The 288,358-nt window shown below is 37.6% G+C and overlaps 1 protein-coding gene across 6 annotated transcripts; it reads left to right on the plus strand.

Moving 5' to 3' along the window:
• Nucleotides 1–25,061: 25,061 nt before the first annotated feature.
• Nucleotides 25,062–203,583, plus strand: NXPH1 (neurexophilin 1). 6 transcript variants are annotated; one of them, XM_040549103.1, is made up of 5 exons: nt 25,062–25,262; nt 47,125–47,281; nt 47,965–48,047; nt 58,729–59,368; nt 201,616–203,583. In XM_040549103.1, the coding sequence occupies exons 4-5, from the start codon at nt 59,090–59,092 to the stop codon at nt 202,375–202,377; spliced, it is 1,041 nt and encodes a 346-aa protein (XP_040405037.1). In that variant the 5' UTR covers nt 25,062–25,262; nt 47,125–47,281; nt 47,965–48,047; nt 58,729–59,089; the 3' UTR covers nt 202,378–203,583. The 6 variants fall into 6 exon arrangements, with proteins under 6 accessions (XP_040405037.1, XP_040405042.1, XP_040405039.1 ...); XM_040549108.1 differs by lacking the exons at nt 25,062–25,262; nt 47,125–47,281; nt 47,965–48,047 and adding an exon at nt 61,916–62,077 and having other exon boundaries at nt 59,282–59,368; XM_040549105.1 differs by lacking the exons at nt 25,062–25,262; nt 47,125–47,281; nt 47,965–48,047; nt 58,729–59,368 and adding exons at nt 60,050–60,288; nt 61,916–62,077.
• The last annotated feature ends 84,775 nt before the right edge of the window (nt 203,584–288,358 follow it).

Consider the following 288,358-nt stretch of genomic DNA (forward strand, 5'->3'; position numbering starts at 1 on the left):
CTCAAGTGTTTTGGAAGCCCAGTGATAGTGAGCTGTTTGCCAATTAAAACAGTGAGAGTGAACATTTTCCCTTCTATATATTTTCTTAAGGTTTCTGTATGTTTTAATTCTCTCTGTTTAGTTGCATTTGTGAATTAGTTAGTTAGGAAATTGTATAGTATTGTACAGTATCCAAGAAATGACACTGAAGATTTCTCATCCACCCTGGACTTTAACGTTATATTAGTTGATGGTTGAACTTTCAGACATCGGTATTTTGTAATCTTCCTGTAACTCTATGCTTGCCTTCTCTTTTTCTCATCCACATAAGGAAGTACAAACATTTCATGGTGTGTTCTGCAGAATGACACTTCCCTTCAAGTCCCTTCAGTCCTATATAAATGTTTTTACTCTTTTCTGTCGTCTCTGATCTGTTTGATGGTCTTTTGTCTTGCCACAGTGCTTACAATGTCTGGAACATCATTGCTGTTTACAAACGGCTTTTCAATCTTTAATTTGTTTTCAAACTTCTTAGTAAAATGTATCTATCCAGTTTAATCATGTTTAATTCTTCATTTTGCCTTCTGCTGTTCTGTATTAATTTCTATATTTAGATAATTTAGCTCTGTAAGGCATTTAACGTGTATCGTTTGTGTGACAGCCCTGCAGATGAAAAGTCAGCAAAAAGTAGAGCGTATTCATTTGGGCAGTAGCATTAGGAACTGTAGGAGCCAACACACAGAATGGAGGAGGCTCTGGAGAGTGTTAAATTCCTACTAACAAACAGTCGTGAGAGGCTAATGTAGATGAATTCTAGTTGTCAGCTGAGGAAATTACGTTAATGTAAGGACTGTTTGGCCACTTCTGTCTGTGGCAAATGCAATTACAGCTTAGTTATCTGCTGAAAACCTTCAGCCTATTGGCAGCTTCAGAGATTGAAAATGGAAACAAATAATTAATTAATTTTCATAGATTGGAAAATACATACTAGGGTACTGAAACCTCAGGAATAGAAAGCCAGGTTTGGAACATGAGGGCTCTGGTTGGAGCGATGCCGGTATCTCTGAAATTCAGGGTTGGACCGAAACTCTGCCAAATAGCAGAGGATCAGTCCAAATTAGTAGCTTTCATGAGTTTACTCAGCATTACTTTCCTATACTTCTGTGGACTGAAAATGAAACAGGTGTGAGCATAGGTGTGACGGGATCTTTCTGCATGCAGGATTGGTTTCATACTAGATACTGTCTACAATCCTAACTTTTAATGTTGCTGTCCAAATGGAGATTAATGTGGATACTCTTTTGTGTAATTCAAGATCAATGAAGTGTGCAGTACCTCTGTTTCCTTGTCTGGCTGACACTGAACATTGCTGTTATTGTGCTTTCTTCTACTATCCTACACTGATTCTCTCCGTAATTGTCATTATCAAACTCCTTGGATACTCTTGCAAACAGCATATGATTATTTTCTGTCACATATTTTGCATCGGAATAGCAGGAATGGAGCACATGGAGTGACCATCTATTTTTCATACATGACATTTTGAATCAAAGAGCTGTGTTAATTAATCCATTGTTTAGATGGAGTTGGTATTTGTGGAAATCCTCTAGAGAATTAGTGAAGCATTCAAGAGCCAGGTTTATCCTTAATAAAGGCAAGTACACAGCAGGAAGATGAGAACTGGCATGGTGGTGATTTGCACTGATTTCCATCTGAGAAAAAGAAAAAAATCTTTCTAAGCATCTGCTTGAAAATGTTAATTTAAACACAAATGCAACCCATAGTCATCAGTTGTATTCTGAATTGGAGATTTTAGGCTCTGTACATACATGTTGCAAATAGTAGCTTCTTACCCGAAGCGGATTACAGTCTGAAAGAAAATGAAAAAATAGGAAAGAGACAACAAGGATCATTGTTTCCACTTGGTAGATGAGAAATTGAGACACAAATGAATAGAGTGATTTGTCAAAAAAGTAAATGGCAGAGCTAGCCAAGCGTTCTTACAGTCATTCACCACTGCTTTTAACCATCCCATCTTCCTTCCAATATTTTCAGAGGCTAGAAATGCACTTGCTTTTTCCACAAGGTCAAGGATGAGAAAGGAGTGGGATACTTAAATACAAACAAACAAACAAAAACTTCTTGGGCGGAGGTTGTATCAACAAAATAGTTGTTCATTGAATAGATTTACATGGTGGTAATATGAACGACATGACATTTTCTGGAAAATACAATTCTTGAGAAGGCAAAATACATAGTAAAGAACTGAAATATGGGCTGAAGCTCCTGATTGTTACCGTGTTCTCCTTGATGTGTCCATGAGAGTTTTTCCATTTAAAATAAAACTTTGAAACAATTACATTATTGAAATATTTTTGCCCATTAAGAGTATGAGTCACACCAGTTTTAAAGATCTCCCGGAGACGATTCATATGTTAGGAGGATGAAAGTCTATTAAAAAAAATGTAACAGCTGTTATGCTGTGAATTGTAGACCCTGCATACTCTCAGAAATGTGAGAATAATTCTACTTTGTCAAAAAATAAATCTTGTAGCACATTAACTATTGCATGCTGCTAAAGAGATTGATTTACTTTCAACTGCTCCTCTATTGCTTCTATAATAAAATGTATACCTACGGAATTTTCTGAAGGTATTATCTTTAATAGGTATTTGATATCAAGCCATGTAATACTATGGCTTGGTATCTCAGGTTCCTCCTGAGAGCACCCTCAACAATCCAAACTGCAGTTCATTTAAATATTTGATTCTTCCCAAAACATGTTAATGTTCACTTTTGTCATGTATTCTGATACCTGCCTGAAAATAAATTAAAAAGAAGTCAATTTGCTTGATAAAACTTTGTCATGTGTGACAAGCAATTCTTGGTGATAAAACGGAAGTAAAACCAAACATCATGTTTTAAGTAATCTCTGAGATTTCAACAAGTTGAGTGAGATTTTCACATGCTGTATAATCCCTTTGGCCTCCCAGGCAATCTGATCTGGCTGTCCAAAGATAACCACATTGAGATAGAAGTTATTTTTCAGTTCCTTAAGGATAGATAACATAAGAAATTTATGTTATTTTTACACTCTAATAGAAAAAGAAAATCTGTCACTGCTCGAAATTGAGGAACAGAACATTGGTGAAGTTTCGTGTCCTATTATCCCGAGATTTCCTATCTCTGGAAATATCTTTACCAATCTATTTCTTTTTTAATTTTATTTCCTTACCTGAACAAGAGCCCTGGAGGCTGCTATTCTGAAAATACTGCTTAGTGCAACTCCAGTACATCTTTGCATTTGAAAAACAAACCTCTTAATTTTCTACAGTGTGAGGCAGATTTTTTTTTTGTAAAGTGATGAGAAATATCAATTATTATTGAAAATTCTATTTTCCAACCCTTTTCATACTATGCTTTTGAAAAGCACTTCAGCTCACCATAGGAGTATTATTGAGTTGGACCAAGGAAAAAAGGTTGAACTGTGCTTTTAAATAGAGAAAGTGTTCTTCAGAATACTGCAGCCTCTCTTATTCAGCAATGAAATGATTTTTATTTCTTTTTTCCTCCTCTTTTGGGAACAACATGGATCATTTGTCCCAGGAGACAAACTGTACTCTCACAGAGATTCAATATTTGCTGTTTGTGCTGTTCCTTTTTTTCTATTGCATACATGTATATTCCCCATAACTAAACCTGAGTAGATTTCTTGCATGTTGTTCATGACATTATCTTCAGTTTGATTCTGTGAGAAGTGTTTCAGCACCTTCAGAACATTTAACAAAGCTGAAAATGTCATAGGCAATTAAACCATTTTGCTCACTAGGTTGATGTATTGTAGATTCGCTCATTACTGCAGAAGAAAAATCAACATTAATTTGGAACATACGTTAAAAATTTTTTTGAGATTCAGCTTTTATCTCAGTGAAGGGCCTGTAAAAGGTTCTTAAACTTCACAGATGTTGTTAGTAAGAAGATTTAAAATGTCCGTGTAATTTTAGAGAAATCACATTATCGAGTTTATTGTGAAAGCACACTAGATTGATTATTTGTCATTTTGAGTTACCAATCATGTGGATCATCTTATGCTTTAGAGATAAAGCCTGCTAAAATTTGCCGTTTTCTCAGCTCAGTGGTATGTACCACAATAGTTTACTGTGCTGAGCTGCTGCAGTGAAAAATGTCACCTTTTGCATTATCACATCCCTTTTGGAGAGGATCCTCAGTCATTCCTTTCAATTCCCATCAGGATAAAATTTGGCTTGCAATATATATTTTTGGTAGTTTAAAATTCCTTTGCATGTGAAAATGCAGAACATTTATTCTCACATGTATATTATTGATCTGTTGCCCCTATAGCGAAAGAATTCATTAGACTGAATTCTGAAAAATGAAATATTCAGGGCTAGACTGTTTGTTTCAGCACAGCCCTGATCCGTGAATGGTGTGTAATCTGCTCAGCTCAAAATTAGGTCAAAGACTTGAGACACTCTTCTCTGGTATATTACGTTTTTGTTTCCCACTGGCTTACACCAACAGCTCGTTTTAGTTTGTCCTCTAGAGGTGGTTCCTTCACAATTGTGTCAAGAAAAGAGAGCTCTATCCTCCATCCTAATGAATCTAAGCAGTGAAAAATATAACTGGGATTTAATATTTCTGCGTAGTAGGGTACCAGATCTAAGTAGCTTGCTCATTGGTACAAAGGCAAATCATTTACACACCCAGGTGTTCTGATAGAGCAACACAACCCCAGTATCACCTTTCCTTCTTGAAAATGCAGTTAACAGTTTTTCAGCTAGAAATATGTTGTTTGTTTATTTTTATTTATTTATTTTATTTGACAGTATTTATAGTAAGGATGTGCAGGTGGTGTTCTTTACAGTGCAACATTTTACTGAATGGATTCCCTGTGACTAAGTAAAAAATGAGAATTTGAGCCACTTAAACATTGCTTTCAGGAACTACAGGTCTAATTCAAAGTCTCTGTGACTTCAGTGGCTGCTGGTAAAAGTTCATGTAAGCCCTGTGTTTATGTAATGTTAGAATCTCAGTCCCAGTGAGCCTGGTTCAGTCCCTTAGTAATGTGCCTTTTTCTTTTTCTTTTTTTTTTTTTTTCCCCCAAGAGTTCCTTAAAACCAAAATGAATGAATCTAAATGGTCTAAAATAAACATTAGTACTTTAACCCAGACTAAACCAAGATACATTTATCATGCCTATAACTTCATCGCTCATGTTAACAATTCTCTTTTGAACCAGGAACAACAATGCAGTGCTAAGTGTTTACGCTAAGTAATGTTGAAGACATTGAGCTATTTAGCCATGCCAAACATGAACTATGAATTATGAACAATAACATTAAAAAAAGCAATTAAAGCCTCCTCCCTTCCTATTGTTTTTATATTGCCCTTTATGAAGCCATTCTGAGAGCTACAGAAGAATGTGTACGATCATGAATATCTTTATTGGTCTTTGTTGGCAAGATCTGCTTGCAGGTCTCCCAATGTCCTGAGTCTTGTAGCAAAAATGCAGGGAGGGAAGTATGACCCATGATAGAGAAAGGCTGAGTGAACATCCTTAGAGAAATGCACGCTGAACATACACAAGTTCGTTGCACTGGAACAGGTCCCTGGAGAAACTCTGAAATCTCCATCCCTGGAGATACTCAAGACTTGGCTGGACAAAATATGTAAACATATAATAAAACATATAATTTATTATTTGAGTTTAAAATTGTTTCTGACTTTGAATTAGGCCATACTTTGTGCTGGTGGGTTGGGCTAGAAGGCCTCCCTGGATGCCTTTCAACCTATATTTTTCTGTGATTTCGTGAAGGTCATTTTCCAAAAATACTTACTGCCAGCAATCAAAGATAGTTTGGTTAGGGGCAGTAACCCACTTAACTATAAATTCTGACAATATTGTGTAAATGTCAGAAGGCACATTCGCTTAGTCTCAATAGAATCCCTCCAAGACTTCAGTCTACACGAGCAAGACAGCCAGTTGTATTTTCACACTCTGAAGCACTTTTGAAATGATTCTAACAAAATCGAATATATATATATATTTTTTTTTCTATTGTTTTAAGGAGATGGGAAATGGCAAATTTTCTTCCCTCAGTAAGAAAATAGATTGAAATAAATCTCTTGCACTCACTGTGAAACCTGGCCATGGAATTTAGGGCTGATTTGCTGCTTAACATGCATGTGTCTTAACGAGTAGATGCATATACATAGACAGCTCAGGGCAGATATAATGTCTATTATCTATTCTGCAATATGATTTAATTATGATAAATTGCTTTAAGTGTAGGGACATTACTTGTGTTTAATAGAGCTATTAATCAGTGACATGGTTCAAATCTGAACAATGCTATGCCCTGCCTGGCACTCAAGATGTGGAGCAGAACACCTACCACATATTGCATCCTCAAATGGGTGTGCTGCACCCAGGTATAAGTCCAACTTGATGGACAGGCTTCCAAAGAGCAGTAATGTAAATATCTTTGTGCCAACTTCAGTCATGCCAGGATCTTACTTCTAATGGTACATCATGTCAGCTGGGCACAGCCTTTAGAGAAAATAGCACAAATTAACCTTATATGTTGCTCTAAAGCACAGAATAAAAACAAGCTTTGTCATAAAAATACATATATTTCAGTGTTGTAGATACATGTAAGCACTGCTACTTGCTCCTCTTTCACCATATCAAAGCCAAATTCCGTTACATTGCTGTCAATGTGAAATGAATGGAATTTAGGGTTTTGGGTATGCCTCTAACTGAAGCTGGAATATCACCCATGAAGCTACAGTAATCAAGTGACAGAACAGTCAACAAGTCCTTAATGTATCAAGCAAATCTGTCTGCCATGGTGAATCCCAAAGAGATCGGTAGGTCTTGCTTTTGTAAAATTTATACTAATTTTCACTGACAATTCAATGAGAGTCCTTATATTTGGCATGGATAAGAGGCAGATTAGGTGCATTGCAGCCAACATCTGTGGCTAAGGAAGGAGAGTCCATGAGGCCCTTGTTGCCAAGAAGAAATACCGCTGTTGTGTGGCAAGGAAATATTTGCTTTGTATGGCTAGTTCTCTCCACCTGTTCTGAAGAAATGGCTTAGTTAATGACAACATTAAAAAGTCCTCTTTTCTATTTCAACAAACAAATGCAGACATACTATTCTGTTAAACTTATCGTCCTTTATATGTTTCCAGGAAGATAGAATTTTCTAACCCTATCACTAGAAAGCAATAGGGTATTAGCATGAAGTAATTAATCAATTTTCTTCATAATGGCTCTTTGAAAAAAATATAGGCTATGAGTATTTTGCAGTAACATAGACTTACATTACAGTAAACCCTTATCCATAATGACAAACATCTCATTTTAGGCATTTTCAAGTAAGTTATAATAAATTAAAGCCTTTTTTTTCCCGTGGTTGGTATTCATTAGGGGAGCTCATGATTTCTAAACTCCAGTCCGCTGAAAATAATGAAATTAGATCAATAGAGTTATGTTTAATGGCTTGTGTTATGCAGCTCATCTGAAAGAGCTCTAAATGTACAGTTTCATAAGGTCCGCATTACTCAACTCATTGACCAGAATGTGGTGATGAGCTAATGCTGTTATTTTTAGTTCCTGCAGGTTTTATCCAAGGCAACTTGGAGATAAAGAGCTAGAAGGAATGACTGTGCTGAACATGGAAGCAGAATGCATTATGAATGACTTTCACATTCCGGTTTTCAGGAATGAAAGTCAGACTTGAGTAGTGTTGTAATTGCAATTTCCTCCTTTTAAGGACTCTAGTTAATAGGTTTGGGAATCCTGACCATTTTCACATTTGCATAGAATGTGTCCAGTGTCCATTGGCTAAAGGAACAGAGAAACTGCCCTACTAGACCAGGCTTGTATGCTGTTCTCTATCTAACCGTGGCCAGCACTAGGGGAAGGCGCAAAACAATATATAGGAGCTAGTTGGAGGTCATGTGTAGACCTCTACATAATCCCTGATCCCTCAGTTTAAGACCATAACCATGAAGTTTTCTTCTCTCTACTTATCTGTTACTCTCATTGACCATTATAACCCTGATGCCACTAGTGTGTAGACATGGGTAAGATTACAAGGAGGTAGAATGGATGCTCCTTTTATTGTCACTCTTCTGCTTGTTTCCTTTTGAAGAAAACCAATATTAGTATTTTCAGTCTCTCTCTGTAAAACTACTTTTCTCTCTCTCTCTTTTTTTTTTTTTTTTTTTTTTTTTCCTTTCGCTCTCCCCCAATCCCCCTGTAAATCTGCAGCAGTCTTCTTGAGATAGTGTGGGTGATTGGTCACACATCTAGTGCAGGGAGAGGGCCATTTCTTTGGCTTATCCATCAGTCTTCTAATTTGTCTGGTGATTTTGTCTAGCCCTTTCCTCATGCCACTTGCCAGTTTGTCTGGTTTTGTGAGAAGAGATGTACATTAAACAGAAATTAAACTTTTTTCCACCTTACCAAGAAACTTGCTTTTGCTCTTACTGACTTTATTAATATTGTACTGTGAGAGCACCCATTCATCCACTTTGGTCAGTATTCTGTACGCTTCCCCTTCCCCTTCTCTGATCTTCATTAATTGTAACTGTGTTTCCAAAATATAAAACCCATATAATTTTTATTGATCACAGAGTCATGGAGGAATCACGAGTTCAGTACAGTGCTTTGGGTTTTCACATGCAAGGTACTGCACAGAGAAAATTGAAAATTATAGCTTTATAAAAATAATTACCTGTCTTCTATTTCTGGTTGGATTTTTTTTTTTTTTTAAATTCAGAGGGGATTGTGGCTGGTCCAGAGGAAACCATTTTCTTTACTTTCACTATCTTTGTGTATATAAAGACGTTTGCAATTTACATGAAGAAAGTGGTTGAGTGCCTCTTAAAGAACCATGCTGGCTCAGGTCCAAAGTGTTCTAAATAATTAGAAAAATAAATATGGGGCCCCACGGGATATTTTCTAAGGCACAAAGGACAGTTAGCTAATCAACTCCCAGGACGAATCTAAGGCTCCCTGCAATTTGTGCCACAGAAAACATCCCGTACCTACATAACTTTACGCAAGGTGAAGAATCTGGTTCACAGATACTGACGTATTCCTGAAAACTAAATTCTGTAAAACATCTAGTTAAAAAAAAAGAGAGAGCGAGCTGGAGCAGTAGGTTGTGTTTAGTAGGTTGTGTTAAGATGTAAGATTCATAATTGCAGCACAGGAAATGGCAGTAGATTATGAAAGATCTTTGGCCTGAAATGATGTAGCAAAAATCTCCAAGCAGCTGGTTAACGGGACCTATTAACCAGTGCCCAAATTTCTACAGACACTTTGTGTTATCTTCTGTGGAGCATTCTCAGCAGACAAGAACAAGACAATAGTTTTGATTTTTCTTTTGATAAATATTGGGAAGTGTTAGTAAATGTCAGTCTGTGTTATTAAGCCAGTACTCCATAGCAACAGCTCAGTAAAACCATTTCTTTGGCTATGTCTAGAAAGCACAGTGGATCTTACTAGAAATGCTCAGTCTTATGCTGGCCTGCACTTATGCAACCTCTGTAGTGCACCACAGTGAGGGCTATTTGTTGATGTCTGACTGTGCTATAATCCTGTAGGCATGGCCTTGCTTCCAAGTTCGTAAAAGAAGACCAGTTAAAGCAGAGGCAATGTCCTGATAGCATCCTGATACTGTTCTGGTTCCTCTGTTACTTAGCCATGTTGCCTCCATGTTCTCAGCCTCTCAGCTGCGTGGTGTAAATATGTACAAGGAGTAGTTAGGATTTATACATTTATCCTATAATTCAATAGCATGATTGCCAACATGGCAGAAAAAATATTTTATCTTCGCCAGAATCGCCTATTTGATTTGATTCATCTTTGGTTCTGGACTTACGTCGTGTACAATTCCATATCAAATTACATACGTTCATAATAACCTGACTAATGAGAAACCCATGTATATTTTAGTGTCATTGAAATCAACTTCTTTCACTTCTAAGGTCCATAAATTTAGATATAATGAAACTGCATTGACATTAAAATATGACAATTAACTTGTTTATTGCATTTTAACATAGTAACAGCAATTCCCTGTATGGAATCTCAGTATGACTATATTTTGAAATGATTTCTTTAATAATAAAAGATATTTCTGCCTGGTTCTTTCATTAGGTAAATGGAACAGATAAAGGAACTTGGCCAAAAATTTTCTGATTTCAGGAAATGTTTAATGCAATATTATATATAAAAAAAAAATCAATAAAACCTGAGATGGATGGCCTTGCTTATATGACAAATATTGAAAACCTATTTTCAGTGAGTTGACATTTGCCATGGTATCTATGATTTATTAATAATGTTGTTGTAATTGTTAGCAGCACAACTGTAGTGCTTGAGTACTCAGACATCCAGACAATATACACTCCCTTCTGTATAAACATGATATAAATAAAATGAAAGACAGTCTCTGTCTCTACATAATCTTAGCAGGCAAGACAGAAAAAGGATAGCAGAATACAAACAATTATAGGGAAAGGAAGTGATTTTTCTGTGGTCCCATCAGATATGTGAGAAAGCTGAAAATAGGAGACAAGTCTCCCGAGTCTCATCCATCTGAGTCTCAGTCCAGTGGCTTATTTGTTAGTATAATCTGCCACTCACATGCTCCTTGAGCCCACCTAACTGCAATCTGCACCAACCACAATTTAACAGATAATCTTAAAGGCTATTTTTACTCCTTCTGATTGCACAGAAAACCTTCCAAATTCACAGAGTTGCACTGATAAGGAAACACTAACACAATCTGAAAGGAAAAACAAATATTTTCAGAGGTCGCGTAGGTATCTGCTGACACTGATTTACTCGTGACAGTAGCAAGCTTCATGTTAGGTGTGTGCTTACTATGAACAAGTTTGACCATATCCTGTGTGAAAGGGTATTGCTCTTTGTTGTGGTGCTTGTTGGCTGACCTCAAAGATGCTTTTGGGTGTGCATTACTACAGTTATTTCTGCCTTATTCTAAGTGAGGAAGTCCCCGATTTTCACTCTCTTTAATAGCAGATAAAGCAGTAGAAACTGGAGTTAGACTGGACGAGGCCCAACTAGAATAAGAAGGGCAGCCAAAGGGATTTGCCTCAAAACTGACCACAACTTCAGGGACCGATGCATCAGTTTGGTGCAGATGTCTGCCTGAAGATAAATAGCAGAGACCTAGGGAATCTGTGAATGTAGTGCTGGGTGGAAGTACTATGAGAGAGGGGAAAGCTTATTTTAAGCAGACGATTAGCTGGAATGACAGATTGGGAAATTTGTAAGGGGGAAACCTTTCCAATATATTTTCCTACTGATGTTCTTTGTATTCATTTGTTATGAAAGGGATGAGTCAGGTACTGCATTTCTTTTTCAAATGGAAACAAGATAGCTTGGATGTTAGCTCGCATTTGAAGGTTTCTGTGGTTGAAGTAGATCAAAGGATTTTAAAGTACAGGACCAAAAGGACATTTTCATATGAGCGTAGGCCAAAAATGATTTGAGGATCCCAAAAGAAATGACTACAAATCCCTACATCAAATTATGGTGTGATTTAATGCAGATAAGAAAATGATGAGTTAGGAGTATTCCACAGACACAATTTTTGCTTCTCTGGACTGTTCCCCACAGGTGCTTCCTGTGGGCGGGACTGTAAAGGTGGGGTTTAAAAGATCATGAGGGAAGAAATAAGATTAGAAATGAACAGGGTTGGGTGCTGCACCCATCAGAGTGACTGACAGCATCCCTGTGAATTCAGAGTGCTGTGAAAATTACAGCACAGCAGGAGATAAGGAGCCTTTCAGAAACTAAATTGCACAAGGACTGGGCTCTTCCCCCCCCCCCCCCCCCCCCCCCCCCCCTTAGCATACTGAGTGAGTAACAGCATTTTTATTTATTTATTGATTGATTGATTGAGAAGCTGTGTCTTAAAAGATATATTCAATGCATTTTTAATAAAGGAAACACTGTCATAAAAATATTTTGTTTGCATGTTGCGACATGGCAGAAGGACACCTGGCATTACAAAATGCTGTCTGCGTGGTGTGGATATGCTGAATGGAAACCTGCACAGAATTTGGTGGGAGGAAAATAAATGTCATTCGCAAGTGAATGCCTTGAGAATGTGCATAGGGGTAAGCGTGAAGAAGGCATAAAGTGGACAGCCTTTCCCCTTTGGGGAAAAACATGGCATGTAAGACGTGACTGCCCACTCAGAGGAATTGCTGTTTAGCTTCTGCCTGCGAACAGCGGCACATTAATTGAATTTCTCATCAGGACGCTGTTCCCGTCCCCTCCTTCGCCCAGTTATAATCCAGTCGATGGAGCAGTTGCTACGGTAACAGCTCGTTCAACACTGGACCCTATATAAATATCGCTGCCTATAGGCTTCTGCGATAACACGGTTAGCTTGTGCGACTGTTGCTCCTCACGAGAAAATTACTGTCAATATTAATAATCAGATCAAACCAATTTGCCAGCGTTGGCTTGCGAGCCAGGGATGCGCGGGTTGTGCAAAACAAGGCTGACACCTGCCGGCCGTGCTGCCCCGCCGCCCAGCTTCTGCAGGCAGGGCACGTCCTCCTCCATTTCAGCCAGCCCTCGGCATTCTACCTTCGTCAGGGGACCTCTGGTGTTCCAGCATCGTCCCCTTTCTCGATTTGTCCTTTTTGGTTTTCTATAGGCTGTGAGCAATTATTCTGTAGGGCTTATAGATGATACTGCGTAATATAAGCACACCCCTACGGAAAAAAAAAGAGAAAAAGAAAAGGAAAGAAAAAAAGAAAAAAGAAAAAAGAAAAAAAGAAAAAGAAAACAAAAGAAAAAAGAAAAAAAGAAAAAAAGAGAAAAGATAAAAAAGAAAAAAGAAACAAGAGAAAAGAAAAAGAAAAAGGAAAAAGAAGACATGCTCAGAATTTGGGCTTTCAGTTCTAACTTCCCAGATTGCTCATTCATAAAGTTTGATATTTAGGAAAAATTCAGCGGTGAAAATCTGGCTAGTTAGGCGTGCTGATGGACAGTCTGATTTAAGGTTGAATAAGGCTTCTTGCATTCCTTTAAAAATATACTTTGCAATCTTTTTGAATCAGAGAATGAATATGTAACAAATAATCTCCTCCAGGCAGAGGCTGTCTGAAGCTTATGTCTTATTAAGCGTCATGCATATGCCCGGTGCTTAAAAACACCATAAATAAATCCAGCAACAGAACATGCGTAAATCCTGTATGATACCTTTTCTCCAGGCACTAGCAAGGGCACAGCAAAAGCATGGGCGAGCTTCAGGTGCACTGCAGCACGGGTAATGCCTGAAAGCATCGTGCCTGTCAGCTCTCAAGGGCAGATGGAAAGCCTCGGTGCTGTGGAAAGGCTTTCTCCAATGACAAGTAGTTTGTACGTCTCCTTTGTGGGGACACAGCATAAACGCCCTCTGTTTAGTTTGGTAGCCGATGTGAGAGAAAGAGAGCAGATCTTTAGCTGCCCTCCCTTCTGCTCCACTTTCCTTTGAAAAGTGCTCTGCTGCTGGCATTAACAACTCTGAACCTCCCCATACAGCTGTGGACTGCGAGGACTGGAGCTCCTATGCAACCGTGGAAGAGGCACAAAGGTTTCCTTGTGACCACTCGTTCTTTTTGTGCCCCCACAAAAGCCTGCTCACAATGTAGTATGCTGTTAATAGCTGAAGCGCAAGATGTGGTAATGTAAATGAAGCCTGAGCAGCTGAAGCTAAGGTTTTGGGGGAGCTGGGGTCTAAATGATTGCACTTTATCTTTCTTATTGAGTCACTGCCACATGACTCTCTTGGCTTAATCCCTTCATAGCATTTTATGCAGAGGCACTCTGTTCAGATGCTTAAACACATATTCATTATGTGCCATGTATGCTCAGATGTCCTCACATGTGAATATGGCTGTGTTATTACTCTGTTCTCAAGTATTTCACCTGCCCATGGGAATACCGAGGTATTTTGGCAAAGTTTTGGCTTCGTTGCAGGAGCGTGCCTCCTGCTCTCTGAACTAACATTATGTTCTTATTAACATGTATGAAACGGCACTCCTTTGTTTACTAAGGGGTTATCAAAAATCTGCAAAATATCAGTGTGGAAGCAAAGAAACTGAGCATCACTGAGGCTATGTGTGCAGTAGAGATCCAAAGAGCTTTGGGTTTTTCAAAGAAACGAGAGTCGGGGGCCCCTGAGAAGTGCACACAAGCCATGAATGTCCCTTCTGTTTGTTAGCTCTGCAGCAGTGTCAAAGAAGCTCCTATCTGTGGCAGGCAGACCTGACAGACTGCATTGTTTGTTCAGTTTTTATTTAATATGGGGACACAGATTCCAGTGTCAGGCAAAAGTAAGGCTACGTAAGTGTTCTTATGGATCCTGCTTTTCTAGGACATGGAGATCCAAGATGTGAGTACTAGATGTAATTCAAATTTTGCTAGCATGAAATAACCGGTTTGAGATGAAAGTGAAAGGCAGGAATTCTTTGTTAGGATGGAGGCAAGCTATAGTGAAGATTTGAACCTTTGAACCTTTTTCTACATGTAAAATACATATAGTGGCCTGCATATAGTTCCTATATATATATATGTATATATATTATATATATTTTTTCTGTGACAGCTTGCCAAGGTGAGGGAACAGTAGTGGTACAAGCTGATGCCACAGAATCTGTGGAAAAAAAAAAAAAGATAAGAAGGAAGCTGATGCTCCTGGTGCTGTGCAAAAAATCCTGATAAGTTCATCATCTGCCACTGCAGAACTGTGCCATTTTAGGACAACCAACAACATCACCATGTTGGTTATTTTTTTTTTTTCTGGGAAAGAATTTCTGTTCTTTACCTGATGCATTCTGCTAACTTGGGGGTTTTGGCTCCCAAAGTCGTGAGCTACTGGACAGAAGCATATGGGATGAAGTGGCCCACAGTGAATTATTATTGTTACAGGGGTGTGAGCCTTTCATGGCCTGGCACCACTGAAATTGTAGTTCACATTGCAAGGAGCCATACAGGAAGGGAAAAATATAGCGGGCTGCATTTTCCTCACCAGCCAAAGAAAAGGATGTCCAAATTGCCATTAATTTATAGTGGAAATTAGTCCTAAGAAAGCCTGTGTATAACTAAGCATTAAAGCTGGAGAATTGCTAAAGACACACAGAAGCGTATGGGAGTCCTCTAGTTCCAAGTTTCTGCTGCTCATTTTTCATTCAGAGACCCTTGGGAATCGGGCTAGAGCAGTTAGAAATAAAACCTTGAAGAAATTGATCCAGCACCGTGTTCTTCATTAGCAGTTCTTAATTAACAGTTTTGAATTACTTTGGTATCCCAGAGCAGCTCCTAGTTGCATTTTTCAGCTTGCATCTCAATGTCAGCACATCTTGTGTTCCCTTAGAGAAGCATATATTTTGAAGCAAACATTGCAGATGCTCATACCTTTCAGTTCCTGACGATAAAGTCACCGTAAAGTTATTGCCTGGACAGAGTGGCTGAAGTTGGAATTTCTGGAAACTGTCTTGTTCAAGCCCTTCCTCAAAGCAGGGTCTGGTAGAGCAGGTTGCTCAGGTCATAGCCAGCTGGGTGTTGAGTATCTCCCAGAATGGAGGCTCCATGACATCTCTGGGAAACATGTTCCAGTGTTTGATGACTCTCACCATAAAGGAGGTTTTCCTTGCATTTGGATGGAATTTCTTGTATTTCAGCTTGTCCCAATCGCCTCTTGTCCTGTCACTGGGATCACTGAGAAGATTCTGGCTCTGACTTCTTTACTCACACTCATCAAGGCCTTTATACACACTGATAAGACGCCCCTGAGACTTCTCTTCTCTGGTCTGAGCAGCCCCAGCTCTTGCAGAGTAAAGCAGGCGGAGTGGCAACTCAGGACACCTGAATTCAGTTCTGGAACTGAAACCTTTGAGCAAATCAGAGTGAAATTCTGTGCTGTGTCTCTAGAGTAGGAGCGCAGAAGTCATGACCCAGTAGGAAGATAGACCAAAGTAACTTCAAGATACTTTCGTGCTCCTTTCACCTTGGATTGCCCTGGGGTCTGTTGAGAGCTCTGGTGTAATCTATTCAGCTCAAATTGTGGTTCCTCTGCAGTGTCCTAAGGGGACGTGAAATAGGATTGCGTGAAATAGAAATGTCATGTCTGAAATAGCCATAATGCTGTTCCTCTTGTCCTCACTCCAAAATGTAGCATGCTTCTTACGCTAGACCTTGAGAAAGGATGTTAGGAACAAGGCTTATTGCTTTTTTTGTAGTGCTTCTGCTGAGGAAAACTGACTTGTTGTAAGGGATTTTTAGGGCCCCTTTAGGATGGATAAGAGTAAAGAAGAGGCTTTTCTGTTTAATCTCTCTAAATCTCAGGTATAAGATGCTTTTCTTTTTATGTGTCCCTAAATTGTAAGCTTTTCAGGTTGTGTTTGGATTTTATTCCATGTGTTGGCCCTAGCGGAGATGAGTCTAGAGGTCTCTGGGGATGTCTAACCATGCCGGAAAGTAAATAATTAGGAGAAAGAATTCAAAACCAGAATACCTGACTTTTTATTAGATCATTTTAGTTTTTAAGAGTGAGAATGGTGTGTGTGTGTGTGTGTGCGCGCACATGTGCAGAAAATGACTCATTTTAACTACAGTGTCTTCTGTACATCATCCAGAAACATCACTACAATGGCAATGTAAGTCCAGACTTCCGAAAACTTTCTCTTCAGAGCTGTCTGCTCAGAGGCTGCTGTGTCAGAGTGACAGTGCTTTCCTCCCCACACTTGTCATGCCAGGTTGGAATTGCATCTCACTGTCCTGGTGATTTTGATGCAGATTGTCTTGGCAGCTGCTAAGTTAAAGCCATGTTAAGAGAGTGACATAGTCTTCGAGATTTTTTGGTTGGAATACTTTTTGGTCTTTTTGCTAAATGAGTATTCCTTAAGTTGTTTTACTTTAAAAAGAACAACACAATAACAAAGGCCTTCAAAACATTGTTAAGGTAGTATACTTCAGCACCTGGAGTCTGGTTGTGTGAGAACCAACTAAAGATCAGTATAGAAGTGGTGAGAAAATCAGGACTTGTTCTTGGTCATGTGATGTATCTGTTTTCCTACACTTTTTAAGAATAATACAGCTGCCATATTAAATGTTATACTTTCACACTTATTCAATATTTGTCAATATTTCCATTGTTATTCAAATCGTATGTCCTACTCTTGTATTCATGCAGCAGTTAAAATTGTGATTGCTAGATTATAGCAGTCTTTATCATCATAACTGATTTTTTTACCTTGATTTAACTCAAAAAAATTAATGCTCCATTAATGTACGGTACATTGGATATAAGACAGATGATGAGATTTGAATGAGCTCATATCTCTTGATCTTTTCATCTCCATGCATATGCATGGGATAGAAATATGGTCTTGAGGGCAACAAAAGTTGGAAGGATAATGGAGAGTAAAAGAGTATTTGAAACTATCGATTTAAATATTGGGGAAAGAAAATATCTATAAATGATGATATCCTTGAAATCCAGTGATATTGAAAAGACCATAAGCACTGACAGCAAAAGAGAAATAATAGGTAATACAACAATTTTGGAGTCAAGAGTGTGTTCTCAAAATAAATAATTTATTTTATTTCCAGTTTAATCAGAAGAAATCACTTCTTCAAGTGACACTCCAACTAGGTCTTTGTTCTCCATTTGTGAAGGAATTCTCTCTCTTCCCTGAAGATGGAGGCAGAATTCAAGAGGTAAGTTAGTATCTGTGTGAGCTAAGATCACTTTGAATTTTTATTTATTTATTTATTTTAAAGCTAACAAATCCTGGACAGAATGAACAAATCTTTTAAATACTGGTAAAAATACTTTAGCTCTGCAAATCAGAGATGACAAGTGCTATCTCATCTTTCCATGATGATTATGAGCTACATCAAAAATGGTCAAGCTATAATTATATTACCTGTCTGAAAAATTGTCAGAATTAGTAAGCAGGAAAATAAGATTCTCTTACATCTTTCCTTGCTTCCTTCACTAATCTGTAACAATTTGGAAGGCCAAATTGTGTTTTTTTTCTCTTTTCTCAGATTTCATATTTTAGCTTTTGCATCTTTAACTTTTCTTGGGATAAAATCAAGCGATTTTCCCTCACTTTGACCAAGTCCTCATCTCCTGTGAACAGTGGCTAGACTGAATTTAGTGACTAGATTGATTCTTTTCCAAGGTAGCAGTAATAATACAGCAGTTAGAGAAAAAGGTTTTAAAACAAATCTCTTTGTCCCCGTGAATTTCTGTTTCCTTTTCTGAAAGGCAGACTGACCTGCCGCCTTCAACACCCCTCCAGACAATGTCTGCTTAAACATACCCCTGTATTCCTAGGTGCCTTTTCCTGGTATAGAGATAGTAACTTTTTATGCATTCAGAATTGCTTTATCTTCTCAGTACAGGGAGGACAATTTGTGTGATCACTGGCAGGCTGAGACTGTCCTGAGGATAAGGAACCTCACATCACCCAAGTGTTTTCCAAGCAGTGTCTTAAATTCTTATTGATTCTCCACCATACTGTCTAACAAAAATTATGAGGGAGGTATATAACATTTAATGCCTGTATTAAATGTGCATGTCACTGTGCAGGTCACTATTAACAATTTATTGCAGTGCCTTGGTCAATACAAGTCATTTGGGTAAACCAGATTTTTCTGAAAGATCCGGCTTATCCATCCTTGAAGTCTACTGATTTTTTACAAGACATTCCCTAAGAGTCTATTTTAAAATTTGAGGAGTAAAGATGACTCCTTCTCATTTAATTTGTCCTCTCCTGGTGAGCCGATGTGTAGTACACAGCTGACAGACCTCTGAGCAATTGCTTCAGTGTTCTCGCTATGATTTTTTTCAGGCTCTGCTCAGTGATATTAGGACAGTCTTGATTTCCAGTTTATTCTTTTGGGGTTTTATATTGAGCTCATGACCAAAGAAACAGAGTGACATGCAGTAGAGCACAGAGCAGCACAACGAACAGCTGGTGTGTGTTTGTTCTCTCATCCTCTCCTCAGGGGGACGAGTGTGCACAGCAGAATGTTTTCCTTTGGAATTATTTTTAATACTGTGCTAATAAGAGAGAAGTGAGGGTAAAAGCAATGTGCTTGGTGTTCAGAGTGTGAGCAATGAGGCTGGTTATGTCCTTATTTTCTTGGTTACCTCAAGCATTGAATAAACCTCCAGGAAATATCTGTCTGCTTCACAGACAGGCTTTCCTCTTTGTAGAGAATATGTTATGGATATTGTCTCTTGGTGCTGTAGGGAGAAAAGGCTGATCACTTATTTATTTATTTGTTTAGTAGAGCAATCTGAAGAAAAGCTCCAACAAATTGATTTTCTCTGTCTCCAGATCCATAGATGGCTATTTTTCCAAGGAAAGGGTATGTTCCTAAGTACAGAGAAATAACATTGCTATTTCAGTGAAGCCAATGACAATTATGCTTATCTATAGTACAATCTTTGCTTCTGGAACAAGATGAAAATTGGACAGGAAGCAGCAGTGAGAATTGTACTTTTGGAAATGAACTTTGGAGCCGTTACATATTGTCCATGGCATCCTGTTTGGAGCAGTAGAAATGGACCAGAATGAGATTACTGTCATTTTATTCTCAGATACTTCTCTCCATCAAATGATATTTTTCTAAACTAAACCTTGTGGTCTTTAATCAGGCAAAATTTGATTCCATTGTCCTTATATCATATTGCTATAGCAGCACAACATGAAATGGCATTTTGGGCTGGCTGTCCCCAACTACTTCCACCTGCACCCAGGTGGTCAGTCTGTGCTACAGACCCTGCGTCCCCCTGAGTGCAGGGTCCGGTGCCTGCTGTTGCCTCTAGCAATGCTAGTTGAGCTCTGTGAAGGGGCCTGTGATGAATCAGAATAACACCATGGACATTTTCACTTGTTTATACCTGCACAGGTAGTGGAGCACACCAAAGGATCTCCTAGTCTACGGTGACATCACGCAACACGGATAAAATGATCTCTGGGAGCTGTGTCCCTCTTTCTACCACCAGGACTCCCGGGACATGGGGGCCTGGGCTTTGCACTACCTGTGTTGGGTGTAAGGAGCAGACCCTCGGCTGCAGCTGAGGCTTCACAGCCCAGCACCTACCTACAGCTGTGGGCAAGGCGGTACAGTCTGAGCGAAGCTGTGCAGCTGCAGGGATGCTGCTGTCACTGTCAGTGATGGGTTGCTTATGCCTGCATGTGCTGCAGTCGTGCCTCTCTGTTGACGTACCCCTCAAGAATTCAGTTTTCCCAATGTTCCCATCTCAACAGAGGACATGGGTTTCCACTTGGTATGCAGCTTTGGATTGGCACAGCCTGGCCTATTTTTTTTTTTTCTTCATTCATTCATTCTGTAATGAATATGCTTGTAAACCGACGTTTCTATTCTAGAAAATAATAGTGATGCTTTCTGGAGTGAAATTTTATCTGTGGCAGAATAATTACAGTGAAATACCTGGGGGTACCTTTCCAAGGCAGTAGTTCCCAGGCACTGGCTTTGAAGAATGTACCTCTGCAAATGTGAGAAGGACGATTTCTGACAATCTGCTATTGATTGCAGAAAATTGTTGAGTTCTAGTTTCAACCTCAAACATTTGTCTCTCTGCTGCCTTGTTTTGGAAGATGAAGCTTCACAGGAACAGTGGGTCTTATTGATATCAACTCTATTTTACCTAACAGCTCATTTACCCCCTTCCTCTATCTGCCTCCCTCCCTTTCCCTTCCTTGCTGCTGCTGGCAAGCTAATTAGGCTGCTCCCACAAGAAAAATTCATCCAAGGCCATAATAGCCATATCAGATGGAAGCTAGGATAAAACTCCACAGTATAGCCTTATAAGTGCCTCTCAGCTTGTCATAATGTTTCCCTGCCCGCTTTCTTTTTATTCCACACTTTGTAGGGAGAATTCTCTCATCCTGTGTTCTATGCAAGTGTTAAGTAAATTAATTAAAATAAATTATGATATGTGTTTCCTGAAATATGCACCTTTATTTCCTTCTATCCTTCTTTCATTTATCCATTTTAGGTGCTGAATCTCAAGCTTTGTCCAACAAAAACACATTGTATATTTCTATATCTTTCCTTTTGTAAATCCTTAACCTTCTGTTAGACTAATATATTAAAATTCTTCAGACACAGAGTAGCAGTGTTCATAATCTCCAGTTCATTATCTTAATTAGATCTGTCTTACATTATCCCACAGTTTATTCTCATTACTTTAAAGGTGATCAGCCTTAGAAGGGAATGTGAGCAGAATTTAGTGAATTCTGTTGTGGCAACATTTCTCTGATCTGGCTTTGGATCTTTCAGGTGCAATAATGATAATGCTGCTGGTGCAGTTAATTAAAAAATGCATTTGAATGGTATGAATATTCATTTTGGGGAATGAACACAGGATTAACTCAGGGGGCTAAAATGTCTGCAATGGCCCAAGGATGTGAAGTGAACCTGGATCCGCATTAAAACACAAATGAATCATTTAAAATGATTGAAATTCAAAGTCCTCCCACCCTGCAAACTATTAGTAAAGTATTGCCCAGGTTGAGCCTGTCTCCTAATGTGACAACAGACAGTAATGTTCATCCTTCAGTAACAAATCGTATGACATACTTGACATACTGCTCTGCCCAGGAGCTAATACCCGGTGCTAAACCTTCATTAAACAATTAAGAAAGGCTACCAGCTTTCTAAAATTCTTAGGTTACAGTGTTATATCTGTAAGATCTAGGTTGCTTTTAATAGCTCTCTGTGAAAGATCAAAATTGGTTTTCCAGAAAGTGATTGTGACATCCTGGGTGCTGCTGGGGAGGGTACAGACAAGAAGAACTGCTGAGACCTTTGATAATGAAGCTCTCTATACCCAAATCATCTCCCTGGCAAAACCCAGGGCTTTAATATTCTGGGGAAGGATGTTAAAAATGTATCTTTTCTTTGTCTTCTGAATAGCACCACTGAAAATATCAAAGTGGTGCCTATTTTTTCCCCAAATTTATTTGTTGTCATTTTTTCTGAACAAAAGAAACATCAAATAATGAACAGCTTTTATAAAGCTTATCTGGTACTGCAGGATGCTTAAAAAAATGAGACTACAAACTAGAGATAAAGCCTCTTTGGTGTAGGAACGTTGTGTGAAGTTTAATGGGCATTTGCCAGAGAATATTTTGCTGGCTGTTAGCTAGTTGCCAAGGGGATTCACAGGATGTATGTTCTAGAATAAAATGCTCTGTGAATAAAATGGGGTCAGTTAAGGTAATTTGCATGGTGCTTTTGACTGGAGCATCGGGGAGGTCCAGCCTTGCTGTGCAGTCAGAGATAGTGCAGTGATGTGTGTCCTCTCCTCCCTCACCCCGCGTGTAAGTCCTTATCTGAGGCACTTCTAGTCTGAGGTCTGCACTAGATGTCTGCCTGGGAAAGCCCAAATCCACTCATCACTTATCCCATGCAACACAGAATCTGGCCTTTTCTGTGCAAGAGAGAAAGGGTAACATTGCGTCTTAGCAGCCCAAGCTGTATCACTGAATAAAGGAAATGGGGGCTTTTTGCAGGGATGACCCCTTACTCCTCAACAGTGAGGACAGATAAGAACAGAGGGATTCTGTTGACTCCCACGTTTTCTTGCTTACGCTGAAGGGGAGATATGGTCAGCCTTACTGCAGGGAGGGTGTAGCAGGGACATGGATAGTCTCTTGGGGCAGGTTGTTTTTATAGTGAGGTTCTCCCAATGAAGCAGCTTCTCTTTGACCAAATGGGGTAGGAGACAGGAGTACTGACCTTGGTATTGCAGTTGTTTGTGTTCAATAGGGAATCTTTTTGTTAGCCCCCCTGGGGATCCTTTGGAATTGATCTGTAATTTAAAAATAGCATCATAAGTGTAAATAAAGGAGAAATTAAAAGGTAACAAAAAGCTCTTATTATTTAATTTGATTTTTGTTAGCACTATTTTTGTTGTTGTTTTGTTTTTTAGGCTGAAAAAATGTGATAACTCAGGGTCATTGTGTCTTCATACAGCATGCATAAGAGTCAGAAACCTCTTGATTTGACTTATGAGGAACTTTTAAGGTTCCTAACCACACGTGTCATTGAAGATGCTGTAGCGTATATGTGCCTGGTAGGTCTTACATGGGGACCACAGCCCCTGTAGAGCTGCAACTAGTTGGTTCACTCTGGATTGCCTTTGACATCTCAGCCCTTATACAGAGAGAATATCTGAGTGTAGGGGCACTCAAGCCCTTTCTGAAATCAGATTTCTTTAACATCTGCATACTAACAGAAAGTCACTTAAGAAAATCTCTAGCATAGCACATTAGTGCAAATGTATGCCACATGCAAACTCCACTGAACAGAGTAACATGAGGGCTTAATTTGGCCTGCTAATTAGACTTGAGAAGGAGATTGTGGTCAGACAGCAGCTGTGGGAGGAAAGAATGAACAAGCTCAAACTTTTTGTTCGTCTGGTCATGCTTTTCATCCCTGTTTAACTATCTGGCAATTACTGTGTATATGTTTTTGTTGTTCTTTAAAATGTAGCCTTCAAGTGAATCTGGTTAGTGAGGAACTGCTGTTCCTTTCCTCCCCTGTGGCTTCACCCCACTGTGAAGGCCAGGCTTAAGGTGATAGGGTACCTGGCCTTGTGTTAGTGCTGACTGTTTTCCTTAAGCTTTATTTGGAGGACTAATCACATTAATTTATTTATGGCATGTCATGGTGCTTGGTTCTGAGGAGGGGCATGCGCTGGTCTTTTGTACCCTGCTTCTGTTTTGTATATTCTCGTGGAGCCCTTGTGTCTACTGCCTGATAGTTAATCCCACTGATAGTGTGATTTAATAAGAGGAAAGAACGATATGGCTGCATCCTGCCCATTATGCCCTTAGGAAGGAGATTTTTATTTGCTGTCAGATGTCACTGATGGAGCATTTGGCTTCCTTTCATCAAGTGACAATTGCAGTTTTAAGAGTACAGTATAGAGTGCCACTTTAAAGCAAAATGTCTCAATTCACAAGTGAGGGAAGGATAAAGTTGTGCAGCTGGAGGATGTTATTTCTTCTCAGCAGCTGTCATTGAAAAGGCATGGAAAGGCTCTAGATGTCAGGTGTCATAAATGCTCCATCCAGGGTTTGTCACATGTCTGGTAATATCATGTGAAGTGTTGGAAAGAAGTTTCTGTATACATTGAAATTCTTCTGTAGACAAGTTTGCCCTGGAATTCGCTACACTGAAGTTTTAGGAAGTCAGAAGTTAGTATAAGTGAGGTCAGCAGCAAACTCTGTGCGTTTTATCAGAGTTACAGAGGATTTTTATGTCACTCAAATCAAAACGTGACTTTTTCACACATCAGATCTGTCCATGACAACTCCTACACCCTTGCTCCCAACTCCGCAAGTCTGTAGGTGTACCTACACATTATCACCTGCACCTTCTAAGGACAGACGCATGTATGCAGCAGGGGCCATGAATTCAAACGGGGAAAAAACAGTATTCCAGTACAAGACATGACTTTACACAAGGAAAATGTTATACTGCATGCCCTCTGTATACTCTACTAGCAGTTCTCAAAATTTCTCTTGTATGCCTCTATCTCCTTATTTCATAATCCTCATCTCTGGGATAGGAGAAGAGGCGAACAGCTGAAGCCATGAAGAATATCCAGGTCTTTTCACTTGGTTTTCATTTCTCCATTTTTTCTCCTCTTTCTAGAATGCATTCAAGGTCTGTGCTTGACAACTACCGCACTATCCACGTGCAGAAGCACTGACTATGAGACAGTGAGGAAAAACATGAATTTAGCAATTGTTTAGGTCCAATGCCTGGTGACAGCTGGGGCTGGAAAGGGCAAGATTTGAATCTTATTTAGTGGTTTGCTTGGCCTTGGACTCTGGTGTTAACATACAGGTTTTCTGTAATGTCCTGCTCCTTTTCTGTTGGCACTGGTTGGCTTTCTCTACATATCAGTTGTCAGCTATTGAAATCAGAACATCTTTTCCTATTCCAGCTGGCGGTTGCCAAAGCTATGTGAAAAGAAATGGATATACAGAAGAACACTTTCATTTGTTGTTATGTCAAGTGAAGATGTAACATGAGCAACATAAGGATGTTTACTGATGCGGGGGCCACCAGGCACAGAGTGCTGGAATTTTGCTTAAAGGAAGCAAGCCAGATGGGAAGAGAAAAGAAATCCCAACCTGTCAAGTGTCACATCGCTACAGGTGAGTCTAAAGAATAAGCGGCATCTTCTTGTCTGTTAGTGCCTCCGCACAAAGAATCATTTGATGACATGCCTGTTCATTTAATCAATTTTTAGATGAAATTATGAAAAAGTTGCATACAGTATTCCACCCTGCGCTGAGTTCATATTGTTCATATACAATTCTATGAAGTAAGGATTACTGTGCCCCACTACACTGTCTTCTTTCTGTGATTTAAAGAGTGTAGATCAAGGCCAACAAGGAGGGTGAGCTATGGAAGTATCAGTGACATTTTACTTGTTTTGCATTGTGGATGATAAGTCCGTGAGTATTGTGGGTAACTGGAGTAATCATCTTTATGGAAGTCTCCTAAGGAAAAATGATTTAATTTGGTGCAGTTATAGCTGCCTTGGTTTAGATCAGAAAGGAGTTCAGGGCTGTAGATTTTATGATAATGATCTTTGTACTCTAGTCAGTACAGAAGGAACAGTTTGGATTATCATCAGAAAGGCTCAAGTGGTTCAATTTACCTGAAGTGATACTCATTGTTGGATCAGAATTAGACTGATGATAAAGAAGGTTGACTGGACAAAACCCCTTTTGAATTGATGGCTTCAAAATCCAGTTTAACTGAATTTTACAGAAAATTGTCAAAATAAATCAGAAAAAAATACTTGTAACTGCTAAAGATCTTTGGTATTTCCTGTAGTTATGAAGCAAGCACAATTATATGCTTTTTATTTATTTCTTTATTTATTTTCTTAATGCTTTGGTCTTCTATCTAGCTGTTGTGACATATTTGTTTATGTAACATTAAAACACTTTTTAAATTTTCTACCCTTCCTCGTGTTGACTGCATTTCATTACTTAGAGAAACAGTACATATAGTATTTATAGTGTTTTGGAACCATACAGTATGAAATGAATTAACATGATTTCTAGTGACTGCTGCCTTTAATCTTATTCATGTGTTCCTGTTTGTAGTAGTTGGGATTTTTTTGAAATTACTAGTTATTTTTCAAGATGTTCACCTTTGGAGGTACAGTTTTCAGAACTAGGCTTTGGCTGACATTTGGGCATGAGTTATCTTTGGAATATCTGAGGAGAAAAATGGCTTCTTCATTTTTAAGTTAAGTTAGAGTGGAATAACTTAGAACAATTCATTCATTGTAAAAAGAAAATCTTAATGTCAGGAACAGTATTTTTTCAGTGATAGCCAATGAAACAGGCAGATTGGTGATAGCTGTAGCCTTATTACCTGGACAGACAGTTATAAGTTTCTTTTTCAGTTCTTCTATACTAAATCATAAATTAAGCTGTAAGGTATTTTTCTTACAGAATTCATTGGGTTTTGTAGATCTTCAGAGTCAGTATCCATTCTCAGTGATCCATAAAAAGGTTGCGCATAGAAACTTGGGATATTTCCAAAAGCTGTTCTATACTTAATACAACTTAATGAATGCAGTCATAACAAATGATAAATACTGCATTTAGATTTGAGCATAAGGTTTGTTTCCTGTTTTGCATGAACTGTAAATAAATACTCTGACCACTTGACTGTCTATCTGTTCTTACAATTTTCTGTGATACATTTGTATTGCATGTTGAGTAAAATGTGTCTTTTAAGATGAAAGCATGGTTTGATTTTCATACAACAGTAACAATGACAGGAAGAAAGGGGTACAAAAATGTCAATCTTTCACATATAATGAGAACTGGCTACATTTGCATTATTTCCTGTGCTTAAGTTTCATTACAGTAATTCTCCCAATGAATACATTGGGAATGCTATTTCCTTTTCTCATTACCATCTTTGTCATGGACAGGAGGCTATAGAATCTTAATGATTCAGTTATTTAAACCTTTTCTGATAGTCTCTGTATTTTGAATGACCTTTCTGTTTCACCTTTTCCCTAAGGTTACTGAGCTTGAGGATAGGAATTACTTTCTAATCAAATTACTCAACAATGAAAAGGGCAAAGTAGTTTAGACTGTTATCATCACAATTACAGAGATTATAGCAAGGATGAGAAGAAAAAAAAATAAAAAGAAAGCATAGTCTGAATCTTTCACTAGCTCTTCACTACAGTGCAAACTGTAGTAATTATTGCATGCAAGTCTGATACAAACCTAACTGGAAATTATAGATCCCCACGTAGAAGCGCTGAGATCTCTCGGGCTTTGGATAATATAGTATCAGGGGTAGTGTTGGCTTTGATGTCAAAAATCTAAACACCCACAATCCAAAATACTGGTGGTCACTGACACTGTGACGTCTAAAACTTCTGCTGTCTTGAAAAATGTATAAATGTACTTGGTCATGTGCTTTTGAAATATTTCAGTAATGTTAGTTTATGTATTCAAATGGGAGGAGAATATCCTTTTACATTAGGATCCAAGATGCTGGCCAGTGACATGGATTGAAATGGGCTGCAAACTGCTTGGGATCCATGGGTTCTGGGGGAAAATTGGTATGTGAGAAGTACTTGGTAAAAAGCAAACATTTGTGTCAAGATGTGAAGTTGCCATACAGTGTGACCGGGTGGACTCTGCTAGCCAAATAACTCATCATTTAAGAGCATGACTGAGTAGTCTGTGATGCTTCACAGACATCTGAGATACTCAACTGAGAATATTAAATGATAAAAGCCAAGATTAAGGATTCAGTCCTTTCCACTATCATTCAGCTCCTGAATGTGTTCACCGACCATTCTAAATGGTAAATACACTTCACAGGCGTATGCTCTGTACTTCTATAAAGCATGTTTTCCTACACTGGGCAGGAACATTGCATAAGAGACTCATGGAAAGTGTGCAAAGAACAAATATAAGCAAAGGATTTATCTGCAAAGAATTTTTAGAGTTCAGGGATGCTGTATTTACTCACTTTCTCCAATCTTAATTTGAATAAATAAAGTGGTGCCATGGGACATGCTGCAATACTGATAATGAGTTTTATACTCATTCACCCTGAGAAATTTCAACAGATATAGTTTGCCTATCAAATGGATTTAAAATTGTATTGTCACTGCCTTGCTTTCTGCACTGATTGCTTTTGTATTGCAGCTCCATGCCTCAATAGACACTTTGATTGTCTATATCTGCCACATTGTTCACATAAGTCTCCCTATAATCTGTAATATGAAACCCTTTGTTTTAATACTAAAACTCAACATGTGCTCCTACAATGATTATTAACTTAGAGAAATGGCAGCCGAAATGATATTTTGCTTTCTACTCCCTGTTCTTTCTGTGTATGTTGCATGGTAGGCAACAATCTACTTAGTTCAACAGCTTCCTTAGTGAAGGGAGCATTGCAGAAGGGATGTTGTGGGTACAGCTGCAGACATTTCCACAGTTTTGATTACCATGTTGCTCACAGCTATAATAATAAACATTGACTACACTTGGCTTAGCTATTATTTGAAATTCATAAGATCTGAATCCGAACTTTCAGGACAAAGTATGACTGCAACTTAATAAATCTTCTAGGCATGAAGTCCATTTAAACACATTACCTTAAGAATGAGTGTTACATGTTTTACCGGACTGATGCTTTAAGACTTGGTCTAATACACTGTAGTCCGAATTGTATCAGAAGTGAATCAGCTTTCCTGCAATTCTGGATGTTTATTCATCTTTTTTCTTATTCTACTATTTGAAGTTATTTAAAACATTTTCGGCTCAGTTTCCCAAAGAAAGGAGTCTACTGCAATCATTGCTGGATTAATGTGTGTGTGGATACATGTGTGTTCTACTGTCCACTTATCTTCTTATAACCGCTTAATTTCTTGGTCTATTCCAACTAGTCTGAGAGAAAAACAGTAATCTCAAAGATAAATTTCCACTCACTTTATAAAATATGTAGCTGGTTGGAGACAGAAAGAACTGTCTTCCTCTTTCTCCAAGAAAAGGCTGCAGTTTGAGCATGGTCCCAATAGCAAATGAGACACCAGAGAACCCAGTTGTAGGACATAAATCCATAGGAAGTTATTTCTGGAAATAACTTGCTAGAGATGAGAAGTGATAGGTACAAGGAATGGAAAGAAGAAAAGTTAATACTGAACTAGGAGATTGAATTCACAGAATAAATTTTGAATTTTGTTTCTATTTGTGTTGTTTTTTTTTTTTTTAACTTAATTCTTCTCATTTAAGAATTTCATAATACTTAATAAAGGTTACCTCATATTTTTTACCTCATATTTTTTGCCTAAATTCTCAGTTCCATGCTTGCTTCTGCTCTGTCACCACCTAAACTAAGGTAGAGGGATTAAGTAGATGACTGAAGGCTCCGCCATAGTTCTCTGGTTATATCTCCAGAGCACAGTGCTCTGAGCAAGGTACTTGGGTACCAGAAGCATCACAGTCATTCTAATTAAATGGTCTCTTAAAGAGTTAATTGCGCTTGGCAAGTAACTTCAAACTGTGGTATATATTATAGATATACCCTCCATCAGAATGATAAAAATCTCAGATTCCAGTATTTACACTTTAGGTGACACCCTGGAATTTGCTTTAATCCATGAGAATATACTGGTTTATTGTGCTTTCCCTTAGACATGGGCTTTTAAATACTTACAGTGTTAGGTAACCCAACCCAACCTTAACTCTTTAAGAAACATGAAATCTGAAGAAAGAATCTCATAGACTGAAATGGAAATATGGAAAACCCACTATTTATTTCAAATTTTAATACTTTTGAGGCTATGCTAGCTTCACAATACCCTAGTACACTTTTAAAATGAATTAGAGCATATTATTTATTTGTTGTTAGCAGAAGAACTGTTCACCTTTCTCTTTGAGGTTACTATGTCTTCTGATTTCAATATGTTTCTAAGCATCTACTGAAACACCCAAGATTTAAGTTTTAATGTCAGGCGAGTATGTTCATGTCCAGTAAAGCAAAATTGTACACCCTAGTCCTCTTTAGGGGTCTCTCTAAAGTGTCATCTTTAACAATTCCTGGCAAGACTAGAAAACAAAAAGGATATCAAAGGATCACTTAGGGGAAAGATTTGTTTTTTGAAATTAATGTAATGAAACAGCATTTATCATTTCTCAGCCTTTATTTTCCACCCAAACTAAATTCAATCATCTATTTAACTCACACTTTAGGATTTGCATTTGAGTTTGATGGCAATAATAAAGTGAAATAAATTAAATTAATACTCTTGCTGATACAATTAGTTTAATAACTTTTCCATTTCCATTCCCTTTTTATCTGCTTTATCGCAATTCGATAACATACTACAGTAAACCAGTGCTTCAATAAACTTCTCTCTGTGCCCAGCATGAAGAGATTAGGATTTCTTGTTTTATTGCTCAGATTGTCATATCTCGCCTTATATAGCACCTTTTATTGCAAAAGGAAGCCAGGCGTTTTGATATAAAGAAGAATGACATTTCTCAGAGTTGATACGCGTGTACTTCTGCAGTGAAACAGAGACCTTTTCCACAGCCACCAGCAATGTCATACAACCATTAAGACAGAATACTGAGAGAAACTGGAGAGGGATGTGATAGTTTTGCTGGGACCTTGGGTCTTCCAGGACACAGAGGACAAGTACACAGATGCAGCCACATGCATACTCATTTGTGCATGGGTTTTTTGATATTTGATACTTTTACACCCATGCTAAGAGGTGCTCTGCTTTTATATTTTTGGGGCTTTAGCTGGATGGAGTACGGATGGTTTGCAGAGGTGAAATTTTCTCTTTAACCTGGGGCCATTGAACAGGACTGTGAAGCTGCTGTTGCAACCGTTGCCAACAAATGGCAGCCTCCATGCATTCTGCATGCTGGAGTTGCCGTGTTCAAGTAAGGGCAAGTCCCACACTCCCCAAGATGATCTTCCATATTAGGTGTCACGAAGAACTTTTCTGTGATATTGCTAGTATTTATCAGTGCAAACCAAATACCAAATATATACACATGTATATACACAGACACTCTCCATCAACTAAGATGTCCTTCTGACCAGAAAGGACAGATTTCTGTGGGAGTAGTGCAGTAGTAATTGTGTTGGGTTAGCAATTTATTAACACTGGCAGTTTAGCCACTGTGTCCATAATTGTCCTCTGTGTTTACAGGAAAGATTAATATATACACATACAAACCTTTCAAGCCCATGTGTGGGCTGGTTAATAGTTTACCAAGTGTTATCAGCTAGCTTAGTCCTCCCACTTATCCATGCTACTGCTGCCAAGCGTGCCTGGAGCAATTTTTAGTAGAAGGGTTATTCATTATACGAATAGGTAGTGCTTTGGTCCTCAGGGCTGTTCCAGGTGCACTAGAAGGGGAGAAACCTTTTCAGGGAAAGAATTTCAGTCCACTGCTCCATCCCAGACTTCTACATGACCTTGGTCAAATCTTTTATACTGAGATTTCGCGTATGCTCAGGCTTGTAGGCCCAGGTCTGTAACAGCACTGACTCTGGGAGTGGATTTGGGTGCTTAGCGTATGCAGAAAGGTGAGCCCCTCGGATAGGGATCACTTTTGTTTATGCCAGCTAATTAGAAAAAATAATTAAATCCATTTCTTCTCTGAAGGTACAGAGAAAGAATAGGGAGAACAACAGTGACCAACTTTAAATGGTGATTTAGAGGTAAAAACTTTCCATTGGGCAGTAGAAGACCTAGGTAAATAGATTTTACATGTTGTAACTTTTTATCCTGATAATATTCAGCTGAAACTGTTTTGGTTTCATGAAGGTCTAGAAGAAGAGCCCTCCTGAGGTAGCCCTGACAGGCTATTTAACTCTGCAGAGCTCTGTAACTGCTGAAGCAAAACACGCTCAGCCATCACAAAAGAACTTAAGCATACAAATAGTGAAAGAAATGGAAAATAAAGATTTGTAGATCTAAAAAAAAAAATAAAAAAAAAATAATATGAACAATTTAAACAAATTCCACTGTTTAAAATATTTTAAAAAAATATTTTTAAAAGGGTCATTGATACTGTGGTTAAGGTTCTCAGGACTTCTGGGCTCTTTGTCAGACCCTCTTTCCTGAACTATTTACTTTTGTTTGGGGGTTGCCTATAAAATCTAGTTTTGAATACCTTCTTCTATCCTTCCTCTGTGTTGTTTCCATTCTCCATCCAGTTTTTAACTTGCTGCTTGAAGTTATTAGGAGTTAATAGCTAACGCAGTGAGTTCTATTATTTTTCTGGGGAGAAGCAATACAAGGACCTCAGGAATTATTTCTGACTGTCAGACATGGTCTGTTTTTTGCATAATTTATTCCATGTTGAAAACTGCAGTCATAAACACAGTTTATAAAATAATGGGAATTTGAAAGTCTACTGAAAAATATTCTCCAGGCCATCACACAAAACTAAAAATTCAAATATAAAGAGTTTTCAAAACTCTCCATAAATTGATGATTGATCCTAGAATAAATCCTAGGAATTTCTATTACCAGGCTCCCTTCAAGATCAGATACCACACCTGTTTACTAAAATATGTTCTAAGAATACATCATGACTTTGCATGTATTTCAAAACTTTAAGAAATAAAAATGCTTGAGCTGGAGAACTATTTTATATAATATATAAAATATTATATAATAGGATTACATCGGACACTGAGTTTCTCTCAGTCCTAACAATGTGTGACTTAGCAAAGTTACACTGTTCACAAAAGGTAATAATTTAATATATATCATCTACTTCACAATTTTTGGTCATTCAAGGTAAAACAAGTTCACAAAATGAGGAATGGCTTGGTTGGTTACTCAGATATTTCCTGAAGAGATTTCAAACCATATTCTGCTCTCATGTGACCCCTTGTGAACCTATTGATCTACATATAGCCTTCAGTGAGTCTCTGTGGACTGAGAACAAGTGGATCAACATGCAATTTATTTTGATTTGGATGACACTCTTTGCAGACTTAGCAAAATGAATTTCCTATGTATTTGACTTCGCCTAAGAACATGGAGATTTGGACACATAATGTGGATCAGCTAGTGCAAGGTAACAACATATATGTTGTAATGTAGTCATAGACCAGAGTTTTTTAATTTGGATACAATCACAGCTCTCATTGACATTACTAGGCATGACTATCACCGTTTCTTAAGGTAAATTAGTGATAGTTAAGTGATAGTAGGTATGAAGTAGGGGACACAATGGGTTTGCTACTATGGACAGTGACAGCAAATCCCAGCAGCCTCAAATTTCTGGAAAGCAGACTCAGAGCCTGAGGATCAAATGAATAGAACAGAGAATCAATGGCAGTGAGAAAAACAAGCAGAAAGGACCAGAAAAGCAGGAGACAGAGAAATAACTGTGGCATGACTGAAGGAAAGTCAAAGCAAAAAGCAGCAGCTTTTGGGACAGACTGATTGTTAAAAAGACAGATTTAGGATGCTGAAAGAAAAAAAATAACATTCTATTGCTTGTTCCTGCTGCATCAGGGATTTATGCTTGTTCCTGGTAAAGAAAATGGGTTGTACCAGAGCAATCACAGACTCTGTCATCAATTTATCCCCCTAACGAAACAATTGAGAAAACCCCAGATATCTGGTTAACTATTTGGATAAAAAGAATAAGGATATAAAAGAGAGAACAATATTTCCAGCTGTGGAATTTGCTAGATAGGCAGTGAAGTGTACTGTTCAGCTGAGTTTTGCATAAGAAATACATTTATGTTGCATTTCTAATGCAAATTGCCTGTATTTTACATGGACAGAATGAGTCCTTGCTGACTTGATCTTCAGCTTTTCAAATCAATAGAAAGACTCTAATATATTTTCAATAGACTTTGGAGCAGGCCCTTCCTCCCATGCTCTCAAAGCGACTTACAATCAATTTATGGCAAAAATCCACTTCAGAAAGCCTGAAAACTACAAATATGCAGTTTCATGGGGAAGCTAGCATCAGCTGTCTAAAAATAGACTCAATTTCAATATACTGATCCAGATGCCTGCCTGTGAAGAATTTACTCCCTATGCATATGCTATCTCGCTTACAGTGGCTTGAACAAAAGAGGCAGAAGACTATGTTTAAGGAAGAGATGACAAGTGCCTCTTTTTATCGAATGTTCTCTACACCAAAATGGAAATACTCAAGGAGTTCATTTTGATGACAAGTTATTTCTTCCCCCCTCCCCACAAGTAACTTGTCAGGCTACTGATATCAGAAGTGTTATAGGGAAATGGATCAGCCACTTACTTTTGTACAGATGGGTCTGTAAAGAACCTTTTTATGTAGCCTATATAGCATGTTATAATGCAGTGGCTTTTTTGTTTTTTCTTTTCTTTCTTTTTATTTTTTTTATTTTTATTTTTTATTTTTTCTCTGTTTTTCACCCCTCTGGCTATAGCCATACCTTGGCTTTTGGGAGTATTTTTCAGCTCCTGGCTGTGGAGGCACATGCCAGCAGTGTTCCAGCTACTCGTTGAGCTAAAACTTGGGGGAAATACCTCTCTCTCTTTGTGCTTCAATGTCCAAACAAAAAATGCACACATACACTAGCTGGAATGTGGAGCAGAATGTGCACCAACAGGTCTGACAATCTGAACCATCAGGGGATGAAGAGAGTGGATGTTTTACAGAGTTCACATTCCCAGTAATAAAGATATAGACTCAGAACACTAAACTGAGAAACGGAGCATATATGTTAAGCCCCCAGCAATCATGCGGGGGTGTATGAAGAGGGGAGGGCCTGAAAGACTCGGTGAGCAGAGTGGGCTGACAGAAAAATATGGACTTGCAAATCCAAAAGGGCACAGAACATTTTGCAGTTCAAAAGTATGATAGAAAAAGACGATTAGGAAAGGAGATGATGTATTGCTCTGAGGGGCAGATGGGGGAGTAGAGGAAGAGCAATGGGCCATTCATAGTAGAAAAATACCTGGAGCAGGTTGTGAATAGAAGACGAGAAAATGGGTGAAGGTGAAGGATTGGTGTTCTGATTTAGGAGCTAATTACTTCCTGATGTGCATTTGACTCCTTGCAATGTGAAATAAGGGAGTTTGGGGAGTCCTGATTGAGGTTGGAAGGGGTCACAGAAGTCTTATGTTCTAACAGTACTTTTCTTTGCTATGTCATTTAAAGTCCGTCATATTGAATCCATACTACGAACAGTCTGGTGGGACAGCCGGAAAATTGGTAGAGATATTGATTACAGAGTGCCTGGTAGATTTAACTATTCTATATTTAACATTGTAATAACATTGCAATCAAGCGCATAATGCTTTGCTAAGTTCCCAAGGATGAACAAGCAAAAGGACAAAAGTCTTGGTGCACAAGTAACAAGCCGTGTTGCTGGTCATGAGACAGAGCAATGCCAGGAATCCTAACATCCCCCAGAGTGAACAGAAAACCTCTGGGCAGAGACACCCCCCTCCATGAATGTGAGAGGGGATGATGAATTTCATTATGAAATACCTGCCACAAGGACTTGGCACCAAGGAGACTTGGCCAGATCCTCTACTATCAGTCCCCTAGGAGGCAACTCAGGCCAGTAAGGAAGATGTCCAGAATGATGATGAGGGAGCTGTGAAGGTACCATATGCTCACTAGGGTACCCAACAGTGCAGCCAGTGAGAGAGATGTACACTGGAAGCTGATGGAGAGATCATTTTATTTCTTATGACAGGAAAACACTTCTTCTGCCCCCCCGCCCTTTCTCTCATATAAACCCCAGATTTCTTAAAAGTCTCCCCCCTCTCACTGCCCCCTAAAAAAGCACATACATACCCAGGCATTTGTATACCCCTGACAAAGCTGCCAGCGTCCTGCTGCTATAGACAGAGATTTCATTGAATCAGTGGAGAACAGAGCCAGCTCCTGGTGTGAATGCACCTGCTAGCAAGGGCTGCCTATGATGACATCCTTCCTTTTCTCTCCCTCTGACTCTGTTTTTAAAACACTCCCCACCATCTCCACCAACTGTTGATGAAGAATTTTCACTGTTTACATCCTCAGCCCTCCAGACTGTGGGAGAAGTGCATGGGGAGATTGCTCCCAGCTGACAGACTGGGGGCTCCCTAGCATTTCCAGACTTCCTGCTGTACAACTGGAACCTGCAAAGGGTAGAAAATGTTGCACTGAGCTGGGGTTTTAGTGGGATTACATCAAAGTGGCAGCTCAGTCTGTGAAAGGAGTAAAGACAGCTAGATTTAAAAAAAAAAAAAGTATAGGAAATACCTATGCATTTGTACAAAGTGAAGCTTATTCTGAATATCCCTTCTTTTGTCAGCGTACAAGAATTGTGACAGTACTTTTTAAGTCAGCAAGAACATAAATCCTAGAAAAGAAATACATGAGAATTTTTTTTTTCTCCTTATTATTTTTACTCTTATTTTCACATCCCATTTCATCCATAAATCTGTTGCTTCTAGGCAGTGAATCCTGGCATATGCTACCCCACAAGTGCATGCTTTGATGCTGATAGTTCAGGTCTGGACTTCTCTTTTGTTCCAGACCAGATGTTCTACTTCTCCCTGGTAATGGTTAACATGGCGCTACCTCATTATACACCTCTCTCTGGAAATTATGCCAGTGCTACTTCAGAATCATCCAAAAGCCATGCTGAATCAATGAGACAGCTGGCACCCTCCCTGGGGATGGAGTGCTTTACCTTTTGGATTCAGGCGGACACTGTGAACCGAGATCCAGGATGCTGTGAATGATTTTTTATAGACAGGTGAGAACAAAAGAGCTTTGAAAACCTAATTCAATAGAATCTGGGAACACGGGGGTCTATTGATTAAAAAAAAAAAAAAATATACACAGTCCAGTTGCATTTTCATCTTAATTGATTTTTGTAAGAGATGGAAGAGTGAATTCTGTCAAACAAAAGACTCCACAGAAATCTTTTCTTTACTTACCATTAAGTAAGTACATTTTTGCATACACAACAGCTGTGTTGTGTTTGCAAAAATCAAATAATTCCCGAATAAAGCTCACAAACAGTAAATTGATCTCTTTGATCTTGTCCATAACATATGCTAATCCTCAAATATCCAGGGAAGAAGGGGATGAGATAATGCGAACAAAATAAACACCTGGTTAATATAAAACATTTGTAGATTGATGTTTGAGGCCAGGCCATAGTTAGTATATTTACTTTTGGAAAGAAAAAAAAAGAAGTTAAGACTTTACATGGAGAGTTTAAAAAGGAAGAATTTGGTTTTGTTCAGTGAAGTCTCATTAAGCTGCAAGTTGGGAAATTCTCCTGAAAATAAATGAGAATAGGCTGCACTTAATTTTCTCTCTACAGTGTGTATACCTACTTTCACAGGAGGTACTTGACAAAATCCATCATGAGTAAAGCATTCAGTTTCTGCAAACACTATGACTAAAATAGACTGGAGGATTCTCAAGATAATCCCCAGTGCTACTTATGAGACTTCCTGGCTGATTCACATTAACAAGTTCAAACTGTCCTAAGGAGCACTCACTCTTCTGTACGTTGTACTACTTCCCTTACCTCCCACTCGGTATTTAATTTAGGATTGTAAGGTTAGGGACTGGTCTCTATTGCTTGAAAAGTCTTTCAATCATGTTGCATGCTGCCAGAAACAGTGACTAATAATAGCCATTATCCTTCCAAGACAGAAGATCCTCTAATATAACTAGATATGTTTCTGATGTCTCCCTCTGCCAGGGCTTCATGGAATAACATGTCCTCTCTTTACTAAGTCTGTTGAAATCAATGTTAACACCTGATTTTAAGCACACTCCCTTGTTTCACCTCAAGGGGTTAATGTTTCTTGGATGGCAAGTCTCCAGATCTACAAAACTCAATGAAGTAGGAATGGAAGTGTGAGGTACCAATGAAATCTGGGCTTCTGCCGTCGTTTTCATCAGGAAATGCACTGCCTGTGTGATTGCTGACAGAGATCTCTCTGTGTTTCCTTCTTTTCTGACTTTGGTATTCAAAGCAAGCACCGGTTTTGCTGAATAGAAAGAAATACAGCTGAGTCACGTGTCTTGAAAGTGGCTGTAGGAAAAGACCTGAAAATGCATTAATATGACAGCCTTCCTTCACAATAGTTTTTCTGCATCCTGTAGAGATCCTGCCTGGCAGAGAGAGCTATTTCCTTTAAAGAAAAGCACTGTAGTTGTTTTTTCTTCCCTGTCTGGATCATCTTTCAGCTGCTTTTATTTTGCTTAATCAAAACCGACTCCTTCCGCTCAAAAATGATGAAGGAAATTTAAATCTCAAAAAATATGGTATTTGTTAATTGCATAAAAAATTTATCAATTCCTTGCAAATATGCAGGTCATCTGTATCCCCATGGTGCTTTTTATCTCAATCCTCTTAAAAAAAAAAAAAAAAAAAAAAGGCTTAAACTTCACAACATTCCTATGAGGCAGGTAAATCTTTTCATAAAAGGATTATTTCACCCGTTACTGACATACAGGCACCTCCAGGGTGAAACACTGTGGTTGTTTAACTGCCTGTAGCCAAACAACAGAAGAAGTGAGGGGACAGGAAATGAAAACCATCCTATCCAATTTATTTTTAAGGAGCAAATAGATAGGCAGGATGTAAGGTTCACAGCTGGGATTTCACCCAGAGTAGAAGGAAATAATACACCTTACAGGAAAGTGGCATAGTATCGTCAGTGACTGCAAGTAGCAGATTCTTGGATTTACATGTTATCTGGAAGGCAGAATCCTCTGCAGCTCACTGCTCCTCACATCGTCCTGAGATATCAGCCTGAGAATTAGCGTTGGAGGGGAAGATGCAAGCTACCAAAACACCATTTTTCCTCTCGGAGGAATCAAGATATTCCTTAGGGGTTCACTATGCAAATACTGCCCAGGCACTGCTGATGAGTTATGACAGTATCACAATGCAAGGTAGGAGGATGCAGCAGATGTTTAAAAGTGCCGTCGCAGAAATATGCCAGAGGAAAGGTTATCTTCCAAAAATGTTTATTCCTTTTCCCTAGAGTCTCACAACCCATATCTGCCTGTTTATCCATGGTTCTGTAGTGATTAGGAATGTTTAGGTGTCCTGGGATTATTTGGACAACTCTCCCCATCTGGGAATGGGCTTTTGCACTCAAGGTACAAGCTGAAGATGGAGGAATGAGAAATAGCACGTTACAGCCCTGATGAGTCCCAAAGGTGTTAAGCAAAAAGTAAACTAGTGACAGTGGGGACAATAATGTATGGTTTGGTCACATTTGATTGAAAAGGAAGAAATTGGAAGGAAGGAAGATGAGGACAAAGATTAAGCACTTGCTGCATTCATGCTGCACTTGTCTTTTTTGAGAGCTGTCCTGGAGGTGCGGCTGCAGAGCAATTACTCAGTGCTGCTACAGAGAGAAGCAGCTGTGCAAACAGCTGCCTGTGAGCAAAGCCTCGCAGACCAAGAGGTGGCATTGGGTGGGACACGGCAGGGGAGCAGAAACAAGGGATATTCTGCCCCAATTACAGCCAGAGGTGTTTGGTTTCAAGAAATCACGATTTCAGTCAAGATGCAATTTTGTGGGGGAGAAATGAGGAGGCAGGATATTTTATTCTTATTTGCATGCTTGTATACTTCTGCTGGAAGTGTCTGTGGCTTCTTTAGCTTTGAACAACATAATTTGTTAATAAGCAGTTAAAGCAGTGCTTTGGACACATGAAAAGGATGAAATGCCTTTATGGAAGCTCTGCTTTGTATATTTTCTTTGTGGATAAGTTTGAAAGGAAACCAAGTGTCTTTTTCTGTAAATGATTCCTCAGGTGCCATGACAGCTATGTTCCGAGCTTGAACTACCTCTTTTTCTGCAGACCTCTTCCATAAATCATGCATTTATTTCTGACTTCCCTGAATAAACCCAGGCAATCTGCGTGGCTGTTTATGGGTGGCCCTCGAGCCTCCCACACCAGGTTACAACTATTTGCAAGCCTCCCCAGGATGTGAGTTTCTTAGGTCAGGAAATCTGCTGGGCTGTGGGGGGCTGTGATGAGAATGTGTATGTTGTATCACACATAACGCTTCTGTGCATCCCCAGCAGGAAGAAATGTTTTTTAAACAGAATATTCTGCCTTGCTTTGTATGGCTAGGGTACAAAGCTGTGAAATGTTTTGCACTTTAAAGAGAACAACAGCACTGATAACTGCGGAAATTTCAAATAGGTATTGATTTCTGAGTTGCATAGAGAAGAACCAGTGTTATTTATTTCCTGAACAAAAGAAGTGGAAACTGAAATACCCATTGGGCAATAAAAATAAAGATCCCTGAGATCCTAGGCACAAAAACATTGACTGAGGTGATCTCTATGCTGAGGAGGAACATTTAGCTTGAAGCCTTCAGCTTACCTACAAAGTGAGATACAGAAGGAGATGTGCCAGGAGAAGGGGAAGAAAATGAACGGTCCTGATAATCTCCACATGGTAAGGAACAGAGATGTAGCCTTGAAGCAGAGAGCAGGATGCCATGTTTAAGACGGTGGAGAGTCCAAGATGTATGGTTTTCACAGAACTGCCTCAAGGTGAAAGCTAAAGGTGTTGAAAATGATGTGTGCTATCCATAATTCAGTTTCAATATTATATACTGGAACTTGCTGAGGATGTAATAACCATGGAAATGTCTCCAGCAACTGTCAGTGTAAAATAAAATAACTTAGCCATCTTTCTTTCTATCTCATAAATGCCAAGGTCTATTACAGCATTCTCTAATTGATAGAATTCTTGTTTTGAGCCGATGATCTGGTGCTCAGAGGGGATACTTGAAATCCAGCAGCTGAGGTGGTGAGAAAAAGAGCCAGTTTGCATGAGAAACCTAAAATGATTTTGATGGAGTTTTGCAGAATATACCAAGCTGGTATCTATTACAGATGCATCAAGTGGTGCCCGAACCCAGTGTGAATCAAATCATCAGTTTCTTTGACGTATAGTCCCATCTCTTTCTCTTCTTCCCTACTACGTGAGCTACTTTATCTTCTTCTGTGTCTGGTACTTTGTTTGCCTTCTCTTTAGAGAGAAAAAGAGAAGAAAATGGTCTGAGGACTCATTAATTTATCCCCAAGGCAACATTGGAATGAAGACAAGGGACATCATTGTTGAAAGACAGTAAAATGATGGGATGTAATGAGAAATACACTTAGGGAATGCCAGCTAATGCTTATAGCCCTCTCAAGATAGCTGTAGCACAGAGCATCTTGCATTTGTCACAACCAATCATCCTGAAATCATTATGATACTTAACAAACCAAGAGTTTACAGTAATGCATATTTTGTTATATGTTCTATGAAGAATACGGAAAGAAGAACTGCAAAGGCAAAAGAAATTTCTAATTAAGATCAATAAAAAAATCAGAAAGTTAAAATAGGATTGAGGATAATCTGAAATTTCACTTTATACAGGTGTCACTTGCAATAAATAGAACTAAACAGGTCTTTTAAAGCATATTGACCAAACACTAACTTCTTTAAGAATTTTATAGGTCACTTGTTGACACTTGGTTGTTCCCAGGTAATCACACACATACTCAGGGAACCCAAACAGGTGCTGTCGTCAGCAGGTATAACGTGGAAGGATGTTGTTATGTGGTAGCTTGGGCCTGAAGGGAAAAGGTTCAGCAGAGGTACCCCCAGAGTCAGGCAAGAGGCTGTGGTCAGGTTTGCTGCCCTCCACCCACATCACAGCTGGAGTAGCTCTGGGGCTGTATGCCTCCGGGGAGAACTCGGGATGCGTGCTACACCACACGGTCCAGTGGTTGACTTCCCTGGCATGCCAACAGGATCTGGCACTGTGGGTTGGAGGGACAGCCCTATGGCATCCCTAGGAAAACCCTGATGCTGTCTGCCATGAGGATGCAGAGGCCAGGGAGGCAGAATGCTTTCACTTGTGGTTCTGGTAGCCTGTAGAAGAAATATGGATTGACCAGCTCGACTTGTCCCATCTGTGGCCAGTGATCCAGGAAGTTCCTTTCAGTACTTTCTACATAACTTCCGAACACTGAGAGACTGCTAAAGGTGTTAGATTGTATGTGGTCAGGACAGAACACCCTAGAGCCATGCAAAGATATACAAGGAGTATTTCAGATCATTTCTGAGTTGGAAAGACCATGGGAAGCTAAGTCAGAGGTGAAAAGAAAAGCACGCAGGTTTCAGTCCTAGAGGACTGAGAGGGTCTCAGGATGTCACCACCCTTTTAGTACAGCACAGAAATAACTAGCTGACACTAGCAATACATTTTATATAAGGCACGAATACTAGTGACATTTCTGTGTTTTTTTCCTATTAATATTCAGAGCCACACTACCCAGCAGCTGCAGCTTCCAGAGAGTCCAGCTGAGGCTCAGCACTGTGAACTAATCTCACTGTACCTTCAGGCATCGTTTGAGCTAGCATCTCTCACTCTTTTAGCTTTGCTGAGACGAAAATCTGTCTTCGAAGTCTGGCTCCTCTGTTTTATGTGGGCAGAAACATGCAGGCAAACTTAGACTCATGAAGAGCTACATGAGTAAGTGACAGGATCTGCACACATGGAAGCACCTGCTGTTCTGGCAGCCCCTCCTGCGGGATGAAAAAGGAGAGGAGGTGGTTTCAGTCCGCCTTTGAGGCTCTGTGGTAGGGCCAGGGGGAGGCAAGAGAAGAGGGCAATCTGCAGGCTGCCCTGGGTGGTCTGTGTATCCTCTCCTGCAGTCAACATTTTGCCTGCTGACACTTCCTCTCTCTTGCCACTTCCCCACTCATCTGCTCAGACAGTTATTTGATTGATCTCACCTACCAGTGCCTCACATTTTTACCAGCAAGCTTTCTAAGAGGCAAGACTGCCATTTGCACAACTCTCCAAAGACATTTACAATTTTTTTTTCTCTTACTATTTACTATTCCTTTTTGCTGTCTTACTTTCTTACACTTACTGCTTGCTACTCTTGCTCTTCTCTTTGACTACGACTGAATTCTATTTAGGGACATCATTTATTCTATTTAGGGACATGGTTTAGTGGGTGATATTGGCGGTGGGGGTACAGTTGGACCAGATGATCTTTGAGGTCTTTTCCAGCCTTAATGATTCTATGATTCTTCTATGATTCTACAAAGCAGACACCTCAGTAGCAGCCCCTGTGACAAGATATTGCACTACATCTGAACCCATGCAGACACTTGCACCTCCCTGAGATTTTCTTCAGCAGTTTGGCACTTTCCATGGTTTTGCATAATGACCGGCTCCAAGCCAACATCTCTCTTCACCACCAGCATCATCGGAGACATACTGCACACCCACCCACACCTTTGCCAAGCTTCTCACAGGTTGCCCTACCAGTAACGGTGGATCGAATAACTTGTTTTCTTGGGAACAGTGAACACAGTCTTGCTCTGTGATTTCTTGCAGCTCTTTCTTCGTGGCTGCCTTTGCAGTGTGCTCTGATGAACAGATAACTTTTTATAAGGGCATACAGTAGCAGACACTTTCCTATCACTCACTAGTTCTTTAAACAGTTTGGCAGCAATTCCGTACCTGCTCTCGTCTTTTCATTCACTTTTAAAAACCTGTTTCTCCTTGAGTAATGTCACTTTCATACAGTTTTTTGCTAACAGCTTGACTAGCATCATCTGATACACAGGAGTACAGTATTTCCATTTTCAGGAACCCGCTGCTGTACATAATAGGAATCCTTTCATCACACAGTATTCTTTTTCATCTCTGTCAGTCACTGATTCCAGTCCAACGACCTTTTCACTTCCCTTTACAATGAGCCTGTTTACAATTATAAACCATTTTTTGCTTTCATCTCACTTGTTTCTTCCATTTCCAGTCTCTTCCTTTGCAAGGGCTGTGTCCCGTCACATCTCATTGCTGTTACTCTTCATTTGGAAATGGTCTCGTATCTCATTTTTCTTTTTCTTTCACCCCTAGGCAGCAGTATGGCAGCAGGATCACTGGGAAATTCAGAATGTTGGATCTCCTCCTCCCAGTAGAAGAAAACACAAAGTTAGGGCAAGAGAAGCTCAAAGTTATGCTACTGCTGCAGATTATTGTTACAGTATTTGATCCAGTGAGAATCTTTCAAATTCTTTTGCAATGCCCTCTCAAAAATGCAAGTTCAATTTTATGTGAGTGCTAAATGCAGCTGTGACTTCTCACTTCTTTCAGTCATAAGCTGTACGTGACACATTCTTGGGTGGCAAAAAGGAGATTTCTGACTGAAGATCAGCTCAGCATGTTGTTCCTGTAATTAACACAGAGGAAAACTCAAATCTTGGTTCAGAAATGCTTGGATGCCTTGAAACATAGGGATGTTCTGACAGCTGGGTATCCAGTGGGAATTTTGCTTAAGAAATTAATACAAATGGAGTCATTTTTCTTCAGGCCTTTTGCTAATGAGGACAATGGATGAGTGAAGTGGGCATAACTCCACCAAATGGTATACTGGTCTTTTATTTCTGGGTTTGCTCATAGGCAGCAGTTAAAACTGGAGGGAACGTTGCCAGCAGAGCTACACAGTGAGTATTAATCTATTAATCTATTATTCCTCTGCTGAAAGAGGCCAAATGCTACAAAAATTTGAATGAGTGCTCCACTGCTCTGCTCTTTACCATATTCAGACTGTTTTTCATGTCATCCATTCATTTTGGTGCCTACCAGGGCAGCTCAGTTTAAGCAAGTAATGAATGGCCAAAGACAGAAATCCAGAAATCAGGGACGTCTAGGGCATGGTGTGCTGTGCAGCCAAAAGAAGCATCTAGAGTAGGTGTATGGCCACAGTCCTCAGCCATGAAATCTTTATGCTAAACAGTGAAAGAAAAATTGTTTTGCCTGGAATTAAAATGGCAAAGGTATCCCCGATGTCTTTGTGCATTGTATTATTCGTTTATTTTTAACCAGGTGGCTGAGGTGAGCCTCTCGGAGGAATAGATCCCTGCCCCAGGGAGCTTGTAAAAAGGGCTTATTTACATCAAGCAGCAGGTGAACAATTCACTGCTGGAAGCACCTCAGCTGTGTTTGGAAATAACTGCTGCTCTCTGACAGTAAATGCTCCTGGTTCATTCCCTATATACATACAATGGTATTATGTAGATGGCTGTATCTGAGCAACATCTTTACATTATCCCTTAGCTAGCGACTGCTTAATATTCATACTGGAGAAAAAGCAAAAGACTTTGACGTTTGACCTTCAAGGGCGATTTCAGTCTTGCATCCCAGGACATTTTTTTTTTTTTTTAGAAAATATCCTCTGATTTTGAACATTAAGAAATTTGAACTTTAAGGTTAACATTTTAGTGAGTGTATAATGCATCTGAAAGCAACATCAGGCAAAGGGCTGCCTCGATACCATCATTTAAAATCCACAATTAATGATTCCAGCAGGTTAGAGGACACAAGAAACGGGTTTCGTTCTCTCTAACTTTGGTTGCCTGAAATATAGAATTTAGTCTATGTTAGCCCCCCTTCTGCAGCCAGTGGAGAGAGATGGCATCTTCAAAGCGCAATATGGTCTCACTAAAGCAGGTGCCTAATTGGTGCCAGGAATCTAAATCAAATGTCAAAATGCTCTAAAGCTTCATGTCTGAGTTAGGCAAGGCGAATTGCCCTATGGAGTTTCCTGCCCTAGCCCTCTGTGAAAACTAGACAGCTAGCTAAGTCTACAGGCCAAATTTTTTGATGGTTACACGTAGATGTGATGAATCCCACATCAGAAATGATAGCTATGGAAACTGCCCAAATTAGATCCCTTTTGCATATTTGGCTCTCCATACAGTTAGCAATATTTAAGAAAGAGGGATCATCTGAACAGTCCCTCAGAGAGTAAAGGCTCCTGGTTCATGCCCAAAGAGCACAAGGGGATGTGAAGGATATGAAGCATTTTGCTTTGCATCACAAACCCAGCAAAACCTTTGGAAATCAGATCCATAGCAGCATCTATTGACAGAATAATGTACCAGGTTAGTTGCTTTCAACGAGTACAGTGCACAACCTAACCTTGAGGCTGGAGCTCATCATAGCTTTATGTGGAATAACTAGAGATTTTTTTTTTTTCCCCTAAGGTTAGAATATGTTCAATCCCTTACATTCTCCAATTTACTGTTCCCTTGTATAACCAAACTCTGCTTCAGCTATTACTGTGAGAATGAATTGTTTAATAGTTGTGAATCTCTGAACATGCTGAATATTAAGATGCATTAACACCTCACACAGCTGACAGTGAAGTACTGTGCACTATATAACTGTGTACTTAAGGCCTGTTAAAATATTGCCATATAGGTATCACACACATAAATATGCTTACAGCTCTGTCAATTACGGCTGCAGCTACATCCTGAAGGCTACATTTTCAGCAAATTACTTTTGCAAATGATTCCATGTTTTCCATAAATAAGTAAATACATAAAACCCAGATGATATTATAGTTTATCTAAAATGTAGGTACAATTTTGTTCATAGCACATTTGCCAAGTCAGTAGGTTTGTAGAAGGATTCCTAGCCTTTCTTTTGTAAGAAGACACCAGAGACAATGTGGGATATGGAAGATTCCCTTTTGGGTTTAGAGATGCCTTTGCAGTGTCATGAAGAGATGAAAGTATTCACTGCAGAAATTACAACAGCTGGATCGAGTAAATAGTGTGAAATCAATTTTGGTTGGGAATATTATGTTTTACAGCACCTCAGGAAAACATGATGTCATTTGTCCACATGTGAACTGTTTCATAGTCTTAAACTGGGAAGACTTATGCAGCCACATGGTTTCAGTTATCAATCATATAACATAGCTCTACATGCCTATACCTGCCAGATACAGCTGGGTGCATGCCTGGAGGAATACAAACTGTGACCCTGAAAACATTTTAAATGTGTGCATAATTTAAAGAGTACTAACAGCACCATTGATACATGGTAGTGCTGAAGTTAGCAGAGTTAAAACAGATGCTTAAAAGCTCTAGATTAAACAGAGATCTAAAAGCTTTTTCTCTTCATTCATAGAAGAATGACATGTTTTGAGTGAATCTGCAGAAACATCCCACTAGTGACTGTCCACCAGCATTGCCTGCAGGGTCCCAAGGAACCCCATAGGGACAGCAAGCAACTTTCAGCTACAAATCTTCAAATCTGAAGTGCTACTACCAACCTGTCTTCTCAGGTAGATAATCACCAATTTTAAAACAAATTATATTATTCTCCCACTCCTAAATCAATGTACTGATGTGGTTTAGATTCTAGGGAGCTGTGCTGTCTGTCATCTGTGTGCATTACTGAAATCTAAACACTGCATTCAAAATTATAACACGATTAAACTTTGAATACAGTACTAAAATGGCTAGTAGGTGTTTTTTTGTTTGTTTGTTTTTTAAAAAAAGCTGTTGTATTTTCATAGCGCTCACCATTGCCCACATATTTCTTCTTTTTTTCCTTTGTAACAGTGGCTTTTGGAATGAGGCCTGAAACCTGCTCTAGTGGATCTTCTCTTATACACTTTGCATTAGCAATTTCTTGCTTCACTGCTCCTCCACTATGAGACAAGCTTTAAGATTTAGTGATCATATAGCAGAGTTGAATAACAGCACTTCCATTTCCTTTTACAAAAATTGGCACCTCTTTTGCCTTCTGAGAGTCCTACTCACTCAGATGCACCTAAACATATATTGCAATACAGAAAGGAAAAAGTAACATCAGACTTTTCAAAAACAGCATGTAGGCATCTAGGCATCTGTATTTTTAGGAACAGAAGAATTAAAAAAATGATGCATTTTCATTCAAAAGAGATTATTTTTTCACCCACAGTAGTTCAGCAAAAATTAATTATTATTTTTTTTTTTTGGGTAGGCATCTGCTTTTTGCAGTTCTGTTTTACTTTGGGAGGGATGGAGGAGAAGATGGAACCCTTCAATCTCCCGTGTTCTCTTCTGGTAAGTCACTGCAGTTTTATCTTTTCTCCTTTTACTTTAGTTTTTAAGTGTTACTTTTTATGGCCCTTGGAGACTGCTTGTTCAGCAGATCCTTTCTGAGCCAGGTAGCTGCTGTTGGAGGCTTGTCCTGCCAAGGACCGGACCCTGTGATTCAAATGGTTTCTTCTAGTCATATTTTGTGCATCTGTGTTCCCGTGGTTTAAAGGTGGCTACATAGATAAAAACTCTGTTTAGACCAAAAGTCTGCCTCTGACAGGTAATATGGAAGTGTATAAGAACAAAAATTCCCAGCTTCAGGTAACCAGCAATTTAAACATTGACAGACCTAGAGAGAGCAACTGGACTATTGTCACCCTTTAATAGCATCTACTGGCTCTATCTTCCATGAAGTTGTCTTTTTCCATCCTTTCAGATGTACAACCTGAACGTCCTTCAGTCACAAGCTCCAGAATTCACTTACATCTTGACCTTCACTTTCCTTTAAAAGTACTACTTTCTCAGTTCACTGGGTAGGCATTCTTGTATTGAGAGAAATAGTGAAAAATCATTGCCTGCTTACCTTCTCCAGATTGTTTTCTTTCTTTGCCATTGGTTTTGCTAGCAGAGGGGCCTGGTTTGTAGAGGCTCTCCTTATGTGGGAACTGCAGCACAGTGGTGATTGCTGTTATCTTTCTCTGCAGCCTTCCTACTTCTGTTAAAGTCATTTGCAGATACAGTGATCAGACCTGCGCACAGTTAACAATGGGGACATAGTAACCATTTGTGAGTGGTGTACTCATGTTTTCTGACTTGTTTAGCCTTTATCTTCAAAAAATGTTAAAGATCAATTTGTCTGTACAATTTCCACTGACTGTCAAGCTGATAGTTTCAGAGAATTTCCACATACCTCTTTCCTGAGTGCAAATAGCTAGTTTAGAGTACATGTTTAAATAAGTTTCTACCTTTCTGACCTTGAATTTCACATTAAATTTATTATCATTTTGCATGCCAGCCACTTTGTAAATGAAATATTTCTTCACTGCTGTCTTCACTTTTTTTCCTATCCTGAGTAGTTCTGTACAATCAGTAAATTTTGGAACATCGCTATCATGATCCTTTGAGATCATTGCAAATCCAATGAACACCAAAAATGCCCGCAGAGGTCCCTATGAGACCCATGGCTAAATTCCCCCATTCAAAAAAAAATGAATTTGTTACAGGAATTTCAAGCTTGCTCAAAGAAAGCTTACTGCTTTTAAAGACCTAACTGAGAGAGTTTGGCAAAAATTTTTAAGAAATCCACTTACTCCTCATGATCTGCAGTATCCTCGTTTACATGTTAATCAACTCTTCAAAGAAAGGTAATAGATATATGAAGCATGACGTCCCTCCACAGAAATCATATTGGCCCAACTCCAACATAATGTATTTATTCTTGGGTCTGTTAATTCTGTTCTTCAATATAATTTCCACCAATTTCCCCAAGATGGAATTCAGATTTCCTAGTTTCAGGTCAACAACTCTGTAAAAAACTGGCATCACCTTTAACATCTCCAGCAGTGAGGCTGGTATATGTAAGTTACAAAACGGAGTTGGTTGCTCAGCAGTTTCATACATGAATTCCTTTAGGACTCTTGAGTGAACATTATTTAGTCCTGGAACCTGATTTGTTGCAACTTATTATATCATTTGTTCTGAAGTCTTTTCCTCTAACATTTCAGTCTGGGACAGATTATCACATTCTTCTCCCATATAAAATACTGTGCTTCCTGAGCCTCCCTCAGATCCTCCACCATGAACACTAGTGGAAAAATTCATTAAACATTTTCAGCCCTATCTTCCATAAGCACTCCTTTTACATCTTGATCATGTATCTGCCTGACTAACTAGCTGGCAAGCTTCCTACCTCTGAGGTGTTTAAAAAGATTTTTCTATGAAACATTTTTACGCCTTCAGCAAATTGCTTCTAAAAATATTTTGGGCTTCCTTGTAGTTTCTTTTTTTTTTTTTTTCGTTTAACTTCCCAGGTTTACGATTTTTTTTTTTCTCACTTGGATTAAACTTCTTGTTTGTTTCTTTTACTTTCATAAGCTTTCTTCACCCTGTTGTTTACTATAACTAATGTGTTATTTTTTTTCCTTTAAAAGTGTTTTTTTTTTTTTGATAGTTATTACTGGCTTAGTAAGAGCCTCTAATATGACATTTTAAAACAATTTCCACACCATACAAAAATGTTTACCCTTTTGCCTGTCACATTTATTTTCCTCTTCCCCAACTTTCTCTGTTTTAAGTTGTTCACTTTCTTGAAGTCAAATACAATTCATGTTAATTCTTTGAACTCTTTTGCTCCTATGGGCATAGTCGCTGTGCATGTAATATAAGAATATATTACAGCCTTTTCGCAGGTCTCTTTGAAGCAGGACACTTCTTAGACCTGCTGAGTCAATACTGTCTTTTTTTCTTGTGGGCTCTTTGAGCTGTTATGGTATGTAATCAAAAGTGGGCCATGTCTACATTTTTTTCTAAAGCAGTCCTGAGGATAGGACAGAGCAGGCACCTCTGACACTGTTCTTTACAACAGCTGTCCCCTGGGACCTTTGAGTACCTCTAGCAAAGTCCTAATAATGCTTATCAACTATCTGGCCATTCTTTATCACACGCATATGATCCCATCCTTCCACTCTACTGAAAGAGTCTGCTTGATTTAAACACCAGTATCTTGGAGCAGAAGGAGGGAATGTCAAATGAATGGAAATTTAGGAGCTGAAGTCCTTCCCCAGTGTATTCAGATCAATGAGGAGAGAGAAGTCATTCATTCCTTACAAATCCTTACAAATAAGGAATCCTTGTATGTTATTTCCTTAACTCCCTAACTGTGGGCTCTGGGCAAAGAATAGACCTTCCCAGTTAGTTCCCGAGAGCACTGTACTTTCACGTGTTTTGTTTATCAAGACCGTCCCAAAGCTTCAGGTGCTCCAGCTCCCACCCTATCTAAGAGTACTTTGAAAGTGGGCACTGAGCTGACAGTTCTGAGCTGTGCCTCAAGTCAAGAACGGGGTACTTGCTGTCTGTGAATGGACTGGGAAATACAGCTACTCTGGATGTTCGATTAATCTTGGCATGTCATCATGGAGATGAGGCAATGCTGCCTCTAGGGGTTGTCACTCATAAAATCCTTTCTTAATGAGAATTTATGAGTCCTCTGAGGGACAGAGGGAAGAGAGCTTCCCTTCAGATATCATGGCAGTAGACGCCCCATGAAGGTGTCTTGACAGAGCTGTGGATTCTGTGAAGAGGAATGCCATTTGGCTTGCTTAAAAAGAAAGAGAGCTATAACATTACAGAGGATTGGAAAGAGCAGGTGCTTTTTCACAAGTGTTGCTTTTCCTTGAGTTTTATTCAAAAAGTTCTGCATAATTTTCTGAATGAACCAATGACGTGGTTCTCATTTGGCTTTGCTTTCCTTCTGATGTAGATCTTGTCTGTTCCAGAGAGTTTCAGAAATTTACCCTTTTGTCTTTCCTCAACCATTCTTTCAGGTGTATCTTTTCTCTGGTTATGAGCATGGTTCTGGGGGTATTTCAGACTACAATTTAGCCCCCTGCCTAAAAGATCATGTTTTGTCTTTTCTGCTTCTCCCCTTCATATTGATATTATCATGGTCCACAGCTACCAGATCCTTTTTGGTATTGTGTAAGAAACTGACTAGATGCCTTCAGAGGTCCATCCCTGTTACATATGGCAGGCAAATCATTGGACTGTTTCCTGTGGCATCAGAAACTGGATTATCTGTGTGCCTTAAAATTGAATCTCTGTAGGGTATCTTCTTAACAATGTAAGCTAGATTTCTTGTCCTCAGACTGATATCTTTAGTTCAAGAGAATATATAGATATTATATGGTTCAGGGAACACATTTGCTGGAGATGTTCAGTCCTCTTCAGATGGATGCTGCCCTTACACAAAACTTGCTTTGTCTTTAGTAGCACAGGTGCTGTTTTCCCCCAGCTAACACTGAGCTATGATGTCTCTGTGAGCACTCGGAGTTTTCTGTCTCCCCAAGTTCCTTCTATTTGTCACATTTACCAGGGCCAGGAGCTGGGTTGCTATGAGTGCACCCCATTTTCTTAGAGGGGAGATAATTGTGCAGACGATACCTGCACATTAAGTGAATCAAGTAGCTTCCACTCTTTTTGGCCTCATTAGACAGTTTGCTTCAAGCTTCTACAAAGGAGATAGTTAATTAAGGGTAATTAATCTATCTTTGCAGTGCCCAGCACTCAAATGGGAAACAAACAGGTACCTATTTATCATTTTCTCTGACCAGCTTTATACTTGATCCAGTTAAAGATTGTTCATTAAATCTGTGGATGTAATTCAAAGTCAGAGTTTAAACTACCAAGCTCCAGGATTTACTAAATTTTAGTCAACAAGGGCTTATACTGAACAAGTTCTAAAACTGAGTGCCTTACATCTGTTTTATCTCAGTGCACTCTGCCATGCTGTCAATGTTTCAAAATTTCATTGAGCTTAAAACATAATTAACTATATAATTTCCTCCTCCACACACACACACTTAACTTGAAATGTAATTCCCCTTAAGACTAGGGACATATAAATTCTAGAATTCTGATCTCTAGAACCCAAATTTACTCTTTCTGTGTTTGAACTAATCAGCTTGGAAATGCAGATTTTATTCTAAACAGTCTGTTGTTATTGCAGAGTAATTTCAGACTGTATATCTGAATCTGGAGATATCCAAACTCGGTAAAATACTGCATCCAAGTTCTGATGTGCACATAGATGCCTACTTAGTTAGCATGCGTTTGGCTAGAAAGAGTCTAGTCATTCATACTGAGACTGTCCTCCACATCTGTGAGACAAAATGAGATCTACGAGGCTGGATTTACCTGGGGAGCTGGAGTGATCATGGCCACCTTGCTCTAACATTGCTGTTTAAATCAGGCCTCTGTCAGCATCTGATAGTCTCCTTAAATCTATGTGTGGATATAAAACCATGGACACATCTTATATCCTCAAGAGGAAGATGAATCTTCCTGAAATGTGCTTCTTACAATTATGTTTTATGATCCTATTATCTTATGAGTGGTACAGTACATAAGCTCAGCACCTTTGAAAATGGCATAATATATACTATCGACAGATGACACGAAACAACAGATTTGTCAGCACAGATTTCTAAGGAGTGTGGGCTGAAACGTAAAAGATGGCTCTGTCAGTAGGCTAAATGGTTCATTCTCCAAAACAGGAATGCCAATTTAAGAGCTGTTATATAATGGTTGACTGGCACTGGAAGATCATTTGAGACATAATTATCCAGGAATGATTTTGATCTTAGTAGTCAATTCAGCTTTAGCAACCTAGAGATTATTTTCATACAATTGCCTTCTGTGAGTTGTATGGATTTTTTGAAAACAAGCAACTGGATTCCCCTTGGTTTAATTTTTGATGTCCTCTAAATGTCTCTGCCAGGTCTCCAAGTCTTGTACAGCTGAAAATGGCAGTTTCTCTAGGATGTGGGGTGAGGTAGCATGGGAACTGTACTGTCCTACCCGTGAAACACAGTTCACAGCTGAGCATGAGCCAGCTGGCAGCTAAGGCTGGTGTCACTGCTGTTGCTGCTGTCTTGTACGCCTTTCCTTCTCGAAGGTGTTCGTTTCCTGTTCAGAGAGGTTACGTCCACCTGAAATGGGCCAATTTTATTTCTGGATGATGTGTATTTCTTCACTTCCAGCTTTAAGAAGTCCACTTACCTGTTGGTGCAAATCCCTTCTCACCAAGGTACTTTGTATACTTATGCAAGGTGTTGCTCTTGTAGCAATGTCTAAGGTCTCTGCTCAGGAACAGTGATCCCATTTCTGTAAGTGTGATTCAATAATGAAGCCTCAGACTGCAGCAAGGGAAGTCCTAGTAGGTTTAGGAAGTGGGAGTGGTGTAGCACTGGAATAGTGGCCCACATGTGGTAAGGCCGTGTATGGTGATACACTCATGGTAAAGTAAGAACAGCAGTTTTAAACCAAAAAGCACATACTTGGTACTAAAGTACATGGCATAGACATGGAGCAATGCTAAAGCAGTTCTGACATAGCCTGTCAGAAAGCCTTCCTCAGAGTCTGTCTGCAATATGCTTTGGAGCATGTCCTTTGAGAAACACCCAAATGTCAGCATCACGCTTGATGGGTGCAACTCTGTACCAGCAAAAGCTGGTACGTTGTTTGTAACCAGAGAAAAATGCTGTTCAACACACAGGATGAAAAACTCTCTTCCCACTCGCAGTTTGTTATCTTAACTTATGGACTGCTACATGCGCAATTGGGTGTTTATGCTTGGGAAATGTGAAGTTTAATGTTGGATGCATTTTGCAGTCTTATGCTAAGCCACAAGGTGGCACTGGAAGATTGTAATAATCCAGCGTAATTAACACGCCCCCCGCACCCCCCCCCCGCCATCCCTTATAAATCTTTGACAGAAAGAGTATGATTTTTTACATTAAATGATGTAAACCAAAGGAATTGGTTACTTCTCTTTCATCTGATTTTTGGCTTTACTTTCCAATAATTTTTAATAAAGTTTTCTCAAGAGTAAAATGGAAATGCATCTGTGTGCAGTACAGCTATTGCATCAGCACAACAAAGTAACTCGACAAATCAACATTCCTTTGTTTTAAAATATATATTCATTAATACCGGTGGTCCTGACAGCTGTCTTTTTGCAGCCAAGTATTCATACCTCAGCAACAGCTGCATGCAAAAGTAGGAATTTCATTTCTTTTGCAATTTCTTTAATAAGTTGCCTGAAGCTTTCTCTCCCCTTGTAAAGCAAAGACAAAAGTCTATTTCAGGCTTTCATCAAAGATGAAAGTTCTTCCAAGATTTGTCCATTTCTAATAAAGATTTCAGAATATTCTGGTCTAAAATATCTCATTTTGTTTTCATAGCAGACGTAGGCTTGGCTAGGCAAAAGCACTTAATTATTGTCTTGTTATTACAAGGTGAGATTTGACACATTTTCCTGCAAGAGGTATCCAAACATGAACTTTCACAAAGGCTCAACTCTACCTCACTTTCAGGAAGTCTCAAAACTTTCATTTGTCTGAAGAAGAATAGACTGCTAGATCAAGTTTAAGGGTCTAAAACATGAAAGGCAGAATTTCTGAGTTGTTCCCCAATATCTCATCTTGCCTTACAAAACCAACTATACTAAGCTATGTCATTTTGAAAGGTAAACTGTCACCCTCACTCATGTTCTGCCACCGATGAGTTGCCAGCCAAATCAGCGTGGTAGGTAGATTACAAGCCATCCACAAAGAAAAAACAGTCGGAAAGGGTTTAGAGCTGCACATATCTTATTGAAAACTCACCCAGGAGCCCACTTCATCTTAGCTACAGCCAGTGGCAACAGCATTTGGCATGAAGAGTCCTGGGTCTGAGCTCAGCTCTCGGGCTGTTCCAAGTGAGATAATTTGCCCCTTTATCAGCTGCCTCCATAAAAAAAAGAATAAGGTTTCTTTTTGACATCAGCAGTTCCAGTCATTCACCACCTTTACTTCCCTTGATGTCAACAGAGCTGTGAGGTTGTTTATTGCAGTGCATAGAAGCTGTAGCTCCAGTCCAGGTTCCCATGAAAAAGTGAGCCTGGAGCAGAAGACCCAGCACCACTCTGGGCTCTGCCTGTTGGCCATGCCGTAATGTTCTTGGCACAAAACTCAAGGGAGGGAATGGTGTGAGGAAAGAGCTGCCCTCAGAGCCTTTGGAGATGTTGACAGCCTGACATCCTGCCCTCATGCAGCAACTGCTCCGTAAAGTAACAGGTAAATTCTGTCTTCAGGACAGTCAACCTGGCACTGCTTGAGCATACGCAACTGCTGCAGTGTGACTGAGAAAAAATGAGCAAGAGAAAGACAGTAGGAGATCTCCCTTCAGTGTCCGTAATGCTGTGTCAGGGAGTTGACTCCTGCTTAAGGCACATGTGATATAGAGCCAGGATATCCTACCCTGCCAGGCTCTCCGGGAGAAGTTTTGCCTTTTCCTCTTTTTCTCTGTGGAGCTGACTTCTGCGCTGGATGCTCAGAGTTTGTACAAAGCACTTTTTGGCCAAGCCTTGAAGAGCGATGTGCTCCCAGGAGCCCAAGAGCCGTTGCTTTGATGGTGCCTTCAGCTGTGACTGTCTGTCCTTCCTCCGGCCCTGCAGGAAATCCAAGAAGCCTTCAGGTTCTTCCCCACATTATTCCTCTCAGAAAGTGAAGACAATCGGCCTCAAAAACTGTCTCTCAGATCAATTTCTACCTTAAGACAATTTAACTCTCTCATATTTTAGCTCTTTTGCATAAAGCCTTTCCAGCTGATATTATATACATTGGGTTACTGTGCAATTAAAAAACACACAGAGGAGATTTTAATAAAACTTTTGTTATCAAGTTTTATGATTTCAACAAGTGTTGCTGTCAGCTAATAATCCCTAGAGTGGCCATCATGAAGTATTCCAATAATTGGATTTTAATTTAAAAAATCACTTAGTCCTACAGTATTTCTGAAATCTAATTATGTCTTTAGGAAAATCACCCAAGTTGTGGTATTTTCTGGACAACATTACTCTTTGTTCAGTACAGACACCTTCCATTACTTTAATTTTTTTTCTTCTTTTTTTCTTTTCTTTTCTTGTGGGTATTATTAAAACTCTTCTATTTCCTGTGTTGTCAAGATCTAATGGATGAAATAAATGTGAATGCAAATACAAATCTCTATTATACACATTATGTTAGAAAAGAAGCTCCCTATGCAAAGAAGATTAGAAAGCTTTTTTACTTATTGCATTCATGATTCATGAGATTTTTTTTCCCTTGGATTTAAAGGCATTATTAATGAGCCAGTCCTGTAGATAAACTTGGCTGTAAATTTTATTCATATAGGCAATAATTTATGTCTCACCTTATCTCAAGTATTTTGGGAAAAATCCTGAGTATGTGTGCGCACACAGGGTGTCACCTGGAATAAGTCCAGTGAAGCCTGTAGGCTTGCTCACATTTATATCACAGAAGCACTGAGTGATCCAGGCATTACTGTTAGTACATTACCTTTTAGTCATCTTTGATGCTGAATGCCACAGCTCACTCCACCGTTGTATGATTCCTCATGATATAATGACAGGAGAAATAATTAAAAACATCATGAATTCAAGACACTTCCCTTGTAGTGGTTGGAGTATTCCTGTATTTTTCCATATGGAATACAGAGTAACACCACTTCACAGTATGTCTTTGACTGTAAGTAGGCAGAAATCAATGCAATAAAAATAAAAGTCTCACAGAGATATTTTTATATTTAGATATATGAATAGTACATACAGTCATATTCTGACCTTGAAATGGAAATAAGATGTGACAAGGGACTCTGTTTGTAGTATTTATACTAATAGTAAAAATACTGTGTTTGTACATGAAGATTTCCTTGAAACCAAACTAAATCTATTTAATATATGAAAAAGGGGAAGGAATAAAAAGAGAAGGTCTGATGAATTAATGGTTGGCAATATGAAGAACATTTCAATAAGATTATTTACATGAGTGATATGAGGCATCTGGCCTATACTGTATAGTACAAATAGAGAAAAGCTGTGGAGGCCATAATCTGTCATTGTAGTGCATATGCAACTCCACTTGAATTCAATAGTACTTCAACATGCATATAGATGAGATGATATTTGCTCATAGCACAGGCCGATTTTTTTGTTTGAAGACAGCCATTGTTAACAATTTAATATATCCTTTAAAGAGATGGGACAAAACTTCCATTGACTTCACCAAAATTCCTGACCCAGGCATTGATTGTAACAATGAAACACAGAGAAAAAAAGTCTGGTTCAGAGCAGACTGAAAAATGGTGGTTAAGCTGTGTCATTTTTTTCACCTCCTAAGGCTTGCTTCAGCCCTTAGTACTTTGGCCCACTTTTGGTTTCTCTTTACTTTTTTTTTTTTTTTTCCCCCAAGCAGTATTTCCAGAATAAACACTTATGCTCTATGAATTGTATTGCATAGGATTCAGATCTATTTACCAGTTTTACTTCATACATAACTGCCCATGTGCAGGGAGGTTAGCTACACTGCACAGTAAATTTAGTCCACTTACTTGATATTTATCATTAGAACACTGTATCTTCTTCTAGTGCCTCAAGCAATTAAACCATGTGCCCATCTTCTGTTGGAACCTCTAGCAATTATTAATCACTTGCCATTGTCTTTGGATTTTCTGCCTGTGACCCTTTTAGTTCTGCAAGCCAGGAAGCTTTCTTCGCAATAACAGGGAAGCTACCTAAAGGTCAGAATATATTTCAAAGCTTTAAAAATAGCCCAATTGCATTTTAAAGTCTAATTGGACTTTTTAAAGGTCCATTAGTAAACCCAGAATTTGTGATTCTTTAAAGCCCCACCAGCGCACACTACCTTGCTGAGGACCTTGTTGCTAAGATTACATAGAGTATCCAAATGGTTGAAATTAAAATTAACTTAAAAAAATCTAATATTTCACTTAAGCTGCTCTGCCAATATTACAGAATCAGATAAAAGTCAAATGACTGTGTCGAAAAATCCTAAATGTCAGATAAGCAGTGCATTCCCTTTGAAAATGTTCACAGCTGGAATACATTGTAGCCTGCTTTTTATATTTTATTTTATATTTTTTTCTTTAGCAAAAAAGGTCAATCCAGGCTTCCATATGATCCTTGCTCCTGTCTTCTGGAGAGACAATGGAGAGAAGCAGTCCAAATGGAGCTTCAGTTTTCTCGGTGCCTTTGGCTGAGGAGGTCAGCCGAAGTGTGAAGTCCTCCCTGAAGCCTTGGATCAGCCCCCACACGATAGAAAACAGGTTCCTCCCCCTTAAGACCTTTACCTCAAGAGCCTTCTGATGCCTCAGGTAGGTAGCATGCAGACCAGACTGTTTGTAGATCTCACTGAATTCACAGGAGGAGGAGATTTCAGTGGGCTGAAGTCAAGAGGAGCCATTCTTGTGATGCCAATGGAGCCCAAAGTTCCTCTGCAGGGCTCCCCTAAATGAGACACAAGGATCTGGGTGAGAAAGACTGGGGAAGACATTTGTTTTGCCCAGCTGGAGGAAGAATTATTCTCCAAGGACTACTTTCTTGTCACCTCCCATATGAAGACATTAATGATCAAACCTTGCAGAGGCCGAATCAAATTAAACAGGCCCTAGAGTGGATTGTTCTTTCTCGAACAAGCATCGGCCTCCTCAGGAATGTGACCTGTGGAAATCGGTCAGACTTTTCATTTGCTATTCCTGCTCCATATCAACCTTGCAATCTCCTATCTAAGGTAAGAGCAACCATGCTGGCTCTAAATATATATCGGCGGCTTCTTGCAAAGATCCATAGCCTAGGTCATCAGTAGGCTCCACTCAGCTTGTGGCAAGTTTGTTCCGTGCTAAGAGAGTAACGTTTATCTTTCTATCTACAGATTGATTAATAAATGCAGACAAAGCTCCTCACTTATGGGGAAATAAGAGTGGAATAGATAAGAAGGAGGCAGCTGGCAGGAGGGATAAGTCAGCTGTGATTTTTGATTTGTTACCCATTGGAAACAAGAAGTCCCTAGGCAGCTTCAGGCTGCATGGTATTGCAGAGGCTGTCTGGAGGGGCAGGATGACAGTATGATTCCTCGCAGGCTGCATGCTTCTGTTCAAAGCCGTGACGTGAGCGTCCCACATGTCTAACAGAGGGATGGTGCTGGGGACATATGGAGGTGTCCATCTTCCAGGTGTTTGGAGCAGCGATGGCCATGGGGGAAGCTGTGGTGCTGCTCTTCCAAGGAGTATTCATTACCTTCCTCCTCCCTTTCCTGCTCCCCTCTTATTACAGCATCCCAGACTCAGACCCCCGACTTAATACAGTATTTTACAGATTGGTATTGAAGCCTCAGATTGCAAATGTTAATTACAAGGACATGCTCTGAGAACAGCAAGGATTTGGCAGGACAAGTGAAGTCCTCCCTCTCTCTCTCTCTCTCTCTCTTTTCCTGCTCTGTACAGCACTCTGGCTTGCTTCTTGGCTCCCCTTTGGGAGGTGATAAATCTGAGCTTTGCTGTCGAGGCCGGGGATCTGGTAAGGCAACCCTGTGCTGTTGGTATCCTCCCCTTCACCCTGTCCCAATGTCACAGTGGTAACGATACGGTTTGGGGCGGATGGAAGAGGGCAGGAGAAGAACCCCCAGGACTTGTAAAGAAGAAGGCAAACAAGGTCGATGAGACCTTTCTCTTTGCATGACAGCTGGCGGGATTAGGCACGGCACGGGGCAGGGCCGAGCTTCCCCAGCCTCCCTCCGCGGGGCTGTCCAGCTACAGGTTCCTGCCGGCGGGGAGAAGCATCCCTCCATCCCTCCTTCCCTCCCTGCCATCCCGCAGCTCGGCTCCGCAGCCCCGGCCGGCTCTGCTCCGGGCTGAGCAGCCCCGGCGGTGCACGGGACGCCTTCCCGGGGGAGGCGGAAAAACTGAAATGAAAAAAGCGAGGCTCTGGCCGGCTCCTTCCCGGCGCTGGGCAGGGCGAGCAGCCCGGCGGGGCAGGCAGGGCGGGCGGCGCGGGGCGGCTCTCGCCGCTCGGGGAGGGCTCTGATTCATCACCCCGCTCGGAGGAGAGGATGGGACGCCGCTGAAGTCCCCTTTCTCCCTCCTCCCTTCCCCTCTCCGCCAGGCAAGCCCCCCCTTCTCCTCCCCCCTCCGCCGCTCTTTCTCTCTCCCCAAGCAGTGAGGCTCGGACGGCTCTCGGCTCCGGCGCTTTATTCCGAGATGCTCGGCCAAGGTCTTTGCAGATAGATTTTATCTGAAGTTAAAGAGCAGGCGCTCGCCGCTCCCTCGCCGATGAGGCATTTTTAATAGAGACAAATCGCCCTGGACGCCCCGGAGCGCCGCTGCCGCCGCTCCTGCCCGCGCCCCCCGCCGAAGGCGAGCGGGCAGCCCGGGCAGCTCCCTCCTCCCGTAAGTGTCCTGCTCGGCTGTGTGCGGAGAAGGGGAGGCGAGGGGGGGACGGACAGCCTGCCAGCCGCCCCGCCACCGCCGGATGCCCAGCGGCCGCGGGACGGCCCGGCGCGGAGCGCGGCCAGGAGATGCGCAGGGGCGGCGGGCTGCGCCGCGCCGCTCGGCCCCTCTAGGCTCGCCCATGGAGCGCCCCGCGGAGCCCCGGCCGCCGTCGGACCCCCCACGCCGTACGTATCCCCGCCGCGGCCCCCCCGCGGCGCCGGGGCTGTCCGCGGGGCGCGGGGGCGGAGAGGGCCGGGGCCGGGGGTCGGGGGTCGGAGCCCGTCGGGGCGCCCCGCGGCGCGGCCCCGGCCCGGGGCGAGCATTTTGGGCGCTTTAGGAGCGGCGGAGGGGCGGGAGGTGGGCGTGCGGGGGGCGACGGGGGGGCGAGGAGCCTGCCCGGGGGTCCCGGCTTGGAGCCGCCGGAGCCCCGGCGCCGCGCCCCCGGCCCCTCTCCTCCGCGCTCCGGCGCTGCGGGGCTCCGCGGCGGGCGGCTGCCGCCCGGTGCCCGGCGGGGGCGCGCAGGGAGGCGGGCGGGAGGGCGGCGGGGCTGGCGGTGGCACCCCCGGGCCGTCCAAGCCCACCCCCGGGGCTCCCCAGCCCGGCAAAAGGAGCGAGCGCCGGGCAGCGCTGCCCACAGGGCGCTCCGCAGCCTGCCCGGACCGCGCGACCACTTTGCTCTGCCGCCGGATTAACTCGATTTTAATCGTTTTTTGTTCCCCCCCACCCCCATCCACACACCCCATCTCCTCCTTCTCTCCCGCCCCCCCTTCCCTACGCACCTCTCTTCCCCCCTTGTCTCAAGCCTAACCTTGTCTTGTGGTCATGGGGTCTATAATTTCATTTTTGTCTAGGCTGGTGAGAGCTCCGCTCGTTCTGTAAAGTGGATGTCAGGTGGATCTATGTTCTGGAAGGAACAAAGAGGCAGAGAAGGCAGCGCGGGGGAAGTTTGAGCGGCGAGGATGCAGGCTGTGTACTGGTACGCGGTCCTTCTGCTGCAGCCCACCCTCTACTTGGTGAGTGCCCCCCGGTGCCGGGGGGGAGCGCGGCGGGGAAGGGGGCAGCAGCCCGGCGGAGAACGAGCAAACTCACGGCAACTGCCGCCGCCCGGGCAGCCCGGGGCCGGTAGGGGGGCACAGGGGGGGCAGCCCCGCAACTTCTGCTGCCCGCGGGGACAGCGGGCTCGGGGGGCTCCCCGGTGCCACCTCCTGGACCGGGCCCCCCGGTGCCAGCGCGGGCACGGCAGCGCCGCTGGGGGGGCTCCCTGGCTGGCTCCGGAGAGAAGGCAACTTCTTGCCCCTGCCCGCGGCCGGGGGTGGCAGCCCCCAGGGAGCCCCCCAGCAGCCCCCCAGCACCGTGCCCATCCGCGATGCGCAGCCCGGGAGCGCAGCGCGCAGCGACGAGAGCAGCTGCGTGGGTTTTCCGCGTGCGGTCCCGTTGGTTCCGTGGCGAATCTCCCCTGAGATTAGCCGGGGGAACGCGAGCAAACAGCGGCGCTATCTCTCCTTTCGCTCCCACTTTCTCCCCCCTTAAAAACCCCCAGGAGCGACCCCCGGCGGGCTGCCACTTCGCAGCCCTGCCTGCTGCGCCTTCACCAGCCGAGCGCTCTGCGGAGCATCCTCCCCGCGGCGGAGGGCAAGGAAGGAGCCCCTTTTCCAGGAGCCACAAACACCCCGACACCCGCTCCGGGGATGCTCCGGCTGCGGCTGCGGGGCCGGCGGGGGCGGGGGGCGGCGCTGCCCGCTCCGCTCCTCTCCGCGACCCACTGCGCTGCCGCGGCCGGGCCGCCTGGGGGCGCTGCGGGCCGCCGATCCCGGCCGGGGGGGGGACGGGGTGGGGGGACCGGGGTGGGGGGCAGACCCGGCTGCCTGCGCGCTCCTCCCGCGGCCGCGCAGAGCCCAGTGCAGGGGGTCGCGGCCGGCCCGAGCCCTCCCTCGGTATCGTCCCCCCCCCCCCCCCCCAAATTCCCTTCCCTTCCCTCCCAGCCCCGGCGGTTTTACAGGCGGGGGTGGGGGTGTGGGGGGAGAAAAGTGCGCGGCGAATAATCTATCAAAAAGCCGGAGCGAGATCGATACGTCGTGTTAAATTTTAAATGTGTTTGCTGGCAGTTAAACTGCTCCCGACTCATTACAACAACAGTGCTGGATTTATTCTAATGCGCCGCAGTCTGAACAACAAGCGCATTAATTCTCCTTTAATTGTAAACTGGGAGCATTTGAAAACCATTCAGTGTGCAAATTATGCTGATTCAATTACCGTTTAGTTACAGACTTCATTACCTGAATGCTTTTTTTTGTGTGTGTGTGTGTGTGTGTGTGTGTGTTCCGAGTGCTTGGCGTTACAGAGAGAAGGAGACGATTTTTCTTTTTTTCAGTTTCCCTCGAAACAATGCGAATATGGTAAAAAAATCAAAAAATCGGGAATAAAAGGCAGGCTAGGGGGAGGGGATGCGCTCTTCGGCTGGGCTGCGTCTTCTGCCAAAACGCTCGAGGGGGATCCAAAGGATTTCCCTGCCCAGCCCGAGTCTTCCTAAGTCGCTACTCGCACGTTTACGCCAGCCTCCCTCTCCCCATACTCTGCATTTAGGGAGTGAATCCGAAAGTTTGCGCGGCGATGAACTGCTTATCAGCTGGGGAGCACGAAGTTTTGGCTAGGCTTCGGGCAGCGGAGTTGCAGCCCCCGGTGCCGCTCCGCCTGAGCGTCGCTCGGGCAGCGCCAAGCAGGAGTCGGATTTTCGGTACCCAGCCTGTTAGGAAGGGGAAATGAAATGACAACACCAACAGCTTCCCACTGAGTTTGTTAAAGGATCCTCCTTGAGGGAGGTTGATAACACAGAGGGAAAACATGTTTCCCCTCCGCCCTAGCCAGGCGCTGTGCAGAGAAAGTGAACAGGCTGGGCTGCCTTCAAGTTCCCCATTCGCCGGCTTGCGATTCCTCTCCACCCAGCAAACCACTGCTCCTTTTTTTTTTTTTTTTTTTTCTTCCACCATTAAACCTTTTCCTAATGAAATCTTGGAGGAAAAAAAAAAGTGCTTCTGCTTTTCTCTCCCCTTTTAATAGAGCCATATGCCACTCAGCCTTATTGCCTGAAATTTATAGAGGTCACGGCCGATTCAAACGAGTGAGAATTTTGCTGGGGTAGAGCTGGCTCGCCCTATTATGTTTATTGATAAGAACATTAGCTAGACATGCGAGACATGCGTGTTCTCCTTGTTTCGAGCTGTGCAGCATATCGCAAATGCTGCACTTGACTTACACTGGAAGTGCGTTTCCTTTGGCCTAAACGAATAACTTTGTATTTATTTGGTAGAATTAGGAGCCAGCCTTTACAGGCTTGCAGGTATTTTGTTTCTTCAGATTTAGGGAGCAGCAGAAAGTGTTCAAAATGCCATGCTCGGTCGTATTTACCCCGAATCTCCTCTGCTTTTCTTTCAGGAGCATCTTAGTCCTGTTCTAACGAATAATGTTTTCTTAACTAACAGCGCTGTGTCGAGCTCAAAATTGTCATTAGGAAAGCACGTAGATATTAAGAAAGAAAAAGCTACCCGGAGATTGTAGACTTTTTATTTTATTTTTAAGGTTTCAGCTCTGTCTGTTTATAAGGACACCGGGGTTTTACACCATTCCCTTAATTGAAACCTTCCCGTTTAATTCCTGCCTAGTTGCCGGTGAATTTCCAGCCCGACACCACAGGACAATAAAACGCCAGGCACTTTCTTTTCATTTCTTTCTTCATTATTACTATTATTATTTTTTTTTCCTGGGTAGAAGCAACATGCTGCAGAAGCGCCTGCGAATCCTGCGACAAAGCTGCTGGCGAAGGCGGCACGGACCCTGACCACTTATATCTCGGGGGGCCAGCTCAAGAACGGGCAAAAGGCCGGGGCAGATAAGCTAAGGGCAGGCAGACAAGGGGACCCGCTGGGCGGGCGGGGACCGGCGGGCTGGTGGCCGCAGCCCTGGCCCCGTCCTGCCCCCGGCAAGCCCCCGCCGGGCGGCAGCAGGATTTGTCCCCGGCGTGCCCGCGGGCTCTGCCCCCTCCTGCTCCGGGGGGAGCTTCCCGCACGGTGCAAGCACGGAGTAACTTGTTTTGCGGGTTTCACCCTGCTTTAATTGGGCTAGAGCTCACCGCCTGGGTGAACCTAAAACCAACCCGAGTTTTGCGCTGCGTGCTGCGAGGGCAAGCATCCCCCTCCTCGGCTTGCCGTGCTCTCCCAGCACAGAGTTTCTCCACCGGCGGGTTTGGAAATTAGGCTGTACACCAGCGTTGACTGGCAGGGATTTTTTCCTCCGTGCAGCGTTTAAGCGGAGCAGGAGCAAATCGCGGGGGGATTTCTCCCCCCCCCCCCCCCCCCCCCCCCCCGACAAGGGCTGCGAGGTAGTTCCGCGGGGGCGCAGCTCCTCGCGGCGCTTTGTCAGCCAACTGCGGCGCTCCCCGGCACGTTGGCTTACAGGGCGATGGCAAAGGGGCTTGGAAACAGTCTGCTGACCTCCTCCCCGAGCCGGACTGGGGTTTTAAGGTCTGCTCCTCGCCGTTTGGAGGCCTCCTGACAGCCGAGAGGAGCGCTCCGGCAGAAATGTCCTGAATGACAGCGGCTTAAAATCGCGTGCATCAGAGGTGGCACACCTGATGCGGTGTTTGCTGAGGGGGTAAACAGGGGGTTAGTGGCTCCAGAGTTTGTGTACATTTAATTTCGCTCCGTGTCGCACTGTTTGCGGTCATTTCACCCCTGTTAATGAAAGCTATGGAGAACGTGAAGAGTTATCACGTGCCGGCGAAGACAAGTTGATTCTTTTTTTTCATTTTTAAAGGTAGTTGCTGATTGTGTCCTACTTTGATGTGGGAGGAAAGAAACCTCTATAGGCAGCGAAGATAAAAGAAAACAAAAAACAAAAGAGAGGGAAGGCATTGTCCTGTCATAATCACCACCCACAGTATTTTCTCGGAGGTATTTGGTGCTGAAAGCATTCGGTTGTTGTTTTTTGTTTTAAAAAAATTTCCAGATAAGCGATTTCTTGCATTTTTTTCATTTTCACGTCCAAGGCGGGGAGGGGGGGAGAGCGCTTGGTGGAGAGGGAGGGAAGTGGCAGGGCTTTTTCTGCTAGAGACTTTACGCAGTCTTGAGACGATCTGCTCCCCCTCTCTAAAGGAGTTTGAGACCCTTTCGCGGTGGCGTAGGGGAAATTGTTACCCTTTCGGAAGGTGAAGCACAGGAATAATAAAGGGACTCGAATCACTTGCAACTGGTGAAAAAACTTATCTGTGCTTGTTTTTCTGTTAAGCGGAAGATAGCTCATTCTTTTGCGGGCTTTCTTCCTTCCTAACCATCAAGGACCGTGGTAGGAGTTTCTGAAGGGGGTTTCCCGCACTGATACATATATATATTTTCTGGTGCTTAGTACATACTATTTACACTTCTTAAATCTCTGAAGAAAGCCGCTTGGAATAGATTTCACTTTTTAGGGAGGCACCTGAGCACAGTCCAATATCCCTTTCCCTTTGAATAGCTACAACTTCCATGTCGGTACCTAGAGGTATCCATTTTAAGCTCTTTAATATTTCCCTGCATCCGTAAACCGCCATTTTAATTAACAAAAAGCCAATTTCCCAGTCGTCTTGGAAAGTGCGGTGAAGCAGGTTAAGAAACCAATTGCTCGGAATAGCCAGCACTTGGAGAAAATGAATGTGTGAGCCATCCTTCCCTCCCTAGGATTGGCTTCTGTTCTCCCGATTGGGCTTGGTGAAGTTATGCTGTGATTTATCAGATAGTTTAACTCCCAACTCGCTCTTCTTGTAAGTCAGCATTAAACCACCTCCTGGGTGCTTTGTAAATACAGCTTTAGCATTTTTTCATGCAGCAGATTGACATGTTGACGATTCTGCTTTAAGGAATGTGACAATAAAGTGGAAAACCAAAGGCTGGCAAGCACTTCATCAAGGATAAAAAGGTTCTGCTGTAAGGATGTCACTCAATTTATTGTGAAAGTCGAATGAATTACGTTTAATGAAAGTGCTCCCCAGATGAATATTACCAGCAATTTCCTGAGTTGGCTCTGTCAGATTGATATGAGGAAATGCCAACCCATATCAAAAAAGATCTCCAATCTCAATTACTATGCAAGCTTTCGAAGAGCTCCTTTTTATTGATATGATATATATTGGCGGGTTCTCAATGCAGTGGAAACTGCTCTCTGTTCAACAGGACAGCACTTTAACTAGTTTATTGTTTAACCCCACGGTTTTCTGGCTGTTGTTTAAACCTCCGAGAGTGCCCTTCCTTTGGAGGGGAAACGGCCTCTCATCCTCTCTGCCTTTCTGTGACCTAGAGAGGCCGGAGTTGTGTGTCTGGCAGAGAGCAGGAGCAATGCTCATTTCAGGAAGTTTGTTCAGCCTGGATGGACAAAGCCGAAGGTCAAGAGAAATAACTCGACTGAGACAATGGCGTTGGGTCCCCTCATTTTCAGTGTATTTCCAGGCGACAATCCACAGCACGGCAATATTTGTTACGACTAGATATCCCAATATTCCCGCCCTTTCGTCCTCATTCCTCTAGGGCTTCTTTGGGCTAATTAGAAATTCACTAAGCCCGGAAAGAGAGAGAGAGAGGCGCTTATGTCGCCTCATCTACATAAGAATTGATTTTTGTGAGAGGCTTTTCTCTTCTATTTTAACTACTATGACACCGGTCGCTGCTTTGTAATACATTTTCTTTTCCCAGAATCCGTCTTGCTGGGCTTGCTTGTGATTAAAGGAGGAATTCAGTCCGCTTTCTGCTACCACTTCCCACCTCTCTTTCGATTTTTAAATTGAAGTGGAGATAGAAAGGGGCGGTTTTGAAGGACGATCGGGAGGTGCTCGGTACTCTGCAGGAGGCTGAGGACAAGAGCACTTTCGCACGTGGAGCTGCGCTGCCTGCACGGAACATGAAAGAGGAAGCAGAAAGAGCTTGTCCTCATCCCGTTCGCGTTAGTGCGTGTTCCCATTTCTCTGTTCGTTCCTGGATCCGCGTCCAAAACTTTCTTCAGAGCACGAGTAGCCCGCGTGGTTGTTAGTATTTCTTTTTCTTCCCCCTTCTGTCGGAGTATTTGGAGCCGGGGAAATCTAGCGCAAGACCCGCGAGGAGAGCAGACCTGTGCTTGCAGACGGACTGGGGCAAGGCTGACATTGCGGAGCCCCGCTCCGCGGCTGCCTCGCCTCTCCCAGCCGACCCCCGGCCCCGATTCCCGGCCCGGCCCGGCCGTGCAGCCCCTCGGAGAGCTCCGGGGCGGCGGCGCCAGCACCACGGACAGCGCCCGGAGCCGCCCCTCCGCCTGCGGGCCCTCGGTGACTGCTCTACACGCACCAAACTCCTCTTCCACCGATCAAACTCTTTCACCGACCAAACTCCTCTTTCACGGACCAAACTTCTCTTTTTCACCGACACCTTGTCCCGGACTAGCCAATATTTCGGGCCAGTACCATGCAGACCTTACCCAAAACTTGCACCGGACTTGGGGTTTTGCTGCCTGCATCGGCGTTCCTGGGGGCAGAAGTAGATGGGCTGCCAAGCAGATTGATATATTAGCTGTTGCTGTGGTCTGGCTTTCTTTTAGTGGTGAAGTAGCCTCTTAGCTTTCTGTGGATAAACTGGCTAGAGGGACAATACGTGAGTGGGGAGGGAAGCAGGCATGGGATCTTGGATTTAATTGTCTAAGGTTCCCAGCAGGATGCCTCTGGGGATCAGGAAGGTTGCTCTGGCATGCTTGGGTTTGTCTTGTACCATCCCAGGGCCACTGCATCCTCTCCTTCTTGGGAGAGATCAGGGACATCTGAGAGCATCAGAATCAAAATGGACAGTGGGACGCAACTAACACTGAGGCATGAGGGCAAAGAATGATTAATTAATAAATTAATAGTGACGGTTCCCATCTCCTGTGTTATAGTGGGAGAGAGTCATACGTAGTCAAGTGTTGATGTCATTTTGAGGGTGGTGGTGCTCTGGGACACCTGTGAGGGCAGACGGATCTGGCTCACCCCACTTGCTTGTGGCCTGGCAGCCAGAGCTTAGGGTATCTCCCAGCTCCCTCCTTGCTTTCAAGAGGAGATAATCCTCAAGTAAGATCCTCCACCCCTGTAAATCCCCACTTGCTGTTGACAGAGCTGTCCTCTAGAGGTCTGCTGCCTGAAAAGCACTTGTCAGTTAAACACCAGCCATTGACAAGGAAGGTATAAGTGGATGACTGATGGAGAGCCCTTCAATAATGGAATGGGATGGGAATTGACTGGGCTGAGAGGAAAAACAACCTACAATCCCCACCAACCTTGCAGACAAAACCATAGGCCATTTATTCCTGATCCATATTTTCTCATGAATATCAGTAGTGATTGTGGTGCTTTTGCTTGATGTGAACATTTTCCAGTCCCTTTTGATTACACCATGTCCCCATGCATGGTGCCTGGAAACTGTATTGTCTGCTTCAGAGATATTGCTTTTATCTTCCAAATGCCACCCTCATTAATGTCAGCGTCTCGCAGTCCAGCTAGTGACAAATGTCTCAGCAACGTTCATCTGCTTTTCACACTGCATTCATCTCTCTAGGTGCCCTGTCTCTTTCTCTCCAAGGGGTAGTTTAGTAGTATTTTCTTTCTTGCCCCTTTGTCTGCTGTAAAATGATTTGTCTGCTGGTTGGTCTCTGTCCTGTCCGTTCACGTGTTGGTTTTGCCAGTGTCCTCTGGGGTATCACTTCTTCTGTTAGCTGTTTTGTCACTTAGATGACAGGTTGACCAGTGTATGGGAAGATTACCTGCTCTTTCCACATCTGCAGATGGCTTAAACGGGAGAAATATAAGGCTTTTTTGCTTTCTGGGTGACTACCAAATGATAACAATACTAGTGCCCTATTTTCCTTAAATCTCACAGACTCATTTATTGCAAACGTATCTAAGGAATGAAGAGCCTGGCTGTTTCTTTTTACATGCATCCCAGTTGTTTCTCTTTGTGTGCTTATTTGATCACTCTGCTTTTTGCTGTACTTTTGAGAAACTTATAAGTAAATTATACTATGCTTTTTCTTTGTATATTTCCTTAAATTTTCATTGCTGGGACAAGATCTGTAGGATCGTCAGACTTATTTAACAGCAGAGCTGACAGCCAAAATAATATTAGCAAAGAAGTGATCTAGTAGCCTCCATTCTTGGAACCACCTGTAATTTAAATCTGACATTCATATGTATATATAATTTATGTAATTTATTTAGGAAGAGAAGTAAACAGATACTTAAAATCTAAGCAATGCAGCTTCTTTGGTTGAAAACCAGAAGATGTTACTGGCCTTCCTAGTTAAAACATCTGATGCTTTGATCCAGAAATCACTGAACACAGTAGTGATTTCAGACAATTCCAGTAGTTTTAGATCTGGCCCCATGAGTATAGGGATTCTCCCTCACGCTGCATGCCTATGTCAGAAATAACATAAGTAACATTACAAATATTTAGTGACTGTCATGTCTTATGGGAACTAACCTCCCCACAACATGAGCCCTGTATTACGTGGGAAAAAATTTTCTGTTGGAACAGTGTTTTCTGTATTTATCTTAGAGACGCATGAGCCACAGGATAAAAAGAAAGGGGGGGGGGGGGGGGGGGGGAACAAAAAAACCAAAGCAACACACTAGCAACATGATGAGAACACTTGAGAAACAAAGGCTACTATAGAGCTGATTGTATGGCTTTATCCTTCAGTATTATGCAGGATAACATTCCTATGTAAATCAACGTTTTACTAGTATGAGGACTACGGATTCTGTACTGTAATTTCTATGACTGAGGATTGCTTGTCATTATTCAGATGTCCCTTCAAATTTAAAGTGTCATTGGCAGCTCTTCAAAAATTTTAACTAATGGAATTTCTGTTATGGATAGTTCAGACCACCTGTACCAGAGTATTTATCAGAACACTCATTTTTATAAGCCATTGTTGATTGAACTTTAGAAAAATAATTCTTCTTGCTAAGCTATTTTGTCAAGAAATGTTATTGTAGGCCTTCAGGTATATAAAACTACTTATGAAAAAGCAGTCCATTAATTTTATATATTTACAATCTCATCCATAGCATTTGAGACCTTTCAAAAGAAGGCATGGACTTAAAATAAGGATAATATTAAAGCCATGCCCTCACAGTTGTTGCACAGTCAATTGCAATATTGTAAAATATTGGTCTGTATAAAATCAAAATGTTACTCTGCAGTTCAACTCTAATTTAGAGTAACTTCTGTTGTCACTTACTGCAGCTACTCTGTATCCCATACAGAGTGTTTTCTTAATATTTGCATTGGGAATGCTTTTGCACATTGAGAAGATTATTATTTTTTTTTAAAGTAATACTGCTAGGTAAAACATAGCAATAATATTGTAGCTTTATGGATGACAATTGCTCAGTGCACAGATCTTTAAAGAGCAGGGAAATAAGCAGGAATACAAATACAGAAATGTGACATAAAAGATGTGCATAATAAATAGCGCATCAAAACCTTGAGCATTAAAAAAGATAAGTTCCATTCTGCTGCCTTAATTTGTGATATATATTACCTTTACAAGATCCACAATTTTATTTTCCTACTTATTTCTTCTCTCTGCTGCCACAAACAATCCCATTTTCTTCATTGGCCTGCTTGTAGTAGATGGTAGAGTGGTACATACTGCAAACAGAAGTGCAAGAGTACGACCCTTTAGTAACACTACCTACAAATATAAAAAATTTATAAAGATTTATAAAAATCTGGGATTTTGAGTACAAAGCATATCTTTAACTTTATGAGGCCACTTCGCTGTGTGATTATTTGGAGTGAGTAAGGAACAAGATTATCTAGCCTTTGATAAAAAAGTGCTGTGTATGAATTACCTGCTGTATTTTCAGCTTCTTTATAGTGAATCAAATGGTGGTACTCTTCTCTTGCTGTGTACCTGGTTCCTCTGTGAGCAGCTCTGCTGCCTCAACTAGCACTAGTCACTAGAATAACATGCTGTTCCACAGAATTGTAAAGGTATCAGAATGTAGCTTGTGCTTGCATCTTTAATGCACATATTTGGTAGCTAGGAGCAGTGTGCGAGTCTTGGAAAAGTTATTGGGTGGGTTAACAGATTGTAATGATATGGTTCAGTCTTTCTGTGTAATGCAGTCCAAATGAATATGGAAATGTGTGACTAAGTAGATTAGAGGAGGTACAACTGCTTCTGCATAATTTATGGAATGTTCTGAGATTGTGGGGTCACACCAGACACTTTAAGGTAGATGCCAGTGGTTTGTGACTACGTTTTAGAAGCAAAACACAAGCTTAACTGAAAACAGGAGAATCGCTCATGTGTTTCAGTGTTTTAATGAATGGGGATCATAAGAAAGTGAACGCAGTATGGATTTTGCATTTCTGCTTTTAGGTTACAAAATTTTCTTTTGCCATGCCAGAAAAGATCATGCAGCAATGTCTTTGTGAATCTCACAGAGTAATAATTTTGCTGAGAACTTGCTGAATTAATGTCTAGGCTACTTAGGATCTATAAAAGAATTGTGCTTACAAACAAGCATTATACTACCTATCATCCCTTATCCTAAACATATCTCCTTTATTATTTTTTTCACAACAATTATTGGATAATAAGTAATTTGATAATAACGATTATCCAATTGTTATTGAACAATATACTGTTTCTGCTTAATTCTGAATTTTTGAAACCATGAGCTGTGACTGATTCTGACTGTTAATTCAACTTATGTATAATATATATATATATATAATATATATATATATAATATATATATATATATAGTCTGCAAAACGTCTTTATCTTTGAAATGAAACCCAAAGTAGGCTTTTTGAATACACTATTTGTATTTCTTTCGTGAATGTATTTTTGGAGTGTTCAAACACCAACACTTACTGTTTTCTAAAATTACAAAGGTATGCAAATGGTGACTATCTGAGGAAGCCATGTGTGGCCTGTATGGAGTATTCTATCTGTGACCTAGATTTGAAGTCTAACTGCTATCGATGTATGCTTTTTTTTGCAGACCACTGCAGATTTTTATTTCCTTTCAGAAAAATATATACTTTAATGATGACCATGTAAGGCATATATATATATGTGTGTGTGTATATATATATATATAATATAAAATTACTCTTATTTATTTTTCCACAAAAATATTGCATGTTGATTGCTCACACCATTCAGACTCGTGAGAACTTTGCCATTGACTTCTCTGGTCAAAAAATGATGTTCTTAGCTTGATTTCCATTTTTATAAGGTGCTTGGTAACAATATTTCATTACATTTTAGCTTGTGTTGTTTTATGTGCAGTGGCTTTTCATAGCTAGCACAGAAGAAAGAAATGAACATTTTTAATAAATGTAGAAGAGCACGTATGTAGAGCTAACTATATAAGTATTTCAGATGTGAGATGTAAGTATTTCAGTAGTGGTATTCATTGTCTTTGGTCTGAGCAAATTTCCTGTGAAGTCAAAAAGAGCTGAGTGGGTTCTATATTCTTTCATTTCTAACATTGTTTCTGTCATTGTGGTGTGCTTTAGTAAATTTACCAAGAAAAATGAGGTCCTGTCTTTGGCCTGCCACGAGACCCCTCCTTTAAATCCAGGTCCTTTTGCTCTCTGTCAGAATGGCTCAATAGCTACAGTACTCCTTCACCTAGAGTAATGACTATGTGATTTGTACGTAAACCTTTATGTTTTGTTTTAGCCAAGTGGCACAGTATTAGTGATCTATGTCTGGCAAAAAAAAAAAAAGGGGAAAAAAATAAAAATCTGTGCTGCCAGCTGTTATGGGTGGATGATTTGCTTTAGCTCAACAGGTGGAGCTCTGACTTCGCTAGCCTGTTGATTCAGGCTAAAATTCATCTAGCTGGACATGTCCCTGACTCAATTTTGCTCATATATTTTTATGTGCCCTAAAGTAGCACCTACATTTCAATTGTTCATGAAAAGTTTTAAACTTCCTGGGCTTTAAAACACTTCAGATAATATCAAGCAAATACTCATGTATTTGTCAGGAAAAGTTGTTTGTTGGTGGGAATGTGATGGCTCTAAGGGGCCACTATGAAAGTTTAGCTTTTACTCCAACTCTGTACACTACTGGGGATGTTAGACTAAGACAGCCACTTAGAGCTCTTTGAGTATTGCATGATTGATTTAAGATTAATCCATGAATTTTTAGGAATTTCAGTAAATACAGCTATGCTCTGCCTTTTTGTTTTCATCTCAAAAGACTTTAGAAATATTTTAAATATTCCTCTCTTCTGCCTATTTAGAAAAGTCTAGTTACTGTGGATTTATGCTAATAAATTATTAAGTAAAAAACCTCATTGCTTGTACATCTCATAATTCTGGTTTCCTAGAGATCTGCTTGCATAACCTATGGGCTATGGTCCATGCTGTCCTTTTTTTTAATGTTTTAACTTCAGCTAACCATGTGGTGGTTGAAGTAATGCATGAAGGATCCTTCTGTGTTGGAAAACAGAGAAAAACAGGAATATAGCTTGGCATTTGGAGGGATAATAGCATGAGTATTCAGCTATAGAAGTTTTTGATCTTCAGAACCTTTTAATTCTCCTATATTTTCATTCTCTACATTTTTTCAATGTATATCTGTGTAAATATATATATATTTTTTTCTGATGAATGCTTATGTGAGGATTGCTTCTGTATGGATTCATGCATCTCTTGGTAGGTCAGAGTTTCAAACATAATTCTAGATGTTCAGCAGTTGTATCAGAATTGTTCCTGATATTGCACTTAGAGTGGCAAAGTCAAGTAGGGAACAAAGGCAATGCTATCTGAAGACTTCAAGTCATGCCATATTCTGTTTAAAATAATAAGAAAAAAATCATTGTGATTAGATGAAACAAACAGCTCCCAAACAAACTCCTGCATAAAATATGCTGAAAACATTCACTGAATACTCATGAATAAAAAAAGCAGAAATCAAAATGGGAGAGGTTATTTCATGAACAGAAATGTAGGGTCAATTAATCAAATAAATTGTTTGCTATTAATGTGGCCAGCTACAGTCAGATTCCAATAAATATGTCCAGTGGGAATGGAAAATTTTCCCACGTGAAATTACATTGATAAATTTATTCTAACTTCCAATGTCTTCTGAGTCTATATTTAGGAAACAAAAGCTGTCACAAAGACAACCTAACAGAAAACAACCTCAACTATCTTTTTAATTGAGATCTCTCTCTTTGACAACAGAAGAAATTTGGGGGTTATTTAAGGATGTTAAATGTATCACTACTTAAAAGTCCTAGTAGGAATGCCAACACAAAAGTGACTTCTAGCAGTTAAACTCGAGGTTATGCTTTTTTTCCCCCTGTTTTCATGTAGAAACAAGTAAACGTATCAAGTAAACATGATATGGGAACTACTATTTTTGAAAAAAATCGCATGGTTCGACCTCTTTAATACTTAAGGAAAGTTTACTATGGCAACCTCTATTTTTATATATATATATATATATATATATATATGTATATTTTTTTTTGCTAGAGGGTTTGTTTGGAACTGTAGGGAATGTATGTTATTAGCTCTCATAAAGATGAACAGGGGGTTCATCTTCAATGAAAGCCTGTTGGTTCTAAAATATGAATCAGCCACTGAAGTTGCATAGAAATGAGTACAGTAATCAAATGGCAATCCTAGCTCAAATTCTTGCTGAGAATTCAAAATAAAATCTCAGAGAAATCAACAGAAACTAAATAAAGACTCATTTTGTCCCAATTGTTGATCTTTTACAGGTTCGGCTCCTTCCATGCCTATTTCTGTCTGTCAGTTTCCTATAAACCTTGGTCTCTGTTGTATTCTTGGCTATTTAAGAATTGTTTACACAACTTCGAGAATCAATAGTGACCGAGTCAGTGTTACACACAAACCTAAGACAGACTTCAGTCACAGGCTTTGGTCAAAGCTGAATTCTTCATCTAGTTTTTGTTTTTGCTCATGCAGTATTACTGCCATTGAGTAGAGTAATGAAACAATGTAAATGTTTGATGAAAGAAGTTTGTGAAAGAAGTGGTTGAACCAGAAAGTTGAGATTACATTTTCTTGTCTACTCTATCCATGGGCATATTAGTAAAATAAGGTGGCTAACTCTAGGAGCAGTGCATGCCTAGGAAATATCAGAAAGTGTTGAAGTTAATTCCTCACCTTCCTCTGGTGGCTTAGCTTGGCCTGCATTGTGGCTTCTGTAAATCACACTTTCAGAAAACATCCATCAGTGTTATGTGGGTACCTAATTCCAGGTTAGGGACATGTTATTTCCTGAGACAGAGAAGTGTGAGCACTTAATTGTGGTGATTATAGGCACCTTCTGGATCTAACTTGAAGAATCTGTGAAAACTGCTAATACTAAACTTAAGCAGTCATGTACTTTCCTGTTTTTTATCTGACTTCTTTTATCTTCATAACTACATCTAAGTCCAATTTTTGTTCTTAAACTTTAATAAACCTCTGTAAGTCTGTCATGGCACAGCTAATGACTTACTTCCAGAAAGCTGTTAAATGCCTTCAGGATCTCAGGCACATGATATTTTCCCTAAAAGCAATACTCAAGGTCAGTTGTGGGTGTATATTGTTACCTTGAAACAAGCTAACAATTTGTCAGGTACTTCCATCCCTCTCTCCCTGTCCTTTTAAAACAAACAAACAAACAAAAAACAACTTATAATTGGCTTTGTTTAATGATTTGTAGCAGAACTATGTCTATTACTTCCCATAAAAATCTATCTTCTAAATACTACATGCTCTTTCTGTCTAGCCTCCTCCTCAGTGCCTCACTGGCAGGAACCCTCAGTAAGAGGACTTGAGAACAAGGCTCCAGCATCTCATTTCATTGGCACAGGACACCAGGAATGAAGATTGCAGGGATGTTGTTGCTCTGTGTATCTAATTCTGTGGGCTTGAGAAAACACACTGTTTTGTGGAGCTGGAACATGTATAGGCTATCCCACACAAATAGCTCTGAGGGTGGAAGCATGTAAAGAATACTAGTGATTTTAGCTCTAAAATCTGGGAAGGCTCTGAAAAATAATAGTTTGGACTTGAGATTTAAAAAAACAAAACAAAACAAAACCACCACCAACAAGCTAGACTGACTTTGAATGGGCATTTCAGGAACTGTAAAAATTATATACCTGACAAAAAGGCCATGCACTACCACACGTCAAAAATTTTCCATTCTTTACAAAGGCATCATTAGGACTTCTAAAAGAAGAACTGTTTTGTCAAAGCAAGGTATATTTTTCCTGTAATCTTGTTCTCTAAACCATTTTTGTAAAACTTTCCACAAAGACTTAACAAATATTGAGGCAGATACCTTGCAGTGAAAATTTTACTTCAAATGGTTAAAGTTCAGCAAACTTATAAGCGATTGAAAAAAAGGTTTTATTATGGGAAGTTTCAGGTAAACTTAATCATAACCATTGCCACCAGAAACACCTATAATTTATAGACGCATGTACCCTCCTAGACACTGTGTGACAGTATTCTCTAAAATGGTGTTATCCTATAAATACCTTTTGCTTTAAAAAAAAACAGCAAAAAACCACACACAATATTTTACTTTGGAGAAACTTGAAGTGTTAAATAGAATGGTTGGAAGAATCCAGTTATTATTTATGATTTTTTTATAACAGTGCTGACTGTATAGTGGTTACAGACCAGACTTTTAGTAATATCTTTTTGTCATGAATTGCTTAGAAAGAGCAAAGGTAATGCGGGGTATGGAATGGAATGAATTTTTTTTTTTTTTTAAATTAAAAGTGGTGGCTAGACACATTTGGTAAACACAGAATGAAAAAAGCTGTTCTTTAAATACTTAAATATGCAGATTGTATCAAATTATATATAGCTTTCATTATTTTCTAAATGTACTGTTCTAGAGGTACAGACATCATAGTGCTGTTGGTCCAGAAGACTAATTTCTTTTAGAATAAGGTGTTTTCACCCTGTCACCAATGGGTAGACCTTTTTAACCTGTACAACTGAAACATATAGCTTGTTATAGCAGCTCCAAACATAATTAGTGATCAGTCTGCAGAAGCAGTTAAAGGACAAAAGAAGCAGTCTCTTATTTCTTATTTCTCTATTTTAAAATACAGAGTTAACACAGAGGTGTTTTTTTTTTTTTTTTTTTTTTCCAACTGATAAATGAAAATAGATCATCAGTGCTACCAGTTCTGAGTGAAATATACTGGTAGCACAACTGAGAAAGTCTTGCTTCATTTTAGGCTGTTTGTGACCTTGGGAGAGTTTAGTTATGCCTTGGGACAAAAAAATTTAATGTTTCATTTTGTAACAGTACCATCTTTCACCTTTATGTGGATTTAAAAATGTAAATAAAATTGCTTTCTGTCAATGGCATATGTGAAGGTCACAGTCATATTCACCACAAGAATTCAAACTGCCATTTGACCCATCATTGGTTCAGTAGATAACAATGTGTTCTATTCACTTCCAGTAATCTAATTTTGTAAGCATTTTATAGCCCAATATTTTATACCTAGTTGCTAAAAAATAAGAAGTAAACCTTTAAGCACTTTGTGGGAGATTTATTTACAGAATAACTGTGTATCAAACACAGAAGTTTTTTAAAATGCCAGAACATCTTGTATTACAGTCTTAGTTGCGAAGTGGAGAGACTGAATACTAGAAAACAGGAGTAATGACTAGCAAAAGAGTTCAAGGGTTCTCTCTTGGCTTTAATTTTAACTTTTATGTGCTTATCTCACACAATTCTTTCACAGATCGTCCTTGTAACAGATCTGGCATAAGTAAGAAAACAAGCAAGAGCCACTGTGCCTGCTGCTGGTGTAGGAAATGGATAAAAACAGTTTGAATTTAAATGATAAAGCTTTTTTTTTATTATTTTTTATTTTTTTATCATAAAACCTGGAAATATGTGTGAGGTTTGTTTACCATAAATCAGACTACCCAGGTGCCTGCAGATTTCTCTCTTTATATTATATTTGGAATTATATTTTTGGAATTATATTTTGGAATTATATTTTTGGAATATTTGTTGGCCAGAGCGTCAGCAGGTATTAAGTCCGTATGTTTCCCTTGATCTGGCCATATGTGACTGTCCATACCTTCTGCTGTTGTTTCCTCTATTGGCTAGCAGATCTGTTGTTCTGAAAGCGAAGTTGTCATGCTTTAAGATGGAAACAAACTATTAAATGTGAAATGCTAATATGAACTTTCCTACACACAACTGATTCTACACTTGCTCAATATAGAGATTAGTTGTTCCTTCCATTGGAGTATGAACAATATTCTTATACTTTTTGCTACTGCATTATTTACATCTTCATTAGACACATTTGATATTGGCCATAGGTAGAATCAAGACACTAGATTATACGAACTGTTTTGGCTTTTTTTTTTTTTTTTTCTGTAAAAAACGGAATGCATTGAATACATATTACCATGAGATTACTTCCACCTAGTTGAAAGCTGGTGATGTCTAACCACTATTAGATACAAGGATGTTTTACTATGATGGAATTATGATCAAAACCACTTCCAACACTCATGCGTGGATACGTATGGGTCTATAACAAGATCTGACTTCTAGTATTAAGTGAAGACATTAAGAAGTAAATGAAAATATTTTTGTAAAAACAAAAATATTCTTAAGTTTTCTGTGGCAGCATTTAATATAATTTCTAATATTACAAACAGGAAGAGTTGTGACTATGCGTGGTAGTGGGGAACTCAGCATCTCATAAACTAGAAATTTCTGTAAAGGGTTACTGTAGAGAACAAGGTTATTGCTCTTGCTTAGAGCACAACTGCATAGCCATATGTAGACAACTATATGCTTGGTTAGTGTATCTTTTGAGGTGGTGGGACATGAAGCATCCCTAATTCTGAGCATATGTAGTTGAATTTGGAATGTCAGTATTTGAGCTAAGAAGTCTTGTCTCTTAAATGGACGGTTAGTATGATTGAAGCTGTGCACAAATGTAAATGGTTCTAGCTTGGAATGTGCTTTTTTTTTTTTTTTTAACCACTTTTGCTGATCCTTGCTTACAGAAATATTTCTAGGTACAATAAGAGATACGAGGTCAACATTTATTTGTAGATTTCACAGTAAGTCTCAGCTTGAAGGAAAATATGAAGCAAGCCTGTGAGTCTAAAAGAAACAGTTCATGTGTTTATTAACCAAGAGGAAATATTTTTTTCAGAATGGATACATTTAAAATGAGTCTTCTGTTAAGGTCAATGAAATCTAAGAATATGTGCTGACTATAACCAAGATTACTACATGGTTAGGAGAAGTAAAGCTTGTTTTTATTTATTTATATTTTTGTCTCTTTGTCAGCCCTTCCGAAAAAAGTACAAGAAGAGCCTCAAGGGTTTTAGACTGTATTCCCAATATATTATAAAATGCAAAAAAATGTGAAAAGAATAGTAGTTGTCTATGCTATACATAGTCTGATCTAAACCTCATCACTTGAAATATCCGGGCATTTTCCCTGTTGCCATCAGACAAGTTTAGGAAAGTCTTTCATTCAAAGATTTCGGAGCTTTTTAAAAAATAAAAACAAAATGACCAGCAGCACCAAAACAAGCAAGCAAACCCCCCCACTAAAACCCATAAATCCAGATATTATGTAGTAAAAGGTGCTACCTGTTTTGGGCACCTCTGATTTTAGATTTAACTCCAAACACTTGCATTCCTTGTCTGACTTACTACAAGAGAATCGGTGGCAAAATTGGAGATAGAAGTTCTCTGCAAATCAGACTTTAACCACAGGCACTCAACATAAGCAGTAATGTTGGATGCTGAGTGGGACTTCACACTATAGCAACAATGTCTCTGTGTGAGGCAGTTGTCCTGTCTGTAACAGAACAAGGACATTGGTATGTAAGTAGGAATATTCCACCTATTGAGAACAATTAATGGTATGATAGCTCAACACATTTAGTCTTTAATTGAAGTTGTAGACCTCATGAAAGAATAAAACAGTGAGACAGAAATAGCAGAAAGATATATTGATTTGTCAGTAACTGATTTTTTTTTTTTTTTTAACATGAATCCTGCTCTCATTATGCCATTTCAGATTGATGTTTTGGGATATTACGTGTTTTTGCAACTAACTGATCTGTAATAAAAGCCCCAGAGCACAGAAATATGACTCAAAAGGATTTAAAAGCACCAGAGCTGAATTCCTCATGATGCCTTAGAAAGCTATTCATAGATCATCATTGTTGATAGAGACCTAGCCAAAGAATGGTGAACAGTTCACTTTCTTAGTATCGGCAGAGCTGTGCAGTGGGCCTTTAGATGTCAAAAAATGTAGCAACCCAGTCTAGTGGGAGGTGTCCCTGCCCATGGCAGGGGGGTTGGAATTTCCAACCCAAGCCATTCTATGATCCTTTGATTTTGCTGTGTCTGACCTCGCCTGAATAGCTGAGCTCTCTGCAAGTCTTTACATATTACTTATATATTTGATCCATAGTTTTGAAGGTAATAGTAGAAAAACAAAAGGCAATTTACATGTGTCAGTTGTATCACTGCAAATAAATCCAGGCTGAGGTTTTGTGTTAAATTGTTTACTACAGTGATGAAGAGGGATTACTTGATACCATTTTTTTCCTGAAATGGAAACCTTGTTAGTGCCAGCCCAGCGAAATGCCAAAGCATATGCTTAATTTTAAATATGCAACACAGATTGCAGTCACTCTTAACATGTTTAATTATTTGTTTCCATTCTCTTCTGGGTTGAGACCCATGTCTTACAGGAGCATCACTGAGTAGAATAGAATCATAAAATCTATTGGAAAATCATTGGAAAAGACCTCCAAGATCATCAAGTCCAGCCGTTAACCTAGCACTGCCAAGTTTACCATTAAACCATGTCCCTAAGCACCACATCTACATGTCTTTTGAATACTTCCAGTGACAGTGACACAACCACTTCCCTGGGCAGCCTGTTCCAATGCTTCCCAACCCTTTCAGTGAAGAATTTTTTCCTAATATTCAGCCTACGCTTTCACTGGCACAACTTGATACCATTTCCTCTTGTCCTATCACTTCTTGCTTGGGAGAAGAGATTGACTCCCATCCTCCTACAACCACCCTTGAGGTAGTTGTAGAGAGTGATAAGGTCTCCCTCGAGCCTCCTTTTCTCTAGGCAAAACCTTATTTCCTTCTACTCTAAACACAAACTTAAGGAAAATTCTTGTATATTGGTCTTAAACCAAATTTAAAATTTATATCTGAAACATTTGGTAATACACTTATTAATACAATACTGTCTCATTTTTCTCTTCTGTAACTTGAAATATAAACACCTGAACAGTACCAAAAGTCACATGACAAGCTAGTGCCCGAACTGTGTACGGCTGGAGGCAGTAGCCTGAGGATTTGAACTAGAAAATAGAACTAACAAAGATAATTGTTTATTATTTTATATCACTTTACGTCTTTGTTACCTAGCTTACTGATGTGAATTTGATTGAGGGATAATGATGATTTTGTATGGTTCAAAAGATGAGGGTCTTTGCTCTCCAGCAAGACACACAGAGGATTTAGATGCTATCCAAAGCAAGGCTTATATAGGATAAGAGAATGGTTAGGGGTTGGTTTTTTAACTGTTTTTAACTTGCAGTGGTTACTGAGAAATAATTCAGCCCTTAGGCACTTAGGAGTAAATACTTTTCTGGTATCGGTAAAACCAACTGTAATATAGTTTTAATGCTAAGACTATGATAAATTTTAAGCTACTGAAATAGCAGTGAAAATTGTGGAATGACCTTGTCCTATTTTAGTGAAGGTAATAGGTCAATTTCACTTGCTGTTTGGTCACAGTTCTGTTTGGCTATTTGTTTTTCAGTGCAAACTCTGGTGCGTTTTACAAAATAACTCTGCTCAGTGCTGGGGAGCACTGATTGTCCACTGCTTGTTACAAGATTATGAGGACAGACCTTGGTTACATCTCACTGAGTCCCATCTATCTGAGAGACTCTATCTGCTGCAGCTAGAGCATATCTCATCCCCACAGTTGCACAAGATGTGTCTGGGGTTCTCAGATGAGAAAGAAAACATATTTCTGCCTTGCATGGGTTTGTGTACGATGCTGGCTAAGTATTGAGGAAGATACAGTCTGTGTTTCTCTACTTTTTCATGCCCTTGGAGGACATCAGACAATTACAGTGGTTCTTGGTGGTCAGCATGAAACATGTGAGTATGTTTGCCATTGCTCTGTCTTTCCACGGTTACCATATGGGTCTGTGGCTGCTTCTGCTTGGTCTTGCCTTTGCTTACCTCTCACGTCAACCACTAGGAACAGTCCTAGCTTTAGTTATGCACGTACTGGTGTTGTCCATTGCCAGTCTGCACCCATGCTTGGGTAAAGCAAAATCAGTCACTAGCTTGGTTGCCTGTTCCTACTGTGAAGACCACCCAGCTCTCTCCACATGGCTTCTCTCCTTCCTTCCCAGGGCTTTGAGGACTTCATTTGCTAAAAGGAGAGAGATTTGATGCAGCTCTGTGTGACCTGAAAGGAATTGTCTCCTTCCCGGCCTAGCTGTTGGTTAGCTGTTAACCCTAGCTAACTTGGGTTATAAGCACTCATCAGTTATATAGAGTGTTTTGGCTTGGTACAATAAAGAACACTTTTGTAGGGAGTGAATACGTTCCATGTGCATGTATTTGAAAAAAATCCCTTATTAGTTTATCCACTTTGGCATAAAGTCATTCAGGGGACAAAATGTGAATGGCACACCTGAAAAGACACATCTCCTACTTGATCAAGTAGCAATGTTTTCCCTTGCTATACAGAAAGCTCACTGACAGGTTGGCTGCCACATCACTGCTTCAGTCATTACTCTGGTCTGTTACTCTTGAACATTTTCTGAATTAGCATCCTGGGCTATGCATCCAGCAATTAAAAATCCTAAAATATCAAAAAGGTGTAATTTGTGAAAGGCTATCTTGTTGGTGATTTTTTGGTTTGGCCTCATCACTTCCTTGTCCCAGGTTCTGCTCTATCACAGTCTCCCCTGCTTGGTCTTTTTGGAAACCCATCTATTGCTACTCTATGTGGCAATCTACTTTGCTTTGGGATACATTAGATTAATCATCTCTCTCATTGATGGGTGGAGGAAGAACCCTGCCCACAAATTAAGCCATACAAATGAATCCTGTCAAGCCAGATGATTGTCCCAGGAACAGAGGTGAGAAAAGGACCGCCTGTGAAGATGGCTCAAGTACAGGGCTAGTCTTGAAATGGCTTTGGTGTTGAGTGTTGGAAGGAAATGCTGGTCAAATGCAGAGGCCAGGAACAAAGATGGTATATCTTAACATGTTTTCATATGCTTTATTTATCTATTTATTTATTTAAAATCCAGATTACTGGGTAAGATTGCTTGGTCAGATGATAACCGTTTTTAATTTAGACACCTGCCTGGAAGGACAGACTAGCCATCTGTGAGTAGAGCTCTATGTCTTTTAGGATGAAAATTAAGCATAAAGAACATATATATACATGAATATGGATATGTATAAATATATGTATATATATGTATAAATGACAACTAATTTTGCCTGGTTTTGTGAAAGTCCAGGCCAGGAGAGGAATTTCTTAACATTGCCAGCCTTTGACAGAGCTTTCAGGTTAGGACTCTTACAGCTGAGGTGTATACCCATGAAATTCCATGTTTCAAAATATTACAGGGTGGGCTAAGGACAAAATCCTTTGCAGTAAATGCCATCTTTGCCTTCCAAATGAGCCAAGAACACAGAAAAGCACTCAGGGTGCTCAGTCCTTGCAGCAGGGTTGTCAGAATACATTCTTTGTGAAGGGAATAAAGTGTGGAGTGAGGTGAAAAAAAGTCTTGTCTTGAAAAACAATAAAGCTTTTTAGAGGAGTAAAAATGGTGAGATGTTGACACGTGATTCATCTCCTCTCTATCTGACTTGGGAAAGGACCTCGGCCTTGCTAGCGTCTGTTCTCCTACTCCCTCCCATCTTCAAGGGTACCCAAGAAAGTTGTGTCCAATCTTTTCTTGTGTGCTCTATCCTTGGTGGCCTCTGACTCAGGATCTTATTAGTAGGAAAAAGGTGCATCTCAATACATCCCAGCATGAATTGAAAAATGATGTAAATAGATAATAATGTCTGCTGAAGTGCTCTGCCCTGGGTCCCTGGAAAGGTAGGTGCCTGTTTGCTACTCTGCTCTCTTGGGCTACAAGCTACAAATGCTTGATGGAAATCTGATAGCCACCTCCACTGGCTGGTCTCCTTTTCTTCGGGCTCTGAGTACTAAGTTAACAAGTGGTGAGATTCAGGCAGGGCCTATTAAGTTGTGTGGTTGGTCCCACAATGAAGTTATCAAACGCATGGCAAGCTGTAGGCAGAGGCTTGTAGGAGGAAAGATGAGGGGTTGGCACCCATCAGGATATATGTAGTGTGAGCTCATACAAGGTTGACAGCAATGTGAATAGATGCTTACAGGGCTGTAGTATGTGTTGCCCTCAGTAAGAGAAACCTAAAGGATTTATGCAGGCACATCTGAATTTAAAACAAAACGAACAAACAAACAAAAAACACAGAAAACAGGCACCATGATGTTCAGTTGCAAGGCCATGGGCTACTGATTTTAATGGATCTTGCACTGTACCACATCTGGGGTGTAACTACTGAATTTGGTGGCAGTTACATAAAGATAATGCATTTGTATGTGATCCCATTGGCTGTAAGACCTTAAAGCTCACTTAAAGCTCATCTCTTTATATTTCTTTTAACAGGACTTACATCAGTGTTCCAACTTTTGTCTGTGATTTCTTTTCCTTTCTTTTTTTTTTTTTTTTTTTTTCTCCCCACAGGATTTGGCCTTTATTTTATGGGAAGTCCTATTCTTTTAGACAACAAATGACAATTCTGTTTTTAAAATAATCATCACTGCACAATAACCACAGTTTAAAGCATAACTTGTTTCAAAATTCTACATTTTGAAAGGCTGAAAGACTCCATCTTACTCTTTTGAAAGTCAAAGAGAGATTGCCACTAGGCAATAAGCATGACAGAAAATGGGTGTAACTGTAAATTATGCATCTATCTGATCTATTTTTTCTCTGTTATTTAAAAAGTAAATGAATGGGGAGATCAGAAGTACAAAGAAGTTAACACAACAGTCTAGGGTGAAGCTTTATTGGCCTACCAGGCTGCCATGGCTCACAATAAAGTGAAGCTTCCTTTCTTATGGAAACAACTCTAACAATCTGAAAGCCTTTGTAGGCCAAGCTTGTACAAGGAAGCAAGTATTGCCATGCAAAAATCTTAATTTCAATCATACACAAGACTTACAGTGTTAACATTCATGAGGAGTTTATGAATAGGAATCAAGTGGAAATTACGTACTTCTTGTCAATAGTTGCAATTTCCTCCTTCTGCTAAGAGGTCGGGGGGAGAAGACTTGGTAACTTTATTATCAAAATGGCATTTTTTTTTCTTTTGGAGGGGCTAATGAAGTGCATATGTTGTACTCTGAGTGCATGTCCTTTGTGAACATGGAACATAAAGTCTATTATACCTTTTAATACTACAGCATGTGCTGTATGCAACAGAAATAACCTGCATCCTTGGCTTACTGCATACAGAAGGACTGCTCAGCTGTTCCTGGTCCTGTGTGGGAGAATCAGGGACTGAAGTACAAGGTTTGTGAGGGAAACATTTGAAGGAAACCTATAACTATTCTTTATCGTTATTCTACTGATAAATACTGGCTATGTCTACTGTACAGTATAAAACGGAGAAGATCGCCCACGATTCTCCCTACCCTCTGCATTGATCACTGAGACAGGTCAGTTGCTAGGCTGGATTTGTCTATAGTTGTCATTTCAGAAGTGTGCAACATACACAGAGTAACTTATGATTTACAACAGCGTAAAGCAAAGGAGGTTTTGGACCTTTATGCTTGTTTGGGATCCTATATTTTCAGGATTTTAGCACTGCTTCTTGCCAAAGCTGGTGAGTTTAGGGCACAAATGAGCCCATTCCTGATTCTGAGGTAGATGTAGCTGTTGGGTTTCTGTTCCTTGAGTCACCTGAGGTGAGACAATGGGTGTTGTTTTCCAGAAAGTGTATGTTCTGTCTTGAGGAGATGCCTGAGACACAAGTGGTTAGAAGCTAGAAGGGTATTCTTGGGAAATGTCACTACAGACTTGTCTTGTTCTTATACTCTTCCCTAGGTACCTTTTGTCAGCTGGTATTGAAATTAGACCTTTGGTCTCACCTATCTGCCTGTTCTTTTGTGCTTATGTATGTGGTGGTGGTGAATTTGCTTCATGTGATGTTAGTCTCCTTTGGTCAAGCAAGGAAAACTGTTTTCTGCACCGCATTCTGAGACAGGGTACGGTCATTGAATCTGATTCTTCTGATCTCTGCAACCATCCCTTGAAGCAGTAACAACTATCTGAGTTGCTGCAAGTTAAGTATAATCAATGCTTTGCAAACAACTCCCCTTTGTGCAGCTAGAATATGTTCATGCAGGTGGATAATTTAATGCAATTTGACTATATTTTCTAACTTAAAGGAAGCAGGTGTCTTATCTAAGAGACATCTGCCTCTACTCCTGAGATTAAATATTCTGGTTCAGTTGATTGAAAATAAAATTGGCAAGCTCTAAAAAAAAAAAAAACCCAAAGCATTTTTCTGTGACAAACTTAAGCTTGAGATTGGCCACCTGAAAAATGGGAAGCTCATTGGGACTTAATTTTCATTTACCTTTTTCTTTGGCTGTTCAGTCAGTTTATTTTCCTTAAAAATGTACATTACTCTTTATTCAGTGGCTCGCAAATTAAAGTTAGGTACTCTATTTTTATGCTGCTTCTACTTCTGATCTGATTTGTTGTTCACCTAGAAGATCTGCATGGTATTTACTACCTCTGTGGGTTTCTAAAATCACTGTGGGAATTCTGAAATACACAAAGTTTCATAAAAAATTCATAGGACAGTAACTGTATTTCAAAGCTTGAATGGAAGCTTCAGCTGGCTTTTTCTATAAAGAAGTTCCAGTCTATAACCATACTCATTGCTCTTTCCCTGTTTTCATGTTCTAAGAGTGGCATATCATAGGGGAAATTCAATGGAATAGGAAAATATGCTGTTTCAAAAAATAATTCAAATGCGTTTTACATTAAGTACATTATAGATTTATTTGAAATGTATCTTTAACTACATTTAAATAGGTGCATCTGATTTTCTACTGTTTAACACTAATTTTGACTTATCCCTTTGGCCAGAACAATGATTAGAAAAACAGCAGTGTGTTACACTTTGCGTGAGCATAAATGACTATCTGAAGTAAAAAATGGTAAATGAAGGTCAGTGCTTCTCTAGCAAATAAAAGACTAAGGAACAGCTGCTCACCATGATTGAGCCTAAAATGAGATTCCTCAGTCTGTTTAAACAACTCAAGTTTTCAAAGGTGGGAATATGGTGTCTCCCATTTTCTACAATAGATACTCATGGGTGTTTGGTGCTTTCGGAATGAATAAATATCATTTACCTAAGTACCTTTTCAAATCTAGGACAATCTAGGAAAGTCTATACTCTATTTTGGTACTTTAGTAGTCCTTGCAGATAAAAGATAGCCCTAGAGTCTTTTTATTTATTTTTATTTTTTTTTAATTAAAAAAAAAAAGCTTGCTTTTTCATAGTATGGAATTCAAGCTGCTTCTGTATATTGTCATTTCTGAACACAAGAAGAACAGATGAAAAATAACCAGTTTTCAGGACCAATCTTGTCATGTGGACATGGCACACCTACATGGAATATCTATTTGTATTTCTATGCGTTTAAAGATCTGTACTGGGAAAGATGTTGAAAATAAAGACAAGGAACATGTCCACTGTAAAAACTAAGATAATAAAATCTTTGGAGACTGTTTCTGCAGTATTCACAGTTTATGAATATAAATATCATTTGCAGCTAATTGATCCACTTTTGTCTCCTTCACTTCAGCTTATTAAAGGGAACTTTTTAAAAGCACAAACAGTATAGCTGTAAAGTACTTAGGACTCAATCTCAGGACATGCTAGATGCTCTCAGTATTCATAAGAGCAAGAGTATAGAGGTTAAAACAGAACTGCATTTAGAAGTGTGGGAAATTAATGCAGTAAACTTGCTGTAGGCTGAAGAATTTCTGCATTTAAAATGTTGCTTCTCAATAAATGTTGCTCCCTTTCCCTTGTCCCAGGTGAAGTAACTGAAGTGGAAAAGATCTTCCCTCCCCATACTGTATATCTGCATGTAAACTAAATGGTATGAGAAAAAAAATTATTGATTTTGATCATGTGTACAAATTCTATTTTCACAAATTAAAGTAAAAACACTTCATGAAAATTATTGAAGATGTGACAAACCTATTTATACACCATTAATTTAACTCTCTTGGAGTGAATCACAGTTCTTAAGTAATAAAACACAGAATTAACTAAACTGTTCAATAGTGTAAGTATGTCTTTATCACCAGTGACAATAAATCACAATCCTGATATTTTCATAGGGTTTTGGAAACATAGCTGTGAACTTTGGGAACAAATCGAAACATTTCTTTTTTGCTTATGTTGAGAGGGAGACTGATGCTGTTTGCAGCAGTGGGAAGGTACAAAGAGAAAGAAGGTAATTTGGGGTGATCAGTGGGATTGTTAATTGTAAGGAAGAGCTCTGAGAGGGAAGAGCAAATGATTTTTACTTTAAGGTGTGGCACACAATGGTACATGATAGTCACCTACAGTGAATTTAGCAGACTGTGTTGAAAAGTGTATTATGTTGAGCATTGCATCATGGACCTTCCTCTTGTATATCTTTGTGCTGACTTGATTGCTGAGTGAATTGATACAAGGATGTGTCAAGGAGGATTAGAAGGCATATGCAGCTAAGGACAACATTATTCGCTGATCAAGGGCAAATAGTCGGAAACTTCTGAGGTGTGTATGTCCCAATTTCCTACTCATCTAGGCTTTATCACATCTGTGGAACTTGAGTAACTCCCTAGCTTCTGGATTAGTGTGAGTGACCTGGCCTTTTCCTGATTTGTCTTGCACCAGTTTTACTCTTCCTCCCTGTTCCAATGCCTTAATATACTGAAGGGAATGCTCTTAGAGGTTGCATGCTGCCTTGACTTCTTTGTCCATCTCCCAAGGTCCCCCCCATAAGGTATTGTTTACTTAAAGGCCAGGATAAAAGATCATCTTTAATCCCATTCATTTCCTTCACTCAGGCTATAAGGATGGACTTGATGTTTTCCACCTTCATGTCTAGAAAAAGGGGAACCCCTTTTTCAGTAGCTGCTGCAGGAGAAGACTGCTGTCTTTAGGCATGCTTTGCACTGTTGGTGGGGCAAATGCCGTTCAAGTACAACTAAGGATCAGGGCCATATGCTAACTGTCAGACACAATTATTTTTCAGAACTGTACCCGCAGAAGTGAGCCCTTTGATCATATCCCAAAGGCAAGAGCAAGAGGTTCTCTCTGGTCATATTAATGTCATGCTGGTTTTCATTTATTTTTCAACCAAGATTTTTTCTTGCTGTGGTGAAAATCCTCATAAATAAATCATGACACATTAAATGACTCAGTATGCACTTGTTATAGGAAGTATTTGTCTCTGTTTTAGAATGTTTTTAAACCTATTTTAGATGATTCTATCCTGGTATTAGATTAAGCGTTCAGTGTTCAACAGCTGTGGCATTTCTACTGGTTGCTAGTATCTGCTGAGGAGATGCCTGAAACAACACTTTCCTGGAAAATTAATTTCAGTAAAGAAGGCTGCTTACTCGTGAATAGTTTATTCACGAGTACTTCATGGTGCAACTCCTCAGTAGATCAAAAAGAGGAGAAATTGTACTTTAGTTACCTGCTGTGCCGTTGACACAAAGATGAATGGCATCTAATTTGGGGTATTGCACTGAGCACCCCCATGCTTGATAAGTTTCCACTTCAGAAACTTCTCTTATGATAGATACAGAAGGAAAATACTCTTACTAGGGAAAATACAGATCAGTATTTAACGTGTTTTGTGATTGTCCCAAAGGCAGTGTCACTAGCAATTTTGGATTCAAATTTGCTTGAAGTAACACTTCAAGCACACCGGTCAGTGTGCTTTCTTCATGTCAAATTTGGAAATATGGGAGAACTCTCCTTGCAAGAGAAAAAAGATTTGTAGCCTGAGGGTAGTCATGAGTAAATAACATGCCTGCACAGCTGCTGAGCAGAATCAACTTCTTGTATCTGCATTGTGAAATGGCTGCCAACAGACTGGAGCAAGTTCAAAATCTATGTGCAGATGGAGTAGTGTATTATGGTCATCTACCCAGCTTTGTTGGAGAGAGGAACTTTGTTGGAAAACACACTGGATGAAATATTTTTCATGTAATTCAGGTGGGTGTATCACCAAGAAGGCTGCCAGAAGATGACAAGATTCCATGGTGGAGTGCTGGGTGCCACAGCAATGTAGGCTGGATCCAGAGATGTTTTTTTGTTGTTGTGCTGCACAAGAAAGGAGTGGAACACTGTCACCAGAAATGGTGCTTCCAGATGAATATGGCCCCTTCATTATAGAGGGAAACTAAAACTTTAATCTTGGAAATATTTGTATGTACCCGCACATGCAGAAGTGTTACCAAACTCAGGAGCATAGCGTGTAGAAGGTGTATGCTCATGATTATTTATTTATTTCTTTTTGGTGAAATAAACCAAGTATGAAGCTCTGATGAATTAGAAATCAGTAAAACAAGCGTGTCATTAATATAGTTCTGTATTTTTCTCCTCTTTATCTTTACCCATTTTCCTTTAGATTTTTGATTTTTTTTTCCAGTCTTTTACTGGAGTTTTCTGTTGTTGCACTAATTTCTCATTTCTTTCTTCTTCAATGTCATTTTCTTCCTCTTAAAATTTCCCAAGACTTTCTCCTTACTTTTTTTATTTATTTTTATATATATTTTTTATTTTTATTTTGGCTACTATTTCTCTCTTCAAGGCTTTTTTTTTTTTTTTTTTTCCTCCTAGTGTTTCTGTTTCACATCCATGCATTTGTCTTGGTTTTCCACTACAGTTTAACCCTTTCCAGTCTATTTCTTTTGCTTACTTTCTAAGTCTAATGTCATTTTATTGTCTGTGGCTGGTGTCCAAGGCTTCATTACAGGTGTATAGGAAATTTGAAAGTCCTTGGAATATTATATACATAGAAATATGCTTTGACTAAGCTTTGACTTATGTGTGAAAATAATTAATAAAGCAATTGATATTGTATGGCAGAAATTAAATACATTATGTTGGTAATTGGGAGTTGTTACTGAGTCACGCAATCTTAGCAACAGAAGTTTTTTTGGTACATCATAAAATTAATGTTGTTTATTTAACTTTCTGTAAATGCCTATAGCTTGTGTAAAATGTAGAACCAATTTACAGCAAATCTCTGCAGCATCCACAAAAATATCTTGAAATTGAAACTAAAAGCAGAAAAAGAATGACTATTTTTTTCCAGCAGGGGGAAAAAAAGCATATTAACCCTCACAAAAAGAAAAAAAAATGTTTCAGTGTTCAGGAAGTTGAGTATGCTCCCTCTAAATTTCTATATTAGTCTTGAACAATCTTTAAAAATGTATAATTTGTTTATACAATGTATAATTTTGCTTCACTTTCAAGTGTTTCCAAGTCAATTAGGTTTAGATCCAAAAAAGTATTTACATTTCTAACTCTTGTGTACTCACTCTTGAAATCTGTAATAATAATCCTCAAAAATCTACTGTGACTCTCTTATTTCAAGGATTTTCTCATTAATTAGCATGCACTTAATTTTCTTTGAGCTGCAGTTTATTTAACAGTGACCACTTCTTATAATTTTCCTTCTTCCTTTTGTAAGTTGAGATTATTTTTTATTCAGTTGCATGGTAACATGAGATACCAATGTAAATTAGACCTTCCAAAATTTCAAATTGAATAATAGTAATAAATTGGCTAAATAAAAAAAGAGAAAGAAAGACATTGAGCAGTCATCTGTCTTCCAGTGCAGGACAATCAGAAGTGATGAGACCACAGCTGAATGTATTCTTTTATTTCATTTTATCCAGGAATTCAACATATGTCAACCACTGAACACAGTAAACAAATTGTTAATGAGAATCCATACATTATAAAGATACTGGCAACAGATTTCTTATATTCCAGTGAAGAGAAATAAAAATAAGCATGGTTTGGAATTTTTATTCTGGTTAACAAAATAACTCTTATATATCTTATAGCTGTTAGTCCATAGAAAGTGTAGTAATTGTGTACTAAAGCATCTAATACATATGATTAATTGACCCAACTGTTTAGATTTATGAATTGCGTCAACAAAGAAGAGAGTGAGACATTTCAAAGCCTAAGAAAGAATTGCTGATGAAAGCCCTTTAATAAGGTTTGAAATGTACATTCTTCTGATTTGCTTTACTCTTGTGCATTTTTTCAAGGCTGGTTAGGTGTGAACTACATCATTAGTCTTTAAGAGATGGTCAATTACTGGGAATTGCAAATTAGCTCTACCTGTCAGTGTCTCCAAAGGGAAAACTTTGCTCATCTGCAATATGGGAACAAAAGGAAAACCAAATGTCATGGAAATCTCTAAATCAGCTGTGACAACAAGCAAATCTGTCTTCAAAGAAGATCAAGCCAGTAGCCCTTCCTGCCAGAATGAGAAGCTTAAAAGAAAAATGGATGAATTCAGAATCAGCACTGCAGGATGAAACTTTAATATTACTAACATGTCAAAGAAAAGGAATTGGCAAGAAACAGAGGAACTAGATAAGCTAGGAAACCAACCTATTTCATAAATGTGAGTTGAATCACAGATTTGATTTCTAAACTTGTTTTGTCTGCTCTTTCATTGGCCACTCTCCCAAACCCCCTTCAAGGGTCCATTACCCTTGTTTTCCCAAATGGTAGCAGAGCGACTCATGTAGTACAGTGGCTCTGCTTCATGTTTGGTATCATCAGGACTCAGAGACAGAAGGCACCACGAAAAGCCTAGTGTCTTTTTGTCATTCTGGCAACCTAAAATATTCTAACAGAGTTAAAATGCATGGGAAATGCAGGTTTTTGTCATCTAGAGTTTTGGCTAAAGCAACTAGACTAACACAAATAATTATTGGTGTTTGCTTCAGTTTGGAAAGAATTTCTTGAAGTTCCACTGATCCTGCAGGCTAAACCTATTAGCTGCAATGAAAACTTAAACACTTGGCTCAGATGTACAGACTTACACGTAGCTACCTAAATCAATATCATCCTCATTCATGTGAACATTTCTTATGTCACTTAATTCGTCTGTTGCTGGTATAGGAGGAATTCTTCTCCTGTTTGTTACTTGTTGGTGACTTGCTCTAGGCTTTAAGTCAAGGTGAACAGTTGGGGAGATTTTTCCTGGGTGTGAAGTTATACCAGTAGAACAGGTGACACAATATTTCATGTTCACCTTGCTATTATGTCAGACAAAATCAGATAAAGCCAGCTCTTTAGCTGAAGTGTACTGACCTACTGAGGTCAACTGAGCAACTTCACACTTACTATTCTCCTGTGTCAGTTCGTCAGTAAGATTTTTTTTAGCAAGTCTCATCATTATTGTAGTTCTGAGATTTTTAAGAATTGGGACCTGGAGGAGGATGTTCAGTCCTTAGTCTGGAATAAATTTGGTTTAGGAATACTGAAATTTCCTGCTGGAAGGGTGCTGGGTTAATAGAAGTTTTTTTGTTCTTCCACTGAAACAAAGGCACTTTATCATGATTGTGTCTAAGGAGATCCCATTACTTAATCTTATATTATGCAAATATTCAGGGAATATTTGTGTTACATACGTGGAAATTGTATTAAGGAGTAAAACAGAGAGTTTATGTGATTGAAAATAGGGTGAAGCTTTTGTAGGGAGAGCTGGGGAGAATGTCATTGAAGAGTCTAAAAAATAATAAAATTCTGTTATTTGACATGATGTAGTATGCATCTATGGTTCTGCCTTTTAAATCTCTGACCAAACAAGTGCTGCTAACACACCAATGTTTTATCTGTTGCTGCACAGGGCTTACACAGAGTCAAGGCTTTCTCTCTTTCCCACTTTACCCCCTGCCCCTTGTGAGAACGCTAAGGGGGTGAAGAGGTTGGAGGGGGACTCAGCTAGGACAGTGGACCTAAACTAGTCAAAAGGATATTCTGTACTACATAAGGGAAATGTTCCATATCATATGATGCCATGCTTAGCAATAAAACATTAGGGGAACTTTTCCAAAATATCTGAATCTCAGAGATTGGATGGGCCATCTGATGGTGGGAAGTGGTGAGAGATTGCCTTTGCATCACTTGCTTTTTTTTCCTCTCCTCTCGTTCACTTATTAAACTGTCCTTAGTGTGACCCATGAGATTATCTTGCTTTTGCTTTTCTGATTCTCTTCCCTGTCCCATGGGAGAGAGTGAGTTAGAACTGGTTGGGACCTTAGGTGCCAGTTGGGGTCAACTGACCACAATTTCTCATCAGGTCATTACTGATCAATATTGAGTTTAGTGTGAGCAATATTATGTTTTTATTTAGGTACTGTTTTTGGGTTGGGTATGCTGCAGCAGATCACTTCTTCAACAACAAGTAATGCCAAAGAGAGGCACAAGGAACCTCATATGCTGGAAAAACAAGATCCATTGGTTTTAATATATTCTCATTTGCCTGGGAGGTGTCCAGCAGAGCACAATTGTAGAATTGTCCAGGAAATGAACCACAACACAAGCCCAGCAGCATGCTGGAGAAAGGCTGAAGCTGTATGCAATTGTATGTGGTGAATATAATGTGTAGCTAATGATATCTTTAATGAAAACATTAATTCCCGCCTTTCCCTTCACAATTTTGATCACCAGAATTTGCAGAAATCATTGTTATTATCGTAATGTTAGTAGCCACTAATTTGTAGTTGTTTCTAGAGACTTTAGTTTGGCATCTCAACATGATTCAAAAGAGAAGATATGAAAAGATGGTCTTTTTGCTAATAGCTTACAGGCTGTGGCTAGGTTTGGATGCAACAAGCAAACATAAATAACGGGAATGTGGGGGAAAACCACAAGATGAGACAAAAAGTTGTATATACTAGTAGTAGTCTGTTCCCTTAGGACAGGGAGGCTGGAAAGCTTCCTGAACAGTTCCTCCATATGTGAAAGAATGTTTTTATATAGAAACATTGTGAAACTGTTTCTTTATAGTAGCTTGTCATATATGCCTTTGAGATGCGTTGGTCATCTTTTAGCTCATTTTATAACACTATCCTTACAGGGATCCCATGGCTGCTAACTTGTTAAAGTGGAGGGTCTAGAGGAATCCTCTTAGGAACTTTAAATTTCTGAAAAGAGAAATATGCACTTCTTTCTCTCTCTCTCTCTCTCTCTCCTTTTTTTTTTTTTTTTTTTTTTTTTTTTTTTTTTGTCCTTTGACACCAGTAATTATTGAGTGGATTTGGAAAATAAGGATAGACAGCTAAATGTCATGGTCAAGGTCAAACATAAAAGTATGGCAGAACTGGGATTTAAACCTACTTCTCTCCCAGGTGTCTTAACCACAGTTCTAGTCTGCCGTTCTTTGTCTTAAAGATAATTTATTTTGTAAGTCAAACTCTCAGTATATTACTCCTAAGATATAGGAGGGTAATAAAAATAATTAAGCAGATGTTCGAATTGCTAAATGAGTGTCATTTTTTTTTGAAGGCTATCCCAACATGAACTCAGATTTTAATCTCCAGTGAAAACGTCTGATACAATGCTGGGTTTTTAACATATTACCAGAGAGAAGAATATTTAGCTACCTTCAATGTATTCAGCTATTTGATTAATTGAAAGGCTCAGCAGTCAGTGGACATCTCATTAGCCAATTCACGTAGGCATGCTGTGACTATTTTGGATCACATATCCACAATTCAAATTGACAGTAAAAGGCCAATTAAAAAGTAAATGTATTTTCATACATTGTAGCAGTGCTGTTGTCATGTGGCTTGGGTTTTTCCTTTTATTTCATTCCCAATTACTCATTTTAATGATGTGCTCCTGAATGTGAGAAACAAATGTTCTTATTTTGAGCTCTACTTAGAGAAATTGTCAAGCAACCTTTCCCATACTCTTCTGTTCAGCTGTTGCAAAGTTGTGTACTTTGACTACATGTACAGAGGTTATTGTGCCAGATGGTCCGTTTGTTTCTGGGATGTTAAGAACCACAGAGAGACTCCTGAAATACATCCCTTATGTCATAAAACATCACTTTAACTGGCTTTTCAGAGATGAGATGTAGGTATATTAAGAGATCCAAATTGTATCTAACATAGAATATCAAAAGGTCAACTGATACATTTCCAAAGGCATTCAATGTATATCCAGTATTATGCTACTTTTTAGTAATGTTTCTTCACTAACGTCACGCTATTGCTTTAGTCAGTTTAAAAGATAGAATGTTAATTTAGGTATCAAATAATATTTTGTCCCTAAGTGATATATTTTGTTGTACATTAAAGCAGAGATTACAAAATGTTTTTGTTAGTACTTCAAACTACATATAGTTTGAAATAAACATTTCTAATGAAGTGGTGAAAAACTACCACAAATGATTATTTTGGTCTAAATTAGGGCAGGGTCAAAGCAAAGAGTTAGGGAGCTGTGACTGCTTTCCTACCTATTTCTCCCAGCCTCCCCCCACAAAGAAAACAAATCAAGCAAGTAGGTGGTTTTCTATTGGTTTGAAACAATCATGTTATATGAAGCAAATGTCAGTGCTAGAACAAAGCAGTCGTCGGGAGGAAGAACTGTCTTTTGAATGAATCATCAGTTATGTTAAATGAACTTTTATGAACCTGAATCCACCCCCAAGTAAGAACATGTAAAAGAGGGTGCAACATACAACCATGGTCAGTGAACTCTGTTAGCTGGTGTAGGCTGGGCAAAGTTCAGATTCTGCAAGTCCCTTTCTGCTTACCCCAAAGGTTGCATCTGAGCTCACTCTAGCACCTGCAGGTGAGTTCTGGGTCATAGGAGGACCATATGAGTCATATGTGAGATGTTGCTTCTCCATAGATACCTGCATTCCACCTTGTAGTAGTCTGAAGAACTCCAAGGTAGCCATGAAAACACAGTTTTGTATAGAAACCCTTCTTAACCTAACAGACCAAGAACATTGACTGTCAATATGTATTTTCTACATTTTTTTCCCCCACATATATTGTTCCCTTTTCCCAAAGGCACCTAGAACAGTACTTAACCATGTCTGTTTATTGGGCTCTGAGAATATCCATAGCACTTGAATGCCAGGGAGGTGGGCAATGAATCTCAGTGGGCTAAATCACAGCCATTAGTGGCATACACATACTTTAGATTTCAGTGAATAGCAGATAACACCTGATGTAAACTGCATTTCCCAGAAGCTATTGTAGATCTTTATTTAATCTACCAGTTCAGTGTGAGAACTCTCAGCCTGTGTGTTATACTAGGAAAAAAGAAACAGAAAAGATTTGCTGGTGACTATAGACATATGAGTGCAAGCTTTTTCCAATCTGTTCTGGAAATTAAAGTTTTCTTCTTGCAGCAATTTGTAAGTGTGTGTAATTCAAGATCCTCACATTTAGATGTTGGCAACATGGTTTCCACTTCAATATTTTTGATGTTTCATGGTCAGCTTCTTTCATCTTCAGCACTTTTCAATTACTGACAAAAACTGCATGTAAGTGCTTTCAGTAGTAAGGTTCCATTTGTGAATCCCCACACAATGAGATGAATGTGGGTGCTGTGACCAAAGCTTAATGAGAAGCAGCAGACTGATACATTCATGTTGATGGAGACTTTTGAAGTTCATCATTCAATGTCTAAAACAAGCATTTTACTATACAATATATATATTATACTATATAAATTAAACTAAATGGTTATATCAATTAACTTTTTTTATTTATTTGTCATTTCATTAGGTGAATTAAGAAAATATAATTTAAAACGCTATAGAGGCTTATCTTTATTAACATCTCAAAACTACCTGAGAGTTATTTTATTTATTCTGTGCAGCATAGTAACACCTTGTTTCTTTGAGCTGTATTGACTAGCCAGTCCTTTGTGTCTACCCTGTACTTATTTAAATGTCATTTATTCATTGTGATTAGTAATCAGATCTGTGTAAGAGAAATAAAACAAATGTAAAAATATTCCTCTGTCTCTGAATTATGTCTTGCTTTTAAGGCAAAAGAAAAATAAAACAGGTCATCAAGAAATTAAATACATAAAGATCAGAGGTGAGATAATGAGCTCATTTGCATTGCATTCAGGATTTGTTTTGAACTTCAAAAACATGAGATCATAAAACAGTCAACATTTAAATACTGCTATCTATATGAAAGACTACATCAAAATGGGTTTGTTTTTCATCCTTTAACAATTATTCCCTGACTGGATGTTTTCAGTCTTTCATTTGGTGGTCTCTGAAAGTGATTTCTTTTTTCTTAAAAAAAAAAAAAGAAAAGTAGAAGTAACACCAAAACTCTATTGTGTATAGCAGGTAAGTAGAAGAATAGAAGTGAGGCTGTTCAGGAAACAGAATTGCAGGTATTGGGCTGTTCAAGAAGCTGCTTTATAAATGTTTTTTCACTGGTGTAGTTCAAGGCTTGACTTAGGGCAAATGAGACTTGTACTACATCACAGAAAAACAGATTTGAGGTAAATGACTCCAAATACAATTTTCCTATCCCTTAGAAGATATTTTATAGGTCTTTCATGCTACTGTTGATATCTAGTCATTTTACAGGCAATGTACTATTGAGACTTCTGAGAGGGCTTAGGAAAAAAGCTTTAGTTTTTTCTAGAATCTGCCATAGAATGGTGGAAAATACACAGGACAGTTGTATTTGCCCTACTCCAAGAACAGACCAAAGGACTATCTAAGCCTGGGTTTAAGATGGGGGAGTGTATGTTGACAAGTTATGATGCTGCCCATTTTTTCCATCTTTGCCCTTCTATTCCTTCCTCTTTTAATCTGTGCACAGAAGATGAGATGCTTCACAATTTATTACTGACCAGTTTATTCCTCTTATATTTCTGGCAAGAGGTAAGGGTGGAGGTGGCTCATACATCCCTTAAATCCCTTTTTCCATTACTTGGAAGGAGCCTGTTAGCTCTTCTCACAACAGAAAAATTCATATACTGAGTAGGTCTGAGTAGGATTTCATATTCAAATTCATATACTGAGTAGGACAAGAACCTATGGCTGTGTCAGGACTTTTATTTTCTGTTTCACTGAACAGCAAACCAAGGCTGTGACAATTTTAGCCCACTGTGATAAATGATAACTCAGCCACTTCATGACTGTAGTGAAGGAGAGAGCTTAAGATATAACAAGACAACCTTTCAAGGATGCACAGATTTGCTCAAATAAAATCAGGGAAAGGAACCATATATATTTTTTTTCTTTCTTTCATTCTTTTTTTTTTTTTGTTTTCTTCCCAGTGTCTTGAGCTAACCCATTATCTAGGTCACCAGTTCAAATTCAGTCCAAGATGTCACTTGGCCCATTCTTTTGTGAATTAGACACACTTAACCGGGGGACTGTCAGATACTCAGCAACCATAACTGGACATGCAAAATTATCTGTTTGCTTTGCCAGTATTAAAAAAATAATAATTAAAAAAATAGTACGAGTAAAAATCAGCTCAGGCGACTTTCTGCAGGAAGCCTAAAGGAGTTTATAGTCAGCCTCACTGATAAAGCTGCTATTCTTGTTTGCAATCTATTTTCCACTGAATATAATCAGCCAAACACAAAATAATCTTGTTTGGTGCAGACTGCTGTGTTGGCACCTTAACAGCACCTAAAGTGCCAGCTGCTGCTTTGTTTTGTTTGTTTGTTTGTTTCTTGCTGTATTAATGGATTTTACATTGCTTTCATTATCCAGTAAAAATATAATAAAGACCATTCAGGATATGTGGATGCCAAGGTGGTTTTGTTGAGAAATTTGGATGCATAGGATCTATTTTTGGAATAGGCGATCTTTGTATGTTTTCAGTTGATTACACTTGTACAAAATGTGTGGCCTTTTCATTGCTTTAAGTGGACAGTAACGACCCACTGGGGGTTTTGTAAGGGTGCCTGTACACTGTACACCACGTTGTTTTACAGCAGGCACTTTCCTGAATCGCTTCTGGAAGGATGATAAGGAATCATTCTGTGCCCCTTCATTATCCTCTGTTCCTTTTCCTAAAAAAGCCTGATCTCAGCCATGAGAAAATTTTTACCAAGAAGGTGAAAGAATAGAAGTTTGAGTTATTTTAATTGCATCAGTATTTCAGATAATTTCTTTTTTATTTGCTTTCACCTTCTAAATGGTATGCTTCAGGTGCATCATTGCCTTCCATTCCTGGATAGTAAAAATAGTGCGAGAAAATAAGATATTACATTATTTTGACCCATAAGAGCCTAATTGGAAAAAAAATACTTGTGATTGTGAAAGCCAAGATGTTTAGGGTCATATTAAATTTAGTTGGACAGGTTTGGTCAAGAGATCCTTTGCTTTCCCAGGTGAAATTAGTGCTAATTTGCTATTTCTGAAGCATGTGAGGGGTGAATTTTAGGATTTGTAAAAAATTTTGGATAGCTGTGGAGGGAAATACCAGACAAAATCTCATATGGTTAAATACTACTTATGGCCTTTTGTGCACAAAATGACTATTAATTATCAAATATATCTCATAAGTTTCACATATATGATAAGCATAGATCTTCACATACCTTTTTACATTTACAATGTCTGTGGAAGTTTTGAAAATCATACCATAGTCATTTAGATGAAAAAATTTGATTTAACTTGATTTTGTTTAATACCCAGAGACTTCTCCTCAGCTAATAATCAATTCTGTATTTGTGATAAAAGCTTCATGAAACATTTATGTTCTTTAAAGGGTTTTAGACTAGAAGTGTTTATAAAAAACCTCGGAAAAATCCTTGTTTAAAAGTGTTGAGATTACAACTGTCCATAAAAACAATGATAGCGTTAAAATAACAATATAACATTCAGTCTATTTTTATGTCTGGTAGCATAAGCCATATAACTTAATCACAGCTACCTCAACCTTTTGATCTTTAACATTTTTAGTAAAATACATCTTGGAAATAAAATGTTAAACAAGTAGTTTATGGCAGGTGATTAAACAAGAGCAGTAATATAAAGTGCATAAAATTTATAAAGCAAAAAAAAAAAGATAATAGTGTGTTAACATAGGCAAACAGGCATTTGAGTGCATATATTTACATGTTTTTTTGATATATCAGGATATGACACTCTAAAAATCATTATCACCAGTGTTTACCACTGGCTTGCTTTCCAGCCTGCATGGCTTATTGCATATTATAATTTGAAAAGATTATCTTACTAGGGTAATGAACAATAAAAAAATTGTAATTCATCCTAATAAGCTTGAATGGTAACCCACATGCTTTGGACATTTCTAGCCAGGCATAATTTATCCACATCTTTGGCTGTGAAACAGCGTGGATCTTCTTAACTGAGTCCCTGGCAGATGGTTTAAGCTTTTTCAGGACTACATTTCCAATCATTTTGCCCATATTGCAAAATCGGCCTTGAAAAAGGGTAAAGAGTTGTTAAGCTGCATTAACATCTCTTCTGAATTGCTTGCTGTGAAGGACATGAAAAAAGAAAGAAATTAGAAAAGGAATATTCTAAAAAAAAACATTTTGAAAGTTACAATTGTTAGACATAAAGATGATCTTAAATTATATCCTCACCTCAATTGAATGCAGATGTGGTCATATTATGTGTGAGAAATGAAACACAACTTTCAGTTACCTTTTTTCATAAATGATTCAGACAGCATTCATGGTATAAGAAGAGTTAAAAGTGCCTGTAATTAGAAAGACTTCCTATAGTCTTAAACCCTGCTGATGGATAGCACAACTGACTACAATTAGATGAACAGGGATTTCTGTGGTACATTTCAAGATTTTTGCTGCTCTGAATCAAATATCTGCCTTCAATTCTGCATGAAACATGAATTGATCACACGTACTATGCTAAATTTTCATTTTCTTTTGCAGCTTCAGCTGACTGGCTTCTTCATATAAAGTGCTGTTCTTTTCTTCTTTCCACCTTTTAGTTTATGATAAAAATCAATGGAAGCTGAAGCCTTCCACAGTCATCTATAAAATGCAATTACTGTATACAACACACAGTAAAACTCCTGTGGTGTATATGTTGAGACATAATTTATGCCACTTACCTCCAGAGAGGTATTGATCCTACTCTGTGAATATCTTACAAAAGGATTGTTGAGTGCAAGCTCAAGGAAATATGTGGTTATTGGGCCTGATCTATAATTTGATTAATAATGACCTATTTCTTGAACTCTACTCCTTACTGCACTGTTTTATGTGACGGAGCCTTTTATCTTTGCGTATTGCCCCTGCTGATTTTCAGAGGCCCAGTCCCATCTTGCTGTCCCTCAGGCTCAGTGGTCTCTTTGATCCACACAAATGGAGCTGTAGGAGAAGGCTGAAATGACTTGGCAGAATTGGTTATTATTTTTTAAAATGTCTGACAGTCTTTGCTAATCCTGAAAGTGGTGGTTGCCCAGCACAGCCTGCGTCCATTCTGTGACTGGATCTAGTTCTTAAAATATTTTCCCACTGCATATAGGAAGGAAAACCAATTCTGAATAAACAGTCCACCAAGGATTCTCTGAGATATACAGTAAAAACTACTTCACTTGGCTTAGTTTGTGGTTTTGAGAGCTGCAGGTTAGTATATAAAACACCACTAAAATACCCTCAAGAATGATATAAAATAAAGTGAGTGGATTTTATGTAAACCTTTCAATGTTCAGGTGGTGGGGGAATACCTGTATAGCAAAAGCACCAGAATAACCCTCTCTGCAAGAATAATCTCTGTTACTCAATATCTCAGCACCTTTTCTCAGGGAAAGTCCTCAGAATAAAGAATAGTTGAATGGTGTCTCTGACCTGACAGTTTCCATTTCAAAGTTCACATTTCTTGAACTGCAGCAAGTATTTTAGCAATTTGCTGTACTATGTGAAAAAAACAGACCAAAACAAAACATTGTGTATTCATAGAATGAGAGTTCAGGAGAGTTTAATTTGCTTTGGGCAGAGACCTGAGTAGCAGGGTAAGCTTCTCTATTATATGATTACAGTAAATAGTTCAACCTTGTTCTGACATAAATGCCCTGTTTTGGGATTTGACAGAAGTTAATTGCCTATTGTGCTTTCACTGTAGTTGATGAATGCCATAGTGGGGCATGACAAAATAATATTTATTCAAAATGAGAAAAATAGCCTGTTAAAGGAGTAGTAGCAATATAATTCAGGCCCAAATTGGCCTAAACTAATTCAAAGTAGAGATATGCATAATTTCGGAGACTTCTAGGGATACTTTCTTCTCTTTCTATTTATTGGTGAGTTTTGAACCAGGCATAAACCTAAACCATCAGTTCTGGAAATCCAAAACTGATACTAAATAAAAGCGAAATGAAACACAATAATGTCATTGCACATACAGGAAAAAAAACAACAACAACAAGCAAACAAACAAACAAAAAAACAACAACAACCCCACAACCAAACAACAACAACCAAAAAAAAAAAGATTAAGAAAACAAAACCAGAATCTGAATTTAATTTTAAAATGCCTTTTGTTATACTAATCATATGATTAGGAAAACCTAGTCTTAGAGAAGTCAACGATGTTCTATTATTGTGTTCCTCAGGGCAAGGATTAAAGCTGTAATTTCTGCAGCCACCATTGTTACCTGTTTAGATAAAGTCTTGTCATGGCTTCCACTTTGTTTCCCCGTCTATATGATCATTTATCGCTTTACAAAATTGTTTTAAAAAAGACTGTTCAGATGATGAAGCTTGAATGTGTATTAAATAAGAGATGAAATCACTGCAGTAGGGCAGCAAATCACTAGTCTAATTTCCTTGCTGATGTAAGATTTTTTCTTGTAGTGTGTACTATAAAGTTTTGTTCCACTGTTGTAAGAAAGATGGCTTTATAATATTGAGATTATGTGAATAAAAGAAAGAGAAGTAGTCCAGTCCAACTATGGAGTGGAAGCTGAATCCATGCACTGCTTTCTGAAAAGCTGTTACAGTGTGAGTGAGCTTGATTCTTCATATGAAAAAGAGAGGAAGGATAGTGAAGTGAATGTTTTTAGGAGCAGCCACTGCATTTGGGGACTAATAACAAGAATTTATTTTATAAGCTGGAGAAATCATATTCGGGAAATTGCTGAGTGAAAGGAAGCTTGGTTGAATCAAATGACCATAGATTAACCAACATCTGCCAACAGCATTTAGCCATGAAAAAGGTCAAATGTTCCTGAGGCAGGTCAGTAGAGGTACTTCTATTGATATGTGAAATGATATTACTGGCACTTTATCTGGAAAATTATGTGCAATTCTGGTCATTCATATTCAGGAAAGAAAGGAAATACTGGTGTACAGAATAAAGGCTACTAAAATGGCTCTGGGAAGGGACAGGTAGTTTTTGGAGAGGAGAATAAAAGATGGCTCGTTAAGCCTGGCAGCAAGGGGTATTTCTGCTCTGTGTATACCTGGGGTGAACACAAAGGGCAGTTTCTTCATCTAGAGAACAATGTTTTAAGAATGAATGGCTAGCAATGGTTCGTGAGCCAATTCATACTGTAAATCATCTAGCCGTTAGAAAAGTGAACTCTGTAGCTTCTGGTCAGTTAGAAGATCTGAAATAAGTCCTTAATTAGTATTAATGTAGGTTTGGATAAGTTTCTAAAAGACAAGATAAGATGTGATGTCTGTATTAGTTCATCAGAGTCTTTACTGCTCTTCTTATTATCTATGCATTTAACTCATATGAGCTAAATATATCTGTTTTAAATTGATGAAATGCTGCCAAATTCAGTTTGACTGTATAGCCACATAAGTTTAAAAGTATTTTATCTAATATGTAAATGATTCTTTGCAGAGAGAATAAAAGATATAAAAAGTCTCAAAATTATAAGCAGGACTAGTGGATTCATCTGAAATTGCTCTGCTCAGTGAAGGCCTAAAAGGGCTATTTGTGATCTTTCAGAGGCCAGAAATTCAGCTAGAGTAGCCTGAAGCAAAAAGCACCCAAAGAGAAATTAGACGAACCAGAGCCTGACACAATCCAGTCATGTTTCTTCCACAATCTTTTGACTTACTATGCACACTACCCTGGGAACGCTGGAGAGGGCATTGTGGAGAATATGCAACACTATTCTGTTTGAGGATTTACTATTAATGAAAGAATTGTCAGACAGCTGAGTACCTTTGCCACCTTTTGAGCTTCTGGAATTGAGACCAAAATAATTGCATTTGCTCAAGTATTTTTTAGTTATGTAAGTTAAAAAATAATGCTATATACATGATGCTGTACAGCAAATACCCTTTATTCGCTTAATTATTGGCTCTCTACATTTTCATTCATTTGTATCTCAAAGTGATGGGTTCTGTGGTTATCAGCTGAGGCCCACGTTGTCATTACACCAAGCACAGTTTGGTCTACCTTGAGAGTCACAGAAGGGATCAGACCACTCAGATGGTGTTCCTCAATTTGACAAACAGTTTAATCAGAACTGCGCTTGGGTCATTGGCACATTGTCCTGTCTGTCACTGATGATTTGATGCGTTTGATCTATGAGATTATGACACTGCAGGAATGAACCTTCACTGTAACCAACCAGTGTGTGGCCAGCAAGGGCTCTTGGACAGATAATTACAGTTCCTGTCTGGGAAATCAAACGTGGTAGGAAGTAATGCTTTAGTTACAGTATATTAAGATTTCACAGAGACAGGGGTCAGAAAAGTGGTTTGCTTTGGTCTGTCATTGTCCCTCTATTTTCCCATTCCTTGTTTCTTGACTATTATATTGCAATTCTGGCAATGGATTTGGATGGTGGACCTGGGAAACTGCCACAGAGACAGGGGTTGCAGCTTTCTGCCAGCTTCATATCTGTCGTGATTCCCCTTGTACAGAGCAGATCTGTTGGCAAGGGAGCATTCTTAGGGTGCTTTGCATGCACTTTGCAGCTTGAATGTACCTCAAAGCAGACAAACCATATATTTACATGCTAAACATCACATCTAGATGAAAAACACAAAGTCCATACTGCCTATTTCAATGATTGAAAGTTCTACCATATTTCCCTAAGTATGTTTTGGGAGCTAGGACTTTGCCTATAAGAACACGTTAAGGCTAAATCATTTGAAGTCTTTGTCTCAGACAGGGCTTGTCTTTGTGACCTAGAAAGCACCTGACACCTGAGTTACCAGACAAGATTTGAACACTTTATTTTTTTAAATTCCACTAGCTGCATATAAGATATAGAATTTATCCTTTACAAGATTTCTTGTTCTTTCATGGTCTTCACCTACCAAGTCCTTATTCATATTAATTTATGTCCTGTCAGTTATGAGATATATATGAGAATATATATATATATATATGTATATATATATACCATATATACCATATATATATATATGAGAAGTTGTGATTTTGGGCTGCATTCATGCAATGGTTGTTTAGGTGCTAGTATTACTTTGTGATTCATCCAGGCTCAGGGTACTCTCACAGTCTGTTACTTACTATGCATCTGTTGGTAACTTGCCAGAATCTTAATTGTACTACTTTCAGTTGTATGACTGTACACCAGAAATCTGTGGAAAATGGATCAGAAAACAAGGCAAAAACATTGTTTTTGATGTAAACACTCAATGGCACAAATACAAATCCTTTGTACATCTCTCAGCCAAGTTGTGGCAGACGACAATTCCCAGGTGTGTTTAGAAGAGTGTTAGCTCTGTGCTTCTGTTGAGTACAAGATGCAGCCCATTGGGTTTGTTTGCAAATGTAGCGACTACTATGAAACATATTTTCTCTTATCAAGGTTGACTCAAAGGAAAGCAGCCACCAGGATGCTAAAGGAGTCCAGAAGCAGATTGGCCCTGCACCAACCTGAGGGCTGTTGCGCAGCTGGGAACAAAGCCAGGGCAGAGGCTAGAGAAAGGGCTGGTCACAGATGCAGATGCCAGTGCTCAAGAAGTATAATCTGGAACTTGACAGCTGCCAAACTAGTCCTCAGAGTGACCAAACTGGTTGGCTTTTTTGAAGGAGATGACAGAAAGTGGCCAAAGGGACCAGTAATGGCAATTCTCCAACTACAGGACTAAAACAAAGCCAAGAAAGAATTGTGATTGTGCTGGTGTGTTTGGAAGAGAAGGCACTGTCAGCAGAATCCTAATTCAGACATTGCCTCTTGTTGAATGCAGACACCTTGGAGGGCCTGAGGCTTCATGTAAGAACTGAATGAAAGCTTCCCCCTACTCTTCCTAAGTCCATCCCAGTCCAGGGCGACAGCATAATAAATAAATTGACACCCAACCCAGCCTCCTTCTCCCGCACCCCCCACCCTCCCCTCCCCGAAATAGAAAAAAATCATAATCTCTGAAGAAACACGGTCTTCAAATTAACAACTCTCTGACTCACTGATATCCTTGACTGTTAAGCAGCTGGGCACTAGATAGATGGGTCACCTCCTTTAATGGAGTGCACTTACAATTATATAACATAAGGTAGGAGATATTTAGAAGCAAACTGTGACAGCTCAGCACCTCCCTGAAGTTCATATTAAACACTACTAATCCTTGCTAACCTCTCTTTGGCCTGCTGCTGTGCCTGGTGCCCATGGCTGACCTGGAAGCCTTTCACCCTGTAGCTGTAGACCAAGTCCTCTTGCCTGCACCATGGGCAGTCAGGGGCAGAGCCCTCTGTCTTCAGCCTGAACACCCCTAGCAGCATGCTCAGCTAATATAGCCCCTGAATTGCTTCTTTGCTGTCCCAAGAGGAGGATGTCACCAAAACAAGCCAACCTGTCTCAGGTTTAGTTAGAGCTCTCTAAAACCCTTTGACACAGTTAAGTGAAAGACATCTCGCTAGGAGTGATGGCAGAAATAGAAAGAGACGCAGAAAGAGTGAGAGACAGTTTGAAGTTAAAGATCTGATGCTTCTGAAGTAAGAAAAAAGTCTGGGGAGCAGACCAGGAGGGAGATTTCATCTTTGAGAAACAAATCTAGTGTGAAAAGAGATTGATTTCTGGGGGAAAGGCAATATGAAAGCTATTACTAGAATTGACTTTTATACAATATTCATCTAGTACATCTGAAGAGATCCTTTCCACTTTATACACTGCAGGATCATGTTGTAAATTATGGAATCACAAGAGAACTGAGTAGATCATATTCCCATGACCAACATCATCTATCATGTGTTCTTAGTTAGGCAGTTCATCTTCTTATGACTGAGCCATCATCTTAACGTGTTAAAATTAGTGCAGAAGGGAAATGTTTCCTGCTTCTTCTCCTAAATGTAGAATACACTCCATAATAACCATGTGCTCGGGATGGGCAAAATACAACCATACTTTTCTATATGCAGAAATATCACATCAGATAACTTTATTTCAAATTGTGGGGTACAAAGTGAGACTACAGAAAGCTGGGATTCCTAATTGGTTAATCATCCACTTGCATCCACTTGCAGTCCAGGACAATGAAATAGAGTAGAGCTCTTTTTTTTATTATTATTATTATTATTATTATTATTATTATTTTTCATTTTTTTAAATTTTATTTTATTTTAACCTTATCAGGCTAGGTGATTCACTGGTTAAACATATCTGCTTCTCTTTATTGATTACAAAGGGAGTCTGCTATGTCAATTTCGGTTATAGATATTTACTTTGTACTACATCTGAAGGTAGATAAGTTGAGTTGTACTCAGTGGAGTCTTCATGGTTTGATGACTGCCTGCAGATGAGACCACAAATTACTAGCACAATCCTCTTCTGAGGGCTTGCCTATGGCTCAGTATGTGGGAGACTCATCTCAGGCTCAGCTACTTAGAGACATTGTTTTCATTGCTTGCAAAAGTGGAACGTAAATTTTCCGTCTGCATGTTTACTTAGAAGATAGCTACACCCTGGGGTTCTTTGTTATAAAACACAAGAGAGAAGCATAAGGTGTTATTATTACTACTGTTATCACAGAATCCAATAAAACATGTCTGGAACCTATTCTTAAAAAATCCAATGATATGGATTTTACAGTCTTTCCAGGCAATCTGTTCCAATGCTTTGCTCTACTCATGTTAGAAAGTTTTTCTAATGCCTAATCTAAAGTTTCCACATTCCATTATTTCTTGCTGTAATCCCCATGGACATGGAGAACAATTGATTCCAATTCCTCAGCAGGATGCTATTGAAGTCTGTTATGACATTTCCTCTAAGTGTTACATTCTCCAGACTGAACAGCCTTTTTTTTTTTTTTTTTTTTTTTTTTTTTTTTTTTTTTTTTTTTTTTTTTTTTTTTTTCTTTTTTTTTTTTTTTTTTTTTTTCTTTTTTTTTTTTTCCTCCAGTCTTTTCCTTGCAGATACGCGTTTCTCAGCGCTCTTATCCACCTTGTTGTCTCCCTTAGCTACTGCAGTAGTTTCACATCTTTCTTAAAACACTGCCTGTAAGTGCAGATGTTACATTGTTTAGCTGTTTGATAATTCTGAAATATCTACAGACAATGATACTACCTATACAACCTGGGCAATAGTTTTATTTTTTCAGAGGGAGGTGAAATTGTTGATTTCTGTTCAGCTTGTGATCCCCTATAGACCACAAACTGTTCCTTACTGACTCATTTTCTATCTTCTATTTGTACAGTTGATTACTTCTACATAAATGTAGCACTTTCACTTGTCCTTACTGAATTGCATCCTATTGATTTCAGACCATGTCTTCAAACTGTCAGCTTCATTTTAATAGAGAAAAATGTGATCTCCTACCTCAGAGCTTCAGTGTGGTATAGTTCAGTATGGTTACAGAAGAGGCAGGAAAGAATCACAGACTTTCCTCCACTTGTATTCCTATGAGGTGGCAAGGCACAATTATAACATCTCTACTGGCATAACTGCATGCTTTGGGATAGGAAAAAGTAATCATCTTATGCTACAATGGAGCCTGAAGACAAGACTAGTTTATTGTACTGTTAGAAAGTATTTCTAATGGTTCACATAAAGCTCCTGTATTCCTTTCCTTTTTGTCTTGGAGAGGGAGAGGGTGAAAAATTTACTGTCGTTCCACAGCAGAAGGATTCTTGTTTTAGGTACTGCATTCATATGAATCATATATGAACCCTGCCCTGTGAAGTTTACAACCTAAAGAGAAGAAAATAGGAATAGATGCAAGGGTCTTAACAGGTAATGGGAAGGTGGCAACATATATGTTCTTTTTCTTTTTTTTCTTTTCACTTTCTAGAGCAGAGTTATAAGGGGTTGACAAGAAAAATAGAAGGCAAAAATGTAGGGAAATGGTACACTGAAGTGAAACACAATGAAGGGGATTGAGCACGCTAAGAGGGACAGAGAAGGAATGAAGCTAAGGGGAGGAGACTGTCAGAGAAAGGCAAACCAAGAAAGTCCAATCTAATCTGTAGAATGCTGCCTGTCTGTCAAGAAGTCCCCATTTTGTCTCTGTCAAGCAACACGTCTCTAACTCTGTTCACTCTAGAGCTTGTCTTTATGGTCATAAATCAGGAGAGTAGGATGCAGAGAAATGGAAAGGAGAGATACTAGTTAAATGCATTTGGTCAAGAGTCTCAGTGTGGAAATGGGTTTTTGTGTCTCATTAGCACAGTTAGGGGAAGTGCTAAGCAGGGATGGTACCATCAAAGCTGCATTCCACGCTGACTGACGTCTCACATTGTACAGCAGGCTCCTCACAAAATAAATACATCCTGTATATTGGAAGAGGATGATGACACAACCATATTTTTCTCCTGCTCCAGAGGCACTGTCTTTGGAAATACTTGCTGTGGTGGTGTTCTTCCTTTTCGCCTTTAAGGCATGCTTCCATCCATGCATCTTTAAAAACATCTAGCTCAATGGATAGAAAATTGCAGTCTATTTTCAGTTGCCGACTAGTATACTGAGTATTAAAATGGGGTGTTCAGAAGGGTTAAATCATAACCTTTTATTATAATCAAGTTCTATCTGTTTTCCACCCCTCTCCCCCTTTTCTCCCCCTCCATAACTGGGGCACATTAGCTTCACAGCCTCAGTTCATTAGGTCATTTCTGAAAATTGAAAAATCACAGTTTTGTGTTTATTGATGTCTTTTTACTTGTAGGAAATCATTTGAAATGAAACTACTTCTAAATTTCCCACTGTGTAGAAGACTCCAGAGCTGCTTGCTTATAGTTCATCAGAAGAACCGCTGGATATAATAGCTCTGAGTTAGGGAATGATGTTGCCTGAGGACTATAGCTTTGATAATTGAAAATGCGAGTCTCTTACGGTGTTGAAAACCCTGGGCTGCAGAGGGCCCTTGGTTCTTTGCAACATCAGGACTTAATTGTGAAGTGATGGAGTTAGATTTCAGAACATGCATGAGGGCAAATTTGTTTCTGATGCAGTATCAAAAACCAGTGTAACAACAGATGAACAAAATCTATGGGATATTCATGGGTAGTTCCATTTAACTGGGCTGTACCGATGACGCTCTCTACAGCCTATGATGTTTATAACAGCTCAGATCTGGTTCATTTCTGTTTATATCTGACAGAAAATAAAAAGGATCAGAAATTGAAAATTTAAAAAATGACCTGTGAAGAAAAGCACTTACAGTTTGTCTGAGAGTTACTTTTATTGAATCTTTATATAGCCTTTACAGAGGAAGAAAAAAATCAGGATTATCTCTACAGGAGAAACAATCCAGTGATTTATATATTATAAGATTACTGCTATAGGGGAAATCTGGTAATGTTGTCTTTTACAGACTCTTTACCCCAGCTTCAATTCACACTTTTCTTTCTCCTTCAGTACCCCTCATCCCTTTTCCTGTCAATGATACCTCTTCTCTCATTTTTCCAAATTACAGCATCAAATGTCAGCCTAACTTGGAATAGTAAACCAATTTAGTCTAATTTTAATGGTGTCTTTGAGTCCAGAGCAACTTTGTTATTTTTTATTTTTATTTATTTTTTTTCCCATTTCACTGTCTGTTCAAAGGTAGTCCCTAAGAAAACACTTGAGAGGCTGAGAGATGCAATTTTGAGTAGTAAGCATTAAGCTTGGTCTTGTAATGGTAGGACCTGAAGAGCACTCATTGAGAGCAGCCCTACAGAGAAGAACTTGGGGGTTCTGGTGGACAAAAAGCTCAACATGAGCCAGCAGTACCTGCTTGCAGCCCAGAAGGCCAACTGCATCCTGGGCTGGATCAACAGATGAGTAGTCAGCAGGTTGAGGGAGGTGACTGTCCCCCTTCTACTCTGCTCTTGTGAGGACCCAATTGGAGTGCTGCGTCCAGGTCTGGGGCCCCCAGCACAAGAAGGATGTTGATCTGTTAGAGAAGGTACAGAGGAGGACTATGAAGTTGATCAGAGGACTGGAGAACCTCTCCTATGAAGACAGGCTGAGAGAGCTGGGGTTGTTCATCATGGAGAATAGAAGGCTCCGAGGTGACCTTATTACAGCTTTTCAATACTTGAAGGAGGCTTATAAAAAAGACAGAGAGCAACATTTTTTTTTTTCCACTCAAGCATACAATGACAGGACAAGGGGGTATGGTTTTAAGCTAAAAGAAGGGAGATTTAGATTAGATATTAGGAAGAAATTCTTCACTCAGAGGGTAGTGAAACACTGGAATGGGTTGCCCAGAGAAGTTGTGGATGTCCCATCCCTGGAGGTGTTCAAGGCCAGGTTGGATGAGGCCCTGGGCAACCTGATCTAGTGGGCGGCATCCTTGCCCATAGCAGGGGAGTTGGAACCAGGTGGTCTTTAAGGTCCCTTCCAGCCCAAGCCTTTCTATGATTCTATGGTCTGACTTTGAATGTAAACACTTTCATTATGACTTCTTTAATGGACTTGAACATCTTTTAATTTAGAGTTTTCCTACTGGGATGATTAGCTGCCTGTGCTCTAGCCTGAGGGAAACTACCACACAGGAAAATTGTACAAAAACAAAAGGATGTAAATGGACAATTATGGCACAATCGGTAAAAAATCAGTTCCTTACGTATGATGGTTTCAAAACATTTTAATGATGCCAAATATTAAAAAAAAAAAAAAACAAAAAACATTCCATATCAGTCATAATACATTGGGACTTCCTAAAAAAAGATTTTTGAAGGAAAATTTTCACATTTCATTTGTTTATTGTAATTTGTTTTCTGTGGAAGATTTCAATGGTCATAACAGTTTTCAGACTGGACTCTCAAAAAGTGGTGAAATTGTCACTCATGCAATTACTAGGAGATGTGTTAGGCAGTGGAAAAATCAGTTATTTGTTTGAATCATTCACTTACTGATTAGGTGATGAATAGGGAAGTTTTGTGTGACAGGTATCAAGAGGGATGATTTTCCAATATGTCAATAAATTTATTGCAAGACCTAGGAAGTTATTCTGACCAGAGACAGAACTTGTACCTATGTCAGGATTGGGAAGGGACATATGTTTTTCAGAAATTAAAATTAAATTAACAAGAAAAAAAGTATGCCAGTAAGCTACTCTTTCATGAAATATATTTAAGTTTAGCAACACATGCAGGGTAGAGGAAGTATTCAAAATCTCAGATCTGTGGTGGGAGAACTGATGTAATAACGAGGGACTTAAATCAACATAGAACCACAGAAGGTTTTGAAGAACAAAAAGTATCTGCAGAAAGTGTTGCTTCATCTTTGCCACAACAGAGATAAAGTGCTACCACAGAAACTGGCAGTGTTTAGGGAGATTATATAAAGCGGGAGCGGGAGAAGCCTGACAAGTGCTAAAGAGTATTCAGGTCAGACAAAGACATCTGCCAAAGACATCAGTCATATGAGATAAGGAAAATTACAATTGAACTGGAGGAGGAACAGGTGCTGCTCACAAAGGAATATCCTGGAAAGTTAATGGCATGTCAAAACACAAAGTTAAATAAAAAAGAGCCAAAAAATTAAATAAAGCATATACATCTTTGTGCATAGCTGAGACGTATAAATAGGTGGACTTGATTGCTTGGGTATTTTGGTAATGAGACTCCTGAAACATAGAGGAATGACATGTACCAATACGATGTTAAAAAAAAGTTCAAAATTAATAGATTAAGACATCAAATCATTGAGTAGTGCTACACCGGAATTATTCTTTAATCTTTGGGGACATATAATTTCTTAATACATAGACATGCCCACAGAAATACTAGCTTTAGATCACAGATTATTACATTTATTGCATTACCAGCACCTTGACCAAGGTATTTCATATGAGAAAACAAAAGAGATCAATAATGTATTACTTGCCTTAAGACCAAAAAAAAGGGTAATTTGGGGTATGTCTCTAAACTCCAAAGAATAAAGCATACTCCTTTTCTTGCAGGTGAGACTTAGTCCAATTGGAAAGAACAGCTGAGATGCCAGATGTGACATTGATACAATTAGGCCCGATTTATTAAGGACCATGGAGTTGGAAGCAAAGTATTGGAAACTACTTTGGACAGCTCCCTATAAATCTTCGCAATAATCAGCAGAAGAGAAATAATAGAGCATGGAAGAAATAGAAAGATATAATGTCATCACTTTATTAACTCTATGCTCCTGCTGAAGCCATATAAATATAAACTAGAATAGGCCCATAAGTACACTGTGAAAATGGTTAGAAACATAAAACAATTTTAATCTGAGAAAAGAGACAAAGTACTGAACATTAGAAAAGAAAAAGGACACAATGATACAAGATAGCAGATATTAATAAGAATTCTAATTTAGCTTCTTAATAAGAAGCTAAATCTGAGGCTTCTATTTACTTTCTAAAGATTTCATCAGAAAAGGACTTTGGTTTGAAATTGAAAGCCAACAATTAAAACCAATACAAGGAAAAACATTTAAACATAATACTTAATTAACTTGTGGCATTTGTGTAGACAATGCTAACATACATAGTACATTAAATAGGGAACAACAAACACAAAAATAATCAGAGATTTAAGCCCTCAGATGCCAGCATGTTTGCCAACCTGGGAAAACATCACCTCTGTGGGCAGGTTATTTTAAAAATTGCCACTTACGATTTTTTTTTCTCACTTTCTCACCTGTACTGGATGCTGTATACTGCTGAAGCCAGCTTAATGGTGTATCTGTAGATCATCGGTTTTAGAGACGAGGTGAAAAAATTAGATGCTCTTACACCCCTGCAAATGTTGCAGTAAATACTTTGACTTGCCAGACGTGCTCTGAAATTTCAGATTCCAAATGTTATAGGTAGAATATTTTAAAAGCTCTTGTAAATTCATATTTGGGGAGAGATATCAGAGATATTAAAATCAGAAAATTATTTACCGTCCTAAAGTAAGGGACAGTAAAAATAGGCACTTGTTGGTTCATATCTGTATACATCATTTGTGTATGTGAGTGAGGCATGGGATGAAAAGAGAAAGTCCTATATGTATTTTTTGATTTCTGTTGGAAATGTGCAACTATGAAAAAGAAAGCAAGTGATGGGCCTCAACTATAATCACTGAATGAGCATTGTTTCAGGCTTGAGGCTGCAGCTCCTGTTAAGGATGGCTTGCTGAGCTGGAATGGTTGAAGCATACCAATAAGAGGCAGGAAGGTGATGTGATTAGTATCTTATCTGTCTGTCCTTGAATTCCCTACTCCTGTGACCTTGTCTACATTCACACAGAGTGGCTGGGGAATGTATATTGGGGGAAAGGCAGAAGCGTTTACGGCACTAGTCCATAAGGAAGTTGACTCATTTCAAGCACAATATGACGACTCTCTAACTACTCTGCTTTTATGCCCCATGATTAAATTCTTGGTAATGTCTACACATTATCTGCTGTCCATAGCTTATTTGTGTATTACCTAATTACATTTACTGTTAAGAATGCATTTTTAATGAGTTTTTAAAAAATATCATATTATTTTTCCACATCCAAAAACAGATTGCCATTTTCATATGTAAAAAAATATATTGTTTTAACAACTGTTCTTTCAGACTGTTCTTGGTTCACACTCTACAAACTAATTTCAGAGTTCACACAAGCTTTAAAATCACATTAGTATAGGTCATCATTTGGCTACATCAGGATACTCAGAAGACCAGGGAGATACAGGAGCCCATGCCCACCTAACAAGTGTCAAGCACCAGAGACTGCTGCCTGGGTGGTAATGATCTGGAGGTGAGGAAGCCTTAGTCCTTCCTCAGAGAGAATCAGGCAACAAAACTGATGTGATAGATGTTTATGGGATGAAAGGGAGGAAAAGAGGAGGAAATAATCTGTATTTTGTAATTCATGTAATCTCTGATGTGGAGGAGGGATTAGAAAGGAGTTTTAACTCTCAGACTACACCATAGTAAAGATAAATCACACAAAATTTTCCCATTTGCAGGGAAAGAGAGGAAATTCTCAGTTTATTCCTTTACAGAGTATCATTCTTATGAATACCTTTTTTACAGTGCATTCTCTGGATGCCTTCAACACCAAAAATTACTTGTCATGCTGTAAGAATCTAATAATTTGATTTCACACAAGATAGTTTAAGAGGGACAACAAAACAGTGAGATACGGAAGGTCAGAGAACTAAAGTTAGGGAGATTATTCAGAGATGGCATGGACACAACATGAAAAACTTTTTTTTTTCCCCACATTTACATACGTTGTATTACTGCGCTACTGTGCTAAGGTAGCATAAAGAGTCCTAGTGTAAATGAGTTTTCCCACAAAGGGAAGTGATTAAATAAGTTTTAGATGACACTTATTCTTGTATCAATCCCAACAAAGTAGTTTTAAAGTGCCCGAAAGTAGTTGTCATGTTGGCATTGACAGCCTGGTTGTCAAAGGGATTTGTTCTGAAGATCTTTGAGTCTACAACAATTCATAGACAACTGTCCTTCAAGATGGCTGATGGCTGCTCCAAAACCATAATAAACCTCATGAAGCTTCTGCTATTTTGTGGGAGACAGTAGTGAAAGCCTGCTGAGTGTGGAAATGGGACATATTTCCAAAACATCTGTTGACATTATATATGCCGAGTAATTGCGTTTCAAAATTGTCATGTTTTTCAACATGGGACATCTGTGCTGGTAGGCAATATCTGTGAAGTGCAAACAAAAATGGAATTAAATGTACAATAAATATGCTCAGATAAATAATACTTTTCAGTAGAAAAGAAAACATGCAGAGTATCTCCATTATCTGCTCTCCCCTTATAGAAAATGTATTTTCTCTGTTCAACAGTCTAGCACCAGACCAATATACAAGTTAATACAATTTACATGTCCCAGATATTCCTGGGCTGTAATACCTTTTTCATCACGTAGGACAAGTTGTTATCCAAGTCCTAACTTCTGCACTCCTTGGTACATTTTTTTTTTGAGACCATTTAATTCATAAAGCTAAAGTTGGCCACACATACAGTGAGCCAGATTTGGTACTGAGTCTGGAAGTCACAAAAGCTTATGTGGCAAACACTGGGGTAGTTGTTAGTGTTAAGTTACTCAGTAGGATATGCCAAAAAGAGGGGTGTCAAAAGTTACACTCCTGCATGAAACCAGGAGTCTCAGCCTGGCACTGCTGTGTGCACTTAGGTATCTCTGTGATACAAAACAGTGAACTCTCATTTGCAGAGCCGTATTTAATAAAAAAGTATATTCCTATGCTGTTAATGGGGACATGAGAGCTCTCACTTGCATTATCTACATGGATTTTTGCATTCTAGCTAGGGGCTTCAACACCACCTTTTTGAATAAAAGTGCTTCTTCTGTTGAAGCTGGGCTTCTGTTTGTGAGGCAAGTGTTTCAAACATCCATCTAGTGTGTAGGAGACTTTTCACACAACTCAAAACAGTACAAATGAAGTTTTGTAAGAGTATGGATAGAAATCTAGGTTCCTCTGAGGTTTCAGACATTAGTGCATCTGTCTGAATTGTTAATAAGAGGTGACTTATCTAGGCAGTCAGCTCAGTAAAAAGAAGGATACTTCTGAGTTTCCTCAATAATACATATATAATTACCAGAGACTTTTCCCTGAAACCTATGTGGGTTAGGTCAGGTTTTCTCTATGGCTTTCCTGATTTGAGTAACTTAAATTTCATCTATGGTGTATTTCAGATCTGATGGAAGTCTGCCCATATTCCATCAAAAGTCAATATTCTGTCTATCACAATCTGTCTCAGGAAAGACACAAGACGTGAGCTGTGTGAATAGTTCTCAGAGGCCTAAGCAAAACTGAGATTTTAGGCATCAAGATTGGAACTCTGGCTCTTCCTGTTTCTTCAGGAAGTAGAGGAACAGTGGATGAGTTAGAAGGGACAGAGCAAGAGGGAAGTTGAGCTACAGAGAACTGGGTTTACCAATCTTGCTGTCACAAGTAACTGCTGCCATGATGAAGCCTCTTCCACCAACTAACAATACTACTGACTGGTGTATTCCTACTTGTCCTTTTGCAACAGTGACATACAGCTTGGGTTTCCAGGGCTCTTCTGTCAACAAAGTAGATAGGGAGGTAGTGGCTTTTATCTAAAGCAAGCCTTCCTTTGACACAGTAATACATTTATTGAGTTGAAAATGAAAATGTGTCCAAAATGTGATTGTTTTGGAGGGTAATGCTCACTCTTTAAAAGTATGCCTAGGAGTTAGGACCAGTCTGAAAAACGTGCTGAAGCTCTTGCTGCATAACAGTACTGTTTGAGCACTTTATTTTCCCACGTGTGTAGTAATTCTGATAAATTTTTAAATGGAAAAAAATGGAAATAATCAATTTCTCCAAAATTTTTCACAAGTCCTGTTACAGAGATACACATCTGAAACACAGCATTACAATTTCCACTTTGAAAGAACTTTTGCTTAGAAATTTTTCACAAATCAAGTAAAGGTGTTTAAATTCTGATTGTTATCTTAAACATTTTTGTGAATAAATATGATTCATGAATACAATTGAAAAATAAATCTGTTTCAGAAACATTTCAAAAATTTGATTCCTTGTTTCAATTTGAGACAACAAAAACTTTAAAATCTTGCAATAGTTTTTATAGTGGCCAATATTTCTTATTCTTCTCCTGATTTTATTATGCAAAATTAAGTAAAAAATATTAAGTTTTGGTTTGGTGGTTTAAATATTTAAGCCACTTGAAATGAAACCAGAATCTAGTAAAGTGTTCAGGCAGCTGTGCTGGAGGAAATTGTCTGAAAAATAATAAACAAATATATTTTCCATTTCTTTCTTGATCACAGTTGGAGATCTGAACATGATTAAAGGCTGAACCAAGCAGAAAGAACAATAGATCGACCTTTAGGCCTGATCTTAACAACTTGGTTGATGCCTCATGGAGAATAAATCACATTAAGTACTGAAAATGAAGTTGATATTTTGGAACTGATTCCTTCATGTAGCTTTACAAAGAGCAGGAAATGTTTTAATGTTGCATGCATTTCAGCGGTGATTTTTTAGTAATTTATTTCCTGCCCTCGTTTTCCCTTTCCCTTTCCCTTTCCCTTTCCCTTTCCCTTTCCCTTTCCCTTTCCCTTTCCCTTTCCCTTTCCCTTTCCCTTTCCCTTTCCCTTTCCCTTTCCCTTTCCCTTTCCCTTTCCCTTTCCCTTTCCCTTTCCCGCTATTGTCAGTAGCTTATTGATCTGTAAGTGCAACTACTGCCTGTATGCAGTGGAAAACAGCTGAAAAAATTAACAGGAGCTTATATCAGGCTGTGTTTTGTAACTTCTAAAGAAAAACAGGCATGGTGATTTAGATATGTTATCATTAGCTGAGATAAGTGATGTTTCTCAACTGAACTACCTACACAGCTACAAATGTTTTGTTAACTTGTGCTATAAAGAAACCTTGCCACCAGTAGTCATTTAACGTTTAGGAAAAGTTATATTTAACTTGGATAGAGAGTATTAATGCCATAGAGTGTGTATAAGTTTGCTGTTGCCACTGCATTAGAGCATTTACATTCAAGATCTGTACTATTACTTGCAGTTAGGACCGTTCTTGAAAATATATTTGTTAGTATAACTCTGTGGTGTGCTGTAAGTCAGGTTTGTTGATGCTGAAGAAAATGCTCTTGGTACAACATTTGTTCGAATTTGTCTAGGTATCAAATTGGTTTGGAACCTCATGTTCCAGGTTTGACATAAATATATATGCAGATATTATAGGAATGATCCTGAACTTATAGTTCCCAGGAGTTGTTTGTGATGCAGCCCATTCTTCAAACAATATTTGTCTATGAAACATAATTTATTGTGTATAGGGAAAACTTCCACACATCTTTCACTGTGGTATGCTGTTCATTGATAATGTGAAGATAGTGTGAAACATATTATTGATTGCTGCAAGGTATTCTGGTAGAGTACTCTGCAAGGATTGAAGTTTACAGATTTATGATAGTATCATGCAGTACATTTGTTCTTGACATAATATCTACTAATCATATATTACTTAGAAGACAAACATTAGTTTATGAGTGTGAAACAAGATATTGCTTTAGAAGAATGCACATAAATCTTTCCATGGAAGTTACTAGCTGTTGGTATAAAAGGGATTTCTTTTCATGCATTCTGGAGGAGTGATGTATATCAAGGATTATTAAGGTTGAAAAATCATCCCTTCAAACTGGTAGGAAATATCAGACTGTATATACACTTTAGAAGACCTTCTGCTTTTATAATATGTTTCAGTAAACTGCAGTAGAACTTACTTCGGCTGGTCTTCAGCTGGAGATTCCTTTAAGTTTTCTTGAGATGGCAAAATAAGACATGTCCAAAGAAAAAAATAATTATTCAAATTTTAAAATGGACTTAATATTAAAGTACTGTTCAAATTCTGAATTTTCTGAAGTGAGCTTCATATTCATTTCAGCAGCTATCCCTGGTCTAGAGACCTTGTCAAAATGCATGATATTCAATTTTAAAACTTTCATTGCTTCCATTTTTTTTTCTTCACACTTTCTTCTTATTGTTTAATAGAGAATTGTAGTGTACGGTGTTCAGTGTAGGAAAAGGAAACATACTTTCTTAGATCTAGTGGAAATCTCGTGGAAAGAATGAGCCAATTTTGAAGAATTCTGTTGAGGAGCTAAATTTGTCAGCACTCTAGTCCAAAATTGTATTACACAAATTGAATATCTTTCAATGTACATTTTTTCACCACACTGAGATTTACTTTTTTTTTTTTTTTTTTCCTATTAGGGATGAATCATATTTAATCAAAGTAAAAGAAAAGAAACATGAAAAGTAATAGTGAAAAAATATTAGTGAAAATGAATTTTCAAACATTAGTAACTGAAAAAGATAATGCAGTCAGGAACACCTCCTGTGCATGAGAATATGTGTATCCACCTATCTTTACTGACCACAGGAATAATGAAACAAATTAACCTTGAATGCTGGAGATCTTGTAATATGCTTTCTAGAAATAATCATTTATCAATAAAGTATTAAATATCATACATATCAAAATGAGGTATTTTCCCATTGTGACTGCTCATAAGTTTGAAATTGACTTTTGCAACAATATGCTCACGGAGACCACAGTACTCTCATGCAGATATATACCCCATATAAATAGTAAAAATAAACTTCTAAAATAGTAAAACTTGCCATCTAGTATTTTAAGGATTTAACATAAAGTATTTCTAAGTTACAGCATACTATTACTGGCAAACTATTTTTGTCTTTGCAAGTTTTTCTTTAAAGCTTGTTAAAATTAAATCCTCTTTTCCTTCATGTCTAAAAATAAACACAGGTAAACTAATTTTCTGAAGGTTGTGACAGATGACTGAAAACCTCATAAAACAAGGGTTAGTTATAAGAAGTTTCAGATTTGATACAATTTTTTGGTACAAGGTTTGCTATGAATTTTGAATACAAAAAAACATTCAGGGATAGCTGCCTTTCCTCTCTCTACACAAATAGTAGTGTTTATTCTTTATAAGGTGAAATTATTGTGCTTTGTCCAGTGGGCTTTGCCTGACAATAACTATTATAAAGGCAGCCCAGTCATTTCCATTCCCTCAGCAGGCATACAGTGTCTGAATAACAGCAAAACACATGTGGCTTTGCTGCATGTAGTGGTTAGGGAACAGTCAACAGAAAGCTCATGCAGAGATGGAAGTGAGGGTCATGTGTACTTAGAGTGGTTCTCTTAAGTTCTCTGTTTATCGTTGCAGAGGGAATGAAGGCTTTAGGGACTGGGGGAAAATATGGTGAATGCAGATCTACCAGTTAACCTCCTGATAGCGAGTGAATATATAGGGAACAGTTGCTATGCAGGATTTAATCACAAGCCTCCAAAAGAGTGTATCAGGCATGTTGAAAGCAGGTTGAAATTTTTAGAAGAATTCACAGTCTAACAGAGGTGGCTAGGAATGATGATAAAAAGAGCAGCATCTGACATGTTTGCCTGCCGTCTTCAGTGAATTACTGAATCAATAGATAAAGATGTGGCCATACATGCTGTTTAACTGCATTTCTGATAAGCATTCGGCAGTGTATCAGAAATAACCTGATCTATAAAATCATAACGTGTAGCTGGCATGCTTGTGTCAAAATGAACACATTAGGCAGGCTCAAATGGGAATATATAGAAGGCAAGAAAGTTTGGCAAATCTGACTCAGGTTGTAGTAAAGTCTACATGATTATAAAGACCATAAAGCATACACATATGAAACACTGAGAAATATCTGCTTTAAAAATATTTAGATATCTGGATAATCAATTTTGTAGAATAAGAGTGTGCAGTAGACCAGTTATTAATGGAGTATATACAAAATGGTAATCAGGAAAATGTTGGAAAATCTGAAGTGAATACTTTTTGGTACATGCATCTGTCGTTAATCAATGTCTTTGCCTAAGCATCAGATACTGGAGTGTGGGGGAAAACTGTGATCTTAATTAAATCAGTGACTCCAAGATTGAACCACAGACACAAAAACACCTGTCTGCACTGGCAAACTGGGAAGGAATATTTAAAACTTTTATAAGGTATTAAGCAACTATCATATGAAAAAAACATTCCGTGATCACTCAGGAGCAAAACTAACAGGTGCCTAAAGTGCAGATGAGGTTTATAAAAACTGAAATTTTGGGTTGTTGATTTCTCCCTGTTTGAACACAAGTCAGAAAAGATGACTGGATGGTAAAAAATCACAAGTCACAAACAATTAGGGCTTGATATCTAAGCTTTCCAAAAAGAAGATACCATGAGATTCACAACAGTAGGGAGGGAGGAATCAGCAATTTATGAAGAATGTTTTGAAGTCAGATATGAAAATCAGCCTCTTGGAAATTAAAATTAGTCTGGAATACTGGATATGAACCACTGATATGGAGCTATGGTTCCCGATGATGCTACTGTTTTTTTAATACAGATCAAAGAGTTAAGGAAAAATGGGGTTAACACAGAGGAGACTTAGAAATTTCTTGAACATTCAGTATTTTCCAGTTAAGCAAAGTAACTGGGAAAAAAGAGGATTGGGTAAGACACCATTTTGGAAAACTTCCTCGTGTTATTGTACTTCAAGGGATTCAGCTATTGATGCGTGAGAAATTCTGAAAGTTACAGGAATCCCCTAAAACACATCACAGTGGTATCACATGTCAAATGATTTTTTTTTGTGGAGCTGATTGATCAGGATGATTTTTTAGCTTTTGATCATTAGTGATGCCTTTCATTCTGCTACAGAATACATTGCCAGAAAAAACAAATGGATTGCCTAGCCTTATTTTTGAAACCTATACCTGTTGTTTAGTGTCAGCTATTTGTGTTATTTAGAGCTCATTGAAGTCTTGGAGAAGGAAGAGCAAGGGATTGCATGTCTCATCAGAGAATCTGAAGAAATTGGTGTATAACGTATAGCCAGAAACAAACACAGAACCTCAGAAACTGACAAATAATATTTATTTATATATAACAATACACATTTTAAAAATTGACATCTGTGCATAGAAGATGAATAAGCATTTTCACAGTGTTTTTTCTTTTTAAGCATTACATTCTCTCTACGGAGCAGAAAGAATGACTGTTTTTTACGTCCATGACACATTGTAAGGTCTGCAAGTACAAATACGTCTGGTGTTCATGATGAAAGAAAGGAATACTAAAGTGATGAAATGTCTAAGATACTTGAAAACAAATTAAATTTAGTTCTCAGAACCAATAACATGTGCAGTAATGCAAAAAGTAAATGAAACAAATTTCACTAAATTTTGGTACTGTGAAGATTGTTAAACAAGTGTTTTTTTTAAACATAATACAAAATAGGAAAACACATTACAGCTCCTCCTGAAAAATTCTTTCGTGCTAAGGAATAAGCAGAAGTACACTAAATGGGAGAAGCAGAACAGAAATGTTTCACTGCAGATACTTGGTTAAGTGTGTGTGGACTGTTCAGATAATGCCCTAAACAGCAGAGCAAGATACTGTGCAGGAAGGAGGAGGAGGAGTAGAAGAATGTCTTTGAAGTTCGAGTCTTAAGCAGGCATTGGGTTTGATTTGATGCTTGGATTGGCAAAACTAAGCCTATGATTTGCAGAATTATAAAATCTATACTATTACTGGAAAGTAATAGAAAAAGAAGTCAAACAAATGATTTTTCTCTCAGATGTACATCAAAATAGTTTAATTTATGTTTTGTGCTCCTTCTAATTTAAACTGGTGAGAGTAACAGGAAAACTGGGCCCTAGAAGAGGAATTTGTCATTAGGACAACATTTTTATCTTTAGTTCCAGATAAGATATCTAAATGTATGTGTCTGTATGTGAGCTGGAATTCTCCATTCACAGTATAATCAACAGAGCTTGATTCAGTTGTTTAAACATGGTGATCTAGTGCCATTGGAAACTCATATTGCCCTGGCTGCAAGCTCTAGGTCTAGAAGGGCTTGGATTTCCCATGTCTTATGTCACCTTTACCACATTTGTGCATCTGGATAGCCAAATGTATCAATATTAGGCAAATGAATTGAGCACAAAGTGATCATGGCTACTGGAGCCTGAAGATGCGTTGAGCTGATCATCTAGAAAATGCCTGGACTCAACTGCCTATATTCACTAGTTCTCCATTAACTACAATAGGAGCCTGGGCATCTAGTATGCATATAGACACCCAAACACATATATATCTTAATCTTGAGCTGAATCCTACCTTATATGACTGGAACTGTGCTGAGGGTCTCAGTTCAGTTCCTGAAGCCAACACACCTAAGTGTCATTTGAAACACTGTAGATGTCTATGATATCAGCTTGGGTTTGGCAGAGGTAGCACAATATACCTGTGCCTTTCTAGAGGGGGCAGCTGGATGCAAGGCAGGCTACCCTAGGCTGTCCCAATGGCAGTAAATACCAATTTTTAGGTAAATGAATACTGTTTTATACGTGAAGATCAGAACAAATTTCTATAAAAATGTTCTGTGATAGAGAGCTATACAGTTTCCCCCTTTCACATGTTCCAGAGCACAGACAGGTTATTAAGGTGCTCTGCTTCTCCTTTTTGAAAAGATCAGTTTTGTTTGTGGGATCATAGAATATCCAAGTAGGAAGGGATCCACAAGGATCATCAAGTCCAACTCCTGGGTCCCCAAAGGACCACCCCCCAAAAAAAATTAAAAAAATAAAAGATCACATGTTTAAGAATGTAGTCTAAATGCTTCTTGAAATCTCACAGGCTTGGTGCTGTGACCACTTCCCTGGGGAGCCTGTTCAGTGCCCAATCACCGTCTTGCTGAAAAACCTTTTCCTGATATCCATCCTGAACCTCCCGTCACAGCTTCAAGCCATTCCCTCGGAAGAGGCCCTGGGGAACCCCACTGATGACAGGTCACCAGACTCATGTAACCCCATTTACAAGAACCATCTGGGACCCAATAGACAATTTTTCATTCATCTTATTATTCTTTTATCTAATTGTATCCTGGTCATTTTGCCCAGAAGGATACTATGAGAGACAGTGTCAAAAACTTTACTGAGATCCAGAAAGATTACATCGACTGGCTTTCTTTGGTCAACTAGCTGGGTGATCTTGTCATAGAAGGAAATTGAGTTTGTTAGACATGACCTTCCCCTAGTGAACTCGTGTTGACTCTGACCAATGACTGTGTTGCCGTTTAGGTGTTTTTCAGTAACTCCCAGGATAATCTTTGTAATTTTACCAGGCACTGAAATGAGTCTGACAGGCCTGTAATTGTCAGGATCTTCTTTCTTGCCCTTCTTGGAAATTGGGACCCCATTTGCCAGCTTCCAGTCAACTGGGACCTCTCCGGATTCTCAAGACCATTGAAAAATAATTGAGAGAGGTCCCACAATGACATCAGCCAGCTCTCTGAGTACTCTGGGATGAATCCCATCAGACCCCATAGACTTATATGCACCCAGGTGGAGCAGCAAATCCTGCACAAGTTTCGGATTAACTGGAATTTTATCACTCTCACAGTCACAGTCCTCCAACTCAGGCCAGCTAGGGTCCCAGAGCCCATCACTGGTGTTGAAGACAGAGGCAAAAAATACATTAAATATCTCTGCTTTTTCTATGTCCCTGTTTGTTAGGTGACCATCCTTATGAAGTATCAGGCTGATGTTTGCTCTGTTCCTCCTTTTCCTATTAACATACTTAAAAAAAGCCTTTTTTTTTTTTTTTATTGTCCCCAACACTGCTGGGCAGCTTTCTTGTTGAAATATTTAACTGACTTTCATATCTAGTATTAAAGGAAGAAAATTAATATCATAATAAGAATATTTTGTATACATGGAGTTTCAGTCCATATGGAAAAGGACTCTGAAGACTATTTCTATGACATGATTCAGATCCAGAGGCCTGTAATCTGAACAGCAGAGGCTCAGCCAATCAAGGCTAGAGATGCATTTGGATCACCAGAACTCACCTACTCGAAGGGATTCAGGATTAGACTTTTTAGGATAATAAAATCATCTAGGTTGCAAAAGACCTTCCAGATCATCAAGCCCAACCTTCAACCTGACCTGCTGAGTCCTGTCACTAAACCATGTCCCTAAGTGCCATGCACGTGTCTCTTAAATACCTCCAGGGATGGGGACTCCACTACATTCCTAGGCAGCCCATTCTAATGCTTGACCACCCTCTCAATGGAGAAACTCTTCATGATAATCAGTCTAAACTTCCCCTGGCACAACTTGGGACCATTTCCTTGGGTCCTATCACTTGTCACCTGAGAAAGGATACCAACACCCTCCTAGCTGCAACTTCCCTTCAGGGAGACTGATGAGGTCTTCCCTCAGCCTCCTTTTCTCCAGACTAAACAACCCCATTTCCCACAGTCACTCCTTATAAGTCTTGTTTTACAAATGGTGGAAGAAATGAGAAAGCAGCTGTTCTTATGGGAAACAAAAATATTATATACTCCTGTGCTTAAATCTTGGCAAACATATGGTTTCACTTTAATGAGGTCCTAAACAGAAGGAAAATTAATTCATGTCCAAATTAATGCTTGGCTGAGGACCCTAGAGTGGGCTCAGATCTAGGAAATCAAAACTAGTCACCCTGCAATGCACTGGGATGTGGGCATATTTAAAATTCTAGTGCTGGCCAATTCCTAACTCGTTTTAGAAACAATCTACGTGTGTAAGTGTATTTTATAACAATAACAGGTAACAATAGTTTTTTTCACATTGATATTGCTGATACTGAGGTTGTATCTTATGATTACGTTATAACTGTCTTCAGCTGTCAGACTTTGGTGTTTGTATGATATAAATAGTGGACAAGCTTGAAGTTTTGTCTTAGTGCCTTAAAATGGTGTCTCATCATTATTTTTTATGTGGTAAAATCTGCTGCCTTACACCAGATAATCAAATCTCCAAGACCTATGCTGAAATAAGAATTAATGTTGTGTTATTTATAATAATAATAATAATAATAATAATAATAATAATAATAATAAATCAAAATTGGATAGTTAAAACATTGCATGTATTAAAAACCACAGTATTGTATTTAAAAGAATTTTCTACTGATGCCAAGATACATTATTTTAATTCTATCAAACATAAAGAATGTAAAAGGTACATCCTTTTATCTCTCATTGCTAGCAGAAATGGCACTACTCTAAGATCTCAGAAGGTGATTGTAGGATATCAAATATGCAAATTAAAATGTGGAGGACAGGCCAAGCTGAAAGCTCTTTAGAGGTTCCTGCTGTCAGTGTGTAACTTCTGGATAAAGTTGAGAGGAATTAAAACCTGTTTCCTATGTAAAAAAATCCAAATTTTGTCTGATAGTAAGTTTCTTTTATTAGGTGGCTTTAGTAGCTTTCAGACCTTGGTTCAAGGAGAACTGAAATTATCTGTAAATTATGCTGTAGCTATTATGGCTATTTATTCATATGATAAAATGGCAAACATTATTCTGTCAGTAGATCACAGCATTCTGGAAGGAATGGAGAAAAGTTTAGAAAAGTGAAGGTATTTTCAGGAAGAATATTTCTTCCACTCTCCACAATAATCAATAGGTTAATTAATGGTCTATTAAAAAAAATACAAAGATTCTATAATATTGATTGTTTCCATAATTAAAACAAAGAAAATTCTAAATATCAACAATTTTAGTGCAAATGGCTTCATTAAAATGCGGCACAGAACATACGCCTACATTGTTGATACCATTTTTCTTGTTTAATCCATGGCAGCTACGCAAACTGGCAGCACTTAACATGATTATGTCAAGATCTCACACAAGTTAGCTCACAGCCAAGGGCTGACATGCAGAGTCAATACGCCAGGGCTAATTATGTTGATGTCAAAAAGTTACCTTTCTTTGTGCATGATAAATGTTTTACATAGATTTAAGCACGTTTGTGTACTGTGAATTTTACCCTAAAGATTGCACCAAAAGGTCAGCAGTCTTTGATGTAATTTAATTACAATATTGTTGATTATGCATGCCTTGTAATCTGATACTCTGATCAAAGTCAATTGTGGGATTTGGGAAAAAAAAAAGTATGTATTATGACTTTTAATCATCATTTCTGCTCAGTGATTACGTCTGGGAGGACTAGTACGGTCTGCATGTTAACCTTTGAAATGAATGCTTTGACTACATCTATTGTATTTCATTTTCAGTTCTTCACAAATTGAAGGTATTAGCATATTCCTTTCTGTGAGATTTTTGTGCAGTCCATGACATGCACATATAAGGAGGAACAGAGCTCCCAAAGATACTCTTAAAGACTCAATGATCAAACTTTTTAGCTTTTGCAATAGTAAAATATGTCCAGGACTTCTAGTTCTCCTTCTGATTTCATAACATTCCTTTACTGCTAATGGAAGACATATTGCTTATTTTGCAGTATATAAATTCCCCTTTCTTCTTCTCCTACGTTACTTAATAATTTTCAAATAAGCATTTATTTGGTAAGTGTATGGCTTACCTCCTGGGAACAACATGGATATAAGAACATCGGAGGATAAAATCCTGCCTTCATTTGTCTGATTTGCTTTGACCTTCCTTAAAAATGTACGGCTTTTTGGCTTACCTTCCCAGAGGGACCATCTCTGGGCAAGATAATCCATAACCTTTCCATCCTCTTCTTTTACCAGGATTGTTGCTAGTTTATGCAAATTATAATGGTAATGAGAATTGATATGAAAACGCATTGAATGTCCCTTCAATGTTTTTCTGATCATATTTTCCTTCCGAGGTGGAAATACAGTTTCTGTGGGTTCATATATTGCAAAATTGCTGATTTGTCCCCCTTTTCTTGCTGTCTGCTCCTAGTGCAGTTACAGTTCTCATTTCTTCTGGGAAAACATCTGTAAAAGGTTGGTGATATGCATGCAGGCCATATCCGGTGCTTGTATTTTTTGGATACATTGTGGAAAGGTGTGCACCTAACTGTCAGCTGGTGTGTGCACCTTGAATTTATATAAGATATCTACTATTCTGGAAAGAGAAACTGCTCTTTAGCCAGTGTAAGATTAACAAAAACAATTCATGAACTATTTTTTTCTTTCCATGACTGAGAAACCAACTTTTCATCCTGTTTGATGGATAAATGCATTGTGGCATAGACGAATTCTTTAATCCTTCTTCCCTTCCCACTCCCCCTCAGTACATTTCTTCAGTAATGACAGTTTACAGAAAAATTCTCCAGAGGAATATAAAATCTTGGCATCTGTATTCCTTTTTGGAAGCAAGTATTCTGAAGAGCTATCCTTGTTGCCTAATGAACCAAAACCCAAAACCTTGGATTTCATTATGGTTATGATTCCTTGAACCACTAGAGTCTCTCATCAAAATGTGGGCTCATTAAGAAAAAGAGACACTGTGCACCACTCCATTAAAATGTGCTAAGCTAACGTGTTGTCTGACGTGAGGTGAAATGAAATATAATTATTCTAGATCTGTTCCTAGAGGGCTGTAGCATTTATCATCAAGTGGGAAAATATGTGAGAAAGTTTGGTTTTCTTAGTTCTGGAAGCCCAATTCTGAATGCATGTGTAAAGTGATGAGTCCAGAGAGACATGAACTTTTTCTGATTGAGGAAATTGGATAGCCTGTGTTGTGGTCCAGATTCAGCCAGTAACTTCTGCTGTTGCTTTGAAAAAAGTCACTGCAGCTTGCATTATGTCTTGTGTTTGCATGTGTATCCAGGAAGTGAGAGAGCAAGGAACCTTTTTTTCACATACATGTCCCACTTTAAATATCTTGGGCATGAGAGCAGGCTCTAATTTCTTCCACATCAGGGGATCAAGGGACTCTTCCTTCTACAAAATGATTTTTGTGCTTTTGCAAATAGAAAGATCAGGAGAGCTGCAACATGCTTTGAGATAGCAAATGATAGATTTGCCCCAGAGAAGCTGTAATAAAAGTTAGAGATTGGGAAGGGAAAGAAAATTTATGCAATACAAAGGCTGAGGTACTTTGGGAATCTGTTATTCAGGGAAAATCCAATAAAGATCAGATTTACAAACAGAAAGTCAAGGCTTTGAGTATGCGATTAAGTACCTAATTTCAATGCAACATTTTTTTGTAACTGGGGCATGTAAACTTAACTCGCAAATAGGTGTTCAGCTAGCTATTTACATATAAACTATATGAACATATAGTGGTGGTACCTGCATATAAAAATAAAGCTTATTGCTCTATGCCCATATTTCATGAAAGCAAATATGGTTTTGGATCTCAATAGTGTGCTAAAGCTTAAAATATTTGTCCATGATTTTTGTCCAGAGAATTTTAACAATTCTCTGTAAAGAAATCTTGCAAATTGTTTTCTGGATTTCTAAATGCACTATTGATAATGATCAAAAGGGCATAATAGAATGAGATATTTGTATTCAATCACTTTCCTGCTTCATCTGGGAAGGTGATATCTGAGCATCATACACGAATATTAACATTTTTCATTGAGGTCCTCTGCAGCTGTGCATCAATACATTGATCATATTGTCCTGTGTTATGTTGCGCATTGTATCAGCACAATGGGGAAGATCATAAGATAGTGTATAAGAAAAAAATGAGAATTAGTGTGGTCTGTGGTATCAAACTATCTCCTTTGGATTGCTGGGTCTCAGAAGTCAGGAAAACATGCTGGACTTCTATGTCAAGAGTGTTCATGTTGACCCAGGCATCCTATGGGTCACTGCATACTTGAATAGTTCTTGAATTTTTCAGCACATTTAATTCCTCAAATGCCACTTTAAACATTGTGCACAAGGTTGATACAGCTGTGTAGTGCATTCTCTTTTTCTTTTTGCTCACTCCAAGAATTAATTTGACTCTTCCTGTGCCTGAGAACTGTACTCCTGTTTCATTTAAACTCAAAGACTTGCAGGAAAAAGAGTGAACTGGAGAAAGAGTAATGATTTCTAGAATGCTGCAGGAGGTCTGAGTCCTAAATCCAAATGTGACATTGCTTACAACTACATACATAGTGTTCCCATGCATTTATCTCAGCTGTAACCAATAGTTAATAAATTATAGAGGCCCAATGTGATTTACACACAGAGGTTTCTATACAGAACTTTATGTGAATAAAAATGACTACTATTTCTTTTTCTGTCCAAAGAAAAGAATCAATTGAATTCTTGTGGAGAATATAATTTTCTTCCATTTAGTTTTAAATAGCATTAGCACAGCAATCAGATTTTGAGGTGAAAGATAAATACTTCTGGACCTGGGTCTGAAAATGTGCAAAACATTAGGCAATAAAGAGAACAACTCCCTTGCCTTTGTATTTCAAAGGGCATTAACATTTTGCTGTATAGGCGGATAGCTTCTCAGACTGTTTTGCCTCCAGGTGACCTATTCCATTATTTTTAAGCTGTATTAAATGCCCTCTGAATGTTTATTAAAAAAAAAAAAAAAAGATTTAAACATTAAAATTTTATCATTATTTTAAAGTCACATTTGATATCACAGTATAAAAATCATGCTACTAACTGGTGATTGCTTCTGATGGTGCTGTACTTTCCACAGCAGAAACTTCAGAGATTATTGTAAATATGTAACAATACAGAGAAAACAGTCTAGCACTGTCAAGAGAAAAGGAAATGTAATACCATTAATCCTTAAACTGCATTTGACATTACACAAGGAGACCAGTGTCCCGTAATTATAAAAGGCAGCAATATCAATGTGATAAAGCCAATCCTATGTGGTCATCTCCAGTGCTCAGAAAAAGGGAACCGAATAAATAAGGGTAAGAATCCAACTCTCAGTGGTGGAGGAAATGGCTGTGCATGTGTATGGAAGCAGGGGAGGGGGTCAGTGGGCAGGTGGGGAGAGCAATGAGGGGTGTCTGCAGGTGTGTGGACAGGGAAGATGGGTTACAGAGACAGAGGATGAGGAGGTCTGAGTCAAGAGGTGGGTGCAGGGGCTGCTCACGTTGCCGCTGTGGCTGTGGGCTTTGAATGCTGCACTGTGGATTAGTTTTGTGGAGAGAAGAAAGACTTTCTTTATAATCGGGGCACACTGATGAGATCATGGCTTCTGGTTCATGATTTTTGTTTTGTAACAGAGGAGGTTATCTTGTTTCTTTCTCATACTAGATTGGGGCACATATACACCAGTCACATGTCAAGTGGCTTTAATTATCCTTTTAAAAGAGACTGATTAGAAATAAACCAAGTAGAGTTAAACCTCTGGGCTACTACTCACATTTTCCTGGTCTTTCATTGGATAGATTCCTCTGACTGCAGTGAAAATTTGCTTGAGTAAAACAATGAATAAGAACCTTTGCTTATAGCTTTAACTATGGAACAGAGCTACAGGAGAAATCAATGTCACATTCATTTAGATCTGGCATATTCGAGTCTGCTATTGGCCTCACTAAACCACGGCCTTGCCTTTGTTAGCAGTGCAGATCTGAGGAATCTTGTTGTTTTTTTTTTCTCACTGTTTCCTTACAGGTGGATTGCTACAGTTCCAAGTAACTGCAAGACGTGGCAGCAGCTGCTGCTCTTATTGATAAATGTTGCAACCAGTTTGACCAGGATACACTGAGGTGCCTTTGAGGTGGTGAATAAGGGGTTTTAAAGGCAAAGCCCTGGACGGAGTGATGTATGAAGTACTTAGTCTGCCTGGTTGTGAATGGTTATGTTAGGCTGATAGCTGTGCTATAATGCTTTCACAGCAATGAACTACTGAAGGCAGCACTGCGTACCTGTGAAATGTCTGTAAACATTGTGTAGCTGCACCCCTTCTCAAGCAGACCTTAGGGCAATATTTCACCTGTTTCCCTCCTATATGGAGGAAAGGATGAGCTTTTCTTAGTTTCTCAGGGGCCAGCTTGCTCTCAGTGATGTGCTTGGTTTTGTCTCCCTTCCTTTCCTCTTGCTTTTTGCTTACTGGTTGACCTGGCCTTTGCTCTTCCTCCTACAAGTGAGGTTAAATTTGAGGAAGGTACATTCTCATCTGTATTGCCCTGTGTACAAGCAGAGGCTCAGTAGCTGTATCATGGCATCGCATTAGTATTCTTCCTTCCAACTTTCAGACTTTGTTATGGGCTCTTAATACCCCTTTCCTTTTCTGTCACTTGCAAGTAGACGTTCTTTCCTGTTTTTACGGTTTTGGATCTGAGGGGAAAAAATCAATAAAACATTCAAATAAAACCACAATGAAAAACAAAGAAGGAACCACACACAGAGCCCAAGGATGTGTGCTCTTTTGGTGGTAATGTACTTGAAAGACTTTCATACTTCTGAACAAGAGAGAATGATTGCTTTTGAAGGTATATTCAAGGATACACACAAAAAATGCTTTGTGAATATCAGTGGATGAAGACTTGCATTTATAATAATCGATGGCAAAAAAAAATCTTGACACAAACAACTTTTCAGCTTACATGGTTTATGAAAATGTAATGTAGTATAAAAACATACTGTCAGTATCTGATTCAGAAGATAAGCAGGGAGGAAACAACTATCCACACTGAAAAGGCAAACATTAGGATTAAAGATTAGAAAAAAGACTGTGTCATTTTGCTAGAATGCCCATCAGGGCAGTTTGCACTCAGTAAAGCAAAACCTTTTGCCGATGTTGTCACATTGTTTTTAGCTGACATTTTGAAGTATGCATCTGTGATAAACATGTAGGGGAAATAATCTGTACTGAGATGACAGGAAATATGATTAGATCATGAGAAATCCAGATCTCTCAGCAGAGAGATGATATTGAGAACAGACTAAGATGCAACTAGATGGGTTGTGAAGAGATTAAGGCTTGCATGACACAAAATTGTGAGCTTGTCGCACAGCATGATATGGGCTTATAAAACAGTCTTTCTTCCCTCCTTCGAAGAACCTTCAAATCATTCACTCTGAAGGGAAACAGTTGCTGAGAATTTAGGCAGGGTATCTTGCATGCCTAGTAGGTTGCAGCTGACAAGTGGCAGAGCAAAGCACTCATTTGATGACACTCAGCAATAGTGTGTGACCAGGTGGGCTAGAAGAAAGGAAAACTACCTACAAACAATGGGCTGCCTACAAACCAGAAACACCCAGGATACTATCTTCTGCTAGTAGAAATCAATATAGCTCATATACAGATTTACAGAGAGTTTATCTCAGAGGCATGAGAAAATGTGCTTGATCTTCCCCTCTTGCACACAGAACATAAATGTTCTGCCAAGTTGCTGGGACTGTGGCATTCACTATAATCCATGACACAACATACCAAAGTATTTGTGGTCAGTATTTCTCTATCATCCTGAATTTAAACATCATTTAAAAGTTCCTTGATTCATTTCTTACAACCACACTGCAGGAGTTGTTTACATAAGAGTTTAAAAATAATAAGCCATATTCCTTCTCTGCAGAAAAAATAATAATAATAAAAAGAGTTCTACAATCTATACATCTATATTTTGTAACTCATCTTTACTTGACTAAAATTTCAATTGATATAAAATTTCTGCAGGAGCAGTTTAATGGAGACCTGGAATTTTTTTACTTGTTCCTCAAGTGGTAGATATGTTTACATCCCCCTCAAATCCTGAGTTTCCATAAATATTTAAATCTTACTACTTAAATACAAAACTTATGTAAGAATGAAGATATTGCATTTAGTTGAATTAAACATACATCAGATAGAAAAAAAAATACTAGATTATTGGACCATACATTTATAATCATAATATTCTGCCTTCCCTGTAATTATTAGGTCAAATTGCAGTTTAAATTTAAGGTCCTTTGTTATATGTTCATTGCTGTGACTCTTCACTGCCATCTCCAGATGTCTCAGTAATTGGAAATAGGGTACCAATTTCACATCATTCCTACAGGGGACACAGATGAAAGGATCGAGACTGAAGGGATAAAACATGAAAAGAAGCAGAAGGAATTATTATTGCCAAGTCCAACAAGCATTCAGAACAAGGTGTCAGAATGGATTGATTTCAATAAAAAAAAATTGCCCTAGTAACAACAGAGTTAAATGTATGAGTAACGACCTCAGAAATTGGACTATTGTTTGATATTTCCACAATCACTTTGCATGTCAGTCAGCATTAGTGACTGTCTGGGAAGCTGACACTGCCTGAAATAGTTTGGTTGTTAAGTATTGGCAATGATCTGATTAGCCTTGTTTTGAATGAGCATTGGTAGTGCAGATTATTGTCTTTATCCTTGTCTTGTTGACTGGTATGTTCTATTATTTCTCACACTTGTAATCCATTTGAAGTCTGCTTTCAACACTAATACTTTGTGGTGGTGCTTCTTTCCCTAACAGCTCTTTAACACCCTCAATCTTAACTTAATGTTGAATGAAAAACATCAGTATTACTGGATGTAGCCTGTGCATGTATTTTTGTAGGTCTAACTGCATTCAGGCTTCTACTGTAACAGAGTCTGAAATTATTGAAAACTCTCTCTTGAGTATTATGATGTTCTTAACCCAATTTAATTCTTTATGAGATGCACATCATGAGCAGGCAAGTCAGTAGGTGGCTTGCAAATATTGCTTTTTATTAGTGCGAGTATATAACTATAGGGTCTCTTTTCTAGTGCAGTTGTGTTCTGAGAAGTGACTATGTAAAAATATCACTTTCATGAACATGATCTCATTCTGCATGACCTACAGATTTATTTATTATAATGACATTAAAAGAAGGAAGTCTTTCCTAATGGCAAAAGAGAGGATTTGGAATAGGACAAGTAATATGTAATTCCCCAGTGTTGCAGTTTCCCTAATCTTGAATCCAGTTTGTTAATGTGTTGGTAGCTGACTAGTTTACTGAAGCTTGGTGCAGGATTTTAATGCCTTTCTCTCACCAGCACTGCAATTCCCTCTCCGTACATAGAGGCCACGTAGGATCTTGGCTTCCCTACCTACTCTGGGTCAAGTTTTTGTCCCAGGGTGCTGTGAGGTAACATTGTCCTCCCATTAGCTACCTTTGCAGCAGTGTTCTTTTGACCTCTTCTGCCTTACATATGGCTGTTCTGTGGAGACAACATCCATCCTTGCCTTGATCATTAGCCGTAAATAATTGGGCAATCTCTCTGATCTGTAGGAATTCATGTGCCATCTTTCTGGCAAAGAATGCCGTGTCTGGAGAGAAGGGCTGTGAAAGAAGTGCTGCTGTACCCAGCTAGGGTGCTTGAGGTTGGGAGTGGAGAGGAGTGCTATGATAGGACCAGACCTCTTAATTTCATGCTCCCAGATCAAAGAACTGCAATGGGAATTTAGCTTCACTTTTGTTGTCACATCACATTTTTTTCAAGGAATTCACCTTGATGGAGCACTGACGATGCTGCTATGAAACAGAGAGGTGTGAGTAAACCCCAAATAAGTGCATTAGCTGTTGAAATGAGAGCTCTTCTGCCAAAGATCATTGCTGTTGAACTTTGAAGAAGCAACAGGCAATATAGTACCCAGCCACTTAGTAATTTAACTCTGATTCATAGTACATCTGTCAGTAGTTGATTCCTATTGCTGGCAGGAACTGGAAAAAAAAATACTGCCCGTCATCAAAGCAGTTCAGTAGACCTTCCTGTGAATCCAGCAGTAGGCATCATTCTCTCCCTCATAGCAAACTCAATTATATGGGACAAAATGAACAGTTTGATAATAAGACCGATCATAAAATGAAGTGTTTTGTGTACCTTCCTGTTCTTATTCTCATGCCAGGTAGGCCAGTTCACAGATGGGAAATGTCTTCAGAAGTTAGTTATAATGTTTCCTTTCCTTTTCTGGATATCACCAATCACATTCTTATATTATTGCTATTTGGACTATTGGCAAATGCTAATTAGGCAATGATATAAAGCCTAAAGGAATTAGGTACCCATGTAGAAACCTGAGTCATAGACAACATCTATAAACATCTCTATAAAGCTAGGCGGGTTTTATAAATAGCATATGTTTCACCACTTCACTGAAGAATATTTTATGGATAATTGATAGATGGGGAAAGAAGAGAACAGCTGGAATATTTGACAGTATGCTCAGGGAGACATTTTGCTAGGGAAAAGTTTAGGGAAAGAAGCATAAATGGTACCTGTAATGATTAAGATTATATATGCACTCAGACATGCAAGTGGCCAGCTTCCACACATAACAACAAGGTATACATTTCTAGATTTAGTGTACTTTATATAGGAACTTTGTTTTAAAAATAAGTCTAATTTATTTTTTAAGAATAAATTACTTTGACAGGCTCCTCCATATCCTTTCTCTTACAGCAGTGCTGAAGTCTCCTTAAGTCTGCAACTTTGGGTGTAATTGGTGGAGATGGTTTCAACAGATTTCAATAGCTTCTTGGTACTTTGTGTCTTTAGCATCTTTTTCTGCTTGTCTAGCATGTTAACAAAATGAGTCTGGATTCTGGCACGAGAAAAACACCCTTTCTTTGTCTTTGAAAGCTCAGGCAAAATCTGAGGTGAGTATCCTGAGGAAAGCAATATGACAGTATTAAGAAGAATCTTAATAAGCAAATGGGTTAGACTGTTTTTTAATGTTCCTGGCCTTTCACAATACCTCAGAATGATTGGGGGTGGACCTAGGTTTCCTAGGCTCACTTTATGGAGGTGCTTTAGCAAACAAATGACAATAAAGCACCCAGCTTTTGGTATCTTATATCTCCCTTCCTTGTTAAGTCTGCTACAGTTATGAAAGTCAGACACCTACTTTTAAAATGTTATTCTGGTACAACATATTTTCTCACAGCAGATGAACTTTTTCATGTTTGCAACTTGCCAAATGTAGCTTAGAGATTTTTAAATGGAATCAGAGGTGAATACGTTTTCATTGATATTTATGGTGCAGGTTTGGAGGGAAGGTGGGAAAAACAGTGAAAAATAAATATGCGTTTTAATAGTCATTCTTTTTTTTTATAGTACAGGATGTGTTTAGTAAATAGTGTATGTGAAGATGTGACTTTCATTTTTTAAAATCTAAAACAAGGATAATTTTCTAGAACTGCAGGTTGTGGCTGAGAAAAATGTATTTTGGAGTGGCACCAAGTGAGCTGGCATATTTACAGAACAGAGTTGTGCTGAGAACACTTTGCTGCACAGTGAGCTTTACATATACATATCACTGAAAATCACCATTCAGAACCCTGATTGCTGGTTAAGTACGATGGGATAACAAAATGGATTTAAAAAAAAAGAAAGGAAAAATAAAATAGAAAGAGAATGGGATTGTGTGAAAGCAATGTTCCTGGCTAAATGCTCGCAGTTCCTGAGGGAACGGGAGTGCAAGAGCTCCCTTCCCCAAGAGCCCTGCAAACTGGGGCTGGAAAGCAAGGCAGGGCAAAGCCCAGGTGCCAGGTTAGTCCTGCTGTCTGCCTGAGCAAGCAGCCCTGATGAAAGGAGGGTGGTGGTGAGGCATCTGCCGGTGAGCACCCCAGGATGCTGGAGCCTGACCACTTCTGTGTGTCTCCTGGGCTGGCCACCATCTGTAAGAAACCTTGTTGAAATAAGGTTACTCTCAGCCATCCAAAGCTCCTTTTCCACGTGTTCTAGTTCTACCTGAGAATTTACTTAGTTATTTTAGCTGCATCTCCAGCAGAGAGGGAGGATACACTCACACTGCTTGAACACAGGAGGTAAGAAAGGGGCTGCGAAACGCACCCTTCCATAATTCTCTGGGCAGTTTACTTAACGCCACAATGCCTGCGTTATTTCACCAACCCATTTGCTACAGACCTATTTGTTAGTGGGGAGAGACATCTCTCTCTTGATCTGCAGAAGCATTCACTGCCGCTCTGATAAACAGATTGCATTTCAAATGAACTTGAAACATAAGAAGATGACAGTTTAGGAAATGTAAAATTGAAATATGAATGGGTTATACTCTACTGTATATGTGGGGGAGGGAAACATGATAACTGAGCAGTTTAAATAGCAGGGTTCCCCTCTGTTTCTTTTCTTCCTAGTGCTTGTGGTAAATTACGGGCTTAGTACTCAGACTCCAGTGCATATTTTACCACCTTGTTTCATAAGTCTGAATACAGCATTTAGTGGGAGGACAGCCTGTAATTATGTTGTAAGTTATCAAACAAACTGCAGATGTATAAATGTGAGGGTAGGCTTAACTACTTTGTTTTGAAAAGGAACTTTAATATTAAACAAATGTGTACTTATTGGAAATGGCAGTGTTGAAAGCCTGCATTGTGAGTCTGACTTAATAAACCTAATCTTTCCCTAAAGCTCTGTATATTATGGAGAAGTAATAAGATATCTCAACTAACTTAAATATTTCCTTTAATCTTAGAAAGAGAACCCCACTTCTAAAAGTAATTAATCATCTGTTTTAAAGCATGCCTTGTACATGACCAGATTTTTGATATCACCTGTACAGATGCAACCGCTTGCAGAATAATCAGGCACATTTATGCACAGTAGCTAGTTAGAACAAATACATTAAATGTTTGTGTGTATTTGGAGAAAAGTAATATTTTCTTGCATTTATTTTTGGAAATCCTGCCTGTAAAATCAGATTTTGACAAACAGAGCTAGATATGAACCAACCTCCACCAAAAATTGCAACTGAATCTATGGCAAATATTTAATATCTCTTATGAGCCGTGGTTTATATTACTTTAGTTTTTACTGCCTTCTGTTTTCCTTTTTTCACCTAGGACCTAGGACAGAGGAAATGCTACCTGAAATCTGCTATTTTTTTAATACTTCTAAAGCATCTTAAAGGATGAACTGCCCTGAACATTTTTTAGTCCACTTTTGCAGGCACAGTAGATTTGGATCATTCAAACATATACTACATGAGCATGTGGCTAGTGGGCACTCCTCTAAGCTGACATCAACTACTCTCAATTCTTTTTGAAGTCTTCCTGCTAAATATGAATGAGATGCTGGTATAGGTACTGTACAGGAAACGTGCTAAAAAGATAAATGTTGTCAGTTGTCTTGCTAAGTAGTTTACACGGATATGAATGAATGGGTAGATAAATATAACCTCTGCTGATTAACCAAATAATGATAGTGAAAAACCAAATATTTAAAATTTATTTGATGTGCAGAAATATGTAGTTATTGTCAGCAAGGACAAACAGGAATCAGCATGAATTATACTGAGTTTGATTTTCTGCTTTGAAACTACAGTTTGGGTGGATTTGTTTATCATCATCTATGCATATTTAAGGGGCAAGGAATCAGAGGAAACCAGTGAAGAAGCAGAGTATAGGTTATAGTACTGGGAAAGAGAACAAAGAAATAAGAGAGAGGAGGAGGGAAGCAGGGAAATGAAAGTCATTTAATTCACATGGCTCTCAGTGGGGAGACTGTCTAGAGACCAGGGGTGGTGGCAGATGGAAGCAAGGAGTTCATTCACAACTCACACTTGAGGTATTTTTGGTATTTGCTTTCTACTCAGTTTGACCTTTCATCTGAATGTGTCAGCTCGCCTGCTGAGGAACCAGCATCCAGAGCTTGCATGGTCCATAAGGCTATGGATATTTCATGTTGAATCACATACTTTATACATTGTCTAATGCTAAGGCATGTAAATCATTATTACAGACATCTATATTTTTTTTTTCCTGAGGTTAGAGCCTTTAAAAGGATTTTCCTTTTTTGATGAATCCATTCTACAGCAATTAATGGGACTCTAATTTATTGATGGAATGTTTCACAAGCTGTTAAAGGACTGAGGTAAAGCGGGATCAAATGCTCTCATATTTTCTTCTTTTTATATTAGGTAAAAGAGATTTACAAAGAGACCTGTTAAGTAGAACATTAGTGCATGACTTCATTCATCATTTACAAAAGTCTAGCCACAACAACAAGTTATAGAAAGGAACAGTTGTGATACTTGACACTTGGACTGAAAAGTAGCCCTTTCTCAAGAGACCAATCCACTACACTCAAGAGATCAGGCAACTGCTTTATTCGAGCTGATTTCAGCAAAAGTGTATTTTAACAGACCTATCTGACTGCTCTTCTAGTTAGATCAGGTTTCACCTTCAGTGCCTGCAGCTATGTGGCACATAAAGATTGTGTCAAAAGAGCTAAAGATCTAAACACATTAGATTTGCCAACAACATCAGGAGAACTTTTCTATAATGATTTCACAGCCTTCTCAAAAGCCTTTCAAAATTCTTCCTTCCAGTGTTTGAGAGTGATATCTCAGCAAACATACTTGGAGGCATGGTATAATCTGTGCAGCAAGGAAAGGCGTAGCAGGAATCTGACTGGTGAAATTCTTGAGCCAGTCCTTTGGGACCCAGCCTGAAGGTTTAGGAGGCAATAACCTTAACACTTGTGTTGATAAATGCAGCCGGCAGGCTTTTCATATAACAAGAGAACAAGATGGCAGAAAGATTTTCATTGAAAAAACTGTCATGTTCATTTCATACTTAATTATTCTTATTCTCTTAGGTCCTATCTCAGTTAATAATAAAGTTCTGACAATTGTCTGGAGGCTTTGTACTGAGTCCTGGGGACCCAGTCCTGATCCTATGTGCTGTAATGATCAGAAGTCACTGAAATCATCTGATCAATAGGCACAGCTGATGTGTGTGTTCTTAATCTACATCATTTGCAAGATAATGGGATTTACAGTAAAACTCAGAGGAAAGTCTAAGCTAAATATTGCTACGTTGGGTTTAAAGTAGAGTGTGTACATAGAGTGTTATGATGATTCAGGTGAGAGCTGCTAAATTTATAAATTTCTGTGGCTTTTTTGTTACTATTATCATAATGAAAAAGAAAGGTTGATGTACATATCAACTGTATCCTTTAGAGAGTGAGAGGGAGGGGAAAAAAAGAGAGAAGGCTAATATGAATGAAAAGTTTTAGAGAACTATTTGTCTCTCAATACTATAGTACACTATTTGTTATCGTTATGTGCCACAAAGTCTGCAGGAAGCAGGGAAGAAATCTGTAGGAGTCAATTCAGTGGGGTCTGTGTTTTGCAGCATCCAACACCATATTGTTCTGGAAGAAATGGGAAACCAATACAGCAGCAATAATTATTGGAGGTTCTATCTCTATGGGCCAGGAGAAGGTCTAATTCCACTCTGAGGTCTGTAGGGCACAGTAACCAGTGTATTGAAAACTGCTAGTGATGCACCAAATAAGCATTTTTTAAAGTCAAAAGTATATGGGGAAAAGAAAAAGATGTCAGTCACTGTGATGACTCGGCAGCTGCCCAACTACCAGCAACTAGAAATGTGTGGATCAGCATTTGAAAGAAGCTTGTGAAATGAAGTTTTATTGGCTCCTCAGAAAAATTCATCTTGCCAAAATAGATTTCTTGTTTACTTTCTTTGAGAAAGTCAGTACTTCATCTGTATCAGATTAAAAAATAAATAATAATAATAAAAAAATTGAACCCCCAATCTTCCACAGCTGAGTAGCAAAGGCCTTGAAAATAATGTCCATCAGATATAGTCCTGCTCCTGTTATAATTGGTTTATAGAAGCAGCTTTTTACTGTGTATGGCTTGCTTCCTCCTCAAACATACAGTAACCTTCCAAAGGGGAGATTATGTAGTCTACAGTCTTCATTTTGAATTAATTCCATGTAAAATCCTATTGGAATAGATAGGGAATTTGGTTGTGATTTTACCCCTCTGAAGTCCCTGAAAGCTTTGCTATACTTTTAGTTCCTTCAGGTGCCAGAGATCATCAGATTCTAGTTCAAAGCAATTACACCATCTGTATGTACAGAACCTGAAAGGAGCTTCTGGCAGTTTTATGAAAATCCACATGAAGATAACTAAAATTACCCTGAATTTTGGGGATTATACAGTATGATTTGATCATCTGCTTCAAAGGAATTTAGGTAAAAATCTGGGCAAGAAACTAGCAGAAACTGCAAATGTTGGAAGATAGATTAACCTACTGCTTTCTGTGTACAGTTTATGTTCTTCCTTCTGTAGTAAGATCTAAAGTTTGTAAACATTTCTCAATTAGTAATCAGTTAAACTCAGAGAAAACATCTTTTTCTATTTATAAAACATCAGATAGAAATCTGCCCCGTGCTTACCTTTCCCTGATATCCTAGAATAATTAATTAAAACATAGTCCTCTGAAAAATGCTCTGTTTGATACTGGCCATGAACTTATTGCATTTGACTGGTTAGACAATTGTGATTAATTTGGTAGTAAACATTTTGCACACATTTTTGCCTGTACACCTTTGGTCCGTGATGACTTACAGAAGGAAAGCATAAAAACTAGAAGCAAGATGATTTAAAAATTCCACAGTAAATGAATAACCTTGTGTATGTTTGTATGCATCCTTCCAAATGGTTCTGCGAGTTTTGGGGCAAATTCACTTCCATCTTTTCAAAAGGCTGGATAGGGTCTTCAAAAAACTGGGGAAAACTATGTATTGTACTATTACTCGGCCTGCTTGTATCTTGAGTTTTGAATTTTCTGTGGGTATAGGAAGACCACAGCATTTACAATACTTGATCAAATACTAATCTCCTATCTGTTTTTAGTTTTCCTCCGTGACCGTTTAGATGATCTGTAGGATTTTCAGTGAGATTTGCTCTTCTGACTCCTTCAGGTCTTTTCAAAATTCCGCCTTGTTCATAACATTTTACATACCAACAGATGTTATACGTCCAGTTCTGCAGAGTTTTTTCAAACCATATAAAACCCATATGATCTGCAATACCATTTCTCAAATCATCATCACCTTGTCACATTAGGCCTTTGTGGTCTGACAGGCAAGTTATGTTTTAAAAGAAACGTGACTCATAAAACCAAACACAGTTGATCATTTTTCAACTATTTTTAGTTTGTGCCAATCTTCTATAGCCCTGGGCATCACAGGCAAAATGCCAGCCTTGGCAGTCTTTTCAGACACTCTAATATGCCAACCTCTGGGAGCAGCACATTTTTATCAGAATTGTTTTCCAGCCTCAGTAAACTGCTTCGAATTCTGGTGTGCCTGTTATGGATATGACATCCGTAGACACCACAATGATTGCAATCAAAAAGTAGTGGAGAAAATCGAAAGAGTTAGTGTCAGTTCTGATTCTCACTAGCCCCTTCATCATGACAATAAATTAATACAGCTCAGCTTCTGCTCTGGTAAGCCTTTTCCATAAGAACAAGGTATTAGAATTCCAGTGCTTTACATTCATGGTGAAATATTCTAGAGTGTTACAAATGTAGTGGAAATGCAGTATGAAATGCAAAAAAGTGTGTCTGGGCAATGTCATGATAAGAATGTACATGCATAAAGGAGTCAAGAATTTAAAATGATAATTCCCACAGGAATTTTAACTTAGTCCCCTTTTATCTTGCAGACATTTTTCTAACACTTCCTTTGGCAGCTATTTGCAAGCCTACATGCAGTGTGGATGTTACATTTGCTAAGGATGCAAATTTTAATTGCTTGACGTTTTGGTGAGTGTGAATTTCTTAACCTAACATCGCAAAAGTATTCTTTCAAAGAGTGCTTTCCTTTAAACTGACTACATCTGTGTTTGTCATAATGTGTGCTGGTAAGGTTCGATCACAAGGGCTGAAAAGACAGGGAAATTATCTCGATTATTTTATGCATAATGCTTTCCTAGGATGCATTTTCTATCTGTTTATCACCTAATGGAATATTCTGAGACCTCTTGTTGACTTCTCAGGACTGGATCAGTACCTGAAGCCTTGACTTTTTTACCTTAAGCATACTTGTAGTCCTATTGCCTTCAGGCATTAAATTGGGGTTTTTATAAATCTTATGTTCCATATAGACTTAGCCACAAAGCCAGATGTGGCCCATAGTGACTTGTGTTGTCAAACATTTTTTTTTTATGTATTAGTGAATTTGTTTTTTATCCACTACTTCTAAAGTCAGTCAAGTGTGAAATATTCCCCTTTGACTATACATATACAGCATTTTAAGCTTTCAAAATAACTCTTTGTGGACTAAGCAGTATGCAAAAAATGACAAGGACATTTTCTTTAAAGCACAAAAGGCAGTTTTTCATGAAAAGCAGCCATGTTTTACTTTATTCATAATGAAAAGTGGTAAGTTTTGGACTGAGAACAAAAATGAAGAAAAAAATCAGATAATATTTTTGCTTCAGAAAAAAAAAACCAACAACAAAAAATTCACTCAAAATAGGATTTGGCACAAAATTGTCTCTATGCTTATATTTGCTCTTCAGTTTGCTATAAAAATATGACCTTTCCTATGTTTTCTCCTTGCAGGAGGCTCTTATCTCCTGTTTCCTTTCCAAAAGAGATTAGAGCATTAGTACTAATGCATCCTTCTCCTGAAAGAAGCCAATAGCAGGACCAGTCATGATTTGTTCCTTCACTGATCAATATGGTGGTACCATGCTACCAGCTGGACAGAGGGAGAAACAAGTATGTTCTTTGCTCCCCAGTGCAGGAATCTCAGTGAGGAAATGGAAAGAAAAGTAGGCTGCAGAGCATACACTAATAAACTGCATGGTACAAGTATTGCCTAATTTCTCAAGTGAAGTTTGGACATGGAATTTTTAGGAACAGTTTCTCTACAAATGACATTCTCTACTCTTAGTTCCCAGTATCAGTTGGTATCTGATGCTCTTGTTTGTCAAGGAACCTCCACCACAATGATATTAATGGGTAATCCAGTGACATTCTGCTTTAATGATCTGGCTTCTCCTTCTCTGAAGGAGGACACCTTGATTCTATAGAATTCATGTAAAATGAAAGAATGGTACAAGTGGAGTAATAGAATAGCAGGGCAACAACATGCAGAATTTTTCTTTCCCCAAAATGAAGCTAAAAAGAGATAATGAAATATTAATGTATTGTGCTATACCTTCCCTAAAGCTGTTGAATGTCACAAGTAGGCAAGGCAGGTTCTTGCATGCTGTGCTGAGGGAGGGATAGTGCTTTTTTTATTATTATTTTTTGCTTGTAGCGTTTCATACATTCTCAGATGTTGCTTACTGGTAGGTAATGGTAGATGACCTTAGTTATGATAACACAAGACTTATGGCAATGAAGTTGAAACTGTTATACTCATTGTATACCCTGTGTCTATACTGGAAAATTAATACCTGAGTAAACTATTTAAAACAAATGAGATGTGTGAAGGTGTTTTCTCCTGGCTTTGCAGCTAGAACTGGAATAATTTGGCATTTCTCAAATCTGTTTTTAAGGTGCAGATGTGACTCATAATCCCTTGTCAGATATATCAACTTCAAAAGTTCTGCTTGACCTTAAAGACAGAATTAGGGCTTGATAAATATTCTGAGTATGCTTTTCTTTTCACATTTACAACATTAGGAAGGTAGGAAAATCTTTCAATAGGGTTGTCATAGCAAAACCTTGAAGTAAATAAAAACAGACCATAAAAGAAACATATACTTTGACTGTCAGAAACTTCTCATTTATAAAATATATTTGAAGACAACTAATGGTGAATAGAAATAAAAATAAGTTTCAGCTATCTCAGTGCAAAACTTAATGAAGCAGGCTTCATGGACAAATTTTCTGTGGTACTTCAGAGTGGGGACATGGGAGCATGAAAGAGCCTTCCCCTTACAGAGCAGAAAGCATTAGCACAGCTTCTGCATAGCTCCCATTTTATCTTTGGCCTGCACCAGTCTTTGAGCCTGAACTCTCCAATGTCTGCTTTTTGCAAGTTGCCTCACAAATCTGCAACAGAAAGACATATCATTATGTAGTCTTTATAATTAAATGTATTCCATTTCTGAAAATAAAGAATTTTTAGTTGCTAATATGCTATAAGTGTAATGAGACCAAAGTGAGGTAAGCTGAGAAAAAATTCCTAGAAATCCCACATCTTGCAGTGATGTCACACTTCAGTGAAAAAAATAAGATTAACTCTTGATGTGACATTTGGGATAGGCTTTAGATATTTAACCTGTCTATTTCTACTGATAGTTGCTGGCACAGGTTGGCTGCTCTTGGGATTTTTGCTATATATATATATATATATATATATATATATATATATTTTCTACTACTGAAACAGCTCTGTTTGTGATCTTTCAGTTATGGTGCAGTGAAGATTGCTGCAAAGAACAGGCATTAGTGTGAATTATTAGATTTGACACAAAATGACACAAGTTGGACATCTTAAAGTACACCTGTATCTGTAACGTTTGCCCATATAGACAGCGACCAAAAGCGGATGCCTAGAAAAAAAGCATACAGGGATGCCTCCTCAGAACACATCTTCAGTCTCCAACAGTTTGGAGTTCATGAACTACCTCTGACAGAGGATTACAAAACGCAGGTTTATGATACAGGGACAGAGCTAGAACCTGTGAGGTGAATGAATCTTCCACATGGGTGGTGGAGATGATGAGCAATTGGCCAAAACATCTGACTTCAAATAATTTCTGCAACATGGGATTTAGGATGATGAAAATTCTAACTCATTGCACATTGTCACCATTGTTATATATGATAAATAGCCTAACAATAAAGTCTAAAATGTCCTATCTTAAGCATGATTTTAAAACAAAACAAGCAGTTTGGGGGGCAGGGAGGAACAACAATTTTATATTTAGCCGAAGACCAATTTGAATAGAAAAACTTCAAAATCAATAGTTTATGTTTCTTTCCATTGGTTGTATCTTTAGCATATTAAGCAGACACTACTTTAGTATCCTGTGTTGACCATAGCATTCTATTCTGTTGACCATAGCATTCTATTCATCCTATATTGACAGTTTTTTAGACTGTCATTCTATGAACACAATGCACAATTAGGAGAAATGTGGAATGTGGAAATTTCAACTGCTGGCTTGGCTAAAAAAGAAGCCTCATCTCTGGTAAGTCCCAATGTAGCAGACTGTTTTGTAGACTAAAATTGACAACTTTATTGTGTAATACTCCATTTAAATATTAAATAAGGTCCATCTCTACCAAATTTCTAATCTGAGGTGATATAGCCAAGTGTTAAAATGCATTCCTATAAAGTTTCTGGAAAATGAGATTTTGAAAATCTTGGCACTTAAAAGGATCTCTGTAGAGGGGTATGTCTGAAGGATTACTTTACATACCTGGGGGGTGGGGGGGGGAAAGAAAGCCAAACGATTGAGAAGCAGGGAAATATTTGGGAACAGAGAAAGCACAAAATGTTCTCTTGTTAATTTCAATATTTTACTTTTTAATTGCTGGGATAATTAAAGGAAGTCAAACATTTTTGTGTTCTTTTGCAAGAAGAGTTTGTTTTGGAAGATACTGATGTTTTGCATAAACAAGATAACTACTGCACTGAAAGCTTTCTTGACACTGGCTTGAGAGTGATCGATCGGGGGTGCCCAGATGTTCACTCATTTTGGATATTTTATTTCCATTACTCCCCGACTAGCTCCAGCAGTAGCTTCCATATTAAAGCATTGGAATTTTGCCATTTGCAATGAAACATGCAAAAGTCTTATTGCTTACCATAGCTGTGCTCTTCATTTTCCTTCAGACTTTACCTGAAAAACTTAAGTTCATAACTGTGCAAGGAGATTGAATGGCTTTCAGTTAGCAAAGATACTTGTCCTCCCATTGCAGATGTGATATGAGGCACAGAGTGACCTAATAGCTTCCCCTGCCAGAAAGTTCAAGTCTCTAGCTTACACACTACTCCTTTTTGCTCTGGACGGTGTTACTGCAGGTTGTCTAAGTTTTTCTAAGAGATGACTGACCCTGACTACTGAAACATCAACAAGTCTCTTACATTCAAATTATTGACAATTTGCCAGAACTGTTCAGAGAAGGAAAATTGCTGACATTCCACAGTTTGTAGGAGCACACAACTTCTGCCTCTTTCTGGATCCTCATTTCTGGAAAGAAGGACTGTTCTGGTATGATGGAAGCACCCTTATTTGAAGCTTTCTGAAGTTGGGAGAACCTCTTGCGTTCCCATGCATATGAACTGCTGCTAAACCCCCAGATCACAGTTCCATAAGGTTAGGGAATGACAAAATTCTAATAATTGGCTGATGTTGTGAATATGGACTCTGTCCTGGAGAATCTGAGCTTCTCCCAGAAAATGTCCCCTGGCTAGTGTAAACACTTGCAGCTACCAATTAACAGTGTCTTCTAACTTCCCTGCTCTGCTGAGAACTGAGCTGTTTCTAAATAACAGTGCTTCTTCTAAGGCAGTAATGCTGTGTTCAGCTTATGCTAGTCTAAGACTAGTACAAAGAAAAGGTGGACTTGCCCTTCCCTCCATCCTTTCCGCTTGTTGTGTTGGCACTAGTGAGTGTGTGACTGTGATGACTTACATTGAAAAACAGTCCTTCAAAAAGTAGTTTTCCTTTGGACCAGTAGACTGATGTGATTCTTTGCATGGCTGTATCAGCTCAGTGTTAGAGCTGATGACAAGGATGGAACAACAGTCTGTGTCCATGGGAAAAGGGATCATTCTTTTTAAAAGCAGGGCAGTCGGACTGGCTTAAGCCATATTAAATGACTCCTTCGTACCTTGTGACCCCTCTCTGAATCATTTCTTGTCTCTCAAAGGATACAGAACTTGCAGTTTTAGAGCAGAGTTGAAGGAGTGGATGTGACAGGATTAAAAGGAACAATGCAAGAGTGGCTCAGAAGACATGGGTGGTTTACTGTCTCATTGAGAATTGCTTTTAGAATTAGTGATAACCTGAGACTGACTCGCGCAAACTTCAGCAGCCTCTTAAATTAGGCCGGTGGATAAACTACGCATTCCTTACTCTTTGTACTCAGTTCTAGTGAAGCTGTGGCTCTTGTGCTTCATTACATTCCTCTTTAATCAAATAATGACTTTTGTTAAGTCATTACTGCAAGGCCTGTTGCTAGTAAAAAATAGTTATTTGTCTGTTTATGGCAAGTTTGTGTGCTCAGGCCAGCTTGGCAGAACAGACTGAGCCATTTTAATGATAGAAGATATTTATTTATTTATTTTTAGATGAATGGTATTTCTATAAGGAATTTTGGTGTTTTATTTATTTATTTTTTTCTCAGTCATTATTGGAAAGAGTTAAAGTGCCTTACCTCTTGCATTCTTCTACAATGGCTGACTTTTTATAGAACATTGGTCATATGTTCAGTCTTTATTGCCATTCATACTGAAATCAATGATTGCTGTTTCAAAATCTTCATCAGGTGTAGATATTTTTTCTGAACATCTACCAGTTTATCCTCAAAGGACTGTCTGAATGGTTTAATATATCTAGTGTAGCACAATGGCATGTGTCAATCTACTAGACACATCTCCTTTCTTAATATCTTACTCCCATTCTCTTAATTTGGCTTTAGAGAAGGCTATATCATAATGAGCAATAACTACCATACCTACTGATTGTATGGATTAAGTGATTGATTTATTGAGTCTCTTAGGGCCTCAGGATCTTTCACAATTAAGAAGCATATTTATCTTTATTTTTTATTATTATATTTATTTTTAATAACTCTGCATTTACTAAGCAAGTAGGGATAATTTTTGCAACAGTTGTTGTAGGTGTGTCTGGTTTCGTGTCACTGCTCATGGCCATTGAATTAATGCTAATAAGGTTTTCAGATTTTTACCTGTTTTCACATAGTCCTACTGTATGGCAGATTTGTTGGATTGTTTTATGGGTTTTTGGTTTACTTCTAACGAATAGGGATCACAGTGATTATTTGATAGAAGCTTTGCTTTTGTTTCAAGAAGTTATAGTAAAATCAGTATTTATTTATTTATTTATATGTTGGTAAAAATGATTTTGGTGTGAAATGAGGAAATATGTATTTCTGTATCAAGTCAGAATCATAGAATCATTAAGGTAGGAAAAGACCTCCAAGATCATCTGGTCCAAATATCCCCCTACCACCAATATCACCCACCAAACTATTTCCCAAAGCACCATGTCTAACCTTTCCTTAAATGCTCCCGGGGTGGTGACTCCACCATCTCCCTGGGCAACACATTCCAATGCCTGACTACTCTTTCTGAGAAGAAATGTCTCCTAATTTCCAAACTGAACTTCCCCTGGTGCAACTTGAGGCCATTCCCTCTAGTCCTATCACTAGTTATCTGTGAGAAGAGGCTGACCCCCAGCTCCTCACAACTTCCTTTCGGATAGTTGTAGAGAGCAATAAGGTCTCCCCTGCGCCTCCTCTTCTCCAGACTAAACAATCCCAGTTCCCTCAGCCGCTTCTCATAGAACTTGTGTTCCAGGCCCTTCACTAGCTTTGTAGCCCTTTTCTGGACATGCTCCAGGGCCTTGATGTCCTTCTTGTAGTGAGGGGCCCAAAACTGAACACGGTACTCGAAGTGCAGCCTCACCAGAGCAGAATACAAGGGGACGATCACCTCCCTGGTCCTGGTGGCTATGCTATTCCTGACACAAGCCAGGATGCCGTTGGCCTTCTTGGCCAACTGGGCACACTGCCAGCTCATGTCCAGGTGAGCATCAACCAATACCCTCAGATCCTTTTTCTCTGCACAGCTTTCCAGCCACTTTGCCTCAAGCCCATAGTGTTGCATGGAGTTGTTGTGACCAAAGTGCAGGACCTGGCACTTAGCCATGTTGAACCTCATCCCATTGGCCTCTCCCCATTGATCCAACCTGTCCAGGTCCCTCTGCAGGGCCTTACTACCCTCCAACAGATTGACACTTTCCCCCAGCTTGGTGTCTGCAAACTTACTGAGGGTGCACTCAATTCCCTCATCCAAATCATCAATAAAGACATTAAAGAGGATGGGCCCCAACACTGAACCCTGGGGAACACCACAGGTGACCGGTCGCCAGCTGGATTTCACTCCATTCACCACCACTCTCTGGGCCTGGCTGTCCAGACAGTTTTTAACCCAGCAAAGAGTGTACCTGTCCAAGCCATGGGCTGCCAGCTTCTCCAGGAAAATACTGTGGGAGACCGTGTCAAAGACTTTGCTGAAATCTAGGTAGGTTACGTCAACAGCCTTTCCCTCATCCACCAGGCAGGTCACCTGGTCATAGAAGGAGATGAGGTTGGTCAGGCAGGACTTGGCTTTCATGAACTCATGCTGGCTGGGCCTGATCCCTTGGTTGTCTTGCACATATTGTGTGGTTGCACTCACATGAGGGTATGGATGCTGATCAGGCTCAGTTAACAGGAGTTAATTTGGTCTTCAGAAAGTCTGGGTCTGTATTAGGGGACTAGTCTTTTGGTTAGTAACCAGCTGAGATAGTTGGAATAACACAAAACTGAATTTTGCTTATGAAAACATTGAGTATGGGCTTCTTCAGAATAGTAGTATAAATAATTTAAATAACTCCCCCACACCTCCTGCATTCATTCTCCAGATGGACTTCTCTCGTTGCTTCCTGTTTTCTACTTTGTAGCTTCTATCATATTTCCCCTCTGCCTAACATTCCCTCGGTACTTAGAGCCTAGTGTCCTTCCACCTGAGATAAAGGCTCTAGGTTATTCCCATATGAATTGCAGGAAATAGCAAAACATAAATCATCTTCAAAATCTAATGAAACTATTAGAACTTTTTTGTCTAATCCTAGTACTCTGCATTTTGACTCCACAGATGGTTGAATAGTCTGGATTTATAATTTTCTATAATTTGGTCCAATTTTGTATCCTTAGAAACCACAGCAGATTGCCCATTGCCCATTTATGTAGCCGTTACTCCAATATTTGTACTCCTGTGCTCCAGAGGAGTTCTCAGTGAAGGTTCTCATTCCAGCTGTGCTTCTATCAGTGAAGATGGCCTTAAGCATTATTTTGCTTGGCAACATTTTGAGTTGTCAATGGCTTTGCATTTGAATATGAAGAAATTGTGTGCAGAATGTTAGAATTTATTTTTACCCTATCTTATAAAAGCAACTACAAAAATCCTGAGTGACACAACCTTGACAAACATTACATTAAAATGCTCTTAGTTTAACAGTGACCTCAAATTCTTCATCCTCAATTTTGATTCAAGAAATATCTGTAGGTGGAATTTTTCATCTGCAAATAATTGCGGCTACATTTTAGAGCACTTAGGCTGATTACAGTTCCTACAGAGCTATGGTGAAGTGCAAGATGTATGTTGTCCTGCTTCCATTATAGGGTCTGAGTTTATCCTGCATTTTTTTTTTTCTGATCCAGCTAATTCCAAAGAATTACACTACTCAGGCATATTTTGTTAAAGTGGTACTTAAAAACATGCCAATTTACAGAAGCCAAAATTTTTTTCACAATAAGCTAAATATTTCAGTAAGTCTAATTGAGAAGGTTTTTTTTTTTTTTTTTTTTTTTTTTCCCCTACAGTAGCAGAAGTTCTGATTATAAACTGTAAGATAGATGGAGGAAGAGCTTTTACTCACATCTACTATCTCATAGTATGTTAATTAATGTGGTGAGAGTATGAAAAGAAACCAAAAGTGAGTCTTCACCATATTGGTGGCTGAGCATGTTACTCCTCAGGATATCAGCTCTTCTGAATGTTGTTTGCTCGCTCATTTTCTCTTATAACCTCCCCAATGGACAGAGGAACCTTCTCCCACATTATGGAAAGTTGTGTGTTCCATAAATGATGCACTGAAGGAACCATGCTACCCTCTCCCATCTTCTAGACTTTTCACCTATTTTTTGAAATGAAAAATTCATCTAATGATAATAGGGAAAACACCAATGAAATGTGTGGACATAGTGGCAAGCTGAGAAGAAATTGGGAAAAAAATCATTCCATTTTTTGGAAGTGGTTCCGTAAGTTTTAATGCATCCATTTTCTGATGTTCAGTCTATGTAATTTAAGAACTCAGGGTTATAAAGATGACAGGAGAGTCATCTAGTGCCTTGAATTAAGCAAACTGAATTAGATCTACAGAAATTGATTTCTGTTGCTGTAAACCTTCCTCCTCTATAGGCAGTCAGTATACTGCTAGATCAACAGGTCTCCAAACAGAGGGACAGCATTTGCACTTCAAGGTACGTTTCCTCTATAGATAAAACTGTAGAGTAATGTAAGCTTTGCTTCTGAAAGAACAACTCTAAGTATTTAATGATCACAGTGCTTACTGGAATACTATATTATTTTGTTTTTCAACAGTTCTAGCAATAATAGGTTCTTCATGGGGTTATGCATTCTAAACTACTACATTTTTATTTTAATATAAGACTAACAACTCTGATTAGCTGAGTACAGAACAGGAAGCCATTTTTCAGGAAAAGTCAGGTTGTGTTTTGTGCCCTGCAAACTGTGGAATTATGTTTCTTTTCCTCATTTTTTTTGTTGTTGTAGCTGATACTTTTTTTTTTTTCTGTGCCTGTTCATGTCTCACCTGACTTCTCAGAAATGAATAAGAACTTTTGATATTAAAAGTTATGTAAGAACCTCCTTCACACTTTTTTTTTTCTTTCTTTAATCAAATTCATTACAGTGGCACAATAATTAAGTGGTTAAGATGGCTTACAGTGGTTAAGATGGCCTCATTGGCCGAAGACAATAGATTAAGACATTATCTTCCATTCATCTCGTGTTTACAGATTGGAGAATGAAAGCATAATGTCACATCTTTTCCAAAATAATAACCTCTGAAATTGAATGTAATGCAAATGATACATTCCAGGCAGAAAGTGGGCAGGAACTGACTATTATAAATGTTCCCAAAGGTCTTTTAATCCTAATAAAAGTCTCTCTTTCTTGTCTCCCTTTCTTGTAAATCTAACCCAGACAAGAAATACTCACAAGTTCTTTGGTGCTTGTTTTTTTATATCTCATAGATTTCATTTCCACTGATTGGATTTCCTCTTGAAATTTTTTTAGTGCAGTGCTTTTTCTTGACTTATTATTATTTTTTTTCAAAATAATGGTTGTATATCATCTTTGAAGTAGTCAACATTAAAACCTCACATTTACAAGGAAATACCATGTGAATTTTACAAAATAATCCTAATCGTCTGTGATGTAGCAAGTGATAATACATACATGAGGATTTTGTTTAGAATGATCTCTTGCATGATATATGCAGTGGGAACGTACATATTGTTATGGAAGATATAGCCTAATCCATCAGTCTTGTGACTGATGAACTCTCTAGACTGGACATGGGAAGGAGATACTGATATCAGAATATTTCTGTCTGTTTTTATCTTCAAAGAGACTTGAGTCTTCCAAAGACTTGAGAAACTTTCATAGTCTGAGGTCTAGGCAGTCATACCTGGCATTCAGATACAGGAACAGAACTGATATCTTGTATATGAGGGCAAATATTAATATTTTATAAGGATAGCTCTATGAATAGTCTATTAACCGTTCTGCAGTATGTTATGCTTGTACTCTACCTTACCTTTTAGCTAGGATAATTTACAGTGTATCAAGTTATGTTGATTGTAAGGTAAAAAAATTCTGTTAGGATCTCTTTGATTCTACCAGATCATAACACATGCTTGACACAGTTGCAGTAACTTTTCATGCATACATAGCTTACAATGGTGAATACCGACTCAGCTCCCAGTTCTACATTCCCTTGTGACTGGGCGTCAGTACTTGAACTGCATTTATTCTGTCTGACCTTTTCCCTTGTTGATTGCTGGCTCTATTAACACTATTTTGTGGAACTTCTTAGGATATGTAAAAACAAAAGAGTTATACAAATGTGTACAAGTGTAGTACGGTGACACTCTTTATGTGCCGATTTTGGAACAACAGCATGCCAGTTTGGGAAAGGCAAAGGCTAATATTCAACAGATGGCAAAGTCTTAAACCCTACAATAATGGCTGTGGTTATTTTCATTACTGTCATTTGATGACACATACAATAGTTGGAAAATACTTGAACTGGGTAATCACAGCAAATATACTCCAAAGGACCAGATGCATTTCAAACTATCACAGTAGTGATGGATGTTTAGGCTGAGTGCCACTTCTGTCTGTATTCCAGGTATATTTACTGCAGAGGACTAGAAGCCACAGTGCTTGCTGTCATACACATTTTGCCTTTCTGCAGTAACCAGAAACATCATTAACAACAAAAATAGAAATTGACATATATTGTATGTAGGGAAATTAATTTATATTGCTGATGTGGCTGTGTACTATCACCATATGTACAAATCTAGTGTGCACATTTTTCAACATGAAGATCAAAATATTTAAAAAACCTGAAGAATTAAAAAAAAATAGATCAGAAGTTTTTCTATGTGGTCCTGATATATATCGTAACAGCGTAGGGAAAGAAAAGCATCAGAATATTATATCTCAAATTTTTGCAAGGTTAAAGGTATTTTTGTCTGTATAGCTTAAGAAACCTATGAACTGTTTGTTATTATCCTTTGAAGGGACTTCTATTTCATCATTGGAAGCTTTATGAATGATTTTGATTTTTATGATTTTCTTTTTCAAATTTGAAAGATAAGACTACAGTAATCTGTGAATACATTTTTTGGGGTAATTCTAATAGATCATATTTGAATATTCATATTGCTCCTTATCTGTGTAAAAATTATTCTTGTTAATTGCCTGGAGATTTAGGATTGACATCTTATGACCCAATTTTAAAACAAACAAACAACCAAAAGCACAAAGCAGACCTTTTTCTAAGGTAGTCATTATAGCACCTACCCTCATAATATGTTCATGGGCTTTGGCTTAGTTCGTATTAACAGGGACATGCAGTAATCCCTTCCTTCATGTTTGTTTATTTCTTAAAAAAACAAAATAACAAAAATAAAATCATATTGCTTTATTTAACAATTCTATACCAAGCCTTCAAACATTACAACAACTCTGGAATATTTCACACCTGCCATCAGTGATCTAACACTTTATATTAAGACAGCTCCTACTGTGACATATTTTAAACTGTTTCTTTTGTATGATGGGCTAACAACATAATAAAGATCAGGAAAACTGTTCTGAACATGGCATTGGTAAAATCTCTGCAAAAAAAAATCTAGGTTAAGCCTTCTTTCTGACCTTATATTCTGTAACTGGTGCAAAGCAGATGGAGAGAACCTGCAGAAAAAAATCTTATTAAATCAGACTGCTGTTTTGTCAGCTGACGTCGAGCTACTTACGTGAGGTCCTTGGTGCAAATCCATATGTATTCATGGCGTCCATAAAGTGGAGCATTAAAAGAGCCATAAACAAGAGGGGAATCCCGTAGATCAGCCTGAATGGGAATTTGAAATTACAACAAGACTTCTACAATATCCTATTTTTTTTTTCAAGTTAACATATAACCTTAAAAATGTATATGGAGCACATGCATCTGGAAAGTATTTTTGTATTTTTGCAAACAGGCTGTTTGTGCACACTTGCTCTGAAATATCAAGGCCACTGAGATCTGTAGGAAATCACTCCCCACTCTTTTCAATGCATCTTAAATCAGGCTGCTTAAATTCTGCAGAGGCCTTAAATAAATTCAGCTGGACGTCATCTAAGAGTGTCTTTCAATGCTGAATTGGAGTCAATCAGAAAAGACGATCTCACAACCAAATCATCAGGACTCAGGAATTTAGAATTTGTTTCTCTGATGTCCCATGTACACTGTGGAAAGTAATTTAACTCTAAATTTAAAATTTTAAGTACCTGCAGCATTGAGGAGTAGCTCTGAGATGCTGTGCTTCAGAGGTAGAGAACAGCCTCTCACAGTCCCTGTCCTGGAGCAACATCCTGCTTGCTCCAAAGGTGGAGAGGGAATTGTTTTTGCTGATGGAAAAATTAGGATACCTATTGTAAAACAAAGGTACAAAGACCCAACTAGCCCAGGTCTGAGAGGACCTTAGTGGGTGGGTTTTATCTGCTCACTTGAAATAGTTTACTCAAGATTTTGGAGAATATTCTTTCTTCTTTTAAAACACTAAGAACTCTATATTCCATGTTTTAGTCTTGACAAATCTGGACTCAGTTCTGCCACCTTTACTCAGTCTGGGAGGTTCCACTCTTGATGGTTTGTGATTCTGCAATCAATTACAGAAGCTAAATTATAAGTCATTACTGAACTTAAGTTAGTATCAAGTCTTGTGTGTCTCCATCCTTTAGCTATACAATAGGACAAATGACACCATCTTAATTTTAAAATATTCTGAAGATAAACAAAAAATTACAAATTGCTTGAGTGGTCTATGTTAAATACACAGCCAGTCAGCCAACATGAAACAGAGTAGTATAATCACAAAAACACCAGCCAGTTATTTAAACAATCCCTCCTCCCAACTTATCTGAATAAGCCTGAACTTCAGAAGTGTTTTGGGTGAAGGTTATGTCCAGATTTCATCTGATCTCTTTTTTTTCCCCTGGGCTTAATGAGTACCTTTGAGCATTGCAGTCAAGAAAACATTCCACCAGGTGATGGCTTCTGTACAAATGAGGAAAAAAAGATATTTTAAGCGAGCTTCATGCTGAAATGGTAGGAGTTATTTTTGTTTCATACTCTGCTAGTCTTGCATCATTTCGGAAGAACAGTTTTATATTATACAGGTCCAATAACAATTAGAAGTGGTCATTAAGCCATTAAGACTATATCTATTACTATCTGTTGTTGTCTCTGTTAAACTGAATGTTTTTGTACTACTTGGGAAGATGCATAAAAATTCTATATCTTTTTAAACTTTAATACTATTGTCATGGAAAACCCGCTGACCTTTGGTCCTAGTTTTTAATAGATTGACATAATTGCAGACTCCCTGTAATAGTAGGCACGAAACTAAAAGCACAAGTAATTGCCATGCAGGTACAGGAATGCACGTGGCTAAAAGAGCAATCCTGTCTATCTTTCGAATTTGTATTTTTGAATAGGATAAATATTAGATTTGCATGGGAACTATGCTAAACTGATTCAGATGTATTGGTTTGGATTCCCAAAGGTATACTCTTAGGAGCTTTAAGACTTGTTTTAGTGATCGCACACTCACTGCAATCAACGGGAGTTCAGGAGATTGGAGCACTGTAGTGAAACTGATTAATTGGATGTTATTACAGGTACATGTTTATGAGGCCCAATGACATGCATCCAAAGGTTCTGAGGGAACTGGCTGATGTAATTGCTAAACAACTGTCCATCATATTTGAAAAGTCATGGAAGTCAGGTGAAGTCCCCAGTGCCTGGAGAAAGGGAAACATCACTCCCATTTTTAAAAAGGGTAGAAAGGAAGACCCGGAGAACTACAGACCAGTGAGCCTCAACTTTGTGCCTGGGAAGATCATGCAACAGATCCTCCTGGAAGCAATGCAAGGCTACATGCAAGACAAGGAGGTGATCTGAGACATGGCTTCACCAAGGGCAAATCATGCCTGACCAATCTGGTGGCCTAAGATGGTGTGACTGCATCAGTTGACAAGGGAAGAGCAATCGAAGTCATCTACTTGGGATTCTGTAAGACTTTTGATGTAGTCCCACACATCCTGATTTATAAACTGGAGAGACAAGGATTTGAAGGGTAGACTATTCAGTGGATAAGGAATTGGCTGGATGGCTGCTGCCAGAGAGTGTGGTCAATGGTTCTATGTCCAGGTGGAGGACAGTGGTAAGCGGTGTCCTTCAGGGGTCTGTCTTGGGACTGGTGCTGTTTAATATCTGTATCAATGACAGAGACAGTGGGATAGAGTGTATCCTCAGCAAGTCTGAAGACAACACTAAGCTGATTGGTGCAGTTGATACAACAGAAAGAAGGGATGCCATCCAGAGGGACTTGGACAAGCCTGAGAACACTTGATCTTAATGAAGTTCAACAAGTCTAAGTGCAAGGCGCTGCACCTGTCCTGGGGCAATCCCAGACATGAGTGCAGATTGAGAGAAGAAATCACTGAGAGCAGCACTGTGGAGAAGGACTTGGGGTTTCTGGCAGACAAAAAGCTCAATATGAGCCAGCAGTGTGGGCCTGAAGCCCACAAGGTCAACTGTGTCCTGGGCTGCATCAAGAGAAGCAAGACCAGCAGGTCAATGGAGGTGATCGTCCCACTCTACTCTGCCCTCATGAGGCCCCACTTAGAATACTTCATCCAGGTCTGGGGCCCTCAGCAAAAGAAGGATGTGGATCTGTTAGAGCGGATCCAGAGGAGGGCCACAAAGATAATTAGAGGACTGGAGCACCTCTCCTATGAGGAAACTGAGAGAGCAGGAGTTGTTCAGCCTAAAGAAGAGAAGGCTCTGGGGATACCTTATTGTGGCCTTTCAATACTTAAAGGGGGCTCGTAAAATGGATGGAGAGTGACATTTTACACGGACAGATAGTGACAGAACAAAGGGAAATGGTTTTAAACTAAAAGAGGAGAGATTTAGATTAGATGTTAGAGTTAGATAGCACCACTATGAAGGTGGTGAGGCACTGGAACAGGTTGCCCCAAGAAGCTGTGGATTCCTGAAGGTGTTCAAAGCCAGGTTGGATGGGGCTGTGAGGAACCTGATCCAGTGGGTGGCGTACCTGCCCATGGCAGGGGGTTTGGAAATAGATGGTCTTTAAGGTCCCTTCCAACCCAAACTGTTCTATGATTCTATTTGACTCTGAGCTTCAAAAACTGATCTTCTGAAACCAAATACCAAAACTATGCATAAGACCAAAACCTGTAATTTCCCTAAAGCAAGATGAGAATGTAGAAGTCTCAGTCTTTAGATATCTTATGTAGCCAAAGCAAGTGTTGCACGAGCAGTAGTTGGAACTAGGTGATCTTTAAGGTCCCTTCCAATCCAAGCCATTCTATGATTCAGTACTACAGCCCTTCTCTGGTGGTGCTTGAACTTTTTGACCAAGACTAATCCTCTCCCACATTTCCAGTACACATATTCCTGGACATTGGAGGACCTCCACTGACTTTTATCTCTGTTCTCCATGCCTATTTTCTTTCTTTTCCTATTGCCTTTTCTTTTTCCCTTAAATCTTCTTCACATGGACTTCAGCAGTGACAAAACGCTGTAATTGATCCAGATACTTAGTCCAGTGACTGGATGGAGTTTCATCACTTTTATCAGTTTCATCTCCGTATAATTTTGGGAGGTGAATGAGTCCCTTAGGTTTATGTTTATGTAACCCGTCTCTGGAGGTATTGTGAGTTGCTTTGATGGAGCTACTGTTTCTGTACATTTTGAGTTTTAGACATTCCCAAGAGCTTCACATGAAATTGAGGTCACAACATACTAGAAAGTACGTACAAAAAGAGTAAGAGAGAGTACCTGCCACACACAGCTTGCAGTCTGGGCTATCTATGGCCAGAATGGGAAAGAATGCAATACCGTGAAATGATGAAGGTCACACAACTCAGAGTAGCCAAATTGTGTTTAGTTTCATAATCCGTGAGATTCAGTCCACTACTACACACTGCCTTGTTCACTAAGAGCAGTTTTGTATGGGATCAATGGATAAGGTGTTGGGAACATTGGTTATTTGATAGTCCAAGGACTGAAACAGTTAGTGAAATCTTATATCTTATAACCTGACCTGTGATTACTAGCCATGTGTTCATGATTAGACCACAGCATATGCCAAGCAAAGAGAGTTTTGCAGTCCTCTGTCGTTAGAATAATATCCATAATGGTCCCTGAGAAGAATGATATCTGTGGAACAGGATAAACTAATAACGAAGTAAACTTTCCAATATTTTATCTTTTCAACATCTTCTGCAGACTGGCCTGGCTTACCAGTGGGACTGATATAGAGGTGTCTACAAAAGATTGCTAACATTTTAAAATTCAAACTAGAATTGCCATCAGCCTTTGTTACACTAATGTTTTTTACCCTAAACTTTAAACTTAAATTTTACCTTAACCTTTTACCCTAAAGGAATTTTTAATTATGAGAATCAATCAAAGTTTCATTCCAGTTACCAAAGGTATACCAGCAGGTTAATATCAGAATAATATCTATTTCAAATTGCTGCATATAGACAGAATAGGTTTTTAAGCCTCCACAAGACAAATCGATATTGAAATAATTTATTTATAGCATTTCCTTTTCAGTCACATTGCAAGAGATTATTTTTGTAGAACTGAAACTTGAGATCAGTTTCTGTGTTTTTATATAGGTGTATCCCATGTTTGGCATAGGTTAAAAATGTGTAGACAAAACGTAAACGTTTCTTGCTGTTTGGCTAGTCTATTATTTCTAGTAGAATGGAGAATGTCTACTTTTTATCCGTCTGTGATGAATAGTGCTGAAGTTCATGGGAATATTTCCAGTGCTTAAGAGTAAGCCCTTTCAAACTACATGAAGTAAACAGTGTAGAGGTAGGCAAACCTCTTTTGTAGAGTGCCAAACTTCTGGATCTTTCTGGAGAGTGGTCTGTGAGGTCTCATTTAACTCTGCAAACGAGTCCTTGACTATCTCACTTTAGCTTCTCAAAATGATCCAGTTGAAATGAGGAACTACTCCTAAAAGTGTGTCTTAGTCTACCAAAAGTGTGTTAGGCTATATGGTATAGCACTGAAAAACAGATTGGATAGAAATGGATTGTATAGAATTACTGGACTATAATCACAAAGTTCAGAAATAGAAAAATTTTACTATGAATATATCATTGACAAATTAATTGGTTGGATAGTCTTATCCTGTGTAGTTCAGCTCTTTTATTAATGACTTACGAGTGGAATGTAGACTCTGTATGTACATAATTTCTTTAGAAATAGAAAATCTCTCTCTGCATCTTTATATTGTACAGAATTTGAATCTGCTCAATACTTATTTGGTTCAGACAATTTAGAGACTTTAGAGTTGTCCCACAAGGAAGCAAACAATTTGCATAAAAAGATGGGAAAGAAATAAGAACAAATTATTTCTCCAAATGGATAGATTATAAATCCATTGTTTGAAAAGGTCTTTTATCATCAGCAGAGTGATGGATTAGTTCTTTAAAGGAAAAAGGCAGTAATTAGTTATAATACCTGAGAGAACTCAATAAATATTTACTAAATTAAGATTTTTTATTATTTGTATTCTAGAAGTGCCTAGAAGCCTCCTGTGAGATCAGAGCCCCATTGTTTAGTAAGTATATAAGAACAGCTGCTATCCTAAATAGCATACAACCCAAAATAGATTCCAGGGAAGACAGGAATGGAAACAGAAGCACAAAGAAGCAAAATGAATTGCCTGAGGGCATGAAGTTAGCTGCAAATCTAGGACTGTGATCAAGTGTCTTCAAAGCCACCCTGGAGCTTTACCTATGGGAGCAGGTACCTTCCCTTTTCATCCTGACTCTTCTGACTCCCAACCAATCTCTCAGTGCAGCGGCATACCTCTGATACCCACCATCAAGGCCTTAGTCAGTTTCTTATCTTGTATACCTCAACCCAAGTGTTTTTTAAACATTCGTTCATTTCTGTTTCTGATGTATGCCCTGAATTTAAAAGAAATTTCACAAATGGCTGCTTCAGACAGCTGAACTAATGAAGTGGTTTTGGGCAGAAACAGATGGATGAAAGACTGCATGGGGATCTCAGGTGAGTCTACCCAGTAAAGAACAGTGTTCTGCATACAGCCGCTTCATCTTGTGTAAATGTTTCTTAGAGGACAGTAAAACAGGGTTGGGGGAAAAGATTTTTGGAGACAGTGGCCCTGCCATAACATGTATCTTCTGCATTTTCTGTTTCCTCTTATTTTACCTATCTATGTGAAGTTTATCTGTAATTCAGTTATTGCTATGACAATTGGCCTTCCCTTCTGCATAGGCGGCAACTCTAAATCCTGAGATCGTTTGGTTCAGGTGCCTCCTTGGTTCAGTAAAGGTCTCCAGACACCTAATGCAGACTGTGCTAGTGAGGGATTCTCCTAGGAGCACCCATTGACAAATACTTTTTGTCATCTAATTAGCTATTGAAAAATCTTTTTGCCCTGTTTCATAGAAAAATATTCTTTTCCTTCTTGCCTTTGATAATAGGTGTATAGGGGTTGGTTACTTAAAGCTATGCACTGATTGAGTTATGCAGCTGATACCTTCAAGTAAGACTTTTCTGTACATCTTCTTCAGTGTGAGTTAAAAAGCTAAGTGACAGTAGCACTAATCCCAAGATTTGAGGGTTTTGTTTATGTTACAGAGTGATGCACTGTCTCTGCAGGAAATCAAACAGTAGTACTGACATTCCTAGAGGCTGAAATAATTAAAAATGGTTTCTGTGATGAATGTTCCTTACAACTGGGCTGTTGGGCAGTCTGGCTAGGAATGGCATTCAGCATAAATTTCTAGGCATTCAGCATAAATTTCTAGGGTTTACTCCAGTTTCATCTTAGCACTGTGGTTCTTCTTTAGCTGTAATATGTTCCTCTATAGAGTTCGATCTTGAATCTAGAGAAGAGCTTTAGTGAGCTCATAAGATAGATGCATTGCCAGATGTATGTTCAGACTTTTGTTAGCAGGTCAACCTACTTTATCTATTCATTTATTTATTTTAATTAATTAATTAATTAATTTATTTATTTTGCCTTCAGTGTATGAAACTGTTTCTACCACGTAAAATGTGCAGTGACAAGTCAACATGTATACTGGTGCCAGAAACTGATAGTAACATACTTACAATTGATTTATTATTGAGGCAACATCCAGAATATAATAAAATGAATTTCTTCAGCTGAAATAGTGACATAAAATAGCATTGAATGAATTTTCAATATAATTTTATCCTTTTTTGGGGGACAGAGGAGGAGTAGAAGAGGGCAGAAAAACAGTATCATTAGAACTGTTGATTTCTTAATTGTTAAATCTAAAAGCGCTTAAATCTGTTCCTCACACATAAGAATTTATAACCCTGAGAAGACCAAGTCTGTGACTGAATGACTGTGCAGAGATGTAATTAAGCTGCTGTATATCTCCATAAGAATGGAAATACAGTCTGTCATAGTTGCAAGATCAGGACCCAAATTAGGATAAAAACATTTGAAAAGACAAGAATCACAAGAATCAGAGCAGAAAGTCTTATCAGTTCATAGTTATTTTTGATTCTATAGTTTAGATGAAAGTCACAGCCTAGCTAGCTAATTAGCTTAGGTACCTCAACAGATAGAATGCAGACAAATATGGGGTAAATGGAGCTTGTTGTCCAGGTAGTCACACTGAGAAATATTCAAGTGTCTAAATTTAACTACATAGAGACATTTTTTGTCACTTTAGGGTATCTGATAACTTGAATAACTTAGTGTGTCTAAAATGGCACAAGGTGCTTATGTTTAAACACATAACGAATCTGCTTGACACTTTTGCAGTATCTCAAATATATATGATGACTTTGTTAGCTCCACATTCCTGATTACATAGTTCTAGTGTGAGCCTGTATTTGCAAACTATCATTTGCAAACTCTGTGAAGGAAAAGCATCTCAAGAAAAGGACACTATCCAAATATCCATAAAATTACATCTTCTATCTCTTGTTTAGTGAGGATTTCTTTCCATGAAGTCTTGAAAACATGATTTTGAAATCAAAGAAACGTTTTTTATGTGGTTAAAGATATGGTTAAGTACAGTGGAATTCTCAGAGATGTGTAGGTGTTCATTTTTTTTACTTTCTGAAGACACACCTACTTCACATCTTAGTGTACAGAGGCTTTAGAAATTTTTAAAAATTTAAAAATTTTAAAAAGCCAGAATCTGCTTCTTTAGATGTCTCAATAGCTGGACAAACTTTGTGCGTCATTCTCTGTGCAACTTTGTGCATGCAAGTTAAGAGCACTTTGTATATCTTGGAGGTGTTGTGAAGTGAAATCTACTGAAGATTTTGGGATCTTTGCAAAGTGAAGGAGGGACTTCAATATTAGAACGCTAGGGTGTGGTTCTATATAATTATCTGTATGACCATATCAATGTTATATTTGTCATGCAACAACTTTAACCTCTATATCAGATTTAGAAATAGAAAAGGGCTGTGCCCTGACAGACTACTGGATATTGAAGTGCTGTATTTTATATAGTTAACTTAATCTGCTGGAATATTTTCCTTTCCAGGATTTGAAAATGCATTATAAATGATTCAGAATTGTACCCTTAGAATTTAGTCTTTTCTCTTTCTTGGGATTCAAGCATGCATTTCCCTTGGGTAACAGCTTTGAAATCCCAAGTTGAATCTCACTGTCCAAACCCCAAAGCACTTCAGTGTAAAAACCTAACTGAAACCTGTGGAACTCAATCATATATGAGTTTTTTTATCATTTTAGTGAAATTCTAGTAGGATCAGATTATAACTAGTGCCTATTACATGGAACATAGAAATGATCTGTTTTGTTTCACTCCAGTCCTCTACTGCAGCCATAGCCAGAAATTACAGCACATGCTCAGAGAGTCCAAGCACTGCTCCCTCTATTTGCTAAATCAGCCCAGGACGTCTAGGGCATTTAAACACTCTGTAATGATCTGCAAAGCTGGCTGAGCTCATAGGGGAACAGTGTGCTGTGCCATCCTTTTTTTCAATGAGAGGAGTCTTGCAAAATTTTGGACTGGAAAGAGTTTCATTGGAAATTCAGCTGACATTTTGATGACAAGCTAAAACAAGCTTAATGTTTGGAGCTTGTCCAAAGTTAGTGAGCCATTGCAAGGTGCTGTGTCCCTGTGTTCTCTGGCATGTGGTAAGAAAATGTCTAGTGTGTCATTTCCTCAGATGCATGATCCAGAGTATCTGCTTGTACCCGGCTCACTCCATGATTAGCGTGAGAGCAGAGGTGAATTGTGTTCCTAACTCACCTGAGTTGTTTACTTGTTATTTATTTCAAAGTCTGACACTAAACAACTTCTGTATCTCCCTAAATATAGGGACTATTATGTATAGCCAAACCAATGATATTATTTTTTCTTGGGAGTATATTTTTTTGACATCAGGTAAAATACTGCTTCTGAAACAATATTGTTTGTACATTATACTTATTTTATTTGGTTTGCATATGCATATGTGGTTGTACAGTAATATGTAAGTATATTCATGAGATATCTTGTGTTTCTGTCTCTCTAGGGAAGTTATACCTTCAGGTGATATGGTCTTATGGTGTGGAGATATGAATGCAATATAATGATAAAGAAAGAATAAAAAATCAATGAAGAGGCAGTCATGATCTAAATATGAAGTATATGGGTGAAACTCAAATATTAAACTCTAACAAACAAGTAGTTACTCCTCATAGCTCAGCTGCAAGTGTCCTTAGCTATAACTAGAGTTACTACCCAGCCATAAATATCCAACACTGTAATGAAAATGCATAGTGGTAACAAAGAAATAATGGAAAGTGGTGCCATAGAGATACATGTAAGGATAGAAAAAGCTGTAGAATCAGTCTTGTCTCTTTTTTTTTTTTTTTTTTTTTTTTTTGATTCAAGGTAAGAGAAAAGTGAAAACTATCAAGTCTTTCCTAAAGTTCAAGTTAGAGTAATAATACAGTGATGATATTTATTTAGGTTAAGCAAAAAACACATTCACATAATTTGTATTGTGTTTGTTTATACGTTTGAATTATACCTTTGAATTTCTAATCTTTGGGTAAAGGAAGAGTTCTACTCTTCAAATCATCAAAAAAAAAAAAAAAAATCAAATCAAAACAAACAAATCCCTGAATGATCGTAGGGATTTTGTTTAAAGCGTTGAATTCCTTCCATCTGAGCATCATCACTGTACTCTGGCAATTTGAACAAGTATCCTGTAAGCCACACTTTTTTTTTTTTTTTCCTTTTGGCATATCTGGGAATACCATGTTTAGACAGTTTCCTGTTTCCACTGAGCTGATTCTCATGAGATACATTTAAACATTCATAAACCATTCATTTACAGGTGCAGTTGACTTTGTCTATATATTAAAAAAATATATGTGTTTTTAGATGTGTATTTAAAACAATATTTCTTAAAATGTATCCTGAATAATAAGAGATTTAATTGATCAATTCCTGATCTAAATACTGAAGGATTAGAAAAATCTTTTTGGTGCACAATTGGTTTCTGTAATTTTTCTTTCCTTTTGGCCCAAGAAAGACTAGAATTGTTGACTGTTATATTATTCTGTAAGTTGACCTGTACAGTCAATAATTTTTTTAGGAAGGGACTAGAGAGATGAGTTTTATTCTGCTGCTCCTAACGGCCTCTCAATTCTTTATTTAGCTGTAATATTCAGTTATAATTTTCATAACACAGTAGACAGACATTAAGACAGGCAGAAATTAGCAAATAAATAAAATAACCAGCAGAGAGTTATTTCAGTGAAGACACTATTCAGGAAACATTTGTAAAGATCATCATATAGCCTTAGATAAATGACATTATGTTCAGCTAATTTTTCTTGATTAAAAAGCTATTGATGATCTCTGAAAGGAGAGCAGGGAGAGATTTCACCTTGCAGTACTTCTCATAACAATGAAATGTTACAAGATAACTGATTTCTACATATAAGTCTTTTCCAGGGCCAATAACCTATTTACCTTAAAGACTCCAATTTGCAGCTTTCTTCAACTTAAAAACTTGTTTATTAAAAAGGAATAAGAATAAGTAATTGCCTATATCTAGAGATATGCTAATCTCCAATAAGAGATCTCGTGCCTCATCTGCTGATTTTGAAATAACAATATGATTTGTCAAATCAAAACTGGTAACAAAAGTACTCAGTCTAACTGGATCTAAAGTCTGCCTAGAGCGATAATTATTAAATAAACAAGAGGGACATGAAATGGACATTGAAAGCAAAAGGGAAGGCAAAAATTATTCAGGTAGGTAACTTTAATTAAATCAAAACAGAATAAAGACAAAGTACAGCTGCATCATTCACGTGAATATTAAAATCGTCCATCAGCAAAATTTTAATGTAATGGAGTACAATATCAAGTCTGACAATAATTCAGAAACATACCTCAAACAAGGTATGACTCCAAGGGCAGGCCATAAATAACAACCATAACAAGCTCTAGCTCAATGAATAAACACAACTTAATACTGAGTTCATACTCAGCCTGACTCACTATTGAAATTACACTCATGAAACTATCAATTTCAGTGAAGGCCAACAGTTATAAAACTTGAATATCACTGTGATGAATCAAGCTCAGATTCTTGTTTCTCCTCTTTCGTCACCTTGACATTAAAGATACCTAGCGGTGCTTGCCATAGTTTTCTGCCTCCTCCTAGGTCAGCATTCTGCATGCTTATACAATCACAGTTTAAGCATGGTTTTCCAAAAGATTTGTGACTGTTATGTCTTCCCAGAATTCTGACTGTCTTCTTTGCTGCTGAATATGCTTAAGCCTCATTTATTTATTTAATCCTAGGTTCTTTGTAAACTTCATGTAGGTTCTCACCAGACTTTTTCCACACTTAGTTTTGCCTGTTTTAATCCCATACTGCTGGCAAATTGCATAGAGCTTTCTCATGCCACAGTTTTATTTTCAATCATATGACAAAGAATTGTACCACCCTAATAATTTTGTTAGGCACTTCTTTCACTTCAGTACAAAAATCAGGTTGGAAAAATACTACCACACAGTTCTTGAAATCTATTTAAATATGTATGCTGATCAGACTAAAATCTTTCTTTGTCATTAAAGCATTAAAAATATCTGATACATGGAGATGAGATTTATGAAATGTTATATATGCCTGGAAACACTGGCATTTTCCTATTGTTTGTTGTCTGTAAGGGCAAAATCTATATAAAAACATTAAAGCTAGAATTCTATGAATCATAATGAGTAGGGAAAGCAGACTGTCTCTTTACATTTTGTCTCCTTTTTTGAAATTAGAAATAAGTCTGCTTTCTTCATTTTTTTTGGCATTTTCACCAACCTCCTTATAAAAAAAAATATTGGATGAGATATCTAAGATTATAGCTTCTGCTTTTTTAACATTTCAGCAGCAACACTGTTGACACCTGGTGCTTGTTATTCCTAAGAGTTCTGATCGCCTCTTGAATCTCTTCTTCAAAAATTTGGCTCAGCTGTCTGGAAAATGTCCATTTGTTGTTAGCCTTTTCATTCTGTTTATGGAGCTTGTCTAAGTATTCACACCATATTTCTGTAGTTTCATTCCTCGTAATAAAATCATTTCCATTTTTATCTTTTATCAGACTTTCTCATTATTGATATTCTTTCCTTCATGCATTGATACCCTTGTAAAATTCTTGCACAGTCTCAGCCTCCCTAAACTCAACCATCAGAAGAAATTTCTCTGCAAATTATGATGCTTTGAATCAGTCTAGACTTGTCTGAGGAACAAATGTACAATTTGCCAATGCTGTCCATCATACCATAGTAAATATCTCCTCCAAAGGAACCACAAAAAGCACTAGATCTTGTATCTGAATTTCCCAGAATAGAATATATTTTACCTAGCGCACCAAATGCCCTCATGGAAATGAGTGGTAAAGCTGAACAAGAAATCTATACTCAAATGAACTCCTACCAATAAATAAATAAATAAAGAAAGAAAGAAAGAATGGGTATAAACACTTATTTTCCGATGGGGGAATACTTCTCAAAACATAATTCTTCCTTCTCTGACATTCAAAAGAAATTTTTGGGAAGAAAAATTCCTAATGTAATTGGATACTAAGAGGCCAGGACTTAAAGATACAGATTTAATGAAGTATTGTCACCTTTTTACACCAACTGTTCCATCATGCTTCTTAGATAATAATCAGATAACAATTACCTCTGTCTCTCACCTTATCACCTAAACTCTTACTAAAACTAATGTCAATTAAGTTTGTTTTTTTTTTTTTGGTCAATTTTGTTAGCTGATTGTTAATGTATCTAATTGTTTTCAAACTGTGTTTAACTTTTTATTCCTATTTCTGATGTGAAGGAGGGCTTGTATAACCACAATTTGTTCTTTTGTTTTTAACTTAGCCCAACCTCTTGTTCGAAGCCAGGATTATTTTGATGTTAATCAGGTTGATCAGGGCAATGTTCAGTCCCATATTGTAAACTGAGATGTTACAGTCTTTCTGACTGCAGAGACTGTAGTCTGTGCTTGACTACTCATGTGGTGAGGAGGAATTTTATTCTAATCTTTGACAGGAATTTATCTGTGATTGTTGTTTCTTGTCCCTGAACAACATTTTTGAGGAAAGTCTGTCTCCATCCTCTCTGTATCTCCCTTTTAAGCAATAGAAATCTGGGAATTAGATCCTTCTTTAGACTCATGTCCATACTGAACTCAAGTCTTTCAGCCTCATACATCATATGCTTCAGCCCCTTAACCATCTTCAGAGCACTCCACCAGATTCCCTCATTTGCTGTTGTCTCTCCTGTACCAAGGGGTCCAAAAGTAGACATAGGATTCCAGATGTAGTTAATTATGTACTAAAGCCATGAAGGCTACCCAAGTTTTTTAAAAAATTCATTTCAATTCATTCTCTCCCTGAAGTTTTGTATTGTCTTTGTAGACTTGCAGCTTCTCTTTGAGCCTTGACATATTCTGCAATATCACACTGATTATAGTAGCACAATGCCCACGTTGAGTAATAGTTTTAAGCTACTCATTTGCAGTCTTCAGGATGCAGATGTACTTCTGGAAGTTGTGTTTTTGTACTGTCTTTCATTTTTTTCTTATGTCTTTCTTTTTGGTATCAACACTTTTATGATTTAATATAGTGGACTCCAGAAAAAGATAATATAGTCTGAATTAATACATCACATCTGTGTCCACAAATTGGATTATCTAAGACAATGTCTTGTATATGCACTCATCATTCACGTTTTCTCTACTGTGTCATTTTTTCCTTACAAGACATTATGAGACATTTCTAAGAGACATTTCTCTTATAAGACAGTGGTATGACTCACATTTGCCTCCCTCCAGGTTTTTGATGCCAAGAGACAAAGACTTGATTGACCTAGTAAGAGCACAACAGGTCTAGCTGATAGTAACCCCAATCTGTGCTATTCAATGTTTTTGAACAGTCTGAGGAGAAAACAGTGCTATGTAAAGGTCCTTTACAAAGTCTATTTAAGTTAACAGAGTTAAGCTGTCGCAAAAACTTATATTATTTCAATTTCTTTCTTACATGTTCATTTCCCATGCTAAGACTGTAAAAACGTTAAGACATCATACAGATGTTGAAAATACTCAGAGCACTGATCATCTATTAATCTTTATTTTTCTTCCTTTAAAGTAGATATAGTGGTGAAGTCACTTCTGAGCTATCTCCTTTTAATCTTAATTGCATATACTAATGGCTTTAAAGCTATTTCTGTTGGTAACATATTTAACTATTCCCATTTCACGTCTTGTAGTCTTTCTTCCATTGTGAATGTATATTCTTCTGTTTTTCACTGTATCCTATGTCTGAGAAGGCTATGAAGTGTGCACAACTCCAATGTAGTTGCTATATAGCAGTTTGGGGATTTTTGGCCTAAATAAGATCAAAAGTTCCATGTTTCTAATCCCTAGTCTTTTCTGAAGCTGAAGGATATTATTCATATTATCCGCATTTTTTTGTCTGATTTTTTTTTTCAGATGTGTGCTTAAAATTGTGCTTTAGTGTAGATCAAAGAAGCCATTTAAATTTTTTTTTTGTTTCCTGTATGCATCCTTTTAAGCTGTAGATCAAATCATTCTTAATCTTCTGTAAAAATATTGAGTTCCTGAAGTATTTAGCTATGAACAGATCTGTTCTGCTAAGCATGCTCAAGGCTCTTCTGTGAACTGACTACATTGTATCAGCAGTCCTCTTAAAATGTAGACAGCCGTTTGGAATGGAGTGTTTCAGCAATATTTAGGCCATTGTCAAATATACAAGATAATATCACTACACTTTTCCTTGAAATTTCCTTTTTCTTGAAAATTAATAAGGATGCCACTATCATGGCATCTATCAGCTGATTCACTCTCCTCTCTACTCAGTGGTTTCAAGCACATGGTGTGATGTAAGATTCTGCCAATTCTTTGTTCATAAAATTAATATTTTCATTTAGTTTTTAGACTAAAAATATTTTCATTTAGATTTTAGACTTTTAGAGGAGTCTCCATTGCAGCAAATCTAAGAATAAAACCTTCAAAGGTAAAGAGCATTTATTTTAAGTTAAAGCTACATCAGGCAGTCTGTCATTTTACACCTGTTTTACTTTTCCTTTTCTAAATGAGCACTGGTAATGCATATATTTTGTGTACTGGAACAGGTCATGTCCCCTTCTGTCACAGTCCACCTTGTTTTGTGATTGTGCACCCTTGGATGCATAATGGAGATATGGCCACTTGTGCATAAAGAAACATAGCTTAAATGAACTGTAAAGCTTTGTGCTTTATTGGACAGCATTTTTTTTTCTCCCCTGAGTGAATTATTCAAAAGAACTTTGTAAATGGTGCATAACTTTAAATCTGGTCCATAGACTGTAGATCATATAATTGTTTCTCCTCCTTAACTTCATCTATTATATGATCCACAGTGTAGCTTTTCCTTTTTCAGTATTTTTTTTTGATATTAATATTATTATGCAAATAATATAAACCAGTGTTTAATATCTTAATATATTGTTACCCTATATTTCTTCTGCTCACTTAAATTACCCTTCGTGCTGTTTTGCAAGGTCATTTCCTGCTGAATCAGAACACAATTGCAGGTGAAGATGTCTATTCGAATTTAGGGACAGATTGAAATTGATATTGATATAAGACACGTTGAAAGTGATATTAGGAAAATGATCAAAACTCACCGAGGAAAATTAGAAAAAGCGAAAGGGAAAATTCTGGAAGATTATGTTTCTTGTTTATGTTTTCTTTACTATTATTATTATTATTACTATTATTATTATTATTCTTTTTCCTCTTTTTCTTTTTTTTTTTAATCTTTTGTTGTTGTTGTTGTTGTTTCATTTTGTTTCCCAAGAGCATCTGAGTTTCTTCTTAAAGTGGCTCAACATTTTAAGGTAGAACAGTTCACTTTGTGTAGCTTTCTTATTCTATGAAGACTAAGACAAAAAGTTTGTTAGAAGTGTTTGAGTGAAAATGAAGGCCTTCAACTTGTCAAAGCTGAGCTGTGTTTGTAACACGCAAACTTTTTTGTGTACATTGTTTGGAGTGAAAATCTATTCTTTTATAACATACATTCATCAGAGTTGTATAGCTCTGGCCATGCCTAGCACTTGAGCTGCAGTTTCAGGTTTGCAACCAATGGAAGTGCTATGGAATTAATGTGCTACTAAATCGCTATGACTGCTTAAATTCTCATAATTGAACCATTTTCTGATGCCTCAGATTGACTAAAAGGACAGAACTCTGAGTTTAATCCTTCATAAACATAACTAATATAAATTGTCAACTTTTATTGTTAGCGATTTTTGTTTACAAAATACAATGGAGGAAAAAAACATCCTATGGATTTGAGAACTCCTGTCTCACCTAAGCAACATGAAGTCTGACTTCTTGTGTCTTTGTCTACATGTAAAAATAGGCATCAAAACTGATTATTTACATGCAAAAATTAGTGATTGCTGTATCATTTATTGATGTCTGTGGATATTTTATAGGTGTATAAATGTTTACATTTTTTTCATAGGTAGAAAAATGCTTTGTCTTTGAACACTATGTATCTCTTGTTAGAAAAATGCTAAAGTTTTTCTGCAGGTGATAGACAATTATCAGCTGAACAATATTAATGAGTTGTATGTCTGTTTAAAGTATACAACTCTGTATACTGCCAACAATAATAATATGTCAGACCAAAAAAATAACTACCCTGCTTGTGAACAGGGGTCATTCCCTGAGCAATGCATGAGTGTTAAATGAAGTCTGGTAAAAAGGAAAGAAAGAGATGAAGTGTAAAAGGGAAAATGTAGTGGTTAAGGGCATTTCATATTGGTAGAAGACTTAAAAACTAAACCGGGAACATCAGCCCTTTCTGTCACTCTGAGGCCCATTCAGAAGAATGGTTCCTTTTAATGTAGGTGCAGATCAGCTTTGGGTGTGGTTATTTCAGAGGATTAAAAAAACCTTCAATACCTGAGCATGGAAATAATGATGAACTGTGAAATGATGGGCTGTGAAATGTGTAATGAAAAAAATAATTTGTTTTTCATTCTGTTCTCTATCATCAGTGAAAAATAAATGGTTCTTTTCCTTCCCAAAGGAAAACATTTGCCTTTCCATGGGAAGAGATAGAGCAAGAGTGTGTAACTTCATGAACATCAGGACTTGGAATGTACCCAGCAGCCAGTGGTGTTCAGGGAAGGAAGCAAGGAAATTGCTAATTCAAAGAAAAGATATCATCCTTTCCATGAAGAGAATCCTATCTGTTCTGTTTTAAGGGGCAGAAACACAGTGGAGAGAAAATTGGGTTGAAATTCTCTGTCATCTATAGAAAAAAAAATATGTTGAAACACGAACTTTTTCTTCTAACCCATCGTTCTCCTTTTCAAAGATTTTTTTTCTGAATAAAGGATGAATTGGTCCTTCACTTGTGAGTTCCCTTGCAAAAAGGGAGAGAGGACTTCGGGATTATATTATATTACTTTCTGTAATTACTTGCTAGAAACTAACACAAAAAGGAAGTGTGAACGTCTTTTCAGGAGCTAGCAATGTATAATGAGAAGGAAAAACCTTTTCTTCTGATTATTATTTATATTATCAGTACCAAAGATCCCTAAGTCATAAACTAGGACCTCATGGGGAGGCTGTGATTCAAATATAAGAAAAAACACACGGATCCAGACAGCCAAAGGAGCACAAGGACAATGAAGCAACATTGGTCAGTATGAGAGAAAGTGTCTCAATTCATTATTAGCTTAAACATTCTCTCATGTTTTTGTAGGCATCACAGCAAGAGAGTTTTAATGCAGGATTTGAAGGAAGATAATGAGGTTATGTGGCAGATGCTTGGAAAAAAATCACAGAGGACTTTGTTTAAAAATATCTGTCAATTCCATGGGTAATGGAAGCCAACATGATGGTCTAACTGGAGACAGAACACACTGGAGATAATAGGCAGGATAAAAATGAGAAAAAAATTGAAGATTAAGACAAACAGCTCATATCTGATTATTTAAAAAATTATACGCAGAGGTTGGTCAAAGAAGCCGATTCTTTTGTTGCATTTGCTTCTCTGTGAGGGGATCAGAGTTCAGCAAAGGAATAAATGTTAAAATAGTGGAGATATGAGGTGGATTATGATGGACTGGATAAGACCTTTGGTTATAGGGGTGAATAGTAATGGGCATTCTTTAAAGATGTTATGTGGAAACATCTATGAAATTTACACAGCACCGTGGGAGAAATTATTTAACATTAGTTACAACATTGACATTTATAAAGGAGACTATGTGATATCAGTTTCTAGAAGTATGTGAGATTTTTACAGGTAAAAGGGAAGCACTATCTGGTGTTGAGAAGAAGTTGTGTCAGGGATGCAGTCTGCCCCTCTTTTCTAATGTGGAAAACTAAATCCTTTGTCTGAATGAAGGCAATGAAAGAAGTTTAAGGAGTTAAATCATACATGTTTATACAAATGCATGCACATCCATACAAAAATACAGTGTGAGCAATGGTAGTAGTGACAGAAACTCAATTCTGTCTATTTTTATTGGCCAAATACTTATGCTATCCTGGGATTTTTTTTTTTTTTTTCCAAAAATTTTAGCTGATTAATTTGAATTTTACATAGTCCTTGCCATTAGTAGTTCTGTTGCAAGACCAGTTATACTACCTAAATGCTTGCAAAAAAAGATAGGTTTCCTGAAAATCAGGGAATTAATACGGGCGATGGAGGCCATTACAACATGCTATAGTTGAGACCAGGTAGTTAATGGAAGATTTGGGAAAAAAAAAAAATATTACACACAATAGGTTTCTTTTTGTAGCTTTTCTAGAAAAAAGTGTCAAATATGTGCCTTTTGTGTCTAAGCCTAAGCCTATAGAAAGAGTCAACATGAGAGATGATGTACTGAGCTCTTTTGTGAAGTCATTTTAAAGTACTTTGCACAAAAAGTCTATAATGGTAGTGGAAATAAAAACTTAGTATAATTAATAGACAGAACTTCCAGGCATTAAATTAATGATTTGCCTTAACATTCAAAAGAGGGTGACAGATGCTAAACGTTGATGTAAATTTCCTAGGAGAGGAAGAAGAAATACTGAGGGAAATCAAGGCCATACCTGAACAGATGATCAGGGTATTAAAATGTCTAAAGATTACCAAAGCTCCAGGACCAGAATGAGTCTATCCTGGAGATCCAAAACACAAGAACCTGAGCAGGCATAGTCAAACCCATCTTTTAACAGAGGGAGGATGTTGGCAGACTTAAAAGTGGTGACTAGAAACTGCAACAGAAAATTATTGATATTTAAACATCAGTTCTGCTCTTGAGGATAGTGAGAGCTGAACATTCACTTTCAGAAAGGTATTATTTGATTAAAGTCGTAACAAAATCATAAAAGGAAGATATTTAACTATTTCAAGTAGTTGTCTTGTTACCTCAGCTAGCTTAAAAGTTAACTAAGGGAGGGAGACGAGACATAGCAGGGGGGCTGAAATTAGATGATCTTTAATCTCCCTTACAATCCAAATCATTATACGATTCTATGCTTCTTTGACATAAATGCAATTGATTCTAAGAAGTGTTGGTTACAGAATGATCTAAAACAGAGACCAGATTTTTAAAAGCTTTTCTGACCAGAAAACATCTTTTTGCATGTAAAAATCCCAGGGGCCTCCTTTTCAGAGTCTGTTATTCCTTGAAATATGTTCTCAGGGTTCAGTGGTGCTACAAAGGTTCTGCACCCATCAGAACCACGATATGATTGGTGCCAGTTTGGAATAAATATACCAGTGTCAACTGCAGCAGCCACTGAAATGTTCAGATTATTTGGATAAGGGAAGATGATTAACTTCAGGAGATGAAAGAGCTTTGGAGTTAGCAGATAATGGCAAACATTAATGAAAGCAAATGACTTCAGCCATTTTGCAAGGATCAGCATAATGGTAATTTTTGTTTACTAGAGCAATACAAAGAAGGAGAAGCATAGGTGAGTAAAATGATGAGAATTGGTAATGATTTGCAGCTGTGAAGAATCTGGCATTATAGTGGAAGTAAGCAAAATAATTCACGCTTGCCTGAGATAACTCAGGAACATAGTTCAGTGAACTGACTTGTACATACCAGCTAGAAAAATGTAAGAGAATTGTAGGAGGAAGATGTAAAATAACATGTAAAAATTGTTAATTCACCATAGTCACAAACAAATCAACATTAATCAGGAGGAAGATCAAGATGAAGGAATGGTAGACATTTTTTCTACATTATGTGTAATAAGAACAAGCAAAGAAAGCAACGTGGATACATAAGTATAACGATGGAATATAAATTATTTTAGTATGCTATTAAAAAAATCACTACATCTGAGATGAAAATATCTCCACTGTTTTGGTGCATTGAGAAAGTAATTATAAATAAGCACGGGCTAATAATTCTGCAAAGAAAAACATACATACCTTTGTTTATTGTAACCACAGCACTTACTTCTAAAAAATATGTTTATCATTGCTCAGGACCACAACCAGTCAAAAAAAAACTTGTTGACTGACCAAATGACGTTAGTTCCATACTTAATTTGTCATTGATCTGCTGTATTTAAATATAAAACATATTATTATAGTCTAGCAAGTGTAGTATGCTTGTGAGTATATCTCCTGAGTTTTTCTTGTTTAACAGAAATGTCAAGGTCGTATTTTCTGCCTCTGTTTTTCTAGTGCAGAACCTCCCTACAAGACCCTACAAATTCTTAACAGAGCTGATTAATGACCTAAGCCCAAAGTCTATCAAAGTTAATGGAAAGACTTCATTGTCTTTTTGATCAGTCCATCTGTCTTCTGGCATTTTGGACTTGTCGCTTTTCCATCAGTAAGAACTGACTTCAGTGGTTTCCTTTTTACAGAACAAGGGAGATTTACTTTTCATCAGATTTTTAATCAGACCAGGAAAGGATTTGTTTCTCAGAAGACACAAATCCAGTTTTCAGTGTCAAAGAAGATTTTGAGAAGTCTGGGGGAGGAAGAGGAAAGACCTTGCTAAATGCCTCAGAGAATGAGTGAGAGAGAGCAAGCTGAAAGATCCTGCTTTATTGTCTATTTCATAGTATTGGAATTGGAAGAAATAAACTGGTATGTCATAGACTTTCCTATGGAGGACTGATCATATCAGAATACCTGAAAACAACAGACTCGGTGGAAACCATTGACAAGACTACTTCGTACCATTTCTCAGTTGTGAATAACAGTCTGGAAATGCTGGGGTGGGGTGATGGTGAGAGTGCAAAAAAGTCTTTCCAGACAAAAAGCAAGTAAAAGTCTGCTACCCCTTAAAATTTCTGGCTTAAAAATTCCTCCTGCTGCTATTAAATAGTCGCAGTACCTTCCTAGATGTATAAGTAGATACTTTTTACCATCCCATATTCATTGCAAACATCACCTGATCACTGATGCATATCTGTGCCCTTTAAATCTTCCAAGTCAGACCTGCTTAGTTTGCTAACAAAAAGACATTTCCTCATTCAGGACTGTGAAGTCAATAAAAATATAGCTGTGGCAGACCAAGGTGCACTTTCTTCTCCCTGATGTACCATAATAGTCAAATTGTAAGCTAAGATACAATTCCAGAAATAATGTTGCACATAACAGTTGATGTATGAGGCATAGAGAACATAGTTAATTTGCAGATGTGAATTTGAGCTTTCATGCCCATCAGACAGGAAAATCTGGGTTTGACTTGAAATTAAAGACTTTTCAAATAGGAGCCACTGACGGAAACACATATGGAATGCAAAAAATTGTATGGTCAATTTTCTGTCCAGATGAACCTTCTTATTTCTTTCTGTCAGCTTTACTGGGACTTTATATTCATTTCCTTGCTGCTTTTCCTTGTACGTTCCTTTCAGTATAGTTTTTCTCATGGTTTCCTGTTTTTATATACATATTCTACTTCTAACTGTTCAAGAAATGGCACATCTTAATGACTTGATGCAGGGGTTACCATCAAAAGGATTAAATTGTGTAACACTTTCATTGAAATAGTACCTTTTTAGTTCTTTCTCTTGTACAGCATATGAGAACTGTAGGACTTTATTAAATTTTGCAGTCTCTCCTCATAGAAACAGCTATTCAGGACAAAATTTAAACACTAAGTCTAGACTCTGACTTAAAGACATCTTCAGGAACTGTACCTTAAGCTGCATCCCTGCTGGCTGACTAGCGTTATTTTAGGATGTTGGATACTTATTGCAGTGGAAGCTAATGTGTGATCTTGAATATTCTGCAATAACAACCCATACTCTTTCTTTTTCCCGTGATAATTTTTTGTTGTTCTTTATGCATAAATGTCTTCGATATATGTTGAATTTATTATGTGCTAAGGACAAGCGTATAAGGCTCTTACCCTGGAGGAGCTGACATACAAATGGTCTGAATCCTTTTTGACCATTTGTTTAAGTACCAGTGTGAGCACAGGAGATACACAGCTCGGAGTGCACCTTGTATGAAGGCCACGCTGCATTGCAATTTAAATATTTATACCAAGATATGCCATAATATCTTCAGCTGGTACCTGTCTCTTAGCAGATGAAGGGACTAACTGTTTTTGCTACTCTGATAGCAGCTTTCTTCAAACCTTGCAGAAAAGGCTATTCTTAGAAGTTAAAGAAGATATTTTTTAAGGTGGTTAAAGGTAATTGTCCATCAGCAGTAGATTTCAGAATGGAACAGGCTGGGAGTTTCTTGATAAAGCTCTTTGTCAAGGCAGAGGGTATTCACAGAAACTGGCTTGGTAAGTTTCCATTTAGTCTTCTCTAGCACGTTTCTTTGGCTCAGAAGAAACTTCTTTACCACAAACAAATGAAAGAGGAAAACTCTTGGGTGGAGGGGAAGGTGATGGTAGTATGCCTGTCTCCATTTACACAGTTGGTTATTTTCTGTTTTTCCAGGATAAACCTACTTAAATGTTGGCCATAAACCTTGGCTGCATTTTAATATTGGCTGTGTGCTTGTGATTTTTTTCTACTGATGCTTAAAAGGGGCATTGACTCTTCCTTTTATTTGATTCCTGTCTGTGGTTATAAAATTAATCTCCCAGCCTCATGCTGCAATGAACTGTGTCAGTGGATGAGAAATCGGTTTCTTTCTCTTCCTTCCTTCCTTCCTTCCTTCCTTCCTTCCTTCCTTCCTTCCTTCCTTCCTTCCTTCCTTCCTTCCTTTCTTTTTCTTTTTCTTTCTTTCTTTCTTTCTTTCTTTCTTTCTTTCTTTCTTTCTTTCTTTCTTTCTTTCTTTCTTTCTTTCTTTCTTTTTTCCTTAAAACTTCTACAAAAGTTACAAGGAGTTTAGCACATTTACTTTCTCCTTTCAGTTATAACAAAGCCCCTGTCTTTTTTCTGCATTTCTATTTTATCCATGTCATTTTGGTTCTTTTGTTCTATACTTCACATTTTTTCCACACTCTTTTCTTCCCTTCAAGGCTAGTTTATAGTCTCTTACAGGATTTTTTCTATGGTATCTGCCAAAACATCTGTTTCTTTTCTGAATAAAAATCTTCCTTCTCCAGAAAGTGTCACATGGGCCCAAACCAACTATAGACCTTCCTTTCTCTCTATGACTTTGCCAATGATGGACGAGCACTGGGCAGCTTTGTCCTCTTGTCTGTCTTGTCTCATTTTTCATTATACTCAATTCAGGTAGATTATTGGAGAAAAAAAACAAAACAAAACACAAAACCCACAAACAAACAAACAGAAAAAAACTTTGCATCGTTTAGATTTCATTGTTCACATTTCCTTTCAAAATATGCTATTAGTCATTTGTATTTTCTATTTTTAACCTTTCAATTATTTCCTGAATCTCTGATCAAAGCAGATATTTATTAGCTTAAAATTGATTCCAGCTACAGAGATTCTACTGTCTGTTCTTTTCAGCTAAGATCATATTTACATTAATATCCTCACCAAATATTCAACTTAACTGGCCTTGCTTATTCTTAGGTTGATTTTTGTTGACGCAATTTTGCAAGTGACATTTAGAGTAGTTTTGGATTCCCTTGCGTAAGTTGTGTAACTTTAAGTACTTTCATTTTACCATTTATAATTTTTAATGATTATAATAATTCTTATGTAGTAGACAGACTTGATTCTACTGTAAAATACTTTGACATCTTCAAGGAAAAGTGATGTATCTGAGCATGATATTATTTATATATTGTGTTCCCACAGTATTATAAACTTCATCTCACAATATATTTTTCATGTTACATTTTATCGATGGTCAATAGTAACAATTAATTACTTAAATATTTCCCCCAAATACTGAAATAAATATTTGTTGTTTTCTAGTTGCAAAGTAAAGGAAAAAAAGTATTCATATGTGTTTGTATGTGGTATAATTTCCTGTTGATACATTGCTGAGATCTTTGTCTTTTGAATATATTGATAAGTAAGAAGCAGAGGGTTTTCTGGTGAACGGTTTTATTTTCCTGAAAACATCTGAGCCTTATTGTGGTAAATAATATGAGAGTAATGGATAGAAATTTTCCCCTGGAATATCTATAGATGTTTCACTTTTTCAGTCCCCTGAAGTTTTCATTGATTTTCACAGAAAATTAATAAGGAATTGTTATAACAGTTTTTTTAAATCTGCCAGAAGTGTCCTCATCTTATTTGCTGGAAACCTGCATTTCCATCTCAAGATCTGTAGTTGTTACTTAGGGGTTTCCAGTGTCATTCTTGTATAGGGAAAGGAGAACGCACATTCTGCTCCTTTGTTCCCTCTGTCTGTTAGACACAATGAGAGTTCCTTCAGGTGGCAGAGATTTGATAAATGCTGCGAAGCCATGTAAAGAGAATTGCTAAGGAAATTGAATTCAGCCCCCCTCCATGGCTTGATCCCCCTTAGAACAGGTGGCCTGGCATGCTGGTCACAAGTTCCTGCTGACTGAGTCTATCCAATATCTTAGTTCCCTTGTGCGGGGGATTTTTTTGTGGAAGCTGGCGAGCTGCCTTCCTGGACGAGCTGTGGCAACAGGAGGAGAGCTGGGAATGGTTCAAAAGTCCTGAGTCTTTTTCATGGCTCTTGCTCGGTTTTGTTTGTCCTTTAAAGGGTCTGAGAGAGATGGGTGTGTAATTTGTATGAAAGTTTGAAAAATCCTAGTTGAGGAAATATTTCCAATACAGCACAAAACACATTTTCCCAGTCAGCTTTCCATTTTAGGAACTCACTTATGTTTCTTGCTGAGACCTTAGGGCAGGAATTAAGAGAAAGGGAGTTTTTTTTTTTTTTTTCTTTTCCTGACTTAAATTGCCCAAAATATTAATTAAAAAATATTTTTTGTTATATATGTAGACCTGCCACAGTATTACCAAGATATCAGAAAAGGGAAAATATTATCAGTCTCGACAAACTTTAATTACCCATTTCAGTAAGCTGATATTCACTGGACTATTCAGTAACTACCTGGAGCAGATTAGAACTTCAGTGATGTTGGTGTATTTCCAGAATAGCTCCACTGAAATGTAGTCAGCTCATAATATAAAGTGCTTTTATTTGCACATTGGAAAACAAGTGTTCTCTTTTTGTCTCTTGAAGTGCAATCTGAGTGGCTGGTAGCCCATCAAACTAGGAAGCATTTTTTAATGTGTCCCTCTGTGTGAACTACCTAGTATCTGCTGAAGTCCTTACTCAACTCCAAATGGATTTGCAAAGCACTGGCCTGAACTCTATTCATACAGAAAATGATTCACTCCAGTGAAGACATACAAATATTGTGACCTGTAGTTAGCCTGGAATATATATATGTATATATATATATATATATATATATATATATATTTAGTGGATCGTAGTGTAGGAAATGAGGGCTCTGTCAGTACTGTACAACAAATACAGTGTGGACCACGTTCTTAAAGTTTTAAGCTTTGAAAGAAGGCCTACATGCTCTACTACTAAAATACCTGTTGTTTGGGTGCTGAGTGCAAGGTAGGCCATATTGTCTCTATACTTCTCTCGGTAATCATTCATCTGAAACATAATTGAATGTAAATTTGAAAATAACCAAGAAAAAAGATTAGAACTGAAGATAAGGAACTTAGAATAAGCTAATCGTATTCAGAAAAGAAAAAAAAAAGCTCAAAGAAATTCTCTTCATGTTGTAGTTTGAAATTTGAGGAAGGAAAAACCTTTGTTCATCTCTTTGCTGTATGATTCTTTCTTACAATGAAATTCAACACAAAGTGAATCTCAGCTGGTTTGGAATTGTATTACCATCTGGGGGAAGATCTTGATAGAAGCCCAAACTAACAGATTTCCATCCAGCCCCTTAAGAATACTAATTGCCAGGAGCTGGGCATTTCTTTGGAGCAAACTGATAGTGCAGTTGCATGAGTCTGCAATACCTAAATCTTCTTGGCTGCAAGATCTTGCTGGAGCTACTTTTTGATTCATTTAGAATCACCTAGAGCCCAGCATACTTTTTTAATATTTCTAGTTAGACAGTTTCATCTATACTTCAGCTGAAAACTATGGCCAAATCTGTAATTAGCCTTGGCAAGTCTAAGCATATTCTTGATGATGCTGTTGGTTAAAACCAACTTGAACAGAAGGGGTCAAGCTGCATGCCTCAGGGGCTCTATGGTGTGCTTCAGAGTCCCTCAGTAGGGATTAGCAATCAAAATACTAGTTCAAATCCAGCAAAGGTCAAGAGTGATTAACGCTTTTTATTCTAGTGGTTAGTGTGAAACAGATATAAAATGAAGTTATGATCAAAATCCAATTCCTAGTAGATATTTTACGTAGTAGATATTTTACGTCATAAACACCAAATACCTAATAATTCCTTGCTGGCAGTCTGATTAGAATGAGCAGTACTTGAACAGGCACAGAGACTGCCACTCGGCCCTTACTGCAGTTCCCCATAACAAAAAACACCGTCTTTTTCATGGCTGAAGGACATGATGGAAAATTGCTGTCTCTGCCTGAGCCTTTTATATTCTGTTGGTGTATTTGGAAGTCTTTTAACCTGAGTGATGTTAAATAATATTTTGGACCACAAATATAGTTGAATATTATTTTAAGTGATGTGAATGTAGAAGGACCTGCAACTTAATGAAATATTTTAGATAATTTTAAATATGTGTGGTCAGATCCTCAGCTGGATTAATCGGGCATGAATCTGCTGAAAAATTAATTAAGTGGTAGTCAATGTTGGCAAAGGATCTGTTTCTGTATTACTCAAAGTACATGATGATACTTGGAAATGCATGCATAATTTTAGACAAAGTGTATCATAGATAAATTACGTGCATACATATGTGTGTGTGCTCCAGGACCTCACAGCCTGTGCTCTTCTTTTACCTCCTGTGCACCAAACAGGTTAGATTTAGGTTTAAGTGAGGGTTTCAATGTTAGGGGTTTAGAATGAAGGGGTTATGGCTTTGGTTTGGGGCTTAGGCTTCTGGTATTTGGTTAGGGTTACTACCGTGATATAGACACTATGAATTAAAAAGCTTGGCTTTCTCATATTATCCTGCACATAAAAAGGACAGAATGTCTTTTTTTTTTTTTTGTAAACATGATATCTTTAGACCAAATATGTATATATACTGTGCTCCATAGAAAAAAAACTATTCTGAAATTACTAGAACATCTGTTTTATTAATTCATCCAGGGTATTAATGGATTTCACTATTTTATAAACTTATATTAGCAACAATATGCCTAAGATGAGTGCACAAAAAATTTTCAGTGTGCAAGTACTGTAATAAGTATAAGTTGGACTTTTCTTGCTGTCCAACAGTCCCATGTCTTTGTTAACTGTACAGCAAAATAAGAAAGAAAACACCTTAAAAAACTAATTGCTTGAACAGGGTGAATGAGATGTTCCTGGTTTTCAGTAAATTTATGGGAAATATATCATTAGAATGTGATTAAGTGCATTTAAAAAAAAAATTGGAAATATTCTTCTCATTCACTAGGTAGTTTATGAACTATCCAGAAATGCTGTTGACTGACAGCTGAAGGATGAAGGGGGAATTGAGGGATTCACATCTTGGAGGACAGATTCTATATATATGATCACTTTTATTGCAATTCTTATTAGAGCAACAAGTCAAACATGTCTCACTACTGAGGGCAGGTGTCCCTGCTCCTGGAAAAAAAATGGGACTTCTTAATGCCCTATGAGTGGGTTTCAGGCTTCTTAATGACATGGACCTAGTGAATTCAATAACACAATACCCTCTGAAATGACTTTGTTTCCCAAAACTTGTATCCTGTTTAAAACATCTGGTGGCATTTTATATTTCTACCACTTACTGAAATCAACATTTTTGGGGGGACATCCTGGATATGATACTTGAAAGACACGTATAGAGATTTGTATTAGCTCTTAGCTCTGCAATTGATAAGACATCACCAGTATTTCTTCTTTTAGCCTTGCCATTGGCAATACTGTTTCAGTGAGAAAGCTGTCTAGGGCAGGGACTATCTATTTTTACAATTTCTAGTACATCCCAGCTCTAACCACAGGGCGGTCCATGAGCATTGCAGTAATAGGAATAATGTATAACACTAACTGTGGATTTTTGAAAGAATGTCTTTTCTGCAAATGCATTTCAAAGAAACAAGCAAAAGTGTCATTTACTCCCTGAAAAATGGAACTGCAAAGCATTTGTATTTAAATTAAATGCTTTTATGAGTTCATTGAATGTTATTTAGCAAGTATATTATAGCAAAGGCATGTTACCTATTGCCTTAGAATGAGGATTTTATTGCGTTTTCATAGTTATCTTTTGTATTGGCGTTTGGCAGGTAACAAATGAAATTTGCTTGCTAAGGTTAAACTGGTTTTTGATGTTGTTCAGCTGCACAGATATAAAAAATGCGACAATGGAAGAAAGTTATTTGCTTTTTTTTTTTTTTGCTTTTTTTTTTTTCGGGTGGGGGGGAGAGGGGGAGACAGACATAGGAATATATTAATATACTGTGATCTTGACCTGCCTTTGAAGAAATGTTTATTCTCTGAAAGTCAAAGAACTTAATTCCTGTCTAAGTCACTCCATTGAAATCTCATGCAAGAGTCTATACAAATGGAGATGCAGGCAGACCTGGCCTGAGGAATTCAGTGTGGTCAAGGTGGTGATGCTCAGAACAGTCTGAGGTCAAAGCAGAATGGATTCCAAGAGTCAGTCTAATTAGATGAAGGCTCTGGAACTCGGTTTGAAAAGTTCCTGTTACTCTGCTCTTTTCTAGAACCTCTGCATTTCCCTACTGATCCAGATTTGGGATCATTAATGCCTGATTTTTGCTGAAACCTGAGTTTCTTATACTTTAATATGAAAACATCCTTTTGATTAAACACTACAGCCCAAACATGTAAGGATTACAGCCTAATTTTTGGACTCCATTTTTTTTTTTTTATTATTTCTCAAAAAGTTTCTGAATGCCACACATGTTGCATGTTCCCTTTATTTTAAGTCCATTTTGATAGGCCAATTCATTTTTTTTTACATACCTGAGAAGTCCTTGTGGTACAAGGTCAGAATAATAAATTTTATACTTTTATTCTTTATGTATGAAAAGTAATATAATGCCATCATTACTTTATTACTCTGCAGTCTTTTTGTTACTACTCAAAATATTTCAGCCATCAGCATTTATAGAAAGTTCATAGATGTTGGGCACACCATAATAGTTTGCCTTAAAAGACTACATTTCTTCTAGTCACCCTGCCTAGAAATGCAGTTATGGATCAAGACACTGGAGCTAGCTGAGGTGAGTTGAGGGGATGAGCTGAGAATGCAGTATATTTGCACTAGTATAACCAGTGCTCTAGAGCTCCCTTATTTCTGTTTGGAAATTGAGTGTATATTTTCTGTTAATTGGAAATATTTGGTCCTTTTCTAAAGACTGTGAAAGAGTCTCTGAAGGGTCTATGAAACTTGCACTCAAGTTTTGATTAAAAATGTCTCTGTGTTATTTGAAGGTGCTTGGCAGAAGTCAGCAAGGATAAAAGAATCCCAGAGATATCAGCCTAGTAGACCTTGAACTATCTGCATTGAACTTGCTTCAGTACATCTTAATGTGGATTTAAAGCAATGTATCAGAACCACTCTGTATTACAGGAGAGGACTCATGGTCCTCCACAGACAAACTCACAGCACTGCTCATTATCCTAGGAATCGATGTGCTAAAGCACTGTTCACATATTTTCTTCCTAAGTTTTCATTTCAGTATGAAAAACTTAGCAATGAATAACCTCCTTCAACTTATATGTCAATCCCCATAGGACTCTTAACTCATCTCAATTTAAATTAATGACCTTAGTGATGATACTAGCAATTGGACCAAGCCTCACATGAGCCAGATATTTGCATATGGAATTTGATTAATCCTGCTGGATATTAGTTTTCACTTTTAATTAGGTATGATACTATTGTAGGAAGAAAATAAAAGACAACTAGTAGGCACAGGCAATGTTGATTTTCTGTTGGGTATTCAGTTTTGTTTGGCTGTGCTGGGCTCCCTCACAACGTCTGTTTAGATCAACTCAAAAATACCATAGACCTAAAAACTGGCCTCCAAAAGTTCAGAGATAATCACTGCAAAGAAATACTTAATAAAATATTACTAGTTTACAGAAAATAGAAAAATTGATATATGGTATCTCCTTCTAGTGGTCTGTGACTTTATTCCTCTTAATGGAATAACATGAGTTGCATGTTACCTGTGTCCACAGTAACAGAAAAGCCAGCAATGTATGCAAAAAGAAGTAGTACTTTTTCTGAGGCTACTTGGTCTTCTTGCATCCCAGCTGAGCAAATGTACACTGATGGAGGAGTCCTGATTAGATTTGGATCTAGAGCAATTTTTGCCAATTTTATATTTCCATATTTGTTCCACACCTCTGCATTTTGGGAACACTGCAACATGTTTGCATAGGTCATAGCCAGGAAAGCAATGTGCAGCACTTGTCTTGTCCAGTAGAGACATTGACCGCATGCTGCTTCCTGCTGAGCAAATCTCTGTAAGAGAGATTTGTAACGTGAATATAAAGAGAATGTATATTGAGATATGTACGTCTCAATAAAAATAATTGAGTACCCTTGCAATAGAATAGCTGTTTAGTCTTTCCCTTCCTTATCAGAAAATCATCAAAGGAACTCACCTCTCTTCTTGGAGATGGATTTTAGAAAATTTTCATATCCACTGACAGAATGAATGAATGATCAATGCTTATTAAACAAACACACTTAGAAAGGGAATATGTTGCTATTTCTGGCTGAAATTCAAAGAGAAGAAAACATTGTCTTTGTGATTACAGAGGACTTCTGGAGAGATATTATGCATCTCTGGTAAGGATTTAAGCTGAAGATGAAGGCATGAATGTTAGCAGGGATATGCCAAACTCCTGTTGGACTGTGGAACAGCTCCTGTACTTTCATAAATACCCTTACCAAAGTACGGAGCTTTTTTTATAAATGAATGAACAAAAGGCAATTTTTATGACCAGAAACTATAGTTTTGCAGTAGAATTTCACATATTTGTGCAATCCCTTTTCTGTACTGCACAAGAACCTCTTACAAATTCACTGATGTTGGTAGAGTGTGTACTTCCACTCAGCAATCTTGTGAGATATCTTTGTTCAAATTTGAGTTTCCAGAATGCACCCACAAATATCTACATGGCTCAATTATATCATAATTCTAGCTCTTTTCTTTGAACAATATGATGTCTGCAGTAATAAACTATTTGGGTAACATTAACGTGGGAGAATTTTAATTTTATTAAACTTTTATATTAGTAGTAAATGATTGGAAACTGGATGTAGAAAATGAATAATATTAATAGAGCATCTTAATAGTGCAAAGTGGCTTTGCCCATTTTGTTATGGGTTAATGCCATCAGGCAGCTCAGCACCACACAGTCACTCGCTCACTCTACGCAGGTAGGATGGGGGAGAGAATCGAAAAGGTGAAAGTGTGAGAACTCATGGGTTGGAACAAGGACAGTTTACTATGTAAAGAAAAAGCTGCACATGCAAACAAAGCAAAACAAGGAATTTGTTCATTACTTCCCCTTGGCAGGCAGATATTTAGCCACTGCCAGGAAAGCAGGGTACATCACGTGTAATGGTTACTTGGGAAGACAAATGCCTTTACTCTGAATGTCCCTCCCTTTCTCCTTCTTCCTCAGCTTTTATTGCTGAGTGTAATGCCATATGTTGTGGACAGTTTGGGTCAGCTGTCCTGGCTGTGTCCCCTCCCAGCTCCTTATGCACCCCCAACCTACCTGCTGGCAGAGCAGCATGAGAAGCTGAAAAGTCCTTGGTTCAGTGCAAGCACTGCTCTGCAACTAAAAGCATTGATGTGTACTCACAACTCTTTTCATCAAAAATCCAAATCTTAGCATTGTGTGAGCCCCTATGAAGAAAATTAACTTCATCCCAGCCAAAACCTTGACAACATGATATAGTACTGGGATATCCTCCATTTAACTAGTGAAGAACACATTACAGTCTTTTTCACTCTCTTCAGAAGATATGTGTAACAATATGGAAATGGACGTTTTCTTCAGTGTGTTATATGTAAAGAAAAATACAGTGCAAATTTTGATTAAAATGTTGCTCTGTGGCCTTTCATATTAAATCTAATTTTATTTAATATTACTTTCTACATGTATGCAGAAAATGGCAAACCAATATTAATAAAAGAAGGCTTATAGGAATGTGGAATGAGAGAAATAGATCCTTGACAAAATTTATTTACCTAGCTAGACTTTCATTTCAAAGTTAGCAGCAGTCTGTGATACTGGTATAATACAGAGGTCTTAAAACTCTGTTAGACATTTTCAGCCTACTTTAATTTATTCCATGGAAGTTTAATCCCCGGCTGAACAGAGCTGGGTTGAATTTTCAAAAGTCATAATCCACTGAAGTAAAAAATCTTTAATGACAACATAGGCAGCAGGCTTCAAGAGTTTAGTTTAAATTCTTTCTAAAAATGTAAAATGTAGGGCAAGAGTTAATAGGATATTTCATACAGTTATATTTCAATCATTTTCCAAATCTTTATAATTTCACTTGCATCTCCACCATTAGAAATATTTGGGCTGAATTCTTGCAATTCTAAGGCAAAAAGCAGTAAGCTGTAAAATGGTAACGTGAAGATTTTCACAGTGTATTGTAACTCAGTTGGTCTTTCAGTTTACAGACTACTATATGGGATAATTTAATGTTTTCTAATTTGAAGGAGAAACGATGTTTTACATGCTAAACAGCATCCAATCTGCCTTAATTATATTACTAGACAAGAAAATGAAAGCAAACTACATAATATCTTGCTATATTCATCCTTCTGTTCTTCCCGTAAAACTCTTGTTTTATAGTTGACTTTAGTGGTGGTCAGGATTTGGCTGATAAAGAGAGAGAGAGTTCATACATTTTCAATGTATTTAAGTAACACAGTTACAACATGTTTTTATACTCTCTGTTGACTATCACCTTTGGAGCTTCCTAGTTCTGGAAGTACCTCTAACTCAGACAGCACTTCATTTTCTTTACCTGCAAGCTCCCCTAGTGCCATCCTTAAACTTCTACAGCTCTCCCTGTCCTTAACATCCAGGAGAGGGTTCCTCAGACAATTGGAATTTGAGATGTGGAACTGCTGGTCACAGATCGTTTCAGATGTTCAGAGTTTCAGAGAGAGACAGGCCAGTTCCTATAAGTAATATTTGTTGAAGGTTATTGAATTCTTAACCACCATTCCAACTTCAGAAGTCTGTGATCTTCAAGTATTTTAAGACTGAGAAGATTTTCTGATAGAATTAGTGTATTTTCCTCTTTGTTTTCTTTGCCAACAAAATCACCTTTTGACCAATGTTGGATACATGGTACAAGACAAGATGGACTTTTGGTTTGACTGGTGTTCTCAAGCTCTTAAATTGACAGTGGCATTTATTTATTTTATTTTTTTTCCTCTGGGAGCTACATTTTTAAAGAAAAAGAGTGAGATCTCATCTCTGAAAGACAAGAGTGACAGCAGTGCTTGTATTCACCTCTGCTTTCCAGAAAAAGGGAAGAACATTTCTTAGGGCTGATATCTAATGGCTTCCTGTTGTGACTCTGTGGTTTCGGTTTCTGGTTCAAAGTGTCCAGGTTTCTCCATCCACTTAGAAAATCCTTAATGTTTAACTTCAAGTTTGATTTCCACTCTGGAATTTTGTGAAAGGAAATAGAAAGTCATTACAAAGAGTATACAATGAGCTGTGCTGCCGCAGCTGAGAGGACAGCACTGCCAAAGCAAAGCAGAGAGAAAGGAGAAAGAGAAAAATGTGTTAGGGCACTGCTGTTAGAAGAAATGTTTTCACAATCACAGTCTGTCTGATGGATTTCAAGTGCCTATCTGTGTCTTTAAATCACCAAACACTTTTAAAAATCCTGTGTATAAAACATTTGTTCTAGTCACTAGTCTACAAAAAAGACACAAGGAGAGTTATTTTTTAGACTTAAATACCAGTGAAAATTATTTGTATTGTCAAATAAAACCCCAAAGATAACAGAATAATACAGAGCTATACTCCCTCCAAAATGGAACCTCTGTATAGGAAATTTCCTGTATCTAAAAGGAGGAACAGTACTAGCAAACATTCAAGTGGAATATGGAAAGTGTTTAAGGCCAAGTTGGATGGGACTTTGGGCAGCCTGATCTAGTGGGTGGCATCCCTGCCTATGACAGGGGGCTCAGAACTAGATGATCTTTAAAGTCCCTTCCAACCCAAACCATTCTATGATTCTGATTCTATGATTCTACCTGAAAGGAAGTTGTGGGGAGCTGGGCGTTGGCCTCTTCTCACAGGTAACTATCAATAGAACAAGATGGAATGGCCTCAAGTTGCACCAGCGGAGGTTCAGGTTGGAAATTATGAGAAATTTCTTCTCAGAAATAGTAGTTAAACACTGGAATGGGTTGCCCAGGGAGGTGGCGGAGTCACTGTCTTTGGACATGTTTAAGGAAAGGTTAGATGTGGTACTTAGGGATATGTTTCAGTGGGTAATATTGGTAGTAGGGGGATAGTTGTACCAGATGATCTGTGAGGTCTTTTCCAACCTTAATGATTCTATGATTCTAAGCCTGCACACCTTGCTGTACAAGTAGCATAGCACTAGCCTCCCTCCTTTATGGTATAGGGAGCAGTGGACTTGGACATGACTAGAGTATTTCATAAAAGGTACTGACAGAGCAATCTTTGACCTTCTTCCAGCCTGCAGCCTTTGTGTTCTCTCCATGGCAAGCTCATAAGTTATATGAACTGTAGGTCAGTGTTTTCTTGCATACCCTGAGGCATACAAGATGATGGACATTTATTTAATCCTTGAGGGTCCATCAATAGCTAATTGAGGTAGATGATGTAGTTCATTCTGTGTCTCTCTCTGTATTAGTTGTGGAATAAGCCCAGAAGAATACCTTGTACCTACCACCTAAATTCCATACAAGTGAGGTGGTAAGTGAGATGATTCCCACTCTAGATCATGAACTGGGCTAGTACAGAATATGTTCTGAGACTTTTGTAAACTGTGGTGGCAGTCTGCCACTTCCTTTCTTCAGTCTGTTTCTTAACATTCGCAGAGCTTGTGGCAGTGACTACAGTCAACATGAATGCAAGGGAGAGGAAATGAGACTAAAACAAAATCACAGTTCTGAGGTATTCTTATTGGAAACCAACCACTGAAGGTGTTCTGTCACCTTTACATTTCTTGAAAATTATTTGAAAATTATTAGTTTTCAGACTTATTTATAACAGATAACTTACATTGTGTAAAAGAGCACTGTAAAACTGTAATTTATTTTAAGTATTTTTCTTTTGCAGAACAACCCATTGCAATATCTTAATACTTAATGATTAACATATTTTAGGAATTATAATATCCCCAAATAAAGAAGTGTCTCCACTGGTTTATTAGTACCCTCATCTTTCTGTGGGTGTGAATTTTCTAACTACCCTCTGATTATTTGTATGTCAGACCCAAATCAGACATCAACTGATACGGGCACTAAAATTTAATGGTATTAAATTTCACTGAATTTATATCAGCTGTCATCAGGTGAATTTATATCAGCTTCTGGTCCTGCATAACCTCTGTTGTGTGAAAGAGCTGTGGTCAGGTAGCCATGTTTTCTTTCTAGCAAGAGTCATTTGAAACAAACAGAATATATCAAAAGTAAAACAAGAAATATGCAGAATTGAAATAGCACGAAGCAAGCTTTTCTGAAAACTCGGGTAATCTACTCAAAATTACCATGAAAGTGCAGAAAAGAACTACTGAAAGTTACTGAAAAAGAAAACAGAGAAATAATATATAGCTGAGGAAACTAAAAATATTTGGTAGCTGGGGAGAATCTAAGGGACTATCATATGTTTGCCCTGTTCTTGCTCTTCTTGAGGCTTCTCATAGCTGTTTTTGGAGGCAGGACACTTCTAAATGACTTTTTGATCTGATCCTGCATAGTCATTTCTGTGTTCTCTTTTGACACAGTAAATTAAGACATACTGTCCCTTTTGTCAGATTCATTTGAGTTTGCACATTTTGATCAACCAGTCCACATGCTTATTCTCTGCTGGTCATATAGCAAAAAGAATTGAAAGTTAGAAACAGAGAGTTCTGTTTATATGAAGTAGTACTGTGTGTGGTATTCTGCTTTTGTCCTCCCTTTCTCACATATCATTTTTATAAACATTTGTAACAGCTGCAAGTCCATCACTGTGTTTTATTTCCCTCTGTTACAAACATTTCTCTATCAAAATTAATTCTCAGTTTCTATGTGAATGATCAAATATCTGTAGAATATTGGCTTTGACTTATCTGGAAATTATTCATTAGATAAAATAGATCCATGCCACTAGTGACTTTGTATGGTGTGTACACAAGTATAGGAATAAAAATTGGTCAAAACAGTGTAGTAAAGTAGGTCCAGATTTTCCTCCACCTAACAGGAAGAAACAGGATAAAACAAGACTAAAGTAGGAAAACTAGATTCAGCAAAAAAATTCTGAGTGCCATCCTGCCTTGATAATAGTCCAGCTTACAGCTATGTACATCAGTACTGTTCTATCAATCCTGAGATATCTGACAGAGGAAAGAAAATTCCAAATTCTTGTATACAGAGCACATACAAACACAGTGCTGCCAAATTCTTACAGTGCTATGCCAGCAAAAATGATCTTGGTTTTGATTAGTTATTTACCTGAAGAGAGAGATTTTCTACCTTGAGTATTAGATTGTTTGTTTACATTTTCATTTGCCCTCAAGTAGTCATACATTCAGAGGAATAAATACATAATTTCTAAGCCAATACTGTAATTATAGGTAATGAACTGTAATAAAGCTAGAATAAAAAGAAAAGAGTGAGAAATCAAGAGGCATTCTATACCTCTTTGAATTATTATTATTTTTTTAATCTCAGGTTTATCAGTCTTAAATTAATGTTAATACAGCTATGGTTTATTTTAACCTTGGATGAGAAGAGGGACTAAATCACCACTTGAGACCTTGATGGCTTCCTAATATGACTTTCCAACTTTGTTTTCTCTGTTTCAAATATTTAAATTTGACCTGACTAAGCATTCAGAGTTTAGTCTTGAAAGAGAACATCAAGCTTTTTGAGACAACTACCTATCCTTTAGGAAGTCCTAAATGAGCTACACATATTCATTAAAACACATCTAATGAAGCTAAAGTTCATCATGAAAATTTCTTCAGCCTCAAAAAGGAGGATACAGAATGAATGGAATATTCTATTTTAATGGGACAAAAACTAAATTATGGATCAATTCTTTTTTTTTTTTTTTTTTTTTTTTTTTTTTTAATGATGCTTTGGCATATTGTGCCCAGTGTCTTTGCTTTTGCCTAGAAACACAAGAAGAATGGGATAGCAATTTGTCATTCATTGAAAAAGTTACCAGGCAATCAGTTTCCTGTGCCTTTTTTTTTGAGATTAGTAAGCGTTACTAGGTAGTGGAAATTTGTACTTTCCATTAAAAATACAAGACTGGAACAAAAGGTCAGTCTCCTAGTCTTAGTGAGTGCTTTTCCAGTGACATTTGTAATATTGGCTAAGCATTCCCATATTTTTTTGTCCTTACTCTTGTTCTATATGTACACTGCTGACATCATAATCACTCACTTCTAGGTATGCTGGCACAGGAAATACCCCTCCTCATCCCTTTTGCAACATTGATATATTGCACTGTACTGGGCTAAATTTTTCAACGTTCATGTGTATTTTATCATTGTTACTTCATCAGAACAAATCTTAAAGCTACCAATGAAGACTGGGAGACTACCATAGAAAGTTCCATATACACTGTAAAAGTCTGGACCCCGAACACTTCAACCAACAGAAACTGAAATAGCACTTATTTTGTACAGTGAAATGTGTTACTTGCCAACTCCATAAATTTATATAATCTAAATATAGAGAAAAATACCCATACTCATCCCAATCCTGTATAGACTTGAACAGTTCCAGTGAACTGTTATTGTAAAGAAGGTAAATAATCCAGGGCAAGGCATTTCAGTATGGGAGTGACAGTTGGCTTTGGAAGAGAGGACAACTCTTCTTATGGTGAATTAGTTGGTAAGGGAGCATCTGCATGTTTCTGAATTATATACATGTATACTCAAGGAAGAACACAAAAGCCACCATAGAATTTTGGGTGCTCAGTGTTTTAACTTTATCAGACATTTTCAATCAACACTTTTTTTCATGCCTTGCTAAAATGGGTCTAAGCTGCTTTTCATATGAGTAAGTGCAAAATCTCATGGATCTGTACAATCTTTCTTGTATTATTGCCGACTTATGGTTGAAAAGAAGAGAGAGAGAAGAAAATCGTAGATTAGTTCATGTGAAAATAACTGCTGCATTTGCAGAAATTCTATTACGCAGCAATGCTCTGTATTATTGGGTGTGCAAGTCTCTGAGGATACATATAGCTACTTTCTATAGTACATAGTAGACTAACAGTATATGAAAAAGCAGTTGGCTGGAAAATGTTAGTGAAGAGCAATGAATTCTAGAGCTTTTTTATTAACCCTCATGGGCTGTTTTTTTCTAGTGCTTACATAGACACTTGACTAGGGAGGGCAGGTTCAGGCCTTTAATCATGGAAGCAGACAGTTACCCACACTGAAAATCACAGAGGTCTCAGGGCTAACTGCATGACCAGAAGCCTTTTAGGTATTACAAAATCAATGACAGTAACAATCAATTGTATTTGTTAGGTCAGGTATGAAGCAGTACAGCATGCATGGGATTTGGATCATCCATTTCCATCAAATATACTGCCTTTCAAGAACACAAATATGTTGGATCAATCGGCAGCTCTTTCAGAAAATACTTCTTTTCCTCAGCATTTAGTTTTACACAGTTGAAAAAAGCAGACCTTCTTTTTAAGTAGTTTTTATACTGTTACATCTTGTTACATGGAACTTGTAGTATAATCCTATGAAATGTAAATCATTGGATGCAGAAAGCAAAACAAAGGAAAAGCAAGCTCTAAGGAAAGAAATATACAGTGCCTAGCAATCTGTGTCCTACCTACAGATTGCAGGTATATTAGCTCTGCTAGCTAACTGCTAGACTCGTACCAGGTTGACAGATTCATACTAGAGAGGCACATTTTTCCTTTTAACCACATTTCTCCTCTTATTTTGCACTCCTTCCCCATATGCCACTGCAAAATTATATTCTGAGTCTCTTTCTCTCTCCCTGTGACATCTTCATTGCTGCTTCATTAACTGTCACACAATCAGTGCATTTCATTACAGCTTCTCTCCTGGCTCACTGTGTTGATGCTAAAATGTATCTACAAACTGTCTATCAAAATTCTAGAGTATGTTTATCCTTCCTTCAGTACAAAGGAGGAGAAAGTCATCCCTTTGGCAAGATCTTACAGAAAACCCGTATTTTATCTATTATTGTTACTGTCCCCTCAACCTGAAGTGCACTGAGGAGGTATAGTAAGGGATGTGACAGAATTGTTTACCTATTTGTTTACTGTAAAAGTTTGGAGGCATACCTCATATCTGATTAGGGTGTTGAGAAAGCTTAAACTGATTTTACGTGTATGCCTTCAACTGACCTTGAGAGTGTTGAAAATATGCTTCAATTCCATGATTGTTAAGAAATGAAAAGGCCATGTAATTGATAACCTCTGTGACATATACTTGCAGTTGTACCGGTAAGAAGGGGCCATGGCTTAAATAATTTAAATACTAGCTGTTTTCCATTGTGTTTCTTGGATTGGGAATATACCTAATTCATTTTTAAGTGAAGAGAAAGATATAACTGAAGATATGAAAGAAGCGTGTAACTCAGTGCCAGAAAACAGTCGTAAAGCAGACATTTTCAGAATGTGCTATGTAGCCATGAAAAGGGAAATAAGAAACTCAATGGCTTCTTCAGACCAGTTCAAATATTAAAAAATGTGGCAGCGTGTCTTGTGTGTTTTTAAGGGAAAAGTTTGTAGGTTCCTTCCTGTCAACCTGCTGTCCCCAGCCAATTCTAGCCATCCCTTCTACCTTCCATCAGAGCTCTCCATCAGTGCTGCGTCAGACAGATGTAAAGCTGCATCTGTTCTCTGTTTTCCGCACAAACAAGGCAAATAGAAAATAAATAAGGTAAAATTGTTCTGACACTGAATTCTGTGAAAAACAGTCTCTGAGGTTTATGATTTTTAGGAACTCGGTGCAGGGTTTTTTTTCTCTCTCTCTCTCTCTCTCAAAATAAAAATGTGATTTTTAAGATTTCTTTTTATTACTACTTTCAGATAGGTGGCCATATTTTTCTTGAAAATATGCAAATGGCTCTCTGTCTTGCAGAGACCACTGGTTTGGGGAGGAAGGTGTGAAGAAAGAAGTTGAGTGAGGAAGGAGAAATACGTGTCATACTAGATACAGACAAGGCAAATCAGTAGTTAATCTGTAAAGGAGCATGAGTGTGACTCCTCTTGCATTAATTGAGGTAAAGCTTACAGTATGTTTATTGCTGTCAAAGCAACTCATTAAAACTTTCATCCCATTATTTATTCTTCAGTTGTTACTGAAGGTCCCAGTCAAGACTACGGACCAATGTGTTCTTATACAAGGAGTAGAAAAATTATATTGCTATTACTTGTTTTGTAATAACATGGACTCTGAGCATGGTCAAGTTGGCACCAGCAAGACAGGACCTTGACAGTGAACTCCAGGGGCAGCAAAGAAAAATGGATGTGCCTGTGATGGTGGAAAACACATCCACTATGCAGAGAGAACATTCAAGCAAGAGTACTTCACTCTGAGATGAGAAGTGGCCAGTGAAAGCCCCATACACAGTGGAGGATGACATGGCTGTATACCTTAGTTTTTGCAGTATTTCATTACTTACTCATCACTTAAAGGCGTCATAACAGAGGTGACTTACAGGCTGAAGAATTAAACGAATGGTCAGAATTAATTCTGAAGACCAGTGTAAAAGATTGCCAAAAAATAATTAAATAATAACTACTTGGAAAGAAGTGGATAAGAGACATTTACGTTTTGTTTTACCTGAGTACAGAGAATACAATTATTTCCCCCCCCCAAAATCTTATGATTTTGAAATTTGCTCATTGTATCATGTGGAAATGATGGATTTTGTATTACATATCTCAACATATCCTTTCTTTCTTCTTCTCTTCATTATTTTTCAGGTTACCTGTGCAAATTTAACAAACGGAGGAAAAACAGAACTTCTAAAATCAGGAAGCTCCAAATCCACACTAAAGCACATATGGACAGAAAGTAACAAAGACTTGTCCATCAGCCGACTGCTGTCACAGACTTTTCGTGGAAAGGAAAATGATACAGATTTGGACCTGCGATATGATGCCCCAGAAACTTATTCTGAACAAGATCTCTGGGACTGGCTGAGGAACTCCACAGACCTGCAAGAGCCTCGGCCCAGAGCAAAGAGACGGCCCATTGTCAAGACTGGGAAATTTAAGAAAATGTTTGGCTGGGGCGATTTTCATTCCAACATCAAGACTGTGAAGCTAAATCTGTTAATAACGGGGAAAATTGTTGACCATGGCAATGGGACGTTTAGCGTTTACTTCAGGCATAACTCCACTGGTCAAGGGAATGTATCTGTGAGCCTAGTGCCCCCTACAAAAATAGTGGAATTTGACTTGGCACAACAGACAGTGATTGATGCCAAAGATTCCAAGTCCTTTAACTGTCGAATTGAGTACGAAAAGGTTGACAAGGCTACCAAGAACACACTCTGCAACTATGACCCTTCAAAAACCTGTTATCAGGAGCAGACCCAGAGCCATGTGTCATGGCTCTGCTCCAAGCCCTTTAAAGTAATCTGTATTTACATTTCCTTTTATAGTACAGATTATAAACTAGTACAGAAGGTGTGTCCTGATTACAACTACCACAGTGACACACCCTACTTCCCTTCAGGGTGAGGATGAACACGTGTCTGAGACTGAAGCCTGAGGAATAAAAGAGGTCATATGACAGGGCTGTAACCTCAAGGAGGAAGGCCACATCTATTGCCTGGAATGTGTCTACCTGCTGCTGATGATGTCAAATGGCTGCAAATATGTTAGTGGAAAACAATCTAATGTAATTTTTACCCAGTCAGCTCCATGTATCAATCTAGTTGTAAATTACTATGGATTTAAAATAAAACCATACACGTACACAGAGACACACACTCTTTTCAGCTCACATCTATTGAGATTCCTGTTAAGGGAGATTTCATTGTCTGATATCTAAGGTTTCAAGATAACCTATCATCAAGCAAAATGGATTAACTAGACAGAGAATGGTTTCTAACACAGACTGTTATGGAAAGCTCTTTGAAAGTCCTTTGAATACATGCCAATCAATAATCCCCACTCACGCATTCTACTGCTCGGGGTAGCTGTACTGGTAAATAATACTGTAGGAGTAAATACTTGTTAAAATGGGAGAAATGTGTGTCTAGCGTTCAGTATTCCTTATTATATGAACACAACAAAACATCGTGACTTTTTTCCAGCATACAGTAGGCACATTCGAGGTGGCGTTACGTGGCTCTTTTTCCATGGAACGAGCCTGTTACTAGTAAAGATGGGCAAACATTTGGAATTTACATGTGGGCAGACATTCTGGTTTCATGTTTCTCTGACTCTTTATGCTCTGATTCTTTAAACCTGGTTGAGTTTAGGCAAGCTAAGCTGTTTTAAAACCCTTCAACTGATCTCTAGGAAGGAAGATGCCTGGAGGAGAACATGTAAGTTATAAGTGGCTGTCTTATCTTTATTACAAAATATTGTAACAAATTCAATATCCTAGTCTTCATTTGTATGAATGGTTTGTATTGTACATAATTTAACCAGTGTTATTTGAGCTGCTTATTAATATTAACTTGTAATTGTCTCTCTGCTTGTTATTGGTTAAAAACAATCAAGGAAATGAGGAATCCATTTTATCAATGTAGCTGTAAACTCCATTAAAAGACAGAACTATGTACAAAGCATTTATTCAGCTAAAGTATTGTTGAAAGCTATACATATACAACATTACAGTCTGTCTGTATTTAGATATTTTATTTCCAGACAAAAAAAACAAAACAAAACAAAAAAAACCTGTACATAAAAATAAAACATCTTAAAGTTGAGTTTCAATATGTATTGTGTAGATAGTAGTATAAATGGTTCTGAAAAGTGGGTAATACTCCACATTTGACATGGTTTTAAGTCTTGTCTCTTTGCATATGTACATATATATATATTTATAACTCTGTGTGAGGGCATGTTTGTGTGGGTACATATACACGTGCGTGCGTGTGTGTGCGAATACATGTAGACATATATGAAGAAGATATAAAAACTTCTCAGGCCCTTTTCCTATCAAGCAGATATCATTACTGTGAAGGGTCTAGATAACTTGAGTGGAAAACCCCACTCAGATGAGAAATTACTGGAGCAGGGCATTTTTTTAAACGATTCATTATTGCTTAGAAGTGGGGAAACTTTGCCTTAATTTTAGCCTCCTCTGAGGCACTGCTCTCTCTTTATGGAATGAAAAGATCCCTTTTTATGGAATGACGGAATGTTCTTCCTATGAACAAAAAGCTCATGTCTTTATTATATTTTTGGTGTGTATGGTTGCATACTTTACCCCCACCATCCAGATAACCAGCAACTATAACAAGTCCATCCCTAAAAGAAGGCTGCCCAAAGAAGAACTCAGCATTTCAGAATTATCCTTCCTGGCAATGCGTCCTTCCCCCACCCACCCTTGTCCCCTGGTTCTGTGCTCTTCTGTCAAAGCTGTGAAAGCAGATATGGGTCAGCTTCCAAATATGCACAATATCATGAGCAACTTCTCCAAAGTCCCAATAAACACTCTATCAGTATTTCAAGAAGTGAGAAGTTGAAACAACTTCCAGTTGTGGACCTTTGTTGCTGAAACATGCAGAACTTAAACGAGAATGAAACAAAGCAAATGGATAACTTTACTGACAAGTATATATTTTCCAATGATGTACAAGTAGGAGAGGAGACTTACATATTATTAATGCTTTGGCTCCTTCGAACCAATATGCTTGTGGGAACTATTTCTTCATTATATGTGACTTTCCCCAAAACTACCTTGTGATGCTGGATCTTATGTAGATTTGGAGAAAGAAATGGTCCAAGCCATACAGTCCAGATTCTGATCTCATTCAGGAATATGCTGAGCTACGGTATATTTATTTATTTATTTTTCTTTGACAGGCTCTGTGATTATACGAGTAATGTTTCCTCATTTGTGCTGTATGGAAAGTAATTATTCTGAACATAAAACACACAAGTAATTTATGCTATGACTAAGAGTAAAATCTTGGCTCCATTTAAATCACTGGGATTTTACTATTTAGTTCAATAGGGTGCTAATTTTCATTTAATAGTATAAGAATTCCAGTGTTAAATATGATTAGCAATCTATATTATGACTGAGCATTACATGTGTGATTTCTCATTTATATTTCTGAAAAGTGGATGTGAATGACTACTACTGGTACGGCTTTGTTATTATTATTATTTTAAAAAAAACAAAAATATGAAGTATTTATATTGTGATCATATATATAAATATATATATATATATATAATTATATATATGCATACCAACATTTCCAGAAGCATCAATACACAATGGGATCATTCATCATGTAATGGTTCTGATTCTTCCGATTGTGGTAGCTGGTACTTTATCTGCCTCTGTCACAGCCAGTCACGATATTTTTTAGTCTTAAGCCTTAGAATAACTTGCTATTCCTCATAAATCCTCTTGAGCTTGAACTTGGAAGAGTTGTTTTGGTTATCTGTTTGTGAAACAGTGATCTAATATCATAACATATAATGTGTTATTAGCTGTTAGTTCATTACAGTTCTTTCAGTCTCTTTGGGAAATATTTTCTGTTTGAAAGAAATTCTCTGTTCAGTGTTCTTCAGTGTTGAAGAACACTGTTGGTTTTTCTAGGTGAGAAAGGAATTCAGTAAGCATAAATGTATTTAATTCAGTTAAACAATGTACATATGGGTATCTGGGTCTTGTACATGAACAATGCCTTAATAGAACCCTAGGTCAGGCAAATGTTGCCTTACTATAGCTCACCAATTCTAGACATAATAAAGATGTATAGCTCTAAAGGTATATTTTTAGGATTAAAGAAGGTTGAGGTAGTAATTTTTAAGAGATGAAAAAAGTGATTTTTCTTTTTAATTTAAAGCATGCTTTGTGTCTTATTTTCACTACATAGAGGGGTCACAAATGTGGATATTTTAATGAAACCAATTATTCATGTTGCAAAAGTACATGGATCAGTCATTTGAGTAAAGATCAATAAATTAAACTTGCCTTGGGTGGATCAGTAATAGAACTTATGTATCGTCATCTGTGTTTTGAGACGAGGAATCTGGGATACAAGAAACAGGTGGTTTTACACTGCAATTATCCCAGATCAAAGTTCTAAACAGTGCTAAAAAGCTGAAAGACATTAACTTGTTAATTATATCAAAATACTTCAGCACAGGACAGAAAATACTTCCTTCCGTATGAAGTCACTCATAATGTATTATCCCTTTCTCCCTTTTTCCCCAAGTTTGCATGGATAGTAAGCAAAATAGTAAGTTCATGTTTAAAAAAACTCTTATCTTTCAAAGTTTCCCTTACATAAAAAGTATGATGCCAGAAACTGCTGAAATTCACTATACCTTTGAACTGAGTAATATTCAGACTCCATCTATAGGAGATCAGAATGGAAGTCTTGTAGTGTTCTGGTATAAATTGGCCTAGAGATTTAAGTAATGCTACACTAAGGTGTTTACTTGGAGTGCAGTGTTACTGTGATTAAATCATTGCATCATCATACATTCTCTGACTCCTATGCTGTAACACAGAATCCTACTGCAATTTCACAGACTGATCTGAAAACTATGTGTTCAAAGACTGTGGATGAAAACAAGGATTACAGCTGCTTTTACTTGGACAGCAAGACCTACCTAAAGCTTAGGCATTTTATCTAAAGAATTACTCTTCACCACCTGAACCATATGTAACTATGTGTCTACCATTCCAAAGACCTTAAATGGCTGCATCAAAGAACTTCATTATAATGCAGAAATATGTAGCTACTTTACATACTCAGAAAGAGTTTTGATGCAAAGAACTCCCAATTTTCAAAACAGTGTACTGCAGATATCTTGTAAACCATATGTGTATAAATTTGAGGTATATAATTTATGAAATTAGTTTTTTAAAAAGTATGAACAGTTCTCAAAAAAAGTACTATTTTTCAGTGCTTCTGTATATGTCAATGAAATATAAGCATTCTTGACCCTTTTCAAAACTTCTGATCCCAATATATCTGTCTGAAATTCATAAGTGAAGTAACAGGTTCACTTTGTACGAGTATTCAAAAGCTGAAACCTTGATTATAATGCATAATAAAGTCCTTTGGTGATTTTCCCTGTTACTGTTTTAATGTATAAGTACTATACCCATAAGTATTCTGACACTGGAAGCACAGACTACTGCCTAATAAAACTTTTTCTTTTTTTTTCCTATTAATAAAGAATTGGCAGTCTTACTGAACCTATGCTAAAATTCACGTATGAATTATTTTTCTAGATAAATTTGAGAAAGCCAGTATCTATGGATAAGTTTAACACTTATTGCTGATTGTGAAAGGAGCACTCATTAAGATTAAAATCACTTTAAATAGTGCAATAAATTGCAGGACTTTGGAAATATTATGTTCACTTGGGTAGTACACACCTGACAATATAGTCTAATACACATAGCATGATCTCTCAAAAAGGGTTGGTGAACCATACAGGTAAAATAAAATCTTTACATTGTTTTCCTTTTTTTTTTTTTTTTTTTTTTAATTTATGAAATCCCTATGAATTGGCTGAAATTCTGTCATCACCCAAATTAAGAGGGAGATCACTTTGTTTTGTGAAGTTTGTTTTCTCATTGGAATGTTAATATTTCCGTGATTTTAATTTTATTTTTTATTTTTTTTTAATTTTGTTTATATTTTAATTCTGTTCAAAGGGCTTAGGTCCCTACTTCAGCTTAGGCTGATGTACACTGCATGGTACACATTTTAAACCATTTGTTTGTTTGTTTGTTTTTTAAGGTGCGCTTTAGATCACGAGCAAACCAATGACTTACATGAAATTTATTTCTGAGAGCTTCAGTCCCGTTGTCAAAGATAAGATTTGAGAAGGTGGGGCCTGTGTGAGGTGTATTCCTTGTTCAAAGTGTACCTCAGTCCTGTAGCAAGTAGAGGTATTGCTGTGAGGAAGGCTTTAGTGATCTGTGAAATGAATTTCTGTCTGTTGGTTATGGGAAGTAGAGGGACCAAAAAAATTCATAAAGGTGAAATACACTGGTGAAGTTGTGAAAATTAGCCATTCCAAAAAGTAAGATACTTTGTCCAGTATTTTATGGAAGAACTACTGCATTCATGGGGAAAGACCAGTGTACTTACAAATCTGTTCATCCTAGAGAGTTAAGTTAATCTAGAATTTGCAAATGCATAAATAGCATGAGACATTCAATTCCTCATTTAGGTCACTGCAAATTTAAAATAAGATGCAAAAGACTATAAGAAACAGGCAACCTAAATAAGGTAAGATATGGAAAATGAATAAAAATTCTTACAATGTCCAATAGTGTGGTGATTTTTATCATGCCATATTAATGAAGTATCTTTAAATTTCTTGGGTGGAAGTAAGTACTTTGTTTAGTCATAGAGCAGGGAGGTCCTGGAAATAAAGATGGAAATTTTTGCAAAGAAGTTCCAACAATTGCAACATGCTCCCTTCAAATATTCTGGACTGATCGGATGGTAAATTTTGCTAAACGTTGTATTTAACTTTGTGTAGGCGGGGGTGCATGTAGACCAGTGAAGATAATATTACTGCTTTGTTATCAGCTACTCACGAATGGCCTCAGCCTTCCAACCCTGTTCTCCTTAAGAAGATCTGAACCTTGCCAAGACTGAGGCTATAACGCAAGGAGACAATTTGGTGCCAGTGAATCTTTAGATGTAACTTAACTATCTTTCACTTCTGTTAGTACTTTAAACACTGCTGAAGTAAACAAAAACAAAAACAAAAACAAACAAACAAAAAACATATTTTATACCACAGGGACATAATTGTGTTTTGTTCAGTAGTGAGAAATTGTTTAAGGTAAGTGATTTATAACACCTAATACTAAATTAGTGCTAATAAAGCTATGATATAAAAATGCAAACATTCAAAAATGAAGTTATAAAGTATGTCTTTACCTCAAATATACAGAATCTATACATAAAACATTATTTTGCTCAGTTTCTCTGCCCACTATTATGTGTGGGGATATTCTGTTTAGATATATGATAAGTCCCTCTCTAGTTTTGAGAGATATATTTTCAATAATTATAGTGAGAAAAATGTCTAATAACACCACTTTTGAGCAGAAATCTATATAGGAGTTTTAAGACATATATAATATTCCTGATGAAATCAAGTGGGTTTTATTGTCAGCAGACAACAGACTAAGTTCCATTTTACCACCTACACTTAGATTACAGAACAATTATTGCTGATGGTGAAAAAAACAGAAATAATAAAATTTGACTCATAGGGACTGTGGTGATCTTAAAGTCATGATAGTTTGTTCTTGTTCTTGTTCTTCTTGTTCTTCTTGTTCTTGTTCTTGTTCTTGTTCTTCTTCTTCTTCTTCTTCTTCTTCTTCTTCTTCTTCTTCTTCTTCTTCTTCTTCTTCTTCTTTATCATAATAATAACAATATGATCCTTATGGGTCCCTTCCAACTTGGGATATTCTCTGATTCTATGAAATATTATTATTATTATTATTATTATTATTATTATTACTACTATTATTATTATTATTAATAATAATAAATTCATTTTTAATGCAAAGCTCTAGGAAAGGCATTTACCTAGCAGTTTTTCATTTTAACCCTCCAAGTGTGATGTTCATTCATAACTGTTTGAAAGGGACTGGTATATGGGTATGTGATATTAAGTGCACTTGTCTTTATTTTCTTAATGACATGTAAGTTATCCTTGGTTAAAAATGCAGGCAGTCAGTAGCCACAATCTGTGTGTCAATGAGACTTTAACAAGGAAATTCCTGAATGGGTCTTCCATGACTTGAAAGCAATTAATGGAAACCTTTAGTTAATGAAATTTAATGTTAGTTCTAGTCCTTCAGAAAACAAGAGTAATGAACTCGATTTGTTGCAAACTTTGGACTATATTTTTCTCAGAGATCAATAGTGTTTTTCAGTAGTAACTCCACCCCTATTTTGGGATAATACTCTCTTCTCTGCATATCAACATCTTACGTATTGGCCATGATCAAAACTCTTACCGTGAAAAACATTTTTTTACATAATATCTCTCTGTAGCATGGGAAGTATTATTTTCTAATTTTCTAACATTTCTCTGGAAGTATAAAGCAAGTCTTTACTTTTTTCCCCACAGATTAAGCTAGTATTTAATTTAGATCCCTGCAGAAATCTTTTGCTCATTTTGAGTTAAAAGCATTCATTTCTTTTGTTCATAAGAATCACATGAATTTTCTCCATCTAGCTTGCATAAATATTATCTGTACAGTTGTCTTTCATTAACCATTCCAAAATAACTCTGTTCATCTTTTTAGAACAAATTTTATTTCCTCAACATCTCTTGCAGTCAAACACTACAAATGAATTCAGGATGTCAGTTAGAATCCCAAAGATAGAGGGCCTCATCTTTCATTTTTTAAAGAAATTCCTCCATGTGCATAGTTCCAATGGTCTCTCTCACGTCTCAAACTGTAAAAAAATGACTTCTAATGAGTTCTCCACTATTAATTCTAATAAAAATGGCAAGCCTTAGTTATATTGCTTTCCAGTGCTCTTTCTCAGTCACCATTTGAGTTTTGAACTAGCAGTCTTCAGATGCCTAAGTAGCTTCTTTCTTATGCTATTTTCTGCTGCTTTACCTCTTTAGGCCTATTTCTAACACATTTTTAACCTCACAAGTGCATGAACCACCCAACGAACTTAGAAATTACTTAGACCTATTTTTAGATTGCTGCTGTGTTGTCAAATTAATAATGGTTTATGGTTCACACTCCTGTTCTTTTTATTTTATTTTTATTTTTATTTTTATTTTTATTTTTTTTTGCGTGTGTGTGCCTACTATTATATTACCCTTCCTCTTCACTTGTGTTTTTTCTTACTCTACCTTTTGTTCAGTTATTTTGCTTGTTTTAGATCACATGCAAATAGTGGTCCATGTTACTTTGTTTTGCACATAGGATCAGATGAGATATAGTTATGTATTTTACTAAAGTCGAGCTAAAGACATGATTGTATTAACTTATTTAGAAATGCAAATTAACAAACCGTAGTGGTACTTGTAATTAATCCTTAGGTAAAGATTTAAGTTTGCGTTAAAAATAAATGGGCATTTTATTCAGAGGGCTGGGAACTATGGTATAGAATGATGCTTTTAAATGTCTAAATACCACTGGAAGGCAGACTGATTTGTTTGGAGGTAGAACAAATCAGTAAAATAATCTCACACCATTTATAGTAAATACACACTATTTCCATTTATTTTCCTCCTATTTTTCTATGTTTCTATTTAGCAGACTAACATACAGTTGCAATGCCAACCTGTAGGCTTATTCTATTCCTTCTACTATCTCTCATTCTCCACCAAATACTAATGTTTTCAAAAAGTCCTTATATTGCGTTTCCTTTGCTTTTCTTATATGTCATTAAACATCTGATAACTAGTTGCCAAGATAAGGCAATTAACTTTGTTATCATAATTTCCACTTTCACATTTCAAATTTGCAAATAAACAGAACTTTTAATTTATTTGGGTTAAATATTTGGGTAAGCATAATTTAACCCTGCTCTCCACATTTTTCTTAGTGGACACTGATTCTTCATCTTCCAGTTTTAGGTCTTTTCCACCTGCTGTCTTTGTGGAAGAGAAATGCAGTCAACTCAAAGGTTTCCCTTTTTTAGGTTGGCTATATATGAGATGTGTGGATCCATTATAACCTGCAAGTTGGAAATTTGGTATAGAACCAATTCAGTAATGCAGATGAAATCTGATTAAACAGGAGGTGCATAGAACACCAATAAACATAAATTTATAATCATGAACTTATTGTTTATTTATTATGATTGTTAATTCCAAATGTGATATTGTCAGTTTTTTTGTTCATTTTATTATTATTATTATTATTATTATTATTATTATTATTATTGTTATTATTTACATATACTGAAGATGAGGAAGATAGATTAGGTAAGGCACTGATTACTGGGTGGTGAACAATAAAACAAAAAATTAGAGTCCCAGTAACTTGCTGTCAGGTTTCAGTCAACAGATATTGCTGCCCTGTACCTAATTGCAAAAAGTATATTTGATCCAAGTACGGGCCACTAGAGGGTCTACATTTCAGTGTGAGTTTCTTAGATTTCAACAGATAAATGAAAAGGAGTTGCAAAGCTAATTCTGAGCTTCTGCTCAGATGAAGGTTAAAGAATCCTTAGACCACACTGAAAGATATTTGCCTAAACATTAGGATTCTCCAGTGTGCTTGATGCCTCATTCTCTGAAGGTAATCTGGCTCAAAACTCAGCCAGTATTTCTCAAACTATATAATCTTGTGACCTTTCCCCATGGGAAATGCTTGTTCAAGTTCCTCTCCCTCCTACTCTCCCTCCTACTCTCTCTTCCTCCCTCCTACTCTCTCCCCCTCCCTTTCTCTTTCCACCTCATATTCCCTCCCTCTCCCCACTCCTATTCTCTCCCTCCCTCCTACTTTGTCCTTCTCCCCCTCCCTCTCCCTCTCCCTCTTCCTCTTCCTTTTCTTCTTCCTTTTCCTCTTCCTCTTGTAGAACCGGAATGTCTCAAGGTTAGAAACGAAGGTAATAAACCCATTTCTTCCTGCTCCTGTTGTTGACCTGCTCATGTACCCCTCAGGATGATAGACCTCAATATTTTCAAATGTTGGTATTAAAAATCACCTTCATTGTAAATGCATCATTATTTCCTTCCAAATCCCCATGAATCAAAAGACTTATCAGGAGGTTATTTTTATAGCATTCTTTTACATCTTCGAAAGCTGTTAGCAGACTTAGCTATCAGTCATAGATTTTCTAAACAGTCCCAGTTCTTTTAACCTCCCCTTATAGGTCATACTTCCTCAGTGTTGGAGTGTATTTGAATGTATTCCTACAAGCACTCCAAAACTTGCCTGCCTTTTCAAGCTTAGAACCCCAAAGAAACCAGTCTGTTCTGGCTGAAGTCTTATCAACAATATGAAAAATTCTCTTCTATTTCTGTCTATTTACTAGCAGTAGTGTTGTGTGTAATACTAAAACCACAGTTATTTTTCATCATTTGTCACTGACTGCTTGCTGTGCTTTCTACACTGACTATAATATAACTTTCTTATGTGGTAATGTGGTCTAACCTGTAAATCCACATTTTGTATTTGTGCATTTGACTTTTCTGCCTAAGGGATTATTTACACTGGTAAATCACATTAGCATGGGGTACAAATCTACAGCATACTGGCTTCTCTCTGCCAGATTCCCCTGTGGATACTTGTAGCCTGCACTAATGCCAGCTCTGTGCAACATGTGGAGTAAACAGTATCACACAGTGCTCTATTTAGTGCTTAGCAAGTGTCAGCACGAAGTTAGTATGTAGCAGCAAGTATACTGCAAATTCATGCTTTAGCTTGCTGTACTAACCTGCTTGTGTAGACAAGCCCCAAGTGTAGTACTTTACACTCGTCTCTATTGAATTTCCTGTTATTGATTTCAGACCATTCTTCCCATTTATCAACATGATTTTGGTTTTCAATAATGCATCCCTCTCTCTCTTTTTTTTTTTTTTTTCTTTCAAAGTTACAACATCAGCTCTTCATAGTCTTTAATGATACTGTAAATGATTGCAAGATGGTACAGGTGGGGTCTTAACATTGCCAGAATAACCAAGCTGGCAATTTTAGAGTTTTTAGACTGCAATCACACAAGTTTAAATAAATGATTGTTTGGGCACTAAACAGGAAACTCACCAGATTACTTACCAGAAGAGATGACTTCCATGTGTTAAGGGAATGAGATACTTCTATCACTTATCTTCTTTTGGGAGGAAAGTAGATCAGCAACTTTAAACTTTAAGTAGATTTTCAAGTGTAAAGTCAAGGCAGAAAACTGTCTCTCTTGGACCTACCTACACTTAATAAAGGCCTAGTTCTTGCTCATATTAACAAATGAAGTAATTCTCCAAAGGAGGGTATCTGTAGTCTTTTGGGGATTTATGCTGACAGTTCCTAATGAATTAGAAGCAGTTAGTATGTATGTATTACAAATACAAACATTGCCTGGACCAGAATTTCCAGTCTGGGGAAATGGCTTTTATGTCATTCTTAGACAAGCTCCTACATTTTAATGTGCACCATATGATTAACAGAAGCTATGCAAGTTTGCATTATAAGTTAACCTTTAAATCAAAACAAGGATTTGAACCTTTACAAATATTGTTTAATTTTGAACATTAAATGTAGGTCATTTAGCTTGAGTTTGATCTTCATCTATAAAACCTTAAAATGCAAATATTTGGAAGACAAAACTCACCTAAAGCTACTGTTTACACTATTTTACTGTTAATTGTTAGCTCTCTGTTTACCTCTGGTTCCAAAGTGGCTATCATAACATATGGAGTAGGTTCATGTGGAAACAAATGGGCAGGTCTTTTTGGTTCGTTGCCTGCAGAGACAAACTTTACCAGTGTTCTCACCATAACAGATATCAGGATGAATCAATGTCACGTCATTAACACACTCTCTTGTGCTAATATAAGTCTGTGACAGGTATAAATGTAAGAACATTACTGAGGTAATGCAGTTGCACACTTTTGGGTTGGAGGGAGGTATGGTAATCTTGCAGCATAAATGAAGTCTGTTCAAGCCTTGCTATTAAAAAAATAAAACAAAACAAAATGTATTTACAAATTTGCGGAGCCTGGACTGGAACTGGGGAAGCAATTTTTTTTTTTTTTTTTTTTTTTTTAACACTGGACCAGTTTCTGCAGAGTGCTTCTGAAAAAAGTTTTCTGTTTCTTGTTCTCCTGGCCTGTTTTTTTTCCAACCATTCAATCTTATCTTATGACTGTATGACCAGACATTGGCTAAGCAAGAATTTTGTGAAATTTTGGATTCAGTGGTCATTAGGGCAAACCTGATGGGCTTCAAGGTGCTTCTGTGAACCTAACCTCTACAGCTTAATTAAACAAAGGAAAGACCATTTAAACTGCAAAGGAGGACAGTGTCTTCCCCCATTTCCTCATTTACTGATTAATCAATATCCTCAGAGTTTATTTGCAGTGTTGCTCACTATTAGAACTGAAATACCAATTATTCTTTATTGCTTCACAGCCTGACCCAAATAAATTGGCTCATTTCCTGCAGACATGCTGTCAGAGGTGGGTCCTTCCACTATTTCATTATTTATATTTCTGTTATTATTAGTCTTGCTAATCATCATCCTAAGTAGGGTATAGAATGGAACCTCACCTTTCCAAGGGCTATGATACTGGAAGGAGACAGTGAACTCCACACAGCTCCTTTGTGTGGCACTGAATCAACTCTTGCAGCCATCCAATTTCTTCTCACTCATGTTGCTTCCTGCTGTTCAAGGAGAGAAGATAGATGTCTCCTTTTCCTACCGGTAGCTGTTTTTGCATGCCCTGCATGAAGATTCTTATACTTCCTACCATCTCCTTCACCACTACTCTAAAGAATTATATAAAGGCTTTTGTTGCAGATATTTATTCCACTTGAAGAAATGCCCTTCTGCTGAGAAATCACAACATTTCTTTGTCTACAATTACAGGTCATTGTTTTGAAGTTTCTCAAAAGAGCTACTGAAGAACATCATTATTGCCAATCTTTTCTTTGTAAGTTTGAACTATCAAATGCACTTGTATTGAAAGAAATGTGTGGACAATCTGAATCACAGAGCAGTTTGGAAGTTCTGTGGACTGAAAATAAATTGCTGGTTATAAGAGATTTGGCTGTAAACTCTGTCTGTCTGCCAATCATTTGAAGTAACTTAACTGGACATCATCCACAAATGGGTGCAGTCTGCTTGATTTAAGATTGATATTTTCTGTTGTGTGCATTTTCAACTCTGGAATAAGAAATCATACTCTAGCATTTCACTGTCCAGGAACATTATACTGCATCATTTCTGCAAAGGTCATAGTTACAAAGTCACTTTAAAGCATTGAAGGACTTAACTCTTCTAAGTATTTACAGTTGTCCCATTATGTCATTTTTTGGTCTGTATTTCCTGCCATTCGTTGCTTAAATAAAACCACTGACATGATTTGAAGTACTCAGTTTTGGGGCAGTCTTAAATGTAAGTCTCACTATTCATGTGATACCTAACTTCAAGCCCACTGAAATCTGTGACAAGATTCACATTGCAGTCAGTGGATTTTCTGTCCAGATTTTACTGAATACTGACACAACCCAAAGATGTCACAGGCTATGTAATGATGTGTCTTATAGAGTAACGTTACTGAATCTTCCCAATGAGATGGAAGAGACAATTTAATCAGTCTTTCTTATTTTTGAAAGGCAAGATCTAGTCAGTAGATTACTTCATGGCTGATATTTTTCATCTTGAAAACAAAACATCTCTTTATCTTACTCCCAAGAAAGATAAAGAAAGTGGTCTTGATGCTTCAAGAAAAATATTCCTACAAAAGTTTCTGTGTCTTTTCAAGACCATTGCAAAAAGAAGAATTGAATTATTGTTTTTTGACATTTTTCTTATGTAATTTTATTTATTGCTTACTATTTTACTTAATATTTGCATAATGAGATCTGTGATCTTAGCCATTATCAGCCACAAACACAGACAGTCCCTGTCAGAAAAACAAGGTAAACTGATATAGAAGATTGAAAGCAAGTATCATGGATGATACAAAGGAAGACTAGAGAGGAAGAGGAGGAAAATAAGATATAGAGATACTGGTTAGTGTCTCAAAACCATCTAAGTGCTGCCACACTCTATTGCTATGGGAAAATGTGTACAATAAGGACGCTCTAAACTGGTGTTATCAAACATGATAACTTGTAGGCTTGTAAAATAAGAACCTTAGGGACAAACATAGGGATATATAGTAAAACAACACTTGAGAAAAACAGAAGAACAAAAATGAGAAAGAAATGCAGCACAAGAGCAAGATAGTAAAATAGGTAAAGCCCACCATCTTATTCCAATAGCTACATGGAGAATTTCTATACTGTGCTCCATTACACAGTACAGGTAGACCCTCTCTTTTGGCTTCCACATCAATTTTCTGTACCCCTTCATGTGACAGGTCTTCCTGGTCTGTCAGTTGGCCTCATCTCACTCATATTGGAAGGTGAACTTAGTTTTGTTGCACTAAGGGATCCTGAAAAGCTCTACTGCCCATATTACAGATTCAGCCTGATTCTTTCAGCCATAGTATATGCCTGTCTTCTGAAATTCCTTTCTGAGAAGTTTAGTGATACCTCTGCACCTTGCTAACATGGTGCTTCTTAGCATCTAAGACCCTGTCAGGCTGCCTCAAGGGTAGATATTTGCTCTGTTGAGCACAACAATATGCGGGACTTGTCTTCATGGTCAGAGGCTGTCACTTGGACATAAAACTTGCTGGTGCTCTAAGCTAGTCATACTGGCTCATACCAATAAATTTGTATGAGAAGCTAGAATTGTCAGCAGGGACACAGTCCTGTCTAAATGACTTGGGAATCTCAGCTAGCTTCATCTCCTCTGGCTTGGAGCACGCTTGGAGCTGGTGCATAACAGTCACCACTTGCCAATGGACACTGGCCATAAATCTCGTTAGAAAGTTGGTTCTAAAGATTTATGCAGTTGAAGAACAGAACTTGAAACACTGTCTTCCAGAGCACGTTCTGCCATTTCCCAGCAATGTGTCATTGCCCAGATGAGATATTAAATTGTTGCATTGCCTTAAATTCCATGGAGTTGCATTTAGCCAATAAAGAGTGAAAAATACTCCACGACATTAAAGGAATTATGGAACTTTTCATCAGATCAGATATCTGTCACCAGACCTGCTCTGTTTATTTATTAAGATAGATGGATTCTGCATGAATTGATAAAAAACTTCTGCATCTGTGAACTGCTGGATATTGTGGTTCACTAACTGCTTGAGTTATACTTGGTTAATTTGGCACATATCATGTAGAAAACACAGAAAACTGCTCAACCATGGTTTTTCATCTTCCCTTCCCTTCCCTTCCCTTCCCTTCCCTTCCCTTCCCTTCCCTTCCCTTCCCTTCCCTTCCCTTCCCTTCCCTTCCCTTCCCTTCCCTTCCCTTCCCTTCCCTTCCCTTCCCTTCCCTTCCCTTCCCTTCCCTTCCCTTCCCTTCCCTTCCCTTCCCTTCCCTTCCCTTCCCTTCCCTTCCCTTCCCTTCCCCAAAGAAGTGTTATTTCTTTTCAAAATTCATTTTAGTTACACTAAACTTGCTATTATTATACATCTCAGTCCTTGTGGTTATCTGAATTTTTAGTACTTTGTGTGTGTGTGTGTGTGGCAGAAACCATTACAAAGCCTGAAGACATTTCTGTCATTTATGTATATCCAGACAACTTCAAGTGATTTTCATCTAATGCAAGCTTTCTTTTTCATAGCCCTAAAGAATGTTTGATGAGCTTTAGACAACATACTAATGTTAATGTGTAGAAGAAGGCTGTGTAATGTGTAGAAGACTGCTGTGAGTAAGCACGCTGTCAATTTTGTAAAAACATTCACCACAACCAACATTTGGATCTGTACTTTTGATACATAGAGTCTAAATACTCCATTTCCATTGAAAATCATCTTTAGAAAATATATTTCAGTTCATTTCACACTGTGTTAATCGTGTAACACACTGTAACTATTACCTTTTACCAGCCACAGTTGCTCATCTAATGGGAAATGATGACTTTAACAAGGAATTATTAGATCTGTTTGATCTGAGAATGCACATGTGGACAACGGGGGCTGCAGCCTGGAACATACACCATTTTCTCCCCCTATGAGTATATAATTGAATTACAAATCTCATTTTAGGAAGAAAAAAAATGCCAGTAAGCCTTATGTTTTGCAGCTAGCCCTGCTGGGTGGCAAATTTTATTTAAAACTACTAAATAAATATGGGGCATTTAGTATTACTTCAAGACTAATTTAAACCATGTCAGATTTTCTAAATGGAGAACATTAAGCAAAATTAGTTTTTACTGTAATTTAGAAATATATATATATATATTTTTTTTTTCTGAAGTACTGTTACAACTTTAAAATCTTATATTGGGTGGTAGCATCTCATGATTTTCCTACAAGCAGGAAGAACACATGCAAGTATCAGAAGGTAATTCCACAATATCTAATGAGATTGTTTTGGAACCATTTTGCAAAACTCTTTAAAAAAATATTTCTGGATTTGCAGCTTGGGGAAGCGAGAGACCTGAAGTCTTGTTGTGAGACACATCTCACAGGAACATAAGTTAGTGAATGCACTAGCTGACAGTGCCACGTGTTCCTTGCTGGTCGAATAATTATTATTTTTGTTCTAGAAATTGGGAATGATGAGTTAGAATCCACTATGAAATGACTTGGGAACCTAATGTCCAATTTTCATAAGTTCCTGAGAGACATAGGGGTTTTGAACAGCTGTGAGCAAAAAAGATCTCTCTCTTTCCTATTAGAAGCAGCTATGCCAGTCTCAGTGGGGTTCTTAGTTCAGGTAAACATCACATTCTGAGAGGGAAGATACACTTACTAGCGTGGACGTGAACCCATGTGACTACCTCAAGACCTGGCATAGTACCTCTATGAAACATCCTATCACAAGTAATGTTTGTATAGCTGTAGCCCTCAGTCTCCATGAGCCATTTTCCTAGGGCCTTCAAAATAATTCAGACTTCCTGAACAACAGATTGTTGCTTAGATTCATTGTATTGGCACTGCTGTTGCTTTCTCAGCTATAACTACAGCCTAATCTCCCAGGTGTCTAATTCAGCTACGTGTATAGTCCCTTGCAACTGGCTTCATCAAAGCAACCAAAGTACTGCTGCAACTTTCCCTGCTGGGCTGCTCAGAGCACTAGCTCCAGCCTTAAAGCTTTGGAGATGGACTGCTGTAGAAGCTAGGAATGTCTAGTTTGTGAGTGATATATAATCGTATAAAGCGCCTAATGCTCGCCATCCTGTAAACTCTGTAGCTGGAGGGCCCGACTAAAGTCTCCAAAACCTGGAACATCTACACAAACAACAAAGTGGCACCAGCTTTTTCTTAAAGAGGAATTGAACATGGGAAGAGAGATTGAGAAGACTGACTTCGTCTGGGATCCACAGTGGCACAAGCTATCTGTCTGGGTGCTACCAGATTCAGCTTCTTAGTCCTTCCACTCCCTGCTCCTGGTCTTCCCATGACCTCTATGTGATGAATAAAGAAGGCCTATATAGCAGCTTATTCAAATTTGAGCATTTCACAAGGCACTATTCTACCTAGAACCAGTAGAAGTATGTCTGATCAATTAAAAGATGTCCAAAATCCTTTTAAAATTGTGCCCAAATATTTATATAAAATCTTATGCTGCCACAGAGGAATATGCTCTTAGGAGGCACTTCGGATTCCTTTTGGGGTAAGTATGAAGTTGCCTGTGGCCTGCAGCGCCACTTGGCTTTCAGATCATTGCAGCTCACAGAAGCTGTTCTCAATGAACACAGACCTCGTAACTTTATGAGGTTCCAAGAGGCCAACTTACACCTGTCAGCTGGAATGCAACTGAACTCAAGCACTGCAGGCCCACCAAAGTATGGTGTTACTGACCTGTGAGTAACAGTATTCAGGACAAGAGGGACATAGAACTACTGGAGCAAGTTAAGAGGAGGGCTACTAAGATGATTAGAGGACTGGAGCACCTGTTGTACAAGGACAGGCTGAGAGAACTGGGCCTGTTTAGCCTGGAAAAGAGAAGAATGAGGGGAGACCTCATCAATGTGTATAAATGTATGAGGGGAGGGTGCCGAGAAGATGGAGCCGGTCTCTTTTCAGTTGTGCCCAGCGACAGGATGAGAGGCAATAGGCACAAACTGAAGAACAGGAGGTTCCAACTGAATATGAGAGGGCACTTTTTTACTGTGAGAGTGACAGAGCACTGGCACAGGTTGCCTACAGAGGCTGTGGAATCTCCTTCTCTGGAGATATTCAAATCCACCTGGATGTCAACCCAGGCAGTGTGCTCTAGGTGATACTGCTCGGCAGGGGTTTTGGACTAGATGATCTTCAGAGGTCCCTTCCAACGTTGTCCATTCTGTGATTCTGTGAGTTCACTTCCTTGTGACTCTCAGTATGCCATTCTTCCCACTTCCCTGGTTTCACAAGTCCCATATTTGCCAAAACTGGTCTTGAAAGCCCTTATATGTTTCAGTTACTTTCCAAAATAGATGTGAGATACCTAAGTCACAGACTTAGAATCACAGAACGATTGAGGTTAGAAGGGAATCCTGGAGGTCATCTTGCCTAACCCCTCTGTTGAAGGAGGGCCACCTACAGTAGGTTACGTAGGACCAGGTCCAGGCAAATTCTGAATATCTCTATGAATATAGAATTCACAACTTCTCTGGGCAACCTCTGCCAGTTCTTGGTCACCCTCAATGTAAAAATACTTTTTTCCTTATGTTCAGATGGAACATCTTGTGTTTCAGTTTGTGCCCATTGCTTCTTGTCTTGTCACTGGGCAGCACTGAAAAGAACCTGGTTCCACCTTCTCCACAGCCTCCCTACAGGTATTTATATGCACTGATGAACTCATCCTGAGCCTTCTCTTCTCTAGGCTGAATAGCCCAAACAGTCCCTCCACAGGGATGCCTTAGTGCCCTTAATCATCTCTGTGGTCTTTCAGTGGACCCCTGTAGCTCCATATCTATTTTGTATTGGGGAGCTTAGAACTGGACACAGCACTCCAGGTATGGCCTCACCAGTGCTTAGTAGAGGGGAAGGATCAGGTCAATCGGCCTGCTGGCAATACTGCCCAGGACATCAACAGGCTTCTTTATTGCAAGGGCAAAGTCACTTACTCTCTTACAAAAACGTAGCCAAAAGCACAGAAAATGCTGTTATTTCACTCCCTGCCCAGTCATCCAGCCCCAAATCAAATCCAAATAATTAACTATTTATTTATTTATTTATTTTTAAATTCACGCAAGCTGAACTAGGTCTTACACTCAGTGAAAGTCTCAAGGTATACATCTAAAATTATACATTAGATAAGAGGCCTGACTCAGTAAGGTGAGGGTCTTATCCACATTGTGGCCAGTGCTGGGAGTTATTGATGTTGACCATTCATGAAGTGCTATACAAAAGGCAAGTACCTGACATTTCCATGTTCAGTGAAGGGTGCAGTTAGTGAAGTCAAGCTACTTTATTGTTCTGCTCTTTCAAGGATGTCATTCTGTCTTTTGAATATAAAGACAACATAAAGTCATTCTGAATCTAACAGGCTATTGTATATTCCTCTGTCTGAAACCGGTATTATTTTGATTCCTCTCTCACTCTCTGCTTTGGCTTTGGGATGTACTGCCTCAGAATATACTCTCAGAAATGTCATTGTATTTCTGGAAAACTTAAGGGAAATCTTTTTTTATAGCTTTGATTTTTCTTCATTGCACTGTTATTTATTCAGTTTATATCATTGAACACTGATAAATTGGACTTTGCTCATATTCCATATCACATTGGTTTGAATTACAGTGCTAAACCTCCCAGTAAGCGAAAGAACTGGAGAGATTACATCTTTGATAAGATTACAATCCCCTTATGTAAGTAATATTAAAATTGACTCCCTGAATATAATCAAGAATTTGTCCGGTTATCTTTAATTGATCTCCCTAGAAAGATAGTACAAACTGCAAATGAAATTGCAGTACATTACAAATCAAAGCAATAATATAAAAATCATAGAGTAAAACAAAATGGCAATTTGTGCATATCTTGCACCTTAAAAGTTATAATTTGTCTCTAAGTGACAAGAGATGTCATCTCTTGTTTATGGAAACAGTAAGTAAATTGAGACATCTAGGACAACATAAAATGACATATTCAATTTTTAAAGATGTTGAAAAATGTTTTCCTTCTTTGTGTAATTGATTAATCTTAATAGACCTGTGAAGAAAAGCTGGACCAAAAATGTTTCCACAAATGTGTCCTTGGGCATTACCAATCACAGTGGAATCAAGATATCTATATTTCACATCGCCTTTATTTGAAATCATTCCATTCCATTAAGTTTTAGTCACCTGCTACTTTTTCATCTGGGCTAGATTTCCAAGATCAATCCATTTAAAAATTTTAAAATCTCTTACATTGGTGACTTCTAGGTAGGTGTTTGGAAAGTCCCTTAATGAGTCCCTTCTTTTATGAGGTATGTGCACAGTTCTATAGTCTTTGCAGCCATCAAATTCATGAATATGTTCCAAGATACACAATCTGTTGATAATGCCAGCATGTGCTGCTGGTCTTGTAGATTTGGCCAGTCCTTGGTGTTCTTGGTTTCTAAGTTTGTATAGATTCAACAGGACCTCTGGTCACTGAAGCATACCAGTTCTTGAGAGACTGTCACGTTACCTCTCCATACACCCTTTTAATCTCTTCAGCCTGTTGGTTTCCAGTTACTGTTTCTCCAGTAACTAGATAGTAACATAGATACCTACAGAAATTATTCACACATGCTCACACACAAGGGGTGACATCTCTTTCTTCACTAAAACATGGATACTTGGATAAGTGAACATAAGGAAGAGGGTAAAGAGGTTTTCCTCTGCACCGTGCTAAGTGATAAGCAGGTTTACGAAATAACTTTCAACAGTACTGACACTTTCTGCAGATACTTTTTATTCTAAATCTCTCTAATGCAGCCATTGAAAGGTTGAAATTTATATTTATGAGTAGTTCTAGCTGTATGTTTATGTTAAAATCCCTGTGGCTGCATCCTGACAAGTCACTATGTTATAGGTTATGAGATGGTTGCTTTAATTGTTTTCTGTATGTCATATGCTGTGTGTTGGTGCATGTGTAGAGCACAAGCAAATATGTGTAAACACACAGTGAAATTCTCTTTGATTGGTAGTACATTTACAATGATTAAATGTTCTATATTATTGTAAATAAGCAAAAATATTTAAATACCTTGGTAAAGTATGCTTAATATCTCTATTTATGACCTGTGCCACTTGAGCACTTAAACTCCCTAATCCCTGGCCCTCTACTATATTAGGTATTGTACAAGATATTCTGTCAGCAGAATAAGAATTTCATTGGTTCACCTATACTGTCAGTGATGTTTCTCCACGGATGAAAAGAGGAATATGTGTTCAATGTATCTACATGGAATTATGAGTGCAATACAACCACATGAATAGTTCAATATCTTTTTCCCTGCTTGTGTTACTCATAGGATTAGAGGATCATTAGAAAATTTGGGATGGAAAGAGTCTTGCTCTTTGTTAGCTATGAAGTTAGTCCAGGATATTTAGGACATTATCCAGTCAGGTAATTAAATTTTCAAAGACAGAGACTGACCAACATCTCTGGGCAAACTACTCAGTTACTTAGCTTTCCTCATGGTAAAAAAACCTTTTCATCCGGGCTGAACTTCTTTTGCTTCAACTTATTGAAACAACAAGCCCTCCATGATGCCTTCCTTGTAGGTTCTGGTATTCAGGTTACCCCTGAAGCCATCTCTTTTCCAGGCTGAACAAACCCAGTTCCTTTAATGACAGTAAACTGAATTTTCATGAATAGTCATGACATTTTTTTAGAGAAACCTGTTAAAACATTTAATATTATCTGACTAAAAAAATCATTTGTTATTGTAGAGTCTAAGTATGCCTGATTGCTAAGAGATTACATATCATCTCCATAATTACATTGGACGTACTGTGCTGAAAGATGAAAGTGAAAGGTCAAATACTACTAAAATTTATTTATTTATTTATTTATTTATTTATTTATTTTCAGTGAAAAGAGAGTTGCAGGAGAAGTTTAGGTTGGTTATAATGGAGAATTCGTTGTTTTATTGCTACTTATCGTCATGAAAACCATGAAATTACAAAGAGTAGCATAACTGACAGGTATGATTGCCATAGAGAAACAACAAAGAGATCATTATAATATTATTCTGAGTCATTGGAAAGAGGTGAAATCCATACCTGAAGAGATGACAATCATCTCAGGTCTGTAAAGACCTACAGCCTCCGTGTTGGAAACCCTTTAGATGCAAGAGGCAGCATTCACCACAGTTCCTTTATGAGACTTCTCCAGGAGCATTGCAAGACAAATTGCAAACTACTTGAGTACGTCAGATTCCTAGTCAAATCTTTTCAGATTTTAATCTAAAATGATAATTCAACAAATGTAGCTATTCCTTTCCGATCCACTAAGAGACAAGCTGATTATCCAAATCAATTCATAGTTCTTTCAAGTATTATTTGAAACAAATTATTTGATGTCCGAAATAATTTTCACTTTGTAGAAAATACACAGAGAAAACAGTCTCTGTCTTGAAGAGGTCAGGATCAGCTCTGAGATGGATCGTAATGAATGCAATAAGCAACAAGGCAGGGAGAAGAAAAACTGAAGGTGAAGAAGTTCAACAGCTTTATGGCTGGCCACACACACATAGCTTGGTAGTTACAAATAATTTGGAAGTTTTGGCTTTTTTTTCTTTTTTTTTTGTGTGTGTGTGTGTGTGTGTCTGTCTAGACAGTTCATTTCAGTTCAGTATGTAAACAAGCAAACACGTAAAAACGCTCTGTGTCAATCCAGAGGTGCCAGATTTCAGCAGTGAGAAAGTTGTTTCCTCTCAAGTACTGGGCAGTTACAGTTTTTTTGCACTTAATAGGTTGATAAAACACCTGACTAAATGAATCCCTGTAAAGCTGCTGTGTATTAACATCCAGTACAAGTTATAACATTTACCTAATGCTATAAAAGTGTACTTGCATTTATGTCTCTTTCCATCTGCATTATTCTACCCTTGTGTTACATGGGGCAACTTTGTTTTTGACATCACCAGTATCATATTGTGCAAACCCACTGTTTAATGCAGTTCTTGTGTTGGTCACTCTTTTCACATTTGAAATTTGCTGAGGCTGGTTCTTCAAATTGTACAAGGTATGAGGCTTTACCATTCAAAGGATATTAAGTTATTGTTGCTTCTTTGGTCTGTGAATACCTTTTAAAAAAATATTACACTTGTATTTGGAAATCTAGAATTTCAGTGAAATTGTGGTCAAAGAAACTTTCAAAGTGAGTTATGACTTTTAATCAGATGGTTGGGTGTATCTTCAGATAGCGAAGAGTAAAGTACCTACAAAGAATAGTCCAAATTAGACTAAAGGTAGAACCTTCAATGGGAACATTAGGAAAGGTTAAATTTCCAGTTATAGAGTGTAGAATAAGTGCTGATAATGGTAGTAGGACCCACTCACTTTTGTGTGTGATATAACAGATTTCTTAACCAAGTAATAACAAAACCAATAAAGTGGCATGTTATTTATTTTTGGTAAATAATGGAGACATTTTAGGAGAGTTATTGAAAGAAGATGATTCAATAATAACAGAAAGATAAACAAAAATGCTTTTATGATTTATAATTTTAAAGGAGCACACTCTTTTCTGGAAACAATCTGGACAAAAGTCTCAGAGGAGCCTGACATTCAGAGGAGTCTCCGTCTGCAAAAACTCTCTTGTATCCATAGCTCAAATACGGGAAAAAACACAGAAAAAGGCTGAATCCAGGTCTGAACTGCTGAGAGATGGAGAAAGTGTGTTTTGTACAACAATACAAGAAAATTTTCAGTTCCAAGAATAAAATAAATCCATAAAAACTGGCTGGACAATTGAAAATATATTTCCACCATAGTTATGAAAAAAACTACTGACTTGTTGATACAGTCTTGGTAGTATGTTTTATAAAAGATTTTCAGACTATTTTAAAGAAATAAAGAAAAATAGAAGAATAAAGAATAATAATTATAAAGACTATTATATAGTCATATATGGAATAATAATAAAGAAGAATAATAAAGAATAATAAAAGAATAAAGACAAAGGAAAACAGAAAACAGGAAAAGATTGAAATGAACTTTATTGAGGTTTGTGAATATAGATGAAGACTGGATAAAATTCGGAAGTTTTGACTTGCATAGGCTGAACTTTGAGTAGTTAAGAATATTAGTGAAGTTGTTCAATGCAGAAAACCTCATAGAAGAATCAACATCTCTAATCAAAGAATACCATTTAAATTCTTCATGTTTGTGAAAGATAAAATCATATTGGAAAAGGTACAGAGAAGACAGTATGAGCAAATATATCAAAAGTTTACCTTACGGTAGATTAACAGAGGTTGGCTAATTTGGCCTCAAAGAGTAAAGAGGCACATACATGTCTTCTGTATTTATTTTGGAGGACTGAAAACAAGACAGGGATTAAACATGATTTAAGGAAAAAGAGAACTTAAGCCAAAATCCTTTCTTTCCTTTTTTTCATTATAATAAGTTTCATTATAACAGGTGTCTAGCAACACCATAAGAGTTGTATGGTTTCTGTACAACGCTAGCCTGTTGAAGAGATCAGGACAGGCATTACATTTCACTACATATATAAAGAATGTGAATAATAAAAAGTTATGTAAAAGAAACATGAGATTCAATGGATTAGTGCAGCACTGAAGAACTGATTTCAGATTTGACTTGAATAAATGGATAAAAATGAGATGGAGCTTTTATGTTGTCTTCCTTGAAAAGATCTGCTGGGCAGTAGGTCATCTTCTTAGTCTTTGGGAAGAATTTGAAAAGAGTCTCTGCTGTTTAATTGTGTTAGTTCACTTGAGTTTAGTCATTCTAGATCCAGGCTAACACATTTGGAGTTGTGTTAATTGACCATGTCGTCCTGTCCCTACCCCTGATGTTTTCTCCTGAGGCTAACTGAATCTGAAATGCAGTAGCCTGTTTTGTCAAGGGCTTTTTAATTGGGTTAAAGTCTCCTGAGCAAGCACCATTGAGAGTTTCGCTTTTATCATGAACACAGGGCATAAATAGCAAATGCAGAACTTTCGCAAACCTTTTTGGTATTGGATGAATTTTCCCTTAAAAAATCCCCCTCTCAGCTAAAAAAAAAATAAACATAAAAATGGGTCTTCTGCTGACTAATTTTATTTTAAAAGAGCTAGTAAGTTGTAAATTGGTTTCAAATATTAGGCTTCATGGGGAAACTTTGATTAAATCCCTAGAAACAATAAATAATAATACCTAGAAGCCATTTTCAGTTATATCTAAATTAAATCACGTGTCTTCACTAACTTTCCTGTTAATCATTTAAAATCAAGCCTACATTTTCTGCAAGAACACCGAAATCTAGAATCACATGCATATTGTTATAAAGCCATTCACATATATTTTGTGAAAATCAGAATAGCCTTCTGTTCTGATAACAAAGCCAACAACTATGGATAGACTAATTCACAAAAGGTAAAAGGTGTATTGTATTTGGTTCATTAAAATTAGCTTTTATTTATAGTTTTGATTTGGATACTAATTCTTCTTTACCTGCCCTGTAAATATACAGAATGTTTGCTGGTTTTCTGAAATAAAGCATTGTGTTTATTTTATTTTATTTTATTTTATTTTATTTTATTTTAATTTTAATTTTAATTTAATTTTATTTTATTTTATTTTATTTTTTCCCCCAGGTGTGAGGGTCTCACACAAGATCTCTCACAAGGCGAGTACAACATGGTCTAGGTCATAAACAGGAATCTCAGTTGTTCCTTTAGCACAGATTTTAAATAATAACAGTGTCTATTTGTAAAATAATTGATAGAGTCCGTGAAAAATCCTACCAATCCCATAAGAATTATTTCTATACTGGATTGATCTGAGACATCTAAAGCACATAAAACTTTCTATCAGATAACAAAATCAAGATAAATCTAAATAGACATATTTAGCCAATTTTTTAATTCTCAGTTTTTGAGACATATTTTCTTTCCTGGAATCTTGTCTAAACTTGCTTAAAGATTTGTTATCTAAGTCAAACATTTTTTTATCTAGCTCATCTGGAATTTTCCCTGTCATCTCTGTGCCAAAGGCATTTGTGTTACTTATAGCTAGCTTTGTCATGTCAGCTGAACATAGTAAAGTACTGTAAAAAGAGATCTCACCAAAACTGACAGGCTCAGTGAAATACATTTACATAAGTGGAGTTGAGGGAAAAATTTCATCCAGTAAGAACTGGAGAACAAAGATCTAGAGTGGACTGGAAACAAGGACAGAGTAGTGATAAAAGAATGAGATAGTTAGGTCAAGTCCTTCAATCAGCTAGTCTATTTTTCAGACCCAGGCTAACTCACTGACAAAAGTACATTATTACTCTTCAATCACACCTCAAGTCTGCAAGCCTCTTGATGTCTAGAAACTTTGAATTGTTTTGCATGATTTATACAGTCACATTTCAACTTAAGAACTTTAGTGTGCTCAGCACCTGTTAGCTTACAGAGGAAGTAGTTGTTAGGGTTAAAGCAAGACTGGTGCCATCCTATTTTTCACACAGATTTTATTTTAATTTCTTGTCTAATCTCTTTGTAAAAGAGGTAATATTAAAATGCTATGCGAAAAAATTACGTAGACAGAACCAAATCTGCATAACCAAATTGAATTAATTAGAAAAAGCCTTTATACCCTACACAAGGATTTAATATGGCTTTGAGGATATGTAATCTCTGAGAGACAACGGTTTTGAAAATAGGAGGATTATTTCCTAGTTTGAATGTATAAAATTGTTATAAATAACTCCTGCCACCCACACAAAACGACAGTAAACTAAATGGTGATATATCCGCACATGCATGGGGTAGAATGAGACAAAATGGTCCATCTGCAGATCATTGTCCATTCCCATGAGTCATCTCATTTGGCAAACTCAACATGAATCATTTGTGTCTGGCAGCTCTTATACAGAAAAGATCACAGCAATGTCATAAGATGTTAAAATGCTAGAAAGTCATCCTCCCGGGAGGCTTTTGCCAATTAGGAGAGGACTGAGAAGCCTGAATTGCAAGAGGTATCTGAATATAGTTCAGGATCAGAAATGGGATATAAAGGCGGGAGGAGGAAAAAGAAAGAAAAGAAGCAAAAATGTAGAAGAGGAATTTGAGACCAAAACAATCTGAAAAGCTTCAACGCTGGTATAGTCAGTTGTGTGAAACAGAAATGTTGAAGCTAGTTCAAAAGATCTTGATCACTGAGTGGTTATGCTTTGTGCAGCCGTGCAGTGTGGGGATTGGACAGACGTAAATGAAAAGTTAGGAGTTATGGCAGTGAAAAGAGGAACCCATAAGAGTAATATGGTGTTGAGTCTACATTGAATGCTCTTTCATAGACTATGCTTTTCATAGGCGTTTGTATTATTATTATTATTATTATTATTATTATTATTATTTTCCAGTAGAAAGGGAGTTGAGGGAGAAGTTTAGAATGGACAGTTAATTGTTTTATTTCTTTGACTTTGTATCCAAGTGCTTCAGTCTCACACGGATTATTTGTGAAATAATGTTGTGAGATAGGGAGAAGACATCATTAACCCCTCAGAAAAGACCAACAAATATAAAGAAATGCTATTTGGTGTTTCTAAGGACATAAAGACGTAAAGACAGTCAGTGGCAGATTAAGGAATTGACTCCAAAGTCTTCTGCTTGCTTGCTTCTCTAAACACAGATCATTCTCTTTTTCTTGATTTTCTGTCTTGTTCTTGTGTTCTTCTGACAGCAATGCACATACTTCAGAAGTTTGTATTTCTGTTTACTTTAAAATGGTAGATGATAAGTCTTTCCAGACAATATCATTATGGAATTTTGGATAGATATTTAATAAATACTTTTATTTTATGGAGGCATTTCAGTATCAGAGAAAAAAAATCCCATAGATGAAATTGAATAAGGATTTAACAGGATCCTGTTAAGGATCTAACAGAGTAGATTCACGTAATTACCCCTCTGAGCACACTGTTTAGGTTATAGCCATGGCTGTGTATTGTGGCACTGTGTTACCTAAGCCTATTGACACTCCTGCTGTAAGTTGCCCTCCTTTTCCAGTGGTAAAAGCTGCAGTCTTTCTGTGGTGCTTAGACAGTGTGCTAAGGAGGCAGAGAATTATCTGGGAATGTCAGACCCCAGGTTTCTTTCCAGTGCTGCAACACAAGGAGCTTCCTTGTGGCCTATACAGAGTTGCAGTTTCCTTCTTCCTGCACACATAAGCACAACAGGTACTGCTTCTTGGGTGATGAAAGCTCACCTCTTTATACGACGTAACAGGAAAGTATGTGTCAACCGAAGTGATGTGACAAGACAAAACCATGTTTTCCCATTGTATGACCAGACTGGGATTACAGTTACATCCAATGGTGAGTTTTAGCCCTTGTATTGACTTTGGATCTCTGTGCTTCTTTCTGCTTGACAGACATTTCAACCCTGTGATCCATCATGGCCTCCTTGAGCAAGCTATATGCATTATCCATGTAGTCTAGAGGCTTCTTTGCACAGCTCTTCTACAGACATGATGAGCACAGAACAGATGAATTCTCGTTTTCATAGTTTGAAATAAATTTGCTCCATTATTTTTTAATAGTTTAAAATAAAAAATAAATAGCTAAATATTTCAGATATTTGGTCAAGATAGTATTCTGTGAACTAAAAACTCTCCTAGTAGCATTGTTCTGATGAGTTCCAGTGGCTTCTGGGGGGCTACCAGAGGATCAACTGTGGACTGTGGACTTCCAGTTCCCCAAAGATATTTTGCAACAACTCATTGTTGTAGTCTCCAGATAAGCTAGAAACTTGTTATTTCTCTTAACCCAGATAAACAGAGATGCATTGTCAAACTTAATCAATATTACATTTATTTTTATTGCATAACTTAACTGATATAACAAGAAACAAATAACATATATTTAGGCCTGATTCTTCTGTCTGAAAATGCAGGCTGTTGCATAATCTTGCAGAATTGGATTTTAGGAAGAAACTCTGCCTTTTTATCTCAAAGGAAATGAAAAAGAATATCTGTAGCAAAATACTCAAGATGAGATTGAATTATGATGAAAAAGTAATTTGCACAGAATTTAGATGACTCAAAATTGGATGTTTAAATCAGAATTAAACACTTGAGACTCTTTATAGGCACTAAAAAAAAAATAGGTACCCCAGATTAATCTGATCCATCTATGGATCCATCCATCTATGCCCATTTTAGGGAGCTAAATTATTGTCTAGAGGTGGCTTTTTTCTCTCCATTGGCTATATCAGGATGTTGGGGTGACTTGCTTAGCCTCAGACACTAAGCTTTGTCTATCTTAGTGGGGTGCATGAGCCCTTCCTATCTATCATGGATGAGCCCTGCACCCTGAATGAGCCTTATTCTCTGAATAAAGAACAGATTCATAGCCCTCTCCAGGCTCACTTGCTCTTGCTGAATAGTAGAACTGAACTCAAGTGACACTTATTTGGTTAATTCCATAATGGTGAAGCATTATATTAAATGTTATTCATTGGAAAGGAGGGAAAAAATGACACATAAGATTTGTTGTGACTTCATTTTTTTTACCTTTTTGGCAAAATTAAAGGATTATTTTAAAAATAAAGTTATAGCAAAATAACTTTTCCATATCTAATTAACTTCAAAAAGCAGGGGCTTCTTCTGGAATGGAAATTCTGATGTCCAATACCTCTTTTACCAGAAAATATCAAATGACCAAACTGTGCAGCATGGCGGCAGCTATGAAGTTCTACTTTGTTATGACTTTTTTTTTTTTTTTCTTAATCCTGATTGCAACCTTTCACAGCAGAAATGCAATCTCTGCTTTCAATTAGGCAGTAAAACAAAAATGAAAATATGCTTCACAATCTTTAATATTTATCATTCTGCCATAAATTATCTTACATTTCTAATAAAATATGTTTATTTCTAATGAACTATTTGGTGATTTCTGAATTCATAGCTGAACTTTTATTTTTGAGCAAAAGTTAAAATACAACAGCTTTTGTCATTCTCAGGGAACTTACAAGATAGTTGGCCAGATCCTGACCTTGGTATTTGCTTTATTGTTGTTTAGGTGCCAGTTATGGTCAATCCATTGTGTTTAAATTGTTGGCCATCACTGTTTCCCTCTTTTTCAATTGATAGCACACAGCAGGAGAGATTTTCAAAATGTCTAGCAAACTCATTACTTCTCATAACTACTGCTGTGCTCAGCTAACGGGAGTTGTGGCAGCATGAACCTTAAATGTCTGACAACATACTAAACATCATATTCATTAGCTTTCTTTTTAATTCTTTTTTTTCTTTTTTTTTTTTTTTTGTTAAAATTCTCTTAGAAGAAACGTTGAGTCACTGGAATGAAAAGCAAATAAAAAAGTTATTTTAAAAAGAAAATTAAGGTTACGGAATTTTGTTATATGAGAATTTCTCTACATAATTTGTTACATACTGTAGAAATACATTCTTACGCTGCCAATTTATTTCTTCCCAAATGCTGCACATAACATAAGATTAACAAAACCATCTGTGCCTCTGATTTGCGGAGAACAGTAATGAGGTTCTGTCTCTGTGCATTGTGACTGCTTTATGAAACAATATAAAGCTGATAAAACTCAAATAGATAAGTCCCAAGGTACTGGATGTATCCCTGCCCATATAACACAACTTATCCCTAGTGAGATGCCTGCTTTGTTTGTTCATTTGTTTTGTTTATTTTTTTGTTTGTTTGTTTTCAGAGAGGGCTGACTATATGAAGGATACAAAGGAGAAGATGTTGGGAGTGCATTTTTTTTATTTTTTTTTCTGGATGCAAGATATAGGATACAGATACAGGATGCAAGATACAGGATACAGTCTTGATCATCATCAGAACTGACAATGTGATCATGGAAATTGAAGGTGGACCAGTGGGACTGAGAGGAATTTTCTGTCACAACTGGCTCTTGAAGGCTCTTGAAGAGCACTCTGAAAACAGGCCCTTCAGTTAGCAATGGAGAGGTCTGGATGGACCTCTGGTGCTGATAAACATGCCTTTATCGTACCATGCTTCCTAAAAGAGATTTCCTATTGCCAGCCTCATGCCTCAAGTTTTTCACTTTTGATTATGTTATGTGAAATTTTGTATGTCTGAACTTTCTTTTCTCCTCTCCAAGATATTTTTCTTCTCCCAGCACAGAAGGAACACTCAGAGGAGACGGTATCTCTTGTTTCTCTCTCTGAAGGCCCAAGATTATGTAGTGCAGGGGATAACACTGTGTTCGAGTAAAGAGAGAAATGAAACATTTATTATTATATATAATGTAAGAGGAACTTAAATAAGTTACTCTTGCTGACTAAGCATCTTGCACGGTTGGTAGATTAACTTAGCTTGAAGAGCTCTCTCTCTGCTCTCAGTAGGAGGGGTAAGAAAATAGTTCTGAAACACTTTTTCCTTTTTTTTTTTTTTTTTTTTTTTCCCATATTTCAGCAGACTTGTTATGAGTTTGTATATTGATGCTTAGGTAATTCTTTGGCATTTTGAAAATAGTTGGATGTTAAAATTTTAAAATTTTCATGTTCAAATATGTTGATGGAGAAATTTCATGAAGTTTATTACAAGTGAAGATATCTACATATAGGTATATACAATATAATATATTCATATAATATATTATTCTTATATTCATATAGTCTTTATATAATTGAAGATTGACATGATGTGAGTGCTTAACCTACTGAAAAAACAGACCTTTTCTGGGCTTTAAAATGAAACTTACTGAAATCGATCATACCTCCACCTTCCCCCCGAACCTTTCCCCCCCGCCCCCGCCCCCAATGTTATATGCTGGTCGCTGGTTCTGACATATTACAAGTTATTATGACTGCATTTACATAACTGTTAGTCTTTAACAATTGTTTCATAAACAGCTATGAGTATCCTTCTTGGATATATCATATGTATTTAGTCTTTTGTGCTTACCTTTTTCTTTAAATTTCTTGTTACCTGGATACCTCATGCATGCAATAGTGAACATCTTTGCCCCTTTGGTGCCACATTGTTCACATGCTCAAGTAAAATGCATATATAGAGTGTCTGCCTATGACACTGCAGTTTTAAATCTGCTGTTTTGTCTGCAAATTGTATGAAAGGGTTTTCTTCATTTACCAACAAGTTGAAAATGAATCAAATTTCTTCTGACACATCTGTTTATGGTGAAGATGACCCTCTGTAACCTCCTCCATCCAATATCATTGCCTCAATTTTCATTACCAGCAAGGAGCTGCTGCTTGTTTTAGCATGTTGGTGTGAAACCAATATAGGAAGTAAATCTTAACAGAGATACAAAACCACTTATTAATAAAATAATTCTAATTTATTTGGGGAAAATTATGTTATTAAACTCTTGCTTGTGTAGTTACTGACTTGAAGAGACACGCAGTTTTACAAATAATACTTGAAGAATATAAATATCATGATATAAAAATATTGTTCAGTCTTTGCTCAATTTATTGAGATATACAGCCTAAATAGGGGAATGCTGAAAGACTTATACTTTGCCACCTATGTAAAAACAAAACGCCCAGGAAGATAGTACTTTGTTGTTCACAAAAGTTTTACAAAACTTGCCCATATTTCTACAGATGTGAAACACTTGTATTATAACTCCTTTCCTGATTTAATTTTATAAATCACACAGGCTTGTTTCAGGAAAATTTATATAAAATATAATTTATTTTTTAAACATATATATTGAATAAAATACCAAAAGTATCTAGTAACTAGCTCTGATAAACTGGTGTATGGTGTGATGGTGGCAAAGTATTGGCAGCAGGAGACCTCTGTGGTAGGAAGCCAGGGTCTGTCCTGTGATAGATACAGCCAGTTCCAGCCAGCTGCAGTGGACCCACTTGGGAAACAGCTGAGCCCACCAATCAAGGTGGTGTTGCCTCTGGAAAAATGTATTTAAAAAAAGGCATAAACACCAAGCAGGCAGAGGAGGCAGGCAGAGGAGAGTGAAAAAATAAGTGAGAAATATCAGAGCAAACACCAGTCAGAGGGAAAGAGGCACTCCAGGCAACAGAGCAAAGACTTACCTGCAGTCCATGGAAGAGCCCACAGTGGAGTATGTATTTCCCTGCAGCACATGGAGAGAAACATGTTGAAGCAGACAGCCACATTGCTGCTCATGGAGGACCTCATACTGAAGCATTTGGATATTTCTCGAAGGAACTGTAGCCAGTGCCAGAGCAGGTTTATCCTGAAAGACTGCAGCCCATGTAGATGACGTGCTGTAGCAGGGAAAAAGTAAGGAACAAGGAATGGCAGAAAAAAATTGTTATGGACTGTCTGTAAACCTCATTCCCCATTTGCTTGCATCCCTTGATACAGGGAGGAAGTAGAGGAGTCAGGAATGAAGGAGTGAAGTTGAGCATGAGAAAAACAGGGTGTGGAAAGATGGTGTTGCTTTAATTACCTGTATTTCTCATCATTCAGATCTGTTTCAATTGACAATATATTAATTTTCCACAAGTCAAGTCTGTTTTGCCTATGACATAAACTTTCAAGTGATCTCCCTGTCATTATGTTGACCTACAAACTTTTCTCATGTTATTTTCTCTCCCTGTTCAGTTGAGGAGGGGAAGTGAGAGACCAGCTTGGTGGCTGTCTGACCAAGGTAAAACCGTGGCAGTCAGCGATAACAGGTTATAAATCTATTTACAACCTTTGTTAAAAGATAAGCAAATAATAAGTTTATATAAAAGAAAAGAATTCATCTATTAAGACAATACTTGGTCTCATAGATAAGTATAACATCACCCACACAGCAAACTGAAAATGACTCAACAGACCAAATATGAAAAACTCCTTTACTTCCAATAATTCAAAAGGGATATTTAGAAGAAGTATTATTTTGTGGTACTAAATACAAATCTGTTGCTAGGCTTTTTCTTTCTTACTCTAAATACAAATCTGTAACTAGGCTTTTTCTTTCTTACTTTTATCTTTCTTTGATGATAAAACCTCATGTTAGCAGTCCATACAATTCTTATTTTGAAGAATTTTTCTAAGAACACTAAAGGATTTAAATTTTAGACAACACATTATTGGGATATGCTTTACAGAAAGTTATATTTTTTGAATTATTCGTGTTCCTTCTCTGATAAAAACCTTAATTGTTTTTAAACTATTTAAGGTAACAGGTCTCTTTTGAAATTTGTGGCTTAAAATACCATGTGTCTAAATGTACACTACTGTGTAACAACTTCCTGATTCCTTTGTGATGTGAATAGTAAAAAGAAAAAAAAAAAAAAAAGGTAAAATATGACAAATTCATCTGATGCTATGACTGGATAACAATTTAAATAGACATTTAAATGTAAAACAAAACAAAAACAGAAAAAAAAAACAAACAACAACAACAAAGCCAAAACAAGCAAAACCAAAACCCCAAACAAGACTATTCTTTGGAGAAATAATTAGAAATCTGTCGATGAATGGTCAAGCACCTTTCTTAGTAAACTTGAAAAAAAAAAAAAAAAGACAAGATCCACCTTGATCCACCTTTCAAAGATGAAAACTAAATGAGAAAAAAAAAAAAAAAAAGAATGACTGCTCAATTGTCCATTTAAGTGTAAGAAGGCCCCTAAATAATAATTAAATTTTACCACTATTTGGAGAACAGAGAAATAAAGGTGTTTGGACTTAGCTGAAACAGAATTTCATCTCCTAATGGGCCCTGGGGAAAATAAAGGGAAATATCAGAAAATAGACTAAATAAATGTGCAAGACCTCTAACTTTAAAAAGATTGTCAGAACTTCCTGCCAGATAAGCAAAGGCAAAATGATTGTGATTGTGAAATAAAACTGTAACCCCACTACATATGCCATATTAGAGCACCTATTCATGAGTTTAAATTATTAACAAGACAACATAAAAAAGAGTTAAATGAATGAAAGTGTGACAACCGTTAATTACGAATGCATCCAACCCTGAAAGAGACCTTCTTTGCTTCTGTCCTGAAATTGTGGAGAGAAAAGGATATAAAACTCCCTGAACTGAATACAGAACACAATGTGGTTCCATCTTTAGCTTCACAATGCTCATAACAACTACTTTTTTGCTGCTAAGTCTGACTCACAAACAACTGAAAATGAATTTATAGCAAACCATCATTAAATGCCACGAGAAGCTGGGATAAAAATGACTTAGTTATATGGTATTGGTACATGTACTTTGGCTGGATATAGAGCTAAGACTTCAACATAAATTGGTAAAATTAATTTCTAAGACAAGGTCAGAGAATTAGGTCAAAATGCACTTGACATTTTTCATAAAACAAACTCCACAGTAAATACTGTAAGTGAAATAAACTTTGTTTATTGTCATTCTAATTATATTTCATTTTCTACCCTTTCTTTAGCATAGACTTGTTAAACTGAAAATGTGTAAGTGCTACTATTCATCCTGCAGCTGCTGTAAATGAAACTGCTTGTATAGCTATTTTGATGCTCTGAGTTCTACTGCTTTGATACACTATGTCAGCAACTACATTTTAGTTGTTGGTCACAGCCCAGATTTGAATGTGATCATTGGTCATAATCAAGACCAGTCATTGTGTTTAACATGGCATCCTCAACACCCAGTAAGAAACTTCTTTGTGGCAAAAAGAGCAAGAGTTTATAAAGGACATGAAAAATTGAAATATAATTTCTTGTTTCTTTAGACTTCAATTTGTTTTCCCAGAAAATAGCTTGGCACTTAGCAAATTGGAAGCCTGCTGATCACATTGACTGTTCTTATCTGATTCTACTTTATTTGGTCTGAGTGCTCATCAAAACTAAATCCTTGGGTTTTCAAAAGTAGGGGTGCTCTTTTTGAAGTACCTCTCTAAGTGACTAGGTTAGATACTGAGAGAAAATGTATAGTCTTTATAAAATCCAAAATCCTGTAAGAGGATCTGAGATTATACAGGAAGATGGTCAGACATTTTAAGATGAGATCTAGGACTCTTGGCTTCCTTAGCAACTGAGAAATGATCAGGGGAAGTACAGGATTCAGGGTATCTTTGTAACTCTTCTGGAATGTTAAAGACCAGGGTTGCTAAGAACTAGAGCCCCTACTGATTTGATATACAGATCCTGTAGCCCTCTAGTAAAGATAGGTGCTTATATCTTACTCTTTTTTTTTTTTTTTTTCCACACCTGTTGTTATAACTTCATCTTCTTCCTTCCCCAGCCATTTTAGGAAGCTCTAGTTCTCAATACGGAGGTGCGCATAAAATCTGGAGTTGGATATATAAATTGTCAAATGTCCTTCTCAGATGCTTGCATCTCCATTTTAACATGGAGTCTTATGCTGCTAATGTTTCTTAGTAAGTGACAAATGAAATCCAGAAACTACAGAATTCTAAGAAAAACTGTGAAATCCAGATTACAACATGGTGCCTGAGTCTTGTGGTTCTGGAGTATATTCATCCATTCTGGCGTCTTCTAGAGCTGAAACAAACCCATTCTGTTTAGAATATCAGGTAAATCATCTCCAGTAATTAATTTTCTCTTCAGGGCTTGTTGCAGAAGAGGAAGGAAGCTTACGTTTGACATTTTTTCTCTGTGCAAACTACAGATTTTAACACTCCTTCTGTTTAAAAACAGGGGCCTGATATTGCCCCTGCCTCATGCTTTGTTTTCCTGAGTAATTTCACTGCAGTTAGGTAATTCACAGTCACCAGAGTAATGCACAGGTGACTGGAGTCTCAAAAGTTAAAGCAAAGTTCTACAGATGATTATATTTTGAAGGCCTGTAAAACAGATGTAATACTGAAAGCATGTTCTCTGGAATTATATTACAAACTAAGAACATCATACCACATCTTCTAAAGACAAAATATAATGTCATGTTCTTAGCTGATGTAGCTCTTCATATCTTCAAGATATATCAGTATTACTATTCTGGTTCACATTAGCTGAGAATACAGCTGCTGTTTTCTCATGATCATATATGATTTTGTTATCTGAAAAACACTTGTCTAATTCCTATTTAAAAACAAATATACATTAGAGATTAACTGAGACCGGATTGTACTTCAGGCATCTGGATTTGCCTTTTCTTGTTACTAAAAATTCTATTTAGCCATTGACACTGCAAGCAATGTGGATCTGTCATGTTTTTTCACCTTACTGCCACAGGTTCCATCACAAAATTTGATATTGCAGTAGCACAGATGTCACAGAGTATGCTCATCAATAAAAAGATATTTTGTGATTTCTTTTCCATAAATACTTTTTATAGGACAGTACTTAGGAATTATGTACTTCAAGTTGTTAACAGCTAGTCATCCTAAGGTTGATTCAGTATTTAAATGACGATTTATCTTCCACAAAACTCTGGTGTACTCAGTCACAGTGTACCTCAATGTATGCAAAACAGGATCTCTTGTTTACATTATTGTTTTATCACTGCTTTTCATAGAAGCAGGGTTGGACTTTTGATCTAGTCATTCTTTTTCAAAGGAAATCTGACTCCTGTGTTTGACAGAGACAAAGAGTCCTCAAAGCTGATTGCAAGGGAAAGAGACCTGTTGTATTTTTACTTGATAATTTTGATCTTCAAGTTCCAGATTTCATACAGCAGTATAGAAGCAGAAGTGTTCAGCAGTAGTATACATGCCAAATATACCTTAAATTCATGTAGACATAAGTATTACTTTGAAAAAGTATCAGTTTCTACTTTCCCTGTTTCTCCAATGCCCATTTGTAAATGTGTGCCATAAGGTGTACCTTATATTAGCAATTATTTCCTTGGCTAATCCTCATAAAGGGTAGACAATTACTTAAAAATTAGTGACCTTAAATTTGCCCCTCCAATTGCATTCTCTATGACATTTTAGTCTAGCACTATATTTATAGCCCCTTTTTGATTTTAATTTTTTTTTCTATATAGTATTTTAAGTTTAATCAAAAGTCAACTTAAAAAGGCCATTCTGCCTAAGGGATATTTTTCCATTAAGTATTTGACATATCGGTGGCCTTGAGGGATTATTGGTTTTTGAAGAAATATTAACAGCTGGAAATTTGCATTTTAATACAGTTCTCCTCAACTACTCAAGCAATTTTAGTTTTACGACCTGTGACAGGCTTCAAAGCCTTAGTTCTAAAGCAATCTTGCCAAGTAGTAGCTAACATAATTTTACTACAAATGATTAAGTTTCCTAATAGGTTTTCCTTTTTGAAATCTTGTTTGAGGTGTCTGTGAAATCAATACCAAAACTTTGTGATTTGTACTAGAACTCACATTGGCAATTTGGCTGAACCAGAGGGAAAAAGAACCCCTTCAAAAATCTCAAACCCAAAGAAAATCAAAAGTGAGAACTAAAAATAAACATCACAGTCACACCATAATTATGTTCTTTAAAAGCTAAAGAGCATGAGAACATCTGTAAATTGGTATCCTTGATGAGTTTGTTAAAAATGACTATACAAATAAGCTATCATAGATGTTTCTATTGTTTACTGATAACTGAGACATTTAGATGAATCAGCTGAAGAGACATTTACAGTAAAATTGGAACAGTCTGAACACTATGGGAGTGCTGATACCATCATTATACATGCAGTGTCCTAGCCACCATTCAAGTGAAAATACCTATTGACTTCATGCACTTTGTGTCAACCCAACAAAGAACTTCCAAGTCAGTGACAGCTTTGAAAGTGGGTTGGACTGAGCTAAACTTTCCTGATATACTAGCATTTCCGGCTGAAATTAAACAGATCCAGTCTGATAAAATCATCATACATTTTTGTGGACTAGTAAATAAAATTTATTTTGAGAATGAAATTATTGGGCAAAATTTGGATGATATAGTAGTTTAGAGAATCTCTAAATTTTAGCATATAGTTAAACTGTCTGCAGATACACACTGGAAAAGGAAAGCATTAGCTGGAAAAAAATATATATATATCTGTGCCAAGGTTTTTAATACATCATCAAGCCTGGTGTAACTGTTATCTTCAATGAGCATATTTCAGGGAAAAATATGATGCCATTTCTCTTTCAAGAAAAACAAAATGCTTATAAGTCTGATCAAAAGCAGATGTTATATCTGGATCCCTCTCAACAATTTACTAAATGTCTTAGGAGGTCTCTGCTGACTGGAAACTAACCAATGTTATGCCTATCTACAAGAAGGTCACGAGAGAAGACCCAGGAAACTGTATACATGTCAGTCTAATCTCAGTTACCTGGAAAAGTTACAGAGAAGATTGTCCTGGGTGCTATCAAAAGACATTTAAAGAAAAAAGCTGTTATCGGGGTAGTCAATATGGGCTCATGAAGGCAGTGGTGTATTCTTTCTGGATTTCAGTAAGGCCTTTGATACTTTCCCTCGCAACACCCTTCTAAACAAATTCTCCAACTGTGAGATGAACAGGCTCATGATATGCTGGGTGATGAACAGGCTCCAATGTAGAGCTCAAGGGGTTGTAGTGAATGGGGCTACATCTGGCTGGTAGCTGGTCACTAATGGTGTTTCTCAGGGTGGAATTCTACGGCCAGTCCTATTCAAAATTTTTATCAGTGACCTACATGGAGGTATTGAATGCATCTTCCACAAGTTTGCTGGTGACAGTAAACTGGGAGGTGCTGTTGACACCCTGGAAAGATGTGAAGATGGATAAATGCTGGGTTCTGCACATGAGATGGAATAATAATGATGGACTCAGGCACAGGCTGTGAGATGCATGGCTGGAGAGCAGCTCTGTGGAAAGGGATCCAGGGGAGCTGGTCTACAGTAGGCTGAACATGAGCCAGCAGTGTGCCTTAGCAGCCAAGTGTGCAAATTGCATTTTGGGGTGCATTAAATGCAGCATAGCCAGCTGATCATAAAAGATGATTCTTCCACTATATTTAGCATTTGTGCAACCTCACCTTGAAAATTGGGTACAGATCTGGGCTCCAGGATGTAGAAAGTAGGTTAAGGTACTTATCAGTGTCCAGAGGAGGGTAACAAAGCTTATAAGTAAGCTTTGACCTGTAATGACCTGTAAGTAATGCCACATGAGGAGAGGCTGAGGACACTTCAGTTGTCTAGTTTGGAGAAAAGTAGACTAAGAGCTAAGGCTAAGAGGTGACCTCATTGTTCTTTAGAGCCTCCAGGGGACAGGGGGTTGGGTGTGGGTGGGAGGGGAGTGGACAGGGAGGTGCCAGTCTCTTTTCCCTGGTAAACTATAAAACATGAGGGATCATCACAATGTTGCAGCAGGGGAGGTTCAGACTGGATATTAGGAAAAAAATCTTTACTGTGAGGGTGGTCAAACACCGGAACAAGCTTTTTAGTAAGGTGGTTGATGACAAATGCCTGTCAGTGTTTAAGAGGCATTTTAATAATGCACTTAATAATATGCTTTAGCTTTTGGTTAGCCCTGAAGGGGTCAGACAGTTGGATTTGATCATCTTTGTAGGTCCTTTGCAGCTGAACTGAACCAAGCTAAACTGTTCAATTTGATTGACTCATTTAGATTCTATTTGATTCTAACCCACCCTAGCTGGTAGCTTTTCCGTTTACCTTAGCAGATCTCAGATAAGGTCTGAAATTTATTATTTGATGAACGAATATTTTAAATTGAGAAAAATGTTCTGAAAACTATGAGAAATTTTAGAAAATTTGGCAAAACATCACCAAGATATAGAAAAGTAAAATCTCATTTAAATAAGTGGAGATGACTCCATTTGATGAGCTACTATGATGAAAAGTTGATACTGTGATGACTATGTGATAAAAACTTATGAAACATTATTTAGAAAGAAATATGAATTTCTGCAGTCTCCTGTGTACGGTAAAAAATTTTTCATCATTATAACTGGAGTTTACATGTGGGGACAGCAATTGTACTTAGAAAGTTGTGTAAGTTTCTGTTTGGTATATTTCCTAAAAATGAATGTTTCAAGGTGTCAGTGACTGAATACATCCCAATCCTCCAAACTTTCTGTTTAAACTGGTAATTTTGTGTAACAAAATATGGATTTTGTCAGACTTGATAAGACTAGTATGTTGATTCAAACACCTCAGGCAAATAAGGTATACACATAGGAATATGATTACAGCTAGAGGCTGTAACTTTATTAACTTAATTAACATAATGATAACTGGGGAGATGCAAAACAGCTATTTCACCCAATATCACTACCTAACAGGAGTGCTCAAGAGTGCTTTTACCCAGGATATATCAATCCAGTTAATAACAAAACACTAAACTTCATTTACATTTGTCAGCAACTAACAACCAAAACCTTTCTTGTTTTCTTTGAGTGTCAGAAATCAAGGTGAAGGATGTCTCAGCCCATGCTCAAAACTTTTTATTTCACAGAGGCAGGTCTTCCACTAACTTGGAAAACACCTGATGCTGCCTGAAATTTTTTTCCTTGAATCAACTTAGCCCTTCTCTTAAATTTCAAATTTGTAAAAATTGCAAGAAAAACATATTACAAAACAGCTGCTGCTATAAGCCCCTCTGAGCCTGCGAAGTTTCTTAGGTGTGTGAAACATGAAAAATTTACATTCCAGAATAGATGTTTTCAGATACAATAGAGGACAAACAAAATTCAGCAAAACATTATCAGAAAACACATGAAGCAAACAAGACCTATTTTCATAACCTAGAAATACAGAAAGAACAAGAGATGATACAGTTTTGCTTAGGAAAAGCTAAAAGTTAATGTTTATGTTGAGTCCATGTAATGGGTTAGTTTGAAGATGTAGGAAAATTGGAGTTATGACTGATTTTACTTTCCTCTAATAAGCTATAGATGAAGTATCTTTTATTGCTAGCTCTAGACTTTATTTGTGTTAAGGATTCTTATTAAAGAGGAACTTTATAACATACTATGACAGCTTTTATTCGTCTTAAAATCCAGAAACTAAGTAACACAGTGTATAAAAATTATACTAGAAAAGGAGATTTTTTTCTTTTATTTTTTTATTTTTTTATTTTTATTTTTTAAGAAAATGCTTATACATTGAAAGGGAATTTTCCACATGAATATACGTGTTTTGCTGTTGTTGTTGCTTCCTTGTTTTGTTTTTGTCTGTTTTTTAACATGGAAGAGTTCTCTTCTTCAGTGTTTAACTTCTGTCAAAACTAGAAAAAAGTAAACCTGTCACTGCCAGCAGATAGCCATGTACTGGCAGTATGAAAAAGCAGATTTCAAATCTTTGCTCTTATTTATTTCATGAGAAGGACTTGAACTTGCAACTGCATTGTTCCAAAAGAGTAATACTTAGCTACTTCAGGTTCTTCTGAGGAGATGCTATTTTCTCCACAAAAGCCCTTGAGAAATCTCAGTTTTTTCTTGATGCAGAGTGACCACAAGCTAAGATTGTAATTTCCTACTCAATTCTTCAGTGCTCAGGCCTTTGAGTGATATTTACCAGAACTTTTCCCTTAAAAATAGCTAATATTTACAAACTTCTTTCACAGCAAGACTGAACTCCCAGGGTCAGAGGAAGTTTTCTTGGATTTAGAAACCAATACCACAAGCCTAAGAAGTTAAGCAAGTCCTGAAGACATAGATCAGGATTTCTTTCTCCATACATAGATGCCTTTTATTTATCTATTTATTTATTTATTTATTTTCCTCTAGGAGAGAAGCCAACCTGTGACAATGCTCTATATTTACATCTTCTTCATCCACATTAACTGAAGCCGTGTTATCACCAACCTTATATGTATTGGAACTGATGATCTTGCTGAAGAATCTAAATAAGGTCAATTGAGAAGATCAAACCAGCAGGGGAAAAAATCTGAATGCTTTAGTTGTAATGATTGTCTCCTCCCTTTAAATAAAAATATTTACAAAGAAGTCTTATACTGGAATCCTCTAACCAGCCTACGGGTTTGAATCTTCTCCAAGGTTTGCTGAACTAGTTTAAGATCTTTTTGCCCTCTGAAATTGGAGTTCCCAAAGCTATGTCCTTTGTCTTCTACTGTCTTGCTCTGTGTTAAGTATCATTTACTGGACTTAATCTATGACTGAAATAAACAATTTTTAAGTTTTTGGTTTTGTCCAGTCTTCTATGCCTTCTCATGAGCTTGAGGATAATATGAGCTAGTGAGTATGAGGTGAAAAGAGCATTTTTCCATAACTGATAAATCCTTTGATCATTTAAGTAAGGTGGTTTCTTACTATAAGTCTTTACCATCTTTATCACAGTTTTTAGAGTGTCCGTCAGGATACTCAGTCTCTTAGACTTCATAGCCCACATGCATCAAAAATACATGTTCAGTCTTCTCATTGTGTCAGTGAAGCTACACTTTCATCGGATGCAAGTATTCTGATTGTTTGGCATTCCTTTGGAACCAGTTTAAATTGATTCCATGTGCACATGACAATATTATACTGTAAAAAAAAAAAAGCATTTTATAAACTGTAGGATAAGAAGATTTCCGGAAAATTTAGTAGAGGCCTACAATGTCAGTAAACCAGTTCTGATAGTTGTGGATCAGTTTTGGATGTTCCACTCTATGACCAATATGAACAACAAGAAATTGATTCAGAACTCTCTTTGAAGAAATTGCTTTTTGGATGTAAGAAACAAAGACACAGGGAGTTCACTAGAATTATTCCCTGGGAAAGGACCTAATGAACACAAAAATGAAAATTTACTCCAGTTTTCCACACTCCACAGCGCAGGTTTTAAAAATAAACAAGTAATTTAAAAGTAAAAATTCTGAAGACTAACCCTCATTCTTCCCGGGCTCAGTACTAGGGCCAATTCTCTTTATCGATGATCTGGATGAGGGGATCGAGTGCACCCTCAGTGAGTTTGCAGATGACACCAAGTTAGGTGCGTGTGTCGATCTGCTCGAGGGTAGGAAGGCTCTGCAGGAGGATCTGGATAGGCTGGACCGATGGGCTGAGGCCAACTGTATGAAGTTCAACAAGGCCAAGTGCCGGGTCCTGCACCTGGGGCGCAACAACCCCAAGCAGTGCTACAGGCTGGGAGATGAGTGGTTAGAAAGCTACCTGGCAGAGAAGGACCTGTGAGTATTGGTTGATAGTCGGATGAATATGAGCCAGCAGTGTGCTCAGGTGGCCAAGAAGACCAACAGCATCCTGGCTTGTATAAGAAGCAGCGTGGCCAGCAGGTCTAGGGAAGTGATTGTCCCTCTTTACTCGGCTCTGGTGAGGCCGCACCTCGAGTACTGTGTTCAGTTTTGGGCCCCTCGCTACAAGAAGGACATGGAGGTGCTTGAGTGAGTCCAGAGAAGGGCAACAAAGCTGGTGAGGGGTCTGGAGAACGAGTCTTAAGAGGAGTGGCTGGGGGAGCTGGGATTGTTCAGTTTGGAGAAGAGGAGGCTCAGGGGTGACCTTATTGCTCTCTACAGGTACCTTAAAGGAGGCTGTAGTGAGGTGGGGGTTGGTCTATTCTCCCATGTGCCTGGTGACAGGATGAGGGGGAATGGGCTAAAGTTGCCCCAGGGGAGGTTTAGGTTGGATATTAGGAAGAACTTTACTGAGAGGGTTGTTAGGCATTGGAATAGGCTGCCCAGGGAAGTGGTTGAGAGGCCTTTAAAAGACGTTTAGATGTAGAGCTTAGTGATATGGTTTAGTGGAGGACTTGTTAGTGTTAGGTCAGAGGTTGGACTAGATGATCTTGGAGGTCTCTTCCAACCTAGACGATTCTGTGATTCTGTAAAATGTCCCTTACACTCTTGATGAGGAGGAAGAAGGAATAGATATTCTACGACATTCACCTTGTCCATTAACAATGATTACACATTAGCAGTTGTTATGTATGACAAGAAGCTGGCTACTTTATAGAGTGTGTTTATGAAGATATACATATTGTAGAAGTTAGCTTAGAGAAAAGTAAAGTGTGCTATTTTTTCTTATGAACACATTACTACTCTATATTAAAGATATGCAGCACTACAGGAAAAAAAATCAGGTGGAAAAAGGTATCTTCAGTGGATATTTATAAGACATTCAAAGACATTCTGTGAATAAAAGAAGATGCATAATTTACTGCAGCCTCAGGGTAGCTCTAAATTATTTTCAGACAAATCACTATTTGTTCTGCTGTTGTAGTGAAAAAAATCTCCTAGCAACTACCGTGTCTTACTGTATCTTTTAGTTAATACACAGAACATGCTTTCCTAAAAGAAAATACAAATACAAATGGATGGCAAAGATCTTTATCTTTTCTGGCAAAGCCCATAAAGTAAAATCATTAATTTTCAGGTGAAAGGAAAAACAAAACAAAACAAAACAACAACAAAAAACTTTTAGCTGCACACACCCTATGCTATTTGGAAGTAATAGAAGAAAAGAAAGGTTTAATATGTATAAAGAAAAGTGCTAAGACAGCAACCGAGGAAGAAACAGAAGAGAACATATAATTAGGTGAGAATTAAAAAATATATATATGTATATATAACAAAGGCTGAAATAAAATATTTGAATTATTATTTAGAAAAAAAAAATAATAAAAACAGAACAGTACCAGTTATTGTTACCGGATGCCTTGGAAAAAATAAATGTGTACAATGAAGAAATGATCATGTGCATTTGTTATAGGTCATTGGACTTGAAATGGAAAATTCCTACATCGACACTGAAGTGTTAAAAACCAGAAGATACTATATTCATGAGGGACTTAACAATAACCATTTTGAAGCCCATTAGGTAATGAAGACAGTAAAACATGGAAGTAGTTATTAGAATACAGAGAAGACAGCTTTATGATCCAGAAAGTAGAAAATCCATCTAGAGGAAAAACTGTCCTGGATCTACTTCTTCAGTAAGGAACTAATTGAGAACATGAGTATAATAAAGAATTGCTTGCATTGCTCACCATATGTACCTGATTGTAAGAAAGAAAATTCTGTTGAATAAAGACACTGAAAAAATATATCATAACAGAGAAAAGATGTTAGACAGACTAGAGTATATCTGTGTCAAATTATCAGCCCTGCCTTGCACTTCCAGGGAAAACTAAGTGTAAAACCTCCAGGAACATGCAGAAAGCAGTGCTGTGCAACAATGTTGATTGACGCTTCATTGATGAACCAATACTAGTGATCATCAGTGCCAATTATCTACAAAGTTGTTCCTATCCTGCAGTTTGCAGTATTGTGTAAGTACGGTAAAGTCATCTGTCAGTGAGTTAACTGGAAGAAGACTAGCCATAGCAATATGAAGCATAATATAAAATAATTTATCTGTCTTTGTAATTTAAACTAGCTTTAAAATATTATAAAATATATACATCTATACTGTATGCAGGCCACAACACAGGAATGATTTCTGCTCTTGGCTGTCTCTAAAGAAGATGAAGACGGGAACATGGAAGAGTAGAGTCTGGAGCTCTTGAGCTCCTTTGGAGAAGTGCCTTCTCCAAAGAAGTCTCTAGGACTGTTTTCAGTCTTCATTGGCTTATTGACTGGGTAATCTCTAGCCAAACATAGTTTATTTTCATCTAGTAAAACAGAGTCTGACAGGACAATGAAATATGAGAATGTTTATAACCATGCAGTGCCATTAACTAAAATAATAACCATGATACTTGATAAAGTGAAGGTTATCCAAATTAAGATATAAACTAGCCCATGTGATGTAGTTGTGGAGGATGACAGCACAACTATTCAGAGCATCAAAGAGTTTGGTAACTAGTCCCTTCATTCATCCAATGTAACTCTATTGTACTCTCACCAATAGCACAGACAACTCTCATCTGTTGCTGATCTATGGATGTAAACAGTCCAGGCAGGATAGAAACAGTGAGTCCAGTGAATATGACACAAAGGATAGTAAAGATCTAGTTGTAGACTCAAGGGATGGATTAACATCTTAATTTATTTTTTAACTGATTCCACCGTTCTGGCAAAGTCATATAAAATTGTAAGAAAATTCAGGTTGGAAGGGACATCTGCACATCTGTAGTCTAATCTGCAGCTCAAAGCGTAGTCCCATATGGGGTCAGATGTGGTAGCTCAGGATCCTGCCAGGTCTTGAAAAAACCTCCAGGGTTAGACACTGCACAGCCTCCCTGAAACTGACTTCCCTGTCAGACTGACAGGTTTTTCCATATGTCCAAGCTGGACCTCTCTTGTTCAACTTGTTCTTGTTCAACTATTCCCATTTTTCATTCAGCCACCATGCACCACTGTGGAAAATGTGTCAGCTTTCTTGGTAACTGCCTCATAGGCCCTGACAGGCTGCTGTTAGTTGCCCCCATGTCATCTCTTCTCCAGGATGAACAAGCCCATCTCTTTCAGCCTCTCCTCACATGGTACATTCTCAAGACCTGACCTTCTCCTCTAAACTTGCTCGAGTTGATCAATGCTTTATACCAGAGGCCCAAACTGGACACAGAATCCAGATGTGTTGTAACGAATGCTGATTAGAGGGGAATAATCACTCTCCTCAAGACTTCAAGCTACTGACTATGGTCTTGTCCATATGATTCAGGATTCTGTTGGTCTGCTTTTCTGCAAGGACTCACTGTGGGCTCGTGTGCAGCTCACTCTCTGCTAACCCTCAGGCCCTACAGGAGACCCCTTCCCTAGCCTGTATCATTGTAAGGCAGTCTCCTTTCCCATGACTAGGACTCAGCATTTGCCTTTGCTGGATTTCATCAGGTCCCTGTGGCCCATTTGTCTACAATGTATAGGTCCCTCTGAATAGCAGCTCTGGCTTTGATCCTGTTTGCTGTCTCCCCCAGTTTGGTGTTATCTGCAAACTTGGCGTTACATTTTTCTTCTTTCAGTATGCTTTGTTTTGACTGAACTCATTCAGGGAAAGGGCTGTCTCTTGCATGGAATTGTTTGAGGTGCTTGGCTGAAGGATCTTAGAGGGCCAACTTGTCAAAAGCCTCAGGGCTTTCCTGTTATATCAACAACCACAATATATTTGATGCAGCACCTATGTCTACTTATAATATTCCCAACTGAAAACTCTGTGGATGGATCATAAGAGAGTTGTACTGCATTTTAGTTCTTAGCCCAAGCATTGATGCCAAACAGAGTGAGAACTGGACTGTGGAAAGATTGAATAGTCAGAGGAACCAGATACTGTGATATACTAAGAGATATTTACTCCAACTTTGCAATGGAAAACTTTTGTAGACTCTACCACAGTTTCCTTAAAATAAAAACAAACAAACAAACAAGAAAAAAATCTTGAATAATTTACTGAGTATTAAGGTTTCTTGCTTAAATAAGTTATTTTTTATTACCCCTAACCCATGATGTTTCAACCTTGTCAAAATTTGACCTCATTATTCAGCTGGTTTGACTAGCTAATTTGGAAGAGCAAATCTGGCAGAAAATAAAGTGAAAAAAATCATCCATTTTTCACTTTTTGCCTCAAGCATATAACTATGAATGATTCATAGCACTTCTTGCTCTGTGACAGATTCATTATTAAAAGTTTATTTAATTATCAATACAGTGCTCTACTCTATTAAGAAAATCATATTTTATATTGACTATTACTTGTGAATGAAGTTATCAGTGTCATTCAATCCACTTGAAATCCTGAACATCTGTTTCATTAAGTTGATAGAGTTTGTTATCGACATGTTTAATACAATATATTTTCCAAGGGCATATTGGCAGTTTCTCTACGTGTTAAGAGAATTCATAGGTATAAGTTAGTATTTATGATACTGTGTCCTATTTGTTGTCTAGATGTGTGATGTATTTTTTAGGATCAAAACCACTGAGAGACTGTACTGTAGTGCCCACTTCAGGAGTGTTAGATTAATTTATTTCATTGTTATTTTCATTGCAAATGCATGACAAGGAACATAATGATCACAGCATGTAAATTATATCTGGACGTACAAAATAAAGGGATTTATTATCTGCTGTTAATGTCAGTTTTTTCCAGTTTGCCTAAATACATTAAAAACATATTATGATATTATGGATATTATGCAAACACTAACATTAATATATTTTAATGCATGCTTCTATTTTTTCTTCATTCCATTTCAGATTAAAATCCATTACTAGTATCAATGTTTTACCTCTTTTGTCCTAGAAATTGAATCCTGCATTAGAGAATGTGGATAATGTTTAATAGGAAAATTAGAAATATTCCAAATAGAAAAGTTTTATTATTTTTTCTCTATTTAAGATAGTTGTCATGCTCAAATGAAATTTTCTTATTATTATTGTCAATAGTTTTCATGTTTGAAAATAGCTGGGCGAATAGTTGCCTTTTTCTAAACAGGTTCCAAATGTAATCCAGAAGCTTTCATTAAAAGCATGAGGTACAGTTACAAAGTAAAGCATTTATTTATTTATTTTAAATATACAAAGCACAGGGACATCAATGTTTTGTTGTTGTTGTTGTTGTTGTTGTTGTTGTTGTTCACTTAAATGGACAAGCTTTTATACTGTTTTCAGTTACCAAAATATTTGACATCACGAGGAATCATTATTTCGTTGATATTCGATGTTATCCACGTCAAGCCAATTTTGTACCTTGCTATTGACCACCTTTCTCTCTCAAAGTTTGCAAATGTAACTGTGGCTTAACATGTGCTGTTATAAATTTGGTGCCTTTTTAGAAACAGGAAAAGACAGAAGAGAAAGTATATGTTTTGGAATATTTATATGTTTCAAGTATTCTCTGTTTTGCCTCTTTTTTTTTTTAAGTTTATCTTTATCATATCAGCTTTGAAAATATATAGAATAGTTTATTATAAAAGCTATTGCAATACATACAAATTAAAGATGGGGAAAAACAACTCTTGATTATATATATATATATATTTGTTGAATGGTCTGCAAAAGATTAGTCTAGTAACTGGTAGAAACATGACTATTTTCCATGCATGAGTAAGTCTCATGATGAACCAAGTGGCAGCCTTTAAAGTATGAAACAGTAAATTTGCAAATAGTGGTAAATTAATATACTGTTAGAAACAAATACAACTTACTGTGGTCACTACAGCCTTGCTCAGGAAAACTCAAGCAATATTTATAAGAACTGCTAATATGATTAACTGTTCCCTGAATCTTCATCTTTCTCCCTCTGAACCTACAAAGGAAGGCATATATCAGTGGAAGACAGTTTTTTTTTTTTTTTTTTTTTTTATTAGAATCTTCAAAAATCTCTATTTTAAGATACCCACCCATCCTCAACAGATTAGATAACTCTTCCCCCCCAGATGTCCCTGACCAGAGATGGCTAGAAAAATTTCCATCAGACAGGAACTGCTTTGCAGGGCTGTAAAAGTATAGGGTGTCTTCTGAGAAATGAACAGAAAGTTTGGCACTAAATATGATATTCAATCAAAATTAATTATATTTTAGCCAACAAAACTAATCGGATATAAAAATGGAAGAATAAAAGAGTTGGGAACTTGATTCCAATTCTTCTACAAGCTAAATTAATATTACAATTTATGTCTACACAAGCAATCCTTGTTGCAGCTTCAGGACAGTGACTGTTTATAGGCCAGTGTAGAATCTCCCAAATGAAACTGTCAATGAATCCTCATAAGCTGTTATTTAAAAAGAAAGCTTTCACCTTGGTGTCTCCTTCTAGACAGACCTCTGTGAACATTTTTTTTGTGTGCATGTTATGAAAAAGATATCAAATTACCATGAATTTTCAAAAGTGGTCAAGCAATTAAGGACATCATCATAAAACATAAAGCAATACACTAGCTAACAAACTCAGTGTATGTATTTTCCTGTTTCTCTCCTGTACCTTAATACTATGTACAAATTTAAAACAGAAAATAAATAGAAGACAAACAAATTCCAAACACCACAAATTATACAGTTCTAACTTTCACACATTACCACATAAAAAAAATCTATATAAAAACCATTAAATTATAACAATCGATACTGGAAGGCAGTATCTTTAAATTCGTTCTTCCACTTATTACTCCCCCCCCAAAAAAAAAAAATAAAAAAAAATCTTTGGTTCTTTTTGAGCCAAACATCCAGCAAGCTGATGTCATATGAAACCAGACCTTATCACAATAACAGCTGGCAAACCTGGCCATTGACGGTAGTAGAGTTAACGCCTTTCTCACCCTTTCTAAAAGGTAACATCAAAATTCATGAATCAAACATATGCTTCCTTTCAATGGAACTTCAGTCACTGTGCCCAGAACCACACTGAAACTATGAAGATGAAGCAAAGCAATCACCGTGTGTCAAAATAGGTTCACTTGGACAACTAATAAAGCTCAGTGGAAGAATATTTTTAACAAATCACTCATTCCCTGATCTATTAGTTCTGATGCTCTACAGAGAACTACAAAATACTTGCAAAGATAAGTCTTTGAATGAAAAGTATAAATCTGAAATATACTGCAATTTGTGGATGCAGATGTTGCCACTAGAATATCCCTTCTACAGCAGTTCAAAGTCCATGGGCAGCTGTGAGTTGTGAATATTCCCTGTGTTACCAGGCACCAGTCCCAAGTATACCATGCAACTGATGGGATGGATCCATGGAACCGATGGGATTGCAAGTGGGACATCACCAAGGATTCATTTGAGGATTAGCTATTCTCAGCTGATTGCAATGCATTATTTTGGGATGGTGGATGCCTAAAAGTTCCAGTTGTTAGTTCAGAAGTTTATAAAGTGGATAAACTATATTCCTTTCTTCCACAGCACAGACTGTATGCACAGCTCCTTGTTTTCTCAAATTTTCCTGGACAGAACAGTAACCCTTCAGACCTCTTATTTATGATTCATATTTTTGTGTCCTTGCAAATATCTTCATAACCTTAGCCCTTACATTTGTTCACCTGAAGTTTTTTTCGTTTGTTTGTTTTTTTCTGTTTGTTTTTGTTTTAGGAAAAGCTTCAGCTGATTTCAGGGTATGGTTTTTCTGTCTGCAATGGATTTATAGTAAAATTGTGTTTAAATTTTACCAAAAGAAAAACAAAACCAAAACCAAAAGAAGGGGGGGGGGGGGAGGGGGCGGGGAACAACAAACAAGCAAACAAACAAACAGACAAAAACTATGAAAAGTCTATATCTGTATAAAAGAAACAAATATGGCCAAATATTTTCTGTCTTCGACAAAAATATTTAAGTATAATAATACTTAAATGTTTCCCATCTTTTTCTTTTGGCAATATTTAACTAGAACCTGCTTTCAGTCAGATTGCAATGAAAATACAAAATATTTTCCTGAAACAGTCTGAATTCAGCACTCGGGTAATTTATTTTCCATAAATACCCAGGTACTATTTTTCATTGCTTTTAGCATAAAAAGGTTAGTTATTTTTATCTGTTAACCAGTGAACCAATAATCTCTCTCTCTCTCTCTTCTTTGGTAATAAAGTTTTCTTTATATACGAAATAAATAAATTGTTGACACCACAGGAACAGATATCTCCAATTATTTTATGATACAGATATGCTTTACTAGAACGACCTACAGACTAGTTTGCTGATTCAGCAGAGCATGTAGGGTTAACTAAATGTTTTGCTTCAGTACATTTATACTTATTAAGCCTCCACTTATTGCACTGAGCCATTTTTGATTAATGTTGCTATTTCTGTTTGATAGCTTTGCTGCAAGGTTCTTACTATTTTATGAAACATATTGCTGCCTAAGTTTGTGTGATCGCTCAACTCCCAAATCAGATAGCTATGACAATTTACAATTAACTTTTATTTAGGACTTTTAAATATAGTTGATATGTTATTTACAATAGGTGTTTAATCTGTGAATTTACTGCCACTTATTTTGTAACATATTGATTTGCTCATGTTATTTTGGCAGAAATTAGGAATACAATATGGTACCAGCAATATTATACAATGGGCAATCAGTTTAATTTTGGGAAACTTCATTACAGTTTGTGCTGTGCTTTGTATGAAGTACTACATATTGCACTTGCAAATTATTATGATGAATTAATAACTACTCTTTTTGATGAACTAGTGAGATGTGAATTGAAATACATATTTCTGGAGAAAGCAAATAACAGATGTAATCCAGGAAACAGCAGAGAAATGCTATACTAATTTTACATAAAGTGGAAAGTTGATTCAAAATTTCCAAATGACAGCAAGACCTGATGTCAAGAGTTTATAGCTGCTACTCAGAGCTCTGCTAGCCAACATCAGTTGTGAAGTTAGCCTAGTAAAAATTTACGTGTAGCATAGTTGTAAATCTGGTAATTTTAGGAGAGCTCATCAATAACTTAGCACAAGTAACTAAATCACTTTCATTCTTTTGAGATTGTCTAACTATATCATAAACAACAGAAATAGTACAAAGCCTTCTTGCTGAGGTGTTCAGTAATATCCAAACTGCTGATTGACAACCTGAAGAGTTAAAAACTCATTAATTCCCAGAAAGAAAAGATCAGCTCATTTTTAACTTTAAAAAATAGGTAACTATTTTTATTCCTTATTGTAATAAATAATAATTTCTTGAGAATAATTAAAAATGGTTTAAATGTGCTTGAAAACAAACAAACAAACACACATCAAGGTACCTGTAAATCTATACCAATTTAATATAACAAATCCCAGAGCAAATATATCAGTTGCATACAGACACAAATAAGTCTGGTAACTATAATCTATCACAAACATCTTAAAAATGATGTATAAACAGACTGATCATGGTAATCAGTACCATTAAAGCAAAATCAAAGATGAAATAAATCAATATTTCCCTCTTCTCCTTCTTCCTTCCAAAACTAAAATCTTAGCCACTTTTTCTATTGTCATTTGCTTCTTTCGATAATAATTATGTTAACCAAATTAGATGATATGAAATTAAACTTTTGATATTCATAGAATCATAGAATGTTTTGGGTTGGAAGGGACCTTAAAGATAACCTAGTTCACACACCCCTGCCATGGGCAGGGATAGCTACCACAAGACCAGGTTGCTCAAAGTCTCATCCAGCCTGGCTTTGAACACTTCCAGGGATGGGGCATCCACAGCTTCTGTGGGCAACCTGTTCCAGTGCCCCACCACCCTCATAGTAAAGAGTTATTTTCCTTCCATCTAATCTAAATCTACCCTTTTTAATTAAAAACCGTTATTCCTTGTCCTATCACTAAACTCCCTGGCAAAGAGTCCCTCTTCTGCTTTCCCGTAGGTCCCTGTCATTCTCGTGTTGGGGGCCCCAGAGCTGAATGCTTGGGAAGGGAAGGGAAGGGAAGGGAAGGGAAGGGAAGGGAAGGGAAGGGAAGGGAAGGGAAGGGAAGGGAAGGGAAGGGAAGGGAAGGGAAGGGAAGGGAAGGGAAGGGAAGGGAAGGGAAGGGAAGGGAAGGGAAGGGAAGGGAAGGGAAGGGAAGGGAAGGGAAGGGAAGGGAAGGGAAGGGAAGGGAAGGGAAGGGAAGGGAAGGGAAGGGAAGGGAAAGGATACACAGTGTAATTGCTTACCTCCAACCAACAGATGCCCAGCTCCTCCCTCCCAGCCAACACCCCTGGTTTCATTGCTGAGCACGATATAGTATGTAATATCTCTTTGGTCCCTTTGGGTCAGCGGTCCTGGTTGTGTCACCTCCCAGCTGCTTGAGCACCCCCAGAGAGGAGCTGGCAGGGCAGCATAAAAAGCCCAAAAGTCGTTGACTTAGTTTAAGCTCTACTCAGCAACAACTAAAACATTACTGTGTTATCAACATTATTTTCATTCTAAATCCAAAACACAGAACCATACCAGCAATGAAGGAGAAAATTAACTCTATCACAGATGAAGACAGGAGAAGAACATTGTCCTAACTTGATTCTCAACCCTCTTAATGGCTGCTTTAATAGTTTACTGCTTGCAGTCAGTCAAGCAAATGTCAACTAATGTATCAAGTGAGAAATGTTGATAGTCCAGCATAACCATTTTTTCCCCTTCAATTCAGTGAGTGTTTGGTAGTGCTAGGTGAAGGCAATATATACAACTTTGGCACAGTTCTCTTCTCTTGAGATGATATGATGAATCAATGTAAGTCTATGCTACATTCTGCGGTGCTAATGCTCCTAAAAGGAAAGATGCTTTTGGCTGTTAAGTCTATTAGCAGACTAATGAGCACATTTATGCTAATAGCATGTATTGCCAAGGGTTGAGTAATCTATTGATTTCCCTTAGTTGGACTACTTATTTTTCCACTTATATCAGTTATCAGGTCTGTGTCCTAGTTTGTTACACTGTTGCCCATGCTGACTTGCACCTTACTCAGAAAGTCCTTCCTTAGAATGACAATGAGGTCAGCAAAAAGGCACAGGATTACTCAGACTGGGAAACTGGGTTACAGTGAAATCCCATGGGAATTTTCAGTCTCAATTTCTGCTTATGAAGTCACTTTAAGCACTGTGCACCTCATTTCTAAGTGTTTCCTGCAGTGTGGGAAGGGACGTGTTTCAAGGGAGCAGCATAGTTACCTCCTACCACACAAGGAGGGGAGACGAAACAGCATGAGAAATTACCTTGAATTGTTCCTTGCTTCTTTGTTATGGGAAATGTTGCCTGGGTCTATGCTGAAGGACACGGGTCCTTTGAGGTAGGTCCTGAGTTCCTGATGTTGTGAAGAGACAGACTGAATTCCTCAGTCTCGTTTTGCTTTGTAAGGAAAGTAAGATATATGTGCAGAAAGGAAAGAAGGATGCTTCACGGAAATCCCCATGGAAGAAATGAACAGTGTCTGGGGAAAGCACGTGCCTGGTAAAAAAGCCAAAATCAGAGTGTGCTCCATTTGCCATGGGGAATTATTCTTCCTAGAGATTTCTGTGAGACCAGTATTTTGTAAAAAAAATACATATATGTTGAGTAATATGCAACTATTTCTGCATTGGTTTTTCTATAGCTTTAACACCCAAAGAAACCAATGTAACAAATTTTAAAATATTGTCCTGAATCAGACATGATGTTTGCTTATAAGTAGAGAACCTGTAGCCAGAGTACTGGAGAATTTAGTAGCATTCCTATTAGATGACCTTACCGATGTCTTTCAGAAACAGCATGAAAATATCTTCATTTTCACTGCTGTTTAGGAAGCACGAGTAAATAGCCAGTTGCACAACATGGTACAATATAAGCCAGATATTTTAAGTATATTCTGTTATGAATTTATTTTTGTACGTAAAGAATACATATGAGTTACTGAGGTTAAGAGAGTGATCAATACTCCATTGTACATTACTTGTCTAAGTTTACACCTTGGTGGGAGAGATTTAGTATTTTGAAATAAATCTGAGAGCGAAAGCTCAGGTAGCTGAAGGTTGCTGTGTGGCAGATGTGTTGATTTTTTTTTGTCAATGGGGAACAGATGTATTCTGCTGATCACTCAGCAGCTAAGACATTACAATGTCCTTAATCTTTTTTTTTTTTCTTTTTTTTTTTTTCTTTTAATTTTTAAGATTTAATAATAAAATCTTAATTTCCAATATAAAACAAGTGGAGAACATTCCTGAGTTTGGATAAGATGTTAACATAGCAAGATACAGCTTAGAAAACAGTAATTTTGTTCTCGATGCTCTTATTTCTTGGGATGGTTGACAGAATAACACGTGACAGTCAGTTTGAGTGATTTTTTGAGGGGGCAGGCTATTATTTTTCTTATGGCATCATGAAGCGTAAGTGATTTCTCTTGTAACTGCAGGCCAGGTTTTGTGGAGATACATGACCCAAGCTATAATAAGACTCAGTGAAGGGCATCAGTGTAGGGAATAGGGGCCTTTATTTTCCAAGTTGTGCTCTTTTACAGATAGCTGAATTAGAAACTTTTTTTTTTTTTTTTTTTTTAATGCAATACTTACACTTTGTGTGCTTTTCTTGCTGTGCAATGCATGGAGTGAAGAAATAGATTTTTTTTTTTTACTGTGAGACACTGAAGTGATGACATCAGTCTCAATAGTTGTGAAATATTTCATGTTCTTAAAGGAGAATTCAATTCAATGTTTACTGTTCCTGTATTTGCTGCAAGAAAGAATCAAGACTGAAGAACTGCAGCAGATGAGAGTAAAGCGCTTTTACTATTAACGCTTCATTAATTTATTTCTCTATATAATGATGTTATTGTTAAATAAGCTTTCCTAAAAGTGTACCTTTAAGATCTACCAACCTGTCATTGTTTTTAGAATGTTTTAAAATCCTCAGGTTAAATTCCAAATACACAAGATGCTATTATTACTTATTAATCCTACTTTCCAAGATATCATTGTTTACCTTGTTAGTTTTATTTTCAGATTATCTGATCAAGTGATGTAATGCATGTTAGTATATTAAAAACTCATCATTAAAGCTATAAATATGGAAGGGAAGGGAAAGGAAGGGAAGGGAAGGGAAGGGAAGGGAAGGGAAGGGAAGGGAAGGGAAGGGAAAAAAGAAAAGAAAAGAAAAGAAAAGAAAAGAAAAGAAAAGAAAAGAAAAGAAAAGAAAAGAAAAGAAAAGAAAAGAAAAGAAAAGAAAAGAAAAGAAAAGAAAAGAAAAGAATAGAAAAGAAAAGAAAAAAGAAAAGAAAAGAAAAGAGAAAAAAGAAAAGAAAAGAAAAGAAAAGAAAAGAAAAGAAAAGAAAAGAAAAGAAATGAAAAGAAAAGAAAAGAAAAGAAAAGAAAAAAGAAAAGAAAAGAAAAGAGAAAAAAAGAAAAGAAAAGAAAAGAAAAGGACAAAAAGTACTCAGATGGAAACAATATGATAATTCTTGTAATGAAAATAAATCATGCCTTGGGAAAAAAACATAATTTGAACAATTAGGTAGGACAATAGAATGCTCCATAATTAGGTACAATGCAATACAAGTGTAACCATCCTTAATATCAGTAGTATGCAAGCCTTTCAGACTTCATTAAAGAGTTCCATTGGAACATGTGAATAATAGGATTAATATAGCCACAGGCACTGCTGGGTCAGCTGGCAATAGATCAATCCAAAACGTAGAGCATATTAAAAGGATTATAGATTAGCAATTAGATGGCTTTTTCAGGAGCAAGAAATAGTTCCTCAAGCTTTGCCAAAGGTTAACAGAGATAGGATGTCGATTTTTCCAGTTTATAATCCAGTAACAGCCTTAAGGTGAGGGAAGTTATGGCATTTTCAGGATGATAAAAATGATATGAACAAAATATTACAAACCTTTAAGGATCAATGATTTGGCTTCACAGGGAAACTGTTCTTACACAAAATGTAAGATATAAATATGTAATGTTAATAACTACATCACTAAGAAATATTCTAAGTGTATTATCTGAGAGGTCAGAGGCAGTTTTTCAGACCTTGTCTACAGCATGCAATTTTAAGACATTTCTTGCATTTCAGAGAATATATAAATTATAAAAGATATAATAAATAATATAATATAAAAAATAATAAAGAGAATATATAAAATATATAAAGTTCTCTAATTCAAACTTTACAAATCAATGCTGATCATTTCTAACGCTATACACCATTGGTATTATAGTTTTACACTTACTTTTAGTTTGTTAATAACGTGGATATTAAAAAAAATAAATTATAGCTTCCTGATGAAATACTGAATGCCGATATTGGTATGTTTTCAGCTGTGTAAAGAGAAAGTAGTATATGGAATCAATATATATTTTGATTACACTGGAAACTGAGTTTCAACATTTCTAAAAATCAAATCACTTATCTGGATACCTAAGTGTGCTTTTATTTCAGACATCTAGCTCTGGAAATATGATTTTTTCTATAACAGGAGACAATAAATTTATGGAAAAAGATGAACAGACATTCCGTTTGGAAACAAATCAGGCATACCTGGAAATAAAAGAATTAATAACAGTGAACATTTTTTCAACAAATTTAGACATTTATGTCTACTCATTATGTGTTTAAGCAGATTAGGACTTTTTGTTTTTGAACTCCTTTGCTATCTTCCTGCAGGAATTTTGGGAAGGACGTCTGACTTTATATTTTGCTGTTTGTATTTCTTACTTCATTAGAAATGTGTTGCTGAGTTTGTTGGGATTAGAGATAAGCAAACAAACCACAATAAGCAATTGTCTGAATAATGTCTTTGATAAGGAATAAGTTCAAATTTGAAGAAACATCTTTTAAGAAGCAGAAATAATTGCAAACTGTGTGCACAAAAATATTATAAGAATTTGTTATGAAACATATTCTTTTGAAGGATTAAGTCTCATGGTTGTGCAGGTTACATGACATTTAGATTAATTAAAAATACCTCTTACTGAACGAATGAGGCCAGTCACAGTTGCAAACCTATTCAGAAATTGCGTGACATCTCATGAAACAGCACTGCCACATCCCTACACCAATAGCTCCTGCAGAGATCTGTTGATTGCTTGGAAGGTTAATATTGTATATTAATATAATAATATTAACATTATTCCGCCCATACCAGTAGGTTGGAGGTGGAGGGTGGTGGTGGGGCTACTCTTGCATCATGTAGTTTTCTATGTCATTCATTGCTTTTTAATGACATGAATTTTCTGGGTTCTTCTATCTCACTGAGGACCTGCAAAACTGTGAAGTAAACTCAATCTCTGATTCTGAATGCCTCTTTAATGCACCCAATGACTAGTTCTCATGGTAAATACCTCAACTTTAAACACAAAGAAGGCTTAAGTTATAGAGAATTATACATAATAAATCCATTACTATTATTGTTACTGTTATTATTATTTCAATACACAGTATTAGTTTTTAATACTGGAGATATAGAGCAATATTTTAAATTCAATTATTATTATTTTTTTTCTCTGTGTGTGTCTTCATTGCATAATTCATTGCAGTAAGTATAGACACTGGTATAGGTAGCAGCCATCAATGAACACTGAAATGATCCAGTCAATTCTCTGTTTTTATCAAATGTTGTTTCGCAGTCACTGCTCCTGTGTGGCTGGAAGAATAGTGTTATATGCCTAAATATATTCTTTTTAATACAACAAAGTAAATGAAAACAAGAAAAAATGTCTGCATGGTCTTTCCATTTTAAGACTCTTTAAGACATGAGATTAGGTTGCAATCATTTCCAGAAATGAGGCATTTAAATATTTTGTTAAAATCAAAAAGTTGCCAGGTGAAATTTTCTTAAGCTCATAAATAATATAGAAACAGAAATCCTGATGATTTTTTCAGGCAGTGTGTGCTTCTAAATTCACTTTGGCTAAGACTTTTTAGAATGTTAAAATACCTTGAGAGATTTATTTTCACATTTTATGCTTTTCAGCTTAGATTTTATTATTTTAATCCACCATTAAATTGGATGCTTTTATAAACCTCACTATGATTTTTATATTCCTTATTTACCCACATGCCCATATAAATATGGCCCTTAAAGAAAATCCTACCTGAAATATGTTTAGGTCTTGCCAAAGAGAATTAAAAATGGAAAAGAAGCCTATCTTTCCTAGTCCAATGCTACTGTTTTGATGGTAATTGATAATTCCCTTTAGAGTCTGAGGAAGTGATATTGTCCCACCTTTATAACATTTTTTTTTTTTTTTTTGCCAGTATATACTATATGCTCGGAAAAGAACAAGGTTTAAAAATGTTCTGAAAAGGTAAAACTGGGATATTAGCTTTCGTACAATTGTCTTTTAATTAGAATTGAATTTACAGAGAATTTTCATCTTGGGGAGAATGGTGGTAGGAAGGGGAGACAAAAGTTTCTGAATCTGATACAAAGATAGAGAGTTAGTTGTCACCTTGGCTCAGTAATAAGTGGAGTCTCTTGAAGACTGCTCTGGTAGGACTTCTTTCCTTATACACCAGAATTTGAGAGAACTTGCCAAGCCTGCCTGAAATTCCCATAGCATACAAATACGTGGTTAGCCACAGGTTTTGCAACTTTACTATAATTTTGACACTGTGAAAGGTGTGCCTGCCAGGAGTTTGCTTATCGTGAATTAATCCTGTCTTTTTTTTTTTATGACTTCCGTAAAAATCTGAGATTGCTATAACTCCTTATTGCTTATCTATCAATTCATTATATCACAAGACCTTTGCATAGTTTCATTATTTTCTTCTTGCCAGCTCACACAAATGTCTTTTTAATCTGTCACCTTCTCTTTCAACCATATTGCATAAAGAGTTCAGACCAATGGAAGTAAGCATGGAAAAACGCCTTCTCACCCCTTTCTCAATCCTATCAGCTGACTTGAATCTGCCTTTTCCCTATCCCTTTTCAAAGTACAACTTCTGTCCCTTTGAAACACAGTGGACTAACATTGGACAAAGATTAGAGCCTTGCATTCCAGTATCTTAATCCATGATGAAGGAGCTGGTCTATAAGCTAATATTTGTGGTTATTAATTTGTGGGCATACACAATCAGAAGTGCTGCTCCCTAGTAATGAGCGTATTTCACTGTGAAGATAAAACCTTCTCTGACAAGTTATGTTCCTCCTTCACCTGTGTCCTGGTTTCAGTTAGGACAGAGTTAATTTTCCTCCTAGTAACTGGAAGGGTGCCATGTTTTGGATTAGGATGAGAAGAGCGCTGATAACATACTGATGTTTTAATTGTTGCAGAGCAGTGCTTACACCAAGCCAAGGACTTTTCAGCTTCTTACTCTGTCCTGCTAGCGAGCAGGCTAGGGATGCAGCAGGAGCTGGGAGGGGACAGACCCGGGACAGCTGACCCAAACTGGCCAAAGGGGTATTCCATACCATCTGACGTCATGCTGAACAATATATAGGGGTGGCTAGGCGGGGCGGGGGGCCTGCTGCTCGGCTCGGCATCGGTCAACGGGTGGTGAGCAATTGCATTGTGCATCACTTATTTCATACACATTATTATTATTAATACTATTATTATTGTTGTTATTATTATTATTATTATTATTATTTTTCCTGTCTTAATAAACTGTCTTTATCTCAACTCACAGGCTTCACTTTCCCGTTTCTCTCCCCCATCCCAGAGAGGGAGGGGGGAGGGTGAGCGAACAGCTGTGTGGTGTTTAGCTGCCAGCCGGGCTAAACCACAACAACCTGTTAGCTCTACCTAATGGCAGTTACAACATATGGCCAGTCTGTCCTCCACAAAATATTTTTCCACTGATGCTTTCATGTGGGAAGGCTCCCTTTTGCATCAATGTCCTGAAAAACCCTGGACACTATCTGGAGGCATTCACCTCCACACTTATGACACTGTAAAGTCACTACAGCTAGCACCATAATGGACAATAATTTACTCGTGGTCATGTTTCCAAAATTCATAATCATGTTAATATTCTGGTGAGGCTGCACCTCAAATATTCTGTTCAGTTTTGGGCCTGTCACTACAAGAAAGACATTGAGGTGCTGAAGCATGAAAGAAGGGTAACAAAGCTGGTGAAGGGTCTAGAGAACAAATCTTATGAGGAGTGGCTGAGGGAACTGTGGTTATTTAGCCTAGAGAAAAGGAGGCTCAGGGGAAACCTTATTGCTCTCTACAACTACCTGAAAGGAAATTGTAATGGGGTGGGGGTCAGTTTCTTCTCCCAATCAAGAACAAGAGGAAATGGTCTCAAGTTCTGTTAGGGAAAGTTTAGATTGAATATTAGGAAAAATTTCTTCACTGAAAAGGTTGTGAAGCATTAGAACAGGCTGCCTAGGGAAGTGGTTGTGTCATTATTACTGGAGGTATTCAAAAGAAGTGTAGATGTGGTGCTTAGGGACATGGTTTAGTGCTAGGTTAACAGTTGTGCCTGATGATCTCAAACATCTTTTCCAACCTAAGTGAAATGATTCAATGATTCTAATGATTCTATCATTCTAATAAAGAGCAGTGATGTCTTCTGAAAACTTGCTCTGTAAATTGGAATAATCAAATTGGATTACTTCTGGGTTTATCCTTTGCAGTTGGATTTTGTGATGCTTAATAAGGCATAAATGTCAGCTGTAGCCTTCCTACAGCTGTGAAGGCACTGCTGTCAGTTGAACAAGACCCCAGTGTTCAGCAATAGTGGAAATGGGAAGCAACCCTTATCCTTCATTCACTGATCACCAGTGCTGTCTTTCTTTTCTGTCAGACATCCTGGAGACTCTTAACTTCTGTCAAATGTTTCTACTCTTGCTGTTTATATTAGAGAAAATATAAAATTCAATATTAAGTCCATAATATTCTGAAAGTTTTAACTAGTATTTATTCTTCTGAATTGTACACTCTTATTTCTTCACTTATAGAGAGAGTGATATCCATCTATCTAGCCACAGATGACTGTGTCTTTTAGTAGTTATGGAGGTATAAGCAGAACACTGTATGTCTATAGACAAATCTACATATTATCTGGAATAACCATTTTAGTTAACAATAATTTCTCAGAGTAACTGTATCAAACTGTACCATGGTATTTTTGTTATGCTTAGTGTCTTTAAACTACTATAGAAAAATGAAGGCAGGTTTGCTGAGAAGCTCTGAGCCTTATCTTGGTTTTTAATATATAGTATTTATGTGTAATGTGTTGTGGGATTTTGGTATCCAGGCAAAAAAAAGGTACTTAATTTCTTAAGTGGTATGTTCTTCACAGGCTAAACACATTTTTTATTACTATTATTTATTACTACTATTACTATTATTATTTACAGTGGACCATTTCATGGCCTATTTAGTTAATCAAAGAGTAATATTCAGATTTCTGCTGATGTTGAGAATCTACTACTGTTCAGCCATCCTGGCCAGTCCTGTTAAAAAAATAAGATATAAGACTTACAGGTCACAAACCTCTTGGTAGATTCTGCTGTGGAATAGTCAGATAATTGATTACACCTGTTCACCTCCCTTTTGTAATATATCTCCTTTAGGGATTGTTTCAATTTACTCACAACCTGCAAAAAACCTACACCTCTCTAAAGAAACAAACAACCCAGAAGAGAAAGCTGCTAAAATATTACTGGAGGAAGTCTAATAGTGAATGTCCACTCCAAAGACTGACTAAATGTTTCTGCTCTTCTCTGCATTTTTAGGCTAACTGCAATGTTATGTCTGTATGAAGCCCTTCTCCATTTTGTTAGCAATTTTTGTTCATGTACTCATATGATACAAAGAGTATAAACTCCACTAGCAGAAGTAACAATGGAAAGTAAAGATCTGGACAGGGAGCATGCCAAGGAAATAACAAAGTGAAAGAAGGATCTGCAGTGAAAGAAGGATCTGAAAGAGGAGAGTGGGCATTACCGTTAGCTAAAAAAAACGTGTATGGTGGTGGTAGGTAGGTAGGCAGTTTCTACTTGCTACTGTAATATACAGGATTATGGGAGTTGGGGGGGGAGGGGGGCAGGGGATGAGGAGGTGGGGATTGTGTGAGTGTTGAGAATGTGCCTGGAAGAGGAGAGAAGTTGCATGAGGAAATTCTCCTTAGTGGTTAGAGAGACATGGACTGACGGATGGCCTATTGCTGTGAGAGACATACAGTTTGCTTGAGCAGCTATGCAGCTCCAGTGTTGGTGGCAGAGGCTGGAAGTGCCCTGAGCAGAGCTGGGCTGTAGGCACGTGTTCAGCATTTTCTGTTGTCATTACAAAAATTGTGCTTTTCATCCCTCAGTCTTAATTGCTTTGCTTCCTGCCTGCTTGCTGTTCTTATTAACAACCAATCACATTTTATTCACTTAACCTTTGTTTGCCTGCCCCCTGCCTCATGCTTCATATCACAGTAGACAGTACTACTTCAGCTGTTTGTTGATTAACAAATGTACACTGTACTGCAGCCATTTTAACTTCTTCACTGAGCATTATGCTGTAGCCACTTTAACTGCTTCTTTACATATTGATTGAACACTGCTTGCATTGAGTATTGACTGCTACAGACAATGTTCCTCAGTTACCATTATCGCCCTTGTTTCCTTTTCTCTCATCACCATTCCTATAAACAGTGATGTTCATCCAGTTTCTCCTGCCCTTATATTCCTTTGCCATCTGCATCTCTGTTTCATTCTCATACTTGCAAATTAACCACATGCAATCACCTCCCCCCCCCCCTTTTTTTTTTCCTTTTTTTTTTATTGTCTCTTAAGGAACATATCTCCTAATCAACAGTATGCCCAGTCTCAAGAGTTCAGCATTCAGAAATCATGAGCCAGCCTCCGTTTTCTCTCAGATCAGAATACTGATCTTATACTGATTTTATTTTTATTTTTCATTAGTTTCTGAGTTTCTGAGACAAATAAATATAGGCATTTATCTTCTTAAATTGTGGAGGAAACTTAGGGAATGACATGAAGGTATTTGTTTACAACTGTAAGGAAAATAATGTTGTCTTAATAAAAATAAAAGCTGCAGTTATCACTAAATAACAAGAGTCTGGGATCTGAGACTTAGCATCAGCTAAAGGAAACACAGGATACAACACAGAGGAATACAAACACTGACTGATGGGGCAGGAGATAATACTGAAGATCCCAGTGCTATAAATATATATATATAAATGGGATGTATGTAATCTCAGGAGCGGGGAAGAATGGTTTTTTAGGGATAAAAAGAGAACATAGAACAAATATCCGACATATCTCTGGCACCCTGAACGTAATAATCTCGCATGTAGTATGGAGTTGAAGATCACTGGAAAAAGGGCACAACATGAAGACATAGTGGAAACTGTAGAGTCACAGCCATAGGTGGTGGACCTTAGAATAAGGAGAAAGAAACCATCATCATCATGCTTTTCCTGACAAAGGTCTTGCAGGAGTTCCTCACTTCAGGGGAACAAATGTACTTGCCAAGTCAAGCAAGTCAGTGAAGTGATGGGAAGCAGGATCTGAAAGTGGGGGTTGCTGAAGGCAAGTGAGTTAGGGCCTACTAGTGATGAAGAGTGTCAAAGTAAATCCCGCATAACACAGCTGCACCTAGGAGATTATGGCAATGCTAAGGGACAGAAAGGCACTATTTCATGCCACGTTTAACAACAAACAAAAAGACAAACAAAAAACACCAAACAGACTTCATTTTTGTTGTTTGGAATTTTTGCATATAATTAATTTCCAGTTATATGTTATATCATTATTATTCATTATTATTGATTATTCATTATTATTGATTATTGATTATTGGTTTTTGATTATTTATTATTATTGATTATTGATTATTATTTGATAATTATTGATTATTATTAATCAATAATATGATTATAACAATAATCAATAATATCAATATTATTAATCAATAATTAATCAAAATTATTGATTATTATTAATCATCATTATATCATCAGTTATATCATTTTTTTCTTTCAACTTTTTTTTTGACATTGGTCATTAAAATTGAAGAAGTTAACATGTTCCTATAAAACCTGAGCATTTCAACTTTTAATTCTGAAAATCCTCTCCTGTGACAAAATGTTGTGAAATAGAGCTGAAAATTTTAACTCAAACATAGCCTATATTCAATTATGTAAGTGAGGAAAAATACCTATTCATTTATTTTAAACATCCTGACCTCAGAAAGACTGAATAAGCCTTTTTGAACATTACAAACAACACTTTTCTATGAAATGTTGCATTTCATGTTTCTAGCTCAGGTCGTTTGTTTAATCTCACCTTGAACACTTTAATCCTATTTCAGAGACTTCATCCACATAGACACTTCAAGTTTCTTCCCATTTCAGGCTTTTTGTTGACTCTGAATGACTCTGAACTCACACTGCTGACTTTTTTTTTCCTTATTTGTCCAGTAGCCTTTGCTGTTACATTCTCCACTGTCACTCTCTCTAGCCCACTTCTTCACTCTCTGATTCCTTTGGTATTATTTTGTTAATGACTCTATTTTCTGCTGCTTCAGAATAATACCCTACACTTGAGAGTCTTAACCTCTTGTTTGCTTTTTTTTGTTTTTTGAGTTTCATTCTTTAGTAATAAACTTAAATGGTTATTTTCTTGGCCTTTGATAATAAACTTAAGGAATAAACTTAAACAAATTTAATTATAATCAAGTAACAACTTTTTCTGTATGGTACATGCTAAACTACTTAATGTCTACAGGCATTTTTTTATACTTTTTCCCATGCACTGTTTTTGTGAATGTTTCACATTCAATGGTATTAAATTTTCTTACTTAATTTCATTTCGCTTAGACCTAAGTGCTTCTCAGAGACTAACTGTGGTTTTGATAAATGTTCTTTCTAGACTAGTTAATTTCTTAGGCTGATAAAAATGATTAAAAAAAAAAAAAAAAGTAGCTTCCTGCTAGAGCCTAGATCTCAAAAGATAGAAACAGTTTTTTTGTTTTTGAATTAATTATTTTAAAGACTTTTTTTTTTTTCTAGACTGATTAAGAAAGATTGACAAATTAAACTTCAGATTTACTCTTTCACCAGATTGATACAAAAAGCAGGTAATGAGATCAACTCATTGTTAGTCACAAAGAGGTTTCCTTGAAATGAATCTTGTCAGACATACTTATCTCTTTAACAGTCACAGAGATTGATAAAAACAAAAGGAAGATACTTAGTCTTACTGTTTCTCCCATAGCTGTTAAAGAAACTAATATGTACCCTCATGGCTTCTCAGAGCTGCTACTAATTGTAATTTTGTATTTTTAAAATTACATTTCTTAATAGCAATTTGCAAACAGTACACTTTTTTTTTCTTTTTTTTTTTTTTCCCTTTTTTTTTTTTTTTTTTTAAGATACTATTTTGTGGTGTGGTACTTTCTGTAGCAATGCTGGAATTTTCATCTCTTTCCTCCAAAATAAGTTAAACAATCAACTTTCATTTTTTTCCTGATGATTGATTCTTTTCTATGTATGAAGTGTTAGGAATAGCAAAGGCACAAAATAATAGGCTTCGCTACTCCCAAGTACTAAAACAAAAGAGCCAACTCACTTTTCCTGTGAGCAAAGTTTGAACATGTTAATAGAATGTGCTCATTTACAAAAGACATTTGCACCTTTAGTATTGTCCTGACAGATTCTAAAGACGCCATCTCTGAGATTTACCCAAGCTGTGGAACTGAGTCATATTGTGTGATATTCTCAAGTTCAACAAAAACCATCAGCCTCAGTATGGGAGGAAAACAAGTGAGTAAGAATACTGTCCATAAAACAAAAAGAAAATCAGGAGATACTGGAGAGGGAAGAACTAGTGGCCTGGTGATAGTCACCTTGCTTATGGATGGTTACAAAGTTTTAAGAGAAGATCTCCTCAAAGGTGTCTTATGCTACATAACATTCAGTGCTGTAGGAAGACCAGGAACTAACAGAGAGAAAAGGAAGTGATTATACTCATTTCTCCACTATGCATCATGATGGATTGAACCAGCCTTCTCCATCTCCTCCTCACCCTTTCTCATGCATGAAAGTTCATAGTTAGAAGGAAAATTCCAAAGAAAGCTGAAGCTTCTCCTTTCTACAAGGACAATTTTTTTCCATTTTCCCATAAAATATCTAATCTTACTAAATTTCCTGGGTTTGCTCTACCAAAATATATATTTTTTCCATCCACCAAGAATTTCTTTTTCACCTAAATGAAATTTCTCTTCCTTTCTCTCTCTCCCTTAAAATAATATCTGCCTCCTTCATGCTTTCTTTCCCCACAGCACTCGTGGTTTTCAGCAGAGGAAACCACATCTCTATATGAGATGTGAAATGCCCACCAAAAGTCAGAGAAAATTACTCCTTATTTCCATGGGTAGTAAGAATCAGAGAATTAACTCCACTATGTCTGAGGAGATCCCAGAAGATTGGGAAATCTGCCTTACTACATGCATAATTTAAATAACACTCTGACAGATTAGGTTTTAGTAGATGACAAAAACGTACTGATCATGAAGAATTTGGGGAACAAAGTTCTGATGATATAGAAAGTTGTTTTTCCTTGTTGTTGTTGTTTTCCTTTTGAGGATGAGTTTGCCATTCAATAATTATCTTTACTATAGTGAATGAATGAGTTTATCTCATTCTAGTCCTAATTCTGCTTTCTTGATATAAGATCTTTATACTGAATGAGTGACACTGCCCATAATGTCAAAATCCACATTTTGCTTTGCTCCTACTGGGACGCTCTTGCATGAATTTCCAATGTCAGTTATACAGCTCCTTATTGTCCTTTCTTCCACTGCAAAACCATAAAAAGACAGCATGAGAGAAAACCTGACTCAACATCACTGAAAATACCCCCCCCCCATTTTTTTTTTTTTGTAAATAAATAGTGTGTTTTTATTTCTATCTTAGTCTGAAACAGTGTCTGTTTCCCAGCAGGATCAGCTGATTTCTCCTTCCTGCGGTCCCTGTAACTTATCTCAAACTAAACAGAACAAAACAAAACAAGTAACACCAACATGGGGCAAAAATCCACCAGCTGCTCCTATGTAGATAGGCAAACAGAGTATTTGCAGACCCTTCCTGCAAATGTTGTGTTCAAGATTTGCCAGCAATTGGCTCAGCATGCTATTCCTTCAGGAAAGTACACCTAAAATGATGCGGTGCCGAAGGCATTTATATGACGTTTAGAATTGCTATGAGCAGCATAATCTAGATGTGCCTATTAACCATGTTGTATTGTGATGAGTTTATCAAGACATTAATTTTCTTCTTTGTTTTTCCTTTTCCTTCTTTTTCTTTCTTTTTCTTTCTTTCTTTCTTTCTTTTGTTCGTTCTTTTTTTTTTTTTTTTTTTTTTTTTCTTGAAAATATACACACAATGTTAGATTTTTGTTACTGTTTTGTGGAAAATGGGTTGTGAGAAGCTTTTCCACCATTTTGAAAGAGACGGAGATTTCATCAGTCTTTCCACTGGCAGCAAACTTGGATTCCCACTGGTTTGCCACACTGCATGTGGCATTTGCAGATGATGATACAAGTAAATAACTCGCAGTAAGTAACTGCTAATAGATAATGGCAGTGGTGAGGGAGGTAAGGAAGTCTTAGTTTACTTGTGTGTAACTGATGAACAGGGGAAGTATTCAACAGGGAAAAGTCAAAGGGGAAGGGTCATTTGACACATCTCCCAGGTCCTAACCAAGTCACCTAATCACTGAATTGATTTCAGAAGAATGAAGTTGGCGAAAGTGAAGTGCATGTTATTACCTGAAGAAGAGTGCAGTGGAGCCACTGGATGTCATCTTTCCAGAGCTGCTGAGCTGGCTGTAGGCACAGACTGGGGAAGCAGTTGCTGAGGTCAGCTGAGAACTAGGAGCAACCAAATGCCTGTGTGCCTGTGCTACCTCCTTTGCCAGTGTTTGAGCCCTGGAGAGACACATCGTTTTCTGCAATACTGCCAATAAGGGATCTGGGTATATGAGTTAAAGTAGCACTTGCTCTTTATAGATGTGTAGCCCGAATCCTCATGTTGCATGTTCCCTGCCATTAAAAGGAAGAGTAAACCTGTCCCTTTGGGTGTTTTTCCTCCAATGTATACAGATTCACAACTTCTCTATCCACTCATACCTCTGCAAGGTTCCATCTGCTTAGAAGAAGAAGCAGACTGGCCCCAGCAGACCCCTTAGTATTGCAGTAACAAAATTGAGTTTGTTGACACTGCTGAGAGAAGACTACTGGGGTCTCTGTCCTGATGTATTGTAATTTTTGTGTTTCTGTGTCTTGGTTTATCTGTTATGATTGAAAATGTTCTTACTGCCCTCTCAAAAATATTTATATAGTACTGCTATATAAATAAGTTTACACTGAATTGGAACATTTGTTTTACAATAACTTAGGTATATTTTGACTACTTTCAATTACAAAAAGTAACTTCCATATGAAATAAAGAGCTGCTGTAGATTAAAAAAAATACAAAAAAAGAAACCAAATACACTTTTTATCACACAGATTTTAGAATAGAAAGCAAGTTGAAACTGAACCTCTCTAAATTTATTTTCTGATGAATCAGTATTTTTACTGAAAATAACATTTCCCAGATAATTTCCAAAAGGGCTATTGCCTTGGCTGGATGGTAGATGCAATAAAATACTTGTTCCTCAGTATTGCACTGCCTTTTAACTTCAGCCCACACATTAGCCTTAAGTATTATCCAGGTTTAGCTGTAAATTTAGTGGTTTAGAAGATATTTTGATGGGAACTTCCATGCACATTTTGAATATGGCCTAAATTTAGCTCTCAGATTGTGGGACTTCTTTTCCTTAAAAATAAAACAGTTACTACCGAGGGCTTACATGTGTGAGTCAGCCAGAAGAATTCAAAGTGACAGTGGGATGACACAGGTTGGCATGTGTTGTGGTTTAATGCTGGTAGCAAATCCAGAACATAGAGACATTCAAACTACCATCAAGAAAATTAACCATATCCCAGCTGAAACCAGCACTTCATGGGAGATAGTGATCTCCACACTGCAGGAACCTAATGGTTGTGAAACTTTCCCAATCATTTCAGTAAAACAGATGTTTAAGAGCAGAACATTGTAACATGCCCTAATCACCAGGCTCAGAAGCAGAGAAAACATTACTAGGAAAGTAACCAAGAATGGATCAGGAGTCTGGGGTTGAATTTGCAGCCTGTTTTGTAAGGTGTAGTCTGTAGGACACAAGGGAGATTATTTGCTTTAGATATTATGGAAAGGGGGAATCAGTGGTGGGCTCCAAGAAAGAGGTGGCCTAGGGAATTCATATTTGCATAGCATGGTGAATGGATTGCAGGGGAACTGCATTGCTATGATTACAGAGATAGCTGTGGCAATATACCCTGTTACTAGACCTCAGAACATTCATGGAGAAAATATCTAAGGTTCAAATTAACAGAAGAGTTTTCTGTAGACATATTATAATGACATTTATAACCGAAGTTGATTTAGTAATTAATAACAACCCTATTGACAGTTTTTAATGTCTGTACAGTAGCTCTCTATATCTAAAGTTCTCTTCTAACTTTTATATACAGTATTTTCATTTTTTGCTCTTTCTAACATGAAAAATTACATTATGTAAGGTAACACATCTACAGATATTATTCTGTAGATATATTTTATTCAACTTGGTAACCAACTGTGATTATATATTTAAAATAACAATAGAAGAATTTAAATAATATTAAAAAAAATCAACTTGTTCACTTTTAACATTGGAGTGTTAATAATGATAAAAAACTGGCTTGCTGTGTCTCCCCTTTGTGCTGGAGGCCTGATAGGATGCCATGATGAGCCTGCTCTTTATAAGCCTAAGGGCTTAACATTAGCAGCATATGACAGTGTTCTTATCAGTCTGCTTTGCAAAGCCCACAGGGAGGAGGAAGTGGACAGGATGCTGTCATGTATGGAATAGTGTGGTAATTAAGCAACACTGTTCAAGCATGGAGAGGGCAAAAAACAAGGGTTTCACTGTTAGGCTTCTTACATGATTGGAAAACACAACAGTGCAAAGCATTTTTGCCTTGCAATAAGGGACTTCTTATTTTTGGAAAAAAAAAAAAAAAAGAGCAGTTATTAAACTCAGCATGGAGACAATCTGAAACAGGATCTTCATCAATCAGATTAACTACTTTCCAAGATGAAAGTAGACGAGGCACAGTGTGAGCCTGAGAAGATATTTATCAAACCCCATATTAATAACCACTTTCAGCCTTCTCCTGACAGTTTCATCTTAGCTTCCATGTTTAACATTTGAGTATCATATGTTTTTGTCAGGATGACGCTGCTAAGAGCATCAATTAATTAATTCCTCTGAAGTATGGTTTGGAAAGGTAATAAAGTAACGTTCCCTAAGGCCAGGACCGGTAATGGTAAGCAACATTCTGGTGCTGTGCCATTTGTTACTTCAGAAAGAAATTAAAAGCACAGAATCATTTCCACTTTTAAAAGCAGAATATATTCAACTTTATTTTAATAAAATTGCTAAGAGGGATTCATTAAAAAAAATAAAAAATACTTCCAAAGCAGATAAAAAATGTTGTTGTTTTTTTGTTTGTTTTATTTTAATAGGGAGAAAGTAGAATGCCTATGGCAAAATGAAAGTAAAATTAAAGGAAAAATATGACTGGGATATGTCTCAATATTTTTATTTATTTGTTATCATTATTATGATTTGCCTTGTTGGGTCTTACTACTCTATTCTGGAATTTTCACTGCGGGGTGAAGGAAGCCTGTTGATGGCACAGGGAAATTAACCCTCTCCTTCTTTCTACTGCTATGACCTTTGCATAGCGAATTTTTAATGTACAAGAACTTTCCCATACTCTCCCATGTTTAAAAACAGTGTAATTCTTTTTTATTTTGCTCTGTAAGAAAGGAGGATTTTACCCTATAAGTGATGGAAGAAACTCAAGGCTAAAGTGATGTTTGGTTACAAAGGAAAACATCAAGTTTTCTTTTCTGCGTTTTGGTATTTTTAAAATCATAAGCAGATAGTGTTTGAACCTAAATAGCTTACTTTAATATTTCACAATATATACACTCTTTGACTTCCATATACTTCCACAAACAAAGTAATAGATCTACACAAAAAGACTTTTTATATGTATATAAATTTTTGATGATGGCAGCTCCTTTCTCATTGCCTGTAGGGAATGTCAGCCTATGTAATTAGTATGCCTAATGTCTGCATGAGCCAGATCAAAATACTCTGCTCACCGGTCACCAAATAAATGCTTTCATACATTTTCTATTAACATATTGCAGTCCTGTCTTGTGAGGGGAAGAGATCCAGGTGAACATACTCTGAAGATGATCTTCTCCTTCTCTGACAGGTGGAGCCCATCAGCACCCAGCACACCAGGTTTTTCAAAGCAAGTGCCATGGTCTAAGTAGCTGAACCCCAGTCTGCAGCACCAATCCTGTAACATCAGTTGATTTGCCACATTCGACTCTTTCAATCCCCTTCCCTTTGACCAGAAGGACTGATGAAAAAACTACCTGCAGTCCTGTGTCCTTTACTACTGCTGTCAGGTCTCTGTAATCCCTCTTGATATTCCTCATACTGCTCCTGGCTGCATCACGGATGCCCACATGAAACAACAACAGCAGATAATAGTCTGTAGCCTGTACAAGTCTTGGCAGTCTCTTAATAACATGCCTGATACGAGTCCCCTGGTAAGCAGCAGATTTCCCTCAAAAGGGGATTGGGTTGGCAGATGGGCACCTCTGTACTTCTCAGAAGAGAGTCTTCTACTATTATCAGCAGTTGCCTTTTCTTAGTTGGACTAATTGTTATGTGTGGAGCAGATCGGACTGTCATACTGCTGCTTACTTCCCACCAGAGAGTGTGTTATCATTTCCTAAATCAAATTGTATCAAAGGTATATGATTTTTATTTTTTTATTTTTTGGTAAAAAAATATCTGGAGTTCAACTATCAGTCAAAAAAGTTTTGGTTTATGTGGTAAAAGTATAATTTTGGCCTCTTTGACTTCTAGCTTTCAAAAAATGTCATATTTTCTTCTTCCAGTCTTCCAGAGAGGAATATTTGTATGGTTCACTGTTTGCACTCAAAGTGAACAGGACTCGGATGTCCTGTTCACTCATGTCCTTCCTCATGTAGAAAAACAAATTCTCTGCTTTTGTAGTAGCTGGGGAAAAAAAAATAAAAAATCTGTTTTTAATTTCTGGAGATCCATGGAGATCCATTCTGCAGGTAACTTAGAAAGCTATTAGGAAAAAGCTCAAAACAAGTTGCATGGTGTCCAGAGAACTTATACTTACTGTGTCTAATCACCTGAGCAAAGCATTCAGCATTTGCAACAGGAACCTCAGCCTGGAAGAGGTCACCAGTGGCAATCAGAGCTTTGTGATGACTCCCCTGGCCATGGTCAATCTCATAATATGATATAGGTGTTGCTTGGTCTTCTGAGAGGGATTCTTAAATGGCCCATGGGTCTTCAGGCTGCTGAGGGTCATCAGCTTTTTTTACTGCCCTGGGCTGACACTCATGTGTGTCAAAAAAAGGGAGAAAAGAGACAGGAAACAGGGTTAGTAGAATGCAGAGTTTTCATACAGAGAAAGTTTGGCCTCTTATGTAGACATCTTTGTCAGTGACATGGACAGTGGGTTTGAGTGCACCCTCAGCAAGTTTACTGATGACACCAAGCTGTGTGGTGCAATCGACATGCTGAAGGGAAAGGATGCCATCCAGAGGGACATTGATAGGCTGGAGAAGTGAGCCCATGTAAACCTCATGAAGTTCAACAAGGCCAAGTCCAAGGTCCTGCATCTGGGCCAGGGCAATCCCATGCACAAATACAGCCTGGGTGCAGAACGGATTGAGAGCAGCCCTGAGAAGAAGGACCTGGGGGTGTTGGTTGAAAAGAAGGTCAATGTGAGCCCTCAATGTATGCTTGCAGTCCAGAAAGCTGACTGCATCCTGGGCTGCAAAAAAAGAAGCATGGCCAGCAGGACAAGGGAGGTGATTCTTTCTCTCTACTGTGCTCTTGTGAAACCACCCCTGCAGTACTGTGTTTGGCTCTGGGGTCCCCAGCACAAGAAGGACATGGACCTATTAGAACGAGGCAAGAGGATGAACATGAGGATAATAAAAGGGCTGGAGCACCTCTCCTATGAAGACAGGGTGAGGGAGTTGGGGTAGTTCGTCTTGGAGAAGAGAAGGCTCCGTGGAGACCTCACTGCAGCTTTCCAGTCACTAAAGCGGGCCTACAGGAAAGATGGGGAGGGGCTTTTTGTCGGGGAGTGGAGTGATAGGACAAGGAGTTTTAAACTAAAAAAGGGTAGATTTAGATTAGATATTAGGAAGAAATTCTTCACTATGAGGTTGTTGAAGCAGTGGAACAGGTTGCCCACAGAAGTTGTGGAAGTCCCATCCCTGGAGATGCTTAATGTCAGGTTGGACAGAGCTTTGAGCAACTGGATTTGGTGGGACATGTCCCTGCCCATGGCAGGGAGGTTGGAACTAGATGATCTTTAAGGTTCCTTCCAACTCAAACCATTCTGTGATTCTATGTTTCTATGAAATTCCATTAACAGTTTTCTGAACTGTCAGATATTTCTACTTGTGTCTTTCTCAGTGTTAGGTGATATTGCTGAGAATTTATGTTTGGTGAAAATGAAACAAATGTAAAATTTTTGAGGTAAAAAAGAAAAAATATAGCCCTCAAATTTACAGCTAGACTACATTCAAGGTCAGGAGTGAGGGACAGGCTAAGATGCTCTTTGACCTATTACAGGAACTGGAATGAATCAGATCTAAATTATTTTGCATTTCTTCTTGGCTTGGATCCAGGTTCTTCTCCAAGTATGAAAAATGTTATAGATGTATTCAAACCTAAACAACACTGCAGAAAAATACACATCAGAAAAAATGTGCACAAATCCTATTTGCACCATGTTCCATTCTTAAGTTTATGGTAGCTGTAGGTGAACTAAAGAGCATTTTCTGTGTAATGCAAAAGGATTTTAATGGGAGTGTGAGAAGATGGTTTAACAGTCAGCCAGAACCATCAGTGGAGGTCCCTTGATTTTCATTCAGAGGTTACAGAGCATACAGAAGGAGGGAGGATTATGAAATTGAAAGGAACAGGTAAGCTGCGTTTATAAGTGCTGTGAAGAAAATTGAAAAATCTTAGGAATCTGGGAACTGAAAGAGAACTAGTTTTTCTTATGTTCTAGTTCAGCTTCAGAAGAATATGGGTTTGTCTCTTTGCTGAATCTCAGTGATTGAAGCTGAATTGTGTGAGCATCAGAAGAGCTACTGCTATGGTCTTGCCTACTATGGTGATTCTTACTGTTGGATAATGAAGGTGTTCTTCAAAGCAGAAGGATTACTGTGATTTAATACCACTATTTTAATGTGCAATTCTGTAAAAAGAATTATTTTGGTGTTTACAGCTGTTAAAAGTTAATATTTAGAAATGCACTGTACTTCTTGCTAATATAGTTATTATTAAAGAAACAACAAAAAAATAAATGTATGCCCACAAGCTAAACAATCCCAAAGCTGTGCGACTGTGCTGAAAAGTAAATTTTGCTAGGTGGGATCTGTGAGACACTGAAAAGAGTATACTGCTTAACACCAGTGCAAAGTGCAGGCATGGACCAAGAATAGACTCTGTGTATTGGGTATGGTTAACACCCTAAAGTGGCTTGTTGGAAAAAAAAAAAAAAGAAAGGGAAAAAAAAAGGAAAAAAAAAGGAAAAAAAAAAGACAACAGCAAAAAAATCAACCAGCCTACAACTTCTGCTAGAGCATCCTGGGAATCAAAGACCTTTTTAAACAAATATTTCCTTTCAAGAAGTTTTCTGCTGTGTTCCACAGGGTCACTGGGACAGGTCAAAAACATGATCACAAATATCTTTGTTCCTCCTGCTTTGAAAACATTTCCTTGCTGTTTGCTGACTATCCGTTTTGGTTACTTTGTATTATTCCTAGAGCCTGAGGAATGAAGCTGAAGATCAGCACAGTGCTGTCAAATACACAAAAACAGGCAACTATAAAAAGGAGAAAACATAGCATTTCTGCAAGTCTCTCCTAATACTGCCAACATACTGAGGTTATATGCATATTATATGAATATGTATGTGGGTAGCAGCAAATTATTATCTAGGGCAGCCACAATACTGAAGACACTGATGTGCTTTTTAGAAGTAAAAGATAATGGTCAGATTGTGCTTGTTGATAACCACACGCTCAGAATGACATGAATCAAGTTTTCAAAACAAAATAGTTGTCAATCTGTATATATGTTTCTTATATCCATCTGTAAAACTACTAATAATCCCCTTGCTGCCATCTCACACATGAACTGAAGACTGTCCTATAAATCTGGAGAAACAATCTCCTGTTGCTTACCAGTAATAATGTCTCTCCAGAGATCAAAAGAATACTTTAAAATCATGTACTTAGAGAAATGCTGTCAGTAATGAAACCAAATTAATTTTCTTGTAATACCCAATCTAGAACATTCATGAAACTTTTCATTTTCTAGAAAAACATTATTTTGTATTACTGAACTTTTGAAAAACAACAACAATAACAAAACAAAACCCAACAAAGTCACTGACTATTTTTTGTTACTGATTCTGATGGGAAGCATAAAATGGAACATCCCAGCTGATTCTTAGAAATTGTATTCCCATCAGTTAAAGTTTTGGAATTAGAATGAGCTGTATAACTGTAGTTTTAGGCAAAATAATAGTATCAGTTAAGCAAACTTGAAAAGTAACAGGAGACCACTACTGACATGTCTAGTCTGAAAACATTTTACCTGAAGGAATTAGTCTATGCTCCTTGGACCCACAATTATAATGCCATCTGGCTGATATGATTTCAGCATTAAGTTCTTAATGAGATAAGGTTGAACCAAATATGGACTCAGGGTAAAACAGAGTATTAATCTCTAAGTTTTAATGTTTGAATTTGAATATTTTATTCATCACAGTGAACATTTACATATACTTTATGAGAACAGTTTTCACAAGGAACTTTTCTTCTAGCATGGTTTACAATATTGTGTTATATAGATCTTTCTGAAACATCCACAGTGGAGTTTATTTATTTATTTATTTCTAAATTTAGACTTTTGTACTCATCTACTGGGATTAAAATTTATGTTAAAATAATTATGTCACATGTAACAACACTTTTTAAGATCTAAAGAAAGTAATAGTCAAATACTGAGATCTAACTTTCCCCTTTCCTATCAATTGGAGGTAGGGTAGTGACAAATGTCATTAGTTTAAAATTTTGTACTCTGAAGTCTAGACTTTCCTTGTGTTAGTGAATTACTTGAGTGATTACAGGGCACAGTTTGATTGCCAGGGGTATATAAACATTCGTATTCTCACATGAAAGTCAATAATCTGCTCAAACATAAATGGCCTGCCAGTCTAGTAATGCTAAGGTACAGCGGTTCTTTTTTGCCATATCACTCAAGGAACAGTATCATCAACAACATGTCTGATTGCTCTCAACTTCTTAGTCATGATGAAAGCTGAGGGCAGTTTTCAGTTCAATTTCATGTGAAACAAACAAAGGGATTTAAACAGAAAGCTCTTGTGCAGGCATATCATGCACATCATCTGGTGTAGGTGTAGGTATTCTTATTATCCACAATAATGGAAAGACTCTGGTTAGGATTCATATTGTCTTGGTTATAAGTAATGAATCTATCCATGTTTGAATTAATTGTCTAAGTCCCATTATAGTCAATAGAGACCTAGGCACAGGTCAATGGCATTTGAAGAACAGTTCATTTTGTCCCAAATTTGGTCAGATGAATTGTTCTTTAAACTCCATTAACTGGATTTATTTGCTCTCCAGGACTATGGTGGAGAGAGCAAGTCTGATGTCAACAGTGGACTAGATTGTAGACATCTAAAGTAACAATTTCATGTCATCAGCTGTTCCTCACTGCTATGAAATCTAGTTGAAATGGCAGTGCCTCTGGTGTCTCAAAGTCAAGTTATATACAAGAATAATATTCAGGTTACAAAGAACTTCATAGAGGACTAGTACTTTCAATGTTGTCACAGCTTTGGCTGCTTAAATAGTAAACAGGGTTGGAAAAAAAGAACTAATTTCTGCTTGCTCCTTTAGATATGTGGAGAGGCCCACAAGGTCTTTTCAGTCACATGGTGGTTCAGCCTGGCGTATGGATCCACCAACTTGCAGGAATTTTGTCCATCGTCTGAATGTTTTCTCTGTGTCTTGTTCAGACAAAATAGTATAACATTGCAATGAGCTCAGTAGGTCACTCACACAAAACTGGAAATAAATACTTCAATGTCTTTTTCTGCTGACTTGCCTCTTTGTATTTTGTTGCCTTCATAAATTCTGAGCTTACAAAGCCAGAATTAGGTGACTACTGTAATCACCTAATCATCCCTCCTGACAGGCTTGGCCATGAGATTTCCTTGAACAATGTCTCCTTGAACCTGGAACACATTTTGATTTAAAATACCAACCACTGGTGAAAAATCCATCATTGTCATCAATAAATAGTTCTAGATAAAACTTTATCCCTTATTTCCCATATGAAAATTTCCAGCCTTTATAATGATGAAACTAGTGTGCTAGAACAGAAAACTTTCTACTATCACATTTTTCCTCCTTTGGCATATAGTTATAGTCTTAACAAGATAAGCAAAGTGTTTCCCGTGAAATAAATGTGTGCAGTAGCTGTCAGAATGTAATTTCTTTTTCCAAGCTCTCTTATTGGAGCTGTTTCACATCAGGTAACTGATTAAATATTTACCACAGTGGGGCTTGTGTCACTGTTTCTTGTTTCTTGAGGGAATACAGTGAACAATGGGTCAACCTTTAGGTAGCAGGCTCAACTTTTAAGTAGCTGGCCCAATGGATTATTTGCACAGAATACCACACTGCTAACAAAAAGATATGATAGATCCTCCTTGTATACCCAGAACACTCTGCTGGGATGTAAAACATGTCTTTGTCTGAACTGGGCAAAGGAGGACCTTAAGCTAAAGACTCTTGTATGCACATAACTGAAAAAATACTGGGCTATGATTATGTCAGCTGAGGTCTCTATTAATTTTTTGTTTGTTATGATAAAAACTCTAATGTGTACCTAAAGATTCTTTCCAACACAAAATTCCTGCAGTTTTTATTTAAAAACTTTCGATTTAGGAGAAGTAGAATTTTCTCCCAGGAGAATGGCTATTGACAAATTTTCAGTCTGGTAATTTTAAGCTATTGCTGATGATAACAATCCCCTCTTTACATACCAAAAAATTCAGTTGTCCTGTTATCTTCCTGGCCTTGTTTCTCCTTAGATTTTGTACAAGAAGGCAGATCAGGGCACTGTATTTTGTTTCCTTTTTTCCAGTTACTTTTCTCAGGAATGTATTTTCTTCCCTATAAATCAATTGTTACTTGTCTCTGAAAATTTTGATTTCCAATGTCAAAAAAAATCTATTATTTCTTTAAATTAATTTCAAGAGAATCACTTCTCAGCAGAATATAGGACAAGAATGAGAAGTTTGTGATTAAAATCATAATGTCAACTTACATGATCTTCAGATAATGATTTCCTGACCCAAATTTTCAATGAAATAAGATGACATTTTCGTTTTTTAGGGATAGCTTAATATTCAAAATTCTTATTATTTTTCCTTGGAAATTTATTCATGTTTAAATGTCAAACCTGGTACATTTTCCTTGGAAATATATTCATGTTTAAATGCCTAAATTGGTACAAGCACTGAACAAACATATGGAACTACTCTTTTCCTCAAAGTTCTTCCAATTTAGGCAGACAAGAGAAACATAAATCTACAGGGACAGCTGTATGCAAAAGCATGTGTAATTATTTGCAAATATATGTCATACTTATATGCCATATTTTACTTTGTATAAATACACATAACAGCTTCAGTTCCAAGCTTTGCATTGCTTTTAAAAAAAATTCAATATTTCTAGTGATGAAGAATTAGTCATCGTGTTGTGATTTGAGGGAATAAATGGTAGTAGCTTTTTAGATTTATTTTATAGAGGACACCTTGAAAAAGCGTAGCTATACTTTATCTCCCTGCTGACCCTTGCCTGTTGCTACCTAGCCAAAGTGAGCCTGCCAAGCGGGTACCTAGGAAGGAAAGGCCAGTGGACCTTGTGGTTACAAGCACCCTCCTACCTTCATGGTCATGCTTCTAACCATGGGAAGAAGTGCAAATGGAGGTGCAGCAACAGCAGGTAGGCAGTGACCTCTTGCAAACAGGGCTTGGAGCTTATAGGGTCATCATGATTAAGGAAATGTTGCTGAGCAGGTTAGACTGAACACAGATTTGCAACTGCTGTACTGAAACCTGGAAGACTTTTGTCTTTCTGTTACTCTCTCTTACCATCCCCTAGCAATCTGCTTGACCTCAGCACATGCATTTGCCTGCACCTAATGCTGTCGTATGCTCAAGGTAGGTTTTATCAATATGGTACCTGATAAAAACTTATTTAACCATTAAAATTCCTTATTATATGAAGTGCTGTGATTCTTTGAAATTTTCTATCCCATAGAAGCAAATCCTTACTTACTCTGCAGATTATATTGATATGGAAAGAACAGCATTTAACATCTTAATTTATTATTATAAGTTCTTTTAGTGAGACTTTCAGCAAGGACATTTGATATGTTCTTGCTGATGATGCTGATGATCTGAATGTTACATCACTACAACCTTGTATTCTGTCATCCCCTTTGCTCTCCATCCTTCCAAGATATCTCTAGTACTTAGGTTCTCTGCTGTAACATAGTCCTGGGTAGATCTGGTTTCATAAGCAAAGCTTAAGGACATTCTCAAAATATTTTTAGAGAAGGGTAGACATTACACCACTCATTATCACTGCTGGAGAAGTAAATCACAAAAATAATTTCCAAACAGACTGCTGGTAAGTTTCATCTGCTATTGAATTCTGAATATCTATATTTCCACATTTATAGCTAAAGATAGTGTGTGTTTTTCAAGTTAGTCTCTGTTGGTACATAGAAGTAAAAAAAAAAAAAAAAAGTCATTATTTTTACTGTTTATTTTAGCCATAATTTTGCCTCGTTGAACATGGTGACAGACCCCTCTGGAGCAGATAACAACACAGCTGAATCTCTAAGGTGATATTCTGCTTGTAATGAGGTGTTTGGGGTAGCCTGGACTGGCTGGGGCCAGACAGCTTAGCTCAGTTACCTGACTTTGGAGACAATATATGATTGATGATGGAACACTGGATACATAAAGGGCTCAACTCACCAGTGGTGGTGGTAAGCTTTAGGACACAAAGATTCTTGAGGTTAAGTCTAATGGGAAAAAAAAAAAAAATAAATCATAGAATGAAAAACTTCTAGACCCTTTCAGCCCATATTGATCATGAGAATAGCTTTTGTGCTATGTTATCTTCTAATATTTTATATGAATTAATAAGTTGTGGAGGAAGGCCTTGAAAGGATGCTTCAACATCACATTCCACATTCCTGTGCCAGAAGAAAAAAATATAAGCTGTATAGCCTTAAATAAGACTGGGGTCTTATCTAAGAGTTCTAGAGTAAATCAGAGAAAGGATAAATGAACAAAAAAGAAACAGTAGAAGCTTCAGAGAATTAAAATGAAAATACTTGGTAAAAGATTAAACGAATTGCGAGAGATCCTTAATACTTGGTGAAATATCCTTTTACAGTATACTGTAGAGCTAACCTTTCTGAACCACTGGAGATGTATTCTAGATGGTTAGGTTTGAACCATATTGCAAAGCTTAGAGATCAAATAAGTAATGTTACCATTGAATACCATTTACAAACAGCAAGCTCAAGAAGATGAGTCTTTTCACATTTGTGACATTTTGACCTTTTGTGACTTCTTTCAAAATGTGTGAACATACATGCTTGTACTGGCTGAATCTCATTTAGTAGATATTTATTTTCCGTATACTTTACAAATTCTACTTCTGTAGATTATACCTTCATTAGTATTTTGGTGGTCTCTGCTGTTATAAACCAAATGAATTTCAAGTAATTTCTGATTAGTCATGTATATACCTCAAACCTGAAAATTGGAGTTTCGCTTTAACATATTTTAGTTACACCTAATGAGTCCCTTGGAAGTGGTAAAGCTAACAAACCTATTTTTGTTATTTAAATAAGAAAGATTTTTTTTCTTTTCATTTTTATCTATGTCCTGCTAGAACTTCAGACAAATGTGCAGGACCTGACCATTGTCTAAGGGAGATAATATTTTTAATAAGTAATTATCACACAGAAATAAAATTAAAAAAATAATAATAAACAAGCACTATGTTTGTCATGTGTCCAAATGTAGACTTTTGAACATGTGAAATTTCAAAACCTTTAATTAACCTTTTCATAGAAAAAGTATCTATAACTTTACTTCTCTTCAGATTCTGACATGACATTACTGTGGTAAAACAGAAGAGAAATAACAACAGAATTCCAGCATAATCCAGTATGGTCACAGGTAGTATTACTGTGTTATCATAATGCCTAGGTATGGTTAGCTGGCTTTCAGTTCTCCGTCCATTGAAGCAGACGTTGCACATTCAAGTAGGATTACACAACGGAAGGCCTAGGTAATATTTACAAGGGATCAGACTTGTTTTCTATAGCAACTGTAACTGAGAGGATTACTAAAGCACTGAGTTGGTGTCAGAAGACTAGGATTTATTCCTTACTACCTGTATCACTTTCGGAAATTCACTTAATCATCTCCCATTGCTTCAATTCTCTGCTCAGAAATAGGGACAATAATGTTTCTTACATACAGGTATTTCAGGAGGATACATCAATTGGGCTCCAGTCTTCCAGACACAAGAAATGCATACAATAAAGAGCTCAACTGTCTAGGCCTTCACCTCCTTCTAGCTCTTAGCTTGTTGTTGTCGTGTAGCCCCAGCAGGCAGGCAGCTCAGCACCACACAGCCACTCACTCACTCTCCCCAGGTGGGATGGGGGAGAGAATCAAAAAGGTAAAAGTGTGAGAACTCATGGATTGAGATAAAGACAGTTTACTAGATAAAACAAAAGCTGTGTGTGCCAACAAAGCAAAACAAGGCATCAGTTTGTTGCTTCTCATCAGAGGCACTCTGCTCAGCCACTCTCAGGAGAGCAGGACTCATCACGTGTAATGGTTTCTTGCGAAGACAGATGCCATCAATACGAATATTGTCATTCCCCACCCTCACCCCCACCCCCCTTCCTTCTTTACCCCAGCTTTTATTGTGGAGAATGACTCCATAAGGTATGGGACAACTCTTTGGCCAGTTTGGGTCAGCTGTCCTGGCTGTGTCCCCTCCCAGCTTCTTGGGCACCCCCAGCCTCCTCACTGTCAGGGCAGTATGAAAAGCTGAAATGTCCTTGTCTCTGTGGAAGCACTGCTGTGCAACAATTAAGAACATTGATATATTATCACTACTATTTTCATCAAAAATCCAAAACACCGCATTATGTGAGCCTCTGTGAAGAAAGTTAACTCTATCCAAGTCAAAACTATGACAAATGGTCACACAGCAAACAGGTCAAGTAATATTTTCTAAATTACATTTAAAAGATCTAGCTAGTTTCCATCCCTTTCTGTCTTTTTGCATATGCACATGCTCACGCACCTCAGCCTCATGTTGCACCATGGAGTAACACTGGTTAGAAGACAGAGCACTGCTGCTAGCTGACTCAGGTCACTTAATGTGATTTTTGTATTAAATGTGAAGTGATACGCTCAGTTTCGGAGTTGGAAATATGGAGAATTGCTAGCTATCTCCTCTAGGTCTTGCAACTTTGACTTGAAAGATGAGTTGCCATGCTTTGGGATTCCTGTTGAGCATAAGAACCCTAATAACAGCAGAGAAGGTAGTTACTGTCATGGTGATGGTTTTTTTTTTGTTTGTTTGTTTGTTTTCTGGAATGTTATGTCATGGTAGGAGACTATATTGAGTTACGATGTTTTGCTTTCTCTGTGCTTTCTCTGTGAATACATAGGGCAACATAGAAGATGGAAAGGAGCAACTGAGGAACAGAACAGAATATAAAACCAAGCAAGAAAGGATCATACTTTGAAACCTGAGAAATCAGGAATGCTGAGAGTGAATGTGCCAGGAAATGAGGGCCTGTAAGGTGTTGTCTGGTAGAAAGACAAGGCAGAATAACTTCTCACAGTTCCTCTGAAGTTGAATGTCCAGAGATCCTCAGCTACTATTTTAATAATGGAAGATATAACAGATACTGCTGAATCTGTTGTGCTTTCTGTTGTTGGAGTATACATATAGAGACCTAGAATCCTCTGCAGGTCGCTTAGTCTAACACATAACAGGACGATGCATTGCCAATTTTGAGTATCTCTAAAGACAGAGATTTTACAACCACTCTGGGCACCCTATCAAGTGTTTTACTATTTCCATTACAAGATTAAAAAAAATAAAAAATCCTTATATCAAAATACTTTGGAAGCCAAACCAATGGACATTAGCAGACTTGCTTTGTACAGTCTGGATTTTGAGGGTTTGCT

This window comes from Cygnus olor, chromosome 2 (assembly GCF_009769625.2).
Source record: "Cygnus olor isolate bCygOlo1 chromosome 2, bCygOlo1.pri.v2, whole genome shotgun sequence".
Classification (NCBI taxonomy): domain Eukaryota; kingdom Metazoa; phylum Chordata; class Aves; order Anseriformes; family Anatidae; genus Cygnus; species Cygnus olor.

Excerpts from the sequence above, each read along its gene's own strand:
- NXPH1 (XM_040549103.1), top strand. The coding sequence starts at position 59,090 with ATGAGACACAAGGATCTGGGTGAGAAAGACTGGGGAAGACATTTGTTT. Across the intron at positions 59,369-201,615 it reads CTTGCAATCTCCTATCTAAG|GTTACCTGTGCAAATTTAAC; the intron begins GTAAGAGCAACC and ends ATTATTTTTCAG.